The sequence below is a fragment of the Malaclemys terrapin genome, chromosome 25 (assembly GCF_027887155.1).
Source record: "Malaclemys terrapin pileata isolate rMalTer1 chromosome 25, rMalTer1.hap1, whole genome shotgun sequence".
NCBI classification, from domain to species: domain Eukaryota; kingdom Metazoa; phylum Chordata; order Testudines; family Emydidae; genus Malaclemys; species Malaclemys terrapin.
The window spans coordinates 2,670,610-2,951,548 of record NC_071529.1 but is presented as its reverse complement, the minus strand read 5'-3'; the positions used below and the strand labels follow the sequence as shown (position 1 = coordinate 2,951,548).

At 53.8% G+C, this 280,939-nt stretch overlaps 6 protein-coding genes across 16 annotated transcripts; 5 read left to right on the top strand and 1 right to left on the bottom strand.

The window, feature by feature from the left end:
- Positions 1-39,859: 39,859 nt before the first annotated feature.
- Positions 39,860-48,547, top strand: LOC128829288 (leucine-rich repeat-containing protein 37A2-like). 2 transcript variants are annotated; one of them, XM_054014640.1, is made up of 6 exons: positions 39,860-40,430; positions 40,523-40,627; positions 43,652-43,716; positions 47,162-47,222; positions 47,328-47,485; positions 48,422-48,547. In XM_054014640.1, the coding sequence occupies exons 1-6, from the start codon at positions 39,879-39,881 to the stop codon at positions 48,459-48,461; spliced, it is 981 nt and encodes a 326-aa protein (XP_053870615.1). In that variant the 5' UTR covers positions 39,860-39,878; the 3' UTR covers positions 48,462-48,547. The 2 variants fall into 2 exon arrangements, with proteins under 2 accessions (XP_053870615.1, XP_053870614.1); XM_054014639.1 differs by having other exon boundaries at positions 43,649-43,716.
- A 4,649-nt stretch (positions 48,548-53,196) lies between these two features.
- PLEKHM1 (pleckstrin homology and RUN domain containing M1) lies at positions 53,197-114,903 on the top strand. Of its 2 annotated transcripts, none has more exons than XM_054014602.1 (12): positions 53,197-53,260; positions 70,709-70,801; positions 75,616-75,863; positions 84,118-84,753; positions 93,335-93,782; positions 97,220-97,460; positions 98,112-99,026; positions 103,761-103,906; positions 104,822-105,015; positions 107,195-107,258; positions 110,149-110,306; positions 114,688-114,903. In XM_054014602.1, the coding sequence occupies exons 2-12, from the start codon at positions 70,748-70,750 to the stop codon at positions 114,815-114,817; spliced, it is 3,234 nt and encodes a 1,077-aa protein (XP_053870577.1). In that variant the 5' UTR covers positions 53,197-53,260; positions 70,709-70,747; the 3' UTR covers positions 114,818-114,903. The 2 variants fall into 2 exon arrangements, with proteins under 2 accessions (XP_053870577.1, XP_053870579.1); XM_054014604.1 differs by lacking the exon at positions 53,197-53,260 and adding an exon at positions 54,729-54,810.
- Positions 114,904-122,925: 8,022 nt separating this feature from the next.
- Positions 122,926-199,797, top strand: ARHGAP27 (Rho GTPase activating protein 27). 2 transcript variants are annotated; one of them, XM_054014596.1, is made up of 16 exons: positions 122,926-123,843; positions 136,169-137,047; positions 169,989-170,423; positions 170,745-170,972; positions 173,082-173,195; positions 173,830-173,897; positions 175,994-176,081; positions 180,173-180,277; positions 184,227-184,325; positions 185,161-185,260; positions 186,334-186,459; positions 186,673-186,771; positions 187,710-187,787; positions 191,788-191,922; positions 194,208-194,313; positions 196,107-199,797. In XM_054014596.1, exons 2-16 carry the CDS (start codon positions 136,232-136,234, stop codon positions 196,282-196,284), a joined length of 2,775 nt encoding a protein of 924 aa, XP_053870571.1. In that variant the 5' UTR covers positions 122,926-123,843; positions 136,169-136,231; the 3' UTR covers positions 196,285-199,797. The 2 variants fall into 2 exon arrangements, with proteins under 2 accessions (XP_053870571.1, XP_053870572.1); XM_054014597.1 differs by lacking the exons at positions 122,926-123,843; positions 136,169-137,047 and adding an exon at positions 166,743-166,874.
- Positions 199,798-205,348: 5,551 nt separating this feature from the next.
- Positions 205,349-224,432, top strand: TMEM98 (transmembrane protein 98). 6 transcript variants are annotated; one of them, XM_054014644.1, is made up of 8 exons: positions 205,871-205,932; positions 206,034-206,102; positions 214,045-214,250; positions 215,849-215,980; positions 218,561-218,594; positions 219,311-219,426; positions 220,431-220,490; positions 223,966-224,432. In XM_054014644.1, exons 3-8 carry the CDS (start codon positions 214,120-214,122, stop codon positions 224,174-224,176), a joined length of 684 nt encoding a protein of 227 aa, XP_053870619.1. In that variant the 5' UTR covers positions 205,871-205,932; positions 206,034-206,102; positions 214,045-214,119; the 3' UTR covers positions 224,177-224,432. The 6 variants fall into 6 exon arrangements, with proteins under 6 accessions (XP_053870616.1, XP_053870622.1, XP_053870619.1 ...); XM_054014641.1 differs by lacking the exons at positions 205,871-205,932; positions 206,034-206,102 and adding an exon at positions 205,349-205,414; XM_054014647.1 differs by lacking the exon at positions 206,034-206,102 and having other exon boundaries at positions 205,836-205,932.
- An 8,440-nt stretch (positions 224,433-232,872) lies between these two features.
- GRN (granulin precursor) lies at positions 232,873-249,582 on the top strand. Of its 3 annotated transcripts, none has more exons than XM_054014325.1 (15): positions 232,873-232,955; positions 238,237-238,395; positions 239,380-239,526; positions 240,519-240,603; positions 241,114-241,226; positions 241,654-241,801; positions 242,440-242,546; positions 243,456-243,585; positions 243,907-244,004; positions 244,357-244,593; positions 245,181-245,414; positions 246,125-246,361; positions 246,608-246,841; positions 247,915-248,163; positions 248,529-249,582. In XM_054014325.1, exons 2-15 carry the CDS (start codon positions 238,252-238,254, stop codon positions 248,658-248,660), a joined length of 2,295 nt encoding a protein of 764 aa, XP_053870300.1. In that variant the 5' UTR covers positions 232,873-232,955; positions 238,237-238,251; the 3' UTR covers positions 248,661-249,582. The 3 variants fall into 3 exon arrangements, with proteins under 3 accessions (XP_053870300.1, XP_053870302.1, XP_053870303.1); XM_054014327.1 differs by lacking the exon at positions 232,873-232,955 and adding an exon at positions 237,577-237,683; XM_054014328.1 differs by lacking the exon at positions 232,873-232,955 and adding an exon at positions 237,956-237,979.
- A 447-nt stretch (positions 249,583-250,029) lies between these two features.
- On the bottom strand, positions 250,030-280,509 carry FAM171A2 (family with sequence similarity 171 member A2). The gene is made up of 8 exons (XM_054014601.1): positions 280,307-280,509; positions 266,953-267,180; positions 264,997-265,089; positions 262,866-263,024; positions 262,592-262,768; positions 256,282-256,398; positions 255,167-255,293; positions 250,030-254,288 (listed from the first exon to the last, which is right to left on the bottom strand). The coding sequence occupies exons 1-8, from the start codon at positions 280,434-280,436 to the stop codon at positions 252,743-252,745; spliced, it is 2,577 nt and encodes an 858-aa protein (XP_053870576.1). The 5' UTR covers positions 280,437-280,509; the 3' UTR covers positions 250,030-252,742.
- Positions 280,510-280,939: the final 430 nt, after the last annotated feature.

Below are 280,939 nucleotides of genomic sequence, written 5' to 3'. Positions count from 1 at the left end.
GATGGTTGAGAGCTCTCTTTGTTTGGAATATCATCAGGGCTAATCCTCAGAGGAATTCATGGTCTGTTACCATACAGTTTTCAAGTTCTCAGACACTTTTGGCTTTTTTACACTTTATGAATTACACACGTACGACCACACGGGCTTTCAGCTTGCCAATGATAATAAACTATAGGCCAGATTCTGCTCCCATTGACGTCAATGGGAGTTTTTCCACTGACTTCCATGGGAGCATTATCAAGCATCAAGGGGGGATTCCATGGGTTCATTGCATCCTTGATTAGGAGGAGATCAAATCAGCCCCCAGTGTAGGGGTGGTGTAAGCTGCACCATTACAGGGACGAATTCCTTCTTAAACCCCACAGTTCCACTGCAGTATAGCTCTATTACCTCTATGGTGGGAGGGCAGCAGCCCTTCAGGGCCAGCATGTTGCCCGCCGTGAGGGGGAGGGGAAATGGCAGCCAAAGATTGTGGGGCCAAACCCCTATTTGTATGAGAGAGCTGAATGGACAAGCATTGCAAAGGTATGTGCTGCATCAATGGGGTCTGGTATTAGCACATCGCTCCCACCTGCCAAGTGACATGTCCAGCAGCTTGAGAGAGCAGGTCGAAGGGACAGGACCACCTGGGAAAGGCTGGGAAGTTAAATGAACACAACGCCAAGGTGGGGTGAGCAGCAGTGCTGGATCAATAACTGATTTATGGTTTGCTGGCAGGTTCAAAAAACCCAGTTCTGGGCAAGTCAACATGAAACTGAAACTTCCAAAAAAATGTAGGGATTTGACAAAGTCGACACAAACTATGTTTTGTTTGAATGAAAGTTTCATTTCCAGGCATTTTGAAAAGGAAATGAACAGCCAGGTTCACAAACTAGCCATAGGAGGAGCTGTTTCCTTATAAAGCTTAGTCCAGTGTCTAGTGCCCTCTCCCAGGATGATTTGCACACAGGTCTCCAGTCTCTCAGGACAGTGCCCTAAGCACTGGCTATGGGGTTGCCTGAAACAGGACTTTTTCAGTCTTACCTGTTGAAGCTTTTCCACTTTGGATAATTATTGGAGCAGGGCCGTGAACTGGGATTGCTGACGTTAGAAAAAGAGCATGTCCTAACCAGGAGGCTATAGAAGTACTCTCGCACACATTCTCTGGCCCAATGACTATTCAAGTATTTGATACACCATGGAACATCTTCAGTAGGAGAGAGAAATTATTAGTCAAAAAACTTTCACCCAGCTCTAATGGGCAAAGAAAACCCAGTGCTCTATCAGAAGAGGGGCTGGTCCAGGAAAACCCAGCTCGGAGAACACAGCCACAAAGAATCCATCCCTTGTGGAGAGCAGGGACGGGAATAAAGGTACCACACTCACAATACCAAAGTGGTTTGTTTTCTTCTTCCCTTATTAGTAGCAGGATTTTCAGGAAAACAGGTTCCTTTATTCCTTACAAGTTATTTTGCCCCTGCAGCTCATTCGAGCCATAGCCCTCTGTGACACCTGCTTCTCCACAGAAATCAGTGGTGCCATCCCAATGGAGGATTGTGACTTTCAGAAGGGGGCAGCAGACTCAGTCTATTTGCAAAGATTTCAGGGCATGAATGTGCTCCATCAAAGTCAATAGGCATTTTGTCTTGGAGGAGCATGATCACACTCTTTTATGACTAAATACCGGCTTTGAGAAATACAGGACAGAGGGGAACTGTTTGCAAAGTATTCTGTTTAGTGACATTTCTCCATGGAATTATCATCTTTTAAATTAATTTGCTAAAGATAATAGTGAAATGGCATTTATTTCTTCACAGAGACTTCAGTGGGAACTCTATTTCTTCCATTGAAAAAAGGGTATGGAAGGGATACCCTTGGGCTGAGTATTTGTGAGTATTTTCTAGCATTTTATATATTGAGGGCTAAAGGTATTCTCCAGGTATTTCGTTCAGTCTTTGAGCCAGAAACTGTAAGGAAATAAAGAACACACACACACATTTCCATTCCAGTTTAGGACATGGGGTGGTAAAGAAATGGGTGAGGATGTTAGAATGGGTGATAATCAGTTCTCTGATCTAGCGTTCATCTTTTCACACAGTGAAATCTGAAAGCCCTGCTAGCTTGATTGGTCCATGACTCTGATGCCATTGTTCACGAAGACAGAGGCATCTGGATAACCCTCCAGTTGGTAGTTGGTATCCAAAGCTGAAATTGGCTCAGTTGTGCCCTTAACGAGGTGTTCACCTTAATGGTGAAGAAAATCTAGTACTAACAAAGGACATACACGTGTGTGTGTGGGGGGGGGGTTACTTCCATTTTATTTCTTAGCAGTGTTTTTTAAAAAACTTATCCAAGTGATTGCCCATTGTGAATAAGCCATATGCTTGTCATATATATTTGTGTGGGTGTCATTTAATAGAGATAAGTTTATGAAAAGAAAAGCACTTTCATATACATTATTGTAGCATAGTTAGATTTGCTCTCTTACTAACTAAAAAAGCACTTTCTCAAATGAGCACGGGGGCACAGACATGTCTGAACAGACATACTTAAACATGCTGTCAGTCTTAGAAGCATCAGTCACTGGGGCCATGCACACATCCCCCTCGTGGAACTGAATGTTAGAGTAGAGCAGGGGTCGGCAACCTATGGCACGTGTGCCAAAGACGGCACGCGAACCGATTATTAAAGGTCTCGTCAGGCAGCAGCGTGCCATTAAAAATCATGCCCAGCCCAGCCCGGCCCGCTCTTCTCCGCCCCACTCCCCACCCCCCCTCCCATGGGGGCAAGGGGCAGGGGCAGGGGGCAGAAGCTTGGTCCTGCCGGGTTCCCTGCCTTTTCCCATAGTGTGCTGGGTTCCTGCCCCTCCTCCTCCCCGTCCCTCTCTCCCTGCCAGCCAGGGAGGGGGTCGGGAAGGAGCAGAGTAAGCATGCTCGCTGCTGCCAGCGGAGGCAGAGAAGAAGCGGGGGCAGGGCCTTGGAGAAGGGGGGGTGGAATAGGGGCATATCCCCTCCAGGCCCCTGCCCTGATCCCCCCCCACACACACCCCAGCCCTCTGCCCTGACCCCCACGACACACACCCAGCCCTTTGCCCTGAGCCCCGCAGCCCTGCACCCCTCCAGGCCCCTGCCCTGAGCCCTGTGCCCCACTCATACACACCCAGCCCTCTGCTTGACTCCTTCACCCCCCCCGACCCCAGCCCTGACTCTGGCACCCCCACACATACCCGCCCTCCCACCCCCTGCCCTGACACCTGCACCCCCTCACATGTCCCAGCTCTGTGCCCTGACTCTTGCACCCCCCACATACCCAGCCCCCCCACGCCCCATGCACCCCCCACATCCTGACTCTTGCACCCCCACATCCCTATCCTCACCCTGAGCACCAAACGGGAGCTCCTGCACACACACCCCACATTCCCACCTGCACCCCTCGCACCAAAAGGGAGCCCCACACCCAAACCTCCTGCCCCAAATCTGAGTCCCCTCCCTCATTCTAGCTCCTGGCCAGACCCTTCACCCCCAGCCCTGTGCTCAGTGCACTCCCACCCTCAGCTCAGTGCAAAGAGAGGAAGAGAATGGGCCAGAACCCGGGAGAAGGTAGGTACCCACTGTATGTGGGTGGAGCCAGGACCCCAGACCGGCAGCGGGTTGAGCGGGTCCAGCAGCCGGGATCCCAGCTGGGAGTAGCCGGCGGATGGAACCCCTGAGTGGCAGTGGGCTGAGCGGCTCAGCCCACTGCCGGACTGGGGTTCTGACTGCCGGACCCTTACCAGCTGGGGTCCCGGCCGCAGGCCCCGCTCAGCCCGCTGCCAGCCTAGGTGAACAGAACCCCAGACCAGCAGCGGGCTGAGCGGGCCGGCCGCATAAGATCAACATTTTAATTTAATTTTAAATGAAGCTTCTTAAACATTTTGAAAACCTTGTTTATTTTACAATACAACAATAGTTTAGTTATATATTATAGACTTATAGAAAGAGACCTTCTAAAAACATTAAAATGTATTACTGGCATGCGAAACCTTAAATTAAAGTGAATAAATGAAGACTCGTCACACCACTTCTCAAAGGTTGCCGACCCCTGGAGTAGAGGTTACAGAAGGCCTTTGGGTTTTTTCTTCTCTCCCAAACCACCATACATTGACTTTTAATATATTTTCTCAATTTGTTTGTGCTCATGAGCTCAGTTTACTGTTTTATAGCAGTTGTTAATTGTTACAGTTCCTTTATAAAGAGATTGAACATGATTTTGCAGTTGTGTTCTCACTATTATGCAGTTAATTGGACAGAAATGACTGGCCCAGTTAGACATCTCAAGCTGCAAACAGTGTGCTTCTTTCCAGGATAAGATGTCTACCTGGAAACTGTATGCTTGGTGGACCAAATCTGGATTATACTCTCCCCACAGCCATTCTTGTAATTCCTTGGGAGGCTTTCATGGGGCTACAAGCTGTGGTAAGGAAGGGGGAGGTTTAGAATGGTAGATTCACCTCACATGTTCAGTTCCATGCACACAGCCCCAACAGTTACTGCTTGTAAATAGCTCAAGGATTCATTGCTCCAAGAGTGTGGCTCTGCAGAGCCAACCAGAGAACTCCAGTTACAAGTAAGTCATTTTCCTTTATTACTTTCTGAATTCCTTTGGGTTCAATTACTCCTCAGTTAGGGCTGAAAACTGGTCTCCATGGTGGATGCTAATGTCCATTCTCCCATTCTCACAGGGGACAGGAGAAGTTTGATACTGTAAAAGAAAATCCTATTTGAAGTATCAGTCTCCCTCCAAATGTGAGACACACACACATCTCGTTTTTTCCACTCTGCCCTATGTGTCTGATTTCCTTCAAACTTAAAATAATAACTTCTGCCTTGAAATTACAGGCTGAAAGGAATAGGGGGGATGAATTTAGCACCAGGTCAACACACAAGAGTTTAGACTGGGTCTTACCATCTTAACTATGGAGTCACAACCAGGACTGCCAGGTACAGGGACAGACTGGAAACTTTCTCCATCCTAGCTCTTCTCTCTGTTGCTTCAGTCTGAGGAGCAGAAAGTCCTGTCTATCTGGTGAACTAATAATAGTCAGCAATTATGGAGCGAAAATATAAAATCACCCCTGAGCTTTTGAGACATGCAGTCCTGGAAAGGAGTGAGGTACCCAGACTATCAAGGTATTAATTCAGAACTCATTAAATGTAGTGATGTGATAGATCAAAAGATGAAAGGGGAAAAAATACAAGCAGAGGATCAGATCCTGCCAGTTCTCCACATTTCAAGAAGGATGTTGATAAATTGCAGAAGGTTCAGAAAAGAGCCATGAGACTGATTAAAGGATGGGAAAACATACCTAATAGGGTATGTCTACACTGCAGTTGGACACCCGGGACTGGCCCATGCCAGCTGACTTGGGCTCACAGTATGGGGCTGTTTCATTGCAATGTAGATGTGATGGGTTGGATCACAGAAACCCTCTTGGGGCTGCCAACTAATGTGCCAAGACTACTTCTGCCCCTGCTTTCCCTGCCCTCCCAGCTTGGGACTTCAGTACCCTGCCTGGTAAGAGCCAGACCCGCTAGCCTGCTGCAAAACCAGACCCAGGTCTGAACCACGTCCCCTAACAGCTGTAGATTTAAACTGAAAGCAGCTTAAGAAGTGTTCCTGTCTTTAACACTCAGATGCCCAACTCCCAATGGGGTCCAAACCCCAAATAAATCCGTTTTACCCTGTATAAAGCTTATACAGGGTAAACTCATAAATTGTTCGCCCTCTATAACACTGATAGAGAGATATGCACAGCTGTTCTTCCCCCCTCCCCCACCAGATCTTAATGCATACTCTGGGTTAAATAATAAGTAAAATGTGATTTTATTAAATACAGAAAGTAGGATTTAAGTGGTTCCAAGCTACTGTGGGTAGCTATCCCACAGTTCCCGCAGTCTCCGCCGCCCATTGGAATTCTGGGTTAAGCTCACAATGCCTGGTGGGGCAAAAACATTGTCGCAGGTGGTTTTGGGTACATGTCGTCAGTCGCCCCTCCCTCCGTGAAAGCAATGGCAGACAATCGTTTTGCGCCTTTTTTCCTGGGTTACCCGAGCAGACGCCATACCACAGCAAGCATGGAGCCCGCTCAGCTCACTGTCACCGCTGCTGTTGTGAGCATTGTAAACACATCGCGCATTATCCTGCAGTATATGCAGACCCGGGCTAAGAGATGCCAGCACGAGGAGAATTTTGTTGAGGACATGGACACAGATGTTCCTGAAAGCACAGGCTGTGGCAATTGGGACATCATGGTGGCACTGGGGCTGGTTGATACAGTGGAATGCCGATTCTGGGCCAGGCAAACAAGCACAGACTGGTGGGACCGCATAATGTTGCAGGTATGGGATGTTTCACAGTGGCTGCAAAACTTTCACATGCGTAAGTCCACTTTCCTGGAACTCTGTGAGTTGCTTTCCCCCACCCTGAAGTGCAGGAATACCAAGATGAGAGCAGCCCTGATAGTTGAGAAGCGAGTGGCGATAGCCCTGTGGAAGCTTGTAATGCCTGACTGCTACCGGTCAGTTGGAAATCAATTTGGAGTGGACAAGTCTACTGTGGGGTTTGCTGTGATCCAAGTAGCCAATCAATCATTGGCGTTCTGTTATCAAGGGTAGTGACTCTGGGAAATGTGCAGGTCATACTGGATGGCTTTCCTGCAATAGGGTTCTCTAACTGTTGTGGGGCGATAGACGGAATGCATATCCCCATCTTGGCACTGGACCACCTTGCCAACCAGTACATAAACTGCAAGGGATACTTCTCAATGGTGCTGCAAGCACTGGTGGATCACAAGGGATGTTTCACCGACATCAATGTGGGAGTGCTGGGAAAGGTGCATGACACTTGCATATTTAGGAACTTCGGGCTATTTGAACAGCTGCAAGAAGGGACTTACTTCCCAGACCAGAAAATTACCATTGGGGAAGTTGAAATGCCAATAGTTATCCTTGGAGACCCAGCCTACCCCTTGGTCCCATGGCTCATGAAGACTTACACAGGCAGCCTGGACAGTAGTAAGAAGTAGTTCAACTATAGGCTGAGCAAGTGCAGAATGGTGGTAGAATGTGCCTTTGGATGTTTAAAAGCTCTCTGGCGCTGTTTGCTGAGTAGGTCAGACCTCAGCGCAAACAACATTCCAATTTTTATTGCTGCTTGCTGTGTGCCCCATGATATCTGTGAGAGAAAGGGGGAGACTTTTATGGTGGGGTGGGAGGTTAAGGCAAATCGCCTGGAGTCCGATTTTGAGCAACCAGACACCAGGGCGATTAAAAGAGCACAGCAAGGCGCACTGTGCATCAGAGAGGCTTTGAAAACCAGTTTCATGACTGGCCAGGCTTCGGTGTGCCAGTTGTGTGTGTTTCTCCTTGATGCAAACCCGCCCCCTTTGTTGATTTTAATTCCCTGTAAGCCAACCACCCTCCCCCCTTCAAAATAAAGTAACTATTGTTTTCAAACCATGCATTCTTTCTTTATTAATTCTTGGGTATCTGGGTGAAGCGGATATGGAACTTGGGGAGGAGGGCATGCAGTTATACAGTGGATGCAGCGGGGGGGGTCTGTGCTTTTGTTGGATTTCCTGCAGCGCCAACAGACGCATCATCGTGTCCGTTTGCTCTCCCATTAGCCTCAGCATCGCATCCTGCCTCTGCTCTTCGCGCTCACTTAATTCTTTCCTGGCTTCTGCCACTGAATGCCTCCATGCATTAAGCTGTGCCCTATTAGTTCGGGAGGCCTGCATGAGCTCGGAAAACATGTCATCGCAAGTGTGTTTTTTTCGCCTTCTAACCTGCAATAACCTCAGGGACGGAGATGATAGGGGGAGCGTAGAAACATTTGCACCTGGGGGGAGATAAAAAGGGAGGGTAAAATTTAAGATGATACATTTCTGAGAACAAAAGGGAGACTCTTTCACAGCGAATCAAACAAAACAGCAGAAGGCACATGTGCTTTAGGTACAAGGTCGCGTTTTGCTTTTTTATTGAGCGCCCGCTGCCAGTATGGTGACACATCACACACGTCTGGGCAATAAAATTCGGTTTCCAGGCAGCCATGGTAAGCCAAAGGGTACACAGGTTTGGCTTCTAACACCTTCATAACATATGGGAATGTTTTCAAACTGCAGCACCCTCCTTTCCCAGAGCAAGCAATGGGTTGGGTTTCACATTTGAAAGGAGGGGCTGTGGTTTTCGGGTGGATGTGCAGCACACACCTATCTCCACCCCACCGCGTGGCTATTCTCTGGGATGATCCCTTTTAGCCAGGCGCAAACAGCTCAGCATGAACAAGGTCCTTTTTCTGTTCCCTTACAAAAATTCTCCTATTTCAACCAGGTGACCATGAATGATATCACTGTACTGAGGCTAACACAGAAAGATATAGACTGAATGTTGCTTGAATGCGACCAAAACCCAGGACCATTTGCAGCCAAACTTTGTGCTCCAATGATTCCAGACTACTTGCTACTGGCTTGGTGTGGTAAAGTGTCCTACCATGGAGGATGAAATAAGGCAGCCCTCCCCAGAAACCTTCTGCAAAGGCTTTCAGAGTACCTCCAGGAGAGCTTCACGGAGATGTCCCTGGAGGATTCCTGCTCCATCCCCAGACATGTGAACAGACCTTTCCAGTAGCTGTACTGGCTGCGAACGCATCCCAGTTCTTCAGGGCAAATCAAACATTAAACACTATTGCTTATAAACCCTGTACTGTAGTTACAAATGTGCACTCACCGGAGGGGCCTTCTCCAACTTCAGGTTCGGGGATCCCACCTTGGGAGGGTATTGGCTCCAGGGTGATGAAAAGTTCCTGGCTGCCTGGGCGAACGGATTCACCGCTTGCCTGCTGCGCATTCTCCTCCTCCTCCTCTTCCTCCTCCGCAAAATCCTTCTCCCTGTTACGTGAGACTCCCCCCTTGCAGGTGTCCACAGACAGTGGTGGGATAGTGGTAGGGTCCCCACCTAGAATGCCATGCTGCTGATCATAGAAGCGGCATGTAGGGGGCTCGGACCCAGAGCGACCGTTTGCCTCCTTTGTCTTTTGGTAGGCTTGCCTGAGCTCCTTAACTTTCACACGGCACTGCTGTGTGTCCCTGTTGTAGCTTCTGTCCAACATGCCCTGGGAGATTTTGGCAAATATATTTGCATTTCTTCTTTTTGGTCGGAGTTTGGCCTGCACAGATGCTTCTCCCCATACAGCAATCAGATCCAGTGTCTTCCGTTCGCTCCATGCTGGAGCTCGTTTACAATTCTGGGGGGACTGCATGGTCACCTGTGCTGCTGAGCTCACCACGCTGACCAAACAGGAAAATGAAATTCAAAAGTTCCCGGGGCTTTTCCTGGGTACCTGGCTTGTGCATTGGAGTTCAAAGTGCTGTCCAGAGCGGTCACAATGGAGCACTCTGGGATAGCTCCTGGAGGCCAATACCGTCAATTTGTGCCCTCACTACCCCAAATTCGACCCAGCAAGGTTGATTTTAGCGCTATTCCCCTCACCGGGGAGGAGTACAGAAGTCGATTTTAAGAGCACTTTAGGTTGACGGAACGGGGTTGGTTGTGTGGACGCAGTCATTTTTAAATCGACCTAACGTGGCTAAATTCGACCTAACCCTGTAGCGTAGACCAGGCTTTTGAGAGATGCTATTTTAACATAGTTTTCTGCTGAAGAGATTTGTTTCTCTCTTGATTATTGTTGGTATAGCAAGTAAACCATTTTGTCTGTGTTTTCAGAGTTCTCAAGGACAATGACTTAAGCAAACTGCAGAAAGATTCACTCGAGGGCTTGCTGTCGCTAAAGCACCTGTACGTGTTTATTTCTAGTAGTACTTAATTTACAGTATAACTGACAAACTGCTATTTGTTGACAGTGCTCCTTTGGGTTATTTTAAAGCAATTAATGGTTTTAAAGCTGGGATCTTGGGGACAACTCAGGTCTGGTCTTCTACACTACACAGTTAGGTCAATGTAAGGCAGAGTACGTCAACCTAAGTATGTCATTGTACACACTACAGCCTTGCTACCACTGATGTACAGGGCTGCCCGGAGGGGGGGGGCAAGTGGGGCAATTTGCCCCGGGCCCCACAGGGGCCCCCACGAGAATATAGTATTCTATAGTATTACAACTTTTTTTATGGAAGGGGCTCCCGAAATTGCTTTGCCCCGGGCCCCCTGAATCCGCTGGGCAGCCCTGCTGATGTAAGTGCCATACTACATTGACATCATAACTCCACCTCCATGAAAGGCATAAGGCTTATGTTGGTGTAGTTAGGGTGAGGCAGTGTCTGTGTAGACTCTGCGTTACTTACATGGGCTGTTGGCTGTCTTGTCAATTTCACGACTCCATGCTGGAGCTGTAAAATTGACAAGAAAACCTGGCAGCTAGAGACTGGCTCCTCTTCCCAGATGGGCTCCAGCCTGGCTGCCTCCCCCACCCCTGTTCCCAGCCTGCCATCCTGGAGGCGAGAAGCCCAGGTGGGAGCGGGGAGCCGATAGCCCGGCAGGGAGCTGCACAGAGCTGAGAGCCCTGGCTCTCAGCCCCCCACGGAGGCGCTCCTGATGAGGATGTGCACCACTGATAGAAGGAGGGTTGTGTGGACATCAGCCACATCAGTAATTACTGCAGTGGCTGTAAATCGACCTAATATATGTCAGTAGGCTGTTGTGTAGACATGCCCTCATAACAGAGACAAGGCTGGGTTTCAGCAGCATCTGCCTTGTTTTACAGAATTTTATTTCTCTTCTCTATTTCAGTCCATTTGCCTGAGGCTATATCTTCATTGCAAAAACAGGTGTTTTTATGTCAAGATAACTAAATCGCAATAGCTATCCTGATGTAAATTCTTAGTGGAGACAAGATACAGTAGCTTTTAACTCGCTGTAGCTGAGGACAACCCCAGATGAGCAGTATAGGGTTGATCTCAACTAGCTACAGTTAAGGTAAAAACAGCTACCTCAAGGTAAAAACTGCCTGTGCCTTGTCTTCACTGGGGTTTTACATGGAGAGAGCTATTTTGCAGTGAAGATAAAGCCTGAGCTTAGGATCTTATCTACTTTCCAGCTCATCTGCTCCAGCTGTTTACTCTGCTCCTGGGATCCTGAATGGTTTCAACAGCAAGCAGATGCAAAGTCAAAGACAGGGACCTACAGTGTCCCTTCCCATGTGAAAGGCTGCAGGAGAGATGTTTTTGTGAGGAAATCTCCATGGAGATTTGCCCACATTGTCCTGTTGGAGGGAGTGGGTTTGCTCCTCCCAAACATGGCATTCCCAAGGGAAATATGGCAGATCAGGGCTCTGCAGGAGGTCTGTCTTATTTGATCAATTATTTCAAGGCGTGCACGATCCTTGATTCATTTGGGGGATTTTTATGCTGTCTTGGCAAATAATGACGATACTATATTAATTTTTTCCCCATTTTTCTTTTAAAAAAAACATCTAGGAAATTTCACACAAAAATTCTTGTTAAAAACACGTGAGGGTTTGTGACAGAGTGGTCTGTCTCTTTAAAAACTTTTTTGAGGTGGGAGGGTTTTTTCCTTTCAGATTCAATTTTTTCCCCATGCTGGGTTTTCCTGTGTTGTGTAGTATGAGTGAATGAACATGATACCAGTGAAGTATAAAGGTAGCAAATTTGGCTTTTGTTTACTTTTTTCTTTTGGTTAATTACTGCAGCACTCCCTCTTCCTTGGACCCTTCCCAGAATACTAGGAAAAGAACAAATAGGCAAATACATATTCCTCTCTAAAAGCTACTGTTGGTGGTTGCCAGGCTGCTAATGACCAGAAGCGCTACAGCCAGATTAACAGGTGCACAGGTTTAGCAAATAGGCACCTGAGGCCTTAGGGGAGAAAAAGCAAAAACCTCTGAAGAAGGCGGCGGCTTACTAACTTGGAGTAGGTTCAGGACTCTAATATTACTTTGTGTTCAGATCCTTATGTTGTTATTTATAGTCATCTTTACTGAGTGTGGACTTGGTATTTTTGTTTCTTTTCCCATTGAGGGGAGTTTATTTTATTTTACCTTGACTGGTCTGGAGTGCTTTTTTTTTTTTTTTTTTTTTTTAAATAAGTGACACACACACTTGGTCTCTAGGACATATGTGTCAGCTGTGGGATGTGGTTTAGATGCCAAATTTGGGCATGGATGGGAAACAAACAGTCTCTTAAAGAGATAGACCACCCTGTCACAAGCTTGAAAACTGAAGCACTCCAAAGTCAGCAGATGCCACATTTAAGATTGCACATGTAAAAGATATGCATGTAAATGGGCTTGTTCTAAATTTGACATTCAACTACATTAACCACAAGCCACCCTTTCTCTTACTGCAGTTGCCTGCTTGCTCACTACACATCTTCCAACATCTGCAGCCATAGGCGCCGATTCCATGGGTGCTCCGGGGATCAAGCACCCACCAAAAAAAATAGGGGGTGCTCAGCACTTGCAGGGTGGGATTAATCTTTTGTGGGGGCCCCCCTGCTCCACCCCTGCTTGGCCTCTTCTGCCCCCTCCCCCCTGAGGCCCTGCCTGACTCTTGCATGGGGGAAGTGGGGGGAGAGGAGCACCCACCAGTAAAAACACCAGCAAAACAAAAGTCAGCACCTGTGTCTGCAGCGAATGAGCTATGGGTCCTACAGGCAACAGCCTCATTCACTACACAACCCTGATTGTTCACTGGCACTATCCATCCTGTGCACTGAATGACATGATCATGTAATTAAAGACAAACATAATGCATATGCACCAGGACGCAGAATTAAGGTTCACAGGCAACCTTAATTCTGGTATTTTCAAACTTTCGAGTTTGAAACCTCAGTAGCATTCTTTTAACATAATTTATTGTATATAGTATCCGATGTTTTTAAAAGAGAAAATATAATCTTTATCACTTGCAACAATAGCAACTCCCAAGGTGAGTCCACTATGCCTGAGAGAGGAGGCACTGTTCATCACATTATGCCTGGCTTCAACAAGCAGGGAAAGAAAGAAGAGGGGACATTGTGTGATTGGAGTCCCTTCATGTAACTCCTGTCCGCATAATTGCCAAGAGTCACTTGCTACTCATTGGTGTGATGATTAAGAAGTGCCAGCCTATGCCCCTTTAACGGCATTGTCTATTCCCATGGAGGAAGGTCAAACTTTAAATCATTTGTGTATTGGAAGCCAATGAGGTCACTGAGATCAGAGCAAAATAGAAATAATTGAACTGAAATAGTGATGAATAAGATCCTTAATAGAGCTGTGCAAATACCTTTTCTATTTTCTGGCCAAACTGAAAAATGGGGTGAGGGTGGGGGTGGGGTGGGAGAATCACTTCAAGTTGGCCTGAAAATAATTTTTTTCAAAATTTTCGGCAAACTGAACAAATTTTGTTCACACTAAAACAAAACATTGTTTCATTTTTGAGATTAGCCTTTTTAAAAATAACATTGAGGTACAATTCAAACAAAAAGTCATTTTGAACTAGAAAAAATGTTTCGGTCAACCCAAATTTGCATTTTTCAGCCGAAAAAAGTTTCAGATAAAAACTTTCACTCAGGTCTAGTCCTTGAAACCTGGTTGCTTTAAGTCACATGGGTTTTCAGCAATTATGCATTCATGCAAGCTGATATTGAATAGAAATACCCAATGAAATCATAACTACATGTAATCTTTGCCGTTTGTGTCAAGGCGAATGAAAGTAAATGATGTTCAAGTGTGATTAATATTTCCATAATCTCAATTTGTTATTTTAACAGGGATTTATCCTGCAACAAAATCCTGTTTATTGAGAAACATGCATTTGAGCCTCTACCTTTTTTGCAGTATATGTAAGTTATAAAAATGACTTTATAGTGTTCTGTATAATAAGCAATGTTTACTGAAGTCTGTCTACATCTATGTAACCTGTCTAGTGGTAGAATCAATTCTAGTGGTAGTATTTTGTCCCAATTAGCTTTATAAGTGTGACTAAAGTTATACTACTAGAAGACAGACTGATATATAGCTAGAGAGACACCTATAGGTGGTTGTCCATATACAGATTTAGCTGAGGTTGTTTCTTAAAGGTTTACTATATCCTGGAACAGAAAGAGATTAACCACATGTGCATTTCACTTCCTCTATTTGACGAGCTAAACAAATGCAGAATGTAATAGAATTTCCTCACTAATCCACCTGGGATTTGCATATTCCCTACCAATCAAAATTGCTAACTACTAAATTCCTATCCAACAGGCTGGATTTATTTCTACAATTGTTTCTTTTCCCAGAAACCTTGGTGGTAATCTCATTACAGAGCTTCGTTACGGGACATTCCAGGCCTGGCATGGGATGCAGTTTTTGCAGAAATTGTAAGTGTAAGATTGAGATTATTTGAGGGTGGGTTCTTTTTACAGGATCTTTGGTTCTCCAATGGCGTTCCTCACAACATGGCTCTGCACGCTGCCAGACTCATGTGAGACAGCACAGGAAGCTCCTAGCAAACCTGCTGTGGGGGGTGGGCACTGCCTAAGGTTGTGCCAGTGCCAGGTGGGAGAGCAGAAGAAGGAAAAGGGTGCTCACGAGAAGATAGGGAGGATGGAGGGATAGAGAAAAAATCCCCTCCCTCTCGAAAACCACGAGAGAGCAATAGCCACTCCCTAGGAGACGAGTTGCAGAAGGACCACCAGTCTCAGGGCCTTCAGCCCTTGCCTACAGCAGGAGCATTTATTTCATAGGCCTCAGCACCTGGGGGCAGGTCAATGTTTAAGGCCTCAGTCTGGATGGCTGAAGCCCAAGAACGTGTTGAGCTCAGCTCATTCTCAGAAAGAGCATTAGTGCAGTGCAGAGTGACTTTATACTCTGCAGTGGCTGCCACGGGCTGCACAGCTCCCCTGTAACAAGGGTGAAGGGCTGACTGTAGCCCCAACCTCCACACAACAGCAGAGGGCGAGAGAAGCTTGGAGGTGGCCAAGGAAGAATGAGGAGAGTCAGTGAGGAAAGATGGAGAATGTGACCCAGATGTCAAAAGCTGCAGGGCAGCCGGCCACCCCAACAGCCCTGGGAAGTGATAGAGGGCCCAAGTGGCTAAGTGGGGGGAGCAAGGAGGGAGTGGAGACAGGCCAGAGGCTGAGGGAAGCTGAAGGTGTAGGGCGGCTTGGAAATGTTCCATCAAAATGTTTTTTCAACAGGAAATTGGGTTTTTGACTGAAAGAAATTTTCAAGAAAAGTGTCTGCTTTCCTCAAAATTCCAGTATTTCGTCAGAAAACCAAAAAGATGTGGCCAAAACAAAAAAAAATCTATTTTCAACAGCTTTGGGCCAAAACTTTTCATTTTTGTGGTCTTCGGATTTTCAATAAAAAGTCCATTTTTTCCACAGAAAACGTCAATGAAAACAAATATTTATGTTTCACTGAAATTTTTTGTGGAAAAGCCGCCTCCAATTTTCCAACCAGCTCTACAAACAGCATTTTTAAAAGCAAAGAGAGGTGTTTTGAACTGTATCCTGAAATAAGCAGAGAGCCATTGGACTTTGAAGACTGAGCATGATGAGGCCAAGGTTGATATGTACAAGGGAGTAGGCTACAGCTTTCTGCTTTCATTGGAGACTGCAAAGCCGGAATGTTAAGGGTTGCAATAAATCAGATGGAGGTGTGGAGGACAATTCCAGCAGATGCATGGCATACTTGGGGGGACAGGCAGGTTTACAAACTGGGGAAATGGGGGAAGACAGAGTTCAGAGTCAAAGATGACATTAAAGTCATGGACGATGGACGCAAATGAGCTGAGGAGGAAAATAGAAGAATGGTATTTTCCAGGAGAAGCATTTTGTTTTTTAGATCTTTAGCTGAATATACCCAGGGCCAATGTTCCCTCTAATTTTTCCCATCCATGTGCAGAATGAATTTTGCTATGTGCACCAATATGGAGGTGATGTGTGGCAAGGATGGGGCTGAGGAGTTTGGAGTGTGGGAAGGGGTTCAGGGCTGGAGCAGAGGGTTGAGGTGTGGGGGGTGAGGGCTCCAGCTGGGGGTGCGGGCTCTGGGGTGTGGCCGGGGATGAGGGGTTTGGGATGTGGGCTCTGGGGTGGGGCAGGGGAGAGAGGACTCCACCCAGCCCTCTCTCCCCACACTAGCGCCTGGGCTGGAGCTGGGGGAGAGGTGCCTCTCCCCGCCTAATTTCACTCTAAGCTGTGCGGCCATGCAGCAGGCTATAAAGGGCCGTGCAGCCACAGGAGCCTGGAGAGGAGAGAGGTAGGGGGTGGACAGGGACTGGGGAGGGGAGCAAGTTGCGACATGCAGGGCTGCTGCGGACCTCTCCGCCAGCCCTGGAACTCCATGCTGCAGGTGGGGGGGGTCCCTCCCCTAGAGCTCGCTGCTGCCAGCGGGGAGAGCGGGGCCCCTTCCCCAGAGTTCACTGCTGCCAGCAGGGGGAGGGCTAGGGGGAGTCCTCTGGCCCCAACCCCGGGGCAGCCTGCACCCCAAACTCCTCATCCCCGGCCCCACCCCACAGTCTGCACCCCCAGCTGGAGTCCTCACCCCCACACACACACACATCCCAATGCTCTGCCCAAGCCCTTGAGCCCTCTCCCACACCCTGAACCCCTCATCCCCAGCCTAGGGTGACCAGATAGCAAGTATGAAAAATCGGGACAGAGTGTGGGGGGTAATAGGCACCTATATAAGAAAAATCCCCAAATATCAGGACTGTCCCTATAAAATCGGGACATCTGGTCACCCTACCCCAGCCCCACCCCAGAGCCATCACCCCCAGCCAGAGCACTCACACACACCCCGCACTCCAACCCTCTGCCCCAGCCCTGAGCCCCCTCCCACACTCCGAACCCCTTGGCCCCATCCCCACCACACATCACCTCCATATCGGTGCACATAACAAAATTCATTCCGCAAATTAGAGGGAACATTGCTCCCCACCACAGCATCTCTGGGGCTGGGGCTGGGGCCGGGGCCAGGAGAGAGGCGACTCTCCCCGCTAGAGCAACCCTGGGGCTGGGGGAGTCCTCCTCTCTCCCTGCCACAGCCCCAGGGCTGGGAGGGAGAGGCGTGTCTCCTCCCCGCACCGCAGCCCTTGGTGGACTCCTGCGTGGCTGTGCAAGCGGGAACTTAGGCCAGGGCCCTGTGTCTTTCCTGATTCTGCATCTGTGAATTCCCTCCCAAAGTCATGCCTTACTGCAGAATTGGGTTCCAGCTTTTAAATGTTCATCCGAAAGCCTGCCTCGGATGCTTAGAACTTAGACAAACTTTTATCTTTCAGGCTGAAATGTGCCAGATTGGTTCTCAGCTTGAGAGTGAATTCTTTGGGGAAATCTGAGCAAAAACCATGCAGCCATTTTTTAATATAAAAACGATGAAAAAACCCCACTTCTGCCATTCATACATATGGGCCTTGTTCTCATTGACTCCTTTACATCGCACTGGCAGCATAAAGGAGCAGGGCCGGCTTTAGGCCAATTCCACCAATTCCCCTGAATCGGGCCCCGCGCTTAAGAAGGCCCCGCGCCCAGTGGCAGGGTCGCCCAGAGTGGGGGGCAAGTGGCAGAGAATCCCTTCCCTGGCTAGAGGCACCTTTTTAATTTTTACTCACCCAGCGGCGCTCCAGGTCTTTGGCAGCAGGTCCTTCACTCGCTCCGGGTCTTTGGTGGCACTTTGGCGGCGGGTCCTTCAGTGCCACCGAAGACCCGGAGTGAGTGAAGGACCCGCCACCAAAGACTAGGAGCGCGGGCCGGTGAGTACAAGCCCCACGTGTTTTTTTTAAACGTGTTTTTTTTTTTTTTTTTAGTCATCCCTGTCAGGGCCCCGTCGAAACTGTTTGAATCGGGCCCCGCACTTCCTAAAGCCGGCCCTGTAAAGGAGCATTTACATAGGGCCTTAATCTACATCAGAATCAGGTCCAATGTGCACAACAGTTTTTGGACAGCTCTAATATTCAATGGTTAGAAACTTGCCCTGTAGCAGGAAGGAAGTCCCAGGTCCCAGATGTGCCTCTCAGGGGGTCCAGTAGAAATTCACTGTGATTTGGGTGAGTTATAGGGTTTGAAAAGCACCATTGCCTTTGTCCTACGTTGAGCTTTTACTATCTCCTACTACTACAGTGGTCACTGCACATCTCATGGGACCTGAGTGGATTTTTGGTTTCCAGCCACATGGATTTGTGTATCCGGGGGAGGGGTGCACATATATGCAGTTTTCCTACACACACACACACACACACCATGCAGGCTACTGCCTATGACACAAACACTAGGGTTACCATATTTCAGCGAGCAAAAAAGAGGACGGGAGAAGCCCCGCCCTAGCCCCGCCCCTGCCCCTCCCACTTCCCGCCCCCCCTGACCTCCCAACCCTCCCCCCGTTCCTTGTCCCCTGACTACCCCCTCCTGGGACCCCTGCCCCTAACTGCCCCCCAGGACTATCTAAGCCTCCCTGCCTCTTGTCCCCTGACTGCCCCAACCTTTATCCACACCCCCACCCCCAGACAGACCCCTGGGACTCCCACGCCCCATCCAACCACTCCCCACCCCCTGACAGCCCCCCCCCCAGAACTCCCAACCCATCTAAACCCCTCTGCTCCCTGTCCCGACTGCTCCGATCCCTCTCCCCACTCCTGCCCCCTGACAGCTCCCCCCCAGAACTCCCAACCCATCTAAACCCCTCTGCTCCCTGTCCCCTGACTGCTCCGATCCCTCTCCGCACTCCTGCCCCCTGACAGCCCCCCCCAGAACTCCCAACCCATCTAAACCCTTCTGCTCCCTGTCCCCTGACTGCTCCGATCCCTCTCCCCACTCCTGCCCCCTGACAGCTCCCCCCCAGAACTCCCAGCCCCCTACCCCCCCGCTCCTTGTCCCCTGACTGCCCCCTCCTGGGACCCCTGCTCCTAACTGCCCTCCAGAACCCCACCCCCTACCTAAGACTCCCTGTTCCTTGTCCCCTAACTGCCCCCTCCTAAGACCCCCCCCCAACTGCCCACCAGGACCCTACCCCCTACCTGTACCCTGACTGCCCAAAACTTTCTCCACTCCCCCCAAAAAGCCCCCCCCCCGTTTCTTGACTGCCCCCTCCAGAACCTCCCTGCCCCTTCTCCTGCCCCCCTTACCCTGCTGCTCAGAACAGGGTGTTGGGCTCTGTGCGAGCCGGACACGTGGCTGAGCTCCCCAGCACAACAAAACCCGGTCCCTGGCCCTGCACAACAAAACCCGGTCCCTGGCCCGGACCGGGTTGCAGGAGAGAGCTGCCCTTGTATCAGCACAAAGTGCTCTCGCTCCCGTTTTGCTACGCTGCATGGCAGAAACCGCTCCCAGTTGCAAAAGGGGAGGGCTGCACTTTGTGCTGAGACACTTGCTCAGAATGCAGGGCGGAGCTCCTCTCCAGCTGCTCCGGAGTCCAGCCCGGGACTTCCCTGCAGCCCTCCCAGCCGCTCCGGGGGAGGGGGGAAATCCCGGACATTGTGAGTGCTTTACAAATTCCCCCCGGACGCTATTTTTAGCACAAAAAGGAGGACATGTCCGGGTAAATCCGGACGAATGGTAACCCTAACAAACACATACCATTTGTAGGCACCCATATATAAGCTAGGCAAGCATAAAGCACATGTACACATGCGCCACACACACTATACCTGCCAGCGCATGTGCACCATGCTCCCCGCACGGTCTCAGCTTCAGCCCTGGGGTTTATCTGTGCAGAGTGGACATGCTGAGGGCACTGAGCTCTCAGGCCTTCTTGGCCAACAAGCAGGTGCACTTGGGTGCAGGCCGCTGACCTTTGCTCTAAGGTTTGGAAGAAGCTCTTGCCTCACCCCTGCATTATTCTGGACAGAACTTGTTTGGGGAGCAGGGAGAAGCCAGCTGCACAAGACAAAGGAGACCAAGGCTATCCTGCCTTCTCCTGGATCAGGGTATTGCCTCTCCACTCCTGAGCACAGAAGAAGTCCTGCAAAGACACCGATCTTTGCTCTGACTGGATTCAAGGTTGTTTCTTACTACCCCTCAAGGAACTCAGCCATAAAAGCAATCGCAGCAAAAGTCAAAGGGCCCTGACCCCACCCCCACCCCACAGGCAGCCAAAAAAGGCCAAGATCTTTAGAAGTAGGTGGCTAGCGTTAAGTTCCAGGGTCCATAACTAGGCACCTAAACAAGTGGGTTGATTTCCCCAAGTGCTGAGTGCCTCCTGCTGCCCCTGGACCCAGTGATATTTTCATTTTCAGGCAAACGTACAGAAGAAACAAATAAGTAACAGAGGAAAAAGCCTGAGTAATGTGTATGAACATTGTTAGCCAACACACTTACTTTCCTAGCTCACTCAGCTCTGGTGCTGTTTCGTTGATTTTTCAGGGTCCTAAGCCATAATCCGTTGTCAATCATCGCTGACACGTCATTTTTTGAATTGCCCTCACTGAAGTATCTGTAAGTATTGACTTGACTCAATGTTACCCTCATTTATAAAGCAGATCTTTGGCTCTGTTTCTCCACTCCCATGCATGGGACGGGCCCCTATAGTCCTCAGAGCACAGGGACTGGCACAAATAACACTGAAGGGAGCAGAAAGAGGTAGGGGCAGAGTCATTCCACTCCATCCCCACACAAGCCATCCTGTAAATGAATAGACTGGCCCAAAGAGATCAGATGGATCAGAGATCTTGCAGCTGAAGATGGTACTTCACAGCAGGTCTTGGAGACTAGGAGGTCAGTTCTGTACTGGACAGGAGATCTCTGCAGAAGAGAATGCTGGTTTTTCTACTTGGGCTGATTGAAAGATAGGAGTCTGGGTGCTATTGACGATTCCAGAGGGTTAATATGAGGGGAAGTACAAGCTGCTCTATGTGGTGGATGGCTGATTAGTTTTGCCTTTAGTTTTGATTTCATACCAAGGTTCTTGATTGGCTACTGTTTTTGTATTGGCGCCCCCTTTGTCAGTGCATTTTATGCCAGAAGTTCTGGTGATCATACTCTCCCCACATCACAGCCCCAAAGCACTGAGGAGGTACAAGGCAACAACTACCTTTCTGTTGTCCTTGGGTGATGATTACACTGAACATTTCAGCTCCCACAATCCCACAGGCCAGGGATTCAGGCATCTTATTTGCAGAGGTTCTTTTATCTCTGGGATATCTACTTCCACTGCACAAACAGATCATGGGTTTCCATTCTGTGCATTTCTCCTGTTAACTGATATCATTTTGCTGTGGCTGTTGAGAGATGGCATCATACCAGTTGTTTGCTCTCACTGCATGGAACTTGATTCAGACAGTACAGGGAGCTCTTGGGAAAAGGTTATTGTTTATAAAATTATACACAGGGGTTAGTAAAAACCATAATCTCACGTGTACAGCTCTGAATTTCTTGGCAGCCTCTGTCTATCTAAGATACTTAAATGGCTCCCACTACCATGATGTCTGCTCCCCTCACACTCTAACATATTTATCTGAACACCCTAGGAGATATGACAGCACTGTTCTCCTCATTGTACAGAGGAGGCAGAGAGAGACTAAATGACTGCCACAGTCATGTACGGAGTCAGTGGCAAAGCAAGGAACTGAATCTAGGTCTCCTCTGCTGGCATCCTAACCAATGAACCACCCTTCTTCCCATAGGCAAGGCTCTGTCACAATGGCATTTCTTATTCCTTTCGCAGTCGGCAGCACGCAGTATCCCGGAATAGAAACAGATTCATCATCTTCCTTTACTATTTTCAGAACTTTGTTCATTCATCTAGGATGTGTAGGAAACTGAAGCAATGGGTTCTCCTTCACTTTGGCCCATATTTTTTGTATTGCTCTATGCATGTGAGTCAGTGTCATTTTACTGCATATTTCTTATTTCATTCCCATATGCAATGCTCCCAACCCCTTATCTATGGACTCCACACTTACAGCCAGGGGAGAGGGATCTTCATATCCACGAGGGTTGAGTGGAAAAGATTTGTACTTTGTGTTTCTGGGAGTTTCTGCGTTCAGATGGAACACAGTGTCACATGCAATACAAGTCACATGGCCTTCATTTCTCACTCCATTCCGCTGATTCAAAGTCAGTCTTCTGGCTGGTTTCAGAGTTGTAGCATGTTAGTCTGTATCAGCAAAAACAACGAGGAGTCCTTGTGGCACCTTTGAGACTAACAAATTTATTTGGGCATAAGCTTTCATGGACTAAAACCCACTTCATCAGATGCATGCAGTGGAAAATACAGTAGAGAGGTATAAATACAGGCTGTGTATCATAGGTCTAGTAACATTAATGTGACAGATTCTCAACTGCTCTAGCTCCACTGAAGCCAGAGAAAGGGGGGAGGGATAGTTCAGTGGTTTAAGCATTGGCCTTCCAAACCCAGGGTTATGAGTTCAATCCTTAAGGAGGCCATTTAGGGGACTAGGGTAAAAATCCATCTGGGGATTAGTCCTGCTTTGAGTAGGGGGTTGGACTAGATGACCCTTCTAACCCTATGAGGTCCCTTCTAACCCTATGATAACACAAGCCAATGGCTGGAACTTGAAGATAGACAAATTCAGACTGGAAATAAGGTGTACATTTTTGACAGTGAGAATAATTAACCGTTGGAACAATTTACCAAGGGTGGTGGGGGATTCTACAACTTGACAATTTTTAAATCCAGATTGGACGTTTTTCTAACAGACCACAGTCTAAATTAGGAGACAACGCTTAGTGATCTTTTCAACTGTCTCTTGGATAAAATACAGGCTGTTCTTTACATTTCTTATGGATTTTAGCGGTTGGGGTTGGCCATTCAGCTTGTGAGAGTGGATTTGGGAAAATCATTTCCTTCTCCTTTGCTTAGCTGTGAGAGAGCCCGCTGAGAGAGGAAGGGGGATCCTGGCAGTAAGGCCCTGCACTGGGTGGGATGTTGGAGACATCGCTTCTGTTCTCAGCTCTGCCACAGACTTCCTGTGGGAGGCTACACAAGTCACTTCCTCTCTCTGTGCCTCAGTTCCCCACCTGCTAATAGATCTGATACCTCTCCAGGGAGTTGGGTGGGTTTATTCAGTGGCATAGAGGAAGCACTCGGGTGCTATGGTGGCTGTTAGCCTCCACGTAGATAAAATAGCTACTCTTCCTCCTCCTCCTCCTCAGACTTCCCCTCCTCCTGGGGTTTGAATTTGAGGCCTTCTCAGACACCTACACTACGAAATTAGGTCGAATTTATAGAAGCCGGTTTTATACAGTTGATTGTGTGTGTCCCCACATAAAATGCTCTAAGTGCATTAAGTCGGCGGACCGCGTCCACAGTACCGAGGCTAGCGTCGACTTCCGGAGTGTTGCACTATGGGTAGCTATCCCACAGTTCCCGCAGTCTCCACCACCCATTGGAATTCTGGGTTGAGATTCCAATGCCTGATGATGCAAAAACAGTGTCGCGGGGGTATCTGGGTACATGTCGTCAGGCCCCTCCCCCTCCGTCAGAGCAACGGCAGACAATCAATTTGCACCTTTTTACCTGGGTTACCTGTGCAGGCAACATACCACGGCAAGCATGGAGCCCGCTCAGCTCAGCTCACCGTCACCATATGTCCTCTGGGTGCCGGCAGACGTGGTACTGCATTGCTACACAGCAGCAGCTAATTGCCTTTTGGCAGTAGACGGTGCAGTATGACTGGTAGCCGTCATCGGCGATCTGGGTGCTGGCAGACGTGGGACTGCATTGCTACACAGCAGCAGCCCCTTGCCTTTTGGCAGTGGATGGTGTATTACGAATGGTATCCGTCATCGTCGTATTCCTCAGTGAGTTCAATCAGAGGCACCTGGGCAGACATGTTTTGTCTCCTGGAGACTCAGTCCTGCCGGCAGTCCTACTGAACCGTCTTGATGATGATGGCTAGCAGTCGTAGTACAGTATCTTCTGCCAAGCACCCAGAAGATGCCGAGGGCTATCACTCATGCTGCACCGTCTGCTGCCAGTTTAAGAGGTAAAAAATAGATGTATTCATTTGCTTCCCCCTCCCTCCGTGAAATCAACGGCCTGCTAAACCCAGGGTTTTGAGTTCAATCTTTGGGGGGGCCATTCTGTGTGACAGTTGTCTGTGTTTCTCCCTGATGCACAGCCACCTTTGTTGATTTTAATTCCCTGTACCTGTAAGCCATGTCATCACTCGCCCCTCCCTCCCACCGTCAGACACTAGTTTCGTGCCTTTTTTCAGCCCAGACGCCATAGCACTGGGATCATGGAGCCCGCTCAGATCACCGCAGCAATTATGAGCACTATGAACACCACGCGCATTGTCCTGGAGTATATGCAAAGCCAGAACATGCCAAAGCAAAACCAGGACCAGCCGAGGAGGCAATTGCAGCGCGGCGACGAGAGTGATGAGGAAATTGACATGGACATAGACCTCTCACAAAGTACAGGCCCCAGCAATGTGCAAATCATGGTGTTACTGGGGCAGGTTCATGCCGTGGAACGCCAATTCTGGGCCCAGGAAACAAGCACAGACTGGTGGGACCGCATCGTGTTGCAGGTGTGACACGATTCCCAGTGGCTGCGAAACTTTCGCATGCGTAAGGGCACTTTCATGGAACTTTGTGACTTGTTTCCACTGCCCTGAAGCACCAGAATACCAGGATGAGAGCAGCCCTCACTATTGAGAAGCGAGTGGCGATAGCCCTGTGGAAGCTTGCAACGCCAGACAGCTACCGGTCAGTCGGGAATCAATTTGGAGTGGGCAAATCTACTGTGGGGGCTGCTGTGATCCAAGTTGCCAGGGCAATCAAAGACCTGCTGATATCAAGGGTAGTGACTCTGGGAAACGTGCAGGTCATAGTGAATGGCTTTGCTGCAATGGGATTCCCAAACTGTGGTGGGGTGATAGACGGAACCCATATCCCTATCGTGTCACCGGAGTACCAAGCCACCGAGTACATAAACCGCAAGGGGTACTTTTCAATGCTGCTGCAAGCCCTGGTGGATTACAAGGGACGTTTCACTAACATCAACGTGGGATGGCCGGGAAAGGTACATGATGCTCACGTCTTCAGGCACTCTGGTCTGTTTCGAAAGCTGGAGGAAGGGACTTTCTTCCCGGACCAGAAAATAACCGTTGGGGATGTTGAAATGCCTATCCTTGGGGACCCAGCCTACCCCTTAATGCCATGGCTCATGAAGCCGTACACAGGCAGCCTGGACAGTAGTCAGGACCTGTTCAACTACAGGCTGAGCAAGTGCCAAATGGTGGTGGAATGTGCATTTGGACATTTAAAAGCGCGCTGGCGCAGCTTACTGACTCGGATAGACCTCAGCGAAACCAATATCCCCATTGTTATTGCTGCTTGCTGTGCGCTCCACAATATCTGTGAGAGTAAGGGGGAGACATTTATGGCGGGGTGGGAGGTTGAGGCAAATCGCCTGGCCGCTGATTATGCGCAGCCGGACACCAGGGCGGTTAGAAGAGTACAGCAGGGCGCGGTGCGCATCAGAGAAGCTTTGAAAATGAGTTTTGTGACTGGCCAGGCTATGGTGTGAGACTTCTGTTTGTTTCTCCTTGATGAACCCTCCGCCCCCCCGCCCCCGGTTCACTCTACTTCCCTGTAAACCAACCACCCCACCCTCCCCTCCCCCCCTTCGAGCACCACTTGCAGAGGCAATAAAGTCATTGTTACTTCTCATTCATGCATTCTTTATTAATTCATCACACAACTTGGGGGATAATTGTCAAGGTAGCCCGGGAGAGGTGGGGGAGGAGGGAAGGAAAAGGACACACTGCAGTTTAAAACTTTAACACTTATTGAAGGCCAGCCTTCCGATGCTCGGGCAATCATCTGGGGTGAAGTGACTGGGTGGCCGGAGGCCCCCCCACCGTGTTCTTGGGTGTCTGGGTGAGGAGGCAATGGGACTTGGGGAGGAGGGCTGTTGGTTACACAGGGGCTGTAGCGGCGGTCTCTGCTCCTGCTGCCTTTCCTGCAGCTCAACCAGTTTGATGCTCCAGCAGCCGGAGCATCGACTCTTGCCTTCTGTCTGCAAGCTGACGCCACCTATCCTCTTCATCCCGTCACTTGCTCTCTTCAGCCTGCGATTCAGCCTGCCACCTCTCCTCTCGTTCATATTGTGCTTTTTTGCACTCTGACATTGACTGCCTCCATGCATTCTGCTGTGCTCTGTCAGCGTGGGAGGACAACTGGAGCTCCGAGAACATATCATCCCAAGTCCGCCATTTTCTCCTTCTAATCTTCACTAGCCTCTGTGAAGGAGAAACATTTGCAGCTGGTGGAGGAGAAGGGAGAGGTGGTTAAAAAAGACACATTTTAGAGAACAATGGGTACACTCTTTCACGTTAAATTTTGCTGTTCACATTACACAGCACATGTGCTTTCGTTACAAGGTCGCATTTTTCCTCTTATATTGAGGGCCTGCCGGTTTGGTGTGAGAGATCACTCACGCAGTGCCAGGCAACAGATTTCGGCTTGCAGGCAGCCATGGTAAGCCACAGTCTTTTGGCTTTTTTAACCTTCATAACATGTGCGAATGGTTTCAAACAGCAGCGCCCTCATTTCTCATACCAAGCACCCATTGGGTTGGCCATTTAAAATGGGTTTGCAATGTAAAAGGAGGGGCTGCAGTTTCCGGGTTAACATGCAGCACAAACCCAACTACCCCCACACACACACACCCAATTCTCTGTGATGATCATTTCACTCCTCCCCCCTACCGCGTGGCTAACAGCAGGGAACATTTCTGTTCAGCCGAGCAGGAACGGGCACCTCTGAATGTCCCCTTAATAAAATCACCCCATTTCAACCAGGTGACCGTGAATGATATCACTCTCCTGAGGATAACAAAGGGAGATAAGGAATGGATGTTGTCTGCATGCCAGCAAACACCGGGACCATACGCTGCCATGCTTTGTTATGCAATGATTCTAGACTACGTGCTACTGGCCTGGCGTGGTAAAGTGTCCTACCATGGCGGATGGGATAAGGCAGCCCTCCTCAGAAACCTTTTGCAAAGGCTTTGGGAGTACATGAAGGAGAGCTTTCTGGAGATGTCCCTGGAGGATTTCCGCTCCATCCCCATACACGTTAACAGACTTTTCCAGTAGCTGTACTGGCCGCGATTGCCAGGGCAATTTAATCATTAATCATTAAACACGCTTGCTTTTAAACCATGTGTAATATTTACAAAGGTACACTCACCAGAGGTCCCTTGTGTGCCCCCAGGGTCTGGGAGCAGGCCTTGGGTGAGTTCAGGGGTTACTGGTTCCAGGTCCAAGGTGATAAACATATCCTGGCTGTTGAGGAAACCGGTTTCTCCACTTCCTTGCTGTGAGCTCTCTTCATTGTCTTCATCATCATCATCTTCCTCATACCCCAAACCCGCTTCCCTGTTGCGTGTTTCTCCATTGATGGAGTCAAAGCACACGGTTGGGGTAGTGGTGGCTGCACCCCCTAGCATCACATGCAGCTCCGCATAGAAGTGGCATGTTTGCGGCTCTGCCCCGGACCTTCCGTTTGCCTCTCTGGCTTTGTGGTAGGCTTGCCTTAGCTCCTTAATTTTCACGCGGCACTGCTGTGCGTCCCTGTTATGGCCTCGGTCCTTCATGGCCTTTGAGACCTTTTCTAATATTTTGCCATTTCATTTACTGCTACGGAGTTCAGCTAGCACTGATTCGTCTCCCCATATGGCGAGCAGATCCCGTACCTCCCGTTCGGTCCATGCTGGAGCTCTTTTGCGATCCTGGGACTCCATCATGGTTACCTGTGCTGATGAGCTCTGCGTGGTCACCTGTGCTCTCCACACTGGGCAAACAGGAAATGAAATTCAAAAGTTCACGGGGCTTTTCCTGTCTATCTGGTCAGTGCATCTGAGTTGAGAGTGCTGTCCAGAGCGGTCACAGTGAAGCACTGTGGGATAGCTCCCGGAGGCCAATAACGTCGAATTCCATCCACACTACCCCAAATCCGACCCGCAAAGGCCGATTTTAGCGCTAATCCCCTCGTCGGAGGTGGAGTAAATAAACCAGTTTAAAGGGCCCTTTAAGTCGAAAAAAAAGGGCTTCGTTGTGTGGACGTGTCCAGGCTTAATTCGATTTAACGCTGCTAAAGTCCACCTAAACTCATAGTGTAGACCAGGCCCTTGTGGGTCTTTTGCTCCTTGGCTGGAGTGGCCTATGAGGAAACAAACTGTTTCCTTGAATCATGCCTTGTCTACACACATACGGGCACTGGTTTAACTGAAGGTGTGTTTATAAACCCATTAAACCAGAGTAAATTTGATGCTCTGATTGTGGTTTAAGAGCAGCTAAGTAGAGATTATTCCTCTACTAATGGATTATACTAAACCACAATAAGGCACACAAACCAAACTAAGAGCATCTGCTCCTGACCCAGTGCCGCTTTAACCACATTAGTTAAGAACACAGCTCTGGTTAAACCAGCGTATGTCTGTGTGTGGACAAGACCTCAGCTGGGGTGTGGTCCTTCGGGAAAAGTATTTAAACATGGAGGGTGAAATCCTGGCGAAACTCCCATTGACTTCAATGAGACAGGTTTTTCACTCTTAGTCCTATTCCCCTTCTTCTGGCTGCCCCAAGGAGAGAGTAGCTTTATCTCCTCCTCGAGAAGTGTCCTCCTTCAGTCCACTTGGATGATGACCTCTTGGATTCAGGGATGAAGATGAAAAAGAGTGTGGAGCCCATGAGTCTATCCCTGTCTCACCTACCTCCCCTAAATCAGCAGGATTCTCTCCTCCTCTTCCAGGCCTGATGATTTTAAACAGCTCTAATAGGCTGGACCATAAAGGTTTTGAAATATATTTGTGCAGTTGACTATGCAGAGGGAGATCTAAATGTAAAGGATGTTAAGATCAGATGTTTGTAATTGTCCTCAGGGCAGAATTCAAATAACCAAGCCTGCACTTTTAGTTTGTTTTTTATAAATCTTTTTCAGGGACCTAGGTGCCACACAAGTGACTCAAAAGACATTTCAGACTCTTCTCATGACATCACTCCGGTTAGAAACACTGTAAGTACTCTGTGGATTTTGTTTCTATTCATTGCAGTTGCTAGAAAAATTACTTGCCTGAAAAGCAAAAAACCAAAACCAAACCAAAGTGCAAAGTAAAAACAGTGCCTTTAAACCCCAACTTCTAACTGCTAGAGTTGTTGATTTTTCTGCCGTAATCAAAGGCTTACAGATGTCAGTTCCCCTGGAGAAATATTGACACTAGCAGGGGCGGCTCTATGTATTTTGCCGCCCCAAGCACGGCAGTCAGGCGGCTTTCGGCGGCGTGCCTGCAGGAGGTCCGCCGGTCCCATGGCTTCGGCGTACCCGCCGTCGAATTGCCGCCGAAGCCGCAGGACCGGTGGATCTCCCGCAGGCACACCACCGAAGGCAGCCTGACTGCCGCCCTCACAGTGACCGGCATGCCGCCCCCCGCGGCTTGCCACGCCAGGCATGTGCTTGGTACGCTGGTGCCTGGAGCCGCCCCTGGACACTAGCTCCAGTATTTCATAACTAAAACAGGGCCTTGGGGAGAGTTTGTTCCAACATACAGCATCTGCACATATGAAGTATGCTTTCTACCACTATTGCCTGCCGGTAAACTAGGGCCTGGTTTGCACTTAAAAGTTAGATCAACCTAGCTACATCACTCAGGGCTGTGACAAATGTTGCGCCAGGAGTGCCATAGTTAAGAGAACCTAACCCCCAGTGTAAATGCAGCTAAGTCAACAGAAGAATTCTTCTGTCGAACTTGCTAACCCCTCTGAGAGGTGAATTAACTACATTGATGGAAAAGCCCCTTCTCTCAATGTAGATGCATCTATGCTACAGCGGTGTAGGTGCACCCCTTCAGCTGTGCCCCTGTAGCACCTGTAGTGTGGACATAACCTCAACCAAAGCCGTCTCCTAAGAGTACAATTAAACAGGTATCTTAAAGAACAGCCATGTGCAAACATTACCTTTTGGTTGGTCACCTTTTAATTACAGAGGCAAACAGAAAACCAAGCTGCCATCAGCAGTAATGAACCGTCTCTTCAGGAGAATTTGTTTAACTATTTTAAAAAGCCATTTGTAGGCTAAGGAACTGAGCAGGGCACCAGCCTAGGCCTGGGTGCAAGGCTGTGCTCTGCCACAGACTTCCTATGTGCCTTCGCAAAAACAACGAGGAGTCCTTGTGGCACCTTAGAAACTAACACATTTATTTGGGCATAAGCTTTCGTGGGCTAGAACCTACTTCATCAGATGCATGGAGTGGAAAATACAGCCCATCTTTTCATGTGCTGTATATTTATACCTGCCTACTGTATTTTCCACTCCATGCATCTGATGAAGTGGGTTTTAGCCCACGAAAGCTTATGCCCAAATAAATGTGTTTGTCTCTAAGGTGCCACAAGGATTCCTCGTTGTTTTTGCGGATACAGACTAACACGGCTGCTACTCTGAAACCTATGTGCCTTGGGTAAGTCACTTGGCCACTTCGTGCAGCCTCAGCTCCCAGTCTGCACAGTGGGGATAACAGCTGTGCTCTGCCTCACAGGGGTGCTGTGAAGATAAATAATTAAACACTGAGAAGTTGTTTGAGATCTACTGGGGAAAAGCACTCTGAGAGCTAGGAATCATTAGAATGCCTGATGATATTGTTCTATTAAAAAGTCAATGGCAGACTCAGATGCCATTCATCTGGAGCCTGGAAAAACAGGAAAGATTCCATTGTTATTATTTTCAGAGGGGTCGCCGTGTTAGTCTGTATCAGCAAAAACAACGAGGAGTCCTTGTGGCGCCTTAGAGACAAACACATTTATTTGGGCATAAGATTTCGTGGGCTACAACCCACTTCATCAGATGCATAGAGGGAAAAATACAGTAGGCAGGAATAAATATACAGCACATGAAAAGATGCAAGTAAAAACAGTGCGGGGGTCAGTGCTAACGAGGCCAATTCCCAACAGTTGACAAGAAGGTGTGAATATCAACAGAGGGAAAATTAGTAGAGGGAAAATTACTTTTTGTAGTGACCCAGCCACTCCCAGTCTTTATTCGGGCCTAAGTTGAAGGTGTCAAGTTTGCAAATTAATTCCAGTTCTGCAGTTTGTCGTTTAAGTCTGTTTTTGAAGTTTTTTTTGTTGAAGAATGGCCACTTTTAAGTCTGTTATTGAGTGTCCAGGGAAATTGAAGTGCTCCTACTGGTTTTTGAATGTTACAATTCTTGATGTCTGATTTGTGTCCATTTATTCTTTTGTGTAGCGACTGTCCAATTTGGCCAATGTACATCGCAGAGGGGCATTGCTGGCACATGATGGCATATATCACATTGGTAGATGTACAGGTGAAGGAGCCCCTGATGGTGTTTTAGTTGGGGGCTGTAGGTGATGGCTCATGTCATGGCGTTCTGTTACTTTCTTTGTTGGGTCTGTCCTGTAGTAGGTGACTTCTGGGTACCCTTCTGTTTCTTCACTTCCCCAGGTTGGTATTGTAGTTTTAAGAATGCTTGATAGAGATCCTGTAGGTATTTGTCTCTGTCTGAGGGATTGGAGCAAATGCAGTTGTATCTTAGGGCTTCGCTGTAGACAATGGATCGTGTGACATGGTCTGGATGAAAGTTGGAGACATGTAGGTATGTATAGCGGTCAGTAGGTTTCCGGTATAGGGTGGTGTTTATGTGACCATCACTTATTTGCACTGTAGTGTCCAGGAAGTGGATCTCTTGTGTGGACTGGTCCAGGCTGAGGTTGATGGTGGGGAGGAAATTGTTGAAATCCTGGTGGAATTCCTCAAGGGCCTCCTTCCCAGGGGTCCAGATGATGAAGATCTCTTCAGTGTAGTGCACCGACAGCCCACAACTAAAACCTCTCCAGCACATCATCAAGGATCTACAACCTATCCTGGAGGCGGATCCCTCACTCTCACAGACCTTGGGAGATAGGCCAGTCCTCGCTTACAGACAGACCCCCAAACTGAAGCAAATACTCACCAGCAACTACACACCACACAACACAAACACTAACCCAGGAACCAATCCCTGCAACAAACCCCATTGCCAACTCTGTCCACATATTTATTCAAGGGACACCATCATAGAACCTAACCATATCAGCCACACCATCAGGGGCTTGTTCACCTGCACATCTACCAATGTGACTTTGCACTTGTCCTTGTTGAACCTCATCAGATTTCTTTTGGCCCAATCCTCTAATATTCATACCTTCTTGTCAACTGTTGGGAATGGGCCAGATCCACCCTGATTGAATTGGCCTCGTTAGCACTGACCCCCCCCCCCCACTTGGTAAGGCAACTCCCATCTTTTCATGTGCTGTATATTTATACCTGCCTACTGTATTTTTCACTCTATGCATCTGATGAAGTGGGTTATAGCCCACAAAATCTTATGCCCAAATAAATGTGTTAGTCTCTAAGGCACCACAAGGACTCCGGCTACACCCTGTCTGGCCTGCAGACATGCCCCTTCCCAAAGACCCTGCTATACCCTGTCTCGCCTGTGGGCATGCAACTTCCCAAAGACCCTGCTATGCCCTGTCTGGTCTGCGGGCATGCCCCTTCCCAAAGACCTGGCTATACCTTGTCTGGCCTGCGGGCATGCCACTTCCCAAAGACCCTGCTATACCCTATCTGGCCTGTGGGCAAGCAACTTCCCAAAGACCCTGCTATGCCCTGTCTGGTCTGCGGGCATGCCCCTTCCCAAAGACCCTGCTATACCCTGTCTGGCCTGCCCCTTCCCAAAGACCCTGATAGACCCTGTCTGGCCTGCGGACATGCCCCTTCCCAAAGACCCTGCTGTACCCTTTCTGGCCTGCAAGCATGCCCCTTCCCAAAGACCCTGCTATACCCTGTCTGGCCTGCAGACATGCCCCTTCTCAAAGACCCTGCTATACCCTGTCTGGCCTGTGGATATGCCCCTTCCCAAAGACCCTGCTGTACCCTGTCTGGCCTGCAGACATGCCCCTTCTCAAAGACCCTGCTATGCCCTGTCTGGCCTGTGGATATGCCCCTTCCCAAAGACCCTGCTATGCCCTGTCTGGCCTGCGGGCATGCCCCTTCTCAAAGACCCTGCTATGCCCTGTCTGGCCTGCGGACATCCCCTTCTCAAAGACCCTGCTATGCCCTGTCTGGCCTGTGGACATGCCCCTTCTCAAAGACCCGGCTGTACTACATCAGAGCTACTGGTATGTCTCAGCTTTCCCATAGGTCCTTTCCCACTGGCATGGTACCAAGCACAGTAAGCAGGTATTTAGTCTGAAAAAACAAGTGAAAACCACAAGCTTACTTGTTCAGCTAACTTAAGAAAGTCGAACCCTGGGGATGTGTACAGAAATGTACACCACAGAATTCTGGTTTTTCAATTTGTTTCCTGTCCCTAGTCCTCTGATGCTAAACATGCTGGTTTGCCCCTACACTAACTTTAGCTGTTTTTCTGTAAATTCTCTACTTTCATAATCTATGCTTATAAGGTTTGCCTGTGGAGACCATTAGCTTTGTATCTAATAACTCAGCAATAATTGAGAGCTGTATGGGATCATGGCAATGCATTCAGAAAAGAAAAGTTATTTCAGTTAGTAACTTTTCTGTACTGTGTTTACAAAATCCTTTTGGACCTTCATTATACATCATAAAAAAGAAAAAGGCAACCAGCCCAATATTTTTCTTTTGCAAGTCCGTGTTAAAGACAAAATATAGTTGGATCAGTTAGGTTCTTCTTTTTGTTCTGTTTGTTCATCACTATGGCTTCTATGCACTGCTGCAATGCAACTAATAAATAATAGAAATATTATAATCAAATAATAGTAAGAAAAGCTGCCTGCTGAATGTATGGAGTTTTGTCAATAATGTTGTTTCCGATTACATTTGTTTTGTTTTTTTCAGTTCAGTTTTTAAAAAATCAAAATGAAAGCTTTGATTCGAACTGAATATTAATGCTTCACACCATTTTTTAAAAAAAAATTCAAATGGAAAATTTTGAACAAAAAAATTTCAACTGAAATTTTAGTTGGGTGAAAAAATAGTTTCCCATGCAACTCTAGAATAAACACACACACACAAATGTGTTGCCGGGGGTGGTTGTGTATTGCACAATATGTAATACAATGGAAGGAATGAAATACTGGGATTTTGTTCAATCATGTTTTTGTCTGTAGTATACTGCCCAACAACATGGCTTGCTGCCTCTGCCAGATGAAAGAGAATATTGAAATTCTGTGTAAGACAATCAAGTTACACTGTGAACATTTGTGTGCCACCAACTCCTCCCTGTGCGGTAGGTTTGCAGTTAACATATATCATTTTGAACGTAGACACCTTAAATCTGACCATTACTCCATTAGCTGTGAAAGATTCTGTATAGGAACGGTTCAGTTGGTCCTCCACTCCCAGCACTAGGGTGACCAGATGTCCCGATTTTATAGGGACGGTCCCGATATTTGGGGCTTTTTTTTATATGGGCTCCTATTACCCTCCACCCACTGTCCCGATTTTTCACACTTGCTATCTGGTCATCCTCCCCAGCACTCAGCACTTCACAGGACTGAGCTCATAGGACTGTGCACAGTACTGGTCACTCCATCTCACAAATGATATTGCAGAATTCGAGGGGGTTCAGAAAAGGGTGATGAGAATGATCAATGGCCTGTGAAAACTCTTGCATGAAGACTGAAAAGATGAAGATTTCTTATCTTAGAAAGGAGATAAGAGGGGACATGATAAGATTCTATAACATAATGACTGGTCTAGAGAAGGGAGATCAGGAGTGTCTGTTTTCCCTGTGTCATAACACAAGAACAAGGGGCATTCAATGAGGTAAAAAGTGGCAAATACAAAATGGAAAAAAGGAAATACTTTTTCACACAATACATGGTTAGACTATGGAACTCACTGCCTCATGAAGTTGAGGCCAAGAATGGTAGCAAGATTCAAAAAGGAACTGTTTCAGAGTAGCAGCTGTGATAGTCTGTATCCGCAAAAAGAACAGGAGTACTTGTGGCACCTTAGAGACTAACAAATTTATTTGAGCATAAGCTTTTGTGGGCTACAGCCCACTTCTTCAGATGCATAGAATGGAACATATATTGAGGAGATATATATACACATACAGAGAGCATGAAAAGGTGGGAGTTGTCTTACCAACTCTGAGAGGCCAATTAAGTAAGAGAAAAAAACTTTTGAAGTGATAATCAAGATAGCCCAGTACAGACAGTTTGATAAGAAGTGTGAGAATACTTACAAGGGGAGATAGATTCAATGTTTGTAATGGCTCAGCCATTCCCAGTCTCTATTCAAGCCTAAGTTGATTGTATCTAATTTGCATATCAATTCCAGCTCAGCAGTTTCTCGTTGGAGTCTGTTTTTGAAGCTTTTCTGTTGCAAAATTGCCACCTGCAGATCTGTTATTGAGTGACCAGACAGGTTAAAGTGTTCTCTGACTGGTTTTTGAATGTTATGATTCCTGATGTCAGATTTGTGTCCATTTATTCTTTTGCGGAGAGACTGTCCAGTTTGGCCAATGTACATGGCAGAGGGGCATTGCTGGCACATGATGGCATAGATCCCATTGGTAGATGTGCAGGTGATGGCATGGCTGATGTGATTAGGTCCTATGATGATAGGAACTGGACATTTCTATGGATACTAGAATACTTACTGATAAACATTTGGGAAGGGATATTAAACCTCATGATAGGTGTTTAAGCCAATCTCTAACTATTAGGTTAGGGCTTGTCTACACATGGAATTATTCAAGTGCTATTCCTGATTAACTCCACATATGGACACTGTTCTACCTCTGTGCCAATTCCAGGGGCACCCCTGCTGGTGTGAGACCAAGGCAACCTCAGGATTGGCTGGTTTAGTGCCCTATCAGTGTGAGCCATTTAAACTCCCTGAAAGTCAGCTGAGCAAACAGCCCCAACATACACCAGCAGCTGGCACCCAAGAAGACTTTGAACTAACCCCCCTCCCCCACACACAGAGAGAGAGAGAGAGAGAGAGAGAGAGAGCATGGAGAAATGTGGAGTTTTTCATGCTGGAGAATGGGTTTGAGGAAATTAAGGCTGAAAAGTGTTTTGGAATTAAGACTTTAGTCGGTGTCAAATATCATCTTGGGAAAACTGACTTGTTTGGTTAATTATCTATGGCTGGTTCCATCCAGCATGGTGTTTCCTTTGGCACTGGTATCGATGCAATTGCATGTGCTGAGTTGCATACCACAGCCTCAGTCATGCACCTCCCTTGTAAAATATGAGCCTCAGAACTGACAAGAGATGCCATGAATTCTTGTACTCTTAGTCAGGCTGTTCACCCTCCCACCATTACCTAGGGCCAGTAATCACAGAGGTGAGCAAGGAAATATCAGTTGTGCCATTGAGGCCTTTTCTCTATCGCTCTATATTGTACTAGTTCTACAGTTGCATCTAGTCTACAGTTTTAAATGTCCTGAACAAATAGAGGAAGCCACAGCCTGATTGGTCTCTGTTACAGGATCACAGGTTGTTCTCAGAGTGCCCCTGTCTCGCACAGGGTGAAATGCAGCACCAGGCCCGCTGCATGCACCACTTTGGTTTGATGTACGGCATGAACAGTGTTCCCCACTAGCTAGAGCACTGGAATGGGACTTGGGCAACCTGGGTCATATTCCCAGCTCTGCCACTGACCTGGTGGATGACCTTGGAAAAGTCACTTCCCTGCTCTGTGCGTCAGTTTCCCTACCTGTAAAATGGGGATAACAATGTTGACCTTTGTAAAGCACACTGAAATCTGCTGGTGAAAAGTGCTATAAAGAGCTAAGGATTATTAATAAGGAAGGCTATGTTTTAGTTTTGGGTATTTTTAGTAAAAGTCATGGACAGGTCCTGGGCAGTAAACAAAAAATCACGGCCCGTGACCTGTCCATGACTTGTACTATACCCCTAACTAAAACTTGGTACAGGGGGGCCGCAGGTGCTCTGGGGGGGGTGGCCTGGGACCCCCACTGCTGCTGGGGGGGAGGATTGGGGAGACTGGCAGGCTCCCTATCCAGTTCTGCGTGTCCCTGTAGCTCCTATGGGGAGGGAAGGCCAGGGGGCTCTGCATGCTTCCCCCGCCACCAGCTCTGGCTCCGCAGCTCCCATTGGCTGGGAACTGCAGCCAATGGGAGCTGCAGGGGTGGTGCCTGTGGGTGGGGGCAGTGCACAGGGCTCCTTGGCCCCACTGCCTAGGAGCTGAAGGGACACGCCAGCCGCTTCCAGGGAGCCACCCCCCTCCCCAAGGTAAGCGCCACCCCACACCTCAACCCTCTGCCCCAGCCCTGAGCCCCTTCTGCTCATTCAGCCCTGGGGCCAGCCACACCAGCCGCTGCAGAAGTCACGGAGGTCACAGAAATTCACAGAATCCATGACTTTCTGGGACCTCCGTGACAGATTTGCAGCCTTATTAATAAGCTCTATTCTGAGAGTTTACATGGTCCATAGTCCTTGATGACTCCCTGCATCCTACATGAGGCAGAAGCACCGTGAAAAGGAGCACAGGCAGGAGCCAATTATCATGGACTAAGAGGTGGGGTAACATTTCCAACTCATTAGGAGTCTAAATCCCAGTTTCATAAGTGACCGACACTGAGGGGTGTAAATCTCATTGAAAGTCAATGGAACTCTTAGGCTCCTAAGTCACTTAGGCACTTTTGAAACCGTTACCTTGTATCTGTAATTAGACTGTATATGCAACTGGGGGGAGAGCTATGGTTGTGTGGGCAGCACTGATTTAAGAATCTCATGACTCTCAAGTGCTTCCTTAACTCTGCAGTCTCAGCATTTTCTTCACATAGGCCTTCAAGTCTGGGGAGCTGCCGGGATGCTGGTGGCAATGCCCTGACTCAGGGCCCCCTCAGTCCTGCGCAGGCACAGCCCGAATTTATGCCTGGGGAGGACTGGTCACGTTGAAGTCTCCTCTGCCACACCCTCTCCCCTCCTGCACCCCGAATGCCCACTCCTTCCACTTCTACTGGGAGTGGGGGCCACAGACCTGCCTCGGCTAGCTGAACACCATCGGAGAGTCTGCCTGCATTGGGGAGTTCTCAGCTGTATGACTGCTTTAAGGTCCCTTTGCACTGGATAAGTGAGTCTGTCGTTTTCCATATAGAATGTTCTATTGGTAGTGACTGCTCAAGTTCGGATAATAGAGTGGTGACCAATATTTCATCCTCATTCAGCTGGTCTGATTCCAGGCTTCGTCTTGCTTTACAGGATTTGCGGTTTTTGGTTGGTTTTTAATTTGAGTTCATTTTATTCAGCTGATTCTGAGTTTGGCAAGAGTGAAAAAATATACTTACACTTAGCTAAGGGTGTCACAAAGGGCAATGAGATGTAGCCATGGAAGAGAAACAACCAGAGAGTGAGATTCTTAGGCTGTGGAAAACTCTCCCAAGGAAAGCTTGGTCAATTGGACTTTTAAAACTAATGGGGGAAGAGCCCTTTATATATCCTCTGGCTCCAAAAGAGGGACTGGTGTTCTAACAAGTCTTTCCCCCTCTCTATCTTCTCTACTATACATTTCAAAAGGGGTTTCTCTTTAGCACACATTTCCACTGGGTTGTTACACTGTAAGGTAACCCTGTGACCCCATGTTTTTGAAGCAATCTCTTCTTGACATAGAGAGATACAAATTTGCTCTCTTGTTTTTTGAACAGTTCACGGAGAACCTTTAGAAAAGATGCAAGAGGAATTAATGAAAGTGTTACAGTCCAGGAAACTGAATGCCAGCATCGTGTTAAATCTTGAGCCTGAGGAACCTTTACTCACCAACAGTGAGAATGAAATCACGATGTTTGCAGATAGCCAGTATCAACCTAAGTTTGATATGGATCTTAATAAGTCAGGAGATCTTCTTCCTGGAGTAAATTCCCTTTTCTTTAAACACCTGACCAAGAAGGGAGAAATAAACAATGTAGGACTGACAGTCTTGCCATTTTTTAAACTGTTTAATTTTAATTTACACAAAGGAAAAGTTACCCCAGGCCTTTTCAAACTTCCTGCCGCTCAATCCAATATGCTGGCATTGACTGACTTTCAGCACGTGGACTGGGCCAATGAAAGTGAATTGAGGAAACTCTATATTTTGGCGAACTTGCTAGCAACAGAGCTCCAAGAAAAATTATACAATTCTGAAAATGGCAATGGTGCAAACAAGATGAAATCTGTGCTCAAGTCATTCCTGACAACTCCTGCCATGCACAAAAGCCAAGCACGCAGAACTGAGGGGCAAATTCCAGCAGTGCCCGGACATCTGAGAGAACATTTGAAAGCCAGAGGGATTTGTAGGGAACTTGCAGAGCAATGCGACGAGGTTTTATCCAGAAACACGCATGGAAGGAAGAAAACTCCAGAGAGAACAAAGGAATGTGTGGATTATAGGATGAAATGTACAAGGGAAGGGAAGGAAAAACAATCAAAAAAGATGAAAAGAGAGACCCTGCAAGCTAAAGAAGAGAGAAGCAAAGGAACAGTTTGCTGTTCTGGCAGAAAAAGAAGAGAAACTAAGAAGGCATTTAAGAGTCAGGTGCAAAAGCGAAGTGACTTAGATTTGCACCGTGTGGCACAAAGCAGGAAGAAAGTGGCAAGGAGTTTAAATCCCTCTAGCACAGTTTCTGTCTTCAGACATCACAAAATATCCATTCCCTCCTCCCGGAGACGTTCCCTTCCACACTTGCCCACACAGGCCTCTCACTTGACTGTCTCATTTAAGGTTGAAAACAATTCTGATGACTTAACAGGTAAAATCATTATTTTCTTGGAACATGCCAATAAAACTGGTAGGAAGAAAGATCTGGACACTCTAAAGGCAAAGTATGCACCCCTTAGAAAACCTAAAAAAGTTCTTATTTTCAGAAAACATGGCCAGAAAGGGAGCCCACATTTCAGTAGAAATAATCATCTTTTCCAGAAGACATTTCATCGAGTGAATTCAGATGTAAGCCACATGCTAGTGGAAAGAAAACAAAAGCACAGGATGAATAGTAAAGAAGGTGTAATCAATAGGTTATCACATAGAAAGAGTGCTGCTTTGACTGATGCTGTCTTGGAGAACCCATCAGAAAACAATGACTCTTCACTGGATGATATCTTACCCAGCATACACCAAGCCAATGAAACACACTGGAAGCATCAAAAAGAGAGCTCCGGTTTTCCATATGCACTTAGTGGGTCATCATCCCCGGATAATTACTCTGTTCAAGGAGACCTGTTTGAAGCTGAGCTGAATAATCGATTGCGCTCCCTCATCCCAAACCAAGCTGTGAGAAACCTTATCTCCCATGTGATCCGAACCCTGAAAATGGACTGCACTGAGCCCAGGGTGCAGCTGGCCTGTGCGAAGCTCATCTCCAAGACAGGCCTGCTCATGAAACTGTTCAGCGAGAGAGAAGATATCAAAGAAACCTCCTCTTTGTGGCGAACGTACCTCTGGGAAAACGGGAACGCGCCCAACGAGAGCACCCACCAGAGGAAAGCCAGCAAGAAAGATTCAGAGGAGGTAAGCACCACATGATACATTGGAAATGAGCAATAGAAAAGTCCGAAGTAACTATCATTTCCATTCTGTTTGAATGTCTTTCTGTTTCATAGTTATCCCCGGAGCCTCCCCAATACAGCCACGGCAACAAGCTGCTGCTGGCAATATCGGTGACGGTGGTAATAATGATTATTATTGCAGTGATTTGTCTCACCGAGGTAAGCCAAAAAAATCCATTTGTTGCATGGCCATTGTTCCAGTCGTCCTCGCAGCACTGTGTAGGAGTATGCCTTCGAACAGTGTATGAGCCTCCGTGTTTTAGAAACTGCCAGAAACCAACCAGAGCACTCATAGGACGGTAGTTATGCCTTGCCTGCTGGCAGGGCCGGCGCAACCCATTAGGCAACCTAGGGCGCTACAACTGGGGGGGGGCGGTGACCGCGGCGGTATTTCGGCAGCAGGACCTTCCGCCGCCTCTGTGGGGGGCAGCATTTCGGGGCGGGACCTTCTGCCACCTAGGGCGGCAGAAAAGCTGGCGGCACTCCTGCCTGCTGGGGTCTGTCTGTGCGGCAGTCAGGAGATGTGGCTGCAGCCACAGGTGCTGACTTTTATTTTTCCGGTGTTCCACCCCCACTCCGCCCCTTCCCCCGAGGCCCTGCCCTCACTCTGCCTCTTTCTGCCCCTGCTCCAACCCCTCCCTAAGGCCCTACCCTCACTCTTAGGGTTACCATACGTCTGGTTTTTCCCGGACATGTCCGGCTTTTCGGCAATCAAACCCCCGTCTGGGGGGAATTGCCAAAAAGCCGAACATGTCCGGGAAAATGCCGGCCGGGCACTTCCCCTCCCACGGCGGCTCTGCTCCTCCCCTGACTCTTCGGCTCTGTTTAAGAGCCGAGCTGCCCGAGCGCTATGGGCTTCAGGCAACCCCCGTGCCTCCGGACCCTGCGCCCCCGGCCGGGCACTTCCCCTCCCGGGCTCCGGCGGCTGGGGTCCGGAGGCATGGGGGCTGCCTGAAGCCCATAGCTCTCGGGCAGCTCGGCTCTTAAACAGAGCCGAAGAGTCAGGGGAGGAGCAGAGCCTCCGGCCGCAGCGGCTCTGATTCTCCCCTGACTCTTCGGCTCTGTTTAAGAGCCGAGCGCTACGGGCTTTGGGCAGCCCCCATACCTCTGGACCCTGCGCCGCCGGAGCCCGGGAGGGGAAGTACCCGGCCGGGGGCGCAGGGTCCGGAGACATAGGGGCTGCCCGAAGCCCGAGCGCTACCAGCTTCACGGTTTGCTGGGCAGCCTCCAGACTCTGCGCCCCCGGCTGGGCGCTTCCCCTCCCGGGCTCCAGCTGTGCTGGGGAAGCGCCGGCCGGGGGCGCAGGGTCTGGGGGCTGCCCGGCAAACCGTGAAGCCGGTAGCGCTCGGGCAGCCCTTTTCGCGTGGCTGGGAGTGGAAGGGAGGAGGGGGCGGAGTTAGGGCAGGGAAGGGGCGGAGTTGGGGCGGGGCAGGGGTGGGAAATGGGCGGAGCCAGGGCCCCGTGGAGGGTCCTCTTTTTTAATTTGTTAAATATGGTAACCCTACTCACTCTGTCTCTTTCTGCCCCCACTCTGCCCCCTGCCCGTCCTCCCCCAAACACCTCCTGCCAGCTGCCTAACAGCTGATTGGCGGGGCTGAACAGCTGATCGATGATCCGACCGAACAGCTGATCCACAGCCCTGCTGAACAGCTGTGGCTGATGGGTGCTGAGCACCCCCGATGTTTTTCTAGGGATGCTTGAGCCCCAGAGCACTCACGGAGTTGGCGCCTATGGCTGCAGCACTGACAGACACACCCAAGCTAGCGTAGATCTAGCTAGGATTTCCCTGGGGCCCACACTGCCATGGCTGTACTGCTTTTGTTACTCAAATGAGCTTTGATCCAGCCAGATCATGTTGAGCTAAGTAAATCATCGCTAGCTCAGGTATAGCTACACATGCTGCAAACACACCTCCCAACTGCAGCGTAGACATGCCCTTTGTGTCGTTGGTAAATGTGGTTATTTGGGACTAGACCGCCACGCCGGTGTGTTGTTGCATAAAGAACACAACTATCGCTAATCCTCCCTTGGGAAGGAAATAGTTAATAACCCCGCCCACTTCTTCCACTCCACCCACACGAGGGTCCTGAGGGTCCTGGAGCTGAAAGAGGGCACATTACCACGGTGCAAAGGGGACTCAACCCTGCAGTCCTTACTAAGGCAGAACTCCCACTCAGTTACCATTCATTATCTCACATCCGCCCGTCCATGTGTTATGTCCAGCCAGCGCCTCTCTCACACTTTGATTTGGGGCAGAGACTGTCTTGTCGGTAGATGTTTGGACAGCGCCCAGCACAACAGGACCGTGGAGCCACTAGGCACTACCAGAGTGCAAATAACAGCAATAGTAACACTGCACCCAAAATGACAGGAATAACTGAAGTCAATGGCAGTTTTGCCTGTGTGAAGACTGCAGGATCAGGGCTGCGTCACAAGCAGTGTTCTGATGTCATCACATTGTTGCTTAGTTATATCAGTAAAGTGTCCTGTGCTAGAACAAAACCAAGAGTGTCTGTCTCTCTCTCTCTTTCCTGGTGGCTAGAGTACTGGTCTAGGCAGGGGTTCAAATTCTGTTCTTACTTCAAATCAGGTTGAGCAAGGACTTGTCTGTCTTGCTCAACCCAAAAAATTTTCGGGGAGACATTTCATGCAAATGATAGGTTTCAGCTTTAATAAAAGGATATTTCACCAGAGTGGCCAGCTCTAGACGGTAGTGGCTCCTCCCTCTTGTTTTCATTCTCTTCTATAGACTTGACTCCTGGTCCGAGTCCCATGATGCACTCTGATCTCTCCTCTTGGAATGAGGAAGTGATGCATCATGTGAGTTGCTGGCATGGTGCATCATGGGACGGGTAGTTCAGCTAGTGCAACCAGCCCATTGAGAAGAATAGGGACATGAGGCAACCTAACTAAAACTATCACAAGGCAGTGTGGCAGCATTTTCAAATCAAAATATTTCAGTTTTGGGTTTTTCAATGAAAATCTAACTTTTCTGCAGCAAACACTTTTTGTGAAACATTTTGTTTAGTCAAAGAAAAATTTTCCAGTGAAAAATCCTTTGGGCAGAAAATTTTTGTTTAACTCCTATTTAATAACCAGTATCTTGGTGTCTCTTTTGTACAGCATACAGAGAGAAAATGCCTGGCAGCTGTTGTTGATGTCATTTTTTTTCTTCTTAAGCAGATTTGTTCCCAAAGATCCGCAGCATCTTCTCAATCAACACATGATAACAAAACACAGTCAAAATGGTAATTGTTCTCTTTTCCCCTGCCAGTGTTGTGTAACACAGACAGCTGTTTTCTCTCGTTTAGACAATGCCTAATCTTAGACTGTTCCAAACCTTTCAAATATTGCATGTTGGAGAATCACAAGGCACCCACTCGGATATTTAAAAAAAAATGCTTCACTTTTAGCAAACACAGAGAAGACACTCCAAAGAGTGAGAGATCCCAACTGCTGACTAATCAGCTTAGACCTCTGCAAACCTCTCACCAGCAGCTTGCCAGCTGCTCTTCTCCACAGTAATTGATTAATTAATCACATGTGACAGCTATGCCATTTGCTGTAACAATTTTTCGCCTCTGTCTCTTCCCAGGCCCCACTAGCCAATACTCAATAATGCAGTAGTTTGCCCGGGGCTCCAGTGTAGCTCACATGCATATTGTGATTTATTAGCTCTGTGCAGTTATTTACCATATTTATTCAGGAACAAATAAGTCTTTCCTGCAAATGCCCTCGTGATATGATGCTCAGTGGTACCACCTCCATATCTGGTCATAGAAGCGTTTTAATTCCCTTGCCCCTCCCGTTACACTCACTCTCCTAGGGCCCAGGGTTTGCCATAGGGTAGAGGACAGGCTTTTTGTGGGTGTCCCTTATCAGCTCATCAGTGCTCAGAGACCCAGGCTTCCCCTGCCGCAGTGTCCCTCTCTGCTTTAAGTGCATGAGAGGACATAGCAGACGTCATCCACTCGCGTTCCTCCTCCAGAGCAGCATGAAAGGAAGGTCGGATTGGTCGATTTGGTTGTTTCAGCATCATTCATTGCAAGGGCTCTAGGAGATGTTGCTCCTCTCTGCTGTGCAGCACTGAAATCTAGGGGGCTTGGAAGAAGGGATTTTCTGAGCCTGTCTGCTTGCTGCTTGTGCCCTGTTGGACATAACTGGGGTCACATGGGTACAGCAGGCCTATAGCACCTATGACTCTCTTCCTCAAGCATCTGTGGAGGATCCTAGTCTTGCCCATTGCATCCACTTAATCCTAGCAATGCTTCTGCCTGGGGCACTGCTGGCAAGCAGAGGGCTCTGAACCTCGTGTCCCATGTTCGCAAGACAGAGCTGCCTACCCGAGCCCTTCGAAAAGTACACGAGTGTGGACTCATCTGCTGCTTTGCACTGCCCAGGGGGTGGGACCATTGCATTTTCCATTCCCTGGCCTGTGGACTAGATGGCAGGCCTGTTTCCTCAGGAGTGGTTTGGGGACCCATCCTCTTGCTCTCTCCCTCCTACATGCCCCAACTCCCGACGCCAAGGCACCCGATCTCTGTCTCTCAGCCCAAGAGCTGAACTGTCTTCAAGTTTCCCCATCTGCCCCTCCAACTCTGTGCTTCCCATTTCTGCCCTCCGCCACCCATTCTTGGCCCCGCCATTTCTACTTCCCCCGACCTTTCTATCTGCCCCCACCTTCTTACTCCCACTTTTTGCCCCACCTCAGTTTCCCTCCATTTCTCTGCCCTTTTTTTCATCTGCCTCCCAGCCCCAACAAGGGGGTAACCATTTCACTACAAGGCGAGAGAAGGGGCTCAGGGCTGCTGATCTTCCCCATGGCAAATTGCTCTCTGCGGGGAAGTGCAAGAAGTCCTACTGCTACCCCCCTCCCTCACATCACCTTCATCCTCACTGCCTTCTCCCTGTCCTTTATCTCTCTGTGAGCTCATCCCCTTCCAGCACAACCCATCCAAACCTTTAAAGTTATTGATGGCCCTACCTTGCCATTTGCCACTGGTCGCACTGCTTGGCATCTAGCCTTCTCCCCAGCTCGTGCCATGTGCCTGTTCCGATGGCTAGCTCTTTCTGTGCTGTGTGTGTGTGCAGAGCCCAGTGCAGTGGGGCCCTATCAGGACTGATTCCCCACTCTGGCACTTCGAGTGCAGAAGGTGGGGGGCTCGCAAGGATTCTAAAAATCAATACTGGCCACTCCAGGCTTGTATTAAACTTCCAAGGTTACAGCTTCTCTCTGACCTTAGATGGGTGGATGCTGCCACCACCCAAGTGCAAAAAAAACCATACCCTTTGGAACCCAGGAAGGCGCACCTGGGAATTCCTCCCTGTGGGGTACCCTCAAGCCCTTTCATACACCCTCCCCCTCACCAAGGAAGAGCTGAGAAAGAAAACAAAGGAAATCAGCTGTTGCCACCAGCATGTGATCAATGGCTCCATGTCTAGTTGGCAGCCAGTATCACGTGGAGTGCCCCAAGGGTCAGTCCTGGGGCCAGTTTTGTTCAATATCTTCATTACTGATCTGGAGGATGGTGTGGACTGCACTCTCAGCAAGTTTGCAGATGACACTAAACTGGGAGGAGTGGTAGATAAGCTGGAGGGTAGGGATAGGATACAGAGGACCTAGACAAATTAGAGGATTGGGACAAAAGAAATCTGATGAGGTTCAACAAGGACAAGTGCAGAGTCCTGCACTTAGGACAGAAGAATCCCATGCACTGCTACAGATTAGGGACCGAATGGCTAAGCAGCAGTTCTGCAGAAAAAGACCTAGGGGTTACAAAAAGAACAGGAGTACTTGTGGCACCTTAGAGACTAACACATTTATTTGAGCAAAAGCTTTCATGGGCTACAGCCCACTTCATCGGATGCATAGAATGGAACACACAGAAAGACGATATTTATACATACAGAGAACATGAAAAGGTGGAAGTAGCCATACCAACTTCAAAGCTTCTTTTTCTCCTGCTGATGATAGCTCGTCTCAATTGACTGGCCTCTTACAGTTTGCATGACAATTTCTGATAACAAACGAGGCAGCTACACACTGCCATGGGAACAGACACTCTGGGTCACATCCAAAGCTGATGGCCTGGGAGCCCCACGTTGGCAGGTCACTGCGCAAGGGCCTTCTCGTACCAGCTGGGCCTTGCTTCTCTGCTGCATTACCCCAGTGTAATGTCAGTGACATCAGTCCCACTTACACAGCGGGGAAAGCATTGCCTGACAAGACTGTATCTCCTCCTGCACTATGGTGGCCCATGCCACCTTGCTCCCCTGCGTGGACATATGAGGCGGGTTGCTGTTGTGCCCTGTCTTTGTGCTGTGCTTTGGCTGTTTGTCTTTTAGATTCAGGATGAAACGTTACCAGTAAGAGTGGATGTTTTCGTATTGGCAGGAAAGGGCCACCTGAGGCTGTCTGTAGCTGCACCATGGTGAACCTTGTTTGTAAAAGCACTAAAAAGAGGGAATTATTCAGGGACAAAAATGTTTGGTGGCTTTCCATCTCCCTTGCAGCCCCTTTATTTCCAATCCTTTAAGTCCAAAAGTGTCACAACAGTTTAAGCGACAATTGGCTGGCTTCCAAACCCACTGCTCATTGTGCCGTGTCAGCTGGAGCAGGGTAGTACAGCGCATGGGGAGCGAGATTTCGGAGGAGTCACTAACTTGCTTTACTTGATTTTCTTTTTTACAAAGGTCCTTTCAGAAACTCTCCCAAGAGAGAAATAGCAAAATCTCTTCTGAAGCGATTCATCAGGTAAGCACAGACAGAAGCGTCAATGCGCCCAGATAACTGTACTTACCAATTGTGCCAGTAGTTGACAGTACAGCACAGCGTAAATGTCTCTGTGCTGTCTTGCAGGTCCCTGGTGTATCAGAGTCTTCAAGTATGGAGAAACCGCTTTGGCTTAGAGACATGTATCTCCCACTGGATTCTATACGTAAAAAATCCATGGCCCAGAAGTTATATGACAGAGAGTCTTCGGATGAGGAAGAAATTTTCAACAGGGCTGATGTAAGGTAAATCAGGGAATATTAGCAATGCCTAGTGTTATCACTGCATTTCCTCTTGAGTTCCTGCTTTGGGGCCACATCATCCCCCACCCATGCAGGGACTAGGAGGCTCTGGGACTTCCCCTTTGCTCACTTGCCATCAGATCATCCCTGAAGATGTCCCATGATGCACTGGAAGAGTGCCCATCTTGGGACAGCTCCATAGGACAAGGGCAGTTGCCTTTGCCCATCCTCAAAGCCATATTGCAGTGCCCCTCTCCACATGTGATCCAGAGCCCCCATGGGCTTGAAGAGAGAACACGACACAGAACTGCCATCTCCTCAGGCCAACCCTTCATGCTCCTCATCAGCCCCATGTGGTGGGACCAGAAGCGTCCCTGAGATCAGAGAGAAGGGAAGAGCATAATGCCGAGCTGCTGCTGCTGCTCCTCCCCTCTGCTCATGTGAGTGGGGACAGAGCACAGGGGCTTTAGTCCTTTTCAGGGGATAACCCATTTTCATCTAAAGGTTGTCATTACAACTGGCTCGTTGTCACGGCGCTCAGCTTCCATCTCCACTTCTCAGTAAACAGATAAGGGTTTTCATGGGACTTTCTCTTCTACAAAGATGAGAACAAGCCACTGAGCTGCTAGATGTATATGAGCAGTTGTTCAGTTACGCCTGCTTTCGGCTGGCTAGGGCAGAGGCCTGCGAGATCTCTCGTTTACTCTCAGTGGTGTACACAACTTGAGCTGTAGCTCTGATCCGGCAAAGCCCTTACGCAGCACTGCTGAGGGGAGCTGAACAGTTTCTAGTCTCCCGTAGTGGCAGCACCGTGTCATACTCTGATATTTAGGTAACAGAAGGAAGAAAATATTGCTATGCATTAAATGAAAACCCAGCTTTTCTTGTAGCTAGCCAGAAACTTTTTTAATCTTTCCATGTTTGTCTTTTTCTATTTAGAAGACAATATGAGTGGTCGTCCAGCAAAGAAAGCTACTAACTTGTACTTTTGTGAATACTGCTGTATATCAAGAGTACTGTATAAAGTTATAATGTTGCTCTATGTTACATAGATAAAACGGGAAGCCATCCCTTCTGTTGCCTTCGGAACTGATGATTAAAATGCATACTTTTTCACAGAACAAGTGTGGGCTTAGTGTTAATCCTGCGAGCTGGGAGGGTCCCAGAGCTTGGGCTCCAGCCTGAACAAAGTCGACACAGCAATGAAACAGCTCTGTGAGCCCGAGTTGGCTGATGTGGGTCAGCCGCGGATTTTTCTTCCCTGTGTAGACATACCCTATGTGTCCCCCATCCCCCCCTTTTCCCCATACCAGGGTCCTGCATTCTCTTCCTCCATGCCAGAGCTCTGTGTACTGCCCCATTCCCCCTATGCCAGGGGCTCTGTGTGCCCCCCTACCAGGGTCACCCCTTCTCTCCCCCCATGCGAAAGACTCTGTGTGCTCCCCCATTCTCCCTTCCTCCCTACCAGGGTCTCCCTTTCTTCCCCCCCATGCCAGAGGCTCTCTGTATCCCCCTTCCCTGCCAGGCCTTTCCATTCCCCACTTCTCCCTCACCATTATTATTTCTTTTCTTCCTGCCTGGGAGATAAATTATTTAAGGTGTCACCACTTTTAACCCTACTGTGACAACTGAGATGGGGGGGCTCGGTTATGCTGGAAGGTGTTAATGGCTGCCATCAACCAGTTCTTTGATCTGTAGTGAATTACAGCCCTGGCTAAAGGCAATGGGTCTGCTAATCCACTGCCAGGGGCCCCACATGTCCCCCCTGTCCCTCTGGTGTTTTCTAATTGTCACCAAAATGAATAGGGTTCTGCCCATAGATACCCTGAAATATTGGAGTTGATCCTATGCTGCGTTCAGATGTGATTGTATTATGTCCAAACAGACAGAGAAATGCCATCAAGTTGAGCACAGGCCTTCTTCCGTCAGCCAGCTAGAGAGAGGGCAGGTTCGTTAATCCATGAGTGATGACTGAAATGTCTGGGAGGCTGCACTGGCTTGAAATTGGTCATTCACAAGAAGAAAGGTCTGGCCAAGAAGAAGAGAGATCTGGCTAAGCTGAGATTGTTGGAGGCCCGGTCAAAACAGGTGTTTTGAGGAAACACTTACAAAGGACAATTTAGAAACTAAGATCCTATAAAACTCCCTTAGCCTGGCTGTTGGTTCTCTACTGCTGCATAGTAGCATTGTAGTGCCAGAGGCCTCACAAGCATTAATGGATTGCTCATCCCAAGGGCGGGAAGGTAACGTTCTCATCCTCGGTACAGAGCGGGAGCTAGGGCTCAAGACATTAAATGATTTCCCCAACATAACACAAGGAGCCTGTGATGAAGCTGGGAACTAGACCCAGATCTTCTGTGTCCGTCACCACAAGGCGACACTTTCCTCCATGGAGCCCCTGCTGTTAAGGGGGGAATTAGCTAATGAACCTTACCGACTAAATCCTGATTGCTTTGGAAAAGCCATGGAGAATTCAATCCCTAGGAATGAGACCCAGGAACTGTACGGGGCCCGGCCCTGCCCCAGTGCATGGGGAAGGGAGCACAGTGCACTTGTGGTTGAGGGCACAGGCACTCTATTAAACTATCCTGCCAGTAGCTCCAGCCTCTTCTGATGGGGGCAGGGAAATACCTCTGCACTCCCCACCTCTGTCCTAGGCCGCTAACCTGAGCACATGCTGTGCTCTGTGAAAGGGAAGCAGAGCTCCTATCCCAGCATGCGATCCCCCCCAGCCCATGGCATTCCTCTGGAGGACCTGCCGCTGCGCTACCCCTTCTTACACGCCCATCCCCTATACACAGGGGCTTACTAGCCATGAGAGAACAGGGCTTGATTCTCTCCTAGCACAGGGCTTGCAAATAGTGCCTCCATGTGACAGTGGAGGGAGTGAATGCGCTCAGCCCCTGGGACAAGCAGGCAGTTTGCAGGGGCTCAGCCTTGGAAGGGCAGCTTTAAAGTAGGAGCCCTCGCAGGGGATATGCTCCCTGGCCAGGCTCATGCCCTTTGAGCACTGCGTTGGCTAACTCCGAGGCCTGCCCATGAAGCAGGGGTTATGGCACCATGTGTCACTGCATGGAGATGTTCCAGGCAGATGTTCTGGGATGCACCGTGACCAGGGCTGAATGGAGTCCCAACCCTATAACATTCAAGGCTAATGGAGCAAGCAGCTGGGGGGGGTTAAACAAGGTGAGTGACTGACAGGTGCCATCTTTAGGTTTTACTGCAAACCATATGGTGACACTTTTTGGGATTACCCTAGGTGTCTAGGGTGTATCACCACCATCTGCTCACAGCAGGAATGAGCCTGGTCTCTACCCCCCCGGGGAGACCCTCCCCAACTACCGCCTGCTGGAAACACAAGCCCCACCCTCTCCCAATGCCAGCTACACATACCACTTTGCTACAGTCGAGTGCCCAGTCCCTTAGCTACTGGACACCCGCAACGTACACCGATCCGCTGGCTCTATGGAAGCAGTGCACCCCAGCTCACTGGTTTCACTTCACTTTAACACTCTTTAGCACAAGGCCCGTAGACACATCTACTGAAAAAAACAAACTGAACTTTATTTTACAGTGTGGGGTTGAGTTTCAAATAAAAGCAAATGTAAGGGTTTGGAAGGTGTAGTTACAGGTGAAAGCAAAACATACCATGCAATCTATAGCCTATAGTTATTAAAAAGTTACTTTCCTGTCTAATAAGGTCTCTCTCTCACCCAATGGTCAGTCCTGGTTCAGTCTAGAATGCTGGCATCTACCTTTCATGAGACACTGCTGCTGGCAGAGTTTCTCCTCAGTAACGGATAATAATCTGTGTTCTTTCTTCATCTCTTATACAATTACAGACCACTGTCTCTTACCCAGCCAGAGGTCCCTGTTTCAGAGACTTTTCTTGGGGTTCTTTTGTCTTTGTAAATCCTCAAGCCTACACCTGGTTCAGATAGCAAACATGGCTGGCTCCATGGATGCCCATTCTTCTCAGCATTGATTGAGTTAGCCCTGAGACCACACCTTGCCCCTGGTGACAAGTCTCACTTTAATAGTTTTGAAAGCTAATATTCTATATTTTACATATTTCTTAAATTATTTCCCATCAAAACCTCTCCCAATAACCACGACAATCAGCTCGTTCTTTGCTTTTGACAGAGCTACCATGGCCCCCTTTGGTGAAATACTGAGCAGATGGTTGGTCGCACACAGGATCATACCTGCCTGGGCACGTCTGCGTCACACATACCAATAGCTTCAGGGACAAGCAGTGACATTGGGTTTGACAACTGGCTGAACAATCACAACAAAGGGGAACGCAAAATGGCAATTTACTAAATAAAAATGTGGATAGAAAAGCCCCAGTTGATCACCCCAGCATTGTTAGTGCTGCTAGTTTTGAGTGCCTCCAAGACTGGATTTCCAACTTAAGTCACCTCCTCTGATTTTTCAAAGTAATTTAACATTTTGTGTAGTCCTTTCTATGGCAAAGCGCAATGTTTGGGGCTGGGTCTCTCCCCAGCCCCACCTTCTGCCCCCACACGCCTCCCACGGAGCATCCCCCACCCCACCAGCAGAGCAGCGGGGCTAAAGCGGCTTCCCGCCCGCCCTCGCTCTATGCGGCATGCCACGCCCTAAGGTGTCTCTACATGCTGCCCCTGCCCCGAGCGCCAACTCTGCCATTGGAACTGTGGCCAATGGAGCAGCAGGGGCAATGCCTGCAGGCAGTGGCGCGCGGAGACTCTCTGCAACTCCTGCCTAGGAGACACTGCCAGCCAGAGGGGTGTGCGGGTCGCTTTCGGGACCTGCCCTAGGTAAGTGCCGCACCCCTCACCCCCTCCTGCACCCCAACCCCCAGCCCGAGCCCAGAGCCTGCACCCCACACCCAAACCCTCCCAGAGCCCACACCTCCTCCTATACCCCCTGTCCCAGCCCAGAGTCCATCCCAAACTCCCTCCCAGAGCCCACCCCTCCTACGCCCCAACCCTCTGCCCCAGCCGAGCCCCCTCCTGCACCCAAACTCCCTCCCAGAGCTCACCCCTGCACCCCTCCTACACCCCAACCCTCTGCCCTAGCCGAGCCCCCTCCTGCACCCAAACTCCCTCCCAGAGCTCACCCCTGCACCCCTCCTACACCCCAACCCTCTGCCCTAGCCGAGCCCCCTCCTGCACCCAAACTCCCTCCCAGAGCTCACCCCTGCACCCCTCCTACACCCCAACCCTCTGCCCCAGCCGAGCCCCCTCCTGCACCCAAACTCCCTCCCAGAGCTCACCCCTGCACCCCTCCTACACCCCAACCCTCTGCCCTAGCCGAGCCCCCTCCTGCACCCAAACTCCCTCCCAGAGCTCACCCCTGCACCCCTCCTACACCCTAACCCTCTGCCCTAGCCGAGCCCCCTCCTGCACCCAAACTCCCTCCCAGAGCCCACAGGCCGGGGGGGGGGGGGGGGGGGGAAGGGATACAGGACTTGGACCCGTTCTGGGCAGCACCAAAAATTATACAAACCTGCTGCCCCTGCACCGCTCAGCCCTACCCCGGCCAGCTCCCCCGCCATGTCTCTAGACAGGCGCCCTCCGCCCATTCCCGGGTTGCAAAGCTGAGATTTCGAGGTAACACCCCGGTGCGAAGAGTTCCCATTGCCGCCCAGAGCGAGCCCCGCGCAACCCAGCGCAGCCCCAGCCGGAGCCACCGCCCCGCCCCGCGGCCGACTCGGGTCACGTGGGCGGGGCGGGCGCGCGCTCGGCAGCGCTGCGCTTCCGGGTTCCCAGCCGGAGCCTCGGGGCCGCGGAGCAGGTGAGCGCGCGCCCGCCCCGCCCCTCGCAGCCCCCTGCCCCATAGACCCGCTTCGCCCCCTTCCCGCTCAGCCCCCCCGCCTCCTCCTGCCTGGCCCCCGCCCCCCCCTTCCCACTCAGCCCCCCGCCCCCCGCCCGCCCCCTTCGGCCCAGAGCCCCCCCGCTGCTCAGGATGGGGCCCGGGGTCTGTGTGAGGCGCTGGGGGAGCCCTACGGGGTCTGCTGGGGCCCACCCAGGGGAGGCAGGGCCAGGCCGGGCCCCCCGTGGAGCTGGGCTCGGGGCTGCCCCGGACCCCCCCCCCGTGCTGCGGGGAGCTGGGCTCGGGGCTGCCCCGGACCCCCCCCCCGTGCTGTGGGGAGCTGGGCTCGGGGCTGCCCCGGACCCCCCCCCCCCCCGTGCTGTGGGGAGCTGGGCTCGGGGCTGCCCCGGACCCCCCCCCCCCATGCTGTGGGGAGCTGGGCTTGGGGCTGCCCCGGACCCCCCCCCCCCATGCTGTGGGGAGCTGGGCTTGGGGCTGCCTGGGCACCCCAGGGCCGTCTGCTTCCTCATTAGCTAAGTCTCAGCTGTTTAGTTTTGGAACCACACTTTGAGTTGCCCCGGTGGCATTTCTGCAGGTCATTGGCCCTGTCAACAGACCATGGCCCTCCCGCCCTTCCCAGCTTGTCCAAGGAGAGGTGGTGCTGCCTGGCTCTCAGTTAGATGTTGGCTGGTGTGGGGATCCAGCTGTGGAAAAGGAGAATCACTGCTTAAGAGTGCACCTGCTAATCACTCTGAATCCAAGCCACCCTTACTTATCCCACCAACCACCTTGCAGACTTGCATCCAGTCTCAGGGCTTTGCTGGTACAGCTGGCCAAGAGCCCCAGGCAGATTCTTCTGTTGTGTTTGGTTTGCATAGAGCTGGTATCTCCCTTGTGTAAACTTTTAGTCTGTTGGGTCCATCTGTTGTTGTTCATTACTTATATTGCAGTAATGCCCCATGGCCCAGCTCAGGCTCGAGGTCCCATTGAGATAGGTGTTATACGAACACAGAGACAGATATGGTCCCTGCTCTGAAGAGCTTAAAATTAGCAACTTAAGCTTGTTGACCGTGGTGATTAGACTAACTGTCCTGAATGCCACTGATACCCAGGTTTGTCCTCTGGGTGCCACTGACATCAGCTTCGAAACCTCCCCTAGCTCCTCTCCTCCAACTACTGTTGGCTCTCCAGTCTCTCCTAGCTCCTCTCCTCTATTGTCACTGAATTCGGCTCCATGTCTCTTCTCTCCCTGTATGGTTTGCAGATGCATAAGTCAGAAATTTAGAAATTCATTCAATGCATCAAACCTGGTAACTAGAGCATATCTTTTAGAAAAGCATCCAGCCTTGATTTAATGACTCCAAGTGATGGAGAATCTACCACATATCTCAGTAGTCTGTTCAAATGGTTAGTTACCCTCACTGTCTCATCTTATGCGGGGGTTCCGTTCCGCGGTTAGCGCGTAAACCGAAAACCGCCTATAGCCAAAACCCCATTGAGTTCAATGACGGGTGAAATCGCCCGCACTACAGGTATAGTATTAAAACAGTTGTTTTTCTCTTTTTTTGTTTTGTTTTGTTTTTGCCGACCGCATGTTAAATGCGCATAAGGTGCGACAGACCTGTACTAGCATTAGAAAGCTCCCCATGTGGTTCTTCTAGACTGTAATCAAGTCCCCTCTTCATCTTCTCTTCAATAAGCTAAATAGACTTAGCCCTTGTCTACACTACAAACTTATGTCGGTATAGCTGAACTCAGGAGTGACATAGTTATACCAATCTAACCCTGGCATAGACAGCGCTGTGTCAACATAGCTACCACCTTGGGGGGAGTACCTACGCTGACAGGAGAAGCTCTCCTGTCAGCGCAGGCAGCATCTTCACTAAGGCTTTGTCTGCACTGCACTTTTGTCGGTAAAACTTTTGTCGGTCAGGGGTATGAAAAAACACACACCAACCATCAAAAGTTTTGCTGATGAAAAGCACCAGTGTGGACAGCGCTTTGTCGGCAGGAAGACGCTCTCCCGCCTACAAAGCTACCGCCCCTTGTTGGGGGTGCTGCTGTAAAGTGCGCAGTGTAGATGTAACCTAAGTGCTGTAGTGGCGCAGCCTTGCTGCTGTAAGGCAAGGCTACACTACAAAATTTAGTTGACCTAAACGTTGACGTAACGTTAGTTGACGTAACGTTGATGTACAGCCGCTGCAGTAATTAAACTGCTTTTGCATGTTCACGCTATGCTCCTTGTGGCGGCAGAACATGTCCTCACCAGGAGCACTTGCACCGCTTTAACTGTCGGTGTGGGGCATTGTGGGAGGGCTTCTGAAAGGCTGTCAATGTAAGCCATGCAATTTCTACACTGTGGTGACCTAATTACATCGACTTGAGCACTACGCCTCTCGCGGAGGTGGAGTTAAATTGGTGTTGTGGGCAAGTTACATCGGTGGGAGCTGCATTTTATTGTAAATGCTTACAGTGTTAGATCCATGTAAGCTGCCTTAGAATCATAGAAGATTAGGGTTGGAAGAGACCTCAGGAGGTCATCTAGTCCAACCCCCTGCTCAAAGCAGGACCAATCCCCAACTAAATCATCCCAGCCAGGGCTTTGTCAAGCCAGGCCTTAAAAACCTCTAAGGAAGGAGATTCCACCACTTTCCTAGGTAACCCATTCCAGTGCTTCACGACCCTCCTAGTGAAAAAGTTTTTCCTAATATCCAACGTAAACCTCCCCCACTGCAACTTGAGACCATTACTCCTTGTTCTGTCATCTGGTACCACTGAGAACAGTCTAGATCCATCCTCTTTGGAACCTCCTTTCAGGTAGTTGAAAGCAGCTATCAAATCTCCCCTCATTCTTCTATTCTGCAGACTAAATCATCCCAGTTCCCTCAGCCTCTCCTCATAAATCATGGCTCCAGCCCCCTATTCATTTTTGTTGCCCTCCGCTGGACTCTTTCCAATATTTCCACATCCTTCTTGTAGTGTGGGGCCCAAAACTGGACACAGTATTCCAGATGAGGCCTCACCAATGCCAAATAGAGGGGAATGATCACGTCCCTCAATCTGCTGGCAATGCTCCTACTTATACAGCCCAAAATGCCATTAACCTTCTTGGCAACAAGGACACACTGTCGACTCATATCCAGCTTCTCGTCCACTGTAACCCCTAGGTCCCTACGTGGACCTAACTGTGTAGCATAGACCAGGCTAAGTGTAGACAAGCTCTGAGCATCCTGAGCTCTCATTTAAAAAAAAAAAAAAAAAAAGTTTTTCCAAACCTCAAATAATTCTTGTGGTTCTTAGAATCCTAGAATCATAGGGTTAGAAGGGACCACAGGGGCCATCAAGCCCCCTGCTAAGATACAGGATTTGTTGTGTCGAAAAGCTTCTTTGAAGTGTCTTCATTTTTTCAGCATCCTTTTAAAAATCAGAATAGGATTCAGTATTTCTGTAGTGGTCTTACTAGTGCTGTATACAGATGTAAAATCACCACCCTCCTCATGCTCCGTTATCCTCTGTTGATACACTTTTAGCCCTTTTTGGCACAGTATCACATTTGTACCTTGTGTTCTTGGTTAAATACAATGATCTCTAATTCCTTTATAGAGTCACTGCCTTCTTAGATCCAGTCCCCATCCTGTAAGTTACACTGTTGCTAAGTGTATGACCTTGCATTTGGTCATATTAAAACATGTTGTTTGATTGCATCTGGCTTGCCCAGCGATGCAGATTGCTCTGTCTGTAACTTGTCTGTGTTGTTATTCACCACTTGACCAACCCTTTTGTTGTGCGCAAACTTCATCATCAAGGGATTTTATATTTTCTTCCAGATCATAGACCAGGGGTGGGCAAACTACGGCCCGGGGGCCGGATCCAGCCCCTCACAGCTTTGGATCTGGCCCACGGGATTGCCACCCTTGTGGCACCGCGGGGCTAAGGCGGGCTCCCTGCCGGCCCTGGCCCCGTGCCTCTTCCAGAAGAGGCCGGCACCACATCCCTGCGGCCCCTTGGCGAGCGGGGGGCAAGAGGGCTGCAGGCACCGCCTCCCGCAGCTCCCATTAGCCGGGAACAGGGAACCATGGCTAATGGGAGCTTCGGGGGAGGTACCCGCAGGCGAGGGCAGCACGCAAAGCCCTCTGCCCTCTCCCGCCCCTCCTCCCCCCCGGGGCCGCAGGGACATGGTGCCAGCTGCTTCTGGGAGTGGTGCGGGGCCAGGGCAGGTGGGAGCCCTCCTTAGCCCTGCTGTGTGCCACTGTCACCCTGGAGCCGCTCAAGGTAAGTGGCGCAGGACCGGAGCCCGAACCCTCCTGCACCCCAACCCCCTTCCCTGAGCCCCCTCCTGCACCCTAGCCCCTGTTCTGAGCCCCTCCCTGCATCCCATCCCCCTGCCCAAGCCCTACATTCATGGCCCTGCATGCAATTTCCCCATCCAGATGTGGCCCTCGGGCAAAAAGTTTCCCCACCCCATCATAGACTCTGGTATTGGAATCACATCTCCCCCTCTTTTATGGAGTACTTTGCAGCATCTCCCAATGGCTGAATGAGAATGCAGTGTTTTCTTTTTACAAATAGCATCTTATTAACAAACTGGAGTTACCAAGTTACAAACCCTGTGCTAACTGTGAATTTTTCCCTCAGGACAAAGCCATGAGATGAAAGTCTGAGTGACAGGATCAGTTTGTCTTGGTGTTGACCTCTCCTTTAGGTTGCTGATTCCTCTCCCCTTCCCCTGCTCCCTCCGCACAGCCCTAAGCCGGAGTAAGTCCTCTCTTGTAGCTATAACAGGGCTTTGAAATGGTGTTTGAATGAAGATCATAGAATCATAGAATATCAGGGTTGGAAGGGACCTCAGGAGGTCATCTAGTCCAACCCCCTGCTCAAAGCAGGAACAGTTCCCAACTAAATCATCCCAGCCAGGGCTTTGTCAAGCCTGACCTTAAAAACCTCTAAGGAAGGAGATTCCACCACCTCCCTAGGTAACCCATTCCAGTGCTTCACCACCCTCCTAGTTAAATAGTGTTTCCTAATATCCAACCTAAACCTCCCCCACTGCAACTTGAGACCGTTATTCCTTGTTGTGTCATCTGCTACCACTGAGAACAATCTAGATCCATCCTCTTTGGAACCCCCTTTCAGGTAGTTGAAAGCAGCTATCAAATCCCCCCTCATTCTTCTCTTCTGCAGACTAAACAATCCCAGTTCCCTCAGCCTCTCCTCATAAGTCATCTGCTCCAGCCCCCTAATCATTTTTGTTGCCCTCCGCTGGACTCTTTCCAATTTTTCCACATCCTTCTTGTAGTGTGGGACCCAAAACTGGACACAGTATTCCAGATGAGGCCTCATCAATGTCGAATAGAGGGGAATGATCACATCCCTCGATCTGCTGGCAGTGCCCCTACTTATACAGCCCAAAATGCCGTTAGCCTTCTTGGCAACAAGGGCACACTGTCGACTCATATCCAACTTCTCATCCACTGTAACCCCAGGTCCTTTTCTGCAGAACTGCTGCCTAGCCACTCGGTCCCTAGTCTGTAGCAGTGCATAGGATTCTTCTGTCCTAAGTGCAGGACTCTGCACTTGTCCTTGTTGAACCTCATCAGATTTCTTTTGGTCCAATCCTCTAATTTGTTTAGTAGTAATGGGGGTCTTCCATCCCCAGCTGCAGCTGTCCCTTTGGGTTTGAAAGGTGATGCTAAGAGAAGTGCTGAGCAGGTCAGGCAGTATCTCAGGAGAGGAGTAAATTTCCTTTGCAGGGAGGTGGTAGATTTCCCTAGGGCGTCAGTGGTGCAGCACCATTCTGCAAATGTACACAGTAATGTTTTGCGTGGGGTGCTGTTGCCAGTTGGAGCTGAGCTGGCTAGGGGATGTCAGTAGGCCATGCAGCACCCTGCAGTGCTGAGTGGGTGGAGCAGGGGAAGAGTCAGGTGCTCTGCCAGGAGTTACTTCCTACCCCACTTGGCAGCTGCATTAGGTTTGACTCTGTGCTCTCCCCGGCCCTCCCAAGAGCACAGCTAATTGGACTTTTTCTTTGCTATTGACACATTCAGTGGAGCGTGGCCTGCCACCTTCATATGGTGTTTCCTGCTGCTCCTTTGACATGAGATCACAGATTGTTTCAAAAGTGACCACGCCTCGTGCTCTATTTTCTGCTTCCCCCATCTTGCAGCTGGAGCTTCAGCGTCACAGTTTAAGGTGCAGGATGCGTACTCCCCAAAGCACATAGCACATGATTGAGTAGCCTGTTGTTCTTTGTGGCCCCTACACAGCTCTGTTCTGACTGCAAGTCATGGAGCCCAGTAGCTCAGAGATGCTGCCACTTGCAGGGGACAGTCTTGGAGGAGAACCTTTCCAGGGCAGACCTGAATGGGCACAGAGGTGGGGTTCATGAAATTCTCTTCCTGCAGAAGAATTGGATTATAGTGAATTGTGGGCCTCACTGACACCCCTGCTCACCTGGATAAGTGCTTCAGTGGGGATAGTTGCCTGCATAAGTGCTCGTGAATGTGAGGGCCCTTCAAGTGGAGTGTGCCAGTAACTGGACCTTTTTGGTGGTCCTGGTCTTTAATCCTGCCCCCTCCCAACCCACCTAGTGCTGCAGGGAGACTCTGAGGCTGCCTCTTCATTCTCCGGGGAACTTGGGTCAGCAGGAGAATCACGATGGGCTTGCTGCTGGTCCGGGAGCCCCAGGGAGTGAAGATGAGTGCCCCTGGTCTGGTGGAGCAGACTGCACTCTTCACTTTCTGGCTAAGAAGATTTCAGTAACTGCCCTTGCTCCCATCCTTTTGTTGTGGCTGGACAGAGGAAGAGGAGGAGGAGATCATTCCCTTGGAATGCAGGAATGCTCACCTGCCAGGCAGGTGACACTGCTGCATTCCAGGGGGATTAGTACCTGAAAGTGACAGGAGGAGGATGCAGCACTACTGAAATGGATCCCAGCAGATTGGACGAGTCATTCCATTTCTGCACAGGTGGAGTTTCACCTCCTCTGAGTTCACTCTAAGGCTGAGTCTGTACTTGGAGCTAGGGGTGTGATTCCCAGCTCTCATGCTAGCTCTTATCGAGCTAGTGCGCTAAAAATAGTGGGGTAGCAGCGTGCTGAGTCCAGACCTGCCTGGGCCTCCTGGGCGCTGTCTGTGGGACCCCAGCTACGCTGCTGTTCTAGCACGCTAGCTCGACGAGAGCTAGCACACGTATGTCGACGGTGCTTGCTGGCAGGCTTCCTGTTTCACTCAGGCACGTTGGCATGGTGTTTTATTTGGAGAGGGTGAAGCCAGCTCAATGATTTAGGTTCTGTGAAATTCTTGTGAAGGCTTAGCTCAGGGGTAGGCAACCTATGGCACGTGCGCCGAATGCGGCACACGAGCTGATTTTCAGTGGCACTCTCACTGCCTGGATCCTGGCCACCGGTCCGGGGGGCTCTGCATTTTAATTTAATTTTAAATGAAGCTTCTTAAACATTTAAAAATCCTTATTTACTTTACATAGAACAATAGTTAGTTATATATTATAGACTAATAGAAAGAGACCGTCTAAAAACGTTAAAATGTATTATTGGCACGTGAAACCTTAAATGAGAGCGAATAAATGAAGACTCGGCACCCCACTTCTGAAAGGCTGCCGAGCCCTGGCTTAGCTCATACTGTAATGATGTGCAGACACAGAGAGGCAGAGGTGGGATTGAATGTACCTAATGTGGGGTCCATGTCTGAGTTACGCTTTGTCTGTCCGTCTCTCGTAGGTAGTTGTGTAATGCCTGTCACTGTAGCATGCAGGCTCAGAGAGATTGGGTAATGTGCAAGAGGCAGAAGGCAAAGACTATACACGCAGGCAAACCTCCACGTGATATCTCGGCTAGATACTCCGTCTGAGGCACATTACACCAACGTCAGAGGCCAAATCCTAGATAAGGACCAGACACAGATGCATACGTGCACTACAGAACCTCTCAATCAGACATACTCCATAAACACCACCGTGCCCCAGGCATGGACCCAACATACACACACTCAGTGTTTTTGTAACTTCCTTTGTTTATTTGTACTGCTCATTTTTTTCAACGAGGAAATTCTATGCTTAAAATTGTGTTTGCCATGACAAAGCTGAGTAATTTTATAGGCAAGCCAGGAAATGCAGAGATAGGGTTGATGGTTTAATCCCAACTGTCTCCTTGTGCCATGTGCATTACAGCTCACTCTCAAATTATGTGATCATTTAATAGTCTCAGATAATCCAATTGAATTTCTCTAGGATGTTAGATAACATGTAACATCATAGAAGAAAATCCCCATCCCAATAGCTGTGAGTTGCACAATGTATTTTTGTCTACAACTCCACCTCACTCTCCAGATAGAAGAAAACTTAATTGAAACTCTATGGAATTTCCCAATTTTATCTGATTTCTCCATATTAAATTATTTTATTGGCTCCACAATATCTTAGTAAGGGTATGTCTACACTGCAAAGTTTTTGTGCAACAAGTTATATAATTTTTTATTAAAGCGCTGGAATTAAACCGCTGTTGCGTGTGCACACTGTGCTCCTTGTGATGGTGGAGCGCATCCACATTAGCAGCTCTTGCAACGGCAAAGAGAGCAGTGCACTGTGGTAGCTATCCCATTGTGCAACTGGCCACAGGGTGCTTTGGGAAGGGTTTGCAATGCCTCAAGGGGCAGGCACAGCATCACATGATGCAGGTTTCTCAGTCCCATTGTTCCATGGGCATCCTACTACATTGCCAGCTGCTTTTCAACTGAAGTGGATGGGCGAGAGTGTGTGACAGGGAGTGTGTGTGGGGGGGGGGGGAGAGAGGCAGTGTGTTTTGGGGGACAGAGTGTGTCAGCATGCTGTTTTGTAACACACACACACACACACACACACACACACACACACACACACACACACACACACACACACACACACACGCCTGCCTGCCTGCCTGCCTGCCTCTGTGTTCAACAGCAGGAGCATTGCACAATAATGGTTTGCTTTGTGTCCCAGAGCAGATCAGCACAGCACCCAAGGGCTGTCAGAAAGGGAGCTTTGAAAGGAGAGCGGTGCATGTCTCCAGGACAGCTGAGTTCAAAACAATAAGCAGAGTGGCCACTTGAGGGATTATGGGACACTTCCGGGGGCCAATTACAGCGCTGAAAGCAATTGATATGTTTACACTGGCAATGCAGCGCAGGTGGTTTTTGTGCAACGCTGCAACTGAGGAGTTTCTGCACACTAAGTAGCTTGGCAGTGTGTAGACCTCGGGAGTTACACCGCAGAAAGCTGCTTTACTGTGCAGAAACTTGCCAGTGTAGACAAAGCCTAAGAACACAGGAACTCTGAGTTCATAGATTCATAGGTTCCAAGGTAAGAAGGAACCATCGTCATTGTCTAGTCTGAGCTCCTGTATAACACAGGCCACAGAACTTCCCCTTATCTCCAGCACTTGCGAATTACATGTTACGTGTGTGTGCAGGTGAAAACTCTCCTATTGCTGCATTTGAGAGATACTGTTATGTGATCACATAATTAAGGCACAGTTGAGCATTCATCCTCAGCTCTGCATGTCCTGTCTTTTGTGTGCTTCACTGTGCTGTCCTGAATGAGGAGCGTATGGAGTGCATTGAGCATTTGTGCAAGTAGGTGGGCTCCCTGACTTGGGGTGTAGCTGTGGCTGCAGCATTTTAAGCTGAAAATGCTGGTTTCATTAGCAGCTGGAAGTAATTCTTTGTTCACCACCACGCTTGTCGGTCAAGTGCAGTCTGTGTTTTCTGGCCTGTGGTGGCCAAATTGACCTCAGAGGTATGGTGCAAGCATCAGTCACTCAGCTCATGTTCAGTCACTAGCTAGTTCCAGGCTGGGCTTTCTCATGCTATGGCTTCCCCCCTCTTCCATTTTTGGTGGGACAGCCTGTGAATCGAAAGGACTGTCCTGTAGCCCTCAGTGTTGTACCTCAGGATTGCTCAGGGAGATTGGGGGGGGGGGGGGAGGAAGAGACTTCCCTCACAATACCTTTTAGCCAAGGCTGTGCTGGGAGCCAGGAGGCCACAAGTTAGAGTTTTGCTTCTTCCACTGACCAGTGTTGATATTTCTGTGCACTTCACAACCTTTGCTATTGAGGAAAGTCTTGTACTCCCAGCTGTAGGAGGCAGGCAAGTGTCACTTACAAATTCTAGAAATAAGTTAGAAGTGGGTTTGCACTTCTGGCAGAGCTTGGAATAGCTTGGCAACTGCTTAGCTACGGGTGCTGATAAGAACAGATTTAAACATTTTATTAAAGCTAATGTTAAAAAAATTATATAATACATAGGTTGGGAAAAGAGTGTCTGCACATCTGGGTATAGTTTGTTTTTAAAAGTCATATGATACATAGAGTACATAATCAGCAGTAACCCAAATTTAGGTAAATAGATTTAACGATACAGTTTAGATATTAGAATCCGAGTACTCGGTTACATCGCTTATGAAAAGTTGTACAGAGATTTGGTTGTGGAAAGCAAATGTATCAATGAGTGAAGATTGTCCCTCAGTAATTGAGAATTAGGTAGGTCGTCCATTTAGAAAATACAATCCACGAGGAAAGTATTTCAGTTACTTTCCTGACTGTGCCTCTCATCGACTTCCAACTCATTCCTCCTGTTATTGCCCATGTCCGGTGATGTGTTCTATGTAGATGTCCCTTGACCACCTGATTGTGTCTGACACCATGAGTTGCCGCATCAGCTGAGCGTAGTGCTGATTGATTCCACATTCTCTCAGCACTCATTCATTACTGGGGTCCCATGCGCCTACGGTTCCGACAATCAGTGCGTGTGTCTGGACCTGGAACCCTTAGCTCTCAAGGTTTCGGCCAGAGGGGCTTATTTCTCTACCTTTCAAGCTCGGGCATCGTGGAAGGCCAGGGTCCTGTTCTCTAATGGCACTATGGCGTCCACCATGAAGATCTTCTTCCAGACTTTGTTGGTGATGTCAATGTCCGGTCGCAGTTGGCTGTCGGTTCCAGGAATGGCGGAGTTCATGGAAACCTTCCCCACAGGTGGTGGGATGGCTCTGGCCAGGAGATCTTGGATGGCGTTGTGTCACAGCTGCCAAGCTCTCAAATGGGTCTTGCAGCAACACAGGATGTGGGGTAGCGTCTCGTTGGCGTAGCCGCACTTTCTACATTGCTTGTCCCGATTCCAGTGGCAGACGGCTCTGTTCAGTGGGATGCAGTTGAGCCGGGCCCTGTGGATGAACCTTCAGTCGGCAAATCGGGTGAAGCTGCCCCCACGGAGGAAGTGGTTGCTGGCATTCCACTTGCACGTCACCTCGAACGCCTTGCCCTGGTCCAGCTTCCATTTCAGGTTTTCCACGTATTGGCAGTGGATGGCATCCTTCAGGGTCCTCTCCAGCATGGTTCTAGCTCTCGGAGTGATGATAGTGTGATCTGTATTCTTCACCTGTGGCACCAGGACTCCCAGCTCCTGGCATTCCTCGCACCACATCCAGTGGCAGCTGATACGCTTCTCCAGTCGTCCTGTAGCATTGGTGGCACGAGTCCAGAGAGAAGCAAAGTCTACCCTGTTTTCCAAATTCACTTTCCAGCGAGCCGCTCATGTAGGTGGCAACATCTTGGTTGGAGGGGGTCCTGACGATTCGCTTCTTGATGGCATCCTGCAGAGTGCTCTCTGCGATGTTCCTCACCATGGTGTCCGTGCACGGCGGAAGGCATGAGTAATCATGGCAACATCGCACTGATCACCCATTCAAGGGATGTTGGTGCTGCCCTGCCTGTGCAAGATGTACACCAGTTTATTGCTGGCCCTTTGGGGAAGAAACATCCACTTCTTCACCAGCTGCCGGTGGTGTTGTCTGCCTTGTTTAGAGGTACCTTCGCCATGGCAGATCCCCTCAGGACAAATGAGATACGGGGGATCAGAAAGGTGTTCAAGGCATTGATCTTCTGCCACGGTGCCAGTAGGGAAGAGTCGATCCTGGCCCCATCTTATAGGATCTCAGTGATGGTATCCTCAAGCGTCTGTTGGATGTGGAAACACGTCGGCATGCTGAAATGTTGGTACACTTGTCCGTCCTCGAGGAAGATCATGGGTTCACCCTGGATCTGAAAAGACGTAGCCCGGACCGAATCCCTTCTACTGCCATCGATATGCAGGGATGCACACTTCCTGGCATTGAAGCGGACTCCCATCCAGTTGACAGTCTGGCTGGTGATATCAAGCATTTGTTGGAGACTCTCGGGGTTGTCTGCAATCAGGACCAGATCATCTGCTTAGGCCAGGATATTCACTCTCTTGTATCTACATGCTTGTCTGTCCTCTCTGTAATCACTGCTATAACCATTAGTCAGTGCTCCCTCTCCCAGAATGTTGATTCCCAACACTGTGCTGCTGTTTAGCAGATTGTTGTGTGCCGCCACCCATCCTTGTAATACAGTACCTGAGCACTAAAATAGGTTGGCAATAGCAAGTACCTAGTGGGCTTCATGAATCCCCGATCTTTTCGGGATACAGAAATCTCTGCTGGAGGTAGGATTTGGAGGTGGATGTCATTCTGGTTTTGAAGGAAAAGCTTCCTGGTGTTGGTGCTGAAACTGCTTATTCCTTGTCATACTGTGGGCGGAGAAGAGGGCTGCATTGACAGCAGGAAAGAGCTGTTTGATCTGGCTGGTGTGCAAGCTCCTTAATTTTCTCTGGGTGGAGGATAACTTCCAAGGTCCTCATACTTGGAAAATGACTGGCTCTGTTTCCAGGCTTTGAGTCACTGGGTAACGCTGTCATCGTTGGTTATTGTTTTCCATCCAAACTGTGTGAGCAGCTACTTGTCATCAATGAGGTTTAAAACAAGGAAGCCAGTCTGTGAGAGTTCATCCAGGAGCCCGTCTCCAGGAAGGAAATCTGTTGGGAAGAGTCTGGCCTCTTTTTTGATACTATTGTTATTAACAAGTAATTAATTTCTGAAGGATATACGTGGTCAGATATGCCCATACTTTAGAATTTGGAAACCCATTTGGCTTGGTTAATCAATATATACGTGGCTTGTCTGTCTCTCTGAATAGCAATCTCCACATCCTAAGGTAAGAGGACTCCATAGGGTTGATCTTAATTTTACTTTCCTTATGTGTTCCTAGGTGCGCTCTGCGTGAGCAGTGTTTGAGTGTTGATTGTTAACAAGGAAACCATGTGCCAATTTCCTGTACAGATTTGTTAAGTTTGGGTGCCCCTGTAATTCGTCCATTCTGAATCTTATTCTTTTAAATCAGTTCCAAAGTCAAAGTTGTGGATTTCCAGGGAACGAACTGAATCACTTCTGTATGGTTTTAATTGTTTTCCAAACTGCCTTGCAAAGTGCTGTTGCCTGTGTTGGCAACAGGTTTTTTTTAAATGTTTTCTCTGTGTTTGTTTGAAGAGTTCTACAAAATGAATCTGTGTTGCTGATCTGCCACATGTCCCGTCGTTTGTGTGGGGAGGAAAAAGCTGCAGCAGCAGCGTAGTTTGGTTTGGAGTATTGAGGTGATCCGATTTGTCTACAGAGCCCATCATTATTCATAGATGATAAGGCCAAAAGGGACCACCGTGATCATCCTCTCCGCCTGTCTGAGTAACACAGACCCTTATACAGTGTGTCGCCGTGTGAGAAGATGGTGAGGGGAGGGTTTGTATTTTTGAAGAACGACTCAGTTTTGTAACCAGATGCCCTCTGAATGGGCAGGGGGGCCCTGCTGTTTCTTACCCAGAGCTGACATACAGCATTAGCCTGGCACTCATGAGACTGACGGAGCTGCTCTCTGTCAAATATTTCAGCCCTTTGCAAATCTGAGTGTTTCGAAAAGTCCATTCAAATGACAGTTATTAAAACAGAAGAAGGTGGGAGACCCCGGGTGACTCTCATCTGAATGGGATGAAGAAGCTCCTCTGTTGGGAGGAGGGGAGAGAGAAGCCCTGAGGCTCAGATCCATAAAAGACTTTTACTGTAGGTACCGAACTCTCAATTGATTTCAATGGGCATTCGGTGCCTGAATACTTCTGAGGATGTGGGTATCAGTGTCCCATAGTGGGGAATGGAGCAGGGGCTGCTCTGGGAGGCTGCAAAGCCTTTGTGACCAGATTTTCCCAGTACTCCGCACCCAGCAGCTCCCACTGAGAGCAATGGGAGCTGCTCAGTGCTGAGCTTGGTTGAGAATCTGGCCTCTGGTGTTCCACACGGGGGAGAGTTGCTCTTTGCCAGCAGATCGAGGGACGTGATCGTTCCCCTCTATTCGACATTGGTGAGGCCTCATCTGGAGTACTGTGTCCAGTTTTGGGCCCCACACTACAAGAAGGATGTGGAAAAATTGGAAAGAGTCCAGCAGAGGGCAACAAAAATGATTAGGGGGCTGGAGCAGATGACTTATGAGGAGAGGCAGAGGGAACTGGGATTGTTTAGTCTGCAGAAGAGAAGAATGGGGGGCGGATTTAATAGCTGCTTTCAACTACCTGAAAGGAGGTTCCAAAGAGGATGGATCTAGACTGTTCTCAGTGGTACCAGATGACAGAACAAGGAGCAATGGTCTCAAGTTGCAGTGGGGGAGGTCTAGGTTGGATATTAGGAAAAACTTTTTCACTAGGACGGTGGTGAAGCACTGGAATGGGTTACCTAGGGAGGTGGTGGAATCTCCTTCCTTAGAGGTTTTTAAAGTCAGGCTTGACAAAGCCCTGGCTGGGATGATTTAGTTGGGAATTGGCCCTGCTTTGAGCAGGGGGTTGGACTAGATGACCTCCTGAGGTCCCTTCCAACGCTGATATTCTATGATTCTATGATGATTCTAAAGCTTTTTTAAAGCCTCAAAAATGGGACTATGTGAATTTTCTTCCTCTCTGCTTGGATGGCACTGACCTACATGGGACGGACCCTGCTAATCATTCTTCAAAAATACAATCATTAATATCAACTTCCCCTTACTTCCATTTTTATACATGGGTTTTTTTTTTTCCATTTTTTATAGCTGCCTTCACTTCTATACACTCTCCGTGGTGTGTAATGGAGACCCGGCTGGCTTGGTCTGTATTAGCATAGCTTTCTGAAGATGGATACCAGGTTTAGCATGACCTGAGGGAAGTTTGGCAAGTGGCTTAGTTGGGCTGTTCGCATGTAGGAGGTGCTCGATTCCAAAAGTTGATTCCCATGAGTTTGCCCACTCTTTTTGACAGGAGAAGCATTGCCAACCACAAGCATTCAGAAATCGTGAGGCTGGCCCTTCCAATCAATGAGATTAAAAAATAATACATTTTTACTTGCCTTCTGTTTTTGTGCCTTTAGCGTACATGTCTCCAACTTTTCTCTGCTACTGTAAAAACGAGACATGTTTGGGGGTTTTTTAAGTTGATTCTCATGTGATTCCAGGAGCCCGACCTTAAGTGTGAATAATGTTACTGTCATGAGAAGTAGCAACCCTGAGATGGGGTTAAACTGGAAATAATTGTGCTGTATAAGCCACGTGGCTGCATCTCTGATTTCCATCAGTGTTGGCGGAAGTGCCATCTGGCTCGTATGGAAGTAGCCCAGGCTTATTGTAATGAGTGACTTCAAGGTCCATGCAGTTGCGTCTTCTCGGTTAACCCAGGATTTTATGGCTGCCATGAAAGCCATAGGATTACTCCAGATTGCCTTCAATCTGCACTCACAGAAGTGGCCATACACTGGATTTTGGGGGTGACAATTGTAGGGTAGGGTTACATCACCTCTCTCACTTTGAATTTGTGGCTGGTGGCACTAGTCCCTGCAAGGGAGGAGACTGGTGGCCCAGTGGCACGTTCACGTGTTGGGACAGGGAAAGTGTCAGTTTGTGCAGGGCCTAGCACAGTGCGGCTCAGATCCTGATTGAATCTTCTCAGCACTAGTGCAATGCGTATAACAGTGACAGATATCTCCAGGTCACTACTATTGTTACTGTCCTCTAGGCATTGTCTCCATGTGCTTCTCCTCACAGGTCACAAATAATCAACAGATTGAACACATGGGGCAGAGGTTAAAGCACCACTTGTGGTCACCACACTCAGCATTTTTTATTGCAATGCAAAGAGTTTAAGAAACCTTGTGACAAAGCTGCAGTGGACACCACGAGTTTTCTTTTCTACTAGAATCTCTCTGAAGTTCTGACCAGCTGGGAATCAGGCTAGAGTTTCCTGCTGCAGAGTTTTCTGTTTGCTTGTTCAGATCCAGATTGTAGTGGCAGATTGTCATGGTGCACGCGTGTGTATTCTCTGTTTGAATTTTGGTCAGTTTCACTCGAAACATACATCTACACTGCAGCTGCAGTGTGATTTGCAGCTTGTATAGACAGATGCACGCTAGCTGTAACCTAGTCAGATCACTGAAAATAGAAATGAGGCAATGATCTTCAGTGTGGGCTGCACAAGCGAGTACATCTGCAGGGGGACGGGTGCTTGTACAGTCTGCACTGACGTTGGCGCGGCCACATCCTCACCTCCACAGTGGCTGAGATTGTCAACTTTATATCACCAGCTTTTGCCCTGTTTGTACCCAAGGCCTTGTGCACTCTGCAACAAGTTGGGCTAAGTTAGACGGCGAGTCTCCTGGTTTGTGTGGCACTCAGGTGCAGCAAGTTGAAATTTCAGTAGCAGACCTGGGTGTGAAGTGTTCTTCGATGTGAACCCAGACTACTCCACACTCTTGGAGAGCCTGTTTTTCCCTGGAGCTGCTTTTACCAGGATTCAAGTGTCTGTTCAGGCTTTGGATCCAGCAGTGCTGATGATCTCAAAGCAGAAGGCTGTGTCCCCACCCAGGGGATCTTTCTGTGCTTGGGGCTCCTTTTGCACAGAATGTAAAACTTCTCCTGCCTTCTTATGCCTTCACCCACAGAGCAGAATAGACTAGCTGGAGCTCTTTTGTTAACATTGCTATTAATTATTTGTGTTGCGGTAATCCCTAGGGTCCTTGTCCATGGCTAGGGCTCTCATGCAAGGCACTACAAGAAGAGAACACAAAGGCAGTCCTACTTCAAGGAGCAGGAGACTGTAAAGTAAATTCCTAGATTTGCCCCTTTGAGACATGGCATGTCCTCATCTCTACAGCCTACTTCCCTGTTCTGATAGAACCTGAGCCCAACCGTCAGCCCATCTACTACTTCAGGCTTGTGCTTGGGTGGTAAATGCGTGGGGAATATTTACATTGTCCCAGGGGAGAGTATTGGGACTGGCATCAGTCAGCATGTTCTGAATTTTGTTTGAAATTACGTGAATGTGTGCAGAGTGCATTTTGGTAAATCTAACAATGTCAAGATCATTCCTGACCTGATTGGGAGCAGTGATCTGGCTGTGAAGACTTTCAAACAGACTGTGAATGTGATCTGCACATCCTGTTGAATCCGTGTTGCATGGCAGGTGAATTTAATACTTTAGCTTGTTCACTTATAAGTTAAAATCTTCCCCCTTTGTCTTTCTACAGGTGTCATGTAATCAGAGTTAGGTGGCAGCAGGAGTTGAAATGCATTCCAGTCACACAACTGAAAATGGACCTGACCCCAAGGTAGTAATACAGGTGAGTGAGTCCAGTTGATTTTCTCAGGGCCTGTCTGATGAGAGTTTTTGATTGTGCCGTAACTCAAGTTAACTGACTGACAGGTAACTGGAGATTACTAACATGACTGTAAGTGCTAGGCCAGCTCTACACTGGAAACTTTTGCCAATACAACAATGCAGATTAGGGGTGAGAGTCTTTCTTTTTTTTTTCTAATGACATTTCAGTACAGGCAAAAGCCCTGCTCTAGACACAGACAAACAAGACAAATCAGTATAAACTGTACCGGCAACGGTTTTGGTTTGGTTTTGGTTTTGTTGCCGATATGAACGGTCTCCACTAGGAGGGGTTGCTGGCATTGCTATGTATAGTTGCCCTAGTCCAGGCTCTCAACAATCTACAAACATTGTTCCCAATGGCAGAGATGTGTGTCATGGAAAAGAAATATCTGTGGAGTGTCTAAACTAGCAGGCCCAAGGATGTTAGTTAACACCAGTGAATTGGCAATTGGTTAACTTGAGCTATAGCACAACCAAAAACTCGAGTGTAGTCAGGCTCTCCGATCGAGAGGCACTGTACAATGCGGAGATGATGTACAGTGTTAGATTGGTGCCAAGGAACAATATTACGGAAATGTTAGTAGCTGGTGTATTTTTCTTTACACAACCTTTGGAATCTGTACATGTTTAGAAACAACATTTTAGTAAATTAGCTACAAGCATAAGGATTACAATGTTGTGCTTAATTTAGTCCTAGAACAGAATTAGGCATATAGAATGTGTGTATAAAATATATATTATTTTATGGCAGTAATGCCCAAGGTGCCAATCAAGGACTAGGGCTCCTTGTGCTGGGTGTTGTACAGTCAGGCAGTGAAATGACAGTCCGTACCCCAAAGAACTCACGAGATAGGTACTTACAAGATGTGACAGAAGGATCATAGAATCATAGAAGATCAGGGTTGGAAGGGACCTCAAGAGGTCATCTAGTCCATCCCCCTGCTCAAAGCAGGACCAATTCCCAACTAAATCATCCCAGCCAGGGCTTTGTCAAGCCGGGCCTTAAAAACCTCCAAGGAAGGAGACTCCACCACCTCCCTAGGTAACGCATTCCAGTGTTTCACCACCCTCCTAGTGAAATAGTGTTTCCTAATATCCAACCTGGACCTCTCCCCCACTGCAACTTGAGACCATTGCTCCTTGTTCTGTCATCTGCCATCACTGAGAACAGCCGAGCTCCATCCTCTTTGGAACCCCCCTTCAGGTAGTTGAAGGCTGCTATCAAATCCCCCCTCATTCTTCTCTTCTGCAGACTAAACAATCCCAGTTCCCTCAGCCTCTCCTCATAAGTCATGTGCTCCAGACCCCTAATCATTTTTGTTGCCCTCCATTGGACTCTTTCCAATTTTTCCACATCCTTCTTGTAATGTGGGGCCCAAAACTGGACACAGTATTCCAGATGAGGCCTCACCAATGTTGAATAAAGGGGAATGATCACATTCCTCGATCTGCTGGCAATGCCCCTACTTATACAGCCCAAAATGCCGTTAGCCTTCTTGGCAACAAGAGCACACTGTTGACTCATATCCAGCTTCTTGTCCACTGTGACCCCTAGGTCCTTTTCTGCAGAAGGATGAGACAGGCAAACGGGGGAGGGGCATGTGGGGCAAGAGGTTGGACAAAGTAACAGTACAAGAAGCAAAGGTCTCCGCTCCTCACCTGCCTGGCCATTGTCCCCCAAATCACTCCACACTAAGTGCCTCAGGAAACACTGTCTTTAACTAGGCTGAATTCTTGTAGTAAACTTTGACTGCCAAAAAATACATCTGGGATCTTGGCCCTGTAAGTGGAGTAAAATGGGCTGTGGAAGTCTTGGAGAAAGTGACTAGTGATTTTAGGATGCCTCAATTTTCAGGTGCCCAACTTGAGACCCCGGGAAGGGGTCATTTTGCGGAGGGTGGATATTATGCCCTTTTTAGAAATCAGGCACCCAAATCACTGTTCACTGCTGAAGATCCTGGCTAAAGACCTTGAGGAGTAAAACATCACAAACTAAATAAAGAAAGAAAATTAGGGACTGCTTCTCCCAACCATCACCAAATATCAGGCAGCCCACTCTAAACAATTGCAGCAATTTTAAGCCTTATTTGGACCCAATGTATCTTCTTAAAATAAACCTTCCACCTGAAATTTGGTCTGAAATCTGTCTGTAATCATGGACAGAGGGACCTAGACAAATTGGAGGATTAGGCGAAAATAAATCTGATGAGGTTCAACAAGGACAAGTGGAGAGTCCTGCACTTCGGACGGAAGAATCCCATGCACTGCTACAGTCTGGGGACCGACTGGCTAAGCAGCAGTTCTGCAGAAAAGGACCTGGGGATTACAGTGGATGAGAAGCTGGATATGAGTCAGCAGTGTGCCCTTGTTGCCAAGAAGGCTAACGGCATATTGGGCTACATTAGTAGGAGCATTACCAGCAGATGAGTGATTATTCCCCTCTATTTGGCACTGATGAGGCCACGGTGGATCTGGAGTACTGCGTCCAGTTTTGGGCCCCCCCACTACAGAAAGGATGTGGAAAAATTGGAGAGAGTGCAGCGGAGGGTGTAGAAAATGATTAGGGGGCTGGGGCACGTGACTTATGAGGCAAGGCTGAGGGAACTGGGCTTATTTAGTCTGCAGAAGAGAAGAGTGAGGGGGGATTGGCTAGCAGCCTTCAACTACCTGAAGGGGGGTTCCAAACAGGATGGAGCTCGGCTGTTCTCAGTGGTGGCAGATAACAGAACAAGGAGCAATTGTCTGAAGTTGCAGTGGGGGAGGTCTCGGGTGGATATTAGGGACAACTATTTCCCTAGGAGGGTGATGAAGCACTGGAATGGGTTCCCTAGAGCAGTGGTCTCCAAACTTTTTTTGGATCGTGCACCCTTATCCGTAAAAAAATTTTGAGCACGCACCCCATGCTGTACTGGCTCGACCATTTTTGCTGAAGCAAAAAAAAAAAAAGCCGCTTGGACTCCCGCCTGATGAAGAAAAAAGAAAAAAAAACCACTCCTCCTGCCGCGCACCCCCAAGGATCCTCTTGCGCACCCTTTGGGGTGCGCGCACCCCACTTCGGAGACCACTTCCCTTAGAGGTTTTTAAGGCCCAGCTTGACAAAGCCCTGGCTGGGATGATTTAGTTGGGGTTGGTCCTGCTTTGAGCAGGGCTTTGGACTAGATGACCTCCTGAGGTCCCTTCAAACCCTAATCTTCTATGATTCTATGATAAGAATTTCTTTTGGAAGACAGTACTGAAATGTGGGATAAAGAGAGAGAAGGGGCATATTCCCTTTTTCTATGTAGGATATTAAAAAACAATTCTATCTTAAAAACACACCTCATCTTCAGTTTCTCCGCCTTTTATCTTTGGTTAGATGATCAATTTTTAAGCTAGAAATGTTTGCAAGCTCTGCTGGGGCCTTATCAAAGTTAGCTGAAGCTCCCGTGGGGGAGTTAAGCTTTCATTTTAAATATAAACCTGATTAAGGCCTCTGGGCTCAGTAGTGGTCTATGTGAAGATGATTTACACCAATGTAAATCTGTTAGCCTCATTGAAGTTGCTCCTTATTTACACAGTGTAAGTAAGAATAAAATCGAACCCTTGGTGTGCAGAATTCTTATGGTATCACTGTAATGCCTGCTTAAAAGCTCCGAGGGGAATAGCACGCACCAGAACCCACCTTCCAAAAAACAGCTGCTAGGTCACATTCTTGGGTGACTACCTGATGTGTCCCTTTAACTGTTTAACACAGCCAAGCCTTGTTAACACCACACACAACATGATGAACTAGGCTTGATTTCTGATAGCGAGACAAGTTCTAATTGATCAACTGTTGTGGTTGATTCTTCTGTGTGAGTCCAGTAGTTATTTCACATCCTGTTTTTAAGCATTTTCCTGTTTGTGCAGGGTTTCTCATACTCACTCCTGTAATCCTCTGTTTATCCCAAACAAGTGTCTACACTAAAAAGTTAGAGTCCTGTGGCACCTTTAAGACTAACAGATGTATTGGAGCATAAGTTTTCGTGGGTGAATGCCCACATGCATCCAACGAAGTGGGTATTCATCCACGAAAGCTTATGCTCCAATACATCTGTTAGTCTTAAAGGTGCCACAGGACTCTCTGTTGCTTTTTACAGATCCAGACTAACACGGCTCCCCCTCTGATACTTGACTAAAATGTTAGGTTGACCCAGCTATGTTGCTCCGGGGTGTGATTGATGTAGTTAAGCTAACCTAACCTCTGTAGACAGCATTAGGTCAACAGAAGAATTCTTCCGTCGACCTAGCTAGCGCCTCACAGGAAGGTGGGTTAACTAGAGCCATAGGTGCTGGAAATGGCGGTGTGGCAGCACCCCCGGGCTTGAGGAGGTTTCCATCATATGCAGGGTTTACAGTTTGGTTCAGTGGCTCTCCGTACCCCTCACTGTACACATTGTGCCAGCCCCCCTGACTGCAGCAATGGGAGAACCCCTCCCGTCACTGTAATAAGTGTCTACACTGAAGTACTACAGTGGCACAGCTGCAACGTTTCTAGTGAAGACACAGCCTAGGAAAGAAATGATTTTTCTTTCAAGCAAATTGACTACAGCTAGGAAAGCACTAAAGAGAGTGTGCTGCAGGCTCTCTGCAAAACAATGGGTCACTGGGGGTGGACAAAAGGAAAACCTGAGACACAAGAGCTTCACAAAAACAATGTGGAGCCTGTTTTCTTTAGTGTGCGGGAGCTATATTACAAGGGATCCTTTTTGAAGCGAGCTGTTCTTATAACACAAATCCACATGCTTTATCCTGTAGTTGATCAAGAAGCAGTTGGTGAGTTCCATCAAGGGATTGCAGAAACAGTATGTAACCTCCGATGCCGTTGTAACCAGTGACACTGACGATGCTAATGCCCTGTGCTGTGCACTAGAGGCTGTGTTTGTGCATGGACTGAAGGCGAAGTACATAAAAACAGAGGCTGGAGGAAAAGGGAAAAAAACATGTGGCCGTGCACCTCTTCCCCAGCCCGTCTTCTGGGGCTTGCTGAAAACCATCACGCACAGGTGAGGAGCTTCCATCTTACAGTCACTTACAGCCTGTTGATTCCTTGGTACATTTACGTATGTTAAAAGCCACGCAGTTCATGGAGCAGTCAGTAGACACATGGCCAACTCAAAAGGACTAACTGCCCCTCATCCCACCCTCTCTCCGAATACTTCGCCCCCACTGCCAGAAGCTTGAGGGAACACAGACCATGGAAGGGGTCTGGAAGATCAGCAGATTTGGGCTGTGTGGGACCAATGGGGGAAGCAAGTGCCAGAGTAAAGGGACTCCTTGGGACCATACCCTCTTCTCAGCTCCCAGATCTTAATCACTGAGCGCATCGCAGTTGTTGGGATGGGTCATAGGGAAGGAAGTGGCCCCTAAGGGTACGTCTACACTGCGATCAAGAACATGAGACTCAAAACCCAGGTCAGTTGACTCGGGCGGCAGGGCTAAAAATTGCAGTGTAGACATTTGGGCAGGAGAAACTCACCCATGCGGGGTCTCAAAACCCCGGCTCCAACCTGAGCCTGAACTTCTACACTGCAATTTAATAGCCCTGAAATCTGAGCCCAGCGAGCTCAAGTCAGCTGGCCTGGGCCCGCCGTGTATGTGCTTGAGAGTCTGATATCGCAGTGTAGACATCCCCTCAGGCTCAGTCTTCAATAAAAACAGTTCTGAGTCAGGAGAAACGCCCACAGCTTTAGCCCACTTTGCTCCATGGTTAAGGTCAGGGCTGGCCTTGCTCAGGGGTGCCATGGTCAAGGGGGTGCCATACAGCAGCACAGAGGAGCGTGCTGCTGGTGTAGAGTCAGAAACTGCTCCCGGCTGGCAGGGGAGCACTGCATTGGGGAGGTGGGGAGGTGTTCCAGATTTCTCCCTGCTTCCTACAGGCAGAGGGACTTGGGGGTGTGGGGGGGTGGCAGCAAGCAGTGCATCCAGGCACCCCCTGCCAAGCGCTCTATCCATCCAGGTCACTTCCCCCAGCTGGGCTCTGCTCTCCTGTCCTTCCCTTATGCAGTCCAGGTGGGGAAAGTGACCTGGATGCAGTGAGTCCTGACACCGCTCCCCACAGCCCCTTAGGGGTGCACAGAGGAGCAGCGCTTGGGGTGGGGGAGTGAGCAGCAATGCCAGCTGCTCTGTGCATCCAGGTCAGTTTCCCCACATGGGCACAGGAGAGGGGCGAAGGGGGCAGTCATGGGGGCCAGGGTCAATGGGGGGGCACCACACCCATGTGGGCCGGGGCACCAAGATACAAGTTCGCCTAGGGCGCCATTTTCCCTCAGGCCAGTCCTGGTTGAGGGTTTCTCTACAGTACTACAAGCAGGAACTGTGTTGTAACCAGGTTAAGGGACATCCGATGATAAGCAGGCTCCTTGACTCCATTGTTGTAGAGTAGATGGGCCAGCAGATAACCAGAAACCCGCACATTTATTGGGACTTTATAGATCAAAATCAGTAGCTCAAATTGCACCCAAATGAGGACAGGAGTACTTGTGGCACCTTAGAGACTAACAAATTTATTAGAGCATAAGCTTTCGTGGACTACAGCCCACTTCTTCGGATGCATATCAAATTTGTTAGTCTCTAAGGTGCCACAAGTACTCCTGTTCTTTTTGCGGATACAGACTAACACGGCTTCTACTCTGAAACCCAAATGAGGATCCACTGCCCTCCGTTGCTCTATTCAAGAAGCACCGCTAAATAAGGAGAGCACCATGGTGTGCTACCTGCAGTTTCCGAGCATATGTGGGTAGCATATAAGACAGCCCATTGAGAAAGTTGGCCATTGTATTCTAGGGAGTTTATTGCAATGTAGTGAACCCTGTAGTCAAGGTTGTAAAATTGTTGTGGCCTGGGCAGGGACTCAGGAGGCCTGGATTCCATTCCCTGCTTGGTGACCTTGGTCAGGTTGTATTCCCCTTTCTGTGCCTCAGTTTTCCCATCTGTAAAATGGGTATAATGGTACTGATTTCCTCCATAAAGCGCGTTGAGATCTCTTGATGAAAAGCATTAGATAAGAGCTAGCTGTTCTTATTTGCTATTTTTGTATGCTAATGAGTTTTTGAAACATTTACCTTCTGGACAGAATCTTAGCCCAAAAGCATATGTTTTTGGAAAGTTTCATCCAGATTCCCTTAGCTGTTTATGAGTTATGAAAGAGTCAAAGACATCCACTTTTCACACACTCTGGGAGACATTTTTGTGCCTTTGAACATTTACGCCTTTGTTTTTAAAAATGAACAAAAAGACCCACACTCTTTTGCCATGACTTTTAATATGCCCTCGGTACCACCAACTGAAATGTGAGCTGGGACCAAGGACTAGTGTCATCATTAGATTTTTGGGGGGAAATATTTGAAATCTGTTGGTTTTGATTAATCAGTGAGGGGAAGAAAGAAGCTCTGCCACTTTGTGGCTTCCCTGCATCTTTCCCTGCCTAGAGAAGGTGCTGGGCACGCATAGGAGCTGCTGGTGGAACAATGTGCATGAAGGAACTTGTCATTGAAACACCACCTCCCTCCTTGTACCTAGTTCAGAAATGCCTTCACCTTTAGAAAAGAACCAGTCGTGGAGCCAGCTGGTTTTGTGTCTCAGCAAGTTTTGCTGCATTTCACAGTATTGTGCACATTTTACTTTTTAATTCCTTTCAGATAATTAAGTTTGCCATTGCCATTTTGAATATCCAGTTGGGACAACAGAAAATGGTCTCCAGACAAAAGAGCAGCAAAGATGGGAGCTCCTCCCCATTCTTGGAGAGGAGAGGCAGTGCCTCATGGGAGATGTAGTCCAGCCAGGGAGCCCATCCCATAGAGCAGGGGTTCTCAACCTTTTTCTTTATGAGGCCCTCCCCCTCAACATGCTATAAAAACTCCACAGCCCAGCTGTCCCACAACAGCTGTTTTTCTGCATATAAAAGCCAGGGCCGGTGTTGGGGGAAGCAAGGAGGGCAATGCCCGTGGTCCCACACCATAGGGGGCCCCGCGAAGCTAAGTTGATCAGGCGGGTGGTAGGACTTGGGGACCTGGGCTGCAGTCCCACGTGGCAGGACTTCGGCTATCTGCCTGGGCCATAGCGAATCTAATGCCAGAGGTGCTTGATGGAACCCCTGAAATCTGCTTGTAGCCCCTCGGGCCCCCGGACCCAGGGCCGTCCTTAGGCATATGCAGCATACACAGCTGCATCGGGCACCTGAAAATTTGGGGCATCCCTGGTGTCCACCCATCTGCCTCTTCCCATCCCTGTTCTGACCCGTCCTGCAAGCACCCACCACAGCTGGCTGCTGCAGCCTGGTGAATCTCCTCAGGAGGGGATCTAGTACTTAAAAGTTAAATAGCCTGCCAGACATATTAGCACAACATTGAAACTGTTAAAGAGCCATTCAAGTGATAATGAAGCCATTTAACTGGCATTTGCCAACCCCTAGGTATATACTGACAGTTTCTGAATTTCCTAGGCCTTGGCTACACTTGCAAGTTACAGCGCTGTAAAGCCTCCCCCAACGCTGTAATTCACTCCCTGTCCACACTGGCCAGGCATTTGCAGCGCTGTATCTCCTTGGTTGCAGCGCTGCATGTACTCCACATCTCCGAGAGGAATAGCAAGTGCAGCGCTGGGGCACCAGTGTGGCCACCCAAAGCACTGTGACTGGCCTCCAGAATTATTCGACAGTATCCCACAATGCCTGTTCTAGCCACTCTGGTCATCAGTTCAAACTCTACTGCCCTGGCCTCAGGTAACCAACCATGTGACCGACCCTTTACATTCCCCGGGAATTAAAAAAAATCCCCTTCCTGTTTGCTCAGCCCGGCGTGGCGTGGAGTGCTATCAGCAAATCTTTCCAGGTGACCATGCCTCCACGCGCCAAGCGAGCCCCAGCATGGAGCAATGGTGAGTTGCTGGACCTCATCAGTGTTTGGGGGGAGGAAGCTGTCCAGTCCCAGCTGCGCTCCAGCCGTAGGAATTAGGATACCTTTGGGAAGGTATCAAAGGACATGATGGAAAGGGGCCATGACCGGGACGCCCTGCAGTGCAGGATTAAAGTGAAGGAGCTGCGGAGTGCCTACCGCAAAGCCCACGACGTAAATGGCAGCTCGGGTGCTCCCCCTGCGACCTGCAGATTCTACAAGGAGCTGGATGCGATACTTGGGGTTAACCCCACCTCCACTCCGAGCACCACCATGGACACTTCAGAGCCGGTGGGGTGGGGGGGGGGAGGAGGAGAAGGAGGAAAACGGGAGTGATGCTGGTGGGCCGGATGGAGACACCCCGGAATCCCTGGAGCCATGCAGCCAGGAGCTCTTCTTGAGCCAGGAGGATGGTAACCAGTCGCAGCGGCCAGTACTTGGTGGAGGACAAACAGAAGAGCAGGTTCCCGGTAAGCATTTTTTTTTTTTCGAGAAGGAATTTTTTCGGTGCGGGCTCTTTGGGAGAGGAGGGTTAGGCATGCATGCCTAGATGCGGTATAGTGCATTGATGTGGTTTATCACATCGCGGTAATCAGCCTCGGTAATCTCTTCGAATGTCTCATCCAGAACGTGTGCAATGCGCTTGCGCAGGGTTTATAGGGAGAGCCACCGTGGTCCTTGTCCCAGCCAGGCTAACGTGTCCGCGCCACTGTGCCGCGAGGGGCTGGTGGACCATTGCTGCACACAGGCAAGCTGCATATGGGCCAGGGCGGAAGCCGCATTGCAGTAGAAGACCCTCCCTTGCTTCCCAGGTCACCCTCAGCAGCGAGATATCGTCCAGGACGAACTCCTGTGGAAAATGTTGGGACAGTGTTCAGTGTAGGTGCCCCCTGAAGCTGTTGGCTCTCCCCAAGGCACAGAAACCCAGAGGACAGTGCAGCCCTGAAACAATCAGTCCCCATTACTCACCATTTTGAGGCTCCCGTGGGATATGTGCGCTCTGTTTCGGATGGGAAAATTATGCTATTGTGTAGACGCTGTGTGTTTTCTACTCCTTAAGTGCGGGGGGAATCATTACTCTGTCTGGTATAAACAATGCTGCCTCTGTTAAATGTTGTATTTTGCCTATATAGCTGCATCAACCTTGAGACCTCAGCCGTCCCTCTTATCGCCTGCTCAGAGACTGCAAAGACTCAGGAAGAGACCGCGAAAAAGCAAAGACGACATGCTGCAAGAAGTGATGCGGCAATCTATTAAAGAGAACGAGAAGGCACAGGACTGGAGGGAGAGCGAAAGCAGGATCTGCCAGGAAAACACAGCACACCGGCGGCAAAACACCGCGCACCGGCAGCAAAGCACTGATAGGCTCATCAGCATCCTGGAGCGCCAAGCAGATGCTATCCAGGAGCTGGTAGCCATGCAGAAAGAGGAGCAGTACCGAAAACGCAAACGCCACCCCCCCTACAGCCCTTGTCCCAAAACTCTTTCCGTTGTGCCCCACTGTCACCTCCAACCCACTTTCCCCAACTTCCGTGTTCTTCACGCCATCCGCTGCCTCCAACACCAGTATCTTCACCACCCAACCCTGAAGACCACGACCCTTCCCTCTGCACTCAACCCCCATCACCATGCAGTGTAGCTGTCCTGAAGTGCAGCACTCACTGCACAGCACACCAGACAGGACATATGTGAATCTGTGATTGTACTGTTCCCCACTCCACCGCCTTGTTTCTTTTCAATAAATAATTTTTTTTTCTTTTCAATAAATGGATTCTTTGGCTTTGAAAACATTCTTTATTATTGCATAAAGTAAAAGACTCCTTAGCCCAGGAAATAAACAGGCACTGCAAGTCTGCTTGTCTGCTAAGCAGACACTGATTCCTAAAGATTGGAACTACTGCACTTCACTCCTGTGCAGGGCACCAGATATCACTGCTGGTTTTCAGCCTCAAATTGCTCCCTCAAGGCATGCCTAATCCTTGCAGCCCCGCGCTGGGCCCCTGTAATAGCCCTGCTCTCTGGCTGTGCAAATTCAGCCTCCAGGTTTTGAACCTCGGAGGTCCATGCCTGAGTGAAGCTTTCACCCCTCCCTTCACAAATATTATGGAGGGCACAGCACGCGGATATAACCCCGGGGATGCTGCTTTCGGCCAAGTCCAGCTTCCCATACAGAGATCGCCAGCGGGCTTTTAAACGGCCAAAGGCACACTCCACAGTCATTCGGCACCGGCTCAGCCTGTAGTTAAACCGTTCCTTGCTGCTGTCAAGGCTCCCTGTGTAGGGTTTCATGAGCCACGGCATTAATGGGTAAGTGGGATCTCCAAGGATCACAATGGGCATTTCAACTTCCCCTACCGTGATCTTCCGCTCTGGGAAAAAAGTCCCGGCCTGCATCTTCCTGAACAGCCAAGTGTTCCGAAAGATGCGTGCGTCATGCACCTTTCCAGGCCAGCCTGTGTTAATGTCAATGAAACGCCCACAAGCGCCTGGAGAGCCATAGAGAAATACCCCTTCCGATTAACGTACTCGGATCCTAGGTGGGGTGGTGCCAGAATAGGAATGTGCGTCCCATCTATCGCCCCTCCACAGTTAGGGAACCCCATTTGTGCAAAGCCATCCACTATTTCCTGCACGTTACCCAGAGTCACGGTTCTTCTGAGTAGGATGCGATTAATGGCCTTGCAAACTTGCATCAACACGATTCCAACGGTCGACTTTCCCACTCCAAACTGGTTTGCGACTGACCGGTAGCTGTCTGGAGTTGCCAGCTTCCAGATTGCAATAGCCACCCGCTTCTCCACTGGCAGGACAGCTCTCAATCTTGTGTCCTTGCGCCGCAGGGTGGGGGCAAGCTCCTCACACAGTCCCATGAAAGTGGCTTTTCTCATCCAAAAGTTCTGCAGCCACTGCTCGTCATCCCAGACTTCCATGACGATGTGATCCCACCACTCGGTGCTTGTTTCCCGAACCCAAAAGCGGCGTTCCACGGTGCTAAGCATGTCCGTGAATGCCACAAGCAATTTCGTGTTGTATGCGTTACGCGTCTCAATAGCATCTTCGGAATCCTCACCGTCACTCTCACTGTCACTTTGGATCTTAAGGAATAGTTCGATAGCCAAACGTGATGTGCTGGCGAGACTTGTCAGCATACGCCTCAGCAGTTCGGACTCTATTTCCCGCAGACAGATCGCGCTGCACAGAAACCGTTGAAAGATGGTGCCAAAGGTGGACGGAAACAAAGGGATTTCTGGGATGCGAAGCGATGCATCACGGGGCATTGGGACAGGACCCAGAATCCCCCGCACCCATGCCCCCTTCCCACAACCCACGGCGCCAGAATGGGAAAAGGTGCTCTGTGGGATAGCTACCCATAATGCACCGCTCCCAATAGCGCTGCAATTGCCGCAAATGTGGCCACGACAGTGCGCTGGGCAGCTGTCGGTGTGGACAGACTGCAGCGCTCTCCCTACTCAGCTGCACGAAGTCAGGTTTAACTCTCAGCGCTGTACATCTGCAAGTGTAGCCAAGGCCCTAACAAAAACAGTTGTGAATTACTGTAATACTGGTTTCTTTTCAGATCGTATAAATCTTTCGCCTTTTACTCAGAACATGTTAGTCTACAGGACCATAGTTTAAAATTTGCTTTAAAAATGTCATTAGTGTGTTGCTGAAGATTATAAAATCACATCTCTAAAAAATCCTTGCATAGATTTTTAGATGCACAATCTGAGTATTCATCTTTAGCCTTAAATGCTTGGATCTTCAGACATACAGTTTTTTAAATAAATCCTTCAAAAGACCCCCCTTCTCTAAAATACACATGGGCTGCCATCAGGCATAGGGGCACCAGTTTAATAGTTCTGCATAGGGCCCCTAAGGACAGCCCTACCCAGACCCCTGGTTTAGAACCACTGCCATAGAGGTGCTGTGGCAGCATTTCCAAATCAAAATATTTTGGTTTTCAAGAGTTTGGGCTTTTGATGCAAATCAGTATTTCCCACAGAAAACAGATGCTCTTTGCGCAAAACCAGAAATCATCCAACCCCCGTTTTCCGTAGAAAAAGTTTTGACTGAAAACTTCCAACAAGCCCTATTTTTTATCATTTTAGAAAGAGACATGAGGTGCAGTCGATGGCTAGGAATGTGATGTCTCACTGCGCAGGTCAAATGACAATACTGGGAAATGCCTATCTCAGCTTCTGCCCCATCCTGGGGCTGCCTCCTTCCTCCCTGGTGTGCTGTATCTCCTGACCCTCCCTCTGGCAGTCTGTGCTTTCGTGAAGTGCATCTGCCCCCCTCCACAGTCTGTACATTGCAATGCTCTCACAATGCAGTTGTTAACATGTTCTGTTCTTTCCTCCCCTAGAAACATCATTTTAGAGCTGGAACAGTTACATTTTATCAGCACTGACGTGGGGCGCTGCCGTGCTTGGTTAAGGCTTGCCTTGAATGATGGCCTCATGGAGTGTTATTTGAAGTTACTGCTACAAGAGAAGTCCAGGCTGCCAGAGTATTATCAGACGACAGCCCTGCTGCTGGATGCAGAGGAATGTGAATTTCTGCTTAGCTTCTTGCAAGGGTTAACTTCCCTGACCTTCGAACTGTCCTATAAATCAGCAGTTTTAAATGAATGGACTATAACGCCCTTGTCCCTGTCTGGTCTGTGTCCTGTTTCGGAGCTTCTGGAGCATCTAACATCCTCTAGTTCTGAATCCCAAAGAAAGGAGTCCCTGGGTTTGGTCTCACGTTCTTCAGGATCTGATGATATTGAAGCTCAACCCAACATATTGCCCCTCAGTAAAAATGAGGACCAAAGTAAACTTACATGCTCCACGCTAAGCCTTAACACTACAAGTTCATCCCAGCTGTCCTCCAGCCTGGGCTCTGATGGCCTCCTGCAGGCCAACTGCACTAGAAGTCCTGATAGGTGTGAGGAACCGCTGTCGTATGACTCTGATTTAGGGGCAGCAAACGCAGAGGATTTAGACAGTTCTCTGCAAGAGTAAGTATCTGAGAATGCTCTTTGCTGAGGGTTTCTTAACCCTCCTCTTTACCCCTGCGTTTCATCCTCTCTCTCTCAAAAGCAGAAAACCTACCATTCTCCCCTTCACATGTCTCTCCCCAAACCAATATCTTTTCCCTCATGGGGTGTGGAAAGGCAAAAGGAAAGCATATTACAAGGCTTGACTGGAGTCTTCCTGCCAAATAAAGTGATTGCAGCCCAGAACAACTGAAATCTATGGAAGGTAGGTGCCTAAATACCTTTGAGGATGTAGGCCTGCCTGGTTAGTCAGCTGTCTTTCAGAACACTCCTGCTGGGTGATTGACTCCTGGCTGGTACCCTTGTCTCCTCATAGACTTTAAGGTCAGAAGGGACCGTTATGATCATCTAGTCTGACCTCCTTCACAGCACAGGCCACAGAATCTCACCCACCCACTCCTGTAACAAACCCCTAACCTATGTCTGAGCTACTGAAGTCCTCAAATCGTGATTTAAAGATCTCAAGGTGCAGAGAATCCTCCAGCAAGTGCCTCGTGCCCCACGCTGCAGAGGAAGGCGAAAAACTTCCAGGGCCTCTGCCAATCTGCCCTGGAGGAAAATTCCTTCCCGACCCCAAATATGGTGATCAGCTAAACCCTGAGCATGTGGGCAAGACTCACCAGCCAGCACCCAGGAAAGAATTCTCTGTAGTAACTCCGATCCCACCCCATCTAACATCCCATCACAGACCATTGGACATATTTACCTGCTAATAATCAAAGATCAATTAACTGCCAAAATTAGTAGGCTATCCCATCATACCATCCCCTCCATAAACTTATCAAGCTTCGTCTTGAAGCTAGATATGTCTTTTGCCCCCACTACTCCCCTTGGAAGGCTGTTCCAGAACTTCACTCCTCTAATGGTTAGAAACCTTCATCTAATTTCAAGTCTAAACTTCCTAATGTGCAGTTTATATCCATTTGTTCTTGTGTCCACATTGGTACTAAGCTTAAATAATTCCTCTCTCTCCCTGATATTTATCCCTCTGATATATTTATAAAGAACAATCATATCTCCCCCTCAGCCTTCTTTTGGTTAGGCTAAACAAGCCAAGTTCTTTGAGTCTCCTTTCATAAGACAGGTTTTCCATTCCGATCTGGGGCAAAATCAATACTTGGTCCTGCTAGTGAAGGCAGGGGCCTGGACTCGATGACCTTTCAGGGTCCCTTCCAGTTCTATGAGATAGGTATATCTCCATATATATATATTCCTCGGCTCATCCTAGTAGCCCTTCTCTGTACCTGTTCCAGTTTGAATTCATCCTTCTTAAACATGGGAGACCAGAACTGCACACAATATTCCAGATGAGGTCTCACCAGTGCCTTGTATAATGGTACTAACACCACCTTATCTTTACTGGAAATACCTCGCCTGATGCATCCCAAGACCGCATTAGCTTTTTTAACGGCCATATCACATTGGCGGCTCATAGTCATCCTGTGTTCAGCCAATACTCCAAGGTCCTTCTCCTCCTCTGTTACTTCCAACTGATGTGTCCCCAATTTGTAACCAAAATTCTTGTTATTAATCCCTAAATGCGTGATCTTGCACTTTTCACTATTAAATTTCATCCTATTACTATTACTCCAGTTTACAAGGTCATCCAGATCTTCCTGTATGATATCCCGGTCCTTCTCTGTATTAGCAATACCTCCCAGCTTTGTGTCATCCACAAACTTTATTAGCACATTCCCACTTTTTGTGCTAAGGGCAGTAATAAAAAGATTAAATAAGATTGGTCCCAAAACCGATCCCTGAGTAACTCCACTAGTAACCTCCTTCCAGCCTGACAGTTCATCTTTCAGTACAACCCGTTGTAGTCTCCCGTTTAACCAGTTCCTTATCCACCTTTCAATTTTCATATTGATCCCCATCTTTTCCAATTTAGCTAATAATTCCCCATGTGGAACCATATCAAATGCCTTACTGAAATGGAGGTAAATTAGATCCACCGCGTTTCCTTTGTCTAAAAAAATCTATTACCTTCTCAAAGAAGGAGATCAGGTTAGTTTGGCATGATCTATCTTTTGTAAAACTATGTTGTATTTTGTCCCAATTACCATTAACTTCAATGTCCTTAACTACTTTCCTTCAAAAAATTTTCCAAGACCTTGCATACTACAGATGTCAAACTAACAGGGCTATAGTTACTCGGATCGCTTTTTTTCCTTTCTTAAAAATAGGAACTATGTTAGCAATTCTTCAGTCGTACAGTACAATCCCTGAGTTTACTGATTCATTCAAAATTCTTGCTAATGGGCTTGCAGCAATTTCATGTGCCAGTTCCTTTAATATTCTTGGATGAAGATTATCTGGGCCCCCCGATTTAGTCCCATTAAGCTGTTCGAGTTTGGTTTCTACCTCAGATGTGGTAATATCTACCTCCATATCCTCATTCCCATTTGTCATCCTACCATTATCCCTAAGCTCCTCATTAAAGACTGAGGCAAAGTATTTGTTTAGATATTGGGCCATGCCGAGGTTATCTTTAACCTCCACTCCATCCTTAGTGTTTAGCAGTCCCACTTCTTTCTTTGTTTTCTTCTTATTTATATGGCTATAGAACCTTTTACTATTGATTTTAATTCCCTTTGCAAGGTCCCCCTCTACATGGCTTTTGGCCTTTCTCACTTTATCCCTACATGTTCTGACCTCAATAAGGTAGCTTTCCTTGCTAATCCATCCCATCTTCCACTCCTTATAGGCTCTCTGCTTTTTCTTAGTCACCTCTCTGAGATGCTTGCTCATCCAGCTTGGTCTACAACTCCTGCCTATGAATTTTTTCCCCTTTCTTGGGATGCAGGCTTTTGATAGTTTCTGCAACTTTGACTTGAAGTAATTCCAGGCCTCCTCCGCCTTTAGATCCCCAAGTTCTTCAGTCCAATCCACTTCCCTAACTAATTTCCTTAATTCTTTAAAGTTAGCCCTTTTGAAATCAAAAACCCTAGTCCCAGATCTATTTTTGTTTATCCTTCCATCTAGTTTGAACTGAATTAGCTCGTGATCATTTGAACCAAGGTTGTCCCCTACAACCATTTCTTCTATGAGGTCCTCACTACTCACCAAAACCAAATCTAAAATGGCATTCCCTCTTGTTGGTTCTTCAACTACTTGGTGAAGGAATCCATCAGCTACCGCATCCAGGAAAATCTGAGCCCTATTATTATTACTAGCACTTGTTCTCCAGTCTATATCTGGGAAGTTAAAGTCTTCCATGATCACACAATTCCCATTAGTGTTTACTTCATTAAAAAGATTAAAGAGGTCTCTATCCATATCCAGATCGGATCCCGGTGGTCTGTAGCACACCCCAAGCACTATCTCAGGGGAGGCTCTAGTAGCTTTCTTTCCCAATGTGATTTTTGCCCAGACAGACTCTGTCTTATCCATTCCATCACTTCTTATTTCTTTACAGTCTATCTCCTCATTGATATACAATGCTACTCCACCACCTTTGCCTTTATTTCCATCTTTCCTAAACAGCACATTCCCTTCAATACCTGTATTCCAGTCATGACTACTATTCCACCATGTTTCAGTTATCCCTATAATATCTGGTTTCACTTCCTGCACCAGTAGCTCTAGTTCCTCCATTTTGTTACCTAGGCTCCTTGCATTAGTGTACAAACATATTAATTTTTTCTGTTTGGCTTCACTAACATTCTTTACCCAATTAGGCAGACATTCTACCGCCTGTGTCACCTATTAGACTGGTATCTACACTATCCTTCCTCCTTATGTCCATTCTCATACCCACAGCTGCATCCTTTCTTACTTCGTTTTCTTCCCTCTCAATGTTAAATTCCGGCGTGGAGATTACCTGGACATCTCCCAACCATCTCCCCCAAATTCCTAGTTTAAAGCTCTTTTAATCAGTTGTGCAAGCCTCCATCCTAGAAGTCTATTTCCCTCCTTATTCAGGTGAAGTCCATCCCGAGAGAACAGTCCTCTGTCCATGAATGCTTCCCAGTGGCTATACATCCCAAAGCCCTCCTTCTAGCACCACTGCCTGAGCCATCTGTTGATCGCCATAATCTTGTCACACCTTTGTTGTCCTTCTCTAGGAACAGGCAGAATCCCACTGAAGATCACCTGAGCCTTGATTTCCTTCCCCAGCATGGCATAGTCTCCCTTAATACGTTCCAGCGAGAATCTAGCCGTATCGTTCATGAAGGACAATCAGCAGATTCTTTCCCACTTCCGTTGGGATCCTTTTCAGCCTCAGGTCCACATCCCGTATCTTAGCGCCTGCCAGACAGCACACCCTTCTGTTCTCTGGATCAACTCTAGTTACAGGCCTTTCTATTCTTCTCAGTAAGGAGTCCCCAATCACGTAGACCTGCCTTTTCCTGGTGATGGTGCGATTCTCTGGTCTATCCCCTGTTCTCTCTGGCTGCAAGTCCTATCAATTTCTATTGTCCCTTGCAATCCTCCACAACCCATCCTGTATCCTCCTGGGGCTCATATTTGGTGTTATCTCCATTGACTCTTCCCCTCTTCCTACAGGACAGGCCTGCACAACATACGGCCCACGTGGGCTCACTGTGCGGCCCGTGGGGGGGGGGGGGGGGGAATAGGCAAGCAGCGGGTGAGGGAGAGGTGCTGAGGAAGCGAGCGGGAGGGCAGTGGCGGGGGGCAGGTGAGCCGGCGGCTGGCCCCAGCTCACCTCTGCTCCGCCTCTTGCCCTGAACGCTCTCCCCGGCTTCCCGCAAATCAGCTGTTCGTGCGGGAAGCCTGGGAGGGCAGAGAAGCGGTGCGGCAGCTTCGCGCTCAGGCCGAGGGAGGCGGAGACAGAGCAGAGATGAGCTGCTGGGTCGGGGCGGTCAGAGGGTGAGGAACGGGGGGTTGAATGGAGGCAAGAGTCCCGGGGGGGGCCATCAGGAAGGAGGGGGGAGGTTGGATGGGGTGGCGGGGGGCAGTCAGGGGTTCCAGGGGCGGTCAGGGGACAGGGAGAAGGGGTGGTTGGATGGGGCAGGGGTCCCGGGGGGCCATCAGGAATGAGAGGAGGGGTTGGATGGGGTGGCGGGGGGCAGTCAGGGGACAGGGAAGGGGGGGTGGATGGGGCAGGAGTCCCTGGGAGCGGGCCACAACCCCCTTGTGGGGTGAGGAGGGAACCGGTTAAGATTTTGGCAGCTCATCACTGGCCAGGGGGGTGGGGGGCTGAGGAGGTGAGCGGGCGGACAGTGGCGGGGGGGCAGGTGAGCCGGCGGAGGAGGCAAGCGGGCAGGCAGTGGGGGGGGGCAGGTGAGCCGTGGGGGGCTGAGGAGGCAAGTGGGCGGGCAGTGGCAGGGGGGCGGGTGAGCCAGCGGCCGGGGTGGGGGGGCTGAGGAGGCAAGCAAGGGGGCAGGTGAGCCAGCGGTGGGGGAGGGGGACTGAGGAGGCGAGCGGGGGTTTGGGGGCTGAGGAGACGAGCTACGAGTCGGTAGCTGACCTGTTCTACTGATCTGGTCTGGCTCCTATCCCCTCTCCAAGGGTTGCAGCTGTCTGGAGATGCTGCCTTTCATGCCTTCCTCAGTCACACCTCATTCATTCAACAGGGCAATTGATTACAAAGTGGGGGGAAGATCTTATTCTACTTCTAGCAAAAAGACATTTTTCTTTTACCTTAATTATACTACCTTAGGGGCCCACTATAACACATTACCAAGGTTCAATACCGCTGTTTTTGCAAGGCGGGCGGTGCTGGGGGGGAGTTGTGTTTCAGGGGGGCTGGGTGGCGCGCTGGGGGGATTGTGTTTTGGGGGGGCGGGTGGTGCTGGGGGGGGTTCGGCCCTCAGCTGTTTTCTTTGGAGTAATATGGCCCTCGCCGCTTTAAAAGTTGTGCAGGCCTGCTATAGAAGTAGCTGCTCTTCTCTTCTTCCTTGCCCTCTCACCTTCAGCGACCACCTGCTGTGCCCCTTCTTCATTTTCCAACTCCGCAAACCTGTTCCTGAGCTCTATTTCTCCTTCACTAGCCTGTCTTTTCCTCTGCCTGATTCTCTTAGTCACATGCTCCCACTGTCCACTTTCCTCACCCAGCAGTCCCCCCTCAGAGTTCTTTGGTCCTGCTTCCATCTGCAAGTCTGAGCTTTTCCCTTCAGCCTCCTCATGTCTTTGCTCCATCATCTGCTCGAACCCCTTCTAAACTCAACCAGAGTTTCCACCTGCATCTCCAATCCTCGGATCTTTTCTTCCATCAGCTCGATCTTCATGCAGACGAAACTCTTTTCAGGTCCCCCCTCTAGGATCATGTACGTGCCGCAGCTTCCACATCCAGTCATCCTCATTGTGTCTTCCACTGCTGCCTCTGTATCGGTCGTAGCCTTCCCACCTAAAACCTGTTAGTCCGGGAAACACAAACCAAACCAAACCAAACCCCCACCACCCACAGCAAAACAAACCCCCAACGGGTACCAGAACACTGGCAGAACACCACCCCCTCCCTTCACTAGCCTGTCTATTCCTCTGCCTAGCTCTCTTAGGCTCCCCCGCAAACTCCCCTGTTTACATCTGTTTGCTGGCTCCTGTACCGCTGCAGCTGTCTACGCTACTGCATGACTGGCTGGCTACCTTTATAGGACCCCTAAGCAGAGAAGCCCCGCCCCCAGTCAGGGCTCAGCTTCTCTCCCAGCACACTGCCCCTACCAGCCTCCACACATATAACTACAAAATACAATACACAAAATACAAAAACCTCCTCCAACAGAACTCCCACTGAAACTCCCCTGTTTACAGACTCTATGAGAAAAACAGATTTCTAATTTCTCCAGTAACTTAGAGGAGCTGCAGTGTTTGCAGCCTGTAAACAGTTCGTTTGAATCCTTCTTTTGATGTAGCTATGTAGAACCCCTTGCATGTCAGGACAGAGACGAAACCAGAAACAGCTGGACCGCAAATGTTTTCACTATCACCATCAAAATTAAAAGGGCGTTGTCTCACCTAGAACTAAACAGGCAAACACCCTCTTGTTGAGTTTGGTTTTAAAATGGGGCTGTGGTCAAAAAAGTCACGCTGTGACTATTGTCTTGTCAGCTATGTTTAGATTACTGACAAACGGCAAGAGCCCTGCAGAGCCAGCATGAGTTCAGCAGATCATAGTTTGATTCAATTCCACCTCATGTATCACCCTGATTAACAACATTGGCACCAGTTTTAGATTCCAAAAAAACCTTTCATTTCTTGAGGTTATGAGAACCCATTTTGATTTGATTAGGTTAATGATGGAAAGATTTTTGGTTTGAGGTTATGCTGAGATCAAAATTGAGAGCAAAGGAGCATGAAACAGTCTCTTGACTGACCAGAGCACTGCTGCTAATTGCTTTTTACAGCTATGAATACTTATTTGTATTGGAAATTTGACACACAAACCATAGCTAGGCACATGTGTCATGATCAAAGCAGTCATGCAAAATTGCAATATGTAATTCTAATACATGTGCAAAGCTCTCTTCTGGTAGGGTGACCAGATGTCCCGTTTTTATAGGGACAGTCCCGTTTTTTGGGACTTTTTCTTATATAGGCACCTGTTACTCCCCACCCCCTGTCCTGTTTTTTCACAATTGCTATCTGGGGGACCTACAATGAATAGCAGTTAAAAGTAATGACTCAGGAGTGGTTTAAAAGCAAACTCCCAAGTATATTCAGGATATGAATAGTTTGAAGGACGTATCCCAACTCTCTAGTTGGGCTGGCTTTGAACACTTTGGTATAGAAAGCAAATTATTTTTACCTGAACATTTATTTTTCTTATAAATGTGGTGATTCTCATGAGTGAATGAGGAGCTCTCACATTTTGACTTGGAGAGGCCATTCCATGACTGTGCAGAATACCCCTTTTTCCAGTCCTCAAGCTTGACACAGAAGCGGTACATCATGCCTTATCTCCAGTAAATTCTAACATGGATGTGCAGGGCTAACACACAGCAGTTTATCATAATTGGCAACCATAGACAACCAAGATGCTGTGATGTCACAGGGTTTGGATGCACAGTACCTTCTAAAGAGGAAAATCAAGTAAGGATAGGGAAAATGTAGTTTGATTGGTGCAATGGTAGCATTTCTGCTGCTGCTTGGGGCTCCAGGTTTCTGAGGCTATGGAGGGCGGACAGCTTGAAGAGTTGATGTCCTGGCTCCACCACTTCATCCACCCCAGTGGTTTGGTAGCTGGTATCTATCCCCAGCTTTGTGATTTGGTAGCTCTGCTTCACCCTTCCAGGAGCCCTGGCAACTTTTAAATCAGGATAGGTTGCTTGTCTAAAATAAATGCTCTAGTTCAAACAGAAAGTAAGGGAAGTCCTGGGGCCTGTGCTGAGCAGGAGATCCGAGTAGATGATCACGATGGTCCCTTCTGGCCTTAGAATCTATGAAACAAGTATAGTGGATTTATTAGAACCTAGACAAATGGCATGGGGTAGATCATTTCAAGCTGTACAGTACTTCAGAGGCTGAAACCCTGAGGGGACTTATTTTTATAATCACATGACCTCTGGGAACCAATGATGTAGCAGACTTTGTTCGGTCTATTCACTTTTTTTTTTATTTGCCTAAACTTTGTTTTAAGGGTATTGTCTGAATTCAGCAAAGTACAGCAAGTCTCTGAACCTACAGAAGAACCGCACCGTCCTAATCTATTGGCGCCTGCCCCATTGCAGCCCACACTTCCTCCTGCTGTCTCCAGAGCCTCTCACCTGCATTTAAATGCAACAGCGGAGAGCACTCTTTGTTCTGCACCGCTTCCTGACACACACAACCCACAGTCCATCTGTGTGGACGATCTAGCTAAAGCCAGCAAGATATCAGATCCTCCTTCACATGTTACAGGAATCCAGTTGTTGTCTCAGCCAATCATAACACACAGTGGTGCAGCAGACAAAGATTCATCCCAACAGCTTTACATTATTAACCCAGAAGATAAAGATGGAACCAGTAAGATAAACGGTCATAAGGAAAGCCAAGAGGATCTCAGCCCAGTGACAGAATTCTTTCTTTCACCAGCAACAGCTTGTCCAGTAGGTGTTACAATTATTTTTCCATGTTCTTCGCAGCTAATCAAGTGGGGGAAGTGGTTAGGAAGCGTAAAAAGAATGTTATGTAGAAGGCAATGAGGACGTCCAGGTTGCTGTTCATTTTAAGTTAAGCCCCATATACAGTGGGTTTTGGTCTCCTTGTCACTCTGATACTAATCAAGAATACTGCTACATGTGGTACATATGCACAGGTTCACTACAGAGTTGAAATGAAAAATGTTCCTTGCTCCATACGTACTTTGCTGTAGCTGAAAGTCACACTGCTGCACTAGGCTTTGGAGAAATCAATACTAATTAGATCACCTGGCAAATGCATCACCAAAAGCTGTCAGAGCTAGGCAGTCAGGTAAGAGCCCAGCACGCATAACACTTACATGAAAGGGTGGCTGGATTTTTCAAAGGGCTCCTCACACAGTAGCTTCCATTGTTCTTGGTGGAGGGAGAAGTTCTCAATGGAAGCTGCTGAGCCCTGCTGAAAATCTGGCCCTAGATCCTTTGCAGTTTGAAAGAACAGTCTGAGAATTGGCATTCCACAATGGTAAGTGACAAGAGAGTTTCTCTTGATTTGTGGTCCTAAGGGAGATAGCCAAGCAAGGACTGGCCACAGAAATAAATCCCCACTTTCCAATGGAAAAGATCTGCTAGGTGTTGCTACATGCAATGTCAAACATCTGGTCACAGAGGCCAGTGCAGGCTCGTTCTCTCCAATGCTCAGTCTAGTTTAAATGTCTCGAGTGAAGGGGTCCCACTACTTTTGTTGGCTGACTGGAATAATCAGCTAGATTTCACTGCTTGGAAATGTTTCCTGATATTCAGGCCAAATTGTGCTTTGCTTAATTCCATCTCGTGACTCATCATTATATCCTAATTCTATTACCATATATCCTTAAACCATCCTAAACAATTTCTCTTGTTGATATCTACTCCTTTAAAATGCTCAGTGACCATATTATCTATTCTGCCACTTGGCTGTAGTTTGGTTGATCTATTCATAACCTCTGGATATCAACAGGAAATTCCATCGTGCTTAAATACCTGTTATTGTCCTGCATGAGTCATTCCTGATTCTAGAGTAAACATAATCTTCCTGTTCATTGTGTATATTGGGGCTGGCTGCCTTGTGTTTGGGGACTGTCCCTTTACCAAACAGAAGGGACAGTGTTTTTTCCCAAAAAAATAAGTGAATAAGATTTAGCTCACGGTCAAATCATAAGAATGCTTGAAAATTAGATGGAACAAATTAGCAGTGATCATTTTATTAGAGCAGCTGTTAAAGTGTGACTAAGGAATTGGTGGAAGATATCACCCTGTTGAACAGCTCAGAGATAATCAGTGTTTCTTATCATGAATTGAAGAGTCTGTGTATGAAATGGAGAAGTACCTAATCTAAGGGAATAGGCTTAAACTAGTCTGGAGCAGGTGTCTGGGGTTATTGTTCTAGGGTGCCTATACCTGCTTGCAGAACTCCAAGAGCGGTAGGCGCCACTCCACAATACTGATAGACGCTTGCTTCAGGATGGGTTCAAAGTTAATGAGAAAACAACATATATATCTTTTTCCCAAAAAAATATAGTTTTCTTAGTTCATATAAAGATTCAGAAGACCAGACATCAGACTAGCAGTGCATGCTCTTTCGTTCCCTTTTTGGCTGAGTCCTTTTCCTTCTCATGCACTTTTAACAATAGCAAAAGTCCTCTTTGCCAGATGCATTAAAATAGGAGGTGCTGGAACAAATTGGTCAATTAAAGAACAACACATTACTAAGACCAGATAGTAGAGCCCTGAGTTCTGAAGGAACTTGAAAGCAGAGCTGTTGACCAAAATGTGCATCTCAAATTTACCTATGATACTGGAAGGTAGCAAATGTGCTACCTGCCTCTTTAAAAAAACATGCAAACGGTGATCCTGGGCATTACAGTGATTAAAAATAGAATTTTCAAATGCCTAGATTGACATGATAGGACAGGGACAAACAAACATGGCTTCTGTTACTGGAAATTGTCCTTCTCTAATCCACTACAGTTTGAGGGCATCCACAAAATAGAAGATAAAGGAGAACTGGACAAATTCAGACTGGAAATAAGATGTAAATGTTAAACGGGGTGGGTTAATCATTGGAAGAATTTACCAAAGGTTATGGTGAATTCTCCCTCACTGGGAATTTTTACATCAAGATTGCATGTAGGAATTATTTTTTCACACAACGCACAGTCAGCCTGTGGAACTCCTTGCCAGAGGATATTGTGAAGGCCAAGACTATAACAGGGTTCAAAAAAGAACTAGATAAGTTTATGGAGGATAGGTCCATCAATGGCTATTAGCCAGAATGGGCAGAGATGGTGTCCCTAGCCTCTCTTTGCCAAGAGCTGGGCATGGGCGACTTGATGATTACCTGTTCTGTTCATTCCCTCTGGGGCACCTGGCATTGGCCACTGTCGGAAGACAGGACACTGGGCTAGATGGACTATTTGTCTGACTCAGTGTGGCCATTCTTCTGTTCTTATTATGTTCTTATTTATTTTTTTTTAAAGATTTGGTCTAGTTTAAACAGGAATTATGTTGGGGAATTCTACAGCCTGTGTTTATACAGGAGGTCAGATTAGAGGATCAAGTGGTCCCTTTTGGCCTTGGAATCTAGGGATCTATGTAATTTTTTTGGACTTCAAAAAGCCACTTGGGCTGCATGGGTTTAACTGAGGGCAGTATTTGATCTTGCAGTTGTAGTTAGAAGACACAGTCAACTAGAAGTGTTTATATGATTTAGATAAAGTCCAAGAGCAGAAAAGTAGCTCAACTGAGGAGCAAGTATGTAGAAGCAACTCAGCTTGGATGCAAACTTAATGCAAGCACCTGTTCTAAGAGCTCTGCAGCGCAGCACTAAAGGAGTGGGGTGGGGGGAAAAGGTTGCCTAGTGTTGCTCATTTAGAAGCAGCAATAGCCAGATGTAGATGGCGTCTCATTCAGTGCTTTGTGATGGTGGAAATGGCAGCTACAAAATTAGGTCTCTTTGATCATGGTGGGATAAATGGTGGATCCCTTGGGGTGTTTAGGAGGATGCTGAAAACTTCCCACCCTGACCTCCCGGTGAAAAATCTTGTTCAGTTAACTGCAGTGACCAAGGAGAGAGAACTTGTCTTGGCTATGCACTGGGGTGCTGACTGACTAACTGACCAGTAATTAGATACAGAGAGCTGCTAGTGCAGCTTACAAACATTTGTAACTCATTAAAAGGTAAATATTCTTGAGTTTGTAGGCAGTTAAACCCTGACCCTTTATGTATTTATGTACCTGCTTCGTTTTATACATGTGAGCGGTCCCACTGCAGTTAGTGGTTCCACTCATGTGTCAATTTAAGCGTGGATATGTTTACAGGATTCTGGCCAAAGTTCAGTAATATTTCAGTTCTTTTTTTTAAATAGAAAAGAAGGAGCTGGATATCAGAAGACGATTTCTACAGGCCTTCTCCAGAAGGGAGCAGTAAAGGCCTAACTGATTCTTATGGGTCCTCTCTTGAGGGGGCCAGAGAAGGCCGGTCCACAGAACTGATCAGTGCACTCGATTTGGAGGGACCCTTCTTATCCTCTTCAAAGACTGGGAAGCCCAAGCCATCCCCTGACCAGGAACAAAAGGGCTTCCATGTTGTTCATCGCAGGCAGATCGGTATGTGCATTCCAACCAAGAATGGACCAGCTGGGAAATGGGATGAAAAGTCATCTCATTGAAGAGTCCATGCCCTTTTTTAGCCTTCCTTTCTGCTGTGGGTGCCTATATACTGGGGAGAGCTGGAAATCAGCTTGTTCTTTCTGGAAACTACCTGGCAAATCCTCATTGTGAAATAAGTGGTTTACACCACATTATTCTGATCAGACCAGTTCTGAGCAGGTTTAGATGACACTGTTAATAACAACAGGGCCAATAGTGTCAGCTATGTTTGGGCTCCCAGTGTTGCTGAGCTCACATTAACAGTGACTGGAAATATTTAGAAAATTTCTCTAGTGTAGACAAGCCCTAAGGATGCCTTTCTCCCCCGTGGCTCAGATGTGTAATCACTGATACCAATGCAAAGTGCAGGCAGAGTTACAATTCTCACTGAGGAGTTTTTACACACTCGTTTTACACTGGTATCAATGCAAGGTGCATCGCAGTAGAGAGTAATGGAAAATCAGGCCAGTCTCTAACAGATTCAGCTGTGTCTATTGAATATTTTTAATGCTGTTTATTTGCATGCTAGTGTGAATTGTTTATTGGCTTTTCTCTGCTTTGTCGATCATATTCTTCCCGGTTTCATGGAAATGCCTTGTCTTCCCAAAGGTCTTTCCAATCCGTTCCGAGGCCTCCTGAAGCTGGGCAGTCTGGAGAGGAGGGGAGCAATGGGCCTCTGGAAAGAGTTCTTCTGTGAGTTATCCCCACTGGAGTTCCGCCTCTTCCTGGACCACGAAGAGCGGATTTACAGTGAGAATTACTCTCTGCTGCGATGCGAGTCGCTGGGGCTGGTTCACAGTGATGGCCGGTTTGAGCTGGTGTTCTCTGGTAAGAAACTGTCCTTACGAGCTCCTTCCCGAGATGAAGCTGAGGACTGGCTAGACAGGATACATGAGGCTCTACACAAGTGTCGGCCTCAGCAAGAGGAGGAATGGGAGACGCTTGACTGTCCAGAAGACGACCTTGAAGGACACACAGTTGGAGTGTTGCTCAGTGACTCAGCTGCTTTGCTCCAGTACAACAACACAGCTGGAAATGCCTATGATTGGACGTCTTCTCTTGCACCAGAATTAGATGCCATTAAAGAATCAGTTCTTTATATGGATGTAGATAAAGCTTGGGCTCCTTTTATTTTTTCCTTGTCGTTAGAAGCTTTAAAATGCTTTAAAGTAAAAAACCATGAAAAAATATTAAGCAACAGCTATGGAATAGAGACAATCCAAGACATTCTTCCTGACACAAGTCTTGGTGGGCCTGCGTTTTTCAAGGTGATAACCTCTAAAGCCATTTTGAAGCTGCAAGCTGAGAGTGCTGATGCTGCCGCAGCATGGAGGGGGCTTGTTCGTAGAGTATTAACCTCATATCTCGAAACTGCAGAGGAAGCGCTGACACTTGGTGGCAATTTGGATGGGAATTCTCAGGCAATCTTGAAAAACACTGTAAAGGAAAATGGCTTTTTCTTACAATATCTGGTGGCCATCCCCATGGAGAAAGGACTGGACTCCCAGAGCTTCATATGTGCAGGTAGGTACATGTTGGCTTTGATTTGCTCACTTACTTCAGCCTCTGCTAGAGAGGCCAGGACTGGGTTAATGGGGCATCACAGCTGAAAGTCATGGCTATGACCTGTGGGATAAACATGGGCAAATCATGAGGAATAAGTGCATGTTCTAAAGGATCAATATTCCAGTGACAAGTAATTTAACTTTAACAGCTTTATAGTACAAGTGTGACAACCTTCTTATGTAAAACATTCATTTAACCACAAACACATACCTCCTAATATATGAGGTCATTTTGATTTAATAGGATAACAATCATTGATTTCTACATAAAGCTTAATTTGCCTTTTCTTTAATATGGTAAGTTGATTAAACTTGAAAAATCCCCTTCAGACTTCTCTGTCACTCCTATAAAGTTTCCTGTGTTTTTCAGCACTTTCTTTTAACTCCCATTTTATCTTTCCCACTCAGTCTCTAACTATCTCGGGTGTGTCTATTCATTTCTGAAACTTCAGTTCCTTCTGTCCTAATAACGGATATTCTGCTCTTGATAGATGGAAGCCGCAGACTGAGTGTTTTGCAGTGCCAGCCCAACTTCCTGTCTCTGCCAGGTGGAACAGTCTCCGTCTGAGCTTTGCTTTCCTCTGTCTTCAGTCATTTTATAACCCTTTAAACTGGCCTGATTGGGAATCTAGATTTTCCATCCAGACTTCTCTTTGCTGTCCGCCACTTGCGCTCTCTCAGGAGCAGCTTGTAGCCCATTTGTACTACCACAGGGAGAGAAGGAAGAGAAGGATAGGAGTTTAGAGAGAGACCCTGGCTCCAAGCCGTCTGTAGCTTTAGACTCTGCAATGCACTCTTCTCTCCACCTGCTGAGAGCTGTACCCAGCAGCCTGCTCCGTCAGGTTCTGCTCCCATGTTCACTGACTCCAGCAAGGGTGACTTGTTCCCCATTTGCCACACAAAGCCACTTACGTGGGATGTGACTAGCAAGAAGAAATCATTACCCAAGGTGTCACCAAAATGAACCCACAGGGGAAAGCTAGATCCAAGAATCCAGTTTATTTGGTTTCCAACAGCTCTTTCTAAGTGTTTCTACATCCCTAGCTGAGCCTGGACTTTTTTTTTATCTAGCCACAGAGGAGACTGTGTGTCAGCTTTACTAGCTGGTCACATCTATAGAAATAAGTCACACATTTTTAACAGCTTTCAGAGTGGTAGCTGTGTTAGTCTGTATCAGCAAAAAGAACGAGGAGTCCTTGTGGCACCTTCGAGACTAACAAATTTATTTGAGCATAAGCTTTCATGGGCTAAAACCCACTTCATCGGATGCATTCAGTGGAAAATACAGGAGGAAGATATATATATACACAGAGAACATGAAACAATGGGTGTTGCCATACCAATTGTAACGAGAGTAATCAATTGAGGTGGGCTATTATCAGCAGGAGAACAAAAAACTTTTGTAGTGATAATGAGGATGGCCTGTTGAAAATGAGCCATCCTGATTACCATTAAATGGGTTATAGCCCACGAAAGCTTATGCCCAAATACATTTGTTAGTCTCTAAGGTGCCACAAGTACTCCTCATTCTTTTTACATTTTTAACAGTGAGAGTAATTACCCATGGGAACAACTTATCAAAGGTCATGGTGGATTCTCCGTCGCAGAGGTTGCATCAGCAAGGAAAGATTCTGGTCCCTGTTGCTGCGTTGGCTCTGCAGGGCTAAGAGGAGTAAGACATAGTCAGATCATATTTGGATACAGACAAGGAACAGATCTGCTGAGTTAGAAGCAGTTATTGTTTACATAGTCACTTTTCAGAGTAGAACCACAGTTCAGGGTGGCACTAAAAGACCAAGTGTTACCAAATACAAATGTTGCCACCTTTAGTTTAATTCTGTTTGACTCTCACCTGATCTAATTCATTCTCCATCAGAACGTTCAAGGCCAGCGACAGGCAGTTACTTGGTTGGATACAAATTGAATGGATTCAGTTTAATATCTCAGCCTCCATTGATTCTAGTGAAGACAATGCCAGGGCACTCCTGGTAGATTGCTTCTTAGGCCTGTGTCAGGAAGGTGCAGGAGGGAGAAGAGGTGACACTGGAGACACCTGACTGCTGGACCGCTCTCTCCCACACCATCCCCCGCTTGCTGAGGAGCTGGCTGCAAAGGCAAACAGTAAGAATTAGGGGCCCACACCTCAATAGACAGGTCCTTGGGAGCCATGACCTGTCTGCTTTCCCCCAGGGCTTCCCAGAGAACAGCTTTCTCGCTAAGCAGATTTTTCTTTGTCCCTAGCTGGCCATGCCAGACTAAGGCTATGTGTACACTGCACTTTCATCAGTAAAACTTTTGTTTTGTGTTTGTGAAAAAACACACCCCTGACCGACAAAAGTTTTACTGACAAAAAGTGCCGTGGATAGCGCTTTGTTGGCAGGAGATGTTCTCCCGCTGACAAAGCTACTGCCCCTCGTTGGGGGTGGTCAGGGGCGGCTCTAGGCACCAGCAAAGCAAGCACGTGCTTGGGGCAGCCCATTTGCAGGGGCGGCAGTCTCCAGCATGGGAGCTGAGAACCAACAGGGGGCCCTAGGAGCTGTAGTTCCTTGGTTAGCTCCCTGCCTATAGAGCCAGCCCTGGAGCAGGGAAAGAACTACATTTCCCAGCATTCCCTTGGCCACTACCAACAGGAAAGGGGGAGGGACGGAGGTAGCTGAGACCTCATGCTGCAGCCTGCTGTGAATGGAGAGCTGCACTGTGAGTAGGGAGACCATATTTTAACATTCAAAAAATAGGACACTCCACAGGGAGGGAGGGTAGCCCCACCCTGCCACCATCCACTCCCTCCGACTGCCCCCCACAGAAACCCCAACCCATCCAACCCCCCCCTCTCCCTGTCCCCTAATCACCCCCTCCCGGGACCCCTGCCCCTAACTGCCCCCCGGAGGGAGTAGATAGGACCTCTCCCCCTATCTAAGCGCCGCTGCTCCTTGTCCCCTGATTGCCCCCTCCTGGGACCCTTGCCCCTAACTGCCCCTTGGGACCCCATCTAAGCCTCCCTTCTCCTTGTCCCCAACTGAGACCCTCCCCAACTTCCGCCCTAGGACCCCACCCCCTACCTGTCCCCTGACAAACCCCCGGGACTCCCATGCCTATCCAACTGCTGCCTGTCCCCTGACTGCCCCCCCAACCCACTGACCCATCTAACCCCCCCTTCTCCCTGCCCCTGATTGCCCCCCCGAACTTCCGCCCCATCCAGCCCCCCAGCCCCCTTACCGTGCCACTCAGACCAGCGTGTCTGGCTCCGTGCAATGCCAGACACACTGCTGCATACATGCTGCCGTGCTCCCCCACAGTGCCACAACCCCCCCGCCAGCACCTGCCTTCCAGATTTGAACACCTCAAAATTCAGGAGTGCTCAAGCTCAGTTTGGACAGCTGTTACTTCATTTCTCCCAAATCAAATATACTGATCCACTGTAACTTGCTCTAGAAAAGGTAGGATAAAATTGAGCAAGAAATGCTTCCCAGTGGTTATTAGGACTGGAATTGCTATTTTCAACAGCCATTGCCTTTTGTTTGTTTGTTTGTTTAAAAGGAAGACAGTGATATTGCATTGGCAAATTCCCCATAGAAAGAAAGAGTGGAACAAAAGAATAATAAAGGCACCTCAACTTTTCCTCATTTATGTAGGACAGTCTTATAATATGTATCCAGATATCCTCCAATCACACAAGCTGAAAATTGTTCCACTTTACTGCAGTTCTGTAACCATATGGGAACCAATCCTGTCTGTGTTCTGTGCACATCTAAAATTCCTGCTGAATGACCTGCCATGGGAGCGAGTTACCAGTGACCCAGGGCTGCAGCGGAAGGAGGGTGCGGTGGGGGGAGAGGGGGAGAGAGCCCAGGGCTGGGACGGCAGGAGGTGTGTGTGTGGGGGCAATGGTGGGGAGGAATGAGGAAGCCCAGAGCTGGGGCGGGAGGGGGTGTGGGTGGGGGGGAGAGCCCAGGACTGGGGCAGCAGGGGGGTGCGGCGAGGAGCCCAGGGCTGGGGGGGGCAGCCAAAAATTTTTTTGCTTGGGACAGCAAAAAACCTAGAGCTGGCCCTGGGGGTGGTGTCATTTTGTCAGCAGGAGAGCTCTCTGTAGACATAGCCTGAGACTCTGCCCCTATCTTTCTCTTCCCAGGAAGTAGTCTCACTACAATAGTATGCATGCCTCAGTAGTTGGAGTCAGTCATTTTCCTTATTGTCTTGCTGCTCACTATTTGATTTTATTTATTTTAGTTTTCCACGTTTTTGTTTTTTCTGTAACTGCTTTGGTCAGCTGGAAAACTTTGGGGAAAACATCATAGAACTTTGATTTCCTATCTCCATCATCTGGACAGGATGGACATTACCTACTGTTTGCACTGCCCCACTACAGAGCAGAAAAAAACCTAATCCACTGGGAAGTACACGCTTCTTCCTTTAGCAGATCAATTGTCACTATTTCTGGATGCTCCCTCTTTAAAGCTCCCTCTGATGGATTTTCCTTTGTTCCTTTTTCTGGTTTCATCATCTCATTTTCTCCTGACCTTTCTTTAGCCCTGAAGCACTGTGCTGCCCTGTAATAATTAGAGATGTGCTCTGCAACGTGTGGTTCCATACACTGCCAAAGTTCCCAAGGGCTGTGCTATTTGGACCCATCTTCAGAAGTGAATGAGGGGGCGAGTTTGTTACTCTCTCACTGTTCAATCTCTCTTCTTTTAAGGTTGCTCCAGACAGATCGGACTCAGTTTTGTGAAACCCAAACTTTGTGCATTCTCTGGCCTCTATTACTGTGACTGCTGCCATCAGGACGACGAGTCTGTGATTCCATCGCGCCTTATCCACAACTGGGACTTGACTAAAAGAGTAGTAAGTCTATGGATGGTCCAGGCAGGGGATACCTAATTCTTTAAAGATCCCCCCTACTCAGCAGAAAGGCTGATATAATCCTGGGGTGGTGGTGGTAAAAATGGGGCAGTCGTGAGTAGAAGCAAAAGGTGATTTTACCCTGGTATATGGCATTGGTGAGACCAGTACTCAAATATTGTGTGCAGTTCTGGCATCCACGCTTGAAAAAGGATGTTGAAAAATTGAAGAGGGTGCAGAAAAGAACCGCAAAAATAATTTGAGGGCTGGACAAAATGCCTGACATTACAACACTGGGGGAGGCGCCGTCTGTTTAATTTTCAAAAAGATCAGGAGGTGAATTTATTACATTGAATCATAGTATATCATAGAATATCAGGGTTGGAAGGGACCTCCGGAGGTCATCTAGTCCAACCCCATTAAGTATCTTCACAGGGAGAAAATACCAAGCACTGAAAGGCTCTTCAGTGTAGTAGGGAAAGGCAGAACAAGAACCAATGGCAGGAAATTCAAGCCAGACCAATTCAAATTAGAAATAAGACACATTTTTTAACAGGGAAGGTGATTAACCTTTGGAACAAGCTGCTACAGGAGTGGTGGATTCTCCATCTTTTGGAGTCCTCAGCTCAAGACTGGATGACTTTCTGGAAGGTGTACTTGAGTCATGATGAAATTCTCTGGCCTGTGTTATGTGGAAGGTGCAACGATCTTATGGTCCCTTCTGGCCTTAAAATCTATGAATCAGCACTTTTGATGCCCATTCGGTGACTGTTTCTTCCTCCTCTGTGTTTTCCTTTTAAACTTCCTTTGCAGATAGGCAGTGCTCCAACACCCATTGGAGTAACTGGGAACTCTTTCATCGATTTCATTGTGCTTTGAATTGAGCCCCTATCAATGCTTGTTTTTTCTATATTTTAGGTTTGTCGACAAGCTTTAAAATTTCTGAATCAAATCCGCAATCAACCTTTAATTAATCTGAAATTGGTGAATGAAAGCCTGTATGCTCACGTGGAGAGGATGAGTCGAATCTGTAGAAGCAGAGAACAGCTGAAACTACTTGGCGATTACCTTATAATGTGTCGCAGTGGGGCCCTGAAGGAGCTTAGCAAACGGTGAGGTCCCTCTAAGAATTCCCAGGCATCCTAACCTTACCGCAAGGCAGTGATCAATCCTGAACCCCAAATTGCCTTCCTCCCAACCTTTGCTTGATTCATCTCTCCTCTCTCTCTTCTGTCCTTTCCCCAAACTGAGAGAGGCAGCACCTTCAGTGCAAATCTTCTGGTTGATCTGCAAAGGACATGAGGTGCTAGATAGTCCAAAGCACCAAGTGATCCAGCCCTGGGTCCAAGGAGAGGGTCTGTCTAGTTCTGGAGCTCAGTAACTCTCTGGAGGAGACTGAATTAAATGAACTCATGGGAGCTAGAAACTGCTGGGTTTTAATCCTGACTCTATCACCTGCCTGACTGTGTGATTTGAGCAAGTAACTCATCCTCTCCCTTACTCCCTTATAAAATGGAGATGATATTTACCCACATCATGGGAGTTCGGGAGGATTTGCTAATGCCTTTATAGTCCTTGGAAAGCATGAAGTGCCGGATAAGTGCTAGCCATTGTCCTGCTAGCCACACTCTGCCTTCCAGCCAGGCCCATTTCATCAAAACAGTGGGTCAGAAATCACCTCCCTTCTTGAACTGAATAAGACAGAAAGCTGCGGGTCCATACATACCTTTAACACCTTGGCTTACCCTGTGCTCCTGCCTTCATTAGATAGGGTCCTGTGCATTGTTCTCTGCCAGCTTTTGCTTTTTTAGTACCCACCCTGTGGTTGTCCTGGAGATGGGTCCTGCTGTTGCTGGTGCTACTGGGGCCTGACAGTAGCACCAACTCAGCCCCCATCCAAAGCTCTGGGCACCCTTGAGCATACATTTAAAAAATTCCTGAATCAAATCTGCAATCAACCTTTACTCAGTCTGAAATGAGTGAACAAAAGCCTGTATGCTCACATGGAGAGGATGAGTCGAATCTGTAGAATCAGAGAACAGCTGAAACTACTTGGCAGGAGATGCAAAGTAAAAATGAAACAGAGCAGCACCTTCTCTCCCCTCCCCTCCACACACCCCATCTGTTCCCCAGTCCTGTGACCAATGCAGCTTAGAATCCCTCTGTGCACTTCCCCACTAGACAGCAGGCCCACCCTTGGTGTTTGTCACCTCTGGCAATCTGATCACATCTCATCAGAGTTGGCATTTTCCTTAAAGCCCCGGCTCTTGGAATCCTGTGATTACATGAATATCTCAGCTTTAGTGTTTAAAGTTTCTAGCCCACCTGGCGAAGAAAAAGCTGGAAAACATGACCGTGAAACACTCAAACTAGAAGACAAATTAAAAAGATCCCAAATTATTTTTTTTAAATCTTCTGATTTTTAAACCAAGCTGATGATTTTAAGCAGCCTGAACCATGACTTTTGGATGCTTGTGACTGGCAACACTCCCTCAGCATCCTCAAGCCTTTGCCAGTGCCTGCCCAAAGAGATGGGCTTTCCAGTGATCCCAAAGGACAATAAATGGGAGCCATGCTGACCCACTGGGAGCAGACCACTCCAGAGGAAAGGGACCCTCACTGAGTGCTCTGCCAATAGCCCTCCTCACAGTTCTACCGAGGCCTCTCCTGATCACAGCTATGGCAGGTTGGGAGGGCCCAGGCCGTTGGATTTCAGAGAATGGTCATTTCTCACTGGTTAACTGGGTTTCTCCAACTCCCACTAACCCAGAAATCCCCCTGGTTTGTGCTGGGGTCCTTGGGACTGTTTTCCTCTGACTTCTCCTTTGGAATTTAATGGGAAGTTCTTGTAGCTTTTGTTCTTGTGACTCAGCAAGTTTTGAGCAGAGCTCTCTGAGCCAGCTTGCTCTGTGGTAGAGTGGTGCTGGAAGGGCTTTGTAGTTTTCCCTGTTTCCATCTGCTGTTAGGAGTTGTTCTACATCAGTTCTGGGCCTGCGTGTTAAGAGATGGAGGGAAAGAAATCATAAGAAAATACCATCCTGAATCAAGGCAATCTCCTAGCTTGAGAGGAAACAGCTGGGTAAAATTATATAATAAATATACTCTCTGACCATCTCTCAGACCATTTTGAATGTAGAGATAATGGGAACAAAATCTGTGATCAATAATAGTGAAGTCAGATTTGCAGTATTTTTCTTCAGCGTTTATGTCACCTGTTTCGTGTCCACCTCAAAGTCTGTCACAGCCCTGGTGAAATGTGTCTGACGTTTTTTGTTTTGTGTTTGTTTGAAGACTTGATCATCGGGACTATCTATTGGAATCGCCCCATAAATACAGTGTAACTGATCTGAGACAGGTAAGAGCTTTGACTTCTTTTTTTACTGTGTCACTGATGAAAATGTTTTGGTTTCTTTGCATGGAAAGGAAGCTGAAACTGACACTTTTTGCTACTTATAAAGGATCAAATACCTCACTTGGTACCTTTAATTCCTTTGCTCGGAGTCTCTCTCTCACTGTGTGAATCTGTGCCTGTATATAGGGTACAGGCATATGGTGTTCAGTTCTGGGTATAATATGTAAGGCAACAATTTAGTCGTGCCAATTTTTAGTAAAAGTCATGGACAAGTCACAGGCAATTTTGTACTATATAAATACCCCTGACTAAACCTTAGGTGTTCTGTGGGGTGCCGCTGCTGCTGGGGGGTGGGGCTGCAGCTCGGGGCCCCGCTACTGCTGCTCCGGGGCCGGCCGCCCAAGCAGTGGCCGGTGTGGCTGGCCACCTCAGCTGCTCAGATGGCCCTGGGGTCAGCCACGCTGGCTGCTGCAGAAGTCAGGGAGGTCCTGGAAAGTCACAGAATCGGTGACTTCCATGACAGGCTCAGCCTTATTAATATGCACCTAACCTGAGCTCTAGTTGCATGTAATATTGATCCAGGGTTAACATATAAATTACACAGTCATAGGGCATTCACCCACGGAAGCTTATGCTCCAATACGTCTGTTAGTCTATAAGGTGCCACAGGACTCTCTGTTGCTTTTTACAGATCCAGACTAACACGGCTACCCCTCTGATACAGTCACAGGGTTCACTCAATGCTTGCGATGCCTCCTGCTGGCCATCCTGGGGATTAGCTCCATGCACGCTCCCTCCGCTGGTGTATTCCCCTGTTTTGTCTTGTCTCATCCTGCTACCCAACTCACTGCTGGACCTGCAGCTTCCTCTTCATGGCTTGGCCCTCTAGCCTGGACACAAAAATCCTCCCCTTCCAAGGAATCCAGAGGCCTTCCAGACCCTTCTGTCAGGGTGGCGTCTCCAATGCCTGTGCCACTATCCAGTGGCTGGTAGGGGAACCCAGGCCCGCCCTCTACACGGGTTCCAGCCTAGGGACCCTAGAACAAGGAGCCATGGCCTATATTGCCTTAGTCCTCACTGCCGTTTCCCTGGGCTTTCCCCCCTCTCTAAATTTACCAGGTTCTTGACTCCCTCCACTCAGAGAGTGACTGCAGCCTGCCTTCCTGCAGCCAGCTACATGGCTATATGCTGGCTCTGCCTGTTCTGCACAGCTGAGCCTACTCCTAATTAGTGGCCAACTCCCTGTTCCTCCTCCAGGTGCACCCAGGGGAGTTAATTGGCCTGCCTAGCCACCTTAACTTCTTCCAAGCCATTGTGGGCAGACACCCCACCACATACACCCAACCTCAATCCAAACCCTGCACTTCTCCCACCCCTCCCGTACAAAGAAAGGATGGATAGGCTTCAGAGCGTGCCCAGACGGGCAACAGACACTGGGTCTGTCAGCCCAAAGAGTGAGGAGAAAGTTCCAGAGTTTGGGACCCTCTGTTTGGAATGCCCTGGCTGCAGCCCCGACTTGACCAGATCTGGGGAGTTCATGGGCAAAACGCAAGGAGGGATGGGGTGTCTCTAAGGTGCACAGGACTCAAACCATAACACGTTTCTTCCACCCAACTGCACTCAGTGATGGTAGGTGTCTGGGTGAATATGAGAGGCCCTGCTACAGTCTCTGGGGCTAAGTCACCAGCTGGATTTTCTCATGTCAAAACTGGCCCTTTGCTGTGCCCTGCATCCCAACAGATGCTGGGAGTCAACCTCCGTTATTCCTATGGTCAAATCTTGGGATTGTAGCAAGCACCTAGATGATGATGCGTGCCATGGGACAGACTGCGAGAGAGGGAGTCTGCTTGGTAGCCAGGAACCAAACTAGATAAATCTGTATCGTTCTGCGTCAGCAGCTGGAATCGCATCCAGAGCCAGTACAGCCTTTGGGGTAGTGATGCCTGTGACTCTCACAGCTACATCTTGCACTAAAAGACTAGCTCCTCGGCGAGCACAGCCGGGATCGCCCACATCCAAAGCCTTATCCCAGCAAGGTGCTAGGGGTGCAGTTCAGCCAGCACACAGCTCTGCAGCAGTTAAATCCCACTTCTGCCTCGACTCACAGCTGAAGTGGGACGTAGCTGGCATATAGTCCCTCTGCCCAGGAGTGCATTTCTCACGGGGAGAGTAAAGACATTGCACCTTCAGAGTGTTTTGGAACCCACATATCAGTTGTATGCAGCCCGCATCCCAATCTCCCCCAGCAGCCTCACATATGCATGGAACAGGAGAGGTGATAGAACGGATCTCTGCACATCCGCAGACCGAGCAGTCTTGGGAAAAGGAGAGACGCACACCAGAGAAAACTCAGGCTATGGCTACACTATGGACCTGTACTGCTCCAGCTGGGCCACTGTGAGATCTCCCGTGTAGCCACTTCGCCAGCAGGAGAGAACTCTCCTGCCGGCATAATTAAACCACGCCCAACAAGCAACGTTAGCTGTATCGGCAGGACACAGTGCTGTCCACACCAGCACTTTTGTCAGTGAAACTTATGTCCGTTAGGGGGTTGTTTTCACACCCCCGGCCAACACCAGTTTTGCGGACAAAAGTGCTAGTATAGCTAAAGCCTTAGTTTGACTCTGCTCCTAGCTGAATTTGCAGGCCTGGCAGTTAGTAAAACACCTTTTCACTTGCAAATTGAGCAGAAGTGCTCTGGAGTCCCCCAGACCTGGTATGGCTGGAAGCAGTCACAGTATTAGTCTCTTTCTGAGTACGGCCGTATTTTCAAACAGCATTAACCACCAGTGTGTGTGAAGCAGTAGCTCGAGGTTGCACAACGAAGCTACACAGCAAGAACCCACACAGACAAACTTCCCCAATGTTATTTTAAGTTTTCTCTGTTCTGCAGATAGCTGATGGCATATTTGAAGTGTACCTGCAATCTCTGATCCAGTTTGCTTCCCACCATGTCTATAACTGTGACCTCTGTACCCAGCGGGGCTTTATCTGTCAGATTTGTAACAACAGCAGCATCATTTTCCCCTTTGAGTTCGACACAACCACCCGGTGAGTGAAGCTTTCCATTGTAACTTCCTGTCATGGGACGTTTAGCGTGGAAGGCCCAGGAAACTCCTGACTGGCTTTGTCAACTCTTCCTCCTGCAAGGGAAGGCTGTTCGGAGATTTGATGGGAAGCAGGTTTTGATGTAGCCTGTCTGTCTGTCTTAGGTACTTTTCTGATCCCCAGAACTGTGGTATTCGAGAGCTTCATAATCTTTAATGCATGTACCCTCACGTACCCCTGGGAGGGAGGGCAGGGCTATTATCTCTATTTTACAGGTGGGGGACTGAGATTGAGCCCAGGGCTATGCTACAAAAATTAAATCAACAGCGCTACCTCACTCAGGGGTGTGAAAAATCCACACCCCAGCGGCATAGTTAAACCGACCTAACCCCAGGTGTAGACAGTGTTAGGCCGACGGAAGAATTCTTTCATTGACTTAGCTACTGCCTCTCGGGGACGTGGAGTAACTACGCCGGTGGGAGTACCCTTCCTGTCGGCACAGGTCATGTTTACACTGCAGCACGGCCCCTGTTCCCTTTCAAGTGTAGACAAACCCAAAGGGACTCACCCAAGGTCATACAGGGAGGCTGTGAAGGAGCAGAGACTTGAACCCAGGTCGCCTAAGTCCTAGGCTAGTGCCCAAAGTACTGGGCCATCCTGTCCTCTCCTGGGTGTGTTGGGTAAGAAGATGGTGACTAGACAGCTGCCTGTTGCCTGTGCTGAGAACACAGGCCTAGTATTGGGCTCCTGAGGCCACACCTAGGCTCCTAAACAAGTGGCCTGGCTCTCGAAAGTGCTGAGCCACCCAGCAGCTCCTATTGGGTCCAGAGGGAATTTGACTCCAACAGGAGTCCTTCAGAAAAAGGCAGTGCAGTCCTAGGGAAGCTAATAGAAGTGGTGGGAGGGGAAATCAGGATGGTTGAGAGAGAATTTCCAGAGCGAGTAGGAAAAGAAATGTGCTAACTCTGTCAGCAGCATTGAAACCTGCAAGAGACTCCGTGAACAGAGCTCCAGGGTGCACAGGGAGCTATAAAGGAGTCAGTGTCCTAAATTCCCAGACATGGCGTTCAATCCTGCAAAGTGCCCTGCAGAGCTCTGGCCCTGATCCACTTAAGCACATGCTTAATTTTAAGCATGAGTTATTCCATTGATGCACTTTTGAAGGTTATAAACGGGCTCAAAAATAATACTGCAAAGATTGGAATGTCTTTTTATAAATTGGTGGGACGCCCTCGCCAGGGACACCGTGTTCAGTTCCGATCACCCTGTTAGAAGCAGCGATAGCAGGAACAGGAGCTCAGAGGCAGGGGAGTCGAGGTCCCGAGAGATTTCCAAATGGTGAGCGTGAAAAGACTGGTGGTCTAGTAAATGGACAAAGAAAATAGTGAGTGGTCTGAAATGCTTCCCCGTGAAGAGAGAGCGAAACTGTTGAGAGCAGAGATGACTAAGGGGACAAAATCCTGACTGGAGCCGAGACGGAGACCGCACACTCCTGTTTACCCTTTCCTACAACACAGGAATAAGGGACAGTCAGTGAAAACGAAAGGTAAAAAATTTAAAATGGTTAAAAGGAAGCATTTGTTTACACTATGCAAAATTAACCTGTGGTACTCAGTGCCACTGGATATCAACAAGGCCCAACACCTGCGCAGGTTTCGGAAAAGGATACACTTACATTAACAGCGCGTGTCTGCAGCTCTGTTAGCTAGCATTTCATGTGTTTTAAAGTATACGTACCCTCCTTTGAGGCCTGATCTAACTGCCCAGGACCAGGGGGAGAGGTTTTCCCCCATGGGCAGGTTATTCTGTAATTGACCAGTGCAGGATTTCTTGTGCCTTCCTCCTAAGCAGCTGGGGCAGCATTTGGAGATGGGACACTAGCCTAGCCATTGATACGCTCTGGCAATGCCTGTATTACTATACTGACCCTAGTAGCCAGTCCGGAAGTTCTGCAAGAGATTTGTGGGACCACATGGGCCAGCTCATCAGGACTAAGGAGTGTTTCCAGTCTGGATGTGCCTAGCAGAATGGCTTGTGATTTCTGCCCCCTCAGCCTAGGGCCGGGACTGCTCCACATTCAGTGTCTAACATGAGAGCCCCAGCTGACTTTTTTCCCCATATCTTCTGACTTAGCCAGACCCACAACCAGAACATGTTGGTCCCAGGCGTCCAAGAGGAGATGCGCCACCCAGCTAGCCCTGGGGTCAGAGTGGCACATCCTGTTGACTGTGATCTAGGGCTGTTAACCTCATCCCATTGAAGCAGGCTGCTGTTGCTCTTTGCCATGTGTAACAGCTGGCTGACGGGATCATGTTATATATGACTCACAGCAGGATATGTCTGAAATGCCTCCTAACAATGTGTGAACAACATTGTCATTTTCACATGAGCGGCAGACATTTCCTGAAGCCGTTCTCCTGGCAGGTGGAGGGTGCAGTCATTTCCTTTTGGCAACAACTCACTGGGTATTTCTACACTGCAGTTAAACACCCCCGGCTGGCCCACGCCAGCTGACTTGGGCTCGTGGGGCTCAGGCTGTAGGGCTGTACGATTGCTGTGTGGATGTTCGGGCTCGGTCTGGAGCCCAGGCTCTGCGACCTCATGAGTGGGGGAGGGTTGGAAAGTGGCACATTGGCCACGCCAACAGTGTAAGTCTGTGCTGCAGGCAATGGGCTGTGGAGCTACAAAACTGCACAGCACTCTTGCAGCTTCTCAGCAGGTGCCTGCTGTATCGGGGAGCTTTCATCCTTTAGTAATGGGACTCCACAATCCACTGGATTATACTTAAAGGTCCAGTTCTTGTGATTACACAGGTGTGAATCCACAGAAGCCAGTGGAATTACTCTGGATGTACACCAGCATGACCCAGAGCAGAATTTTGCCCTAGCTCTTTCAGACAAGAACAGTGCTGTATGTTTTTGTGGCTTCCCCACTTTGTTAACATCAGTGCAAACGCTGTTTTTCTCCACTTCCTTTGGATTTTCCCTCCGCTCTCAACACCTGGGTCGCCCGTTGTTTCTTTGGTGTGTGGAACTTGTCTGCTGTATACAGAGCAGCCCCAGATTTACAGCATCAAAGTGCTTGTCTCAAGTGTGATCTCTGTTGTGTGTGAGACATTTGCATTTCACCATAATTGGTGTCATTTAAATCTAGCTTGGGTTGCCTGAGTTTGCCCTTTCAGCAAGCAAGATTTGGACATGTAAGTGGATTAGATAGGGGGAACAAAGCTAAAACAAGAAATATAGTACTTCTTGTATCACTGGCAGTCCCTGAACTTTCCCTCACTCTGCCCAAAATAACCAGTTAACCAGACTTTACTACAGAGCCTGTTTTGAATAGCTTGATGCAATGTGTAATTTGCTGCTCTTTACATTCCATGTTCATTGCAGGCTCTGCCTCAGAACAGGGATGCCTCCCAGGAATATTCATGCCTATGCAGTGAGCCGTCCATGATCACCGCCTAGCTAATCTGGCTTCCGCCATCCCCGTAGCTTAGCAAAATCAAAACCTAGTTGGTGTTTTCTGCTCAGTCACAGAAATCAGAAGGCTTTTCCTTCCCAAGGCGTCCCCTTCTGCCCATCTCAAGGGTGCCTGCAGACACTTCTAGTGTCTCCTCTCAAGCAATGTCTGCCTCTAGCTGTCTGGCAGCACTTCCTGCTCTGTCAGATATGAGCACAGTCTGGTCCCAAAATGGGGCAGGGAGGATGTTGGGGGAGGTCATGGCTGGGCCCTTGACGCAGGGAATAGAGGCAGTGTCTTCATTGTTACAGTCGTTCTGAAATTGCTGTTTGCCCTTTGTCTGTGCTGACTTGCATTTAAAAATGAACCTTTCCTCATCGCACAGCAACATCATTAGCTAGTTAAAATCACTCAGCACGTCCCCCGCCCCCAGATTTTAGCAATTCAACCTTCAATATTTTCATTTTATTTTCCACTTCTTACGAGCTTTTTTCTGCTCTGACATTTATGTGCATGCAAAACCCTCTTCTTTCGTAGTGTTTCCCTCATGTTCTTTTATGTGGAAACAGTAAATAACATTCCAACACCGAACTGACATGGAGGCATGAGGCTGTCCTCCGGTTTTCCAACTGTATTTAGTGGTTGCTGGAGGTAAATTATCTCCATTTCTTTGATTGATTTTTGCTGCTGGCTGGCGGAGTTAGTTTATTTGTTTGTTAATATTTATGCTGCTGGCTGGTGATTGATGAGTCTAATTATTGTCAGAGCTTTTGTATGGATGGGGTGGGAGTTATGTTGAATCTGAAGACATAGAAATAAACTCTCAAGTGACATTCTCGCGATGTGGGGAATCGATATTCTCCGCCCTAGGCCCAGCGATCCATGTGTTGCTGAAGAGATGATTTTGCTTTTGCTTTTCTTGTAGATGCAGAGATTGCAAAACTGTCTTCCACAGGTGCTGCCAAGACAGCATGAAATCTTGCCCCCGCTGCGAACGCCGGCAGAAATACCAGCAACAATTGCAAGCGGACGTCCTCGTGAAACCAAATATGTAGTGAGCAGCTTCTCACAGATGGACTCTACACAGGGCTTTGCTCATCTGCAAACTCGTGACCTGGACACTGTGCAGAGGAAGGGAAAAGGGAGTGTATGCCAAGTGCCATTCAGTCCTAGAAAATACATTCCTACCACTGGTTGGAGCAGCTCCTGTGTGCAGATGTTCACCAGGGTAGGAGTAGCCTAAACCATACAGTGCTGTGAGGATGCCGAGGACAGGTGCAGCTCCTCATATACAAGCAGAGGCTACTGCTCGTGAGTGCTGAAAAGAGAGCCAGTGAAGTAAAAGCCTGCTGGAAAAGCTCAGTGACTCGCCAAGAAATGGTGCTTCTATTCAAACTAATCTGGTGCTGCTTACTTTTTGCTGAATGTCCCTCCCTGTGAAAGAAGTGTGCTCCATTCACTGAGCTCTACGGGTTCCCATCTTAGAGGAGATCCGACTTGGGATGGAAATCTGATCGATTTCCTGTGTGTAAACCACAAGGTTTGCAGTGCAGTGCCTGTAATGGAAGTATGTTAAAGGTCTAGTTTTTTAGGATATTCGCAATACTGAAAGCCAGAATTTTTCATACATGACTTTGCACAGGAACTGCATCTCGCCTGCTTGGGAAATAAACATAGTAGCTACCTGCAGCCAAACTGCAGGGGAACTTTTTAAGAAAAACAAAAACAAAACCTGAAGCTGACATGAAGTTCTTGTGCCTTTAGCACTTTGTCCACAGCAGCTGCCTGGTCCTGCTGTTTTCGTGCCGTGTGCCAAATGGCTGGGGTATGCTGATGTTCAGACGTCCCCCTGTGAGAGGAAAGACCATTCTTCTCTTCTGCAGAGAAACTGCTGGCTCTTCCGCATCTAGCATCCACCAAGGAAAGAGGCCTTTTAAATAGCAAAACAAAAAATCCCGATCCTCCTGGGCTGCTACTTTTTATTTCTTGGCCAATAACGAGGCTGCTACTAGATTTTATTTTCCTTTCACTCTGATATGGGGATTATTAAAGTTTATCTAACAGGGAATATGTCCTTTGTGGAGGTTGCTCCTCTTGCTGGTGGATTATGGAAAAAGCTTTAGACTGGTCTAGAATCCAGTTTCTACATTCTCAGTGGAAACACCTGCACAGTGAAGAAATAAATTGGCCTACAGCATGGTATTATGTTACCCAGGGTAGATCCTTACCTTTGTTTTCATTCCAAAAGAGGCCACACTTTTAGTAAGGGCTTCCTTGGTGTTTAACTGACTTTGTCGGGACAGGCAAGTGGAAATGAAATTGTGTGTTGGATTTTGCTCCAGAAGAGCTTTGCATTTGTCACTCGTTTTTCCCTTAATGGCTGAGCAGTGATCCTGAATCCAGCTTGTCTCTTTCCCACCCCCCTACTCCCCTTTGCATCCAATACTTTAAGTGCAGCTGGTCAAAGGGGGTGCAGACCTGGAAACACCTGTTTTACAACTCTCACTGGGTTTCTTACAGCCCTGCTGGGAGAGGGAGAGGGGAGACTCTGACTGATTGGCTGCTTTTCCCACTGCCCTGCCTCCTGCGGTAGAGCAGCCAATCAGAACTGCTGCAGGAAGCAGACAGCGCTCCCCCCTCTTCTCTCAAGAACTGAAGCCATTCTCACATGAAGGGAGGGGGTGAGTGAGGAGCCCAGCAGCTCAGGGCAGCTCTGCTCCCCCCTCCCATCCAGTGAGCAGCAGGATGGCTCCTAGCCCCACCCCCTGAAACACCAGGCCTGGGAATGGGGGGAGGAAGCAGATGTGACATCGCTGTCACTCAGAGAGCAGCCCCCACTCAGATTTGCTCTCGCTGAGCTGCTGGGCTTTCCTCCTCAGCTCCTCCCCCTGCTCCCTATCTCCACGGACACTCCACTCTCCAGCTGCCCTGTCTCGATCCGCCTCCGACTCAGCTCCCTCCTGCTCTGGCCTCTTGCTAAATCGTGGAGTTGCTTCTCCAAGAGCTGCCTTTGGCCCCTGCAGCAATGAAAACTGGAGCTGTAGAATCCCAAACTAGCATCTGTCGCACAGACATCTGCGCCTGTCCCATGGTAATGTCATGGAGCTGCACCCAGCACATTCCTCTGCCAGTGGGAGCTTCCCAGCCAGTGAGGTTTCATACATGCTGGTAAAATTAGTTGTCCTGAATGCCAGCCCTTTCTGCCCAGTCCTTGCTGTGACAGCATCATTTTCAGGGGCTGCAGCCATGCCATGTGAGCTGTGAGCCAGCTGAGTAGGAGGGGCTCAGTGTGGCAGGAAGGGGTCTGTGGTTATTCAGCAGGCAGAACTGTTCCTTCTGCTCCGTGGTGCAGCATGGCATGTGGGCAGTATGGGCCACCTTTGGGGCGAGACGGGAAATGGAGCACTCCGCTACCTGCATTCATTAAGGATCCCATGACACTGTCTGTAAGAATTGACTCGTTAACCATCTTACCTGGGCAAAATGCCAGCAAAGGTCGTTGTATTCTGGCTAGCAATGTGTCTGGGTGCTTTGGGTTAGATTTAGCATCCTCTGGCACTGCCTGTCCTGAGCCCTGCTGGGTAATGGTGTCCCTCTGATAGGCAGACAGGATTGTTCCCTACGGTACCTTAGCTGGGGGCTCCTCCCATGTGATTGTTACCATTTAAAAACTAGTGAATTCTCAAGGGGAGGGCAGCTGGGGCCTGGCTTATTTCCTGGGTTGGGGGGGAAGCCAGTAGGGGGCACTGTGCCATGAGAATGGCAGGGCTGGATGGCTGGTAGGAGGCCTGGCAGATGGGTTGGAGATGCCCCCTTTCCACCAGGTGCCGGACCTCACCCTCCCCATTTCCGGGCTAAAAAGCAGCAAGGGACGGGTGCCCAGCAGAGCCAGGCGCCTGTGTGCAGACAGGCCGGCCAGCAAGCAGAAATGGGCATGGGGCATGAGGCTCTCTCCGTAACGCCTCACTGGAGGTGGGTGGTGGGGCTTGCCGATCAGATGGGCGGGTTCGAGTGCTCTCCGTTCGGGTGTGGTCATCACTGTGTATTTGAGTTACTCAGAGGAATGCACAGGGCTCTATATAGACTGGGCATTTTATTAAAGCTCCTGTGAATCTAAATAAGAAATCAGACCTGCAGGGGAGCCAGGCAGGGGGTAGAGGCAAGACAGAGCTCCTCCTTATTACCTCAGTGCACCCAGTTCAGTGTCGCAGGTGCTGGAGCCACTCCTCAATGGAGCTTATTTGTCACCCTAAGAGCTGTCACTGCCGGGGCATTTCCAAATATTCAGCCTAATTACATCATGTTATTCCTCTTACGAGCCCTTGTTCCACCCTGAGCAGCGCAAGTCTCCTGGACGTTTATACCTTCGGTACTGGAGACTGCAGCAGGGCCGGCTCCCGGCACCAGCCGACCAAACACGTGCTTGGGCCAATCTTCAGGTGCCGGGCCGCGCTCGGGGTTTTTTTTTTTGGTTCGGCGGGGCAGCACTTGGGAAGGGAGTTGTTTCGGCGGTGTGGTACTCAGGGGAGGAGGTTGTTTCGGCGGGGCGGCGTTCGGGGGGGCAGGTTGTTTCGGCGGGGCGGCGCTCGGGGGGGGGAGGTTGTTTCGGCGGGGCGGGGCGCCGCTCGGGGGGGAGGTTGTTTCGGCGGGGCGGGGCGGCGCTCCGGAGGGGGAGGTTGTTTCGGCGGGGCGGGGCGGCGCTCCGGGGGGGGAGGTTGTTTCGGCGGGGCGGGGCAGCGCTCCGGGGGGGAGGTTGTTTCGGCGGGGCGGGGCGGCGCTCCGGGGGGGGAGGTTGTTTCGGCGGGGCGGGGCGGCGCTCCGGGGGGGGAGGTTGTTTCGGCGGGGCGGGGCGGCGCTCCGGGGGGGGAGGTTGTTTCGGCGGGGCGGGGCGGCGCTCGGGGGGGGGGAGGTTGTTTCGGCGGGGCGGGGCGGCGCTCGGGGGGGGGGACGTTGTTTCGGCGGGGCGGGGCTTTTTTTTTTTTTTTTCCTTTTTTTGGGGCGGCAAAAAAGTTAGAGCCGGCCCTGTTCCTTGCTCACCCAAGTTATGTGTGTGGAGCTCTTGTAGTTTCTCATCCCCCTGGTCCTTGTCATGACGCTTTGCAGAGCGCCCTTCAGCTTGTCGAGATCTGGCTTAGCTGGTTTGCACAGCTCCGTGATGGGGCTGCTAGTCCGTACCCTCAAGGGAAGCCCTTGAGACATGGGACAGGTGGTGCAAGCAGTAGGCTCCATGCAGACAGATGCTGTGCAGAACTATGAGGCTATTGAGTAAGGGGATCTACAGGCCTAGGGGGCTGAGCCACGACGTGTTCCATGATGAGCTAGCCCTGACCTCTCCCTTGGGGGAGCCTGCCCTACTCCCAGGACCTTTTAGGGTTTGCAGCTAATGTGGGTGATTTCCCCACTCATGTTACCTGCTGAGACACGAAGTGCTAAACGTCTGGTACCATTGTTCCAGCCATTACTGCAGCAGAGCCCTGTCCTGTGAAATGTTCACAAGCAGAAGCTCTAGAAAGTGTCACTTTCTGGAACCATGCTGCATTGGCTGGTGGGGGTCCATATTTAATGGCTCTCTTCCATCTCGAACTGCTGCAGCTACTTGGGCATTCCCCAGAGCCAGTGGGAAGCCCATAGGCCATAGGGATCAGATGCATTCCAGGATGGTTAGATGCTTAGTCACAACGCACTGGAGTTTTCCGTTACTTTCCCTTCCGGGTCATGAGCTGTGGCCTAGTTCTTATAGGAACTGTTGTAATCTCTGGGCTTCTCAACATTCTGCCGCATGGGACGTCTCTCTTCAGAGCCCCAAGCCCTCATCAGCTGTAGCTCAGCAAACTAGAGCTTCCTCTTTCATTTTTCAAGTGTGATCCTGCTGCTTCCCATCTGTAAATAGCAGGCCGGCTTCCAGCTGCAGCGGGCAGGTTTTCCTCTCCTACCACCACTTCCCTGTACCTGTGATGAGATCCAAATTCTCTTCTGACCCATGATGCACAGAACAGAGGAGACTAGCATGACCGTCCTGTGGGTGCACCTGGCTCTGACCAGACTGTAGAGTGACTCCATGTTTGCACTTTCTCTTACCAAGCTGTTTTTGACCCTCTGTGATGGGACCCCCAGGGTATAACCTGGAACTATGGGACCACCGTGTCCCCCTTAATTCTCCAGCCTGAGCTGTCTTCACAAAGCTATGCCAGTGACAACAGTAACCCCCTCCAGGCGCTGTGATCACTCAGCCATCAGCATGGGAAGACCCACACTGAGCTAAATTGCATGAAGGCTCTGCAAGCCACTCACAAATTGTACAGAGAGAGGAACCAGCCAATCACCCCAGCCTTGCACCCCAGAACTATACCATCTTTCACGGCCCAAGACTCCCTTGGACAGCGCAAGCTCATCAATTAGTTTGCCACTACATTAAAGGGTAGTGGATGTGCAGCAGCCCTTGTTCACCGCAGCTGAGATTCTCCAAGCACTTCCACCAAAACCGCACTGTTTTAGATAAAATATAACAGATTTGTTAACTGCAGAAAGATGGATTTTAAGTGATTCTAAGGAACAGGCGCAGAGACCAAAGTTGGTTACATAGGAAATAAAAGTAAAAATGCAATCTAAATTCTACAGACTAAGGAAGGCTGGGTCTACACTGCGCTCTTTATCGCCGAGAGAGAGCTCTTCCAGTGACACAATAAAACCACCCCAACGAGGGTCTCCCGCCAACAAAGCACTGTCCATACCGGCGCTTTTTGTCATTAAAACGTTTGTCATTCGGTGTGTGTGTTTTTTCACACCCTGAGCAACAAAAGTTTTAACAACAAAATGTGCCAATATAGACCTGGCTTAAGGTTTGAATCGAGCAATTTCTCACCCTAATAGATGTTACAGTTCTTAATACACAGGCTGGATTCCCTTTCAGCCTGAGATCAATCTCCCCAGTTCAGTCTTTGGCCTTGGCTACACTGGCGCTTACAGCGCTGCAACTTGCTGCGCTCAGGGGTGTGAAAACGCCCCCCCCCCCGAGCGCAGCGAGTGCAGCGCTGCAAAGTGCCAGTGTAATCAGCGCCTCTAGCGCTGCACGCTCGCTCGCCGTGCTGCAAGCTATTCCCCTCGGAGAGGTGGAGTACATACAGCGCTGAGAGAGCTCTCGCAGCGCTGCCGGCGCGACTACACTCCCCAAGTGTAGCCAAGGCCTTTGTCTTCCAGACGATCTTCCAGGTGTTGAGAAGGGGGAGGAGAGAGGCCAAGGGGTGATGTCCACGTTCACTAATACTTTCTCTCCAGCTAGAAAGATCCTTGCTGTGACATGTTAGGCGGCCCACGTGCTCTTTGAGGAGTCTCTGGGAGAGTGGATTGTTCTTAATGGGCCATCAACGCCTGTCTGGCCAATGTTAGTTGCTCCTTTGTTGCCACTGAAAGGCCAGTTGTGGGTGTCTCCCACCCTTAGTAATACACATCTAGGAAAACTTCCTAACTTCAGATATGACAGTAACACACGTAATCCAACAGAATCATAACATTCAACAGATCATGACTTCTCAAATGGTACCTCACAAGGCACATACTTTGTACAAAACACATCATAATCCTATCACAGTGGTGACTCGGGGGGTCCAAGGTGCTATTTGAGGTACAGAGCATCACATCCTCCCCTTGGCACCTATAACAGCTCCCTCCTGCCTGCGATGGTCTCCTGCCAGAGGGCTATTTTCTTCTGCAGAGTTTGAGGTTACCGGGATTCTGTTCAGTCAGCTTTAAAAATCACCACAGGAAGTCTCCTGCTCTTTGTGCTCCTGCATATCTCTGAGCGCTGCGCTGGTTGTATTCGCTCAGGGATCAGCGCACAGGGATGTAATGAGAGACTTCACAAATCCAGGTGAGAAAATAAAGGCTGATTTGAGTTGGCTGGACAAGGGAAATAACTTTCCACCAATTTGTTTTTAAAATTTGTTTTTGGAAAAAAAACTCTCGAATCGGGACAACTTTCTTGCGGGAAGGAATGCCCTGTCCTTTGTGGCTGCCCTGCTAGAACTCCGCACTCTGCTGCCCTGTGGGGCACGTGGAGCCAGCTGCCAGGGGGAGTAGAGAGTGGGGGGGGGGAGGTTAGCTGTCAGCTTAGAAGTCCTAGGAGCCATAGGCTGGAGGGGGCTACTTGGGGAGCCTGCCCCCACTAATGAACTTGTCAGTGAGTGGGACAGCAGAGCTGGTGTGGAACTGGTGCCCGGCTGGGTGATTCTGCGCGTGCACCCTCGTCCCTGAAGGGGGACCAGATGTCCCGATTTTATAGGGACAGTCCCGATTTTTGGGTCTTTTTCTTATATAGGCTCCTATTACCCCCCACTCCCGTCCTGATTTTTCACATTTGCTGTCTGGTCACCCTAGGTCCCTGCTGGCTCAGGACCCCCTTGTTCAAATGGCTTCGTGTTCCTCCTCGCCCAGGGGTTGGGTCCTCAGTGCACCAGGGCAGCAGCCGTGGGTTGGGGGTGGCCGTAGAGGCCTCGTGGAACAGGGAAGGGATGGTTCCTGGCTCCTCTCTACCTGCACGTGGCTCTGGGGACGCTGCCCCTGGGTCTCGGGTTAAGTGCTGGGCACCAAGACTGGGACGGAGCAATGGAAGGGAATGCTGAGGCTGGAGGGATAGGCCTGCTTGGAGCCTGCTGCTCCGGAGCGAACTCCCACCTCCCTGCTACAGGCTTCCTGCAGCCGGAACCTCTCTTCCCACTGGAATGAAGGTGCTTCCTCTGCTCCTCCCCACGGCTGTTTCTTGGTTCCTCTACTGGCCCGTAAAGGGGCTCAGCTCGGGCAAAGCAAACTTAAACCCTTGTTTTCAAACACCACTGGAAGCAGCCCAGCCTCCCCGTGCAGCGTTTGCAGCCCAGTCCCTGCAGCATCCATCCTGCCTGGTGTGAGAGCTGGCCCGGTTCCTTGTTGCTCACATGGAGCGGAGGGCAAAGGCGGAAAAACAGCATGAACAGTGCAGAGCGAACTGGACTTTCAGGTGGATCTGAGGTCAGCCAGTGCTGGTGTCTGTGGGAACTAGGGGGTGCGGGAGCAGACAGCGAGGGGCCTGCTGGACTGAATTCAGGCAAGCACCTTACTGGGAAGTTGGGGGCTGAGCCTTGCTGTCTAACTCAAACGAGACAAATCCAGCCAATGAGGCATTCTGCTGTCCTTCCCTGGCCCTGCCCCCATCCCGTGGGGTGGGGCTTCCTGCACATTACAACCCCTGATCCTGGAGGTGGGAAGAGAGAAAATGGCACCAACTCCCCCCCTCCCAGTTAAGCCCTGCACAAATCCTGGAGATATGGGACACAACTTGCTCCCCGGGCGAACTCCTTCCCTTCCTGACCTGCTCACCCCGGCCCCTGCCCCAGGAGAAGGGAGAAGCTGCCAGATGCCCACCACATGCCAGGAGGGGAAGCAGGAAGGGAAATTCTGGGAGTGGCTGTCCATTGCTGCAAAGGGCTTTTGTTTTCTCCGAGTTACCAGCGGTAAATGCATTGCACGCAGGAGGATCAGAGCCATTTTCCCTGTAGTCTGGTGCTGTCCTCAGACCTCATTTCTAATGTGGCGTAATCACGTCCAGTTGTGTCGGAAGCTGGAGAAAAACTTGTGCTCCTTAGCAGACAAGGGTCTGATGGGATGCAAAGGAAACCAGCTCTCTTGGGGCTGGCCACTTTCAGTCTCCTAAGGAAGATCCAGCGCTGAGACGGGACAGGCACGCAGTGTGGTTACAGGAAGAATTTTCTTCACTGCTGTCATCTCCCCCGTTCTAACCTACAGATCCTCTTGATGTGAGGAAGTTGGTGAGAATCTCGGTTCTGTGAATTCGCTCTCTGTATTGTTCAACAGGAAACGAGGGAGCGAGCAGAAGGCAAGTTGAGACCAGCTTTAGTCACCAACACGCGCAGTCAGAAACAGGTTCCCTGGGCCGCTCCTGCCGCGGCAGGCATAGGGGCCGCTGCAAGCTGCTCTCCAGCAGTCGGCAAAGCTGGCACCAGAGTGCCACGGAAATACAGCAAATGGAAACTGGTGCGACACCACCGTAGTGACCATACTGGAGAGGAGCTAGCAAGATGTGAGCCTGCAGGTAAATGCACCGGGCATTTCTGAGCGGGGCTGAGTGATGAACAGCCGGGTCGCTGGCTGACTCTCGGAAAGTTGTCGGGGTGGGATGCTCTTTGCCAGAGCCTTAGTTTCCCTCATGCTGTTGAAAGAGACTGCGAAGTCAGGAAGGGAGTGTAATCTCCAAGGCAGCTGGTGGGGATCAATAGCTGTTGGTGGAATTGAGCCCATAGGGGGGTGTGCTTGTCTCAGCTGGAGACCTGGCGATTGGTTTCTCTTTCGCCCTGCAGCTCCCATGAGAGAGTTTGACACACAGGAGCCAAATGAAATCTGATGGTTTTCCAGGTCAGTGGTCATAAGCCACTGTATAATTACAGAATTGCAGAGCGGCCAATGCTAAACATTTCACCGCGGTTAGCAATCCAGACGGCTTCACGGATAATAGTCTGACTTTACAATGGGGCATGCGCTTGAGTCTATTCAGTGTTACCATGTTTGGGCGTATTTAATGTTGGGCTGTACCTGGAGCTGAGACACGCAAGTGAATGGCAGGTGCTGTAGCAAATTGGTTTGGAGGCTGTGCTGCTGGGGGCTCTGGACTTGATCCTAGGATTTTTAAAGGGTTGATGCTTGTGCTCAGCTCCCCAGCCATCAGGGCAATTAATGAGAGGCCTCCCTGTTGGGCTGGCCTGGGAGCTTCACATCAGCCACCAGGAGCAGGGTTTCCAAGACTCCAAGTGTGAGGCTGACATGGCCCCTCCTTGAGGCCTTTCTGAAAATCCCAGACCCATCAGGAGACGTTTCCTGCTTTGGGGAAGGGCTTTTCGAAGGATGTTCTCCCCCATTCCCCTGGGCTCACTGCACTGGGTCCTACGTGGTGTCAGGGCAGCCAGCAGGCTGGGGGGGGAGGCACAGGGGGCGCGGATTTGGAGCCAGCCCCTGCTTCTGCTGAGCTCCAGACAGAACTCCCTCCCAGTGATGGCAGCAGTGCAGGATTGTGCGCTGGAGCTGAGCTTCTGTGGACGGACAAACAGGCTCGCTGCCAGGGGAGCAGGGGGATGTTCTCTGGCCTAACTTGTGGTGGAGCTCCAACGAGATGATCTAATGGTCCCTCCTGTCCCACTTCTTGGATCCACATTCAGCGGGGCTCTGTTTGGTCCAAGCAGCCCTGTGCCTGGAGCATGCCGTGGCACCATCTCCTGCGGTAGCTGGTAAAAGGGAGAATGCGGGGGGAGTGGAGTAAAGGCAGCCCATCCTGAAGCGTCACGTCACGTCTTTTGTGCATGTCTTATTGTTCTCCGCGTTGGAAGGAGACGCTAGCCTGGGCCCTGCTTGCCTGTCTGCCATTCCCGGGCTCCCCAAGGCAGAGAGACAACTAGAGACTAGGTTGCCTTGGAAAACCGTCTCACAGACACTGTGTGTCTAGCACACACACTGCCAGGCTGGGTCAGACCTGAGGTGCCTCCTGCTCAGTGTCCTGTCTCTGACAGGGGCCAGCACCAGACACTGCAGAGGAAGGTGCAAGAACCCTGTAGCAGCAGATGGGGGGATAATCTGCCCTCTCATCGAATATCAGAGTTGGAAGGGACCTCAGGCGGTATCTAGTCCAATCAGGACCAATCCCCAACTAAATCATCCATGAGTTCTCCTGGGCTCTGATAGTCAGAGATTGCATCTGAGTTTAAACCAGGAGATTTAATACACCTCCCCAAATGTTAGATAGCATTAACTATTCTAACTCTGCATATTCTTGTATGCAATCTCTTTTAATCTTGTTAAGCCTTTGGCCTGAACATCTTCCTGTGGCAGAGAGTTCCACAGTCTAATTACCTGTTGAGCATAAAAGATATTTCCTTTGATAGGGTTTGAATTTTAATGGCATTTATTGTCCTCTTGCTCTCGTTTTTATGAGACAGGGAGAACGGATGCTCCAATCTCCCTTCTCTACCAGTCATTATGTACAGACTTTTATCATGTCCCCTCTTATTTGTCTCCTTTCTAACAACCCTAATTGTTTCAGTCTCTCTGCACAGGGAGTTTTCCCAGGTACTTGATCATTCTCTGAGCCCCTCCAGTTCTGCAATACCCATTGTGAGATGGGCTGACCTGTACAGCTCACAGCGTCCAGACTCCCCAGTGAGCCATATCAAGCCATTAGGCTATTCCTTGTGTTATTCTCCATCCCACGGCTGATTCGGCTGCACATCTGGCTGGTTTTCCTGGCAGCAGTCGAGAAGAACACGTAGCTTTATTGTGACTTGGCTCCTGCAGGGGGATGAAATGCTGTTTTCCTGTCATTATATTATTGCCGCAACACTCGGAGACCTCGGTCAGGATCCGGGCCCCACTGTGCTAGGTGCTGGCCGAACGTGGCAGGAGACTGGGCTCTTTTCTGACCCACATTCAAAGAACTAATTATTGTGTCAGCTCCACAGCTCTCGCCGCCAGTTTGATTCATTGCCTGATTTACACTGCTGCCGCCTCTCCCTCTCCTCCCTAGCGATGCCAGAGGCGCATGCCGACAGTTCTGCAGCATACCGGGACCTTCTGGCACCAACCCAGCCCAGGATGGGGGGCAGGAAAAGGTCACTGAGCCACATTTCCCCATGCCCAGCTCCAGCTGCACCAAACAGCTGGACTCACCAGGGACCGAACCTGTAGGCTCTGAGTACCCACCACACATAGCTCTAGAATCATAGAATATCAGGGTTGGAAGGACCTCAGGAGGTATGTAGTCCAACCTCCTGCTCAAAGCAGGACCAATCCCCAGACAGATTTTTTGCCCCACATCCTTAAATGGCCCCCTGTCAGGGTTTCCTCCCCACTCTGAACTTTGGGGTACAGATGTGGGGACCTGCATGAAAAACCCCATAAGCTTATTTTTACCAGTTTAGGTTTAAAACTTCCCCAAGGCACACATTCCTTCCATGCCCTTGGCATTTCTGCCACCACCAAGTGATTTAAACAAACATTTAGGGAGGGCCACTTGGAGCCCTACCTCCCCCGAAATATCCCTCCAAACCCCTACACCCCCTTTCTTGGGGAGGCTTGAGAATAATAGCCTCACCAATTGGTTACAAAATGAGCACAGATTAAACCCCTTGAATCTTTAGGATACTGAAAAACAATTCGATTCTTAAAAGAAGTTTATTAAAACAATTACCTTTGTAAAATTAGGATGGAAGATAACTTTACAGGGTAACAAAAAGATTTAAAACACAGAGGATTTTCCCTCTAGGCAAAACTTTAAAGTTACAAAAACAGGGATAAATCTTCCTCTTAGCACAGGGAAAATTTACAAGCTACGACAAAGGATAATTTAAAGCATTTTTTTTCTATTACTTACTATTTTTGTAATATTAGATGCTTGTTCAGATATGGCTTAGGGAGATGTATTTTCCCCGGCCCTTGTTCCTTGCTGACCCAGAGAGAACAAAGGAACCCAAAACAAAAACCTTCCCCCACAGATTTAAAAGTATCTTCTCCCCTTATTGGTCCTTTTGGTCAAGTGCCAACCAGGTTATCTGAGCTTCTTAACCCTTTACAGGTAAAGGAGGGATTAACCCTTTACAGGGTAAAGAGGGATTTTATGCTACCCTTAGCTGTATGTTTATGACACCCCCTCAAGGATTGAACTCACAACCCTGGGTTAGCTATCCCTGCCCCCGGGATGCAGGGGGAGCGCTGGCTTAAAGCGAGGGCACTTAGGGATGCCACCTTTTTACCACTGACATCTAGTTGTAGATGCCTCAGTTTTGGGGGACCCAGCATCAGACACTTCCAGGATGATGGGGGGGTGGGCCGAGCACCCCCAGGCCGGGCGGTGTTGAGAGCAACCCAGGGAGTCTCAAGTTGGTCTCCCAGGCACTGAGGCAACTTCTGGCCACTCCCCCAGGTCCTGTGTCAGGATTGGGCCCACATGCCCAGCTGAGCCACTGTAGCAGTTGAGGCCAGTCCCCAAGCCTGGCCCAGGCTCTGGGGAAAAGGTCACAATCTCTGTGCTCCTCCGATTCCTGGGGCCACCAGTCACAGACTGCCCCACTGTGGCTGTCTCCAACAACACTCCCCCCAGGCATGCCCTAGACCCATCCCTTTGCCGGCGTGAGGGAGCAGGAAAGGTTGGTGCAAGGCTGGGTCTGGCAGCTCTGTGCCATCTGGGATGCACCAAGCCTCATCTTGCGGCAGGGAGCTGCAGTGATTTGCTTCCCACAACGCCCCTTTCCCTGTGACGGTGAGCTCACCAGGCACAGCTGTAAACTCCACTGCCCAGGGTTACAGAGCCTGGAGAGCACCTCCCCCGCTCTAAACCCCTGCTGCCTCTTCCCGACTGCCTCTGGGGCGTGCACACCTAGCAGCTCCCCCTTGTTGTGTGCAACTGCCCAGCCGACCGTGCCGGCCCCAGGCACAAGATGCGCTCTGGCCTGGAGTAGGCAGGAGGTAATGGATCTCCTGGGCCTGTGGGGAGAAGAGGCTGGGGAGGTCCAGCTCTGAACCAGCCATGGAAACAGCTTGCCTGACGGGGTGCAGAAGAAGGGGTATGGCAGGACCAACAGCAGTGCCATGTGGACGTAAAGGAACTTCCCCAGGGAGACCAGCGATAGATCTGGTGGTGCCCCCCAGTTCCGCTTTTACACCGAGCTCCATACCATACAGGCAGAGACCCACCATGAACAGTGAGGAGGAGGGGGGAAAATGTGGCAAGCCAGGAACCCGTCTGAGACTCCGCCACAGACTTGCCAGTACCTCCAGGCGAGTGTGAAGGAGCCTGATGCCGAGGAACATTGTGTGTGCATTTCTCCTGATGATGATTAAATGTAAAGATAGTGCCTAGCCCATCCTCACGCTAACAAGACACCGGTATCAACTTTTCCTTGTTCACTTGGACGAGAAGAGCTGGAGGCACAACAAACAGAGGTAGTGGGGACATCTGCTTTTCCCCTGTACAGCCAGGTGGTGGGGGGCATGCGGAGCAGGGGGGCTAGGGTGTGGTTTCTCTGTGACTGCTGCAGTTGTAGCTTGAGCGATCCCTTCCAGGCCTGCAGAATGCCTGACCCTGAGGAGGAGGAGGAAGAAGACTGGGGAGGACAAAGGGCCTAGAGGGCCATATGTCCATCAGCCTGGAGAAGGGAAGAGCAGAGAGAAAGGCCCCAGAGTCCCAGCAGGACAAGGAGAGGGAGATGCAGCAGGACATGATGTGATTGCAGAGCCATTATCCTTGAAAATTCGTGGCAATTGGGGGAGGTCCCAGATGATTGGAAAAAGGCAAATATACTGCCCATCTTTAAAAAAGGGAAGAAAGAGAACCCAGGAAACTACAGCTTCACTTAAGTCCCCAACAAAATCATGGCACAGGTCCTCAAGGAATCCATTTTGAAGCACTTGGAGGAGAGGAAGGTGATCAGGAACAGTCAACATGGATTCACCAAGGGCAAGTCATGCCTGACCAACCCTGATTGCCTTCTGTGATGAGATAACTGGCTCTGAGGATATGGGGAAAGCAGTGGATGTGATATATCTTGATTTTAGCAAAGCTTTTGATATGGTCTCCCACAGTATTCTTGCCAGCAAGTTAAAAAAGTATGGATTGGATGAATGGCCTATAAGGTGGATAGAAAGCTGGCTAGATTTTCGGGCTCAGTGGGTAGTGATCAATTTTGTCCATGTCTAGTTGGCAGCCGGTATCAAGCGGAGTGCACCAGGGGTCAATCCTTAGGCCGGTTTTGTTCAACATCTTTATTAATGATCTGGATGATGGAATGAATTGCACCCTCAGCAAGTTTATAGATGACACTAAGCTGGGGGGAGAGGTAGATACACTGGAGGGTAGGAATAGGGTCCAGAGTCTAGACAAATTGGAGGATTGGGCCAAAAGAAATCTGATAAAGTTCAACAAGGACAAGTGCAGAGTCCTGCACTTAGGAAGGAAGAATCCCATGCACTGCTACAGGCTGGGGACCGACTGGCTAAGCAGCAGTTCTGCAGAAAAGGACCTGGGGATTACAGTGGATGAGAAGCTGGATATGAGTCAGCAGTGTGCCCTTGTTGCCAAGAAGGCCAACAGCATATTGGGCTGCATTAGTAGGAGCATTGCCAGCAGCTCGAGGGAAGTGATTATTCCTCTCTCTTTGGCACTGGTGAGGCCACACCTTGAGTATTGTGTTCAGTTCTGGTCCCACCACTACAGAAGGGATGTGGACAAATTGGAGAGAGTCTAGCGGAGGGCAACGAAAATTATTAGGGGGTTGGGGCACATGACTTATGAGGAGAGGCTGAGGGAACTGGAGTTATTTAGTCTGCAGAAGAGAAGAGTGAGGGGGGATTTGATAGTAGCCTTCAACTATCTGAAAGGGGTTTCCAAAGTGGATGGAGCTTGGCTGTTCTCAGTGATGGCAGATGACAGAACAAGAAGCAATGGTCTCAAGTTGCAGTGGGGGAGGTCTAGGTTGGATATTAGGAAACACTGTTTCACTAGGAGGGTGGTGAAGCACTGGAATGGGTAGGGTTACCATACGTCCTCTTTTTCCCGGACATGTCCGGCTTTTCGGCAGTCAAACCCCCGTCCGGGGGGAATTGCCAAAAAGCCGAACATGTCCGGGAAAATGGCGGCTCTGTTTAAGAGCCGGGCTGCCTGAACGCTACCGGCTTCGGGCAGCCCCGTGCCTCCAGACCCTGCGCCGCCAGAGCCCGGGAGGGGAAGTGCCCGGCTGGGGGCGCAGGGTCTGGAAGCACGGGGCTGCCCGAAGCCGGTAGCGATCGGGCAGCCCGGCTCTTAAATAGAGCCGCGGGGGCTGGAGCCTCCAGCCGCCGGGGCTCTGTGTAACTGACACAGTGTCAGTTACACAGAGCCCCAGCCGCTGGAGGCTCTGTTTAAGAACCGGGCTGCCCGAGAGCTACCGGCTTCGGGCAGCCCCCTTGCCTCCGGACCCTGCGCCCCCAGCCGGGCACTTCCCCTCCCGGGCTCCGGCGGCGCAGGGTTCGGAGGCACGGGGGCTGCCCGAAGCCGGTAGCGCTGGGGCAGCCCGGCTCTTAGGCTCTGTTTAAGAGGAGCAGAGCCTCCAGCTGCGGGGGCTCTGCTCCTCTTTGGCTCTGTGTAACTTATACAGTGTAAGTTACGCAGAGCCGCCGGAGCCCCGGAGGGGAAGTGCCCGGCTGGGGGCGCAGGGTCCGGAGGCATAGGGGCTGCCCAAAGCCCGAGCGCTACCGGCTTCACGGTTTGCTGGGCAGCCTCCAGACCCTGCGCCCCCAGCTGGGCGCTTCCCCTCCCGGGCTCCAGCTGCGCTGGGGAAGCGCCGGCCGGGGGCGCAGGGTCTGGGGGCTGCCCGGGAAACCGTGATGCTGGTAGCACTGGGGCAGCCCTTTCCCCCTGGCTGGGAGTGGGAGGGAGGAGGGGGCGGAGTTAGGGTGGGGGAAGGGGTGGAGTTGGGGCGGGGCTAGGGGTGGGGAAATGGGCGGGGCCATGGCCCGTGGAGGGTCCTCTTTTTTTATTTATGAGATATGGTAACCCTAGGAATGGGTTCCCTAGGAAGGTGGTGGAATCTCCATCCTTAGAGGTTTTTAAGGCCCGTCTTGACAAAGCCCTGGCTGGGATGATTTAGTTGGGGTTGGTCCTGCTTTGAGCAGGGGGTTGGACTCCTGAGATCTCTTCCAATCCTGATATTCTATGATTCTATGACACAATGGGGCTTCTCAGGGAGCAAACCAAGTGCTGCAGACTCTGGTTGACCTACAGGTCCTTGCAGTCCTTGAAGAACTTCATGGTATCAGCTCCCTACATCCCCCAACATATGATGTGGTGTCACAGGCTGCAGCAGTACCCTACCACGCCCCGCTGAGGGACAGCAAGGAAAACCACAGCCTCATCTACCTGACCTGTGAGAACCACGTGTGTGTGTGGGGGGGGGGGGGTGGACTACATTCGTGTGCTGAACCACACAGAACTGTTTGTTGCCGTTCCAATTTTAAAGTCACGTTCTGTTCATTTATGTAAAACTTTGGATTGCATCACCTGTTGCTCTTCTGCCTGGGGTTTGCCACTCAGTAAATGTATATTTGTGGAGAATGAACTGCTCTGTATTACTTCCCAGCATACATTCCAGAATGCACGGTGGTACTGAGTGCACTCAGCCCTTGGACAGCAAGCACCACATAATTCATAGCTTCAGGAAAACTCCGTCATATTTACCAATGTAAAGCAAGTTCTACACAGTTCCCAGCAGCACGCAAAGCTTCCAGCCCAGAGCACATGCCAGCACAGAACACTACTGTGGCCGACCATTGAAGTGCTCTTCTAAAGCCTCCTTCAACCACACAGCCCGTCCAGTCCTACTGTGTCAGAAGAAATATGGCTGCCAGTGCCATCCCTAGAAACCTCCATGGAAGTTCCATCGAGAGTTCTCAGGAGAACATAACATACCAGTCCAGGACTAGCCGGTGCTCGTTTCTCAAGCCCAGAAGTGATGCTGTGCTGCCAGCAGATTCTCTGTGAACGCCACCCACAATCTGGAATTGTTTCTCGCTGCATCCCTCAGCAAACTGACCTCCAAGAAACTGTCGTGTTCCCCATTGTTGCAGTAAGTCCCACAGGTCTGCAAATACAGGAGAATCATGCGGCCTGTATTTGTGAAGTTCATGAGAATAGTGCCAAGCTCTGTGAGCTCCAGGCCTCTGTCAGAGATGTTGGATACCTGAAAAGTGGCACACAATTTTGTGGGATTTTAAAAAGACATGACAAATATGGGGTATGGATGGCATTATGGTCTGGAGAAAGTTACATGCTGAGAACTTGACCCTGAGCTCCCAGAGATCCCTGGGCGAGTCATTTCTACCCTACACCACAGTGCAGAAAAATTCCCAAAAGACATCACACTGAATAGTGGTGCATGGCACACTGGGATACCTACCTGTGGTGCACCACACTTTGCATTGACACAAGCACTTCTGGTCAGTACATGCAGTGTCAACGCAAGCAGCCAGGTTAGGCATGTGCACAAGCCATATACAAACATTGGCAGCTGGATGCCGACATAACTTGTGTTGACCAAAGTTTGTAGCATAGACACGGCCTAACATGGTGCCTTCATAGCCAAAGCTCATATGCCCAGGTAACTGAGGGCTCAGTCCTGTGCTCTTTGGTTTCATTGGTCCAGGGTGGGTACCGGCATAGAGCCCTTGCATGTAAACAGGAAAGGTGAACGTGGAGACAAAGCAGCTCATTTAATATCAGAGACACGCACCGTTGAAACACATCATCAGCAATGCCAGCCTCAGACACTCAGCTGTCATGAATCAGGCCTGCAAACGTCATGAGACTGGTTTGAAGATCATAAGTGTTTAAAAAATAATACATTTTGTGTCCTTTTTGTATTTCTTCTAGTCTCTGAGTCTTTACAGGGCACATGGGTCATGTTTTCAAGCTTTTCTCCACAATTATGAGGGCTAAAAAGTCCCTTTTTTAAAAAGTGGAGATTTCCCCCATAATCCCAGGAGGTGGGGCTTTAACACCAAACACCATGATACTCAAGATAAAAGTCACACAAGCTGGCAACCTCTGGATTTTGAGGGGAGGTAGTTACTGGTGAGGGGTAGAGTCATAGGTGCCGATTCTGTGGGTGCTCTGGGGCTGGAGCACCCACGGGGAAAAATTAGTGGGTGCTCTGCACCCACCAGCAGCCAAGCTCCCCACCCCACCCCCCTGCTTCACCTCCTCTTCCACCTCCTTCCCTAAACGTGCCGCATCCCCGCTCCTCCCTCCCAGCGCTTGTCGCCGCCAAACAGCTTTCACTCAAGCTGCCTTCCACTTTCAAATTCTCAACCAGTTCCTCCCTATTTATCAAAAATAAAATCTAGACCAGCCTCTCCCCTAGTAGCTGTCTCCACCTTCTGAAATAAAAAATTGTCTCCAATACATTGCAGTAACTTGTTGTATAATCTGTGCCCTGCTGTGTTATTTTCCCAACAGATGTCTGGGTAGTTGAAATCCCTCATCACCACCAAGTCCTGTGCTTTAGATGATTTTGTTAGTTGTTTAAAAAAAGCCTCATTCACCTCTTCTCGCTGGTTAGGTGGTCTGTTGTAGACCCCCTAGCATGGTATTACCCTTGTTTTTTATCCGCTTTTATCCTTAGCCAGAGACTTTCAACAAGTGTCTCCTAGTTCCAAGTGTATACATCTTTGATAAATAAGGCAACACCTCCTCGCTTTTTCCCTGCATGTCCTTCCTGAGCAAGTTGTACCATTCTATACTAATATTCCAGTCATGCGTATTATTCCATCAAGTCTGTGATGCCAACTATGTCACAGTTGTGTTTATTAACTAGCATTTCTAATATACTGTGCTGGGGCTTGCTCACCACATTGGCTGCCCTGTCTCATACCATCTCTGGGTACAGAGGGGGGCAGTTGCCAAGGGGAGGGCCCCGATCTGGCACATACAGAACATCACAAGGAGGGACCTGCCAGGGTGGCTTTCCAAGCACCCAGAGCTGGGGGGAGACACAGCAGCCACACACACAGTTTACAGGGAACAACACGCAGGGGCAGAAACATAGATCAGTCCCCACAATATTTCCACTAGCCCTCTGCCCCCTCTCTTCCTGGCCCACCACTCCTGGGTGGTGCTAGTAACAGCACCTTTAGTTAAGGTTGCCTGTTACTTCTCATTCTAAGACCCTGGTTTGGGTTGCTTATAACTTTGTCAAAGTTCAACCATTCAGGCTGAAATCTTCCAGGCTGGGTCTCAGTCTCAGTCTCCCAGCGCCGGTAGCTATGCCCCTGGTGGAGGGTGGGGTGTTTTGGGGAGAGCTCTCTCCCAGCACTGGTGCTGCGACTACACAGCCATATGGCAGTGCTTTAACGTTGCTAATGAAGACATACCCTAAGTTACTATCTTTCTTTGAGACGAGAACTGATTTTTTAGACAAAGGAAATGCAGTAGATCTAATCTACCTGGATGTCAGTAAGGCATCTGATACAATTTTACATGAGAAATTATTAGTTAAATTGGAGAAGATGTGGATTAATATGAGAACTGAAAAGTGGATAAGGAAGTGGTTGAAGGGGAGACTACAACGGGTCATACTGAAAGGTGAACAGTCAGGCTGGAGGGAAGTTACTAGTGGAGTTCCTCAGGGTCAGTCTTGGGACCAACCTTATTTAACATTTTTATTACTGACCTTTGCACAAAAAGTGGGAGTGTTCTAATAAAATTTGCAGATGATACGATGTTGGGAGGTATTGCCAATATGGAGGAGGACCGGAATATCATACAAGAAAATCTGGATGACCTTGTAAACTGGAGTAATAGAAATGGGATGATATTTAACAGTGCAAAGTCCTGCATTTAGGGACTAACAATAAGAATTTTTGCTATAATCTGGGGACTCATCAGTTGGAAGTGACAGAGGAGGAGAAAGACCTGGGTGTATTGGTTGATCCCAGGATGATTATGAGCCGTCAATGTGATGCGGCCGTGAAAAGGCAAATGCAGTCCTGGGATGCATCAGGAGAGGTATTTCTAGTAGAGACAGGGAAGTGTTAGTACCATTATACAAGGCACTGATGAGACCTCATCTGGAACACTGTGTGCAGTTCTGGTCTCCCATGTTTAAGAAGGATGAATTCAAACTGGAACAGGTGCAGAGAAGAGCTATTAGGATGATCTGAGGAATGGAAAATCTGCCTTATGAGAGGAGACTCAAATTGCTTGGCTTGGTTAGCCTAACCAAATGAAGGCTGAGGGGTGATCTGATCGCTCTCTATAAATACATCAGAGGGATAAATACCAGGGAAGGAGAGAAGTTATTTAAATTAAGCGCCAATGTGGACACAAGAACAAATGGCTATAAACAGGCCATCAACAAGTTTAGGTTTGAAACTAGGCAAAGGTTTCTAACCATCAGAGGAGTGAAGTTCTGGAGCAGCCTCCCAAGGAGAACAATGGGGGCAAAAAACCCTAACTGGCTTCAAGACTGAGCTTGATACATTTATGGAGGGGATGGTATGACAGGACTGCCTACAATGGCATGTGGCCCATCGGTGACTGCCAGTAGCAAAAATCCCCAGTGACTGGAGATGGGACACTAGATGGGGAGGGCTCTGAGTTACTACAGAGCCCTCCCTATGTGCGGCCCCGTTGGCCTGACTGAAGCCAGCCCCCCAAATATAGAAGTCAAACTACACCTATGCTGGTTAATTCCCCTCCCTGTTTAAAGGTGATGGTTGGGTTCAGCTGAAATTAGGTCTTTTGGAGTAAAGAGGGTGACTGGAAAGAGACTGCATCAATGAGCAGGGGGAAGCAGGCTCTGGCAGGGTTAGCAGGTTGTAAACTTGTTCCCCTGCTTTGTGTCTTTCAGGTGGAGGAAACAGGAACCATTCACAGGAAGCGGCTCCACGGTGCAGGGATTTCTCAGCCAGACATGGAGCCGGCCGGCGCTCTGGAGGATGTGTATGTCCTAGTGGAGTACGAGTTTGAGTATGTGGCTAAGGACGGGACGCTCATTTCCATAAAGCCCAACGAGCGGTACGTCCTGTTGAGAAGAACAAACGATCACTGGTGGCATGTTAAAAAAAGCAAGGACGCCCGTCCATTCTACATCCCGGCAAAGTACGTGAAGGAACTGCCCTCAGTCACCCGGCCCACCAGTGTGTTTGAGCTTCCTCCAGAAACCCCTGGACAGCTGGTCTCCAGGGACGCCTTGGAGACAATTGTCCTACAGCCAGCCAGGGCTGGCCAGGACCAGCCTTTGGCATACGAGTACAAATTCCTGAGCGCTGCTCAGCAGAAAGAGCAGCACAAAATGGATACCAATGAACCCGACACTGACTTGGGGGCTGGGTCCGTCTGGTCAGGGTCTGGAACTCTGGGGCCCGCTTGCAAAGACGCCAGCTTCGAAGGCGAGACCCTGACTCGAGCCGTAGGAGAGGGGAAAGACTCTCCTCCAGTGTTGAGCTCATTTCACAACCCTCACTGCGCAAAGAGGAGCAGCCACTCTCCGGCGCTGCACATCCCCCCCAGCGAGCACATGCGCCCGACGCAGTCCCTGGATGACCTGGCCAGGGTCACCCCCAACCCCCAATGTAGAGTCAGTCACACGGGGTCACGCAGGGCGGGGACCACAGCGGGCTCTTTGCTTTCCCCGCAGCCTCTCAGTAAGAGCCAATCTGAGAACATTTATGAATCCATCAAGGATCTGGAGAGACAGGAGAAGGCAGGGTCCAGCCGGCCAGCTCAGGTGAGTAGCACAGCTTCCTTCTGGGCCACAAAAGGGAACACAGGTGGGCAGTTAGCGGAGCTAGGGTGATCAGATGTCCCGATTTTCTTATATAGGCTCCTATTACCCCCTCACCTCCTGTCCCAATTTTTCACATTTGCTGTCTGGACACCCTAAGCGGAGCAGACTGGGAGTCAGCACTCGTGGGTTCCTAGGCTAACTCAGCCACCTTGGGCAAGTCTCCCCCCTGTCCCCCCCGTGTCCCCTACATCGGGGGGGGGGGAGGCAGTGTGTGGGGCGAGGAATGTGCTGCTCATTTCATGACTATTAAGCACCTGGAGCGTCTCAGAGAAAAGGCACTGCTGACGAACAAAGTGCTGCCGTGATCTCACCTGCTTTGTGCTCCTGCAGGGCCATGAGGAAACCCTTGGAAGGGCTGGTCTGGGGACTTTAACGGGCTTTTCGGGCCTTCATTTTTTTTTTTCAGCCCTGTGTCTGTCTGGTCTGGCTGTTTAAGGCCCAGTCCTGTAGCTTGTCCTATGCAATCAGCGCCCCAGCTGGCGAGGCTGAATAGCTGAGGTGGAAGGACACAAGCTCATGTTCTGTCTGCAGAGCTTGTACCTGGGGGGGGGGGGGGCGCAGAATATCCTAGTATTTCCCTTCAAAATCTCCAAGGAGTGCTCTGCCATTGCGGGGCGCGACCCAGGCCAGCGAGGGGCTGTGTCAGCCCTGCCCTGCAACCTGGGGCGCCTCACAGTGCTTCGCTGCTGTAGCTCCCACCTGGGCTGCTCACAAACAGCCAAACTGTGCGCAGGTCACACCCCGAGTGTCTGTCTGTAGCCACAGCCCGGGCCAGCCGCTCCGGCCTCGCAGCCTGTCCGCAAGTCTGGCTTCCAGCAGCCTTGGTTACTATTCACAGCGTGACCCCAAGACTCCCTGTCCTGAATTCCCCCCTACCCCCAAGAAAGCGTGTTCTGTACTGGCCAGCCCTCTCCTGGATAGTCCAGATATACTAGGTCTGTTGCGCCTCTAAGGAGATCAGTGTACTGGTCTGCCACCTTCAACGGCGTTACCCCCACAATGCCCATCACAGGCTTCGCTTTAATTAAAGACTAAAACAAGTTGCTTGTCTTACACAGAGAGAGACTTGAACTGAGTGCAGGTCAGAACTGGTCACAAGAAAAACTAAGATAAACTGCTTCTGAAACTGAGCAAACTCGGCCTGGTTCGAGGTAAAGTCCCTTGCCGCATGTGTCTCTTACCACTGCTGACCCAGCTCTCAGGCCGAGATCTGCTCCCAAAGGCCACGGCTGCTTGATGTGTTGGCTGAGGTGAAAAGAGAGAGATGGGGAGAGAGAGAGCCTGGGGGGCAGGCTGCAGCTGCCCCTCACTTTTACAGTCTCCCTTGGATATGGTTTTTCTCGAGAGTGACCCCGGATAAAGTTCTTTCCAGCTGAGAACAAGGAGGCATGGAGCTGGGAGGCAAGCAGAGCTGTTGTCCCTTCCTTGCCAAAGATCGGCCACTGGGCAGGTGATGGCCCATCAGCTCTGATGGCACCTGGCTAGAGGCGTCAGCTTGTGCTTTGTCTTTGAGAAACAGGTTCACCCCTCCCCGGCCTCGTCTGGTAAACACACCTCAGTCCTGATTTCATCGCATGTTCCTAACTTTGCATGTAATGTTGCTGCACACATTGCACCATGGTGCTACTGACCAGCGAGTTCTGAGATTTCAAATGATGCCTCCCAATTGCGGCGTAGCTAGGAGTGGAAATTGGGGTGGGCCCCGACTTCCGCGTGGACGGGCAATGACAGATTGTGCAGCTCAGCTTCTCCCCCGACGCCCTGTTCCTAGCCCTGGTGCCCCCAGGCAAAGGGCTTCACCGGCTGAGCTGGGCAGACACATGGGGCAGCTCAGGAAATGGCACGGTAGAGCTGCTGGTGCATAGCTTTCTGAAGGGCGGGCGCAGAGCTCCATCACACACCTCCTTACTCCTGTCTGCGCCTCCTCGCCCCCCAGAGACAGGGCTGCGGCTCCAGGAGGAGGGGACACAGACGGGGTAAGGGGTCCGAGGCTGGTGCTACAGCAGCCAGGGCTGGGAGCAAAGCCCCAAGCGTGTGGCCAGCAACAGAGCCCTAGGCATGGGGCTGGCAGCAGAGCCCCGGGCGTGGGGCCAGCAGCAGAGCCCCAGATGTGTAGCCAGCAACAGAGCCCTGGGCGTGGGACTGGCAGCTGGGACCCCAGGTGCGGGGCCAGGAGCAGAGCTAGGTGGCACTCCCTCCCCGCCCCTGATGGGGTCTGGCCCGGGCCCCAGTCATGCCCCCCTGAATGGTCCTCATTTCACAGCCTGGGACATTCCCAGAGGTTGCTCCGATCTCACCGTCCCAAAACCAAGCAAAGTTGGATAGAAAATAACGAGTTCTGAGTCTTCCTACCCAGCAGCATTTCTACTGCCAGCGCCTCACATGCACTAACGCTGAGTGAACGTTGTGGGGAAACCTGAATTTCAGGCCCTGCCTGCCTTTCCAGCGCTGGAATTCGCAGCTGTGTGTGACATTAATACTCTGCCTTTTGCATTTAATGATTGTTTGGGAGGTTGAGATGGCCCTGATCGGGTGTGACCTTTGGACATGTCACTTCCTTGCCCTGTGGCTCAGTTTCCCCATCTGTAGAGGGAGCTTAATGATACTTTCCGGCGCCTTTGCAAAGTGCTTGGTGATCTCTGGGTGGAAGCCTCGTATCAGAGCTAGAATCCTCATGCTGCCTTGTTTAGTTATCAAATTCTCTCCTTCTCTCTGTGCTCACGTAGCGTCAATGGACCAGCAGAGGCCGCTGTGACTCTAAGCATTCTGCAGTGGGGTCCCTTGGGCTACCGCTCCCCCTCTCCTGCCCCGGGAGCCTGGCTGCCTTTTCAGATGCAGCTTGTGGCTCATCAATTCAGCAAACATGTTCAATTCCAGAAACTGCTGCCGCTACGGGGCAGTTTGAAGCTGCCGTATTTTCTTCTCCAGACTCTTCCTCTCCTCTTAGTTCTTGAGGAAGTGGCTAGTAGCAGCTCCCAGGTCAGCTTTAGAAACCACCCCTGCGGCATCTCCCATGTGAAGCATTCAGAGAGCGACAGCCAGGCCCCAAGCAGCAGGCGAGGGCCGTGACAGCTGTCCGGTTTTTAATAAGACTGAACATTGGGTTCAGTTCCTTTGTCTCCTGGTTTCTGAGCTCACAAGCAGCTCACGTGTCCCACTTGTCCCGACAAGGCCAAGAGCTAGGCGCTCCCTGTCCGCCTAATGCTGACATTCTGCAGAATCATCAGGCTCCAAGAGCTGGTGATTTAGTAAAAAATACTAAATATTGTAAGACTGATAAAATCACCAGTAATTGGTGGACACTGGAGAACTAGGGTGACCACCTTTTCAAAAGGCAAAGTGGAACACATGCAGGAGCCCACCCCTCTCAGTGGCCACACCCCCTGCTCCTCCTCTTCCCCCTGAGGCCCCACTCCCTGGCCAGGGCAAAAACCGGAGCGTCCAAGGAGCAGGGCCGGCTCCAGGGTTTTGGCCGCCCCAAGCAGCCAAAAAAAAAAAAAAAAAGCTGCGATCACGATCTCCGGCGGCAATTTGGCGGGAGGTCCTTTGCTCCCAGCGGGAGTGAGGGACCGTCTGCCGAATTGCCGCTGAATACCTGGACTTGCTGCCCCTCGCCGGAGCGGCCGCCCCAAGCACCTGCTTGTCAGGCTGGTGCCTGGAGCCGGCCCTGCCAAGGAGCCCAGGCTGCTGTGGGGAACCCTAGACACTCCACCTGCCCTGAGCAGAGGGCTGAAAGCAGGCCCCAGCCTGTGTCCCTGTCCCCCAGGGTGCACCACCCAGGGCACTTGGAGGCATAGACACTGACTCCATGGGTGCTCCAAAAAATAGTGGGTGCTCAGCACCCACCAGCCACCCACCAATAATCTGTTCAGCGGCCCCCACTGATCAGCTGTTCAGGGGTGGGTGGGAGGGGGAAGAGGTGGAGCGCAGGTGGGGCACTGGGGGAGGGGGCGGAGCAGGGGTGGGAAGAGGTGGGGCCAGGGCAGAGCGCTCTCGGGGAGGGGGTGGAGTGGGAAGAGGCAGGGTGATGGTGTGGCCTTGGGGGAAGGGGCTGGGGGTGTGGAGCACCCACCCAGAAAAATGGAAGTCGGCACCTGTGGGTGGAGGGTCTGGGCTGCAGCTGGTAGCTCCGGGGTTGATTTAAAGGGCCCGGGTATTTAAAGGCCCTGCCTCTTCCGGTTGAGGCCACGCCCCCGGACTCCTTTGAGTTACTTTCACCCCTGCTACCAGCACTTGCCGCCTCCAAACAACTGTATCAAGCTCCAGGAGAGAGGAGGGAGGAGTGGGAATGTGGCGCGCTAAGGGGAGGAGGCAGCGAAGAGGCAGGGAGAGGCGGAGTTGGGGAGGGACTTTGGGGAAGGGGTTGGAATGGGGGCGGGAGGGGGCAGAGGGGGGTCGAGCACCCACTGGCGCCATTCGAAGTCTGCGCCTGTGCCCAGCGCTGACATTTGCAGCGCTCGGGGCGGGGTCACACCCCGAGCGAGAAAGTTGCAGCGCTGTAAACTGCCAGTGTAGACAAGCCCTAAGGCTTGAAGGCACCGTTAGATCATCTCGTCTGACCTCCTGGAGAGCACAGGCCTTCACTCCCCTTACTCCTGTGCTCGTATTTGGCTAAAGCGGCTTCCAGAAAGGCCTCCAGCCTGGCTTTGGAGACAGCAAGAGATGAGGAATCCACCCCCAGGAGTTTGTTCCAGGGTTAATTCCCCTCCCTGGTACACATTTATGCTGTATTTTTAACGTGACTTTGTCTGGCTTCAGCTTCCACCCCCGGAATCTTGTTCTGCCTTTCCCTGCTCGGTTAACGGGCCCTTTACCGCCCTCTTCGCTCTGTGGAGGCATTTACACATGGCACCTCGCAATCTGCTTTGCAATGAGCTAAACAGACCGAGCTCCTTATGGCTCTTCTGTGTCTTCTCCCGCCCTCCAGTCATCCTGGTGCCTTCTCTTGGCACCAGGGGCGCTGGAACGGGGCGGGCCAGCAGGCCATGGCCCCATCATTTTTAAAACTCCAGCGGTGCCGGGGCTCTGAGCTGCAAGGCCCAGAGGTGCTGGGGCTCTGAACTCAGGGCCGTCCCTAGACATCGTGTTGCCCTATGCAGCGTGCCCCGGGGCAAGCCTCTGCGGGGGGCACATCCAAGGTCTGTGGGGAGCAGGAGGGAAACTGCCCCCCAGCACGAGCCGGCAGAGCGGAGTGGGCTGGGGCTGGGTCATTCCGCTTTCTGCTGCCCCGTGAGTGCAGGGCGTGCCCGACCCCTGCTGCAGTCCCCCAGGTTGTAGCTCAGAGGAAGGGGTGGGGGCTTTGAAGAAGAGGTGGGGTAGGCCGGAGCAGGGGTGCAGACAGCTCAGCCAGCCGGGGGATCGGGCTGGCTACTGGAGCAGCACGCATCTGCATAGGACACCAGGAAATTTGGGGTTTGCATATGGGTAAGGACAGCCCTGTCTGAACTGCCAGGCCCAGGGGTGCCAGGGCTCTGAGCTGCCAGGCCCAGAGGTGCCAGGGCTCTGACCGATATCACTTAGGTGCCTGCTGGGCACTTGGCTGGGAGACCTGGACTTTGCAGGCGCTGAGACAGTTTCAGTGGCCGAATTTGGGAGCCACGAGGGTTTGAATTCAGGGACCCTGCTGGGATCCCTGTGAAGGACTCCGGCGCTGGAAAGGCCGTGAGGCCCAGAGGAGGGAGCTGTTTGCTGTGATTTGGTCAGCGCAGGGTGGCTCTCCTTCCTTTTGCTTGCTGTTTGCTGCTCCCGGGTGCAGGTTGGGCGGGGTGGGTACAGCCTGCTAGATGTCAGGCCATGGTGCCTTTCACATTCAGCCCCTCCCTGAGGCGCTCTGGGACTCTGTGCTTGGCACTGACGCTGCTGGTGGCTGGAGAGAGAGGAAGAAATTCCAGCTGCCAGTAACGAGGGCTTGGTATTGCCTGCTTCACTCAGCCTGCCTGAAAGGGCCATGTCTTCTGCCTGACTCAAGAGCAAGTCTTCCCTGCCCCCCCCGTGCAAGGGGTCATGCCCATAATGGTCCCTTCTGGCCTGCAAATCAATGAGCCATTTCCACCTTTCCCTCTCGAGGGCTTTTGCCTGAACGCGACCAACTTGTGCAGTAGCTAACACAGGCTTCGAACTGGTTCTGTGGTTTGCCGTTGGGCTGTCGTGCGTAAGTCAATAAAGACAAAGCTGGAGCAGCGCAGCCAGTGTGGGGAGTGTTATACAAAGCTAACTAAGCCGGGAGCCAGGCCGACTTGCCGGACCGTTCTCATTTAAACCCCGTTTTCAGCCACGTGCTACTTTCAGGGCGGGAGGAGAGAATGTCTCTGTCAATTCTCACAGTGCTCGTTCGACTGCAGTGCAAATAAATGACTAAACATATTAAATAATAAAAACATATTTATCTACGGTACTTCTAAGGATCTCCTCACTGGAGTTTCTGTGCCCCTCACGGGCTTTAATGTGTTTATTAGAAGGTATTTATTTGGGCTTCAAAGAAACCGTTCCAGAATGCTGTTTCATCAAAGCCACATTGTTTAGTGGAAATATATCAAGCGTGACAGTTTTCAGGGGAAGGTGTCTGGTCAGAGAGAGAGAGAGAGACATGCAGTGCAACCTTGACCCTTTGGATCTGAAAACAGCTGTTCTGATACACGTCCATTCGGGGAGGAGTTTGAAAGACTTTGGTTTGGTTTCAAGGCCAAACAAAAACAGATTTTGAAATCTTGAAAACGGTCGTGAAAGGGATTTGTCGGTCTATGGCCAGCTCGAGGATTTGTCTTCACATTCCCATGTGGGACGGGACAGGGCTGTTATCCCCATTGTATAGATGGGAAACTGAGGCACCGAGCAACCAAGGGCCTGGCCCAGGGTCACACAGGAAGTCTGTGGGGAGCAGAGATATAAACCCAGGTCTCCCAAGCCTTTGGCTAGTGCTCTGACCACTGGGCCATCCTTCCCCTCCTGCAGTTTAATAATGATATTTAAAATACTAATAACGCTCCACCGGTGTCTGGATGGAAGTCAGGCAGTTTGGCCAACCCTGAGCATTCAGAAATCCTGAGTCAGGACCCCACAAATCATGAGGTTGGCTGAAAAGCCATGAGATTTTTAACAAAATACAATTAAGTTCGGGGTCTCATTTCTGAGCTGTCAGGGTCACGCTCGGGCCACGTTGCCAAGCTGTCCTCCACATGCAGGAGGGCTAAAAACTTACTTTAAAAAAAAGAAAAGGAAGATGGGAGTCTGACAAGCTAACATGACTCCAGGAGCTGGGGCTTTAAGAGCAACACCAAATATTGTGAGGCTCACGGTACATCGTGAGAGCTGGCGATGGTGGGGCGGCTACTTTGTGCTTGCAGGTTGGTTTCGCTCCTCTCTGAAGCCGCACATGGAGGGAGGCTGAGCTCTCCCGGAGCCCGGTTCCATTCAGTGGTCACTGGCTCAAGCTGCCGAAAACGATGCACGTGAAGCACAGGGCAGGAAAACTCCCAGGAGGAACGGATGTGCTATCGGGGCGGGTAACAGAGCCAGGATTCCTGCCCCCCCAGTCAAGGCAGGGTCAGGAGACATGCAGGGTGACATCAGGCACATCACTCAGCTGCCAGTCTGAGGGGAGGGGACAGGATCTCACTGGTGGGCCTCCAGGGCAGTGGCGGATTAGCCACTGGGACAATGGGGCCTGTGCCCAGGGCCAGGGTTACCTTAGCAGAAAGGGCTGGGAGCAGGGAGAAGCAGCCTGGGTCTGATCTGAGGCCAGGAGAGTGGGTGGCAGAGGGCGGTGATTGGGGCTTTTCTGCTACAGTCAATAGAAACATCAGAGTAAAACCCATCAGCTTCTCCATGGGCACCACCGCTCCAGAGCTCAACTGCTGCTGGGCCCTGCTGCCTCTTCTCCAGCCCACCCACAGTTACAGAGACCAGCCCCATGCCAGGGATCTCCTGCAATCAGTTTGCTGCAGCGTCAGCACAAATATTCCCCAGCTCCACAAGAACCAGGCCTAAGAATGAAGGGGTGCGTTGCACAAGGCTGCCTCAGCCCCGAGCTCTTCTGAAATCACTGAAATTGGTCTGAAATCACTCTGCAAGGCCAGGGGAGACCTGAAAGAGGGCCTTGGCTTCCTCTGGGGTATTGTTGCTTGTGGCAGATGTGTTGATTCATGGTCAAGCGAGGTTTCGAGAGCACTATTATTTCACGGGTGTGGATCACAGGTTATGTCTACACAGCAGCTGGAGGTAGTTGTGCACGCACTCGCTCAATCAGAACTTCAAATAGCAGCGTGGCGGGACAGCAACTCGGGCTAGCCACCCGAGTACACCACCGTCTGAGAGCCTGGTACATACTCAGTTGGCCAGCCCATGCTGCCGCAGCCAGGAGGCAATTTTTAGCACATTAGCTAAGTCAGAGCTAATGCACGTACGTCTACCAAAGGTAGACAGTGTAGATGTGCCCTAGGGGGGTCGTCAGCTGTGTGTACAACCTAAAGAAGTCAAAAAGAGAGCCCAAGAGGCTACACTGGTGTATCTGCCTGCAGAAAAAAGTCTGGTGTGGAATTGCACTGGGAAATAGTTGGTGATTGTGTAACTAGACCGTCTCTGTATATGCACCGGGACAGCGTTAATGCAGCACGACTAGACTTTTCGTCGCCATTCCTCTTGATTTTAGCGACCTTCTTCAGGCAGCCTGGACGTTCCCTGAACCCAGGGTTTTGTTTATAGGGGAAGACGCGTAACATGCAGGGGACTGTCATGCACTGCTCTTCTTAAGCCAGAATTGCTAGCAGTAGATGGGGCACTTTTTATTTCTGTGACATTTCAGGCTGGAAGGTGAGTCTGCAAGGCATTCAGCAAACATGGCTGGCGGCCAAAACTTGGCAGGAAGCAACACGGGGAGGACTGACACCACGCACAAAACACATTGACAGTAAGATTGTGAACTTTTTGCCTCCGCATGTCTCAGTTTTCACTACTAGATGTCACTGGTACTGAAGTACTGAGGTTGCCAAAGGCATGCCAGCCTGTTGTTCACCTGTTTGTACTGCAGATTACCCACTCATGCAAGTTTTACCTCTTGCCTCACACCATTCATGTTCAGGCTTGTTATTCGGGCTATGTCCCTCTTTCTAAAAGACCTGCTAGGCCCTAATAGATACATGTACGTCGCCACTGAGCTGGAATGGTTGTAATTCCTGTTGGGTTGTTTTAGTGTTATAATTATTTGTCTTGTCATGTTAATCCCTGTGCTATGTGAAGGGCAATAAACTATACTGGTAAAAGGCATCTTTTCCCAGTATAACTGTCCGCACGACGGGGGGTACTGGTCTGGTGTATGCTGGGTCCACATCCGGCCTAAACCCAGTGTTGGAAAATGTCCCTGTTGGCATCACCCCTCCAGCTGGCAGTACCATGCGATGCTCTCCATTCACCCTCTTGCACTGGTGGCTTTGCATTGGGCTGGATTTACTCTTGGACATGCCCACCCTGCCAAGCCCACTGTTCTTATTGGCAGAGGAAAAGGTTTTGCCTAGTGCAGGTCAACAGTTAACAAAACACTGTCCCTGGAAATGGGGCTCCGTGGCAGCCCATCAGCTTCGACAGCGTCTTTCTGAGGGGCAAGCGGCAGCGCCGCTGAAACGCTTGGACAATTTTGTGTTGGGTTTTCATTTTTTGGTACATTGAAAATTTTCAGTGTTTCAGTTTGGTTTGGGGATTTTCAAGGCTTTTTGCCCTACTTTTCCCACTGGAATGAGAACGGGGGAGGGTCAAGGGGAGGTAAATAGGTGTGATAAAATGGGCAAAGTCATTTCACACATTTTTTTATTGTTTCCTACTAGAAAGAGCCAGGGTGGGGGAGGGTGGGGGTTCCCAGTGGAAAAGGGGGAAGAGCCTGGAAAGTCCCCAAAACCCAATCAGAAAACCGATGGATTTGTTTTGTTTTGTTTTGTTTCCAAAAAGCCAAACAAAATACAGGTTAGCAGGACATTTTCTTCTGACTTTTCCCAACTGAAGTGAAGCCAATGGTGCTGAAAAGTTTTGATAGTTCAACTTTTCATCTGGCATCAGGACAAAAAATGTGGGAATGTTGCAATTTACTGCAGACGAAGATTCCATTTCTCAACCAGCTCTGGTTTATCCCTGTGTGCCGGGCTGTTCTTTGGATGGTGGGCTCCATCCAGGTCCAGTGTGCGGTTCCATATGAGACCATACCATGGGGGGTGGGGTTAGGAAGTAGCACTGGTGGGCCTTGAGGGACTGCAGGAGGGGCGGGGGAGAGGGGCAATCACACCGTCATGCCTCTGGCTGGCTGTGAGCTCTCAGGCATGGAGCGAAGCAGAGACTATGGGGGGTAGTGGGGCACTAGAAGGGCTGTGCCCTATCAAGCCGCTCCCTGACGGGAGGAGGAGGAACACCCCCCCTGAGGTGCTGGGGAAATGAATCTTCTCCTCTCACGGGGGAAGGAGACCAGTGGGTCTCTGCTCCTAGACCACCTCCTGAGGAGGCAGGAAGAACCCCCAGCGCAGGGAGGCACCTGGGACAGACAGGGGGGGTCTGCACTGCAATTAAACAGTGTGGCTATTCAATTAATAGCAGTGTTGGTGTTTGGGTTCAGGCTGGAACCGGGGCTCTGGGCCCCCGTGAGGGGGGAGGGTCCCCAAGGACTGGAGAAGGGCCAGCATAATGCCTATCTTTACACAGGGGAACAAAGAGGAATTACAGACCAGTCAGCCGAACTTTGCTGCCTGGAAAGATACTGCAACAAACGATTAAGCAATCAGTTTGTGAGCACCTAGTGGCTAGTAGGGTGCTAAGGAACAGCCAGCATGGATTTGTCAAGGACACATCATGCCAGACCAACTTAATTGCCTGCTTTGACAGGGTAACTGGCCTAGTGGATGGGGGGGAGCAGTAGATGTGAGATAAGGCTTTTGACACCATCCCACATGACTCTCATAAGCAAACTAGGGAGATGTAGTCTAGATGAAATCACTATAAGGCAGGTGCACAACTGGTTGAAAGACCGTACTCAGAATAGTTATCAATGGTTTGCTGTCAAACTGGGAGGGCATATCTAGTGGGGTCCTTGAGGGGTCAGTCCTGGATCCAGTACTATTTAATATTTTCATTAGTGACTTGGAGAGTATGCTTATACAATCTGCAGATGACATCAAGCTGGCAGGGGTTGTAAGCACTTTGGAGAACAGGATTAGAATTCAAAATGACCTTGACAAATTGGTCTGAAATCAACAAAATTAAGTAAGAGAAAAAAACTTTTGAAGTGATAATCAAGCTAGCCCAGAACAGACAGGTTGATAAGAAGTGTGAGAATACTTACAAGGGGAGATCAAACTGTCTGTACTGGGCTAGCTTGATTATCACTTCAAAAGTTTTTTTCTCTTACTTAATTGGCCTCTCAGAGTTGGTAAGACAACTCCCACCTGTTCATGCTCTCTGTATGTGTGTATATATATCTCCTCAATATATGTTTCACTCTATATGCATCCGAAGAAGTGGGGTGTAGTCCACGAAAGCTTATGCTCTAATAAATTTGTTAGTCTCTAAGGTGCCACAAGTACTCCTGTTCTTTCCAGTGCCAGTATATCTTTTTTTAGATGAGGAGACCACATCTGTACGCAGTATTCGAGATGTGGGCGTACCATCGATTTATATAAGGGCAATAATATATTCTCAGTCTTATTCTCTATCCCCTTTTTAATGATCCCTAACATCCTGTTTGCTTTTTTGACCGCCTCTGCACACTGTGCGGACATCTTCAGAGAACTATCCACGAGGACTCCAAGATCTTTTTCCTGACTTGTTGTAGCTAAATTAGCCCCCATCATATTGTATGTATAGTTGGGGTTATTTTTTCCAATGTGCATTACTTTACATTTATCCACATTAAATTTCATTTGCCATTTTGTTGCTGGGTTGTATTGACAGGAATGTTGTGTGTAAGAAATGGGAGGTAATGGTCCTGGTCTGCTTGGCACTAGTGAGGCCTCAGCTGGCACACTGTGTCCAGTTCTGGGTGCCACACTAGGAAAGATGTGGACAAAAATGACCGAAGGCTCAGAAAACCTTTGAGTAAAGGTTATTCATAGATTCATAGATTCTAGGACTGGAAGGGACCTCGAGAGGTCATCGAGTCCAGTCCCCTGACCGCATGGCAGGACCAAATACTGTCTAGACCATCCTTGATAGACATTTATCTAACCTACTCTTAAATATCTCCAGAGATGGAGATTCCACGACCTCCCTAGGCAATTTATTCCAGTGTTTAACCACCTTGACAGTTAGGAACTTTTTCCTAATGTCCAACCTAGACCTCCCTTGCTGCAGTTTAAGCCCATTGCTTCTTGTTCTATCCTTAGAGGCTAAGGTGAACAAGTGTTCTCCCTCCTCCTTATGACACCCTTTTAGATACCTGAAAACTGCTATCATGTCCCCTCTCAGTCTTCTCTTTTCCAAACTAAACAAACCCAATTATTTCAACCTTTGTTCATAGGTATTGTTCTCAAGACCTTTAATCATTCTTGTTGCTCTTCTCTGAACCCTCTCCAATCTCGCCACATCTTTCTTGAAATGGGGTGCCCAGAACTGGACACAATACTCCAGTTGAGGCCTAACCAGCGCAGAGTAGAGCGGAAGAATGACTTCTCGTGTCTTGCTCACAACACACCTGTTAATACATCCCAGGATCATGTTTGCTTTTTTTGCAACAGCATCACACTGTTGACTCATATTTAGCTTGTGGTCCACTATAACCCCTAGATCCCTTTCTGCCGTACTCCTTCCTAGGCAGTCTCTTCCCATTCTGTATGTGTGAAACTGATTTTTTTTCCCTAAGTGGAGCACTTTGCATTTGTCTTTGTTAAACTTCATCCTGTTTAACTCAGACCATTTCTCCAATTTGTCCAGATCATTTGAATTATGACCCTGTCCTCCAAAGCAGTTGCAATCCCTCCCAGTTTGGTATCATCCGCAAACTTAATAAGCGTACTTTCTATGCCAATATCTAAGTCATTAATGAAGATATTGAACAGAGCTGGTCCCAAAACAGACCCCTGCGGAACCCCACTCATTACGCCTTTCCAGCAGGATTGGGAACCATTAACAACAACTCTCTGAGTATGGTTATCCAGCCAGTTATGCACCCACCTTATAGTAGCCCCATCTAAATTGTATTTGCCTAGTTTATCAATAAGAATATCATGCGAGACCGTATCAAATGCCTTACTAAAGTCTAGGTATACCACATCCACAGCTTCTCCCTTATCCACAAGACTCGTTATCCTATCAAAGAAAGCTATCAGATTGGTTTGACATGATTTGTTCTTTACAAATCCATGCTGGCTGTTCCCTATCACCTTACCACCTTCCAAGTGTTTGCAGATGATTTCCTTAATTACTTGCTCCATTATCTTCCCTGGCACAGAAGTTAAACTAACTGGTCTGTAGTTTCCTGGGTTGTTTTTATTTCCCTTTTTGTAGATGGGCACTATATTTGCCCTTTTCCAGTCTTCTGGAATCTCTCCTGTCTCCCATGATTTTCCAAAGATAATAGCTAGAGGCTCAGATACCTCCTCTATTAGCTCCTTGAGTATTCTAGGATGCATTTCATCAGGCCCTGGTGACTTGCAGGCATCTAACTTTTCTAAGTGATTTTTAACTTGTTCTTTTTTTATTTTATCTGCTAAACCTATCCCCTTTCCATTAGCATTCACTATGTTAGGCATTCCTTCAGACTTCTCGGTGAAGACCAAAACAAAGAAGTTAAAACAACAGGGCTTGTTTTGTCCTGACAAAAGACAACTGCGGGGGGGGGGGGGGGGGGGGGACATGATGACAGTCTTCCAGTGCTCAGGGCTGTTATAAAGAGGATGGTGAGCAATTGTTTCCATCTCCACTGAAGGTAGGACAAGGAGTGATGGGCTTGATCTGCAGCAAGGGAGATTCAGGTGAGATATTAGGAAAATCTTTGTGACTCTCAGGGTGGTTAAGCTCTGGAACAGGCTCTGGAGGTTGTGGAGTGTCCCTGTCACTTTTTTAAGAACAGGTTGGACAAACCCCTGTCAGGGATGGTCGAGGTTTACTTGGTCCTGCCTCAGCATAGGGAGCTGGACTTGATGACCTCTTGAGGTCCCTTCCAGTCCCACACTTCTCTGATTCCAAGCGGAATGGGGTCCCCTAGATTTGTCCTACCTGCAGGAGGGGTATCTAATCCCTCAGCCCTGAATTTAGTCCATCACACTGAAAATGTCCCCAGGGTACACAACCAATGCTGCCATGGTCCCCAGCGGGCCCCAGCATGCTGAGAGTAGCGGTCCTGGAAAATACCAGCAAGTGCTAGCACATGTGTGGCAGCAGTCAGCCCACCAATGCTTCAGCTAAGTGCACCACAGGCTCCCCAAATCAGGGCCCCACTGTTCATCTCAGAAAGGAGAAATGAGAGGGGACACGATAAAATAATGACTGGGCTTGAGAAGGGAGCCTGGGAGCTGCTGTTCTCCTCTCTCACAGCACAAGGACAAAGGACTGGTCAATGAAATTAGATGGTGGGAAATTCAAAACTGATACAAGAAAATGCTTTTTCCATACATAGTGTGATTAGACTGTGGAACTCCCTGCCACATGAGATTGCTGACTCCATGAACTTAACGAGATTCAGAAAGTGTTTGGACATTTCTGTAGATAAGGCTATCCAGCCTTCCAGCATTATCGTAATTAACAACTACAGGTTCTGGGAGGGATATTAAACTGCCAGCTGCAGTGCTTCCATCAATCTCTGTCTAGCAGAGAACAGGATGAGACCTGTCAGGAGGGCAGATTATCCCACAGCTGCTACTGAAGGGTACTTGCACCAGCTGGTGCTGGCCACTGTCAGCGACAGGACACTGGCCCAGCTGACCCTTGGCTCTGATCCAGTCTGGCCGGTCCCGTGTTCCATGGCATTGGGTGCTGTACAAACACCTACGCAGCAACTGTCCCTGCCTTCAAGAGTTTATAATCTGAGGCCTGGTCTACACTACGGGGTTAGGTTGAATTTAGCCACGTTAGGTCAATTTAAAAATGACTGCGTCCACACAACCAACCCCGTTCCGTCAACCTAAAGGGCTCTTAAAATCAACTTCTGTACTCCTCCCCGGCGAAGGGAATAGCACTAAAATCGACTTTGCTGGGTCGAATATGGGGTAGTGCGGACACAAATCGACGGTATTGGCCTCCGGGAGCTATCCCAGAGTGCTCCATTGTGACTGCTCTGGACAGCACTTTGAACTCCGATGCACTAGCCAGGTACACAGGAAAAGCCCCGGGAACTTTTGAATTTCATTTCCTGTTTGGTCAGTGTGGCGAGCTCAGCAGCACAGGTGACCATGCAGTATCCCCAGAATCGTAGAGCGTAGAATGTTTTTACGCTCCCCTATCATCTCCGTCCCTAAGGTTATCGTAGATTAGAAGGCTAAAAAAACGCACTCGCGATGACATGTTTTCCGAGCTCATGCAGGCCTCCCGCACTGACAGGGCACAGCTTAATGCATGGAGGCATTCAGTGGCAGAGGCCAGGAAAGAATTAAGTGAGTGCGAAGAGCGGAGGCAGGACGCGATGCTGAGGCTAATGGGGGAGCAAACGGACATGACGAACCATCTGTTGGAGCTGCAGGAAAGCCAACAAGAGCACAGACCCCTGCCGCATCCACTGTATAACCACCTACGCTCTTCTCCATGTTCCATAGCCTCCTCACCCAGACGCCCAAGAACGGGGGAGGGGCGGAGGCTCCGGGCACCCAGCCACTCCACTCCAGAGGATGGCCCAAGCAACAGCAGGCTGTCATTCGAACAGTTTGATTTTTAGTGTGGCTACAATAAACAATGTGGCCTTGTCCTTCCCCACTCCACCCGGGCTACCTTGTCCATGATCTCATTTTTTTTTAATTAATAAAAAAAGAATGCATGGTTTCATAACAATAGTTATTTTATTTCGAAGGGGGGAGGGTGGTTGGCTTACAGGGAATTAAAATCAACAAAGGGGGAACACACACAGCTGTCACATTGAAGCCTGGCCAGTATGAAACTGGTTTTCAAAGCCTCTCTGATGCGCAGCGTGCCTTGCTGTGCTCTTCTAATCACCCTGGTGTCTGGCACAAAATGACTGTCTACCGTTGCTTTCACGGAGGGAGGGAGGGAGGGAGGGGAGACTGACGACATATACCCAAAACCACCCGCAACAATGTTTTTGCCCCATCAGGCATTGGGAGCTTAACCCAGAATTCCAATGGGCGGCAGAGACTGTGGGATAGCTAGCCACAGTGCACTGCTCCGTAAGTCGATGCTAGCCACGGTAGTGAGGACGCACTCCGCCGACTTAATGTGCTTAGTGTGGACATACGCAATCGACTGTATAAAATCGGTTTCTAAAAATCAACTTCTATAAAATCGACCTAATTTCATAGTGTAGACATACCCTGAGAGCAGACAAGACAAAAAGCAGGAGGGGAAAGAGGATTGGAGGTGGGGAGGGGGTGATTTTCCCAAGGTCACCCAGAAGGTCAATGGCAGATCTGGGACTAGGAGCCAGCTCTCTTGACTCCCCGGCTGGTGCCCTATCCCCTAGACCACACCCGACACAGCTGGTCACTCACTGTGCTCTGGTGCAAAGGCTGCAGGCATTCTGTGTGCACTGCTATAAATAGCACCAGGAGGTGGTGTGTGCCACATGCCAGAGATGGCTTGTCAGAGCCTCGCCCTGCCAAGGCGATGGGCTGCCACAGCCAGCCAGCGCGCCGGCTTCCTTCCAACACTGACCATGCGGCACGAAGCAGCATCTGCAGGAGCCAAGTGTTCCTCAGCCCGCTGCTGCACTAGGCAGAGACCTGTTCAGCCTTAGAGCTGGGGGGAGGGATAGCTCAGTGGTTTGAGCATTGGCCTGCTAAACCCAGGGTTGTGAGTTCAGTCCTTGAGGGGGCCACTTAGGGATCTGGGGCAAAAGCCAGTACTTGGTCCTGCTAGTGAAGGCAGAGGGCTGGACTTGATGACCAATGTCCCTTCCAGTTCTAGGAGATAAAATATCTTTATTTATTTATTCCCAACCATAATGCCAGGAAGTGCGCTGCTTTTCTGGGACAGCTGGGGAAAAGATCCTTCCAAAACCCCCACCGTGCTATTTTTAATTTGGGGAACTGTGTAAAGCAGAACTAGAATCCGCATCGCTTCCCCCAGTGTCAGCGCTCCCCCACCAGCACCAGTCCCCGTGTCAGCGCTGCGCTCCCCCCAGTGTCAGTGCTCCCCGTGCGCCACTCCCCCAGTGTCAGCACTCTCCCCCGCATCGCTCCCCCTGGTGTCAGCGCTCCCCCTGGCACAGCTCTACCCATTGTCAGCGCTCCCCCGTGCGCCGCTCCCCCCTGCATCACTCCCCCCAGTGTCAGCGCTCCCCCCTCACACCAGTTCCCCCATTGTCAGCACTCCCCCGTGCGCCACTCCCCCAGTGTCAGTGCTCCTCCCCGCATCGCTTCCCCCAGTGTCAGCGCTCCCCCACCAGCACCAGTCCCCTTGTCAGCGCTGCGCTCCCCCCAGTGTCAGTGCTCCCTGTGCGCCACTCCCCCAGTGTCAGCACCCTCCCCCGCATCGCTCCCCCTGGTGTCAGCGCTCCCCCTGGCACGGCTCCACCCATTGTCAGCGCTCCCCCGTGCGCCGCTCCCCCCTGCATCACTCCCCCCAGTGTCAGCGCTCCCCGCTCACACCAGTTCCCCCATTGTCAGCGCTCCCCCATGCGCCACTCCCCCAATGTCAGTGCTCCCCCCCGCATCGCTTCACCCATTGTCAGCACTCCCCCGTGCGCCGCTCCCCCAGTGTCAGCGCTCCCCCACCAGCACCAGTCCCCGGGTCAGCGCTGCGCTCCCCAGTGTCAGTGTTCCCCCCCGCATTGCTTCACCCATTGTCAGCGCTCCCCCGTGCACCGCTCCCCCAGTGTCAGCGCTCCCCCACCAGCACCGGTCCCCGTGTCAGCGCTACACTCTTCCCAGTATCAGTGCTCCCCCCTCACTGCTCCACCCAGTGTCAGCGCTCCCCCCTCACACCTGTCCCCCCATGTCACTGCTCCCCCCAGTGTCAGTGCTCCCCCCTGCATCGCTCCACCCATTGTCAGCGCTCCCCTGTGCACCACTCCCCCAGTGTCAGCGCTCCCCCACCAGCACCGGTCCCCATGTTAGCGCTGCACTCCCCCCAGTGTCAGTGCTCCCCCCCGCATCACTCCCCCCAGTGTCAGCGCTCCTCCACCAGCACCGGTCCCTGTGTCAGCGCTGCGCTCCTCCCAGTGTCAGTGCTCCCCCGTGTGCCACTCCCCCAGTGTCAGCGCTCCCCCCCGCATCGCTCCCCCTCGTCAGGGCCGGCTCCAGCATTTCTGCCGCCCCAAGCAAAACAAAACAAAAAAATGCCGCAATCGCGATCGACAGCGGCAATTAGAAAAAAAAAAAAAAAGCTGCGATCGGCAGTGGCAGTTCAGCGGCAGGTCCTTCGCTCCCAGAGGGAGTGAGGGACCTCCCACCCCCGAATTGCCGCAGGTGCCGCCCCTCTCCCGTGGCCGCCCCAAGCACCTGTTTGCTAAGCTGGTGCCTGGAGCCGGCCCTGCCCTTGGTGTCAGCGCTCCCCCCTCACACCGGTCCCCCCATGTCATTGCTCCACCCACTGTCAGCGCTCCCCCCTGCACGGCTCCACCCATTGTCAGTGCTCCCCCGTGCGCCGCTCCCCCAGTGTCAGTGCTCCCCCACCAGCACTGCTTCCTGTGTCAGCACTCCCCCCTGCACTGCTCCCCCAGTGTCAGTGCTCCCCCAACAGCACTGGTCCCCGTGTCAGCACTGCGCTCCCCCCAGTGTCAGTGCTGGCCCCCGCATCACTCCCCCCCCCAGTGTCAGCACTCCCCCCCGCACTGCTCCACCCAGTGTCAGCACTCCCCCATGCGCTGCTCCCCACCCCCCCGGACCTGAGGCACCCCCCCAGTGACAGCCCCTGCTCCCCCCGCCTAGGGGGCCATGCGGCAACTCCCCGCCCCAGCTCACCTCTGCTCCGCCTCCTCCCCGAGCACACCGTTGCTGCTCCACTTCTCCCGCCTCCCAGGCTTGCAGTGCCAATCAGCTGTTTGGCGCCGCAAGCCTGGGAAGGAGAGAAGCAGAGCAGGGCGGCGTGCTCAGGGGAGGAGGCGGAGCAGAGGTGAGCTGGGACGGGGAGTTCCCCTGCGTGCCGCCCCCCCCCCCTTACTTGCTGCAGGCGGCCCTCCCCGTGCCCCCCTGCCCCAGCTCCCTCCGCCTAAATGCCGCCGACGACTGGGGCGGCTGAAGATCTGACCCCTGCGGTCACCGCTGAAGAAAATGCCGCCCCCGAAATCCTAGCGCCCTAGGCGACCGCCTACGTCGCCTAATAGGTTGCACCGGCCCTGCTCATGAACCTCACATGTGTATTCACGAGGCTAGTGGAACAGGAGGAGAGTGTTAATTAAACAAACCCAGAGTTCCAGAGCTGCTCAGAAAACAGGAGCATTTTTCACAACAAAATAAAATATCTAAAATTGGATCGTTTTTAGGAACCATCCTGCTGCTGGATCTTGATTTAACTCCAAAGCCCTGGTGTGCTCAGACTGCTCACAAAAGCTCACACACTTAAACAGTGGCAAGAAGCGTATTCCTTCCCCTCCCCCGACCCTACCCTGCTCGTGCCCTCCCTCCCCCATCTTCAATATAGGTGACAGGGTCTCATTTCTTTAAAAAAAAATTCACCCCCAGGAGAAGCCAGAAGTGGAGACTTTTTCCCAAAAGGTGAACAACTGGGAAAGATTTTAGCACCTACCGAATGAACTCCCTTTAGGCTGGGCCTGTTTAACAGCCCTATGGCCCAGGTGAGCCGTCGGCATCGCTGGCCGTGTGACCCATCGGAGGCCGCGTTTGGAACTTTCATAGCTGACAGGCCAAGGATAGAAAACACCGGCAGCGGCAGGAAGTAGCCACTCATTGCAGGCAGATAAAGGGATTTCAGGACCCACCAAGCACCTTTGCAATGGGGCAGATCTTTGGATACCGCCTGAGGATTAGCTAATATCCCCAGCCTTCGGGGAGTTGTGCGGCAGTCTGCTGAGGGTGGGGAGTCAGTTTCTAGCTGCTAGGAGCTGGGGCAAAGTCCTGCCCCTCCCTGGCTGGGAACTCCTTCCCCCGCCCTCTCCCACCCCACCCCACCCCAGTTCCCAGGCAGCAGGGTGTAGTGGGAGGGCAGGCAGAGGTGCAGGGGTGGGGGAATGTAGCATAGAGCCCAGAGGATCTCTGTGCAGGGAGGCAAGGCTAATTGCACCGCGTCCTGGGTGGGGTGTGTATTGGGTTTATCTTGGAACCGATCTGTTGGTCAGTGAGATGCTGCATGTGTGAGGACTGGGAATGCCCCATCACTTAGTTGGAGCGGGGCAGGGCTGAGAGTGAGTTTGGTCAATATCAGCCCTCCCCGTGAGGAGCCCCATACTCCTCCCTGGGCCGGTGCTTCCAGGGCGGCAGGATTTGGGGGGCAGCATTTTGCCGTCCCCGGCGGCAATTCAGCGGCAGGGGTCCTTCTGCTCTGCGTCTTCAGGGCGCTTCGGCGGCGGGTCCTTCACTCGCTCCGGGACCTGCCGCTGAAGTGCCCCGAAGACACGGAGCGGAAGGACCCCCGCCGCCGAATGCTCTGAGGAGGAGCGCTGCTGCCTAGGGTGGCAAAAACCCTGGTGCCGCTCCTGACCCCTCCCCCTAGCATTGGGGGGGGTCTCCCTGTGCTCTGGAGAAGGTCCAGTCGTGGTTTAACATGTGTTAACAACCAGCACGTCTTGGCGTCACTAGCAAAAATATATTTTCATACCACGCTGACCCGTGTTCCCATCCTGCTGCAGCTCCAGCTGCAGCTTTAACCCGCATTAGCCGGATCAGGTAACCCCTCCCCAACCACTTGGGTTCCCCGCTGCAACTGCCTTGTGTGCACTAGGAGTGTCACATCACTTGCGTTAGCATGCGCCTGGCAGAGACACCTTTTTCTCCAGGGCAGACAAGCCTGCTCCCAGCTGTGATTAGGCATCGTGTTAGGAAACGTGAAAACAGGATTCAAAGTTCCAGGGCCAAGATCCTCATGGCCTCAGGTTTGGGGTTTTCAACCTGACACCCCCAAGCATGGCCCTGTTTGCAGACAGGGGCCAGGCCCAGCCTTTGAAAGTCAGCCCCTTTAATCTGCCTCACATTGGGAGCCCCAATTCACTAGTCACTTCTGCAAACGTCCTGCTGAGCCCCTGCAGGCCAGGCTGTGTCCTCAAGGGGGTGGGGAATGGGGGAATTGAATTGAGGAGAGAGGTTCTGTTTGCTAATGCTTTGGGCCCAAACTCCACTAGCAGGTGGGGCCGTGTGGAGAGCCCCCCTGCCTGCAGGCACAGAAATGTAGCAGGCTCCGCACACCAAGGGTGTGAGACAGACCAGATTTCCCCACCTCTCTGGATTTGACTGAACTGCCCTGGCTAGAACGGCCTCCCTGGCCTACAAGCAGATGGCCACAGACTCCAGAGCATTACCAGGAATGTTACCTAGGGAAGGTCCCGCAGGCTCCAAAGGGCTTGGTCTCTGCACAGGTTGAGTTTGCTTAAGCCAGTCCTTTGTGATTAGTCAGAGCACTCCCCAGCAGCTGGGATGGGGCAACAGAAGGGTTAAACCCAAGGAGGACTAGCCCCTCCCTATGCAAATCAGGGTATGTGTCTTACCTGATCCAGACCAGGATGTGTGAGCAAACGGAAGACACTGTAAGCAGGGCAGAGGGGTGGCTGTTGAATGCATTCACCATAGTGCCATGCAGGTGGGGATCAGAGCCCCGAGCAGCCAGGAGTCTCAGCCAGCCCCATTCACCTCACTGTGAGTATGTAGCAACCGGCCTTTTCTCACTGAAGCCCTATGGGGGTGTTCAGAGATTTACAGGAGTGGGGCACGGGTGCAGGATGGCTGGCTCTGAGCTGGGCCTCTCAAGAGGTGAGTGGGGTGGCACCCAACTGTATGGGCCAGGCAGGGCAGGTTCAGCTGGCTTGTGACTCATTTACCCACTTGTCAAAGGCCAGGGCTGTTAAGGGCGGAGTGTTCTCCTTTAACAGCTTTTCTGCAGCCTTGAAGGAATAAGCGTGGCAACATGAAATGCCTGCCCAGCCCCCTCTCCCGTCAGCAAGGCATGTCCAGGTACCAGCCCCTCAACTAGGGATGGACTCTGTCCCCATCAGCTCAGAGGTCGTTCAGCAGGCTTAGAGGTGAATTGGTTGGGAAGGCAATGGGTGAGTCCGTTCCCAGTCTTCCCTGACTGTCGGTGTCTCTCTGTGGGACTATCTCCTCCATCCCTGCCCCACTGACACAGACAGGAGCTGGGCACCTGCACTGAAGGGGCAGATGCAGACATGCACAGTGCGCACAGGAACATGCATGTGAAAAGGAGAGGTGCATTCCTAACATCCATGTGTGCTTCATTGTGGTCCCAGAGTCCCCAGCTAAACCTGATTTTATAATCCAGTCCCTGTGATCTCGCAAAATCAAACCTATCGCTTGGGAACATCACATGCCATGGCTTATCCCAAGGTGGAATCCCAGAAAGCTTGGGCCAGCTGCAGAACAGCGAGGGTCAAAATATCCCCTTCACTCACCTAGGGTGTGATTTTGTGACTGCTTTTATTGCCAGAGTAGTAACTCTGCTGCTGAGTGCCTGAACAACCTCTGGAAAAGTCCCTAGCTAAGAAGCAGGCCCTTCGCAGGAGCCATGCAGGAATTCAGAATTCAAAGGGGTCTTCTCACGAATACAGGGACACAGGAATCTATTCACTTGAATGTATAGTTTGAGGAGTAACCATGTCTCTCTTGCACTTGTCATTGTACGTGTCCCAGTTCCCATGCGTTGCACAGATTTTAATGTGTGCGTCAGTCTGATTCTCTCCACTCACACCCCACACTTGGATGCAGTTGCAGCAAAATACCCTCAGGAGAATGTTGTTTCCTTAAAAAAAGAAAACCAGACCCAAAGACATTTGAAATACCAAGCTCCATTTTCACAGGTGAGGGTCACTTCACCAGCCGTACCTAGGCATGGAAATGGGCTTCTCCCGCCTTCGTGCTGGCTCAGTAGCATTAAGAGAAGAAGTATCCAGATGTGTTTTTGTGGTCACTAAAAAGAGGCTCCTGTGTGGTAGCTGGAGAAGGATCTCGGGTGTCTAATGGAGCTCGGGCTGCTGCTATGGGTCAGAGTTAAGGGCATGTCAGGGACCTTCAACAGGCAGATGGATACTTTGGAGTGCATTGTTTGTGTCAAGTAGGTTCAAGCGGTGGGATTGGCCCCCTCCTATTTATTACGGATGCCTCCTTACGGGTTTTACACTAGCCTGAACTCCAGGGGAACACCACACTTGTTTGGAATATAGCCATGGGATTTCGAGATGGAACAGACCCATCAGGGGCACCCTGCCCCCCGCAGCTGGCACCAGAGTTACTGTGAGGCCAGGGCTGAATGATCCAGTAATTACAATCCCCTATCCCACAGCTTCCCTGTCACTGCTGCTTCCAGAAAAGGGGGGTTGGAGAAAGAGCCGCTCCCATAACCCCAGGAGGAAAGGGAGGGCTTCGCAGCAGCCCCAGAAACTGGTGGTGTGGGGGGGAATGTGGCACTTGAGATGGAAGGGTAGCCCCAGAGTCACCCTGCCAGGAGAAGCAACATGGGCTGCAGGGAAGGGGGCCAGGCAGAGCAGCAGTAGCCTGGGTGGGAAGAGATCCCCAGACTCCTTTGGTCTGGAGGAGTGGTGACAGTGGGGGAAGGGCCCCTTCTCCTTGGTCCTGCTCAGCGGTGGCAGCTGTGAAAGGGCCGGTGGCTCCAGAGCAGGGTTCATGCTAACTGGGGCACAGGGGTGCTTGCCCAAGGCCTGTGGTCTCACCCCGAGACCGCACAGGCTCCCTCCTGCAAAGTAGGCCAGGGGCCAGGTCGCTTTGCTGGGCTGAGGGGAAGCCCTGGGGCCGAAGCCCCCCTCTGCTAGCGCTCAGTCCAGCATCTCTAGGGCTGGTGCCTCTACCCCTTCTTCGGGCACAGTTCTCACTGCCTGCTGCTCATGCCCTAGCACAGTTTGTGCTTTTCCTTCCAGGCTCTTTCCGTGGCCCCTATTACTGTAATAGCAGAGCACCTCTCTGTTTGCACGGCTGTCTCCTCATGCCCCCCTCAGCGGCAGGGCTGGTAACCCCACTGCTCAGAGTGGGCTGAGGCGCCGACACGCTAAGTGACTCACCCAAGGAGTATGTGGCAGAGCAGGGAATTGAATTTGAATCCTGGTCTCACCTGTCCTAGGCCAGAGCCCCAACCACTAGGCCATCCTTCCTCCTCCGTTGCTCCCCTGTCTCTCCTCACCCATCTCCTAGGAGCCGAGCCTGCTCCTCTGGGCCTTTCCTCAGCTGCTCCTTTCAGACCTCCACTCTCCACAGCCTTCACTCCTCAACAAGGGCAGCCAGGAGCAGCTGCTGAGTCTCTGACAGGGGGAGCAGGAGCAGCCGACCTCTTCCTCCCGTAGTGGCCCTCCCACCTCACTGCCTCCTGGCAGAGCATACCCTGAGCTCTGCCCGTCAGCTCGGGGAGTAGCTGTCTTGCCCCCCAACATGGGGCTCTTGCTCCCCACTTTCCCTGGAGCTACAGGTTTCCTTGCTACCTCCAAAAACCTCTCCATCAGGCTGCAAGTGCCTTCACTTTGGGGCCAGCCCCACAGGCTCCGCCCCAGCCGCCATCTTAGCACTATTCCACCCACCGCTATCCCCTGCCAGCCCCCTGCCCAAGTGCCTCCTGCCACCGCCTCTCCTCAACTCTCCTGCCGACCTCCTTCCGCCTATTCCCAGCCTTCCTCCCACCTCCCCAGCACCCTCCTGCCTCCCCCCTGGGCTCAGTGGGGCCAGCATGCACAGGAGGGAGGGCAGCAGGACTGGGCTGGAGAGCTCGGCTGGCTGGGCATTTGGTACAAACCCCAGGGGGCTCATTCCTTGGGGGTCCATGAGCCCGGACCAGAGGAGCAGGGCTTGTGGTTAAGACCCTGAGTGGCTCAGCTGTTCTCCCGGGCAGCCCAGCTCACCAGGGCCGCTCAGAGCAAACAGCAGCACCAGAGAGCCGAATTCACGACACCCCAGTTATAACACACGTGGCAGCCTAATATTCGTATACCCTAAGGGCACATGCCAGCTCCCGACAGTCCCTGTACCCTGCTGGGAGCCGCTTATCTCCCTCTCTTCCCTAGCTCTGCTTCTCCATCTGCGGGGAGAGCCCTGTTTATAAAGGGCCCCAGGAGCCATCCTGATCAGCCTTCTAAAATGTCCGCCTGGCCTGGGCCTGCCTTTTCCAGCCAGCCCGGTGAGAGTGCTGCGCCAAGCCCGGGCAGGCTGGGAATAAATGCTCCCCGATGGCCAGCGCTAGGCTCCAGCTGGCAGTTGGCCCACCACAGGTGAGGGGCTATTTGGGGATTTGTTCTCTCTGCCTTCCTGGTGGCTGTGTTTTATAGGAGCAAACACAGGACAGGGGGAGGTTTAGCCGGGGTTTAGGGGGTGAAGGAGGGGCATGGGGGGGGGAGAACAAAGGGGACCAACTAATTGGTCAGGCAGCCGTTCCCCTTCTGGAATGAAAAGCTGGGCCATGGTACTGAGGAGGTGGCACGGAGACAACAGGGGTTATCCTGGGTCACTTTTCCTGCTTCCTTCAGACCCAAACCACTGAACTAGGCAGTACTGGATTGCCCTATGTGCTCAGTGCCCAGTCTGCCCGGCTGCTTGGGGAACCCACCCTGGCTGTGTGTGCCTCTTACCCAACTGGAGACACCTGGGGCCTCGTGCAGAAGTGCTGAGCACTCCCAGCTGTAGCTGAAAGCAGTGGGAGCTGTGAGTGCTCAGGCCCTTGGTGGCTGTAGCTGAGCACCCAGGAACAGAGGCCCCAGCAATTCATGGATACTTTTGCAAATGTTGGCCTTACTCTCCTTGTGTCTCAGTGAACCCATGTGTAAAATGGGGGTAATGCTATCTCACCTTGTATTGCTACGGTGAGTTCAGGACTGGTTTGCAGTACTCCATTTCTGCAGCCAGAAGCACTACAGAAAAGCCTAGGAGGAAATGAATAATTCTGAATTCAGTGCAGCATTTGAAGGGTGTGCAGTAAGCAAGGCCTGGGGCTGCGTATTGAACAAGGCTGCCCGGGGGGGACAAGTGGGGCAATTTGCCCTGAGCCCCGCAGGGGCCCCGCGAGCCCTGGCCCGGCGGCGGTCCGGGTCTTCGGCGGCATTTCGGCAGCGGGGGGCCCTTCAGTCGCTCCAGGTCTTTGGCAGTGGGGGGCCCTTCAATGCTGAGGACGCGGAGTGACTGAAGGGCCCCCTGCCGCCGAAATGCTGCCGAAGACCCGGACCGCCGCCAGGTGAGTACAAGAGCCGCAGCTTCCCCGCTTTGCCCCAGGCCCCCTGAATCTTCTGGGTGGCCCTGGTATCTGAAGAAGTGAGGTTTTTACCCACGAAAGCTTATGCCCAAATAAATCTGTTAGTCTTTAAGGTGCCACCAGACTCCTTGTTGTTTTTGTAGATTCAGACTAAGACGGCTACCCCCTGATACCTGGTATTGAATGAGGAGGCTAAAAAGAAATAATGAACTGCTATCTAATCCACTGGGCACTGAATGAGCCCAGGGTCCTGTGGGGAAAACAATAGTCTCTGATTAAAAACTACATCCTGATGCATGTGGGCCCAAATTAAGGTTGCATGGGCACCCTTTACTCGGGCATTTCCTGTCTTTTGAGCAACTGACTGTGCACCTTTGATATTCGTGTTAATGTAGATTTTTGCGAATAGTTAAGGCTACGATTATGTCATGCCGTGACTTCCATTGACCTCTGTGACATTTTCTGCCCCAGGGCTGGAACTTCCAGCCAGCCTCCCAACAGATCCCAGCCCCTGCCCTGGAGGGAACCCCCTGCATCTGCCCACCCGGGAGGGGTGGTGGGGGAACCCCCCGCAGCAGCCCAGCTGCCCTGGGGGGCAAGGGGACCCCACAGTAGCCCAGCCCCTGCAAGCAGGGGAACCCCAGAGCTCCTACTCACTGCAGCGGTGGGGAACGTGGACCCTCAGCAGCAGTGGGTGCTGAACCCACCTCTCCATCTTATCAGGGATGTTTTTAGTGAAAGTCAGGGACAAGTCATAGACTTCCATGAATTTTTGTTTATTGCCCATGACTTGTTCATGACTTTTACTAAAAATATCTGTGACAAAAACTTAGCCCTATTGATAATCTAATATAACCATGCTTTATTTAACTTCTTTGCCATTCCAGTGCCATGTGTCATCCGGGAATGGAATGATTTTAGGTGCCATTCTAGCTGCCTCTTTTTAGGGAGTCTGGAGAAACTGCAGTCTGAAGCTGGCTTGTTTGCAAGCATAGATCAGCTTTAGCATGCTAATGTCTTGCAAGTTTAGTCCATGAGTCAGCCTGCATGTCTCCTCAGAATATTGTGTTCAAAGGTTCTCCTGCAGTGAGGCCTTTGTTTGGTTTAAATCTGGTTTTCCTGTCTTCGCTGCTCAGATGATGCCTTTTACGCTAATCCTGGCTGTCAGTGCTGTTATTCTGTGTGTCAGCGAAACAATACAGCAGCTATGAAATCTGCTTTCACCATTACTAACAAAATGAACACTGAACTTTCAGTATGAAGCTCTGGAGTGGCCTATGTAGTTAGCTGGTCTGGCCCCAAGGACCTTGTGTGCCATATTAGCTCTATTCTATAAAACAACTGCAAGACTGCGCCAAATCGTTTAAAAAAGAGATCTTGGCTGTCAGCTCTCTTTGAGGGCAAAGGGATAAAAGATGCTTGGTGTTTCTAGGCCAAGTGGTTTGTTGAACGGACTAATCCAAAAAAGATTGTGGTCCTGATTCAGTCTGGCCCTGGAGCACATGCTTAACTTGAAACATGTGAGTCATTGGATTTAGCGGGGCTATTCCCATGCTTAAGATTACGTGTGTGCTTAGGTGCCTTGCTGAGTCAGGGCTGAGGAAAGTTTTGCAAAAGTGAAAACCTCCAGCCACTTCTTTTCTCCCCCCACTTCATTTCCCTGTGTGCACCCTCTAGTTTGCTGGGTGGAGAAGCTACAGATTTGTGCCTAAATTCTAATTGGAATTTGTCCGCCCTGTCTGCAGACTCAGGCAAATGTTGCTGAATGGGTTGTTGCTTTGCCCATGTTTTACTCTGGAGTAGGTCTCCTCCGGGTGTATTGAGCCACCCCCGGGAGATGCTGTTTCTGAAAATCTAAGGGAGAGCTCTTCAGTGGCTTTTGAGAACTGGTTGTTGCTGACCGGTAAATCAGAGAGCTGGTGTGAACTCATACCCTTGCACATGCAGCTCCTCTCAAAGAGGCATGATTGTTGGTTTCTTTTTTTAACCAAATCACCACATTACTGCGACACAAGATCGACTAACGCACACGCTGAGTTTCCGATGGGAACTTTAACTCTCCATTGTCACCCGGCTGGACTGTTGTAACCCGGCCTCCTGCCAGGCGTGGCTGGGCGTGCGGCAGGTCCAGTCCCCTGGAGAGGTTGGGTAGTGCACTGGGCGCACCGGGAACAGAGGCGAGTGCTGCAGGTGCTCCGGGTACTGGGCTTGTTGGTGGATTCCCATGTCCACTCGCACGTTCCGGGTGATGGAGGATTCCTTCAGGAGGGCTGCCAGGAACAAGCTGCCAACTCCATGGGCACCAGGACTACAAGTCAACGAATGCCACCCCCGTTCCTAACCCAGCCCCTAAGGGCAGCCCCCTGAAGGGGTCAAGGGTAACTGTGTTCCGTGCAGCTCCCCAGACTAGTCTAGGGCCACGCCTCCTCTGGAAGCAATGCCAATGCACACACCCTGGCCTGCAGAGCCAACCCATGGCCGGCTCTTTGGTCTGCACTCTCGCTGCGGCCCATTCACTCACGCTGTCCTGCTGTCACACCCTGCCGCTGCCCCCACGCCTCCTGTTCCCTGGCAAGCCACAGGCTGCTTCCTTGCCTGCCACCTGCTCCCGGACCGCCCCATGGTAGCTCCTTTTCCTATAGGGGTTATGGAGCTCTCTGCCGGCGGGATGCTGAGCTGGATAGAGGCGCCCTCAACTGGCTGCATCCTTTCCCTGCAGCTGAGCCAAGTGCATTAGTGTTTTTCAGTCCTTGCTCTATTCTTTGCCAGTCCCCGGATGGTGTTTGTCTCACTTTCCTCCCGGGAGGTGGGAATTTAACAGTCCTCTGTGTAGATGAGACTTTTCTGGCTCTGGAGGGAATCTTTAGAAAAGCAAATCTTTGAAGGTGGGTTAAATGTTGGCTCTTTCCCCTCGATCCAACCTAGTCCCAGAAGTTACTGCTCAGATTTTCGCCACCAGCGAGCCACTTTTAGAAGCGTGAATGCAGCCGCCAGGTTGCAAGAATATGTAAAATGTCAACAAATAACTAATTATGCATAACTTGAAACTTGTGTAACCACGGCAACCCTTCCGCCCCACAAACCCCAACAGGAAACGTGTGAAAGGCTCAGGCCCATATCAGGGCAGGTTTGGGGAAGTCTCTCTCCTCTCTCGATTGGCCTCTCGCTAGGGGCCAGTTCCCTTTGCTTTGCTGCTGTGACGCTCCTGCCCGCCAAAGCGCCCGCGCTCGCTCCTCTTCGTGGTCCCGGGGGCTGGAAGATGGACACCCATGCTCCTAAAGCGCTGCCCAGAACTCGGAGCAGGCTCTTGCGTTTGTTCAGCTCATCCCAGGTGCGGAAGCGTAGATCTTAGCCAGCAAGGAAGAGTAACTGTCGCTTATGGGCTAAGCTGAGGGCGCAGCATCCTACCGCTCAGCACTCGCAATACCCTGGAGTGGGCTTCAGTTGACAGGCTCAGGGGATCGGGCCCGGATTGTAAACGTGTCTTGGCGTGGCTGGGGGCTCTGCTCTAGGTCTGGGACAAAGGGTGACGGAGACGGGAATCGTGTTACGTTGTGGAGGGTTCCGTGAATCGCCCCAGAGACTGATGTTGAGTCTGTAAATAGTTTGTCTCCATCACCGGTTTGGAAAGGAAGAGGAAGTAGGTAGCATGTTGGTAAATATAGCCAGCAACACTGACGGGGGGACTGTGGCAAATGGGGGCTGGAGAGGAATAGTATCCTGGGCCTAAAATAATTCAATGAGTTTCAACTGGGCAGAATCAACCCAAGCTACAGAATGCCCAAGAGAGGGGAGAGGCTGGGAAAGCGGTGATTGCTATGGGAACCTTTGGTGGGGACCTTGTGGTTAGGGGCTGCTCTACCTCTAGGCAGCTGCCGCAGGTGGCAGATTTCTGGGAGGAGTGGGGGTGGGGGTTGGTTATTTTGAGTGCTTGGTTGGTGACATTTGCAGTGGCGCCTGAAGGACTGCAACAGTGGGGAGGGGGGGCGACCAGGCCAGCTCTGAGTGACTGGTGCTGTGACACGGTACATGGGGTCACAGCACCACTCCAGCTGGCCCAGCTGCCCTTCCATCATGTGGGAGGGGTGGCTGGGCCAAGGTAAGGGACAATACAGTTATACCTCCCAGCTTCAGCCAGGAGTCAAGGGGGGCACCTGGGCCCCCTCAGCCCCCCCCCCCTTGTCACACCTCTGCTGAGTTCAGGTTCTCATATGTGGGGAGCAAAGTTTCCAGCACCAAGAAGGGGGCGTCACACTGAAGTTCTGCCTAGGGCAGCAGGTTGGTTTGCGCAGCCTCCGAGTTTGGTCTAGCCAGCGGATGGGGACAGGGTGCCAGGTGAGAGAGGTGGCTTCTGTTCCTGGCTCTGCCTGTGTGAGTGTGAGCAAGTCACCTCCCTGCTCAATGCCTCAGTTTCCTCGCCTGCCCTTTGGCTGGGTTCTCAACTGAGATTGCTGGCTCTGTGTGTGTACCGTGGGAGATGGGCGTGAGACGCTGCGGGGCAATCAACTCTCGGTGTTTCTGTGTGAAAACTTTGAACCCATTATAGCTCCAATAACACATACGATCATAGAACTACAGCGATCACAAGGAGAAAACAACTGTCTGCATCTTATCAGCTCATTTCCTTTGGGCATGTGACAGCAGTTTACCTGAAGCCAGTTAGTTTCCTGGTACAGTCAATAAGCCAGTCTTCCCTCTTGCTCAGATGACATTTAGAAATGCCACAGGGGCGTGGTGGGAAAGCTTTATATGTTTGTAGTAGGAAAATTTAAAATTTCCTGCAATTGAAAGGGGATTTATCAGAAAATTGACAATGTTCTGAGGGTGTGCATTCCCTGACTTTCCAGAGGGAACTGGACATTTTCATGTTCCATTAAATTGGGCCAAAATGTCCAAATTTGGACGATTAAATCTAGATATGTAAAGAAGCAGTCTGGTTTTTAGGCTTATTGGCACCAAAAAAGTGACCCTGCTTTAACTACAAGTGTGCGGATTGGTTGGTTGGGTTTTTTTAAATCAATTTGGTGAAACCTGTACAAATGCAAAAGGATGCTGGCCCCGCCTCAGTCTGCTGCCTGGGACCCATTGCTGGATTATCTGAGCACCTCACAATGCTCCCCACCCCTCCACCCCCCCGAGGTGAGGCTGGGCAAGGCTATTCTCCCCTTGCTCCAGATGGGAGCTGAGAGAAATTAAGTGACTTGCCCAAGATCACGCAGTCTGTGGCAGGGAAGAGAATTGAACTGAGCTCTCACAAGTGAGGGCTCTAACCCCTAGGCCATCCTTCCTCTTCTGCCCTTCCCTTTCATGCATAGGAAACAGCTCAATTACAGGAGCAGGTGCTGGGTTTTCATTGCGTGCAACACACTAGTTTTAGACCTCAAGTGCAAGTGTAGCACTGTGTAGTTTTTGCCCTGTGTACTCACAATAATGGATCTCTATCCAGCTGTATCTCTAGTGACATTATCAATATTCTTTCTGTAGAAGGGGTTTTGTGGTGTCATTTTGTCCCCAGATACGTACAAAGTATGTTGCCAGCAAAAATAGCTCGGCGTTAAGGGGGCTAGTTTGAGCTCCTCCACTGGCTGCAATGCCCCCTGAGGGTGGTTGTGCTGAGCAGGGATAGCCAGACTGCAGCACTCTCTCGCAATGCCCTCTCCACCCTGGGGGGCCAGGAGAAGGTGAGGTAGAGCTTGTGATGCCCACTGTGGGGGGCAGGCAGGTGGAGGGCTGGCTGCGTGGCCTGGGAGACTGAATGAATGGCTTGGCAGTGTGGGGCTGTGAGTGAAGGCTCCAAAACTGCAATGTTGGGGCTCTCCTGGGGGGGACTGGGAAGAGCCTGGTGCAGCAGTGGGGGAGGGGAGTAAAACCTGGCGTGCCCCATGAGGATGTGTTTCAGAGGGGAGTACTGGACTCTTTCCCATGGCTGGAGTTCAGGGTTTCGGAGGCTGAGTTGCCAATGGTTACAATTCCATCATGAGTCTCATGACGGTGTTTGTTTGGTTTTTAAAGCCCCAGCTCCTGGAGTCTTGTGAGATCTTAGTTCTCATTGATATCAGAGTGAGTTCCTAGGCGGAGAAAAGCTGGAAAACATGACCCCCAAGGGCTTGAAACCCAGAAGGGCCTCGGGCCGCAGTATTTATAATCTTTTAAACTCATGACTTTTGGGGCCTGGCTCATGGGTTTGGGACACGTGGGCTTAGCAGTCCCGGGAGGGAGCCTGGCCTGACAGTGCAGCAATGTCCCTCTGGCAGCCAGAGCCCTGCCATGAGTTCCCAGAAACCCTGGTTCCGCCGGCTGTTCTCCCCACCGCGGCCGGCGCATTTCTGATGGTCCGACCAGAATGCTCTCGCCATCCCTGCCCAGACCCCACCCATGTCGTCTCCCGCCCAGTGCTGCCATTCCAAATCCAGCCTGACAGACTGTGGTCCTGATCTCTCCCCAGGCCTGCCAGGAGGAGGAGAAGAACCCCACCCCAGTGTATGTGAACATACAGGAGCTCCGACAGCAATCAGCAGCCACTGACCCCTCCCCACCCCAGCACTGCCCTAGCAGTGTCCTTGCGGACTGGGAGACCCATACTGACACAGGCAGTGGGCACTTGTTCTACTACAACTCTGTGACTGGCGAGACCACCTGGGATTCCCCGTTCGGGTGCCCAGAAGATGGAGTGAGTCCTGCTCCCTCTCCCTCGCCGTCTCTTGCCCCCAGTCCCGCGGCGGCCGAATGGGGCCAGTATGTGGATGATGCCAGCGGCGAGGTGTTTTTCTATAATTCGGTAACGGGTGAGACATCGTGGGAGCCGCCTCTGGCTGCGGACGAGCCCAGCGCCCAGGAGATGCAGCCTGCAATCGCACAGTATGGACCCATGGACCAGAGGGTGAGCCACCAGGAGGAGCAGGAGTGAGAGAAAAGCTGGCTGGTCCAGGAGGGGGGCACAAGGGGGAGCCCAAGCCAGTAGCTCTGGGGAGCGCGGGGTGATGGCTGGGTTTGGTGAAGTGCAGAATGGAACAGCGCCGACCGGGCAGGTAGATTCTTGGTGCTGGTCTGGGGAATAACCCAGGGAAGTGCTGGGGATCTCCAGGATCCTGCTGGATTCTCTCCTCTCTGCGAGGGGGTCTGGGGAGCGCACCCTGGCAGGGCACAGGGAGCGTGGGGGAGGCAGAGAGGTGCGCAGAGGTGACCTCTCTTACATTCTCAGCCGCCGACTCCGGAAACGGACTATCCGGACCTGTCCCCCGAGGAGCTGGATGGTTACCCGGAGGAGGACTATTCTCCGGTGGGGTCCTACGAGCAGAGCACCTACCCTTACCTTCTGCCAGGGAGATCCCCCAGGCACTCGGCAGAGCTGAGCCCCTCTCCGGGCTGGTGCAGCCAGAACAACCCTGAGGGGCAAGCCTTCTACCCTGACCATTACGCCTCGGACACGGTACGGAGCTGGTGGGGGGATGGGAGTCATTGGAGGGGGACGAGGGCCAGGCAGGACATATGGGGTTTGAAAGGAGAGGAAATGGAGCCTGATGGCTCTTGGGGAAGAAGTTGGGGTGGAAGTGGAGTGTGGGGAGAGGTGAAGGGGAGTGGGGCAGCATAGGGAAGGGGAGGATGATGTGTGCTGGAGACTCAACCTGCCCTTTTAATGATCTGGCAAGCCCCTGGGCTGCGGAGGTGGTGGAGGGGTACCTGGGGAGAGAGGCCGAGAACAGACTGGCCCAAGCGCTGGATTTCCCCAGAGGGTCTCAGCAGTGAGGGGGCAGGAGCGAAGGAAGCGGGTGCCACCAGTGGCAGGGCGGGGAGTGAGAGAGTTCAGCCGGCTCGGTGGGAGTGAAGGAGTGTCTGTGCAGAGCGGCGGGGCTGGGGGCTGAGAGGAGTCTGGGGGAGTTCCCAGCATTAAAGGGCTGATGCTCAGAAGCTCTGGGGCAGCAGGGCTGGGTGAGGAGAAGGCTGAGGGCTCGATGTGGGGGGGAGGGGCTGGCGCCTTGGGCTTCTGATCTCAGGAGGGGCTCTAGGCACGACTGGAAAACCCACAAATGATGTGATGAAAGCGCCGGCCCCAGGGCGTGGGGCCAAGCTGGAGGCAGCAGTGTGAAAGGGGAAGGGGGACGATCGGGCTTACAGACAGCTGGGGGGTACTGTGTCAGGGTGGGGGATGGAAGAGCCGGGAGGGTAGAAGTTCCCCACACACCCTGTGGTGGGTCTGGGGTGGAGGACAGGAGCCCATGATCCCGAGGGAGCGGCCGTGGCAGGCTGGGGCTCGAGGGCGAGCCAGGAGGGAAGCCCTGCGGTGACAGCTGCCCACTAGGGGTCAGGATCCCACAGCTGCCCAGCGCTGAGCGTCTTGTCACTGCCAAATGTGTGTTGGTGGGTTTCCAGGCCAGAAGGGACCATGCTGACCCTCCCATCCATCCTGCATGGCCCAGGCCAGAGAACCTTCCCGCGGCAAGGCCAGAACTCCTGACAGAGCGAGAGCAGTGGGGGTGCCCCGAGACCTTGCGCCCCCGCGCTGGGTGCTGTATGTGCATGTACCAAACATGGGCCCTGCCCCAGAGACCACCTAGTCTGGGGCTCTGCCTAGCCTGGAGTTCCGAGCTGGGGCTGCTGCCCCAGCACAAGCCCCATATCGCTCCAGGGCAGCCAGTCCGTGCTGGGGGGTTGCAGCTGTGCCACCTCCTGCAGGGACAGGGCCTATGACAGCTAGCAAGCAAAGTAACTCCGAGCCCCTCGAGGGTGGGGTGGCTTTACACAGGCTGGCCAGGCAGAAAAAGCCGCTGCGCTCCATGGGAGCTTTGAGGTGGAGCAGGCCCCTGCTCCTGGGGGGATACAGGGCTCCCTGCAAACACTGGCGTTCTCCAGCCCAGGGCGGGGCTGTGCCGAGGGGAGCCTGCCCCACCCCAGCACTGTTCCGTAGTCTCTGCACGGGGCCTGCTCAGCGGAGCTAGTGGCAGATACTTTTAAAGCAAACCCTCCGTTCTCTGCCAGGTGCCCGGCTTGTGGGGCCATGTGGCTGGGGCTGGGCTGGAGAACGGGCTGGCCAGTGATATCAGGGTTTCTGCCTGCTAAGCTCAGGGCATCATATCTCACGCTACAGGCTGTGCCCTGAGCCTCGCAGAAATTCTCACGCTAGCCGGGGGTTGGCCTCTGAGCCATCAGGTACTGGCTACAGTATGAAGATGAAGGCCAGGCATGGTGGGTTTGCTTTGCCCGCTGCCACCCTTGGTCAGGGAGTGAGTCACTCCAGCCAGCAGAGTGACGGCAGAGGGCACAGAGGAGGTGCCAGGAAAGTGGAGGACAGCCTGGCCCTGTGGGCAGGGCACTGGCCTGGCATGCAACAGACCTGGGTTCTATTCCCAGCTCTGCCCTGCTGGGTGACCTTGGGTGAGTCCCTGCTCCTTGGCTGCTTCTGTCCCCTCTCCTCCCTATCTTGGTGTGTGTTCAGAGGAAGTTCTCTACTGTACAGCTCCCAGCACAATGGGGTTTGCTGGCTGGGGCTCTCAGCGTTGGTGATAAATATAGTTTGTGACTAACTGGTATCTGCTTTCAGGTCTCTGTGCCAGGGGGTCGCCGGAGAGCAAGCAGCGGGTCCAGCCAGGACAGCAGCCCCTTTGCCAGCTGGCACAACTATATGCCAGCCATCCTCATCCAGAAAGAGGAGAAGGTGAAGGAGATGGCTGGGCTCATTTTGCTAATGGGGTCATGCTGGCTCCTTTGGAGCCGACAGCAGATCTGACTTTAACTCTGCCCTTTGGTGCCGTTCCCCAAAAAGTTCTGTTCACCTGCCCGGGTCCCAGGGCGGGGGCACCCATACGGCCGGGGCTGGGCAGCTGTTGTAGTGGCCAGGCTGGCTAACTCAAGGGGTACTGTAGCTGTGGAGCGATTGTGACCATAAAGGACAGCTGCAGGGATCCCCAGACTCCTGACCCCACCCTGTCAGTGGGCAGCCACTGGGCCTCGGGTCAGGGAGGTGCTGTAGCATGTGCCTGACCTGAAGGCGTGGGTCACCTCCTGGATTTCAGTGGGCCTGCTCGTGTGGGCTTCCAACTAAGCGTGTGCGCCGAGCACTTCCTGAAATAGGGCCCTGGGGCAAGTTATTTTCCTGGTGAGCTTGTGATCCAGATGCCCAAGTGAAAATCCATGGGCGTTTCCCGGGTGCTTACGGGGCAGGGAGGGAGATGGCACCAGGGCATTGTGGCCACTCCATCAGTGGCCCTGATGATCGGCTGTTTGAAAGCCAGTTTCCCTTGGAAATGCTCATGGAGCAGATTTAACCCCTGACATATCTTTGATTTCAGTTCAAAAGCCTGGACAAGGCCGGAGTTCTTTACCGGACAAAAACAGCTGATAAAGGAAAGCGATTACGGTAAGAGAGTCTCAGCGTGACAAGCACCAGGGCAGACTTCTGACTCGCTGCCTTCCACAGAGCAGACAATAATTCCCAGAGCAGAGCTTTTAGAGAAATGTCCAACCTTGATTCTCCATCACTGACAACCCTCGGTGGCTAATGACCTTCCCTGTTGAACATTTTCCCCTCCTTTCCAGTCTGTGAATAGATCCAGGGGACGTGCTGCTGTGGGGTATGGTTGGAGATGGGAGTAAAACCCTCTGAGCACCTGGCGGTGTGTTCCTAACAGTGCTGTAGGCAAGGAATAAAGGAGACTTTTCCCATAACTTCTTCTTTCCCTGCTTTGAAGGTTTGGGGGGGCTGGGGATTGTCCTGCTTGATCTTTCACTAAAGGGAGACAGGTGAGTAGTGAGTTGTTTGTGTTCACGCTATTAACCGCTCGGTCACAGATTTCCTGTGTGATCTTGGGGCAGGTCACTCAGGGTGTCGCTATGTTGCAACCAGGGGGTGACTGCAGCATGCACAGTCAGACCCGAGCTAGCTTGGATCTTGCTAGCCCAAGTGCCCAGAGCAGTGTGTTCTCCAGTGCTGGCGAGCCACTCAAGCCAGTACTCAGGGTACGGGTGGGATCGTACAGCCTGTGCTGAAGTCTGTTCTGCCCCAGGCTTCGCTGCTGTTGGTACCTGGGCTAGCTAATTAGAGGTAGCTTGGGTCTGTCTATGCGTGCTGCAGTCACCTCCCGCCGGCAGCGTGGGCGTGTTCCATGTGTCTCTTGGTGCTGCACTTCTCCATGTGTGCAGTGTGGTGGTAGCCGCATCCCACAGGCCTGTTCAGATACTAGAGTGAGGTGGGCCCTGGAAGAACCTGAGCTAGGGAGACTAAACTAGGAAAGTCTCAGCCAGTCCTGCTCTTTGAGGGTGTTGCCACCATTTTTGATGCATTCTGCAAATTTCTCCAAATTTGGCAAGATCCAGCCTCCATTCCAAGACGAGACTGAGGAGGGATTTGCTCTCCTGCTATGGCCCTTATACATCACTGCACCATCCTCCAGGGGCCAGGACAGTCACGGAGCTGACTAGGGGACAATTCCGCCAGTACAAGTTCTGTGCAGGGGTTTGTCTCCTGGGCGCTTACCCCTGTCCCATCCCCCCACACAACTCCCATACCCAAGTGGGGTGCAGCTTTCAACTCGGCCTAGCTGGCCCATTGGGGGTCTTGGTTACAGCCCTGGGTCTGGTAATCCGCCCACACAGAAACCCTCCAGCGTCTTCCCACAATTCCTTCCTGTGTGCCCACCAGGGCAGAGGATCACGGAGCGGCTCAGCGTAGTGCGTCACAAAGAACTGGGGGCTGCCCCCCTGAAATCCTAGTGACACGCACTGGGGAATGCAGCACCACTGAGGTCCCAGTGACGCTGGCAGGGCTTTGCAGCCTGGCTGCTCACACCTGGGCTAGGCCAACCCGGAGACGATCCCCCAGACTTGCTCTGCGGTGTAGACCCAAGGGCTGCAGTATCCCAGCTCACTGCTCTGGGGACTCACTGCTGGCTGAAGAGGGGCCCATGGGCAGTCCTGGGGGGGCCAGAACCTAGAGCAGCTCCCAGCTATTATGCAGGAGGTCAGACGAGATTATAATGGTCCCTTCTGGCTTTGAAATCTATGCACCTGCTTTTGCAAACATTCACGTTTTGAGCAGAACTTGCCAGGAGCTCCCTGCCCCAGCCTGAGCGGCCTGCGGTGGGATGCAGGGTTAGGTAGATAATGTTCATTTGGGTCTAACCTCCCCTCCTCTACTGGTAAGTTTTCCAGGCCGCCCAGCTTCCCGGACAGCAAAGGGCTGTGCCAGCATCTGGCCACAGACAAGCAAACTTGGCACTTCTCCCTGTGTACAGCTCCGAGCACAGGGAGGAGGATTTTTATGTAGAACTCCCGGACCAACCAGCAATGAAGGAACCAGTGTCTCCTTAGGAAGTGAGGAGGCCATTGAGAGAAGGGGCTGTGCCATGCATAGGGCTGCCCCCCACCTTCCCTTCCTCAGCTGGCAGCATGGGAACAGGGTCCTGCCAGCGTAACCGACATCTGGGTTTAATGCTTTCCTCACCATTCCTCCCGCAGGAAGAACTGGAGCTCATCCTGGACTGTCCTGGAAGGGGGCATCTTGACCTTTTTTAAGGAGTCGAAGCATTTGTCTTCCAGCAGCTTGGTGAGTTGCCAGCCTTTGGCTACTGGCCTTGCTAGGCCCAGGTTGGGAGTTGCTGACAGGCTGCAGGCTGCTCACCAGCACAATTTCCCAGCCCTTCCCTGTGCAGCCTCTGGCTTGTACCCTCCCTCCTTCATCACCCTGCAGGAGACACTTCCCAGGTACCGGGCAAGCTTTCTGCAAGGAGCAAAGTGTGCAAGCAGACTCTGGGCCTGGCTGACTTGTCTCCCAATTGACCCTGAAAATAGTGGGACCATAGAATCCTAGAGGATTAGGGTTGGAAGAGACCTCAGGAGGTGTCTAGTCCAACCCCCTGCTCAGAGCAGGACCAACCCCAACTAAATGATCTCAGCCAGGGCTTTGACAGTCGATTGACCAGTCGAATCCCGCTCTGGAATCTGAAATTGGGTGATGTTCCCTAGAGTGTGTGGCTTGCATTCAAAAGCCCCCTGTTCCTGTGGCTTCCAGACCCCTTCTAGGCGCTGGATGCTAGTGGAGTGACTCAGCAGGGAAAGAGACAGAGTTGCTCTGCAAGGGCTGTTTTCCCCCTCCCGGATTAGTGTTTATAATAAGAGACGCGAGTAAGTTACCACCAGCGACAAAGGAAACCCAGAACTCCCTCGCGTGGCCTTTGAGCTGTGGTCAGAGCCGCTCGAAATAGGGAAGGCTGCTCGCAGCACTGGTGCGCGTTGTCACACAGCTCAGGGCTGGTGTGGGCTTGCAACACTTTTGGCGGCATTTTGCAGCAAGGGGAAGAGAATGAGGGCGAGAGAAGAAATGTATCTGCAAGGAGCTCCACGCCCCAAGCAGACCCCTCGCCAGATGCAGCAATGTTGACATCCACGCACAGTGCTGGGAGCTCTGTAGGGCCACATCCTATTCCTGCAAACTCCATCACTGAGGCTCAACCAGGGTGGAGAGCTGTGCTCATGTGGCGGGAAATTAATAAAAATGATGCATCCGGGGAGCCCTTCAGCCCGCTGAAATGCCTGACGCAATTTCCTGACTGGTGGACGATGGGGGCTGGGATTTCAAAGGAACCTCAGGGAATAAGGTGCCAAATCCCCACTGAAATCTAATGGGATCTGTCTGCCTGGGGAACCTGAGCAGAAGAGCAATTGTGGAACAGAAATGGCTAACCCAGAAAACGGCACTCTTCTTCTGGAACAAGAGAGTCCGTACAGGGAATTAATCAGAAATAAATATTCCTCTTGCAATTCAAACCCTCCCTTATTCCGGATTAGTTCCCGAGGTATATTCGCTCTGTGGAAAGTCGCCACCCACGAGGTTGGAGCAGCCAGACTCTTTAATCCCCTGTGGAATAGCAAAGTGCCTGGGTATTTCACTGACATTTCCCAGTGGAAAGCTGTGTTCTATTAGAAAAACCCAGCAAACCACATGCACACCAGAGCCCTGACCCCCCGGACACAAAACCGATAACCACGTACCCAATGCCAGCATTACTGACTTACCAGAGAGAGCATCCAGGAAGGGACGTTCCTCCCCTTTATGGGAGAATTCCGTGCTGGCCCCTAGCCGTCACCGCCTCCTCACTCAGCCCTTGGCTACACTTGTGAGTTACAGCGCCATAAAGCCAACCCCAGCGCTGTAACTCACTGACCGCCTACACTGGCAAGGCACGTACAGCGCTGTATCTCCCTGGGTACACTGCTGCGGGTACTCCACCTCCCCGAGAAGCGTAAGAGATGCAGCGGAGTGGCTACGACTCTCCCCTGTGAGTGTGTACCAGGAATCAACCTGCAGCGCTGTACTGGTCACCTTGTCAAGTGGCCAATCCTCTCCATCGTTGTGACCGGCTGCAGGAATGCGGAAGTGCCCGTTTCAAAGCTCGTACCACAGAGAAAAAGCAAATAGTTTGCTGTTTTCTTTGAGTGAGTGAATGAATGAGCAGGGGGCCGGGAGTTCGGAACTTGCAAAATAGAGAGCTGACACGCTCCAAAAAGCACTCTCTCTCCCCCCCCACACTCCCCGTCACACTCCACCCCCCACTGTTTGGAAAAGCAGACACATGAATGCTGGGATAGCTGCCCATAATGCACCACTCCCACCACAGCTGCAAATGTTGCAAGTTTCAGAGTAACAGCCGTGTTAGTCTGTATCCGCAAAAAGAAGAACAGGAGTACTTGTGGCACCTTAGAGACTAACAAATTTATTAGAGCATAAGCTTTCGTGGACTACAGCCCACTGCATCCGAAGAAGTGGGCTGTAGTCCACGAAAGCTTATGCTCTAATAAATTTGTTAGTCTCAAATGTTGCAAGTGTGGCCACACCACTGCGCTGGCAGCTGTCAGTGTGGACAGACTGCAGCGCTTTCCCTACGCAGCTGTACGAAGACAGGTTTATCTCACAGCGCTGTACAGTTGCAAGTGTAGCCAAGGCCCCAGATTGCTTCAGATGTGAGTTCTGCTCCCTCTGGTATTTAGGTCTAGGCTCCTTTAGGCACAGTTATAGTGGAGATGCAGCTTCCGTCAACAAAAGTGTGGCTTTGCTGGTATAGTTCAAAATAAGCTCTCCCAGCAAAAGGACTTTTTGGCTAGTATAACTGTGTCCACGCTAGGGCTTTTGCCCATATTAAAATGTCATAAAAAGATTGCATCCCTACCTGCTACTGCTATCCAGGCAAACGTTTCTAGTATTGCCCTAGTCTTAGAAATCCTCGGGGCAATCTTGGTGTCCAGTCCAGGGGAGGGTTGAATTACATTTTTAATTATGGCCCATGCGCATCCGTTTAGAATTGCAAACTCCCCTCAGTGCACGCACAACCCCCGGTGACCTCACTGGGAGGCACAAATGAAATAGTCAGTTGTCATCAGTGAGTTTTACCCCAACCCCGCTCCCTGAGGTGATGACTAGGGACCGGCAGAGTTCATTCTTCTCGGAGCTATTGTTTCAGGCATTCTGCAGGCGTCCCTGCAAAGTCCCACCCTGCTTCTGCTGGGGTGGTTCACTCTGCAACCACGAGCGGTTTTGTTTTGAATGAAAGCTGAAGATGCTGCAGAATGGGAGAGAGTTCCGCCACCTCTTGAGGCTTCATCCCAGGTCTCGTGATCTTTGATGTTTTTCTTTAAGCCCCAACTCCTGCAAACATGATTAGGTGTAGGGTGACCAGATGTCCCGTTTTTAAAGGGACAGACCAGTTTTTTGGGACTTTTTCATATATAGGCATCTATTACCCCCCACCCCCTGTCCTGTTTTTTTCACAGTTGCTATCTGGTCACCCTAATTAGGTGAGAATTTCAGCTTTCAGTTTTAAAAAAGGAAGTTTCTACTCTCATGGTTGTGGAGAAAAAGCTGGGAAACACAACCCCAAATGGCTCCAGCACCCAGAGGCAAAGGAAAACACCCCACAGTAGTAGTAGTATTTTAAACTCATGGTTTTTAAGCCAATCGGATGGTTTTTTGGAGCCTGACTCATGATCTTTGCCTGCTTGGGCTCAGTGATGCAGCAGATATGCTGCAGGCCCAATCACCACACTGCGCCAATGGAATGAAACCGTATGAACCTCTGATCGGCTGGTTCTGGTACAACTGACTCTGGGCGAGGTGTGCTGTGAGAGGCACTTGGTGGCCAGGAGCCAAAAGGCCTAGATTCTAATCCCTACTCTGTGTTCCCATGGCATGGCCTGTCTCCATTGGCTAGCCCCCCGATGGCCCATGGCAGTTGGAGTGTGGAGGGGCTGCCCTCTGCCAGCTCAGATGAAATGAGGAGCTGATCGGGGTCCTCTCATCCAGGGTTCTAGCCACCTTGTGCTGGGTCTGGCACCGGGCTGGGTTCCCCTTCGTACCTGCAGCCACGTTACCTATAGAGACCTGTGTCCCTGGCAGGAACCCCACCAGAGGGGTGATGGCAGGAAGGTAGGACAGCACTGGCTGTACCTGCCTCGGTCCGTCCACACCCAGCTCTGAGCCCGATCGAAATGCCAAGGACAGACATGGGACCCCCTGCCCACATGGCTGGTTTTATAGCCCATGTAGAGCAAACGTTCTCCACCCTGTGACAGCCTCGCTGCTCTGCTCCTATGAACAGAGCCCAGTGTCTCCCTGGGCATGACCATCCTCTTTCCTTCCTCCAGAAACACCCTTCCATGCTGACCTCACCCGAGCATACTGTGGATCTGCGGGGGGCTGCCGTGTCCTGGGCTCCCAAAGAGAAATCCAGCAAGAAGAACGTTCTGGAGGTGAGTCCACTCAATGCAGCATGGCTTTGGTGGGGCCGCGGGGCCAGGTGGGGGGAGAGATGTGTTGCCTTGGTAAAGAGGCTAAAACCATTGGAAACACCAAGGCCTGCTCCGTGTGCAAACTGGGTTAGTTAAACCCACATAGACCATGTGTAGATGCTTACTTTGGTTTAAAGGTGGTTTATTTTGGTTTAGCTGAATCCTGTTCATGAATGACTTATGATTAGTCTGCATTACACAATCACCTCCCACCCCAGCTGACAGCTCTGCTAGCAAAGCCCCTGGTGTAGATGCAACAATGCTGCCAGAAGAGCGTTCGGGGAGGTGGTGTGGCTATGCCGGCGGAAGAGCTCCATTTGCTGCATATCCACCAGCGGCTCTGCTGGAGTGGCAATGTCGGCAAAGCTCTGCAGTGTCGACAAGCCCTGAGGTAAGGCACTGCTAGATCGGAATCGAAGGCAGTGTCTACACTACAGAGCCTTGGCCGGTATAGCTGTGCCAGCAGAACCCTCTAGTGTAGACACAGCATAACACAGCAGTTCTTCTCCCAGCATAGCTACACACCTCCCCAAAGGCCATTAGCTACGGTGCGAGAAGCACTCTTCTGGGGGTATAGCTGTGTCTGCTCCAGGGGCTGGCTGGCGTAGCCATGTCGGGAAGCAGGAGTGATTGTTTTAACACTCCTAACCAGGGCCAGATTAACGCAGGGGTTTTAGGCAGCCCAGGGCTCCAGGCTAAGGGGAGCCCCACAAAAATAAATCCATAATTTTAGACAATTCAGTGGTCACCAACCCATCAATCACAATCAACTGATTGATCCTGGAGCCTCTGCTAGTCAATCGTGATCTCCAGGCTGCTAAAAGTCCAACGGCACAACAGGGCTCAGGCAGGCTGCCTGCATGCTGTGGCCCCACACCACTCCTGGAAGTGGCCGGTTGCTTGCACGTCTCTGCAACCCCTGGTCGGGGGGGGGGCAATGAACCGGCCAATGGGAGCTGCAGCGGCGGCGCTTGCGGGTGCAGGCAGAGCACGGAGACACGCTGTCCCCCTCCCCACAGGGGCGCACAGAGACGTGCCAGTAGCCAGCTGCTTCTGGGAGCAACATGGGGCTATGGCAGGCAGGCAGGCAGCTCAGCTTGCCTGAGCCCTGCTGCACTGCCAGCCGGGAGCCGCCTGTGGTAAGCGCCTCCCGGTCGGAGCCTGCACCTCACACCCCCTCCTGCACCCCACCCCCCTGCCCCAGCCTGGAGCCCCCTCCTGCACCCAAACTCCCTCCCAGAGCCCACACCCCTCACCCTCTCCTGCACCCCAACCCCCTGCCCCAGCCTGGAGCCCCCTTCTGCACCCAAACTCCCTCCCGGAGCCCACACCCCTCGCCCTCTCCTGCACCCCAACCCCCTGCCCCAGCCTGGAGCCCCCTCCTGCACCCAAACTCCCTCCCGGAGCCCACACCCCTCGCCCTCTCCAGCACCCCAACCCCCTGCCCCAGCCTGGAGCCCCCTCCTGCACCCAAACTCCCTCCCGGAGCCCACACCCCTCGCCCTCTCCTACACCCCAACCCCCTGCCCCAGCCTGGAGCCCCCTCCTGCACCCAAACTCCCTACCAGAGCTCACACCCCTCACCCTCTCCTGCACCCCAACCCCCTGCCCCAGCCTGGAGCCCCCTCCTGCACCCAAACTCCATCCCAGAAAGAAACTAATAAAACAGCTGTTCTAAGGTAAGAAGTCGGCTGTTTTGAATTAACTTAACTATATTCTACATGTTTTAAGACTAAACTGTAACCACAAAATGGCTTATGTTAATTAAAAGGCAAGTTTAGTATAGCATTAATAGCCCAATGGTATAATTTTGATCATTTTGTTTTAAATTAGGAAAAATACTTGTATACAGGGGCCCCACAAAATCTAATAGCCCCGGGCCCACAGCAGAGTTAATCTAGCCCTGATCCTAGCTGGTAAAGCTATGCCAGCCAAATGCAGGGCTGAAAGGGATCTTGGGATGTCATCCACTCCCATCCCCCAGCGCTGAGGCAGGATGAACTATACTGAGGTCTTTTCTGACTGGTACTAGAGTATCCACGCAGGGGCTGGCAGGGGTTTAACGGAACAGGTTTAAATTCACACCTGTAACTAAACTGGTTCGACTCTGCGTGGATAAGACCCCAGAAGGGTCCCGAGGCTTGGTGAGAACAGAGCCTCTTTGTGCAGGGCCGTGGTTTGCACCCAAGAGCTGATGCCCCCTGGCTGGTGTGTTCTCTGGCACGTGCACACACGGCCCTCACACCTGTGTCTCTTTAGTGCCCTGCACGCTGGCTGCTTATTGGGCTAACGGCCACTTCACGTTCCCTGTCACCCGGCGCTGCCGTCTGCCCCAGTGCCAAGCAGCTGGGTTATGCGCCTCAGTCTGAACCGGGGCAATCTGCCCTTCCTTTGCAGCGAGGTGGTAGCGGGTGGGGCGGGGCAGTGGGAAATCGTGACTTTGGGCCTTGACTATGCACTCAAGTTGGCCTGGTGCAACTAAAGTGTACAGGCCCCCTCCCACCCCAGTGTGGACGCAGTTCTCCTGAGATCAAGGTACTTCTCCTGGGATAGCCAGACCTGGGCAGGATGGGGAATAAGCTATGCTGGTGTTAGGCCCTGTTCTTCCAGAGTAACTGCGTCCATGCTAGGGGTTGTACCAGTAGAACTATAAGGCACATGGGGATCATATCCACAACTGACACAGTTATACCAGTACTAGCGCACCAGGCCTCCCTGGCCATTGCATAACCCTCCACTGGCTGCTGTTTAGCAAGCCCAGGGTATCTTTTCAATAAGACGTGAGTGGCCAGGGGCCACATGCTATTGCCGAGGGGCAGCCAGACGTCAGGGGAAAGGGAGAATTAAAAAGTGGTGTCTCTGTCAGCAGGGCCCCTCTCTGCACACAGCAGGGCAGTACGGGCCGGTCCCCTTTGCCAGTGCAGACAGCAGGCTCCTTTGGGACGGTCGGTACAGCCAAACCCTGGCTCTTTGGGGCTTTGCATTGGAAAGGAAACTGCCAGCTGGTAACTCTTCACGCCTGCACAGCGGGACAGTGGATGAAACCGAGATGTTTGGCCGCAGCTTTGAGCAAACCAAGCCGGGGGTTGGTTGTTACTGAACACTTCTACTGCAGTAGCACAGAGGGCTTGGCCAGCTAAGAACCACAGTACCGGGGGCTGGCCGTACACGGAGCAAGTGGCAGCCCCCACCCAAGGAGCTCACAACCGGTGGATGAGACAGACTGGTGATTCGCACTGGGATCACAATTCTAGCCAGTCAGGAGCAGCGATCACAACGCCCCGCCTGCCTGGCCAGGTTGCGGGCAGAGCTGGGACACTCCTGCTGCAGAGACAGCTTAAGAGATGCAGCTAAATACAGGGGGAGACCTCAGTGCAGAGCCAGGGCTTAGTCTGAGGGAGCCCAGTGCAAGGGATCTGCCCCTAGAAGCCAGGCATCTTTTCCTCAGGACCTGTGAGCACCGAAGACAAGGGCTCAGCCTGGAGGAGGGAGAGCTCAGTGGTTTGAGCATTGGCCTGCTAAACCCAGGGTTGTGAGCTCAATCCTTGAGGGGGCCACTTAGGAATCTGAGGCAAAAATCTATCTGGGGATTGGTCCTGCTTTGAGCAGGGGGTTGGACTAGATACCTCCTGAGGTCCCTTCCAACCCTGAGATTCTATGATTCTATGTGGTCTGAATCGATGGGAATTTGGGGTGCCCAATGAGCAGAGACTTGAGCTGTAAAATTGCACAGAAGTCAAGGCCAACAGCGGGGGCCCTGTCACACCAGCCCAGCCCACTGGTGTCTGAGTGCTGTTGTGCCATGGAAAGAAACTGCCCTTCTTCCCCTACGGACCCTCTGGAAGGCTGTCACATTGGGGGCTGCACAGCGCCTGTTTCACCCTGATAACTCCCATGCTGCTTCTTTCAGCTGAAGACCCGCGACGGTTCCGAGTTCTTGATCCAGCACGACTCTGAGCCCATTGTGGCCACGTGGCAGAAGGTGATCGCCGACAGCATCGGCAAGCTGGTGAGAGGGGCTTCTCCAGGCGTTTTGTTAGAGCTTTCCCGAGGCACTGGCCTGGCGGGAACCTGAACCCAGGACCTCCGGGCCAACCAGCAGGAGCTCTGGGCTAAAGTTCCAGGAATAGACCCCTTTGTTCAGAAGACCTTTTACACAGTCCAGCCCCCAGATTGGGACAGAGACCCAGATAGGTGGCCGGTGGGTTACACACCACGCCCCCATCCTCAGCACTGTCCCTGACCCCCTTCTCCTGCCCCGTTCTCTGCTCAGCCTCACTTTCCCTTCTATGCCCATCTTCTGCTCAGCTCTGTCCCCTCCTGGAGCCCCACCCAGGTTTCATCTTCGATCTGGCATCGCCATCCTGGGACTGGCTTTCTCACAAGATTTACAGCACTTTGGCTGCTAGAAACACCCTGCCAGCCGCTGTCCCCCTGGGAACTCAGCACGGCGGGATTGGTTTCTTTCTTACCCCAACCTCAAAAAAATGTGAATTTTGAGCAAAGTTTCAGGTTGGCTCCTGCTGCGGTTGCATTCTCTGCGCTGCAATAGCCCTAGGCCCCGGACCCCAGCTCACCAGGTGCTGTACAAACACAGAACAAAAGCCCATCCCTGCCCCAAAGAGCTGACAGTCCAAGTATCTGTTGTGTCCAGACTGATTTGTGGACCATCACTTGTGTGTCGGGGTGGGGGAATTTTCGCATTATCCACTGTCTCCCTCCCAACCTACTCAGCCGTGTCTAGCAGACTCTGGGAAAGCACCACACCTCCCGCCCTGAGCTGCATGCCTCTAAGCTCCTTCGGGGCCTTGATGGGACAAGAGCTGATGCCATGTCTCCCTTAGTCCACAGACTTTCCTACTCACGACGAGAATGGAAATGTTGGGGACTTTGGAGCCAAGGAGAGACTGGGAAACATCAAAGACGAAGACAAAAAGAATCCAGGCGAGTGGGTGAGATCTGAGCGGAGCAGCCTGCTTGGGAACAGCCCAGGGGCCCGCTCTGGTGCAGCCTCCAGGCCGAGTCTGCCTGGGAGCTGCTGGTTGTGCTGCTGCAGAGTTCGTTGTCTGCTCAGCTCAGGCCAGGCAGAGCTGCATTAACTACCCAATGTCCCTTGGTAAGGTGCAGCTGAGCAGCAGTGTAGATGCCCTAGTTAGTAGCATGCAGTGAAGGCGGAGGGCCAGGTTCTATGCTGGGAGACAGCCCAGAAGGTGCAGGAGTGCTCCCCCCCTGGAGCCTGGGCCAAATGGCTCCTTAGGCAAGTTAGAGCAGCCTTTACATAGAGCAGCCTTCTGATCTCTGGAACCTCAAGCTCTATGGCTGTTCCCAACCCCCACTTGCCCAGGCCTTGCAGTGGGGCAGTGTAGGGTGGTTGTAACTCGGAAAATTCTCCCCCTGCCTTGGAGGCTTGCATACAGCCCATACGTACTGCCAGAGCAGGCTGGAGCATCGGCCCCATAGCATGCCCCGTGTTGCATTGCAGGGCAAACTGGCTGAAGGGCACAGATGGCAACACGAATGCGAGCTGGGTCCCCCAACTCCTCTGGCTGGTGTGCTCAAGGCCAGGTCACCTCTGGCCCTTTGGCATGTCCTGTCATGGGAGCGGGACTAGGATGGGGTTCAGTAGGCAGGGATGGTGCTCACACCGGGCGGCACCAGGCTTGGGGTGGTAACGTCCCTGCAACAGGACTCTCTCGAACATGGAGTTTTCTTTCTGGTATAAAGCAGACTGAGACCAGAGTGGGGAGCTGGCAGGGGCAGCGCCAGCCTCTTTCCAGTGTGGGGGGCTGAAGTGGACTAGACAGAAAATTAGAAGTGCAGAAGTAAGGGTACCAATGCCATACCATGCCACCCTTACTTCTGTGTAATGTTTGGCCTTCGCGCTGGGAGTGGACCTACGGGGAGGGCTAAGCTAAGCAACCTGTCTGCAGCCCATTTGGGGCTCCTTGTCTGTGCCCAGAATGATGCTGGGGCCTCTCCTGGTCTCGCGGTGAAACGCTCTCCCTTGTCTCCCGCAGCCTCCGGGCCGGCGGCCAGTAGCCTGGGCTCCGAGAGCGACACCAGCAAAGTTCGAAACAGGCTGCGAAAGCTGCTCCAGAAACGGCCCCCTCTGCAGTTCCTGCGGGAGCGAGGGTACATCAAAGGTACAGGCTGGGCAGGGCGCTTTGGGGGTGGGCGCTTACGAGTAGAACAAACCCTTCTTCCGAGCCAGGAAACCCAAACCTTGCATCCCCAAGCAAAGCTTCTCCCCCAGCACGTCCCCAGACCGGCGATCCAGGGGGGCAAATCATCCTGATCCCCTGGCAGAGCCCCGAGTTACCTGCCTAAATGTCTGGCTTTGTTGGTTTGTTTTTCAGACCAAGTGTTTGGCTGCTCCTTGCAAGCGCTGTGCGAGCGGGAGCATGGCACGGTGCCGCGGTTTGTGCAGCAGTGCATCCAGACGGTGGAACACAGAGGTATCCTCGCCAAATCCTCCAGTAAAGAGCAGGGGGCCAAGAGAGCCCCTAGCCAGCCCCTCTCATGCTCCAGGGCTCCAGCCCTCGGGGAAGCACAGCCCCTTCTGCCCTGAGTAACCAGCCCTGACTGAACCATCTCTGGCACTGCAGCCCCCCCAGCGTTACCTGGTGCCCTCGGGTCTAGGTGGGCTACGAGGAGGGGCTGCAGGCTCAGGGGGGGTTAGTTTCCCAAGAAGCATCCCACAAACTGACTAATGGAGCAGCTAATTGCTATTAGCATCTGAGGCTTGGTTCAATCTGGGTTTGTAGAGCAAGCTGTTGGGGTGTGTCTGCACGTACCCTCCCACCTTAAAAAGCAGTCCCTAGGAGAAGCAGAACAGAAAGCAGCACAGAAGTTTCTAAACTGCTTTTCTCGACTCGCTTTCGAATCTGCGTGACCCTGCTCCTCTCTCGGTTTCTGCCGCAGCCGCTGCAGACCTGGACCTGCCCTGCTGCATCCCAGTGCATTGCTCCTTCCCCCAAGGCAGGCTGCAAGTATGAGCCGTGTCTGGGGCCTGGAGGGCCCCTGCTGCTCGAGTACCCCATTGCATTCCGCTTCGCAAGGAACAGGGCAGAGGCCCAAAAGAGCTTGGGGCCAGACTTCCAAGTGCTTAGCTCCTGCAGCCTGGGCCAGGTTTCCCAAGCAGTTCGGGTGCTAAGCACCCCTGGAAATGCAGCAGTAGGTATCAGCACCCAGTCCGCTGAGCACTTGTGCAAATCTGTCACATCCTTTTGAGAATGCCGGCCCTCCTAGCGCCTATGGAGCATGAAGCTCTCTTCACACTGGGCTTGCTTCATGTGTGAATCTCTGTCGCAACGTCTCTCCAGCTCCTTGTTGGCATATTCCTGTTGTCCAGCTATGGGGTAACTAACTGTAGTTTTGGTCCCTGGTCTAATAGGTTTGGACATTGATGGACTTTATCGAATAAGTGGAAATCTGGCAACTATACAGAAACTGCGCTACAAAGTGGACCACGGTAGGCCTGCTTTCAGTGGGTTAGCTGTAGCTTTCTTACCATCTAGTGTCTTTAAATAAACATGCCTTTGACTTTAAAAATCTTTTTCTAATTTAGAAAGGTGAGAAAATACAGAATCAGGTAAACTGGTAATGCTTTGAGAACCTGTTGGTCATTTGTCACCAGAATAGCGTGTCTCCATGGTAAAAAGGATGTTGAAAAATTGGAGAGAGCTCAGAGAAGAGTTACAAGGATCATTCGAGAACAGCCAGTCGGGAGTTTTCCAATGAAACGTGAGAGTCTCTGGAGATCTGTCTTCCAGTTCACTTTTTCCAAAATGAAAACATTCATTTCCTTTTCATGGAAACTGAAAATTTGAGTTTTCATTCCAGGTTGGAATTAACTTAAAGAAAAAAAAAGTGTCAGAATTTCCCATGGAACATAAATTCCAAGTTTTAACGGCTCTAGATTCAAAATCTGGAAACCTGCCTCATGGAGAGAGAGCTTCTTTAGCCTCTCTCTCTAGCTTATGAAAGAGGAGGCTAAGAGAGGAGTTTGTACTCCCAGCCTCCAAGGGCCGGCTCCCATTCAGACACCACAAGACATGGTCCCATTTTAGAAGATGGAGCCCATTGAGATTCTCCCAAAAGGGGTGAAGCTTACTGAGAGCCAAGGACAGGCAAAGGGACAGCAAGGTTCAGTGGTGGAAGCTGAAGATAGAAAACCCCCACTGGAAATTGGGGGCCCGTTGTTAACGGCAAAGGTAAATAACCATTGGAACAACTGCCCGAACGGTGTGATGGGTTCCGCCTCGCTTGGAGTGTTAAGGTTGGCTTTTCTCTCTCTCTCTCTCTCTCTTGCTCAACAAGAAGTTAAGAGGCTCAGTGCAGGAATCTCTGAGGCTTTCTGATCGTGTTATACAGGATATCAGACTAGATCTTTATTAGGGTTACCATATTTCAACAATCAAAAAAGAAGACGGGGGAGCCCCCGCCCTAGCCCCACCCCCATCCACTCCCTCCCACTTCCCGCCCCCTGACTGCCCCCCTCAGAATCCCCAACCCCCCCGCTCCTTGTCCCCTGACTGTCCCCTCCTGAGACCCCCCCACGCTAACTGTCCCCACCATGTTCTCTGTCCAGACAGCGGAGGGGCAGAGGATTGGTCCCACACCACACAAGATGTGGCAGGATCCAGTTTTAAATTTACCCCCTGCCCTTGCTTCACTGAAGGGGGGAGGGGAGAGTTGCTCTTGACTTGTGTGGGGTACCAGGGAGTCGAAGCCCCGACCCCGCCTGAAGTCGCTGGTGCAACCCCTCCCGCTCCAGCTGGGGAGCTGCACCTGGCCCTAGGGGCTGCAGGGTCCGCCACTCCCGGAATCTCCCTCCCCCCTGCCGTGGCTGCGGGAGGCTCCCTTGTCCCGCTCGCAGCCTTGGCGGGCGCGATGCGGCAACCGGAGGGGAGGGGAGGAAACCCCCCCGTTCCCTCCTCCTCACCCCCTCCCCCGCCAAGCAGCCTCCTTTGTGAGGGCTCGGCCGTGACATGCTGCCCTGCCCGAGCTGCAGCAGCGCCGGAGATTGTCCGAGGGCTGCAGGCAGCGCTGGAGCTGCCGGAGGGTGAGTCGGAGCCGGCCCCGCACCAGCGAGCTGAGCAGGGAGTTGTCCTGGGAGAAGTTTCCCTGCAGGCTCCGCTCCAGCCGGCAGAAAGCTGGGAGCCCGAGGGCGCCCGTGCTAGCAGCGCCGCAGGGAGGAAGGTTACGGGCTTGGCCGCCCAGGGAAACTTCTCCCAGGACAATTCCCCGCTCAGCCCGCTGGTGCGGGGCCGGCTATGACTCATCCTCCGACAGCCCCGTCGGCTCCAGCGCTGCCGGCAGCCCTCGGACGCTCCCCGGCGCGGCTGCAGCTCGGGCAGGGCAGAGCGTCAGGGCCTTGGCACTCGCCACCCGGGGCTGGGGCCGGGGGGCCCTGAATGGGGCTGGGCTCAAGGAGCGCCCAGCTGTGAACGTGGCGCCGAGCTCCACCGAACCCCTAGCGGCTCCTCGGTAAAGAACCTCTCCGAGCCCTGCAGTCCCTGGGACGGGCGCTCAGAGACTTGCTCCGCAGGGTTACCACACGTCCATATGCCGGCCGGGAGGGATTTTGAAATATCGAAAAACCTGGACGTTTTTTAGATATTTAAACATTCCTCCCGGACGGCCATTTAACAACCAAAAAGCCAGACATGTCTGGGGAAATCCGGACTTTTGGTAACCCTATCTTTATGGTCCCTTCTAGTCTTAAAAATCTGTGGCTGAGATCCTGTGCCCATTGAAGCCAATGGGAGTTTTGTCATTGACTTCAATGAGGGCAGGATTTTGCACTATGAGTCTTCGTTGCTTGTAAGAAATGCCAAGTCGAACGTGGGATGGATTCTGGGCCCACACCTCAAAGCCTGTGTTTTGTTCGAACACAGGGAGTGAGCCGGACTCCACAGGGGGCTGTCAGTGATCTCGCAGGAATCCTGCCCAAGGGTTATCATTGGAGGGGGAGGGAGGTTGTCCCTTAGCTGTCTCTTAGCAGACACACCTCATGAGCACTGTGGAACCAGCGGGACTCTCCTTCAGTTGGGTTTGTAAGAATTTGGGGAGAAATCAGTGTCCAGTATTGCAGTAGTGATGGTAGCAACAGCATCTCCCTGGCTCTGTTCATCCGGAGGTGAGCCATGGATTCCAGCAGCGCCGAGAAGGTCAGGACCCAACTGCACTAGGTGCTGTACAAACACAGAATGAGGCACTTTTTAGATACTTTGCCCACAACACTTGCTGGAATCACTTAAGCTATCATTGAATTGCAGCCACCTCTAGGGTAGAATTTGGTCACTTGCTTAGTTGTACTACTGCCCAACAGTTTAGGGGCAGGAAGTGAAGAAGAAATTATCCAACTGAAACTCCATGAGGAATTTAAGGAGACAGTGTGATTACAGAAGTTAGCGGTCCCTGTTAACCCTCTTCCTCCTATCGAAAGAGCTGTGGGGCTAACACATGGTGGGAAGATTGGTTTTATAGCTCACTTGAAGAATGTAGCCATTCCGTAGCACAGCACCCTTAACACGCCCTGATACTAGGACAGTCCCGGCTCAGGGTGGGTCTACACTGTAATCCAAGGTGTGAGCGCAACACTGGTAGACATAACTGTGCTCGCACAGCTAAGTACAGCCATGTAGATATGGTGGCACAGGCTGTCTAAGCAGACTGGGGACCCTACGTACGGACTCACATTGCTAGTCTCTGCTGAAGCCTGTGCCATCATGGTCACACTGATGTTTTTAGCCATGTGTTTTAGTGTTGTGTATGTTTACGGTGCGGCAATAGCACCTCCGATGCAGTGTAGACGCACCCTCTGAGGGAAGTTGGCCTGCTATTGGATCACCAACATCCCCTGGAGTTTCTCTGGAGATCTCCTGTCCGAGTGCTGAGCAGACCCAGCCTGGCTTCATTTGAGAGCTGACGAGATTGCAGGCAGTAAATTGTACATTTAATCCTCCTCTGTTGTTAAACTCTGGGAGGTCTCCAGTGATGCAGAGACAACTTCCAGGAAATGGGATCCACCAGGGAGCATTCTACTCCTGTTTGGATTCACAGAGATTAGGGCCAAAAGGGGCCATTCGATCATCCAGGTTGACCCCTGCCTGGCACAGGCCAGAGACCCTCGCCCCGTCACCCCATGTTGAGCCCAGTAACTTGTGTGTGGCTAAAGCATTTTCCAGTCTGAAGCGGCAGACTTCAAGAGCCGGAGACTCTCCCTCTTACTTCAGTAGCTTGATCCAATGGCTAATCCCCTCGCTGGTAGAAATGTGTATCTGATACTTCCGTCCCCCTTTGCACTACTGAAGAGCACTCTCACCTCTGTGCCCTAAGCTTGCACACGTGTGCGCACATCTGGGCCCAGGATTGCCTGACTTGACATAGATCCATACATGCATGGAGCAAGCCCCTCCCACCCCAGTATCAGAGCATTGGCTAACCTACCTGCCTCCTTCCCGCAGATGAAAATCTGGACCTGGATGATGGCCGGTGGGAGGATGTCCACGTCATCACGGGGGCTTTGAAGCTCTTCTTTCGGGAGCTGCCAGAGCCGCTCTTCCCATTCAGCTACTTTGACAAATTCATCACTGCGATAAGTAAGAGACAAGAGAAGCCACGGCCTTGTCTGACACCTGCAGTGTGGGTGGCGGCCAGTCCTCTACCCAGCAGGGCCGTGCTCATTTGGATTTCCTGAACCCCTTCACTCCGCAATTCAGCCCCAAAGCCTGGCCCCATCTCCCCAGCCAAGACACAAGAGCAGACTCTGCAGGGATCTCTCCTATTATCATTAAGGGTACAGTTATGCTGTGACTGGGAGGTGTGATATCCAGTATGGGTAGATAGACACGCACTAGCTCTCTGCGAGCTAGCACCTAAAAATAGCATCGTGGACACAGAGACATGAGTGGCAGCTCGGGCTAGCACTCCCAATGGCTCCATGTCTACTTGGCAGCCGGTATCAAGCGGAGTGCCCCAAGGGTCGGTCCTGGGGCCGGTTTTGTTCAATATCTTCATTAATGATCTGGAGGATGGTGTGGAGTTTGCAGATGACACTAAACTGGGAGGAGTGGTAGATACACTGGAGGGTAGGGATCGGATACAGAGGGACCTAGACAAATTAGAGGATTGGGCCAAAAGAAACCTGATGAGGTTCAACAAGGACAAGTGCAGAGTCCTGCACTTAGGATGGAAGAATCCCATTCACTGTTACAGACTAGGGACCGAGTGGCTAGGAAGCAGTTCTGCAGAAAAGGACCTAGGGGTTACAGTGGACAAGAAGCTGGATATGAGTCAACAGTGTGCCCTTGTTGCCAAGAAGGCCAACGGCATTTGGGGCTGTATAAGTAGATCAAGGGATATGATCATTCCCCTCTATTCAGCATTGGTGAGGCCTCATCTGGAGTACTGTGTCCAGTTTTGGGCCCCACACTGCAAGAAGGAGGTGGAAAAATTGGAAAGAGTCCAGCAGAGGGCAACAAAAATGATTAGGGGGCTGGAGCACATGATTTATGAGGAGCGGCTGAGAGAACTGGGATTATTTAGACTTCAGAAGAGAAGAATGAGGCAGGATTTGATAGCTGCTTTCAACTACCTGAAAGGGGGTTCCAAAGAGGACGGATCTAGACTGTTCTCAGTGGTAGCCGATGACAGAACAATGAGTAATGGTCTCAAGTTGCAGTGGGGGAGGTTTAGGTTGGATATTAGGAAAAACTTTTTCACAAGGAGGGTGGTGAAGCACTGGAATGGGTTACCTAGGGAGGTGGTGGAATCTCCTTCCTTAGAGGTTTTTAAGGTCAGGCTTGACAAAGCCCTGGCTGGGATGATTTAGTTGGGGATTGGTCCTGCTTTGAGCAGGGAGCTGGACTAGATACCTCCTGAGGTCCCTTCCAACCCTGATATTCTATGATCCACCCCGGGTACATACATGGGCAGCTAGCCCGAGCCATCGCCCGTGCAAGCCCCGGTGAACCGGCTCTTTTTAATGCATGTGCGTGTACCTGAGCTGGGCTGGGAATTACACCTGCCCCGTGTGGACGCATGCTAAGACATCATGGGTTTTGACTAAGAATGCTGGTGCCCACTCAGCATAGACCGCCGTTCTGGACACTTGTTTGGAGTCCGGTGCCATTCTGAAAATGGCTCCGTATTATGGAGCCATCCAACCAGCTCTGCTTTCACAGCTGAGCTGTGATTTGTTGAGAGGATGCATGAGAAACGCATGGAAGGTTAAAGCCCTCTGCAGTCTCTGTTTGAGGTACAAGGCCAGAGAGGTAGGCCTGGCTGATTAGGAGGTGGGCCAACAGACCCAGCCTGGGTTCTGTGCCTGGTACCAGAGCAGTGGGCTGAGAATCCAGGCAAGGTGTGAATTGCTGTTCATGGGAGTAGCTTGGTACAGTCACAGCCTTTCATTGGCTGCATGGCAAACCCAGAGCCACACCAGAGAGAAATTATTTCTGGCCCACAGGCTGTCCTGAACCAGGATGTAGCGCCAGCCAACTTGGTTCCCTGGGGGGAAGATGTGATTTCTGTATCTAGCTACTTGTCAGACGGTCCCACCCCCTGTAATATCTAAGCACAGCAAGGGCATGAGTGGATTTATCCTTGGAACTCTGAGAGGTGGTGGTGTCCCTGTGTTAGTGCTGGGCAAATCACGTAAGGGCAGATCCTCACCCGGTGGGAATCGCTATAGCTCCGGCGATGTCAATAGAGCTCTGACAACTTGCACCAGCCCCGCATCTCTCCTCGACATCACATGGCCAGTCAGTAGCAGAGCCAGGCGAGAGCCCAGATCTCCTGAGTCCCAGTCCAGGGTCTCCCACCCACGCGCTCTGACGCCCAGTCCTGACGAGGTAGAATGACCTGGTTTTCCATCTGGTTGTAGAAATATATGACCAGGCGAAGCGCAGCAAGTGCATCCGTGACCTGGTGTGTTCCCTACCTGAGGCCAACCGCGACACCATGAAGGTTCTCTTCCAGCACCTCTGCCGGTGAGTTCTTGCCCTGTGCATGGAGCTTTGTGCTTTGATCTGCACAGTCCCCAGCCATTCATGTAATTCTCCTCTGTCTGACCATGGCCATCAGGGAGGCCAGAGATCACTGCTCCTGCCTGAGCACTAATCCTGCAGGTCTGTGCTGCCTCCTTTCCCTTGACTCTCATCAGCAGTGTTACGAGGCGCTTGTCCCAGCCCGTGCCACCCTGTACCATGGTGCTGGACTGGAGTAGGGGAGAGAAGGCAGCACGGTGCTGACGGCCGCAGGGGCCTGGTGCTATCCTGGGCAGGTATATAGGGGCAGATCTTCCAGGGTACGGTGCAGTCGGACGAAGCCAAATCTAGTGGCAAGACCTTGGAAGGGGAGAAGGAAATTAAGCTACTGCTGGTTTCCTGTGTACCCACATGCCTTTCCCTGCTAGTCTCCTCGGGGGGGGAATTTTCACCCCTGGTCTTAGCCTTGGCTCCTGGAAGACCCTTCACAACTCCCCTGGCCATGCCCCTTACAAGGTTCTTCCTCAGCTCGATTGTTGTGCTTGGAGTATCCTATGGGACTCTGCAGACCCCACCCTGCTGGGTTTTAACAGCGCCTCCCGCTGCAGGATGCTCAGCCAGAGTTGGGTGGAAAGCAGGGGGAGGGGGGATTTTACTTAAAGCAAAAACAAAAAAACAATTGTTGTAGCAAAATGTTCTGTGGAAAAAGTCGATATTTTTCTTTCAGTGAAAGTTTGAATGGCAAAAAATTATGTCCAAAACCCAAAATATTTTGTGCCTCATTGAGTTATAATTTGGGTGTCTTATGTTCCCGTTCTCTTCTGTAGGTAGGGGTCTACTTAAATCATGGAGCAATCACACATTTTTCGCAGGCTTGTCATGACATAAATAGCAAATTTTGCGGATGTGATACACGTCTGCAAAATTTGCTACTTATGCCGTGACCAACTCAAAAAATGTGATTTTTCTCTGCAGCATTTCTCAAACTGGGGGTCCTAACCCAAAAGGGGGTTGCAAGCCCATTTCGGGGTGTTGTGATATTGCCACCCTTACTTCTGTGCTGCTGCTGGCGGCGACGCTGCCTTCAGAGATGGGAGCCCAGCCAGCAGCTGATGCTCTCTGGCCACCCAGCTCTTAAGGCAGCACAGAAGTAAGGGTGACAATAACCCACCATGCCACCCTTACTTCTGCCTGCTGCTGGCAGTGGCACTGCCTATAGTATAGGGTAAAAAAGCACACAAAAGACCAGATTTCACAGTCGGTGATGCGATTTTCATGGCCGCAAATTTGGTAGACCCCTATCTATAGGCCAAGCTCCCTGGTTGGACTACATCTCCCACAATGCATCATGGTCTGCCCTCTTGAACAGGAGAGGCAGTACATCATGGGAGTTGTAGTCTGGTTGAGGAGCCCAGCCACTGGAGGAGAATGGGGTCTTGAGGCAACCAAATTACAACTCCCATAGACATCGCAGCAGAATTTTTGAATTGAAATATTTCGGTTTTCGGGCATTCACTTTTCTGTGGAAAGCAGACATGTCCTGTGAAAAAATTCATGTAGTCAAAAACCCAACTTCCTGTCAGAAAACCGTTTAGATGGAAAACTTTGGATGAGCCCTGGGATCACTGGGTTCCTTGCTTTGCTTGTTGAGCCCTGATCCCCTGGCACTGCCATGCTGTGCTGGATTCATGCCGGGCGTGGTTCTGGTCTCAGCCCATTCCTGTCAGGTGCAGCATTCGTCAGAGTGAGACACGCCCCTGGCAGTTTCCAGTGACTGACTGTCCTTCTCCCTCCAGCGTGATCAACTACAAGGAGCAGAACCGGATGTCTGTGCAAAGCGTGGCGATTGTGTTTGGGCCCACTCTCCTGAGACCAGAGACCGAGGAAGTAAACATGGCAATGCACATGGTCTTCCAAAACCAGATAGTGGAACACATCTTAAATCAGTACAGCTACATCTTCCCAGACAGCTAAGCCTGGTGGCGAGCCAGAGCCTACAGTGAAAGCAAGGAGCAGAGTCCCTGGGATGGACCGTGGCGGCTGCTAGTGTGTGACACTGAATTGTCCCAGCCTGGACTACAGACAATAGTGGCGACAATCCGTAATAAATTGGCAATGCTGATGCTGGACTGCAACTACCTGGGATGACTTCTGCCATTAGCCACTGGAGCCATGTGACCAGTGCGCCTCCTTTAGATATGGGAAAACAGAGTCAGAGAAAACAGGCACCAGATCGGTCATTCTGCAAAACACTCCTGCTCGCCGGGGTTGGTACCAGGCTGTTCCCCGGAAGAATGGCCCCAGGAGAGCACAGGGCCTCTGAGCTTTCGGCTGTCCAGCTGCTGAGAGGGGAGGGTCCTCCGTGGGGCTGTGCACTTTCACTTCGCTACAAGTGAAAGCAGCCCAGGCAGGTACTGGAGAAGGGGCTGGACAACCTACCAGCTAGTGAAGTGGGGACAGCATCAGCTGTCCGCCCCATGCCTGCACCTGGAACTGCCAGCAAGAGCTGCTCCAGAGCCCTTCTCCCACACAGCTCACACCACCCCCTGGACCCTGGTACGGCAGCATCCACCTCTGTGTGCCCGTCTGCCCCTCAGCCAAAGCAGCCCCTGGGACCCCCGACAGAACAGCATGTTATGCACACCGCGCTGCAGCGCCTCCCGCTGGGCTCCAGCCAGCCCGCCTCCCTGCGGGCCTGAGCACCTGCAGCCATTGGGGGATGAACCCTTAATGCCCCCAAGGTTGTTATAGTGCTGAGAAGCCGAGACACAGGTTTTCAAAAGAGCTCAGCTTCCAGGGAGAGCACGAGCAGTCGTCCCAGCCCCTGGCCCCATGGGAGTGGCCGAGCACTCCCCTAAGTGCCTTGCTCTAGGCCCCCCCCCTCGGCAGTGAGCAGCAGCGTAGACCATTGAGCCCAGGTCTCTGCAGTCCCACTCCAGGGCCGTGTCACCCCCAGCCTATGCTGTGTTACTGAGATGGGAGTGGGCTCTGGTGCTAAGACAGCTTGGAGCTGGCGCATGCCAAGGAGGGAGCTGAAATCAACCAACCAACCCCCCTTGAAAACTCCCCTTTTGTAATTAAAAGGAGACCTCCCCCTCCCCTCGCAGCTCACTCTCCCGCAGGGAAACCGCTCCAGTTCTGCAGGCTCCTGCCCATGCCTGGGTGAGGAGCTTAGTTCAAAGTCCTCTGGGCGTCTAGCTGTTGGTGGCTGCAGAGGCCCTGGGCTGTGCATTTAAATGGCTCACTGGCTGTTTTAGTGCATTGCCTGAACCTGCCCCTGGAATTGGCAGCGACGCCTCCACACAGGGCTACCAACATTTCAAAACATCGGACAGGGCAAACCAGTGCATGAGGCAGGGGCCTGGGACCTCTGAGCCCCACCTGGGCCGGGTTCTGCACTGCCATGGAGTGGGCAAGAATATCCATGAGCCTGGCCTAGGTATCTGGCTCCTCCTGCCTCCCTTTCTCTGCCTCCATTGCCCAGAGCATGTCCCCCATGGAGCAGGGCTCCCCCGAACTGCTGCCTCAGAACAAGGCCTGGACTGGTCTCCCACTCCCCCTGCCCTCTCAGCCCCTCTTCTCTTCTCTCTCTCCCCACCTTTGTCACCCTAACATCTGCCCCCTTCCCAAGCCCCCCTTCAGCACCCATCCCCCACAGGCACAGCTGCCTTCCTCCCCACAAGCTTGCCCCATTGCCACTGGAGAATCATGGGAGTATGCAAGAGTCACGTCCATTCACAGGCAAGTCCTCAAGTCACAAGTCCCGTCAATGCCGTGTCTAATGGTTGCGCCCTGTTCTACTAGGCCCTACACAAACACAGTGCAGGCAGAGCTAGTGGGGAAATGGCCGTTATTTTCTGTGAAACAAGTTCACAATGTGTTGGATTTTTTTTGTCAAAAATTTGTTTCCTTTGGAATCAAAACATAATTTGTTTGCTTGGGGGCTTTTTTGAACTCATGCCCCCCCCAAAAAAAAACACAAAGAAGGGGAGGGGGAAACCCAACAAACACTGACAAGGTGGTGTTTTGGTTTGAATTAAACTGAATGAAAGATTTTTTTATTTTTTATTTTAACTGAAGAGTTTTCATTGGCCAGCGTCAGAGGATATCCGTTTTTGGGGTGTAAATGCGTGGATTGTTCACTTTTCACTGAGAAAACATTGTCACAATAATCTTCCACCCCGCTGCAATTCTCTGAGCCTGGCCCTGCCCAAAGCGGTCCCAGTGTGACCAGGAAGAGAAACAAAGGGGATTTGCCCAAGGTCATTGGCAGGGTTAGGAAGAGAAGCCAGGTCTCTGGAGTAGCAGCCTGCATGGAAGGTGGAGAGGAGCCCAGGGTGCAGGAGGCCCCCCGAGAGTCAGGCTGCATGCACATGGCTGGAATGCCTGCTGCATTTGCAGCAACTAGTTTTCTTAAGAAAGAGCCAGTTTGGTTTTAGAAACCGGGAGTCCTCTCCTGTTCTTACCTGGCATGAGGGACATGAACCAGGGTCTAGCAAAATGGCATTGAGGTGAGTGTCAGTAGCCATGGGTGCTATGCCCAGCCACTAGCAAAGTCATTTGTCCGCTCTCTGCCCAAGGTCACACTAGATGAGGATATTGATCCCTTGGGGCTGGACAATGCCTGACTCTCCCTGCAGGAATTGCCCCCTGGCTCAAGGGCAAAGGCCTTTCTTTGACAGTGGATCTGCTGGTTCTCTTCCAAATGTCTGGTTTTGCATATGAATGAAATCTGGATCGCCCATTAGTTTGTCTGGCTGTTCCTGTGTTTAGCGTGGTTCCTGGTTTTACTGATTAGCCAGCCGGGGTTGAAACCCAGCCAAGTACACGGTGGGACATGGAGGAGAGCTTCTAGTTTCTTTGGAAAGCAGGAAGAGAGCATGAGAATACCAGTCAAGGGCAGGGTGACACCCAAGACCCAGTCAAGCAATATGGCACTGCCAAATCACAGCATGCCCCCAACCACGCCTCCCCACACCAACGAAGGAGTTTCTACGATGCACATGGATGGGCCCACAGCCCTCTGTTTCTTTAGATGGAGCCACGGTAGGGCTGTCTGCGTGGAGGGCTGTGTATAAGGTGTTGTACTGGGATTTGGGTGACTTGAGTTCCACCCCAGCTTTGCCATTGGCCTACTGGCTCACCTTGGGCAAATCACGTCACTGCTTTGGGCCTCAGTTTCTCCATCTATAAAATTGGGCTAATAATAAAGGGCAAGATTTTTAAAGGCATTTAAGCACCCACATACCTTTAAAAACCTGGTCCAAAGCGCTTTGAAAGCTGCAGCCCAGCAGAAGGGAGAGAGCGCAGTGCTCTCAGGCTCCCAAATCCAGCGCCCCAGATGAGAGCGAGTCTTGCAGCAGCTGGTCAAAAAGCAAAGGGGAAAAAAAATGGAGAAAAGGTAAAATCCATTTAGTTTCAGTTTGGCATTTGACATGTTTTGTGAAATTTTCAATACAAATTGCCAATAAAAAAAAGTTTCCTTGACTGTTGACCAGTTTTGAAATAAGGAAGCGTTTGGTCGGTTCAGCCCCCCCGGGGGGGGGGCTTTCCCTCCCCTTAGCCTCACCACCCAAAACAAAGGGAAACATCAGTGTTTTAAAAAAATTCGTTTTGGAAATTTTTTCCTTTCAAAACCAGAAAACGAGCAAAGGAAATTTGTTGATTAAAAAAGTGAAAATGTTCATGAAAAACGTCCCTGTAGAACAAAGAGGCTGGTGATGGGAACACCTTTGCCAGCTGCACCCAACGAAAGCCGTGAGGTGGGTGTTTTAAAAATACAATTTGCCAAGGGGAAGTAATACTTTCCAAAACTGTGTCTGAGCGGGTGGAGGGGCAGTGCACATCACATGATCTGCCAGTATTAGCAACCCAAGCGGGAAATCTGTACAGAACACTTTGCAAAAGCTGCCTCTCTTCATCCTATGTTATTAGCATGAGCACATCTAACCCACTCTTCCTCAGCGTGGTGCTCTGTGAGCATTTGCCCAGTCAGAGCACAGCCCATGCACTGATATATCAGCCACTTTAAGCAAGCACGTGGCCTGGGCTGCATCCTTAACATCAGTGTTATAAATGCTAACTAGCTGAATTCAAGCATGGCTCTGAAACACCCGGATACAGCGAGGCCGGCTCGCTGACTGCCCCCAGGCGTAAGGGCTGGTGCAAGGGGAGAATGGGGCTGAGGGAGGGGATCTGCCAGTGAATGCTGATCCAAATTACCTAGGGTCATTCATGGATTTAAAGGCCAGAACAGCTCACTGTGATGGTCTAGTCTGACGCCCTGCACAGCACGGGCTGGAGAGCCTCTCCCAGGGCGTGCTGCAGCAAGCCCAGATGTTCAGGTTGTGCTAGAGAGCATTTTACATCAGCCTCCTCTGAGGGCTCTGGAAATCCAAGGGGAGAGGGTAGGAGGAGCTGTGAGACAGGGCGTCCCTGGCCCTGGGGTTCTACCACACCCTACTCCAGAGAAGGCTCCGCTAAAAGGCCTTGCAGGGCCTTAAGAGGTCAGGTCCTGGCGGGGCCCAGTGAGACCATGCGCCTCCCCTCTCTACTCTCTCTGGCTGCAGGAGCTTGAGGGATAACCAGAGCCAGGCTCCGGCTGTATTTGCTGGGGCTGGGGGAGAGGCTGAGAACCTTAGCCCTGAGCTAAGGGATGATGAGAAAGGGGCCGGGTGGGCAGAGGCCCAGGATTGCAGTGAGTGCTTGGCTGCTGTGGGCAAGGTCCCTGGGCTGGAGCCCGGAGCAGTGGCAGGCCCGGGTCCCTGCACTGGCCACTGGTGAAGGAGACAAGGTTCTTAACCCTTTACAGGTAAAGCAAGCAGAGAACAGACCAAGAGGGATTTTACAGCTAACTGGCTGGCTGGGTGTCCATCAAAGGGAGCTACTCACCCCCCCTTTATTTATCACAGTTGCCATGGTAACAAGGCAGCTTGGTGAGACCCTGGTAGCGCTACCAAGCTTTGAGCCTCGCGCAGCACCACGTCCGGCGCCACGGCTCGCTGCTGGAGAGTGATCCGGGATGCTGGAATCAGCTCACCACGGGGCCGTGACGTTGTGAATATTGCTCAGTTACAGCAGAGGGAAAAGGCAAGCTGTATTGAGTGGCTGTGGGAATTATGGGTTAGGCTGCGCCTCACATGTCCAGGCTGAAGTGACCAGCCACCCCGGTGCCAGGTGCTGCCGTACTGACCCCTGGCTGGGCTGTGCTGGGAGGATGGCTGGGTGCACAGCATCACACCGTGCCAGCTGTTGGCAGAAATGCAGTGACAGCCCAAGGCTACTTAGCTTTGCTAGCGTTGCCCTACAATCAGTATGCGCTGTTCCTTCCCCCCATTGTGCACATGAACTGCCTGAGCACTGATTGTCCACTGCCCTGGAGCATGTGTGTCATTCGCAGGTGTGCAAAGTCAGACCCACGGTATCTAAAGCACAGCTGGCCTGACCCAGGACCGGTCACGTGAGCACAACACATGTTAATAGCGACCAGAGAGTCATTACATTCAACATCCCGGGGAGCAGGAAACACCAGTGTGGAAATGGAGTGTGCAGGTTGTGGAGGGAGAGGGGGGAGCTTGTACAAATGTTGGCAACAGCTAAAAAAAAAAAAAAAAAAAAAAACCCTAAATAAAGGAATTAAACTGCTTAGCTTAAAAACAATGGGCAATAGCAGTAGCCATCTTTACTAGGGGCAGCGTCACTCGCACGCGATATGCTCAGGTGTGCTGGCGGGTGGCTAGCTCAGGAGCTCGGCAGGCTGGCGTGAAGCAAGCTCTCTTCCGCCTGCTGCCCTGAGTGCAGAGGAAGGGGTGTTGGACTTGGAGCACGGGCAGGCAAATTTCAGCTTGTCCATGAAGTGCTGTGTGGCCTGGATTACAGAGCAATCTCTCATGTCCCTCACTGAGATACAGGCAAGTACAGTATCAACCCAGCCTTGTTTTATAAACATTAAACCAGAGCAGTTGGGTAGCAACTCTGCAGGCACAGCTGGGCCCAGAACCCTGCCCGCTAATGAAGAGAGCTAATACCCGCAGCCACTCAGTCACACAAAGGGCCACCTCCACGTACATGTGTATGTAATGTGTAGCCACTGTTCTAACCACTAGACACTAGTCCCCCCACTGAGCAGAAAAGTGGCACCTACTCACCCAGTGGCGCTTCGGGTCTTCAGCGGCACTTTTACTCACCCAGCGGCACTCTGAGTCCACTCCGGGTCTTCGGCGGCACTTCAGTGGCGGGTCCTTCAGCCACTCCAGGTCAGTCGGGGTTTTTCTTTTGCTTTTTTCTTCGCGGCAGGTGGTGCCTGTTTTTATTTGTTCACTCCCCCTGCTGCTAAAACCTGGCTTCGCCATTGGGTGGGGCAGGAGCGGAGTCGGGGTGGGGGCGGGGGGCAAAGCACCCATCGGTGCCAGGAAAAGTTGGCGCCTATGAGTACCTCCTTCTGAGGTTAATTGATATCAGCTATTCTATTATCTTGCCCAGGATTGAAGTCAGGCTGACAGGCCTATAATTACCCAGGTCATCCTGTTTACCTTTTTAAAAATTGGGACACCATTAGCTGTCTTCCAGTCTTCTGGAACTTCTCTGGTGCTCCAAGACTTATTGAAAATAAACATTGACAGTCCAGCGATCTCCTCGGCCAGCTCTTTTAAAACTCTTGGATGTAAGGTATCTGGACCTGCTGACTTAAAAATGTCTGATTTTATACACCTCTACCTCAATATAACGCTGTCCTCGGGAGCCAAAAAATCTTACTGCATTATAGGTGAAACTGCTGTGACAAAGTTCCTCCTCTATCTTGGTGGGTCCTGCACTTATTGGCGGATTTTCTTGCCTCAGAGATTCACCATGTGGGTTGGGGAACAGCCCAGAAACCTTCCCCTCTGGAAGAACCCACAGTCCAGGTCAATTGGGAGGTCTGGGGGGAACCCGGGCCCGCCCTCTACTCCAGGTTCCAGCCCAGGGCCCTGTGGACTGCAGCTGTCTATAGTGCCTCCTGTAACAGCTGCATGACAGCTACAACTCCCTGGGCTACTTCCCCATGGCCTCCTCCAAACACCTTCCTTATTCTCACCACAGCACCTTCCTCCTGGTGTCTGATAACGCTTGTGCTCCTCAGTCCTCCAGCAGCACACCCTCTCCCTCTCAGCTCCTTGCACCTCTTGCTCCCAGCTCCTCACACTTAGGGTTACCATATTTTGTGCCTCCCAAAGGAGGACACTCCACGGGGTCCCAGCCCCGCCCCCAGCCCCGCCCCCTCCCCAAAGTCTCCGCCCCCTCCCCTGCTTCCCGCGAACATTTGAGTCGCGGGAAGCCTGAAGCAGGTAAGGGGGAGTGTGGGGGGAGGAGGCGCGGCCCAGGCTGTCCCCGGCCCTGGGGTGCCGGCCCCGGGCCCAGCCCCCGGCCCACCACCCCCGGCCCGCCCAGCACTGCGGTCCCCGGCCCGGCCCCCGGGCCGAGCACCCCCGGCACCGCACCGCCGGTCCCCAGCCCGGCCCTCGGCACCGCCGGCCCGTCCCCCGAGTCCCCGGCCCATCCCCCGAGTCCCCGGCCTGGCGCCCCCGAGCCCCCGGCCCCGCCGGCCCGGCCCCGGCCGAGCCCCCGAGCCGCCGGCCCGGCACCGCACTGCGGGCCCGGCCCCGGAGCCCCCGGCCCGACCCCCGAGCACCTGCACCGCCAGCCGGCATGTCCCGATTTTCCCGGACATGTCCGGCTTTTGGGGCTTTCCCCCCGGACGGGGATTTGGAGCCCAAAAAGCCGGACATGTCTGGGAAAATCCGGACGTATGGTAACCCTACTCACACTCCCACCACAAACTGAAGTGAGCTCCTTTTAAAACCCAGGTGCCCTGATTAGCCTGCCTTAATTGATTCTAGCAGCTTCGTCTTAATTAGCTCCAGGTGTCCTAATTAGCCTGCCTGCCTTAACTGGTTCTAGCAGGTTCCTGATTACTCTAGTGCAGCCCCTGCTCTGGTCACTCAGGGAACAGAAAACTACTCATCCAGTGACCAGTATATTTGCCCTCTACCAGACTCGTGTACCCCACTGGTCTGGGTCTGTCACACCACGTTATATCGAACTTGCTTTGATCCACCGCAGTGCACAGCTCCGACCCCCGGGACACTGCTTTACCACGTTATATCCGAATTCGTGTTATATCGGATCGCGTTATATCAGGGTAGAGGTGTAGCATCTGTTTAACATATGCATCTCTCTCTGTGTTATGTGGGCCTGTACCTATTGGTGTCCAGAAAGTGGGCGGGCTTTCCTGCCCTGAAGGGCTTCAAATCAGCCCTGGGACAGGGCTGAGCCTGCGTGAGGGCTGCTGCTGGGGGGAGCAGCAAGCCTCGGCTGATTGGGGAAACAGCCACAGCTGGGGCCATGCCCCAATTAGACCTTAGCTGGCCTTATAAATTGAGAACCTCTGCTTCAGAGCTACTAGTGGAATAGAAAGAGGGTAGCATCACCATATGGCGATTCTGTGTTCTCTTGTCTCTAAATGTAGGTGACATACGAGGCAAAGGAGACTCGGGCCTGGAGTCTTTACTGCTGAACAGTCTTTAGGCAGGAAAGGCCTATAGGATGATGGGATGACACCAAAACAAGCTCACAGTGGTTCTGGGCTGTTTGGGTCAGATTCTGCTCTGGCTTACGGGGTTTTACATCACTAGAACTCTGACACCATTGCATTTACTCCTGGTTTATGCTGTGATGAGGGAGAAGAGACTCAAGTCCAGGGAGTCACCAATGGCTATCTGGAAAGTGACATAAAAATGCCCTTATTTTAGCCAAGTTTCACAGCTTTCATATCTTTTCAAGCACCAAAACCAGGCCTGGGATAAGCGCCTTTCCCTGCAAACTGGCTTGTGGATCTACAGTTATTACAATCATTCTCTGCTTTTCGGAGCTCTGCCTCTAGCGTGCCCTAGATTTCTTGGCACCTTCGCCCTCTTAGCTGGGACCCTGCTCCAGCCCTTCACGCGATCTGTGTCACCTGATGCAGAGGGTGAGTCTGCGGTCAAATGCTGGGTTTACAGCCTTGAGAGAGTGTCTTGAAGATGCCAAGCTCCAGGGATCCTGGTTAATATCCCTCCTAATTTCAATGGTCGGTGAGCCTCTTGCTGTAATCGAGTGAATGTCACTATGGGTGTGAATTGGTGCCCGTGCAATGTTTGAAGTGCCTGCGTGCCCTTGGTCTCTCCCCAACGGTACAATAGGGATCACAGCCCTGCCTACCTCACAGGGGTGTGTGACGAGAAAAACATGGATGAGGCTCTCAGCTCCCATGGTAATGGGGGCCAGCCAGACGGACAGATGTGTATGGGGCAAACAGGGAGGTAATTCAATACAGAGATTCGAAGGTGACTTTTAGTGTTTGGATTAGGAGTTTCCTGCTACGCTAGTCATGAAGCATCTGCACAGTTGTTGTGGTTCTTTGCCTCTCCTAAGAGGGATCCTGGAATGCCTGTGCAGTGTGAGAGCAGCTGACCAGCAGAGAGCTCTCAGCCCCTGTCAGGTTTGAGTCTGTTCAGTTTTACTCCTAGCGCACATAAGCACACCAGTCAGGAATGCACCCAAGCCAGAGCACACGGTGCGGATAACGGAGTGGGCACTTCTCCACATGTAAGTAGCTGGGAGAGAGTCCATCTTGGTTAAAGGGAAAGCAAGTTGTTTAACCAACGCTGGCAAGTTGGACCCTTTTGTCTGACACACAATATTTCCAGGTAACTGCACAGTGATCCAGGACTGAGGGCAGCCGGCAGCCTTGCTTCCAAAGGGGAAGGATCAGTTTGGTATGTGATCTGCATTGTTCTTTCCAGGGCTGTGTTTGAGCTGGGCTTGCTCATGAGAAAACACATTTTAAGGAACTTTAATGCAACTTTGCTTTAGTCCTTTAAAACAAACTATTCAGCAAGTAAATGGCTGACCCTGAGCACTGCTTTGTTTTCACTCTGTGAGCAGTTTGGTAGCAGAAAAGACATTCAAACTGTAGTATTAATCCTATTAAAGAATTCAAACGTGCCTGGGGGAGGTTGCACTTTGTCGATTGCTCTTTTCCCTCCTGGGAGTTGTTCGAGAAGCCATCATGAAATCAAAATTCCTTTGCAATAAGTTATAAATTCATTCGAAAGGCCAGGCTGTTCTTTCCTTCTTGTTGGGTCTCTAGCACGACTTTATAGGAAGGCTTTTGCTGATGATCGTGACAATCCATTTTTGTTGCGGGGAGGAGGGTGCTCTCTAAAATAAACTTAGAATGAGCCGAAGGCAGAGTATGGAGTTAACATGTGAGACGTCCCTTTCTCAATACACTGAGAGGGAAATGTTTGCGGGCCAGGTTCTCCATGTAAATCAGCACAGTTGCATTGTGGACGTACATTAGTTTCCACCAGCCGAGGATCTGGTCCAGTATATTTAGAGCTTGGAGGTCGGCTACAGTAAAACACTACAATGATGGCTGGTCTCTGGGGTTGTTTGCAGTCTGTAGGTAGAACTCTGTTTGGAATTTCTCAGAGGTGGGCCAAATCCTGGAAAAACAGTAGGAATTTCATTCTCGTGAGTAGCCCCGTTGTGTTTGCAGGATGGGACCTGAAATGTGCACAATGTGCCTGAATTACTGTCTGCAGCAATTTGTCCGGCTGCCAGACAAGAAACATGGTTCCACCATCGAAATGGGAATATTACAAAAGTGAAACTAGACCGCAAAAAACTTGCAACAGTAAGATGGAGATTGCATTCACCCCAAAGCTGGGAGGTGGGGTGAGGTCCAGCCCCAGGCAGGGGACCCTAGCTGTACTCCCTTTTACCACACTGTTGTTATATGGCATATGAGATGAGGGCCCAGTGCTCGGCAGCAGAATATGGCAAATAGCACAATGTAATTCCAGGCAGAAAATGACACCGTCAAAAGTGACCGTCACATATTTAAGCAGGGAGGACATCAAATGTTACACCCAGAAATCTCAGCTGGGCCCAGAGCCTCACTGCACTAGGTGCTGAACAAACACATAGCAAGAGACAGTACAGGACAGTATTACAAGCTAAATAGACAAAGCATGGGAGGGGGAAACTGAAGCATAGAAGGGTGAAGTGACTAACCTAAGCAGCCCACTGGAGGAGCCCAGATTAGAACTCAGATTTCTGAAAGCCACTGGACCACACTGCCTGCAAGCTTTGGTAAGCGCCTTTATGTGCAGACATTACAATGCAGCCTTTAACTGTGAACTCACTGTCTTAACTTTCCGTCCTGAATAGCCCTATTGACTCCCACGCCTTTAACCCTGAGCTAGCTTTAAAAAAACAAGGAATCAGGCATCTTCCCATGGTGCTTGTGAGCACAGCAGGAGCCCAGGGGTTCTGTTCAGAATCGGCGCTTGTGTTGAGATCTGCCTCGGCAGAAAGTTTTCTCCATTGTCTATTTCTTATTTCAGGATGGCCTGAATGGTTTCACGTTGCCACTACCTGGCTGCCAACATGGGCATGCACAGGAATACAAATTTGGCCACTTTTGGAAGGGCACTTAGTGTGCCCCCCCATGGTCAGAGGAGCTGGTTCTCCCACCCTGCCCCGCAGCCCCAGGACCAGAGGAGCTCGCTTTCCCCGCCCCGACCCTGGAGGAGTTCTGGGCCCCCGCTGACTAGGTGGGCGTGTGCCCCTGCTTGCCACCCTGCGCACGTAGAGCGCTTTGTTAAACAGGCTCTGGACTCATTTGTTGGGGGTTTCTGAATGTCTCACCCGAATCAGTGAAAACAGCGGATGAGCATGAAAACCAGGTGCAGCTTGAGAGTTACCAGTGACACCAGCTTCTGCAGTGGGCGTTGAGCCACCTGGAAGAGCTGACTGACTTGGACCCACAAAGGGCCAAAATGATGAGTTTGGCCCTGACAAATCATGCATTTTTTTTTTAAATAACAAGGGTTTTGTGGGATGAGGGTGAGATTTGGCTTCTGGTGTTGGAGTACGGGTGGTGGGGGCATGTGTTCAGCTTTGCTCCACAACCAGGAGAGCTAGAAACTTTTTCTTGGCAAGGAAAGTGTCTCTCGTGATCACCTGACTCCGGCAGCTGGGGCTTGAGACAACACCAAATGCTGACCATATAACCACATGGGGAGGAGAAAGCAAGTGGTGAGCTCCCAAAGGGAGGAACTAGGGGCTGCGGGCCCTGCCAGGGACAGGCCAGAGGGAGCAGGTGGGGGGCCGATGCAGCAACAGGCCTGGCCTCCCCACTATTCGCTGCAGTGTGGGTGACAGGTTGGAGGAGGCACGACGCTGCAGCCCCAGCCCTCCCAGCCAGGCAGCACCATCCCTGCTGGGTTTGCAGCAGCTGGGATATTAATCACTGGGGCAAAGGTCAGGCTGAGCTGCGAGTGTTTGCTCCATTTCCCCGGCACTGCGGAAGTGCTGGCGGCTGGCTGGCTGTGCTCCTCGGCAGTCAGGTAGGAAAGCTTGGAGCTTTACTCCAGTTTATAGGATCGGACCATCTTTCTGAGCTCACCCTATGGCCCTCCTTGCTCTCCCCATCCCTGCCTGCCCAGGTTCCCCAGGGCCGAGACCCCGAGGGCAGGGCACTGGCCCTGCGAGAGCAGCAATCACCTGCTCTGCTCAAGGGCTCTGGGCTTGCAAACCAGATTGTCCCAGCTCAGCTTGGCAGCTGGCCGAGCTCCCTGCCCCTTTCATGGGTCCCTGTGCCACCAGGGCTGGGACCGGCTGCTCTCCGTGCAGTTTGGAGGGAACCCGCAGCACTTTGCACCTGGTGCTCTGAGGCCAGGCCTGGGTATCCCACGGTCGCTGAGCCGTCTGGGCCGGGCCTGGGTATCCCATGGTCCCTTTGGCATCTAGGCCAGGTCTGGGTGGGGTCTGGGCTACCAGATCTTGGTGCGGTCTGGGCTTGGACTGCGTCTGGGCACTCCTGGATCCCTCAGCTGTCTGGGCCCCTGTGTGAATGTTTTTTCTGACACAGAACAAGGAACTCTGTTAGAATAGTGAGCAGGGCTCTTCCCCATGCTGCACTCCCCCTCCCGGCTCCCTGGTGCCCCAGCATCTTTCTGTACCTCTCAAGAACAGTGCACGTCCCCTCCCCGCCAGCTGGGGTGCTCAGGGATTCCCATACCGCGTGTGCTCATGGGGACGGGGACCTGTGCTATTTGGGCCCAAGCCAGGTCCAGACACTGACTGGGCTCTGTGTGCTTGAGGCCTGGCCCCAATACAGGTACTTCCATGGGCCTGTGCTGGGTGGACCTGTCCCAGGGTCTGCGTGTCCTTGTGAAGCAGGCCCAGCGCTGGGTAAACAGAGGAAAGGCTGAGGGATGCCAGACAGAGACAATAAAGATACAATAATAACACAGTCCTGATTTACGTGGGCTAACGACTCTGGGATCTTCCCCAGGCAAAGACCCGGGGCAATTTCCTGCAGCTTAGCAGATTCTAAACTAAGATTTTTGAAAAAGAATCTAAAAACAAATCAACTAATAAAAAGAAGCCCCCTTGGAATTGCTCTGGGAGTCTCAATAGCTGGGTCAGGGCCATGGCGACATACAGCTGAATTGGACTGAGGGCAGCAGCAGACAGACTCCCACGCAGTGTGCAGCGGCGGTCAAAAAAGCAAACAGGATGTTGGGAATCATTCAAAAAGGGATAGAGAATAAGACTGAGAATATCTTATTGCCCTTATATAAATCCATGGTACGCCCTCATCTCGAATACTGCGTACAGATGTGGTCTCCATCTCAAAAAAGGTATACTGGCATTAGAAAAAGTTCAGAAAAGGGCAACTAAAATGATTAGGGGTTTGGAACAGATCCCATATGAGGAGAGATTAAAGCGGCTTGGAAAAGAGGAGACTAAGGGGGGATATGATAGAGGTATATAAAATCATGAGTGATGTGGAGAAAGTGGATAAGGAAAAGTTATTTACTTGTTCCCATAATACAAGAACTAGGGGTCATCAAATGAAATTAATAGGCAGCAGGTTTAAAACAAATAAAAGGAAGTTCTTCTTCACACAGCACACAGTCAACTTGTGGAACTCCTTACTTGAGGAGGTTGTGAAGGCTAAGACTATAACAGCATTTAAAAGAGAACTGGATAAATTCATGGTGGTTAAGTCCATTAATGGCTATTAGCCAGGATGGGTAAGGAATGGTGTCCCTAGCCTCTGTTTGTCAGAGGGTGGAGATGGATGGCAGGAGAGAGATCACTTGATCATTGCCTGTTAGGTTCACTCCCTCTGGGGCACCTGGCATTGGCCACTGTCGGTAGACAGGATACTGGGCTGGATGGACCTTTGGTCTGACCCAGTATAGCCATTCTTAAGTTCTTAGGAACAGGGATGGGGGACAGCCAGGACCTGGTGAGGGAGAGGGACTGGGGTGATGAAGGCAGCCCCCCAAGTGTTCAGAAATCACGAGTCAGGTCCCAAAAGTTACAAGATTGGTTTAATAATCATGAGAGTTTAAAAAGCAGCAAGTTCTGGCCAAGTCACCCACCAAACAGAATGGACTGCAGTGCCGGGCATCTCCCCACAGCGTCAGCGTGACTGCTGTCCACAGCTGGCTGGCAATTCGTCAGGCTGGCATTGATCCAGTGAAAACAATGTCATATGACCTTGGCAGACAAGTGATCATGAGTGACAGCTGGCCAGGGGTCCAGCAACATCACCACCTCTGGCCTTGTCTCCCATTCTTCTCCTGAGCCTCTCTCTCCCCTCTGGCTTGTTCCGTCACAATACAAGCGTGCTCTAGTCTCTCCCACCTCCAAAGAACCCACCCGGGACCCGTTTGCTCTCCACCTACCTTCCATCTGTATGCTCATTGAGTCGCTGTCTGGAGTTCTTCCTCCAGTCCCATGAAAGACCCTCTTCAACCTAGGGGCTGCCCTTGCACGCCACTGAAACTGTTATGCCAACGTCTTTAATGACCTCTTCCAAGGCAAAGCTAAGACCCTGTGCTCCATCCTCATCAGCTGCCTTTGACACCATCAACCATGAAATCTTGTCCTCCCTTGGCTGCCAGGGCTCTGTCCTCTCCTGGTTCTCTTCATACCTCTCTAATTGCTCCTTCCATGTGTCCTTCAGTGGATCCTCCTCATCGCCTCTCCAGATTTCTGGGGGTTTCCACAGAGCTCCATCCTTGGTCCCGCACTTTATCTGTGGGCAGTCGCCCCCGCAAACAAATTCAGCAACTATCTTGGGGCTGGTGACTGACTCCCAGATCTACCTCTCTGCTCCAGACCTGTCCCCTGCCCAAACTAAGATTTCTTCCTGTCTCTCTGACGGCTTTTAGCGGATGGCTAGACATCAACCCAAGCTCAACATGGCTAAACTTGACTCTTAATCTTCCCCCCAGTTCTTCCCCATTACCTCCTTTCCCCATCACGGAAGACAGCACCACAATCCTGCCCGTCACTCAGGCCTGGAAACTGGCCATCCCTGGATTCAGCCCCCTCTCTAGGTCCTCACATCAGTCTGTCTAAATCTTACCGGCGCTTTTTGCAGAACATTTCTCAGCTCCGGCCTTCCCTATCCCCAGGGTTGGAGCTCTGGCCCAGGCTCCCATCCTATCGCGTCCTGCTCACCACAACATCCTCTTGGCTGGCCTCGGCGCGGGCTGTCCTGCCCAGCTCATGTCCATTCAGAATGCTGCTGCAGAGTTCATTTCTCCAGCCTACTGCTGTGACCGCATCTCCTCCTCCTTGCATCCAGCATAAGCCGCTTGCCTTCGTTCAAGTCCCCAATCCCCACTGTACCTAGCATCCCTGGTTCCCTATCACAATGGCAACGCTCGCCTCTGAGCAGCCCAGGAGCCCAGCCTCCTTCGCCCCCGCTGCCCCTTGTGCTTGGGAGGGGCTCCCCCGAGCACCTGCAAAGCCACCCCATTGGCCAGGCCCTCCTCAAAACTCTCCTTTGCCATGATGCCTGCAAAAGACTTGCCCTGCACTGGGCTGCCACTGCCCTGCCTGGATTGATGACCGGGATTCCCCTGTGCTCCCTTGTCTGTCAGTCTTGCTTTGTCTCATACTGAGATTGTCAGCCCAGGGGGGCAGAGACCATCTTGTGTCCAGCACCTGGCACCACCAGGCCCTGGAGCTGTTCCTGGGTGCTGCCAGGACAAGCACCGTCATGCTGGGGAAATGTGTGAGGTGGAGACTGCACACACAGGGCTGCGGAACTGGCTCAATGCCAGGAGACAGGGCTTTGGGACCTGGCGCTGTTCCGGTTCTGCTGGTGATGCTAGGAGCGGGGCATCTCTGTGACTGCCTGGGGAAGAGCGACCTGAACCCGGAATATCCAGCTAAGTGCTTTGTAACCAATGCTCCTGCGAGGCAGCGTTTAGCCAGTTCACTGGGAGGTGCCCACAACCTGAGCGGCACCTTTACAGACCTTGTGTCTGTGACAGGTCGTGTGGTCTAGAGGGTAGGACTCTGGTGTGGAAGTCAGGGAACCTGGCTTCTATTTGTAGCTCTGCCGGTGACCTCGGGCAAGTCCCGGCCTTTTCAATGGTCAGTTCTTTGGGACAGGGGCTGTCTCAGGGGTGTTAGTACAGCACCTGCATAATGGGGCTTGCGCTCGGGTGAGGTCTGCAGGTGCCTCCGTAAAATAAGTAATACCCATGCTTGTGGGTTACTCTGTTAGCTGCCGTGCTCAGGGTCCTGGTGCGAGGGTGGGCACCAGTCGCTCTGGCTCTGACTAGATCTCACAGGTCACCCGGTTTGACCCAGTTAGTCATAGAGTTTAAGGCCAGAAGGGACCATCAGAGCCTCCAGTCTGAGCCCCTGTGCAGCACAGGTCACTAAACCCCACCCAGTTGCCTCTGCACCAAGTCCAATGATCTGGATTAGACAAAAATGTTACAGCCCTCCAGAGAGTGACTTCAGTGCGCCACAGGCAGAGAATGGGGGCACCGAGATGCCAGCATGCCAAGGCCTCTGCCGTGGCCGGGAATTGATTAGTGGGTTGTGAACCATGCTCCACACTGCAGAGGAAGGCGAATCCCATCCCCGCCCCAGGTCCTGCCAATCTGACCTGGGGGAAAATTCCTTCCCGAGCCCGAAAAAGGTGATCAGTTAGACCCTGAGCATGTGAGCAAGACACACCAGCCAGGCATCTGAGAGAGAGGATTCTCTGTACGGACACCTCCGAACCCGTCTTCAGCAGCATCCATCTCTGATGCTTCAGAGGAAGGAAGAAAAAATAACCCAGACTGCATCGGGGGGAAAGAATTCCTTCCTGACCCCAGCAAGCGACAGGCTGAAGCCCTGAAGCATAAAATTAAGAACATAAGACATAGAACTGGAATTAACCCCCTGGGCCACTGAGCCCAGCCCCACACTACAGGCCACAGTTCCACTGGTCAGTTCCTGGCCAGCTGCTCTCCTCTGGCTGTGTAGCTTGACCTGACACATTAGAGCTATCAAAAATGTTTCCAATTTTGACATTTCTATGATGTTTGGGATTTTGAACACTTGAAAAATAAATGGGAAATTTGGGTGAGAATCCCTCTCTCCCCTGCCCCACTCATTCTTTGGCCTGCTATAGACGGATCCTATCAAGTCGTAAAGAGTTTGGAGTGTTCCATTCTGAAATTGGAAACAATGGGGGAAAGTCTCAAAAATGGTTGTGAAATGTTTCCCTGGCCAGTGTCTCTCTACGGAGACATTTGCTGCTTCAGAGTTTTCCAGATCATCTGAGCAGCGATGGGTCCCCATTGCTCTCTGGGTGCTCACTCTGCTGCTTTGTTCCAGATAAAGCATTTCTGGAGGTGCCTTACGAGATGGAACTGCACATCTGACCGTGCACAGGAGAGCAGCTCGGCAGAAATGGAAACCGTGGTGATAGTTGCCATCGGCGTGCTGGCTACTATCTTTCTGGCGTCCTTCGTGGCGCTTGTGGTGGTTTGCAGGCAGCGCTACTGCCGGCCCAAGGATCTCCTGAATCAGTATGATACCAAGTAAGTGTCCAGCCCCCTCCTCCACTTGCACCAAATTGATAGGGAGGAAGCAAAAAGACTGATTGAAAAGTGGAATGAAGGGTGGAATGCATGCAGATTTCAGAGCTGCTGGTACTGACGAGTCCAGGCAGTGCTTGATGCACCGGAGATGCACTGCAGAACCTAACACTACCAGCTCAACAGTCACGGCCAGTCAGCGCCCCTGCCGGCGATGGCTGACGACTGACACAGAAATGACAAGATAACTAAGGCAGAGAGTGTGATGGCAGAGAAAAGCCTTGTCCTCATTAGAAAACTGTATGGCTTTGACTGCAATGCTGTCCTAAGACAGTGCACCCCGGGGTGTGGATGTGGTTACACGGAGATCAAAGTGCTTTACGAAGTGGGGAAGGGGAATAGCTACAAGGCACCTTTATCCCAGTGTACCCACATCCAGGCCAGTGGGATGCATTGCCTTAGGCCCATGGTGCGCTCCCGCTAACCGCCAGCATTATACAAACCTGGGGGTCGGCAGGGCCTAAGGAGTTAGAAACTCAGATCCCATTGAAAATCAGAGCGCCCATCTCCCTTACGCTCCTTTTAAACCAGCATAGATGGATTCTTTGCATTTCCTGTCCCTGCCCAGCAGGGACACAGCACAATTCTGCCCCAGGCGGAGGAGGAGAGAGAGGTGCAGTCACGTCACTTTGTGCATGACCGGAAGGTGCTCAGATACTGGGATGATGAGGAACCTACACAGACTAGACTAACTTTTATATGTGACAAGGAGAATATTCCCCAGTGGACAAGTTTGTGCACCCAGTGAGAACAACAGGCTATCACTGAGCACATGTTGGGGCAAGAATCTGAACTGACCCCGTTCCGCTCTGTTGGCTCAGCCTGTGCAGACTCAGGGACGCTCAGTCTTGTCGGAGGGTCCCCGGTGGCGGTTATCCCTGGGGTAACAGAACAGAAAATCCAGGTGGGTCAGTAATCGTGTTTCTAACATTTCCAAGAGAGAATTTCTCACAGAACCCAAAGGTCCACACTTGCCTGAGCCCTGCCCCTTGGGACATCATTTATACCCAGGTTGCGTGCTGCGTGCCCACCTTCTGAAAAGCAGGACCAAGGGGGAGTCTCAGGTTGGGCCCCCAAAATCACAGGTCACTTTTGAAAATCTTGGCCAGATGCAGCTGAAAATAGAAGGCTCTAAGAACTCAAACTCTGCGAAGCATCCAAATGACTTGGAAGCCTACGTCCCATTTTCAAACGTGACTCCCGTTGACAATGGGAGTTAGGCACCTAAATGTCTTTGAGGCCCTGGGCCTTAGGCACTTTTGGATATTGTCCCCCCAGGCTCTTTGGTCACTTTGGGCCAGACTTACAAAGATGGTTGGGCACCCAAAGCTGGAACTAGGAGCTGGGCAGGATTTTCAAAAGCACCTAGGCAAGTTAGGTGCTAACTTGTATTGAAATCCATGGGGCTTGGGCACTGCCCCTAGGGGCCTAGAGTCCTTTGTAAATCTGGCCCTTGGGTGCTTAGAAAACGTGCCCCTTAGTTAGCCATCCTGACTGCCCCCTGTGCCAGGTGCTGAATGACCCATTCCTGTTTGTTTCAGACCGATCGTCGACCTTATTGGGGCGATGGAGACGCAGTCGGAGCCTTCGGAGCTTGAGCTGGATGACGTCGTGATAACAAACCCCCACATCGAGGCCATTCTGGAGAATGAGGACTGGATCGAAGATGCTTCGTAAGAGTTTCAAAGCTGCCTCTTGGGTGATCTTTAAAACGGGCTCCCGTGCTCTGCCTGGTTACGTTCCTTGGCTCCAGGACGGTCGTCTGCCGCCTGGATCAGAGCCTGCCTTGGGAGCATGCTTTTATCTAGAGCAAAATCACTTCCTGTAGGCAGCAGGATGGTCTAGTGGAGCAGCCTTGGCCGAGGCATCAGGAGAGCCAGGTTCTAGCCCCAGCTCTCCTGGTGATCCCATCCCCCTTTGGCTGATCAGAGTGTAAACTCCCTGGGGTGGGGTCCGGTTCCCAGGCGCTGCTCTGATACAAAGCACAATCATTCAGGGCCCCGTTGCCTGCCTATCTGTTGAGCCAGGAGTGCAGCCAGAGCCTCATGTGCATCACCTGACAGTTGTGCAAACCCAGGCGTGTTTAGGGCCCTAATTTGCAACTCCAAATTCTTGTGGTACAAATCCCTGGTCACAATGTTTGTGCCCAGGTGCAAAAATGGAAGCCAGGTCTGGAATCTCTGGCCCTGCTGCAGCCTACTGGCTTGGTTCCAGGTGCTCGGAGCCATTCCTTGTCAGGGTGGCTGGTGGGGTTTGGTGTGAGGAACTTTCCTTGGCATGTGCGTGATTCTCATTCAAAACACGGACGCTAGAGGTGGAGGGTTAACAAGCCAGTAAAGATTCAGACTTGAAGGCCAGAAAGGACCCTCCTCTAGTCCAGCGTCCTGCCTAGCACAGAGAATCACCGAGGTTAAGGCCAGAAGGGGCCACCAGACCATCCCACCCAGTGGTTCCTGGGTCAGGTATTAGACTCACCAAGGGACTTAGCTCTGATCTGTTTCTTTAAGCATCTACATCCAACATCTGGGCACCACTGACGCTCGGAAACACTGCTCAGCTGCTACTTCGCCCTGGAGGCACCTTGATCCCCACAGGAGTCTCAGGCGACGTGTCCATGATGGGGCCTGTAGCAGCAGAGTCCGGTGCCATAGCTCTGCTGGCATAACCCTGTAGTGCAGACGCAGCCTGCAGCTCTGGAAGGGGGTTTTCCATCCACCTCCCCAAGCAACAGGAGTCGGGGTTAGGGCTCCGGCGCTCAGAGCCTGGATTTGTCCCACCCCTGAGTGCATCGATCGAATTGTTACGTGTAGACCAGCCCTGTGTTCCCGCCCGTCGGCATGCACTAAGCTGCCTGTGTCCTGACGTTGTCCCCCCGACCAACACGTGCCCCACCCCTAAGCCTCAGCGTGATTCTCAGACGAGCCGAGAGGGGCCCATATGGCAGGTGTGCTCGGAGCATGCCGACCCCACGCAAATGGCTAAGAAGTAATGGAGAGCAGGACGCGTGTGGCGGGAACACACAGCCCCAAGGGTGGGGTGCTCACGGGGGAGTGGGAGACCCATGTTTGCACTCTGGTGCTGCCTGCCATGCAACAGGGATCTGAACCCCGGCACTCGCCCCGTCTGTGCTCCCTCCCTCTCAACACATTTCGTTAGGTGTTCGCGGCGGGAGAGACTGAGAGAACCTCACCCAGCATGTGCAATAGCTTGGTAGTCAGGGCACTCCCCTGAAACGTGGCAGGGCTGAAAGCAAGTCCCTGTCCCCAGGCAGGCAGTGCAGGGGCTGGAAACGGGTCTGCACAGCCCAGGGGAATGCACTGACCCTGGGCTGCTGGCTGTAGCCAGGTGGGCTTTCGCGCTCTCTCTGGTTAAGAGAAGAAAGGGCTGGCCTGGCTCGGGCACCCACTCCAGGGCAGCCAGGGTCCACGCTGTGAATCCTGAGGGAAAGGAGGCGTCTCCCTCTGGCCTGTCAGGCAGACACCTACAACCCAGAGCTATAGGGATCGGGGTGCCCTAGTACCCTGGTGGATCTGGGCCCTAAGCCCTGCCCCTGTCCTCTGCATCCACTCCCTGCTCTGCTGGCTGGCCACTGAGAATCCCAGTCTTAGGTGCTGAGCCCTCCCTGTACATTGTATGGGGCCCATGGGCACCTCGCTTGGGGCTGTGGATTCCACTGGATGGCAGGACACCTCCGGCCAACGCTCCGGTGCTGAGCAGAGCAGCACCCGAAGGCCCTCGGTGACATGAGCCCCATGCTCAGAACATCTCTGCTGGAAAGAGAGCTCTAGCCTGGGGTGAAAGACTCACGTGAGGGAGAACCCACCTCCTCCCTCAGCAGGCAGTTACATGACCCGCAGCGCTGTAGCGTAGATACTCGCTACAGTGACAGAAGTGGGTTTTCCACCCCCTCGAGAGGCACTGAACAGAGAGGTGGAAGAATTCCACCGACGACTTAGCTGTGTCCACACTGCGTCTCTCAGGGGTGAATTTTTCACATTGCTCAGCCACGTAGGCAGGTTGACCTCAGTTTTAGGTGAGGACCAGGCCTTCCTGCCCTGTTAGACAAGCGCACCCTGCTTCCAGCCGATGGCTGCGGGCTTGGTTGTGAAGTAACGTTGTAATGATACCAGTGAGGCTCTGTGGAGTCCATGGGACATGCTTAGCTGATGAAGTTTCCACCTCAGGCTGGCGGACAGAAGAAGAGCCAGTAACAAGACAGAGCTTTTCTAACCAAAGGCGTTCTTTCTTCGCAGGGGCCTGGTCTCTCACTGCATCGCTATTCTCAAGGTAAGTCCCCCACAGAAACGCCTCCCCTGGGAATTAACCCAGGCTGCTGTGCAGGGAATCAGTGCCAGGAAATAAGCAAGGGGTCTGGAGGATTCTCCCAGAGGCTTCGGGCTCGATCCACACAGGAGATTTACCCTCCGACGTGGCAGCTCCTAGGGATCCACAGTCCCAGGCCAGGCCCCCAGGCTCCTTGTACGATGCATGGACAGAGCTAGGCACCTAAGAATGGGCTTCTCGGAAGCCAGAAAGATGAGCAGGGAGCCATCTACACTAGCCAGCAGGAAATGCTGAGGGGAGAGATGGGGCCTAAGACCTGCCCCCTAAGGGATTTGGGCACCCATCTCTCTGCTTGGGATTCTCGGCTGAGAACTCTCTCCTGGGGCCAGCTCAGCCCAGCATAGTCACTGTGCCCTTATGCCCAGTACCTGCTGGTTAGCTCCCCTGGGATGTAGGAAACCCAGGTTGCAGTCCCCACTCTGCAATGGTTGGGAGCAAGGACTCAAACCCAAATCTCCCTTCCCCCAAGGGGGTGTTCTGGGGTGGGAGTCCCACCAGCTCTCCTGTTGAAGTTGTTCTACTGTGTATGAAATCCGTAAATAGGCATTGGCCTGAGAGCTGTGTCTCCCAGGGGAGCACCCTAACCACTAGGCTCCCAAGTCCTTCTCTCTCTCGCTAGCCTCTAATGAGCCAAGCTGATCACTTCTCTCACTCAACAGATTTGTCATACTTTGACAGAGAAGCTCGTTGCAATGACAATGGGCTCTGGGGCCAGAATGAAATCTCCCGCGAGCCTGAGTGACATTATTGTGGTTGCGAAGCGGATCAGCCCCAGGTGAGTGGAAGGGATTGACAGTCCATTTCGGCTGAGGGCGCACAGCTTCAACTTGATCTGCAGCTCCAAAGGCCAGGCAACTCCTGGAAACATCGGGCATCTGCAATAACCCCTGAATGACAGCATGGGTGAATTCAGATTCACAGTAGTGCTGACTCCAAACATCCAAACCTCATGTGAGGTCCCAAATCCCATGAGATCTTAACAATAATAAATGGCTTTTTATTTGCTGTTTGGTCTTTGAGCCATTGGGGTCCCATTCCCAAGCCTTTCTCCAGAGCCACAGGGGCTAGAACCTTCCTTGTTTGTTTGTTTTTTAAATGTAAGCGGAGAGTCTCACCTGATCACAGGACTCCAGGAGCTGGGGCTTTAAGAAAAACACCAATTATCAATGAGACTTGGCAACACTGTGTGGCTCTTCCTGCCCAGCAGAGAGCTTGTCACCTTAAGGATCAAACCCAACACTTTGCGTTTCAGCCAGAAAGCAAGCTGGAAGCCAGTGCCATCTGTGACAGGGCTCAAGAACCGATTTCCCAGGGCTCAGCACCCACAACTGGGGCCAGAGTCTCGGAAGAGCTCTGCTCCAGTTAGGCACCTCAATAAGTGTCTGGCTTGGCTGTGGATTGCATATGAGTCGAAGTACCAAGCTCCCACTGGCCTCCAGTGGGCCTTGTGCTCCTAAATCACTTAGACACTTTTGAAATTGCCACCCTTTGATCTCAGTGGGGGCCGCTGGGCAAAAGGCGCTTTTGCAGATCTGGGCAGTACTCCCTTGAGTGCCAAATGGGAGCTTGGCTTTTATGAAAATCAGCCCCCCCCCCCCCCCGTGGGAACTCCTGCGACGCTGGCCCTAGGTGCCTTCCTACGCTGTAGGGGTTCACAGCCAATGGGAGAGATGCCGGGCTCTGAAATGTGCTCGCTGAGAGAAAAAACCAAACTCCTACCAGGGCACTTGCAAAATACAGTGCGAAACAAGCAACGGTCGCTCTCTCTCTTCCCCCTAGGGTGGATGATGTTGTGAGGTCGATGTACCCGCCTCTGGATCCCAAGCTTCTGGATGCACGGTAAGCTCTGGGCGAGGTTCCCAAAGCCACTGGCTCTTAGGGTGTCATTCTTTAGCCACAGGGGAAATCCCCACCAGAATGCCCCATAGCCCAGTGGTGAGGGTACTGCCCAGGGGGGTGGCTGATTCCTGTTCAAATCCCTTCTCAGCAGGCAGAGCAGGACTTGAACTGAGATCTCCCCCACACCCCAGGGGAACAGCCTAATCCCTTGGCTAGAAGTGATGAGGGGGGTCTTCCTGCCACCTACCCTCCCCCTGCCATTTTACATAAGTTCTTTAGGGCCCTGAGCAAGAAAGCAAGCTCCAAGCACGCCTGCCGGCTTGGGTCCCACAGGAAGTTAGGCGGAGGGTCACCTGTCTTCCCCCAGTTCACACGTCACGCTGGGACAGCTGGACGCCGAGCGTGGGGCTGCAGCACGTACGCACGCAGGCAGAAACATAGGCAACGAGACAGCTTTTATTGCAAAAATGTGGTGCCCAGAGGGTTTAGGTGCTTACAGCGTTTGACAGCTGCTGAGCGGGGGGCTCATGAATCCCAGTTTGGCCTGATTCTGGGACGTAGGTACCTACCGTGGCAGCTAGGTGCCCACATCCTGTTGTGGACAAGCTCCCTATTATTATTTATATTCCTACGTTGCTGCCCTGGTGGAGTTTGCACGTTGCTCTGGCACACACATTCCTTCCCAGAGCTCCAGGAGAAGCTAATGCTGTTTGCATCCATCCCGAGGGCCCGATCCTGTCCTCAGTGCCTTTTCCAGGGCTTGCCCCGAAGAGCGAGGAGCCGCTGGGTCGTGGGAGTGAATTAGTGTTTGGGCTGTGGGAAGGTGCTCGCTCCCCGGGAGATGAGTAAGGGCTGCCACACCTGCATGCAGGGCTCTGGCATGGTTACCACGAGCCCACGGTCAGGGACAGTGCCCCACTCGGAAAGTCACAGCTTGGACCTTGCCTCCCCCTTGCTCCAGGGAGATGTTTCCTGGGCCAGCTCCTCCCCTAGGACAGGTGCTGGCTCCTCCAGCACAGCTGAGCCTGGGTTGGGGATGGAGTCCCCACTCCTCTCCCACATGTGAGGCCCGTATTGGCTGCGCTCTCTGGCACGCCATGATGCAGGCGGAGGTGATCCATCTCTTTCACCTCCATAGCCCCCTGCGTGGGCGCAGGCGGAGATTTAATGACCGCCGAGGTGATCAGCTTGGGCTGTAGAGAAGGGGAAGGATCCAAAGAAACACTTGACGTGTGCAGAGGGTCGCGGCCATACAGGCACCACCAGGATGGAAGCAGTGTCCTGTTGTAACCCACACTCATCCTGGGTGTGGGGTACACTGGCGATGGGTACACTCTGCATGGCCATCTGCAGCCAAGAAACTACTGCTGTCCTTTGGGCTACTGTCAGGAGCTGGGCCGAGCATGCTGGGTACAGAGGCAGCAGCGGCAGCCATCTTTACTAGAGGCATGGCTCTCTACTAGTGAGATAGCGGCCATCTTTGCTGAGGGCAGGAGCAGCTTCGAGCCCATGGGGCAGCTCCTGGCCCATTGTAACTTGTGGGAAACGGCAACCATTGGGAGGGAGGGTTTAATGGCAAAGAGAGAAATTAACAGCATTAATGGCCTTGCTTAAATGCAACTAGTGTCCTCCAAGGTGCATTTGTCACTCGTCTGCAGCGAGTAACTGTATGAAAGTGGGCAGGACACAGATGGGCCGTTTATTAGCAAAAGTGGTGGGAGAAGGTGAGACGCTGCAGATATTTATCTTCTTAGAGTTTATTGAAAATCTCTCCCCACTAATTCCATCTGTGTACACAGATTCTGTGCTGCACACGTGGGGAGGTACGCTAGGTTCTGCTGCCTCCAGAACAAAGTGGTTAAAGAACAATCATTGTAACAGATGTGCCCAGGGGCCGACCGAGAATGGGGTTCAGTTTGCACAGGGCTGGCCAAACAGTCCCAGTGTTACGTGAAAACACAAACCCAGCCTTAACGTAGAAACATAAATGTGACGGTTCTCAGGGTATCCAGGACTGTGGGTCACCTGGTTACTCCTCTGCCTTCAGCACGAGGAAAAATTACTTGAGCTTAACTGGGTGTCAACTCCCTGATACTCCAGTCTGTTGGCTCTCAAACCATCTCCCCAGGGCCGTGCCAACCCATACTTTGCCTTGCCAGTTAACAAGAGGTGCACCCCGTCCTCTGAGCCCCCTGGAAGTGCCCCCTGTAGTGTTCAGCCCCTTGTCTGCTGAGTGCTCACAGAATAGCAGGTTTACTGCCTCCTAGGAACAGGGCAGGAAAGCATGAATGATTCAGCGCCCTGTAGAACACCCAGCACTGGGGTATCGTTCTAGTGAAACCAACATGCTTATTAGCAACGATGAGAGCGTAAAGCATTAGTGAGCAAAGGTCCTGGAAACCAAATCCGAACGCAACGTCTAAAGCCTAAACTTACCAGGCTCCGTTCTGGCTACGGCCATTTCTCCTACCCAAATGGCCATTGTGGCATTTCCTGCCAGGGCAGGCCGGCATTCTGTTTTCATGAATGGAATAGGCCTGTCCAGTTCCTGCCTGGGAGTGTCTCTTTGCCTTCTGCTTGTATCCCCAAAGGTCATTGGTTTTCCTCAGAGAGAGTAAACTCCTCCCGTTGCTTGCTCCCTGGAGTGCTCTTCCCTGCTGATGTCCCATTCCTCTGTGCACTTCATCTGTAACTGGGGCTTCCACTGCGCGAGCTCACAATGCTGAATTAGACAGAGATGTGCCTCTGACCTCCTGTCTGGAAAACACCTGCCTTCCTCTTTGGCTGGTGACAGATGTTAAAGCAGAGGGTCAGTGCCCACACCTCCTTCCTGCCACTGCACCTGTGCAACCACTGCACACCGAGATTAATGCCCACTCTGACCTAGGATCTCCCAGGACATCACTCATGGAGAAGTACCAGGAAAGCAGTGCGCTGGGGCAGTGAGTTTGCCAGGCCTGCCAGGAGCTGCTGTTACACCACAGTGAACACTTTGCCAGTTGACTCCCATGGGCCTCTCTGTCCCAGCACAGGACTGCTGGGTTTATGCAGTGCCTGGGCCATGACTGGGGCTCTGATGCAGAATTACTAATACCTCTGTATAATAACACCACCACCTAGCTTCTGTGTCACGCTCAGAGTGCACTACAAAGGAAATCTCTACAATTATCCCTAGTGTCCAGAGGGGGAAACTGAGGTACGGAGTGGGGCAATGACTTGGCCACGGTCACCCCACAGGCCAGTGGCAGAGTCAGGCCTAGAACCTAGGTCTCGTGTCCCAGTCCACTAAGTTATCCACTGGGCCACCCTGCCTCCTGCTGAGAGATTAATAAAGCTACTGGTCGATAAAGTCCCTTTTTGGCATGTCCCACCCCATCCCTGAGCAGTATCACCGGGGAGGCTGCAGCAGCCAGACCTCCTGCCCAGGCACCTGGTGTCCTCAAGCACTTGTAACAGCATCCTGGTTGCCTTGCAGGACAACAGCCCTGCTGCTGTCTGTCAGCCACCTCGTCCTGGTGACCAGGAGCGCCTGCCACCTAACCAGTGGCATGGACTGGATTGACCAATCGCTGTCTGCTGCGGAGGAGCACATGACGGTGCTGCGCGAAGCTGCTCTGGCCACCGAGCCCGAGAGAAGCATCGCGGGGGGCGCGGAAAGCTTCCTGCAGGAGCAGTCTGCCATCTGACGGAGGCGGCACGGCCTGTCCTGCTGAGGGCTGATGCTCCACGTTCTCAGGGAGCCCAGGCCGCTGCTCGGTGCGCTGAGGTGGTCAAATATTTGCATGAGCCCTGCAGAGCTATTAGTATATTGACACTGACCTGTTACCAGAGGGTAGCTAAGGCAATGCGCTTCTGCCGGTCCCCTGCTGCTTTGTAGTTTGGTTGAAGTGCCCTGCGCATGGAACAGTGGGGCTCTGATCAATAAAATCCCATGAGAAATCAGACCGTGGAAGCTCCTGTTTCTAAATACACCCCAGGCTGAAGCTCAGTAAACTCCGGACCCGTCCTGTGGCTGCTGCGGGCACTTCGGAGAGCCTCAGCTGCTAGGAAGTTACTGCAAAGCTGATTTAAGGGGTTTCCAGGGAAGATCCCCTGCCTGGCACCAGCGGGTTCCCCAGGAGTGGGGCTGGCACGATAGCCCTGCACCACCTCCTTCAGGCAGTCCCCAGCGTAAGGCCATCAGAGACAGGAGGAGGTGTGTTAACAGAGGGAGCAGGCATGCACTGGGCCCCTGCTAGTCTGGGGCAGTGGAGCAGCCCATGGGAGGTACCCCAGCCAGACCCAGTGTCCTGGAGGAGCAATGGTGGCATAACGCTGCCCCACACCCCACCCATGCCTCTCCCATGCTGCAGCGCCTGAGAGGCACAGACTGGCCTTCTGGGTAACATGGAGCTTCTTATCAGCCCAGGGCAGTGTTCCCTGGGGACCAAGATAAAGCACGTTGGGACAAGCTCACCCGCTGGCTTGTCTGGGAGCTTGGAGAGCATGGAGGAGGAGGGGCAGCAGGGTTCTGTAATTTAATGCAAGAAAATGCTTATTGAAATCATTGAGTCTTTGGAGACAAAACCAGACAGACGCCGAGAGAGACAAGACAGACCCAGCCAGACCCAGAGACATAGCTAGCCACAACACACAGACATAGACAGACAGACACAGAGGCAAGAGACGCAAGCGAGCACTGGGAGCTGCCCTGCGCTGGTGAATTCCACTCAGCAGAGGGAAGCCTTGAGATGCACTGAGCAGCCCAGGGCTGGAAGCCACTAAGTGCAGAGACCCAGGCCCTGCCCACCTTATCAGCTCCCCCACAGCGAAGCGCAGCTCCTGCCACCTACCCAAGGCTACTACGCCCATGTTAAAAATGGGGGGTATGGCCCCCCCAGGTGTGGGGAGCCGAAATGTTCTTTGTGCCCAGAGCCCCAATAAATCTTAATTCACCTCTGGCTAGGTGTGCTCCTCTAGATCAGTGGTTCTCAAACTTTTGTCCTGGTGATCCCTTTCACACAGCAAGTCCCTGAGGGTGACCCCCCTTATAAATTCAAAACACTTTTTTATATATTTAACACCATTATAAATGCTGGCTGCAAAGCGGGGTTTGGGGGGGAGGCTGACAGCTCGCACCCCCCCATGTAATAACCTCACAACCCCCGAGGGATACCGACCCCCCACTTTGAGAACCCCTGCTCTAGACCAAGTGGTAGAGCCTCGTGCTGGAGTTCCAGGGCTCCGGCCCTATTGGGACTTGTGATTGCACGTGACACAAGCAAACACGCTGGAAATACAGCCTGCACACCGGGCATACATGTCCGCAGCACTGCCCTCGGTCCATCACCATGCCGTGAGCACCCAGCCCACACAGGGTGGGGGGCATGAGGGGTCCATGTTTCAGCCACCTGCCTCTCATCGCGACACCTGTGGATTTGCCAGGTGCCACTCGCTGCAGTCCAGGGATCTTGCTGCCATGAGAGCAATGGCGGGTGCTCTGAAACTTCCCTCGGCAGAGTGTGCAGCTCCTTCCCGTACAAAGCACTCGTGACACGGGGAGAATGCAGCCACTTCTGGGGTGCAATGGAGCAGGCAAGCAAACCCTCTGTCTATTGCACAGCCATGGTGGAAAGAAATGCTTTGAGCAAGGATCTCGCAGCAAACCCCCATGTGTCTGTTCACTGCTGTGTCCACTAGGAGGCAGCAGAAATACTCTGTCACCAGCACTGGCTCATTGCCCTATTCCCCTGCACCCTGGACGCTCCAACTTCTGATGCTAGAGATTGTGGGTTCAAGTGGAGAGGGGACTGGAAATTGCTGGCCACGCCTCTGGCTATGAACCTGGCCAGGCCTTTGGGGCTCCCGAGGGCAGTACAGGGCTCTCAGAGCCTTTACAGGAGGAATGGGAAGAGGAAGGATTGCAAACAGCTGCTGCCCACTGGGAAGGTGGCTGCAGCCCCCACTGCTATTGCTGTTCATATGGGAGCCCGCTGGGCGAGAGTGGGCCTCGTGGTGCTCAGCGCTGTATATACCCAGCAGCCCCTCTGTCACTGCTGTTCAGCGCTCCCCCAGCCTGGCCTCCTTGCTCGCTGTTGGGTTTGTCACAGAGACAGCAGGGGAAGGGCAGTACAGTGACATCCTGCCAGCTAGGCAGGGGTGCTCAGGGTCCTGCTGAGAGACACCCAAGGGAAGCCTGGGGGTGCCCGCGGCAGGGTGCTCAGAGTGCAGAGTGAACAGCGGCCCGGGGCGGGGGGAACTGTGCCACTGTGAAACACAGAATCAGGTACTTGCAGGGGAAGAGGAGAGGGATGGTGGTGTCATGCCAGCACCTGCACCTGCTTTCCTGAAGCTGAGCTGCAGGGCACATGTCGGGGATCCCACAGTGTGAGGAGCCCCCCTCCCCCCCCCCGAGCTGTTGCAGGAGGGTTGATAGATTACAAGGGTGATGACAGTGAATATACTGATGAGGGAATGTTAATTGATCTGCTCAGGGAGAGCAGGGAAGAGTCCCCACCCCTACCCTCCCGGAGAGCACTGAGTTTGGGGAAGGTTTCAATCCAACCCCAAAGCAGGAAATGCAGGCCCGTTTAAAGCGCCACAACCAGGTATTTTCCAACCGGCCAGGTTTAACTGACAAGACTGTACACTCCATAGCAACCCCCGGGCCCCGCCCTGCTCTTAGCAGAGCGTACCCAGCTAAAGGGGAAATGCAGAAACAAATCCAGGAGCAGGTGGAAACCTGCTTGAAATGAAAGTAACTAGTAAATCAAACAGCCTCCGGGTGTCCCCGATTGTAATGGTACCTAAAAGGACAAAACCATGAGGTTTTGTGTGGATTATAGGAAGCTAAATGCTTTCCCAGCCTGACCCATACCCCATACCCCCAGTAGAGGACTCACTGGATCTATTGGGGGGTTCAAAATTCATAAGCACACTGGCTTTGACTCGTGGGTACTGGCAAATTCCCTTAGATGCTGAGGCCCAGGAAAACTCCGCTTTTCTATTGGAATCTGGATGGTATGAGTTTAAGGTTCTGCCTTTGGGTTAATATATTCGGGGGCTTGTCAGGGAGGTGCTGCAGTGGTTACACACATTTGCCAGAGCCCATATAGATGCCTGGGCTATTTTCAGTAGTTCCCGGCATGACCACTTGAACCGTATGGGAATTGGGCTACAAAGGCTGAGAGAAGCCAACCTCACTGGCAAGGTCTCCAAGTGCAAGCCGGGGGCTGTGGAGGTGTCCTGCCAAGGACACAGGGTGGGCAGTGCGTTGGGTTTATTCAGAGCCTGGTTTGGGCACCCTGCTGGCAGCAAACCCTTGTGCTTTGGGTGCGCTAGGCTAGGTGCGGTACTGCTGCAGGATGGGGCTGGGGTAAGAGGCGTCCCATTACTACGTAGCTAGGTAATGGGTAATTACCCGAATTAGGCTGTCATGGAGGCAGAGAGCTGGGCCACTCTCTGGGCTGTTACGCATCTTCAACCTTCTTTGTGTAATAAACAATTCACTGTGCTAAGCGGTCACGCCCCTTTGACATGGCTGCCCCAAGCCAAGGGAACCGAGTCGACATGTAGCCCTCCATGGATTTGACATGGAAGTAATTCATATCAAGGGAAAGGAGAATGCAGTGGCTGCTGCCTGATCGAGAATGGGGGAGAATGAGGTTTGTTCTGGAGCGTCCATGACACCCCTTCACACACCAGTTTAGCATTGGAGGCGTGATGCTGGCAGGCAGGTGCCAGCTCTTGCCCAGGCTGCAGGCATTAGCTAAGAACTGACACCCTCGTAGCTGGAGACCAGACCAGGTCACCTGTGTGCTAGTTTTGCTCAAAATAGGGATTAGTCCTACAAGAAGGTATTGAGTGGTTAGACTCTGAAATGTCTGTACGTTGCTGCCTGCAGGGAACTCACTGGGAATGTGGCTTTCCAGGCGATGGGGAAATATCTACCTTTGTCTTTATCACTGTGAAAATGTTTGCCCTTAACTTGTGAGCCCAGGCACAGGGATCACCTCTCTGCCCCTCCAGGACTATCAACAGTCAGGGAACATCCTAATACAAAGGCTTGGCTAATGGCCTTGTTCTCCAAGGAAGCTTGTCCTATGGACCTGTAAGCTGAATGGAGGCACAGAGCCACAGGACAATTTCCCACCTCTTCCCCATTTGAACTCGGACAGGGCTAGAGACCTCAGACTGAAGCCAGAGATCCCCAGGGGTGAACTCCTGGGCCTGCCCTGAAACACACTGTGAATGGACAGCTCACTACTCCTCTGCATTCGGCACGCATCAGTGGGTCTATGTTGGCCAGGTTTAACCTGCCAATAACTCTCCTATTTCTCTTTCCTAGTTATCAAACATTTAGCTAGGCCTTGTCTGCACTACCACGTATGTTGGCAAAACCATGGGCGGAGGGTGAACCCCCCCTTTGGGGAGGCTAACCTGCCGGCCCCACCCCTTCCGCTCAAGACCCTGCCCCCCGCATGCCGGAGCCCCGAAACTCCCCCCCATAACAGGAGGAGTCCTGAGCCCTCCCCCCACGACCAGAGGAGCTCTGGCTCACCCACCCCAGCCACCCTAGGCCAGCCCCCCCCAGCCCCAGCACTGGGCTGAGCGCCACACCAGGCCACTCCCCCTGCACCGGGCCGAACTGCTCCCCCCCATGGAGTGCCACGCTGGGCCGGCCCCAGCACCGCCAAGTCGAGCCGACCACCCCGGAGTGCCAAACCTCTCTGCCCTGCCCCTCACCTGAGCGAGCCGGACCCCCCCAAGCCAGCAGCCCCAGTGCCCGTCCGAGCCGTCTCGCTCCCCACCAGACCCCCACCCCCGAGGAGAAGTGACGCGGCGAGCAGCAGGGACGGGGGGAGAGGTGGAGTGAAGGTAGGCAGGTGGCAGCAGCAGCAGGCAGTGGGTGAGGGGGCCTCAGAGAAGGGGCAGGGCTACCGCTGCCCAGGTGTCCCTTGGGGGCAGCCTATTATACTTGCCACCCATGGGCAGAACTGTGACCCCCCCGCCCCAACGATATATGTGGTAGTGTGCCCAGCGCAATGGCAGCAGGAGAGCTTCTCCCGCCGACGCAGCTACCACGACTCGCTGGAGGTGGTTTAATTAAGTCGCCGGGAGCGCTCTCTCCCATCAGCGTAGAGCAACTACACAGCGATCTCACAGCCGCACAGCATTGGTACAGGTCTCTAGAATAGATATAGCCAGAGTTTATTACAGGTGTTGTCTTCGGCATGAGATCTAGGGTACCAATGGATCCCTAGTGACTGGAAGCAACCTGAGTGTGCTGTGATTTTTGGTGTGACCTTTTATCCCAAAGTTCAGTTTGTCGAGGTAGCAAGATAGACTGGAGAAATCTAATTCGAAACCACACCACCAGCTGTGGGAGTCTGCCCTGTTTTCTCACAGTCTGCCCTGAGGAAGGCACTCATGGTCGTGGGCCACTCCGGACAGCATGACATGTCACCCCACTCTCCCACATCATGCTAGTTACACAAAGAACCCTCGCTGGAAAATCAGGACATGGAACAAAAGATTCCCCCCTTTGAAGTCCCTCTAGGTAGGGGGTGCCCTCTTCCATACTCTGCCAGAGGGGAGCACCAGCCCCACCCAGGACCACTCTGCAGGAAGGTTTGTCTGAGGCTGCAGAGCAGGGCTCTGGTGAGCTCTGATTCTCCCTGGCCTCTCAGTTTGTCCCCCAGCAGCCAGGAGGCTGTGAGATCCCAGCCCAGCCACTCCTGCGGCCTCCCGCACTTCTGCTTTCTCACAGACATTGCCAGCGCCTACAGGTTTCGGCAGCAGGGGGGTTGGGGGAGTTGGAAGCAGAACATTCTTTCAGTTCAAGTGCATTTAGAAGAAAGCTGAGCAGGCGAAAGTGCCAAGACGGGGGGAAGGGGGGGGGGACCAGTCCCCAGGCCAGATCTCTAAAGGTTCAGCACCCAAAATGATCAGCTCTTTGGAAAAAAGCCCATTAAAATCAGGCAACTGGCAGGGTGGGGAGCACATGGGAGGTTAATGGGGAACCCGCACCAGCACTGGCAGGTTCTGGGGGCACCGCACCGGCTCTCTTCCCAGCCCTGCCTGCAGTGACCCTATGCAGGATCTTAGCTGTTTGCAGAATAGGTGACTGATAGTCATCCTCCCATCCCGAGGGATCCAGCTGAGCCTTGTCACAGCAGTGACTGGACTCCAGGGCTCCAGCTCAGCGGAGGGAGGGGGAGAGGTTCTCTTCCGGTCACATGAAAACAGAAGACTTTAGCTCTGAAAACTGCATCCCTTGTGATAAATTCACAAGAGTTGGCAACACCAGGGAGCCGGCTCATTCCTGACTACAGTAGAACCTCAGCAGTGCCGACCCCCTCGGGAATGTGTGAATCTGAAATGTTCGTAACTCTGCACAAAACGCTCTGGTTGTTCTTTCAAAAGTTTGCAGCTGGACACTGCCTTATTGCAGCTTTGAAACTTTACTGTGCAGAAGAAAAATGCTGCTTTTAACCATCTTAATTTAAATGACAAGCACAGAAACAATTTCCTTATCTTGTCAAATCTTGTTTTTTTTAAGTTCCCCTTTTTTGAGTAAAAAACTAAACTAGGCAAATACAATTTAGATGGGGCTACTATAAGGTGGGTGCATAACTGGCTGGATAACCGTCCTCAGAAAGTTGTTATTAATGGTTCCCAATCCTGCTGGAAAGGCATAACAAGTGGGGTTCTGCAGGGGTCTGTTTTGGGACCGGCTCTGTTCAATATCTTCATTAACGACTTAGATATTGGCATAGAAAGTACGCTTATTAAGTTTGCAGATGATACCAAACTGGGAGGGATTGCAACTGCTTTGGAGGACAGGGTCATAATTCAAAATGATCTGGACAAATTGGAGAAATGGTCTGAGGTAAACAGGATGAAGTTTAACAAAAACAAATGCAAAGTGCTCCACTTAGGAAGGAAAAATCAGTTCACACATACAGAATGGAAAGAGATTGTCTAGGAAGGAGTACAGCAGAAAGGGATCTAGGCGTTATAGTGGACCACAAGCTAAATATGAGTCAACAGTGTGATGCTGTTGCAAAAAAAGCAAACATGATTCTGGGATGTATTAACAGGTGTGTTGTGAGCAAGACACGAGAAGTCATTCTTCCGCTCTACTCTGCGCTGGTTAGGCCTCAACTGGAGTATTGTGTCCAGTTCTGGGCACCCCATTTCAAGAAAGATGTGGCGAAATTGGAGAGGGTCCAGAGAAGAGCAACAAGAATGATTATAGGTCTTGAGACCGTGACCTATGAAGGAAGGCTAAAAGAATTGGGTTTGTTTAGAAAAGAGAAGACTGAGAGGGGACATGATAGCAGTTTTCAGGTATCTAAAAGGGTGTCACAAGGAGGAGGGAGAAAACTTGTTCACCTTAGCCTCTAAGGATAGAACAAGAAGCAATGGGCTTAAACTGCACCAAGGGAGGTCTAGGTTGGACATTAGGAAAAACTTCCTGTCGAGGTGGTTAAACACTGGAATAAATTGCCTAGGGAGGTTGTGGAATCTCCATCTTTGGAGATATTTAAGAGTAGGTTAGATAAATATCTATCCGGGATGGTCTAGACAGTATTTGGTCCTGCCATGAGGTCAGTGGACTGGACTCGATGATCTTTGGAGGTCCCTTCCAGCCCTACAATCTATGAATCTATGGGTAGTTTACATTTAACACAGCAGTACTGTACTGGGGGTTGGTTTGTGCCTGCTGCCGCCTGATGCTGCTTCCAGGTGCACAGGGGTGTGTGGTTGGCCGGTCAGCGTGTAACTCTGGCGGGGTTGGAACTCGGAGGCTGGCTCTGCTCGCCCTGCCGACTCTGCACGGGGGGCTGCGGCTGGACGGGACCTGCCAGGGGCACCAGGGCTGGATTCAGAGCAGGCAGGAGGGCGGCAGCGGTTCCGCTGGGGGCCGCCTCAGGCCTGGCAGCTGCGGGGGGGCGGTTCAAAGACCAGGCTGCACATGGGGGGAGGGATAGGTCAGTGGTTTGAGCATTGGCCTGCTAAACCCAGGGTTGTGAGTTCAATCCTTGAGGGGGCCATTTAGGGATCTGGGGCAAAATCAGTACTTGGTCCTGCTAGTGAAGGCAGGGGGCTGGACTCGATGACCTTTCAAGGTCCCTTCCAGTTCTAGGAGATGGGATATCTCCATTCATTTAATTTAATGCCCGGGTCCTGGGCTCGGCTGGGGTACACCGCCTCCCCCCTCCCCGGCACGTGCTCGGCCCCTGTGGGTCATGTGACCGGCTCCTCACGTGACCTCCCGGGGATTCCCGCGGGGCGAGGAGCGCGTTCATCAGCAGGCGCCATCGCCTTTGAGGGCAGCGACCAATAGGAGCGAGTCGGGCTCCGCCCCTTGGCCAATCAGAGGGAGTGGGCGGGGCTGGCGGCAGGAGGGAGGCTAGGGCGGCCCTTGAGCTGCAGACGCTCGGGAGCTGCCGGGGCCGGGTTCGTGCGGTGCAGCCTCAGGTGCGGGGCCGGGGCCGGGGCCGGGGCCGGGCCGGGCGGCGGGGCCTGGGCGTGTCGCTGTGGGGTGCCCCCGAGCCCCCCCCCTTCGGCCTGGCTTTCCCGGGGGGCTGAACCCCCTGGGGGGCCGGAGCTGGTCCCCGCCGGGGCGGGGGGTCTGCGGGCTGAGCAAGTGTCTCCCCCCCCCGGCCCCCCCGGCCTGGCTTGGGCCCCTCCCTGCCCTGGCAGGGTCCCGCTTCCCTCCCAGCGCTGCAGCCTCCCGGGGGGTGGGGGCTGCTGTGCCCAGGGTGCAGGCGCTGGCCGGCACGTGGGCCCCTGCGTGGGGGTCAGAGACCCGGTGCTGGAGTTGTGGTGGTTCACTGCGGCTCGCACTAGAGCCGAGCGTGACCGGCTGGGTGCACTAGAGCCGAGCGTGACCGGCTGGGTGCACTAGAGCCGAGCGTGACCGGCTGGGTGCACTAGCCTGTGGTGGCCTCGCCTCGCACTGCCCGGGAGGTGCCCGTACCCGGTGCCCCTCTGCATCGCTTCTGCTTGGGCCAGCGGGGGAGGGGGAAGCTGCTCTCGCAGCTCACACGCAGGGTTCTGAACCAGGGGACCTGAGTTCTGTTCCTGGCTCGGGACCTGAGCTGCCCTGTCACCTTGGCAGGCCAGGGGAGCTCTGTACCTCAGTTTCCCCTTCTGTAATGATGGTGGGTGCTGCCCTTCCCCAGGGTTGCGTGGCTTACTGGGTGGTGCTGCATGGGCACAACTCCTGCTGGTGGCCTGTCTTCTCCTGGCTACCGAGGGCATGATTCATGTCCCAGTGTGATGAGCGAGTGAGCAAAGAGACAGACTTCTGTGACTAGCCCAGCGATGCTGCCTGGATCCCAGCGCACCTGCTTGGTGTCTCCTGTCCTGTCCCTAGTGGGCACCCTCCACCTCGCTTATCTTGGGGCGGGTTTGACCATGGTGTTACTATGTGGGATGACATGGTGCTGGTCCCCTCTGTGAGGACCCCGTGGCCCAGCTGGGTCTCCATGGCTAAAAGAGGTTGGATGTACAGCAGGCAAACGAGCGCATTAGCCATTGCACTAGGAATCGAGGGCTTTCTACCATGCCGTGGCTAGGGAAGGGCAACGCGGTCTTCTCCCACACTCAGGCTTCCCTTCGCTAGGTCCCAGTAAAATCCAGAGCCGTGTCTCCACCAGGAGTTTGGGCTAATGCAGGCAGCTCTCTCCTCGTACTGCCACACCCACTGTCCCTTCCCTGCTTGGTGGCTGTGCCCTGGCTCAGTGGGCCCGTCGTGCCCCTGGCGTGTGGACAAGCTGCCTTGGACTGGACCTGGAATGGCCCAGGCAGGTTGCTGTGAGGCTGAGCTGCGTGGCCAGCATTTTCTGGAGCAAGGGTGAGGTTTGTTGAGGGACTCAGCTGTTTGCACCAGGCTCTGACTTCCATCTTTCTAGTTTTGCTTCCCCATCTGGCTTCCCCTCCTCTGTCATGGGGTTTTGTTTCCTTCACAGCCGGTACCGGGTGCAAACTCAGCCATGTGAGTGAAGTAAGAGGAACTGGTGTAGGCAACCCGCCCAGCTCCAGTGCACTCCCTAGGATCTTTATTGCATGCATGGACAGCACGCTACATGAGCTGTAAACACCATGTGCTACTTCCGCTGTAAATGCTGTTACAGGTCTCTCTGAGGGCAAGGGGCAGCTCGGGTTAGGGAACGCTATGGGACGCGCACGCGCCAGAGGCTCCTTTGCACAATCTAGGAGGGCACATGGTGGCGGGTCCAGAATGCACGTGTATCTAGGGGTGGGAAGCAGCAGCGGGGCCGGGGGAGAGACAGGAAGGTCCTTTGCTTGTGTCTGTGTGTTATGTGCCCACGGGAAGGCACTTCTGGGCATGCTTGGGCTGAGAGGCATGTAGCCCTCCACAGGTGGGAATTGACCCCTACCCTGGGGAGGCATTATCCCCTGGCAGATGGGGAAACTGAGGCTAAGGGAGGGAACTTGTCCCTGGTCACCCAGCAGGTTAGTGGTGAGCTGGCAATGGGACCCGGGTCCTGGCCCCCAGTTTGGTGCAGGGATGGCTTCTTTCCTGCTAGAGCCATGGGAGCTGAACTCCTGGCAGAGTCCCGAGGATTGCAAAGAGCTGAGGTTCAGTGCGTGTCCTGTTCCCACCATGGGCTTAGGAAATCTTCCCAGAGCCAGACCCGCTTTGCTGCTCCTTACCAAACCCCCATTGTCTAGGGGGTTCAGAAGGGATTGGGATCCAGTTTGTTCCTCAGCTCTGCCACTGACTGGCTGCCTGAACTTAGCCCACTCGCAATCCCTCTTTGTGCCTCAGTTTCCCCACGTGTAAAATGGGGCTCCCCCTCCTGTGGTTAGGCGCTGCAGTTTCAGTGCAACCTGTCTCGCGGTGGGGGGGTGAGATCTGCCGTGAAAGGCTGCTGAGCCACCAGGGCTCGCACTCTCAGGCTCGGCGATAACATCGGTGATGAGCAGGGCGGGGGGGTTAGCTAACCACACCGTCACCCAGAGCCTCGCACCCAGGCCGTGGTGGCTGCTCTCCCACAAGTGCTTATCACCCCTGTCTGGCTGTGTCCTGCCTCTCCTGTCTGCTAACAAGAGTGCTGGGCTGGAGGCGGGGGGGATCCAGAACCAGACTCCCAGGCCTGGCTGGCAGGCACAGGGAAGCGTGTGGGCGGGGGGGAAGCGAGAGCGTGTGTGGGGGGGGCCTGCTCTCGCCGGTAGGTGTCTAACTCCCAGCTGCTCTGGTACCTGGCGCAGAGCCCTCCCCGCTGGTGCGGGTCTGTCCCCGTGTTGGCGCGGAGCAGCCCTGGTGCTGGGCCCAGGCTGAGTTGGGTGCTGGGGGCCAAGGGTGTAGCATTGCAGGTGCAGAGGGGGGACTTGTGGGGTGAGAGGCCCAGTGCCAGGGGGTTCCTCTCCTGGGGGGAGGAGGGGTCTGGCCCTGATTTGCCCCGTGAGCAAACATCGAGCTGTCTATGCAGCGGCAGTGTGTGTGTGTGTGTGTGTGTGTCGGGGGGGGGGGGGGACACGGGACAGGACAGAACTGCCTCTGCTCCGCTCAGCTGCTGGGGGGCTGTCGTGCCCCAGCAGGCTGAGCCGTCCCCGTGGGCTGTGGCATGAGGTGAGGGCCGCGTGCAGGGCTATTGCACCGCCAGACGATGCTATCGGGGAGCCGCGGCTGAGGGTTGCATCTCTTGGTTACAGTGCATGAGGCGAATGCTGCTAGAGGTGCGAGCAGCTGCCGGAGCCAGGTGGAGGGCAGGCACACCTCTCCATGCCCACGGGCAGAGGCCAGGTGAGATGCCTCCTCCCACCCCCGATGGAGGCAAGCGAACCCTGATCTCTGTCCCAGCAGGACTCTGCAGGGGGCGGCGCCTGTGCTTTGCTGATGGGAGGGGAAGCTGGGAGCAGGATGCGACAAGGATTCCCTGGCCGCATGGAGTGACACTCCTGCAGCTCTGGTGGGCTGGCAGGGGGTGGGGGCGTGCTCTGGGCAGTGTCGTCAGGCCTGGCCCAGCCAATGCTGGGGCTCTGGTTCCAGGATCGAGAGCAGGGGGAGATCAGGGAGACGAGTCATGGCTCCGGGCCAGGCCTGCTCAGCGCTATCCCACACCACACCACACCCCCTAGCTCTGAGGGGCTTCCCTGGGGGAGGGGGGGTGAGCAACGCCTGCCCCCCTGTTCAGGGCTCGTCTCTTGAATTCAGGCAGGTGGAGATGTTCCCTGCCTGACCCAGTGGGCACTTGGCTCTGCCTGCCATTGGGGGTGTGCCATGAACACAGTGCGGGAGTGTATGTGATTTCCAAACCCGCCCCCCCCCCCCCCAATGAGTTCTGTCCAGGGGACACCTGTACCGAGCAAATTGTAGCCACCCCTCCCTGCTGGCAGGCGTGCGGGTATGAGCACTTCCCCGGGCCCCAGCGGCGCTACAGGAACGTACTAAGCTGTGTGTGCTCACACCGCCCGCCCACCCACCTGCCCTCTCAGCACCTCCCTGGTCTCAATACAAACCCTGCCTGGCTGGCCTGTGGGCCTGTGCCATGGTTACACCTGGGACCCAGCCTAGCGGGACCGTGGCTGAGGGGCAGTGGGCCTGGTTCACCCAGGTGTGACTGCAGAGTCACCTGCAGCAGGCAGGGAGTGTGACTAGTCTCTTCCAGCCCAAACGAGCCGGCCGGCCCCTCCCTGGCCGGGGTCATGGGCCTCATCAGCTCACAGCAGAGCGGGAGAGGGCTGTGGGCCGGAATAGGACTCCAGAGTCCTGGCTCCGTGTACTAAGCACTGGCCTGCACTGCTCTAGCTCAAAGGGGCTGTGAAGCTGGGGGGAGGAGGGGGCAGACGCGTCTTGGACAGGCCAAGCTGCTGTGCCCTGATACACAGCTCGCGTTTCCGCCTCTCTGCTGCATCCGTGTTTCTGCTGGCCTGTGGCCAGATCCCCACTGGAGCCGCAGCGCTGGGGGAGGGGGCCAGGCTGGAGCTCTGGGTGGAAGCTCTTATCAGCCTGGACTTTGGGCCGTGGGGCTGGTTCGGTCACTGATCCCCTCCCAGGGCTGGTTCCCAACAGCGAGGGGGTGGAGGCTGCGTGCCAGGTCTTAGCCCTCTCCAGCTGAACCCTGCATCGCGCCAGCAGCTCTGAGCAGCGTACGGTGGCAGTGCAGCCCGTGGGGGCTTTCCCCGGGCGCGGTTGGGCACGAGGCAGTGTCACAACGGGCAGCTGCAGTGCTGGTGGGTTCCAGCCGGAGAGGAGCGGGAGGGACAGCCGGTGTGACACCGCACCTGAACCACAGCCCCCACCCGCAGCCCTGGGACCCGCTGGTCCAACCAGCTGCTCAGTGCAGCCGTGGGGTCACCGGCGCAGCCAGGGCTCTCGCCTAGAAGCAGGCTGGTGCCAGAGAACAGCTTCCGGAGGGGGCGGGGTGCCCTGGCTGGGGAAGTGGCCTGCTGCGTTAGCTAGGGGATGAGGCTGGTGTTGTGGCTGCTTTTGTGCAGTGGGGTCTTCTGATTCAGGGGTGGGGGCAAAGGTAAGTACTTCCCTCCATTTTACAGATGGGGAAACTGAGGCACAGAGGCAGGGGAATGACTCCGCTTGTTGCTGGTTGCACAGCACGTCGGGAGCAGAGCCAGGGACAGAACCCAGGAGTCCTGCTTCCCTCCCCCGAGCTGTGTGTGGGGTTCTGCTGAGCCCCATAGCCAGCTGGCGGCTCAGAGTTAGAGCCAGGTGCCCCAGGAGACATGGTGGGATGAGACCGCTGAGCAGCTGTTGGCTGGTCACTTGCAGGTTCTCGCCCCAAGGATGTGGTCGCTCGTGCCATTGTGGCTGGCACTGTCTGGAGCGGTGGCCTCTCCGCGGTGCCCCGATGGGCGGCTGTGCCAGGGGCTTGACGTCTGCTGCCGGGATCCCGGAGGGGCTGGCTACGCCTGCTGCCCCCCATCTCTGGTGAGTGTCTGTGTCACGTCCCGGGTGAAGGCTGGAGGGGTCGCTATGGGCGGTGAAGGTCTTTCTGCCTGGGGTTCGCCCTCCCCGTGCCACTGGTGGTGGTGCCCTCCTCCTCTCCCCCCCCCCCCGCCTCGTGCAGAGCCCGCCGCTCTGGCCTGCGTGGAGCAAGCTCGCTGGGTCTCTGGCCAGCGCCCGAGTGCCCCAGCTGGCGGGACGCTGCAGGGGCTGAGCTGCTCTCGTGGCTGGGGGCAGCGAGGCTCAGGGGTGTGGAGGGAGTCGCTCTTGGGGACGGGAGGAAGGGCCCGGGTTGGGGGGGAGCATTGTCATAACCCACATCCCCGGCGGAAGTTGTGTTGCAGAACCTGGCTGTGATTTACTGCTCTGCTTGCCTCATCTGCTGCCCCACCCCGGCCTGCCGGGAAGCTGTGGTTAACCCTCCGCACTGGGTGCAATCCAGTGCCTTTGCCCCCTGGAGCAGCCTGGACCCACTGGCTGGGGGTGAACAGGGCTCCCTGCCCTGAGCTCTGCGTGCTGGGGGCAGCCCCTGGCCTAGACATCAGGGTTAAACCCCCCAGCCGATAAGGAGTAGAAACCGCTGAAGCTCAGGGGTCTCCTGCCCTGTCTCAGCTGCCCCGGGCAGAGGTGGGCCCCCAACCAGGCCAGCCAAGGGGAAAGGACCTACCCGCCAGCACCCTCCTGGTGGCACTGGTGCCCAACGTGGAAAGCAGACATGTCTGTGCTAGGTGCCCTTCCCAGCCCGGGCTGTGAGCGCTTGCTGTACACCTCCCCCACTGAGAGCCCAGCACCCCTGGGGTGGGATCTGGGGGTGTTTAAGGGTCTGCCCAAGGCAGTTTAGTCTGGCTGCCCCCAAGCAGTGACTCAGCCCCCGTGCTCTGACCAGGAGCCAGCGGGTGATTTTTGGGGGGCCATTGCGCTCTGGGCTCCCTGCACTGCATCCCCCTCACCCTCTGCCGCCTCCACCAGGGCTCCCCGCCCTCCCTGCCTATGACCCAGGCCAGCAGCGTGGCCAAGCCTGCCGGGAGCGTGTGCCCCGATGGGACCCAGTGCCCCGCGGAATACAGCTGCCTTCGCGTGTTGGCCGGCTCCTTCAGCTGCTGCCCATTGTCGGAGGTAAGCGCCTTGCCAGGGGGGTGGGGGCCTCCAGCTTGTACTTGGGACGTGAGTGGCTGTACCCACAGTCCCATGGGGGGCTGCCGGGCTGGGCCATTCTCCCCAGAAGCTTCCTGGCCAGCTGCCAGGCTGGTTCAGGCCCTGCCTGTAGGCATGGTGGGGGGAGAGGGGTCTCCCCTGGTGGTCGGTGGAAATACCTTCCACCCAGGGCATAGTTACACTGTGGAACTCCCTGCTGCAGGCCGTCACTGAGACCAAGAAGGGATTGGCTGTTACTGTGGGTCCCAAGGACATCCCGAGTTGTCACCGTTGCTGCTAGTACAGGCGGGAGCTCAGACCTCCTTCGGGGCTTCAGCCCAACTCTGATTAGGATGAGGCCTTCCTGGGGGGCCAGATTATCCCACAGCTACTACCATGGGCCTTCTTGGTTCACCTGGGGCTGGCCCCTACTGCAGACAGGACGTGGGGCTGGCTCGCCCGTGGTGCCCCTGTGGGAGTAGAATGCATGGGGGCGGTACAGTGCCGGGAGTTACCGGCTGCAGAGTGGATTGTAGGGCACAGCTGTGGCTCTCCCCTGGTCCTGCTCGGCCAAGGGCTGGGTGTTTTCCTTTTGACCCCACCACATCCCCCCAGCCCAGGACAGCCTGGTGCTGCTCAACTGCGTGTCCTTCCTCCAATGGAGTGGGCAGCGTTTGTTCTGGCCTGGGGGAAGCAGCCCTTCTCCAGTGCTTAGAACCGGGGGTCTCAGGACCCCTGGCTTCTGTTCTCCATCCTCTGCCACCGAGTCCTGTCCCCTCCTTGTGCCTCAGTTTCCCCATGTAGGGGGGATACTGTTGGGGTCAAGGGGTTGGAGCTGCTTGGTGCTGGTGTCCATCTGCCTTTGGGTGTATTCGCATGGCCCATGTGGCTGCTCCCAGCCCCCGTCGCCTGTCCTGGGGTTCAGCGATATGCTGGCTGTGCCTCCCAGAAGCATCTCCTCTGTCTCTCCTCAGGCCGTCGCCTGCGCCGACGGGCATCACTGCTGCCCCCGGGGCTCCCACTGCAGTGCCGACGGCAAATCCTGCTTTGTGCTCCCAGGTATGGGGCCGGAGGTGGCGTCGGGGGAGACTGACATGCCCTGCGGGTGTCCTGGGCCACTGCGTCTGAGCGTGGATGCTGTACGACACAAGGGGACCCTGTTGGCACTGAGCCTCTGGCCCCGGGTCTGGTGCTGACCGGGCTCTGCCCGATGCCAGGAGCTCTGCCCAGTGCCCAGCAGCTCATGATGCCCTCTAGCAGCCACACCTGGCTGCACTGGTGTGGGAGGGCTTGGCTTCTCGTCCTCCAGCTGTTGGATTGTGGGGGGCAGAGTCTGTAGCAGGAGGTTTCCCATATACTGGGGGGCAGGGGCTGGTGGATTCCCCTTCCCAGGTCCCAGTGGGTCTTGGACTCCCCCGGGGAGGGCTCTGGAGCAAGAGACTCCAGCTGGCACCTGCTGGTAGAGCTGCTTGCTTGCCCGGGTGGCTCTGCCTGCGGGCGAGGGGCTGAGGGCAGAGCTGCCCTGGCTTCTCCCTGCTGAGTGCCACGCACTGGCCGTGCTCTTGGCAGGTCTCCCAGCCGCTGGTGCTGTCCAGTGCCCTGATGGCGAATCAGAGTGTCCCAATGAGTCCACCTGCTGCATGATGCCCACTGGCTCCTGGGGGTGCTGCCCCATGCCACAGGTACCGTATGGCAGGAAGAGGGCTCGTGCGGAGGGGGTGGGAGGTGCAGGGAGCCCAGCACTGGGATATAGGGGACTGTGGGGGAGAAGGGCTGGGATGCAGGGGGCTGTGGGTAGGTGGGTGGCAGGGCTGGGATGCAGGGGGCTGTGGGTAGGTGGGTGGCAGGGGTGGGGCTGGGATACAGGGGGTCATGGGTTGGCGGGGGGGGCAGGACTCGTATACAGGGGGCCGTGGGTAAGGGTTGGTTCTGGGGCAGCTGTACCAAGCCCAGGGCGAGGCGCTGGTGTGAGGGTATGCTGGGGGTCAACCTGGGTGCCATGTGGGTCAAGGTGGGCCAGGCGGAGCTGGCCTGGGGGCCGGCAAGAGAGGGAGCTGGGGGAGTTGCTGGCTCCCCTCTCTGCTCTGCCATGCCCCATATCTTTGGCAGGCCGCCTGCTGCGCGGACAAAGTGCACTGCTGCCCCCATGCCACCACCTGCGACCTGGAACGTGCCCGCTGCCTCTCAGCTGCTGGGGAGCAGCCCCTGGGCAGCAAGGTGCCGGCCCAGAAGCGAGTGCCGTGGCAGGGAATGCCAGGTACGGCATGGCCAGGGGGTGGGGAGCGGTCCTACGGGAGCAGGCTGGAGGGCCTGGGCTCCCCGTGCCGTGTGGTGTCCTCTGCGTTGGGCCCCACACCCTGGCTGGAGGAGTGAGCCAGCCCCTTGTCTAAGGGGTGCTGTGCTACGGGCACTGCCCTGGGCAGCCCCCTGTCCCGCATCATCATGTAAGACGCTCTTTACAAGGCTGCTCGGGCAGCCAAGACGGCCCTGGGATCCTGGGCAGTGGGGGGGGTGTGTGTTGGGGGTGGGGGTCATACTGCTAGGGTCTGCTTCCCTTCCTGTGCGCTGTTAGACAGCAGCCATGCCACCCCCAGAGTGGCTGCATTGCAGTGGTGGATGTGCTGTGTACATTCAGTAGGACACCCCCACCAGATGCTCTGTGAAGAGGAGTCGGGTACCGAGAACAATGGCTACCCCCAGAGCTGGGTTGAGAGCTCACCCCATGGGGGGCACAGCCCCCATGGTAGGAGGTGCCCCCAAGCCTGCTCCTGGGGCCCTACCTGCAGCCGGTGCAGAGGCCTGTGGGGTGGCAGGTGCCTTCAGGGCCCTGGTGGAGCAGCCGCTGGGGGGTGTTGGTCTGTGCCCCCCTGACCTCCCTTCCCCTGCCCTCCCCAGTCTCGCTCAGCGCGATCACCTGCCCTGACCACCGGTCAGTGTGTCCGGACGGCACCACATGCTGCCAGCTGTCCGCCAACCAGTACGGCTGCTGCCCACTGCAGAACGTGAGTGAGGATGGGGCGGGCAGGGCAGGGCGTGTGTGACGTGTGTCGTCTTTTTCCCCCCCCACCCCCGCAGGGCATTTTGTGAGCTGCCCATTCCCTCTGCCCCTCCTGGTGTCCTAGGGCAGCCAGGTGCCTCCCATGACTCGGGATGTCTGTGCCCCACTGTGCCAGCCCCTTTCGGATTGATGCCTGCCCCATGGCACAGAGATGCTGCAGAGCCCGGTCTGGCATCCTGCGCCCCTGGGTGGGTTAAACCAGCCCCCGCTACAACGCCGCCCCGGCAGTGATGACGCGCCAGGCCTGTGGAGAGGAGAGAGACCCAGGCCGGGGGGAGGGGAGCAGGGGCAGGGACACCCCCAGGTGGGCATCTCACTGCACATAACAGGGCACCTGCCACTCTGCACCATGTCTCTCAGCAGGGGGCTGGCCAGGCTGCGCTGCCGCTTGTCTCCTGCCTCGGGACTGGCACCAGCGATCTGCCCACATGACCGCCTCCCCTGGTATCTGCCCCAGACTGGGCGTGACTCCCACCGGGAGGGGCCACCTCCCTGTGTTGAGCCTTGGGTGCCAGGTTCATGCCAGGCTGGACAGGTGGGTTCCCTCAGGCTGCTCTGGGCACGTCAGAGGTTCCAGTTGTTAGGCTCTGTCCCCTAGCTGGTCCCGCCCCCCGAAGTGGCTGCTTTTCAGCACTGCTGGGCGCTGGGTGAGCCCAGGGAAGATGCTGTAGAAATGGCTGGGGCCTACGGGGCTCTGCCAGCCAAGCTTCCGCCTGCAGGCACCTCCTGCCTCCTTGTGACGGGCTGGTGCTGAGCCCGCGGGGACATGCCCCACCCCACCAGTGGCTCCTGCCCCGGGGCCCTGGCCATACAATGGGTCTAACTGGGCCCGGGTTCTTCCCTGGCACTCCAGGCTGTGTGCTGCAGCGATCACCTGCACTGCTGCCCCCAGGGCACCACCTGCGACCTGCCCCACTCGCAATGTGCCTCGACACTGGGCCAGACGCAACTTCTCACCCGGCTCCTGGACACTGCCGAGAGAGGTAGGAAGTGAGGGGAGGGGAAAGGGATGCTCTGATAATGCCCCACAGGTTCTGGGACCTTGCCACCCCCTTGGGGCAGCAGTGCCAGGTGGCTGGGGACCAGGGACCCTTCCCTCGGCAGTGGAGTGGCACAGCCCAGTGGGAGTGGAGAGAGGGAGCCAGACGCTGCCCCCAGGGTTTCCTGCCCACAGGGCTTCCACCCGCTCACAGTGGGGTGGGTGCTTCCTGAGGCTGCCCTGGGGCCACAAGCCCCACTGGGCCCCATCCTGTCACAGCCCAGAGGGAAGGGTCCAGCTCTGACCATTGGGTCTCGCTCCCCAGCTCAAGAGGTTCGCTGCGACGAGCAGACCAGCTGTCCTGACGGCAACACCTGCTGCCGGCTGTCCACGGGGGCCTGGGCCTGCTGCCCCCTGCTGGAGGTACGGGGAGTGGGAGGAGGCATCTCCTGGCAAGGTGGGGCTTAGTCTAGGTCCTAGCGGTTCCTGCTGCCCCACAAGGGGGAGGGACAGACTCTTCCTGGAGCTGCATTGCCCCAGGTGCTGGCCAGGCACCCCTCCTGCTCATACATACCCCCCACTGCTCCCAGCCCTGCCCCCCTCCCCAGATGCTGGCCAGCTGCCCCTTCTTAGCTATACGCTCCCCCCCACCCCCTGGTGCTGGCTGGCCACCCCTTCCCCCCTGAAGCCCTCTTCCCTCCCTCCCCCCTGCACAGGCCGGAGACCCAGAATCACTGACTCTCCTATATGCTAATAAGCTCCTCCCCCCACCCAGGCCGTGTGCTGCCAGGACCACGTCCATTGCTGCCCCAAGGGATACACGTGCGACGTGGCGGGGGGCCACTGCCAGCCACCCCCCGCCCCCATCCCCTGGCTGGAGAAAACCCCAGCACGAGTGCTAGCGCCCTCTACTGGCCGAGACGTGCAGTGCGACGAGCAGACCAGCTGTCCTGACGGCAACACCTGCTGCCGGCTGTCCACGGGGGCCTGGGGCTGCTGCCCCCTGGTGGAGGTGCGTAGGAGCACGGGCTACAGGACACGGCTCTGGGGTGTCTCCTTTTGAGGTCGGCTGCAGGTGGAGGGAGGGGCTCGGCCAGTGAGCATGTTCTGGGAGCAGGTGGGTGACGCGCAGGGGGAGCTGGCTAAGAGCTGCCCTTGCTCCCCTGCCCGCACCATGGTCCTGCTACCCAAGGGGCCTCCCTGGAAGGCAGAGCAGGGCTGGGACTCCTCTGCATAATTACCAGCCCGTAGCAGGGGGGACCCTGCTCCAAACCCCTGGGGTCTCTGACTGAGATGGGGCATTCTGGGTTGGGATTGAGGGGCCCCAGCAGAGCTGGGGTGGGGGAGAGCCCAGGACTGGAATAGCACCAGGGAGCCGCAGGGCTGCGGGTCTAGGCGGGCGGGCGCCCAGCAGAGGAGGGGACTGGTGGGGCTGCGGGTCGGGGCTGAGGGGCCCCCAGCGGAGGAGGGGAGTGGGGGGGCTGCAGGTTGTGGAGGAGGGGAGTGGGGGGGCTGCGGGTCGGGGATGAGGGGTGCCCAGTGGAGGAAAGGGGGGGGGTGCATGTTGTTGTTCATGCTGAGTCTCCTCCCCCCACCCAGGCCGTGTGCTGCCAGGACCATGCCCATTGCTGCCCCAAGGGACACACGTGTGACCCGTCGGGCCACTGCCAGCCGCCCGCTGCCCCCATCCCCTGGCTGGAGAAAATCCCAGCACGAGTGCGAGCGCCCTCTACTGGCCGAGACGTGCAGTGCGACGAGCAGACCAGCTGTCCTGATGGCAACACCTGCTGCCGGCTGTCCACGGGGGCCTGGGGCTGCTGCCCCCTGGTGGAGGTGCGTTGGCGCACGGGCTATAGGACATGGTGGGGGGCCCTAGCGATGGTGGGGCTGTGTATTGGGGTTGGGGGGGGCAGGGCCCAGTGAAGAGGGGGAAGGATGGGCCTGGCGGGCGCCCAGTGGAGGAGGGGGAAGGGTGGGGCTGCGGGTTGGGGCTGGCGGGCACCCAGCGGAGGAAGGGCTGTGGGTCGGAGCTGGCGGGAGCCCAGCGGAGGATGGGAGGGGTGGGGCTGTGGGTCCGGGTTGGGGAGCACCCAGCGGAGGAAGGGGAAGGATGGGGCTGCGGGTTGGGGCTGGCGGACGCCTAGCGGAGGATGGGGAAGGGTGGGCCTCTGGGTCCGGGTTGGGGAGCACCCAGCGGAGGAAGGGGAAGGATGGGGCTGCGGGTTGGGGCTGGCGGATGCCCAGCGGAGGATGGGAGGGGTGGGGCTGTGGGTCCGGGTTGGGGAGCACCCAGCGGAGGAAGGGGAAGGATGGGGCTGCGGGTTGGGGCTGGCGGACGCCTAGCGGAGGATGGGGAAGGGTGGGCCTGTGGGTCGGGGCTGGCGGGCACCCAGCGGAGGAGGGGCTGCGGATCGGAGCTGGCGGGAGCCCAGCGGAGGACGGGAGGGGTGGGGCTGCAGGTCGGGGCTGAGGGGTGCCCAGTGGAGGAACGGGGCGGGGTGCGTGTTGTGGTCACACATGCTGAGTCTTCTCCCCCCGCCCAGGCCGTGTGCTGCCAGGACCACATCCATTGCTGCCCCAAGGGACACACGTGCGACCCGGCGGGAGGCCGCTGCCAGCCGCCCCCTGCCCCCATCCCCTGGCTGGAGAAAACCCCAGCACGAGTGCGAGCGCCCTCTACTGGCCAAGACGTGCAGTGCGACGAGCAGACCAGCTGTCCTGACGGCAACACCTGCTGCCGGCTGTCCACGGGGGCCTGGGGCTGCTGCCCCCTGGTGGAGGTGCGTTGGCGCACGGGCTACAGGACATGGTCAGGTCTGAGGGGCCCTAGTGATTGTGGGGCTGTGGGTCAGGGTTGGGGGGGGGGGGAGGGGCCCAGTGAAGAGGGGGAAGGATGGGGCTGGTGGGCCCCCAGCGGAGGAGGGGGAAGGGTGGGGCTGCGGGTTGGGGAGCGCCCAGTGGAGGAACGTGTGTGGGTGGGGGTGCGTGTTGTGGTCACACATGCTGAGTCTTCTCCCCCCGCCCAGGCCGTGTGCTGCCAGGACCACGTCCATTGCTGCCCCAAGGGACACACGTGTGACCCGGCGGGGAAGTGCCAGCAGGCCCTGCTCTCTGTGCCCTGGGCACCCAAGACTCCAGCTCACATTATTGTCGCCGCCCAGAGCCGAGGCGTGAAGTGCAACCAGACGGTCAGCTGCGAGGATGGGCAGACCTGCTGCAAGAGCGGGATGGGCTCCTGGGCCTGCTGCCATCTGCCAAATGTGAGGGCGGGGAGGGGGGCTGTGCCTGTGCAGGTGCACTACCCACCCCTGCCACTAGGTGTCCCTGAGGGGGGTGGAGTGGGGTGAGGCCTTGGCGCCTCACAGCCATGTTTGTGCCCTGTGGCTGCGCTGTGCCCTTCCTCGCCCCTTGGCCTGAAGAAGGATGTCTCTAGGGCTTAAAGTGCGAGCCAGGACTCCTGGGTTCTCTCTCCGGCTCTGGGAGAGGAGTGGGGGCTGGTGGGTTAGAGCAGTGGTTTTCAGACTGAGTCGTGACCCAGAATTGGGTTACAGCGGCTCTGGTCAGTACCACCGCCTGGGCCGTTACAAGTCCCCTTGGTGGCGCTGCCTGGCTAAGGCCTACCTGTTCTGACACCGCGCTGCGCCCCAGAAGTGACCAGCAGCAGGTCCGGCTCCTAGGTGGGGGCGCCAATGGGAGCTGGGTGGTGGTGCCTGTGAGCGAGAGCTGCGTGGAGCTGCTTGCGCGCCTCCACCTAGGAGCCAGGCCTGCTGCTGGCCACTTCCGGGTGCAGCGCAGTCCGCGGTGCCAGGCCAGGCAGGAAGCCTGTCTTAACACCCCTGCTGACCAGGAGCCGCCTGCGGTAAGCCTGTGCCCCAATCCTCTGCCCCAGCCCTGAGCCCCACCCAGAGCCCCTTCCTGCACCCCAACCCCCTCATCCCCAGAGCCTGCACCCCAACCCCCTGCCCTGAGCCCCCATGATCCCCCTCAGTCCCAGCCCCACCCCAAAGCCCTCACCCCTGCAACCCAACCCTCTGCCTGAGCCCCTCTCAAACCCCTCATCCTCAGCTCGGTTGGGTCATGGGCATCAACAATTTTCTTCAACTGTGTCGCCAGAAAAAAAGTTTGAAAACCACTGGGTTAGTGTGGGTGGAGGGGGGATTGGTGGGTTAGCGTGGGGGAGGGGTTAAGAGACTCCTGGGTTCTCTCCCTGGCCGTGGGAGGGTGGTGGCGTGTTGGGGGAGGGGGCAGGAGCCAGGGCCCCTGGGTGATGCCCTGCGGGCCTTGCCAGGCTGCTCTGTCTCTGCTCGGTGCTGGCTGACCCCTCTCTCCCCAGGCTGTGTGCTGTGAGGATCACCAGCACTGCTGCCCATCAGGCTACACCTGCAACCTGGCCACACAGAGCTGTGAAAAGCACCAGGCCGGGCGAGTGCAGCCCGTGGACCTGAGCCTCTCTGCCTCCCTGCTGCCGGCCAGCCCAGAGCCCAGCAACGACGTGACCTGCGACGCCCAGCACTACTGCCATGCCCACCAGACCTGCTGCAAGGCTGCCTCGGGCACCTGGGCTTGCTGCCCCTACCACTGGGTGAGGGGTGGGCCTAGCGGGACCCCGGGGGGGAGATGTGCTGGCTGCCCCAGAGCAGCACAGAGCCCTGCAGCTCACGGCGCCAACATCTGCCCAGCCCCTCCCGCTGGCTGCCTGCTGCGGACCCTGGACCTTGGCCCCTCCCACCCATCTGCCTGCTGTGGCCTCGGGCCCCCCAGCCATGCTGCACCCAGGGCTGGAGGTCATTCTACAGGCCAGGCCCCTGGCAGGGGAACCAGGGGGAAGTTGGGGGGACTGTGCCCTGCCCTAGCTGCAGGGCAGCTGCTCCCTCTCCGGGGCCCCCTCTCTATGCTCCAGCCCGGTTGCCCCCAGCAGACAGTAACATGACTCTCGTTTCTCTGCAGGGCTCCTGCTGCTCTGACATGCGCCACTGCTGCCCCTTCGGCTACCGCTGCTCCAAGTCGGGCCTCGACTGCAAGCGGCGCTGGCTCCTGCGTTGGGACGCCGGTGCCCCCCGGCCCCACCCCCTGCTGTGAGGTGCCCGTGGGGGCCGACCCAGCGCTGAGGGGTGGCTGTGCCCATACTGAGGGGGCAGTGGGGATTGCTCTGACCCCTCAGTCTCTGTCTCACTTCCAGCCTCGGGGCCCTTTTCTCTGGCTGCCCCAAGGCATGCAGGCCCTATTTGCTGCAGGACCTGTCCCACCCAGCCCCCCTGTAGCTAAGCACGTGGGGCTGAGCCCCCCCTTTGCCGTGAGAGTTTAACCCTGGATGCAGCAGTGTGGGCGCACGCATCCCAGTGCTTCGTTCTCTGCTCCCCTTGCTGCAGCTACCCCCAAAGGTCCTGTGGGCACCAGGAGTGGCCCTTTCCTGCTGGAGGCCTGAAGGTTAAGGATCCCCCCCCCCCCCACTCTAGGCTCTTCTCCTTTGGCCGCGGCCTTGAAGATGGCCTGGGCCAGGCCAGGCCCTGCTTCCCTACCACCTGGGCGCCAGGGAAGCTGGGCTGCTTTGCTTTTTACACTCCTGGGGCCATCTGCATCTCCCTCCATTTCTCCTGGGCCCTCACGCCCCTCCCTGCGTCCTGCATGTGAAAGCCAGGGCCGGGCAGGCTGCGGGGCGGGGGTAGGGCACTGCCGCAGCTGGCTCCTGGCGCCCTCCTACCTCAGTCCCTGAATGTGCATTGCCCTGAGCTCATGCCTGCATTGTCTGCTGGGCACTATGCGGGAGCATGTCCTTATTCTAGCCCCTCCTGGCAGGGGTCTTGGAAATGCCCAGCCCCTGCCCCCTTCCAGCTGCCCCCAGGGCTGGACTGGCACCAGGTCCTCTGGTCACCAGCTCCCTTGCCTCTAAGCGTGCCCCACCTGTGGCTGGAGCCTGGGCCAGGAAGGGGGGGGGCTGGTGCCATTAGGGCTGAAGTGGCTGGAAGAGCGTGAGAACCAATAAAGGGTGTGGAGGAAGGTGCTGACGTCAATCCTGTCTCCTTCCCCCAGCCCACACATCTCCCTGCTGCCCCTAGCCTGGACTCCAGGGCCCTGCCTTGCCCTCCCTTCTCTTCCCTGGAACAGAGCTGCCCCTCCTGTGCCCCCTGGCATGCAGCTGTGGCCCATCCAGCCAAGTGGGGAGCACCTGGGCCTGGACCCACAGCCTGCCCTGGGCAGTGATAGGGTGCAAAGCAGCTGCTCTGAGGTTCTGCCTTGCAGGAGAATGGCACAAAAGCACCTGCCCTGGGCTGCTGCCAGCTGTTGTTCTGAGCCCAGCTTTGCTTTAATGTAAATGGGGCCAGAGCGGGGCAGGCTCAGGTGCTGCTGCCAGCCTAGAGCAGCATTGCACAGCCACCCACTGGGTGCCTGCCTCCCCTCCCAGCTGTGCCCACGTGCCAGGGGGGCCCTGCTTTTGCATTCCACCAGGCCCTACAGCCCTGGCACTCTTGCTCGTCCTAGGCCCAGCCTGGCCCACGTCGCTGCTATGCAGCCCCCAAGCAGGGGGAAGGAGCCGTCTGCACTGAGCGAGTGTCCCTCTAATCAGCTGTCCAGCAATAACCACCCTGAGCCACGTGTGGGCCCAGCCCTGGAGCTAGGCCCCGCCTAGCATTGCACAGGGGAGCTGATGGGCAGCGCACATGGAGGAACCAGCCAGACACGGGGGGGGTCAAAGGGTTTTATATATTAATGCCATTCTAGAGAACACATTGGGAGTGGGGGGGCCCCCCACAGGCCAAGCTGGCCCCAGCCTTGCTCCCAGGATCAAACTCAAGGGGTTTCACGTGCACCCCATGGGCTGGAGGGGGCACCAGGGCACAGATCTGTGCCAGGCTGCCCCTGGCCCTCTGCCTGCAGGAGGGTGACAGGGTCCAGGCACAGCTGCAGCTCTCCTCTCACCCCAGAGAGAACTTCAGAAATACCAGCATTAAAATCCAAGCAAACCAGGGGCTGTAGGGCAGGGGTAGCGCAGGAGGGCCTGAGCCAAGGTGCCCATGTGCCACTGCTGCCCGCACCTGTGTCAGAGGCTCCATGGTTGACAGGTACAGTGCCAGGGGCCAGTGCTCTGGGAACAAGGAGCATGGGGGCCTGCCACTCTGGCCCCAGCATGGCCAACCCGGAGCTGCTCTTGGGGGTGGGATGGGGGCACAGGTGCTCGTGCTGTGGAGTCACCTGTCAGGTCTGACCAAGTCTCCTCCCCCCCAACCCAGCCCTCAAGGGGGGTTCCCAAACTAGTTCCCTGCAGCAGGCAGTTGCCAATCAAGCCTCATGGTTGAGAGCAGGGCCCCTGCTTCTCTCGGGGGGGGGGGGGGTTGGGATTAGCTGTGCCCCCCCCGACATGCTGAAACCTTTCAGGGAGCTGCCCGGGGCTAGCAGCCTACCCAGCTCCTGTGTCAGCTACCCCTGGGCTCCAGCCATGCCAGTGGCCAGCTGCCGGAAGAGGCCCTCGGAGCCATCTAGCATGCTGTGAGGGGGGATGGGCCTGGCAGCTGTAGGAACATCTCCCCCTTGGCAAGTCGAGGAAGTTAGTGGCAAGGAGTTCCACAGGAAAATGATGCCCCAAAAATCACAGCCCCCCCTCCAGGGGGCGAGTGGAAATTGGACACAAACAGGCTCCAGGTGATTGCAGTAGGCAGGAGTGAGAGGGCAGCAGCACACATAGGGCAAAAAGACACAGAGGTGAAAGTAAAAGCCACAGGTGGGTGTTTTATTCCCTAGGGACCCCCCCCCCCCCGACTCTGCCCCAGAGGCCCCAGCTGGAGCCTGCCTGGGTGTAGAAGCCAACAGCAGCCGCACCCCAGGGTGGCACTAGCAGGTACAGCAGGAAGTGCCTTGAGAATGCAGCCTCCAGGGCCCAGGCCAGGGTAGGGGGAGATCCTACACACCTTATCCAGGGGGGGCTGGCTGATCCCCTGGCATGCTTGAGGGCCAGCGCTGGGGGGATCCCAGCCTGGCTCTGCAGGCAGCTCCCAGTCTGCATGGTGGGATGCTGCCACCCCCGCCCCCCTCGCTGGAGGCAGCAGCCAGCCTGGGGAAAGCAGATGAGGAAAGAGGAGGATTGAGCCGGCTCTGCGCACACGGCCCAGCTGTGCCACTCGCCCTGCAGCGCAGGGCACAAAGGCACTTGGAGGAGAGGATGGGGAGCTGTGTGGGGCGGCAGGAGGAGGCTCCCCGCAGCCCCAGGGCGTTAGGGATGCAGACAAAGGTCAGGCTCCCCTAGCAGCCCCCATGTACCCGCTGCCTGGCACCTGCTGCAGCCATCGGAGTCTGGCAGAGCCTGGGTGGCCATGCCACAGGAGCACAGCTGGGCTCTGCTTTGCTGCACCTCAGGCTGCCCCAGGCCAGGTGCGGGGCTGCCCCACCCCGGCCAGGCAGGTGCAGCTGGGGCTGGACGGCGCGGTGCTAGTTGATGGGCACCGTCCTCAGCCATTCCACACACCAGCAGGGGCAGGGTGCTCTTAACCCCTTCCAGCCTGGTGTCATGGGGGAGGAGCAGCCGCAGCTTGTTCTGGCTCCTGGGGGGCTCCGCTCTGCCGTCGCTTCCCTGGATGGTCTGCCCAGGCCCCGCGGAGAGTGTGCTTGGAAACGGGCTGGGCCAGGCTGCTCCAGGCCCTGCCCCCCACCTGACTCAATCCCTTCACTCTGCCCGCTGGGCTGGCGGGGGATGGGGGTGGCGGGGCTGCTGAGTCCTCGAGTTGCCCCTCCCCCAGCCCCTGCCTAGCAGGGGGGCCTGGCATGAAGCAGCCCCGACAGATGGTACTGGTGGTAGGGAGATCAGCCCCCTGCCCTGTCCCGCTGCCACAGCGTCTCCTCCCTGCTCTGGGCCGTCCCTCGAATGGCGGGGTGGGGGTGCGACAGACAGTGCCCGGCTGCAGGGGGGAGCAGGTCAGTGGTTCTCTGCCTCCCAGCGTGGGTCCCTCCCTTCCCCTGCTCCCCCCCAGAGCTCAGCCCTCAGGACGAGAGGGCTGGGGGGTCTTTGGGGTCCTGGTCTGGAGTCACCCTGGTCACAGGGGCCTCCCCGGGGGCACGGAGCGATCAGTCATGCAGCACCTCCCCGTCAGGCGCTGGCATCCAGCCCCACCCCCTCCTCTGCCCCCCAGGGGCTGGCGCTGGCTCCAGGGGGGGGCACAGGCCCCCCCTGCTTACTTCACATTGAAGACCATGAGCGGGCGCTCCTCGCGCTTCTGCCAGGGGCTCTTCTTGTCACCCAGCTCGTCGCCACCCTCGGCCGGGTCGGTCAGCTCGTCCTCAGGGCTGGTCATGGAGTCCCGGCGCAGCTCGCTGGCGCTGCTGCGGGAGCTGGTGCCCCGGCTGCGGCCCCGGCGGGGGATGGTGGCGGCCCGGGCCTCAGCCGTCTCGTCCAGCAGGGGCGTCAGGGAGTTGTCCTCGGGGGAGCAGATGGCTGTACGGCTCTCGCTGCTGCTCTGCTCCGCGTCATCAGGGAAGGCCAGCTTGGAGTAGGCGGTGGGGGCAGGGGGCCGCTCCCGCTCCTCCTTGGCCCGCTTGTGGGGCTTGGCTTCGTGGACGTCCACGCCCGAGTCCAGGCTGGCGTCGTTGCTGCGGCTCTTCTCGCTGCCCTGCAGGTCGATGTAGGAGTGGCGCACCTGGGAGGAACGCCCGTCCAGCGAGACAAACCACGCCCGCGGGTGGGGCTTCACCCCCAGTTCCAGCAGCTTCTTCTCCGTCAGTGCCTGCAGCTCCCCGTTCAGCTGGGCCATGGTGGACTCGTTGAACAGCACCGGGATGGTGACGGAGCCGCTGACCGAGGAGGAGTGCGCCCCCCAACCCTTGCCCTCCGAGTCCTCACCCTGCTGGTGCTGCAGCTGAAGCTGCTGCTGGAGGAGCTGCCGCTGCTGGTCCTGGGGCCCGAACTGGTGCGGGATGGTCATCCCGGCCTGGCCAGGCAGCCCCTCCATCTCAGGCTGGCTATCTGCCGGGCCAGCCAGGGCCTGTTCCCCGGAGGGGTAATCCGACGCCAGGCGCATGTAGTGGGCCGGGATGACCAAGGTGGGCATGACGTTGCGGTACACGCTGTCCTTCATGTGGTCGATGGAGCCGCAGAAGATGAGCTGCCCCGGCTGGGTGAGCGAGGTGGGCCTGGCCAGGTGGTCCACGGACTGCGACAGCATGAAGTCGGGGGGTTTGGGCTCCCCCTTGTGGCCCACGTAGTGGTCAAAGGGGGGCGGCAGGGGCGGCGGGGAGGGCGGCTCCTGGAGGTAGGGCTTGCTCTCGTTCCTTGAGTGCTTCCGTGATGGCTCGGTGCCCTTGTCCTCCACGCGCTGGTGGGAGAAGCTGCGCTTGTATTCCTCCAGCATGGAGGGCTCCAGCGCGCCCGGGCCGTCCATGGAGCGCGCGGCCTTAAGCGAGAAGCTCTCCCCGGGGCGCGGGTACTCCTCCTTGGGGGCGCCCCGCTGGCTCAGCGTCTCCGTGGAGGCCTTGCTGGCATGCCGCAGCTTGTGACGGAAGAACTCCTCGCGGGAGCTGCCCAGCTCCCGGGAGCTGGAGAAGGCTGACTTGAGGATGGGCGTGTGCGCGTCGGGGTCGCCGGCCGATGAGGCTGTCTCCAGGTGGCTGGTGCAGATCAGGTTGAGCTGGGACATGGAGGTGGCCTGGTCTCGCTTCGAGGCATCCAGCGGCCCAGACAGCTGCAGTTTCCTGTGTTGCTGTCGGGGTTTCAGGCACCTCCGTCTGGGGAGACAGGACTCGGTTACCAGCTCGCTGGGCCAGCGCAGAGCTGCCTACCCCGAGGGGAACGCGAGAGCCAAGGCGGGGCAGGGGGCTGAGCCAGGCCTGGAGCTAGGCCCCGTGAAGGGCACAGAGATCAAAAGTGGAGCCGCCTGCAGGTGCGCAGGGCGGCCGTCCCCCAGCACCGCGGCTGGGGCTGGGCGAAGCGGCCCAAGCCGCCCAGGGGCTGCGGCAGGGTGGCCAGAAGCAGCAGCAGTGGGGCCATAGAGGGTGGGATGCTGCCGTGTGGGGCCCGGGCTGCGTCCTGCTCTCCGGGGCTCCGCTCCCTCTGGGGCTGCCCTGCCCCGGCTCCTCAGGACCCTGCCAGGGCGGTCCCTCGGCTCTGCCCTCCCGGGTCCCGGCTGGTCCTGGACGCGGGAGCCCTGGCTGGAGGGACCCTGGGCTGAGGCGCGGACCGAGAGCCCTGCTGCTTATCCGGACCCTGCCAGCGCCGGACCAGCTGGAAGCGAGGGGGGAGTGGGCAGAGTCAGCACTGGTGGGGGGGAGCCCAGGGCTGGGGCGGCAGGGAGTGCAGGTGGGGGAGGGCACTGGTGGTGGTGGTGGTGGTGGGGTTGAGAGCCCAGGGTTGGGGTGGGGGGCAGCCAAAATTTTTTTTGCTTGGGGCGGCAAAAAACCTAGAGCCGGCCCTGGGTGCAAGCCAGGTTAGGGGGCTGGGCTACTGCATCCATCCCCTCCCCCACTCCCCTGGTGTCAGCCGCCGCTCCCTCCACCTCCAACAGCAGGGCAAGCTGGCCCCTCCAGCCCGCGCCACCCCCTGCTTCCACCGGAGCCCAGGCCCCCTGCCAAGGCCACGTCCCCTCGCCCAGCCAGCCTGACCTCACCTGCAGTAGTAGATGAGCAGACAGAGAAGACTCAGCACCAGCAGCGCCAGCGCCCCCAGGATGGTGAGCAGGAAGATGGTGTGGTACGTGGTGATGTCCTTCATCCCCGACGCCAGCGACACCAGCCCTAGCAAGGCAGGCGGCAGCGGGTCAGAAACAGGCTCGGGAACACAGCCCCACTCCTTCCCGCCGGCAGCTCCCAGCAATCAAGCTGCTTCCTTACCACTTCTGGAGGGGCCGAGGCAAGGCAGGGCGAGCCGGGCCAGGTCCTGCCGTCGGGACACCTGGATTCTAGCCCCAGCTCCCCCCACCCGTTCCTCCATTTCCCAATCCCTCTTGTCCTCTTTGGGGAGGGGCCTGTCCTGTGTCTGTGCAGCACCCGGTGTGGAAGGACACGGCTCTTGGCCAGGGCCTCTAGACACTCCTGTCCCAGCACCACTGAGCAGCGGCTTGCCCTGCCCTGACTGCTCTGTGGGGGAAGATGCCAGCACCCACCACCCCGCCCAGCGAGCAGCTGGCCAAGCACAATTCGGGGGGGGGGGGGGGGGGGGCGGACCCAGCACCCTGGGAACAGGCCCACCCCCAGCCAGGCACTGAGCAATGCCCAGGGCAGGGAGCTGGCATTCCCAGCTGCTGCCTGAGCGGCATCCACAGCACCAAGAGTCAGACCAGCTGCTCCCCTGGAGGCTGCTGCTGCCTTCCCGGCGCCCCTTCACGCCCTCCGGGGCTCCTGCCCCCGGCCAGGCCCAAGGTCCACAGGGGCTGCCCGAGAGAGGCTCTGCTCCGGCTGGGGGCCCAGCCTGGGCCCCCCGGCACCCTGGAGAAGCCCACAGGCCTAGAGCCATCAGGCTCCCCCATGGGGCCAGCCAGGGGCGTCGGCCGGCTCCAGTGCGGGGCCAGGGGCCGGGACAGGATCTTGTGGCCTGGGGGCTGCTCTGCCTGGGAGCCCATTGGAACAACGCCTGGGCTGGGCGCGGCAGCTGGGCCAGGGGGGCCCTGCTTCCTGCCTCCCCATGACTTGCTCTGCTGGTCAGACGGCTCCAGCCCTGACCCTTCCCCTGCGGCTGGGGAGGGCGCTGGGCTCCTCCCCCCCTGGCTGGGGGCGGCTGCCTCACCTGTGGTGGGGGAGGGCAGAGCGGCAGCCCAGTACCCCAGCTGGGGTGAGACGAACGTCCAGTACAGCTGGCGCCCCTCCTTCCTGATCAGCCCTGTCCCGTTTCGGAGCCACAGGCCTGGGGGGAGGGGGGGGGCGATAAAACAGAGTCAACCAAGCTGGGAGCGAACCGGCCTCTTTGGCCTAGCATCCAGACGCGATGGGACCACTGGCCCATCTCCCCTGCTAGCCGCGCACCCTCCCTGCTGGATCAGGCCCCGGCCCACCTCGCCCCACATCCCCTCTCCCGCCATAATGTGTCCCGCCTCTGCCAATGGCCCCCCAGCGGATGCCCCAGAGGAAGGAGTCTGGTTCCCTAGTCACCTCTGTCCTTGGGCCGGGGTGGGGCAATTCCTGACCCAGCCCGTGCCCTGGAGCATGAGGGTGAAGAGCCTCGCTGAGGGGAGTCCTGTTCCCCTGTTCAAACCTTGTTCGGTTATTGGATCCAACAATATCCTGCAGCAGAGAGTTCCCCAGATTACATCCTCTTTCCTTCAACTACTCAAAGGCTCCTCAGGCCTCTCCTCCCCAAGGAACAAGCCCCACACAATGCTACCCCCCTGATGGTGCTGGCTCCTGCAGACTTGGCTCACTAGGGAGTGGCAGGCTTCTGTCTGTGCCCTAGGCTGGGGCTGAAGAGAAATTCAGTGGCAACACACTGATGGCAGGATGCTGAACTGAGTCAAACTCAGACGTGTGAAAAGCAGGAAATGCGGCAGTAAGGCTGCCCATGCAACCTTAACTCTGCCCTCATTCAGCAATGCCCCATAACACCCCCCTTTACTCTGCTCCCCATTCATCTCCATCTGCAGCCCATCCCCTTCACCACAACATCCCCCTGACGTGACTGGAGCCCACGAAGGTTCACACAGAGCCAAGTCCCCGAAAAGGACAGACCATGGGCCCAACCCCAGAGCCACCTGGCAGCCTCAGATGAGTCCTGGACGCTACTTCGGTTCCCCAAAGTGGCACGCGTGCCGTAGGTTGAGGACCCCTGTTCTAGTGTATACCGTGTGTACTGTAGTTTATGGCGATTTTCCTCTTACGCGCTGACCTTAGAACCTAACCCCCGCGTAAGATGTGACTCCACTGTATTCATTTGTGAAAATTTATAATAAGCGATGCTCTGGAGGTTGGGGGGGTGCAAGGTGGAAGTTTCGCCTAAGGTGCAAAATATCCTTGTACCGGCCCTGGATACTGTGTCAGCTGATCCCCACAGTCTCCAACCTACCTGGGCAGTACAGTAGACATGGCCCTGCCCACTAGCTCCTCTCCACTCCCTAGCCCACCCACCACTTGCCCCACCCTTAAGGCTTAGCCCTCTTACTTTTAAAATTGATTGCTTGCCCCTCTACCCCCTTCCCCCAGGCTTTTCTGGCAGCCCTGTTGCCAGGTATCCAGTTTTAGACTGGAAACTCCAGTAGAAAACAGGACCTGAGTGTCCGGTTAGCAGTGCTGACTGGAAACTAAATGTCCGGTTATAGGAGTAACCACGTTAGCCTCCGCTCCTCCCACTCCCAACACCCACCCCCGAGGGCTGGAAGAGAACCTGTCCTGCTGCTGCGGGAGGAGGGGCAGCTCAGTGCAGACAAAGAGAATGGGCTAGAACCAGGTAGGTACCCGCTCTATGTGGGCAGGGGTTGGGGGGTCCTGTTTACCCCCTCCCCAGCCCTGCTGCCCTTGCAGTTTACCCCGACCCCTCCCTTGCTCCCGAGACCAACCCTAGCTCCTGCCCCACTGTGCTTTTACCCCCGGCCCCTTTTACAATTATTCCCCAGGGGGGCCCACAAATATGTTTGGCGCCGGGCTCACAAAAAGTTAATCCGGCCCTGGCCCTGAATATGCCCAGGCACCGCCCCCCCGTGCTCCCCTCTAGTCCCAGCTCTGTCCCACACCTCACGCATCCTCAGAGCCCAAACACAGGGCCAGCCGCAGCCTGCGCCATGCACGGCAGGGGCACCTGGCCCACCGACTGCACCACTGAGGCCAGCTGGCTCCTGTCACCCCCTGGAGAACACAGGGAATGGGGCATGGCCAGCCTCTTTTCTTTCCTGGGAGACAGGGAGGGGGCTCAGACCCCCTTGGTAGGGCAAGACCCCCCCAGATCTGGGCACACGCATAGGAGGGGAGAATGTGGGGCTGACAGAGGCCCCTGCCCCAACTCTCCCCCAGGCTCCCTACTACTCACCCCCCCACACCCCTTCCCAGTCTCCCACCCCTCCAGGCCACCTAGCTTCCCTCCCCACAACTCCTCTCCTCGCTGCAGTCTCAAACCTCTCTCCCCCCACACCTCTGCCCCCAATTCCCCCTCCTCCCAGGAAGCAGCCACGCGTCTCATTTTGTCCCCAAAGACTCTGATTCCATCCCCCAAACTAAACCTGCCCCCCAGGACTCTCACACCATTTCGACCTGCTGCTCTCAGCCCCAAACACCTTTCGCCTGAGGGGAGGGGCTGGGATTCACTCGATTGAAGGGGGGTTCGCAGCCAGGTCTGGCATTAGCACAGCTCCGGTAACAGCACAAGGCAACTGGTGTGGAACTCAGGAACCCCTTGGTCAAATGACGGCCAATCTGGATCACTAATGCCACCCCCACTCTCAGGAGGCCCCTCAATTCCAAAGCAGTTCGCCTGACCATTCTGGGTTGAGAGCAGGAAAGAGCACGTAAAAAGATGGGAGTGGAAATCTATAGTCTGGGCACCCGCATAGTGTAAAAACGTACATGCGTGTAACTCCTCTTCTCAGCTCGGGCCCCCAAAGATATAGGGGGCCACGCACCCCCCCAGTAACCCTCGATGGACAGAGACCGCTCCAATCCGCAGTCACAGCAACACTTTGGTTTATCTGGGGTGTAGAAGGGAGTAATAGCTCCAGCCCCCCCAAGTCAGAAGACTCCAAATCTGGGTCACCAGCCCCACCATGCCCCCTCCGGAAGCACCAGATTTCCAACCATCCCACTGGGTTGGTTTTAGAGAACTTAGAAAAATCAACAGTGAACCAGCTGTCTTGACGCCACCACGCCTGTCGCGGGGCTGATAGCTGGCCCGAAAGCCACCATGGCACTCAATGCAGGATCCAGGTTCATTAACAGCCTCCCCTGACCCCAGATCTGCCCCCTGCTCGGCTAATGCCCCAGCGTCCTCCAGCTCTGCTAATGCCCCAGCGTCCCGCCCCGCCGACCCCCTGCTCTGCTAATGCTCCAGCGTCCCGCACGACCGACCCCCTGCTCTGCTAATGCCCCAGCGTCCCGCCCCGCCGACCCCCTGCTCTGCTAATGCCCCAGGGTCCCGCCCCGCCGACCCCCAGCTCTGCTAATGCTCCAGCGTCCCGCCCGACCGACCCCCTGCTCTGCTAATGCCCCAGCGTCCCGCCCGACCGACCCCCTGCTCTGCTAATGCCCCAGTGTCCTGCTCGACCGACCCCCTGCTCTGCTAATGCCCCAGCGTCCCGCCCCGCCAACCCCCCCTCTGCTAATGCCCCAGCGTCCCGCCCAACCGACCCCCAGCTCTGCTAATGCCCCAGTGTCCCGCTCCGCCGACCCCCACCTCTGCTAATGCCCCAGCGTCCTCCAGCTCTGCTAATGCCCCAGCGTCCCGCCCCGCCCACCCCCAGCTCTGCTAATGCCCCAGCGTCCCGCCCCGCTGACCCCCTGCTCTGCTAATGCCCCAGTGTCCCGCCCGCCCGACCCCCTGCTCTGCTAATGCCCCAGCGTCCCGCCTGACCGACCCCCTGCTCTGTTAATGCCCCAGCGTCCCGCCCCGCTGACCCCCTGCTCTGCTAATGCCCCAGCGTCCCGCCCCACCCACCCCCTGCTCTGCTAATGCCCCAGCGTCCCGCCCCGCCCACCCCCTGCTCTGCTAATGCCCCAGCGTCCCGCCCCACCGACCCCCTGCTCTGCTAATGCCCCAGCGTCCCGCCCCGCCCACCCCCTGCTCTGCTAATGCCCCAGCATCCCGCCCGCCCAACCCCCTGCTCTGCTAATGCCCCAGCGTCCCGCCCCGCCCACCCCCTGCTCTGCTAATGCCCCAGTGTCCTGCTCGACCAACCCCCTGCTCTGCTAATGCCCCAGTGTCCCGCCCTGCTGACCCCTGCTCTGCTAATGCCCCAGTGTCCTGCTCGACCGACCCCCTGCTCTGCTAATGCCCCAGCGTCCCGCTCGACCGACCCCCTGCTCTGCTAATGCCCCAGCGTCCCGCCCCGCCAACCCCCCCTCTGCTAATGCCCCAGCGTCCCGCCCAACCGACCCCCAGCTCTGCTAATGCCCCAGTGTCCCGCTCTGCCGACCCCCACCTCTGCTAATGCCCCAGCGTCCTCCAGCTCTGCTAATGCCCCAGCGTCCCGCCCCGCCCACCCCCAGCTCTGCTAATGCCCCAGCGTCCCGCCCCGCTGACCCCCTGCTCTGCTAATGCCCCAGTGTCCCGCCCGCCCGACCCCCTGCTCTGCTAATGCCCCAGCGTCCCGCCTGACCGACCCCCTGCTCTGTTAATGCCCCAGCGTCCCGCCCCGCTGACCCCCTGCTCTGCTAATGCCCCAGCGTCCCGCCCCACCCACCCCCTGCTCTGCTAATGCCCCAGCATCCCGCCCCGCCCACCCCCTGCTCTGCTAATGCCCCAGCGTCCCGCCCCACCGACCCCCTGCTCTGCTAATGCCCCAGCGTCCCGCCCCGCCCACCCCCTGCTCTGCTAATGCCCCAGCATCCCGCCCGCCCAACCCCCTGCTCTGCTAATGCCCCAGCGTCCCGCCCCGCCCACCCCCTGCTCTGCTAATGCCCCAGTGTCCTGCTCGACCAACCCCCTGCTCTGCTAATGCCCCAGTGTCCCGCCCTGCTGACCCCTGCTCTGCTAATGCCCCAGTGTCCTGCTCGACCGACCCCCTGCTCTGCTAATGCCCCAGCGTCCCGCCCCGCCGACCCCCTGCTCTGCTAATGCCCCAGTGTCCTGCTCGACCGACCCCCTGCTCTGCTAATGCCCCAGCGTCCCGCCCCGCCGACCCCCTGCTCTGCTAATGCCCCAGTGTCCTGCCCCGCCCGACCCCCTGCTCTGCTAATGCCCCAGCGTCCCACCCCGCTGATCCCCTGCTCTGCTAATGCCCCAGCGTCCCGCCCCGCCCACCCCCTGCTCTGCTAATGCCCCAGTGTCCCGCCCTGCTGACCCCCTGCTCTGCTAATGCCCCAGTGTCCTGCTCGACCGACCCCCAGCTCTGCTAATGCCCCAGTGTCCCGCCCCGCCGACCCCTGCCTTCCAGCCTTGCCCACCCCTGCCTTCCAGCCCTGCCCCTCAATCCTCTCCTGCAGCCCCCTGCTGCTCCCTTCTCACCCCCACCTTCTGTACCCCCAACATCTACTCCATAGGACCAGGCTGAGCCCCCCATGCTCGGTTCACTTGTGACCCAAACTGGGTTTGAGCCAAGGCCTCCCACAGGTGGCAAGCGCCCTCCCTCCACACGTCAGGCACCACGCCTTCCGCTCCTCCCTGCCAGGTCGGCTGACCCAGGCAGGGGCACCCCTGGAGCCAAGCTCCCTGGTCGAGGGTTGATACAGGGGCCTTGGCTGGCAGGGGAGCCCCTGGTAAGTTCTGGCTGCACCTTGGAGGAGAGCAGCAGGTCTCTGAGCCAGAGCCTCCCCCGCAATCCCGCAGCCCCCTCCCACGCCTAGCGCTGCCATTCTCCACGAGCCTGGGCCCTTTATTGCCAGTGAGGCAGTTCCGTGGAGGTGCCCTGTGGCCTCATGGCAGGAGGGGACTGGTGTGCGGAGCAGGGCTGAGAGCAGCCGGCCCGGGGGCAAGACACTCTCTGTGCCCTATCTGTTAATTCAATGGGATCCCAACCCCGGGCCCTCACCCCCCAGCCAGCAGCATCTCCTGGGGCAGGAAAGGCCACGTCAGTCTGACACCTGCCATTCCCAAGCTCCCCGTCCCATGCAGACGTGTGGGCTGGACCCCTCCATGCTGAAACGCTGGCACAGAGCCAGTGGGGATCCCCAGCACCTCCTCCAGCCAGTGACTGGGAGCCAGGCTGAGACCCCCCAAACTCACCACTTACATGGGTCCCCCAAACCTCCAGGGCACCCAGCCTGGTCTTATCCCCTCCAGCCCCAGAACAACGGGGTGCCCAGCCTGGCCTTGCCCCCGCTCAGCCCCAGATCAATGGGTGTCCAGCCTGGCCACGCCCACCCAGCCCCAGATCAATGGGGCACCCAGCCTGGCCCTGCCCCCCCAATTCCTAGATCAACGGGGTGCCCAGCCTGGCCCTGCCCCCCAACCCACTGGCCCTTACCACTCTTGGTGTCGAACCTCCAGGCTGGCACGCTGGTGGCCGTGGTGGCGCTGGTGTCGGGAGGCAGCGGGATGGACAGGTGCACGGGGCCCGACAGCTGCACCTCGGTGCCGTTGCCCGTGAAGAGGTGGACGCTGACGGCAGCAATGGGAACCAGCTCCAGCCAGGTTCTGTTGGCTGGGAGGGGAGGGGGCCGTCAGAGGGGCTCACTGCTCCCCGCCCCGATCCCTGCTCCCCCCAGCCCCTCCCTTGTCCCCTCCCCCCAGCCCCATACCGCTGCCGTTGCTCTCAGCCCCGATGAAGGAGGGAAAGCCCCGCATGTCGTGGGCCCCGCTGGCGGCCGTCAGGGAGGCGGAGAGCTGGCTGTAGGTGGAGCTGCGGGGCAGGCGGGCCGCCTTGCGTTGGAACTGCACCCACGGCTGGCTCTTGGCCCCTGCAACAACAACGGACGTCAGGCACCAGGCTCGCCCTGCAGGCCCCTGCCCTGCCCTGCCAGCCGGAGCCTCGGCGGGACCCCAGGGTGCCCTGGGCCCGAGCCAGCCTCATGGGCTCTGGCAGCACCCATGGCTCCATCGCAACCCACACACAGAGGGCAGCCTCTCCCCGCCCCTCCTGTGTGCATGCCCCTCACCTAGGGTTACCATATGTCCTCTTTTTCCCGGACATGTCCAGGGGGAATTGCCAAAAAGCCGAACATGTCCGGGAAAATGGCGGCTCTGCTCCTCCCCTGACTCTTCAGCTCTGTTTAAGAGCCGAGCTGCCCGAGCGCTATGGGCTTCAGGCAGCCCCCTTGCCTCCGGACCCCAGCGGCCGGCCAGGCACTTCCCCTCCCGGGCTCCGGCGGTGCAGGGTCCGGAGGCACGGGGGCTGCCCAAAGCCGGTAGAGCTGGGGCAGCTCGGCTCTTAAACAGAGCCGAAGAGTCAGGGGAGGAGCAGAGCCTCCGGCCGTGACGGCTCTGCTCCTCCCCGACTCTTCGGCTCTGTTTAAGAGCCGAGCGCTACGGGCTTTGGGCAGCCCCCATGCCTCCGGACCCTGCGCCGCCGGAGCCCGGGAGGGGAAGTGCCCGGCGGGGTGTGCAGGGTCCGGAGGCAAGGGGGCTGCCCGAAGCCCAAGCGCTACCGGCTTCACGGTTTGCTGGGCAGCCTCCGGACCCTGCGCCCCCGGCTGGGCGCTTCCCCTCCCGGGCTCCAGCTACGCTGGGGAAGCGCCGGCCGGGGGCGCAGGGTCTGGGGGCTGCCCAGCAAACCGTGAAGCCGGTAGCGCTCGGGCAGCCCTTTCCCCATGGCTGGGAGTGGGAGGGAGGAGGGGGCGGAGTTAGGGCGGGGAAGGGGCGGAGTTGGGGCAGGGCTGGGGGTGGGGAAATGGGCGGGGCCAGGACCCGTGGAGGGTCCTCTTTTTTTATTTATTAGGTATGGTAACCCTACCCTCACCTCATGGCAGACGGCGGGCAGGGAACTCCCTCGCTGAAGGGACCCAGCCTCTCACCCCAGCGACCTGTCCAGGGCTTCTCCCCACAGTCCCGGACAAAGCGCCCAGCGGGGTCTACATGGAGATCTGCCAAAGCACCGGGGGCCAGACTCCAGCCCCTGCCCAGGCTCTGACGCTGACGGGCAAGTGCGTGGCTGGCGGGCAGCTTGCCCTCCAAGGGGTGGCAGACAGGCCGCTAACGGGCTTCGGACGTCTCACCACCTGCAGTGGCAGTTTCCTGAGCCCCAGCCAGCCAGGAGTGGGAATCCGGCCCTGCCAGACAGACAGGCCGTGCCAGCCGCAAGGACACAGCCGGAGCCTTGGTGGCATTCGTCCCAGCACACAGGCGAGACTACGAACGCATGTCCCGGCCCCAGAGCCCCTGGCCACGCACCCCTGGAGGGCATGTCCGCCCCTCAGCAAGAGGGTAGCAGGGGCACGCAGGCTCTCGCCCGCCACAGCTCCAACACCAATGTCACTGGGGGCATAAAATCAACCATCTCCCTTCTCCAGAGCCCTGCCTGCCGCCTCTGGGCTGCGTGGGGAGGGACATGGGCAGGCCAGGCGCTGGCTGAGGGCCACAGCGACCCAAGCTACCTGGCCCATATGCCCCACCTGCTGCCCCGCAGGATAAAGCCCAAATGGGCAGGTTCAGACACCCACAGGCCCCTCCTGCTCTCCCCAAGGGGCCCCAGCTCCCAGCACAAGGCCAGGGGGAGCAGGTAACATTTGGTGCTGCAGCGCCTCTCCCTGGTGATCCTGGAGGCAGGTGGGGTCTCCCCCATTGTCCAGGCAGTGGGGCAGTGACTTGCCCCTAGGTCCCGCGCAGGGCAATGGTACAGCAAGGAATAGAACCCAGGTGTCCTGGCTCCCCATCACCTGCTCTAACCACACCCTCCCACGCATAGGGGAGGGGCTGGTGGGTCACGGGCCTCACCTGGTGATCCCAGCAAGATCTGCACCAAGTCCTCATAGAGGATGAGGGTGGCGGGCCGCTCCGGGAGCAGATACAGGCTGACAGAGGCATACACTGCAGAGGGACCGGACAGACACAGGGTACGTGAGCAGCAGGCGAGAGGCATGGGGCACAGCAGCTGCAATGCAGTGGGGCAGGGCGGAATGGGGCATGTGTTGCGGGGAGGAGGGGAGCCTGGCACCCACCCATGCAGCAGGGAAGCTGGCTCAGAGCAGACACCTGGCAGGACATTGCATAGAGATGGATGGGCAGCTGGGGGGAACAAGCAAGGGGAAGATAGGAGCCAGGAGCAATGTGCTGTTAATTACTCTAGCCCCTCCCGGCAGGGGGCGCTGTGGGGAGCGGGGCAGGGTGCTGGCTGTGGGGGGAGCTCCCAGGTAGCCCAGCCCAAGCAACCGTGCGGCCAGGCTGGGAGCTGACACGTCCCGGGGTTGAGTTTGGGTCTCAGATCGCAGCCCAGCCCACATGGCTGCAGTCTGAGGGGCTGGGGTGGGACATTGGCTGGAGAGAGGGAAGCCCCTGTCAGAGTCACATCATGGGACAGGCACAGCCCAAAGTAAAAACAGCCTCCCCGAAAAACAGGGGTGCCACAGCCAACCCCTCACAGTGCAGGGCAGAGGGAGCTGGGGGACAGGGGGCTCTCCTGGGGTGACCCCCCAGTCACACTCCTCCAGCTCTTCCTAAAATAATCCAGGGTGCAGCAGCTGGGGGCGGGGGGGGCCGTCTGTATAAATAGCCCAGCTCTGCTGGCAGCGCCGAGGGGTGGAGCAGGGAGGGCGTCAGACAGATGGTGCCAGCTACAACCCCAGGGGTAGCTGTGCTCAGGAATTACACTGCCCCAGCACCCAGTTCTGCCCGGGGGGATGCTACAGCCGCAGCCCCTCTGCCCCTCCCCCCCAGTGGAGTGAGCTGGGGACCCAGCTGGGTGCAGGGGGGATCCCGCACTGGAAGGTGGAGCTGGCGGTTGGTACCCAGGGCGGGAAGAGTACGGGTAGCTGCTCTGGTTAGCTGAGTAACAGCTCGCTCACATGCACCCGCTGCCCCACACCCACTGTGCCCCTCCAGTGTGGGACAGTACCCTGTCTCATACACACACCTGCCCCCCAGGTACCTCCCGCACTCCTCCCCTATGGCCCCTCACTCCTCCCCCCAGCCCCGCAAACACCCCCCCCACATGCCTCCTCCCGGCTGCACACATGTCCCCACCACCACATGCACTCCTGCCCCTGGCCATGCATCTCCTCACCCTCCCCATGCACACCCCGCCCCACTGCTCCCCCCCAAAGGCCGCAGACACCCCCCTGCCCATGGTCCCTCCCACGTGCACAAACGTAGAGCTGCAGCTGGGGGCACTGATGCCCATGTGAGGTCAGCCCACTGCCTGCAGTAAAGTCACCCCTATCGACCCCATCAGCAAGCGGCCCCACAACGCCAGCCTGTCTGCGCCTCATTAACACGCGGCCTGTAGGCAGCCGCTGCTTGGCACAGAGCCCAGGCTCTCCATTGGGTCCCAGACACCACCACAGGGACGGGGGGGGGCAGGCAGCGGGGCACCCACCACCCGCCCCTGCAGCTCCTCCCTCCCCCAGAGCCCCACACTGGGAGCAGGTCTCTGTCCCCTCAGCCCCATGCTCTCCCCAGTGGGTGTGTCTGCCCCTCTTACCCCCAGCAGCCCCTCCCGGCTCCCGTATTATTAACCTGGTGCCAGCCCTGATCCCCCCCACAGTCCAATACACCCCATACAGCCCAGGGGCTGGGATGTGCCCACTGCCCCCCCTCCTCCCTCTGTTGGCTGGGGGTGGGGAGAGCCAGCTAAGGGACTGTCCCCAAAACCCGGGCTATCTGCAAACTACCAGTCCCCAAGCTCCTCAATCCCTCACCCCAATGCCTGGTGCCCAGCAGCGGGGCAGCACTCACATGGCAGCTTGTCGACCCGCCAGGGCACAGAGTTGGTGACGAAGCCACGCTTGGCGGCGGTGACCAGGATCCAGGTGCCCAGACGGTAGCTGACGGGCAGCATCCCGACGCCCTCATGGTCTGTGGAGCCTGAGGCCAGTGACGTCTGGTTCCCATACACTTCCACAGCAGCCTGGGCCAGCGGGGAGAGGTCGCTGTTCTCATACACCTGGACTTTGATCAGCACCTCTGGGGAGGGGGAGAGGGGTTAGGGGGCCCAGGCCTCTGTCACAATACCCTCCCTGCCCAGAGCCAGCTGGGCCCCCAACCCACCCAGCTCCAAGCACAGGCCAGAACCCCTCAAACCCCCGCTAGAGAGAAGCCAAAGGGTGGCCAGGCCAGGCGAACCCCGCTGTGCCAGCCCCACGAGCAGCACCTCCGCTGGGGCTCCCCTGGGTGTGGACAGTACGTCCCTGCCAGCCCTCCCCAGGCAAGGCGTGTGCAACAGCACTCAGCCCCTGGCCAGCTTCAGCCAAGAGGGGCCCAGCGGATCTCCGATAATCTCTACACGCCAGACCCCAGATGGACCAGAAGGACCTGGGCCGAGGGCGGCGCGAGCTCCCAGGGTCCCCATGCAGCAGCAGACATTCCACGGAAACTCAGCACTTTCAGGGCCCCCCAGCAGCAAGAGCAGCTTTGGAGCCACAGGGAGGCTGGTGCCTCCAGCCCTGCCCACCTGGCTCTGGACCCCAGCCCTCAGGGTGGGCAGGGGGCCCCAGGAGCCACACCACCTGCACCTGGACTGGGGCTGCCGCCCTCAGCCTCGCGTGCTCCACGTCTGCTGCAGGGTGCCTCTGAGCGGGATGGCATCGAGCCGGGGCGCCCAAGGGGGTCACACCGGACGGCTCGCCAGGCTGGGCTGTTAAGGAGCTGGACGCAAGGTGCCCTCTCAGGTTTGGCTCAGCCCATGGTACAGATGCTGAGTCTGCATTTCAAATGGCCCCAGCTGCTGGGGGTCCCGATCCGTGGGGGCCTTTGCCCCCGGGGTCCATGTGGTTCCTGTGCAGTCAGGCTCTGAGCACAGATCGTTTGGGGCGGGGTGGGGTTTCGAAGGCACACGAATCAGTGCCAGGCCAGCAGCTGTCCCGCTGGGGAGAACAGGAGAGGTCAGTGTCCGTCCCCCACTGGCTGTTTTATTAGTGCCAATTGCCATGATGCTTTGCTATGGGCACTGCCCCCAGCGACTGGTTACGTAACCTGCCTCGTGTCCCCGGGACCACCCCAGTGCCTGCTGGGCTAGCTCTGTGCCCCATATGCCCCATGCACTGGGGAGTGGCTTTAAATTGAGACCTGAAAAGCCAAGGTCCCACCCGCTCTCCGTGACTCCCAGGGCACTGTGCCAAGTGCAGGATTTGCACCCCTTCTCCCCGTGCTGTGCCGTCCACCCCAGCGCAGGGGTGGGAGGACTCTGTGGGGACTCTGGCGCTGGGTCTTCTGGACCTGCCGATGCAGGACAGACCCAGGCCACCGGGACGGAGCGGGGGCAACACCAGGTGCTGAGATTCCCTCTCCAGACAGGCTCTGGGTTTGAGCGCAGCTGACCCCTTCCCAGCTACCGCGGCCAGAAGGGGCCCCAGAAACGCTCAGTGGAATAACCAAGCCAAAGCTCTTCCATACATGCTGGGGAGCTACGTCATGGCTTTGAGGCGTTGGCAGAGCTGGCCACACGGAAAGGGGGAGCCAGATCAGAACCCCCTCCGGCCCCACCAAGGGAGGGAGCCCCCTTCACTAACACCACGGGTGCTGCTCTCTGGCCCCGCTCCCAAGCAGCCTTTCGGGGGCTGCCATCCTCTGCATGCACAGCCGCATCTCTAGAGCCGGTTTCCCAGCACAGCCCCCTCCATCCCCGGTGATTTTCCAGCTGCAGCCCTGAGCCTCAGGCAGCCAGCCCAGGTTTCCGAGAGCCAGTTCCCATCACCCTGGCAACGACACCATTCACCCCCTGGGTAGGCTCTGCCCAAGTGGGGCACTCCCAGAACAGCGGGCGCTGGACTGATGGCACAGCGCTCAGCACGGCCCTTCCCCCATTAAGCAGGAAGCAGCTTCCAGGGCCAGGCAGGCACCGCTGCCAGGGGTTGCCATGGCAGCCACAGGGTAGCGGCAGGCTCCTGTCTGGGGGGCCCTGGTTCCCCTCACCCGAGCCCTTGTGCCAGCGCCCTGCAGCAACGCGCCCGCCGAGCGTCCTCAGCCAGCCCCAGGTCTCCAGCGAGGGACAGACGCCCGCAATGTGAGGCCCTGGACTGCAAACCCCCAGGCTTGGCCCAGCCCCACACCCCAGGAGCTCGCACCCCCAGGGCTCAATGTAAATGCGGGGCCTGTTCCGCCCAGACCCACCACCCTCCCCGCAAGCTGCCCCCCCCACGGGGTGGGAGGGAGCCAATCGCTGGCACTGGGTGGGCGCAGGAGCCCCCCGCCCAGGAGCTGCCCCAGCCTGCAGCACTGTCCCAGCCCTAGCTCCTGGCAGGACCATGTCTGGAACGTTTCAGACCATCCCCGGAGGATGGGGCCTGCCACCCAGATGTCGTATTTCTGGATGACACGAAAACCAACCCAAAACCATAGCACAGCGAGGCTGGGGTGTGACCCCAGGAGCGTGGCACCCAGCCCCCTTGCCGTTAAATCCAACAGTGGGTGCGTTATTGAGAGATGCAAGACTGGCCACTCGGCAGTGCCCTGTTTCATTCGGCCCGTTGGCATCCCAGTGCAGGATTTGCACCCCTGGTTAGTGCAGGGAGCTGGGAGCCAGGCTTGCTGGCTTCTAAGTACAACATTCAGGGACAGGAGTGTGCTCTGGTGGTTAGATCAGGAGACTAGGAATCAAGACTCCTGGGTTCTACCCAGCTCTGCGCCTCAGTTTCTCCATTTGTCAAAGCAGAATAATACTGGCCTACCCTGGGAGGGGCTTCAGCTGAAATAGCTAGTTTGCAAAGAGCTCTGCATTCCTCAAAGGGAAGTGGCTAGAGTCAGGACCCAGGGGAGTCCCTTGGTCGCCCCCCATCCCCACCCCCAAGGAAATTACCAGAACATACAGGAGGGGCTCTCCACCTGCTCACACTAACCAGCACCTGGGAGGCTAATGAGACCCCATCTCAGGATCAGAGCCTGGCACCTTGGCACCCATCCCAGCCTGCGATCGACAAGCCCCCAGCCTCCACTCACCCCCCCGAGCACAGCATCGATCGATGCCTGCCTCTCCCAGCCTCGGGGGCCTGGATGTGAGGACATTCACATCTCCCTCGCCTGGGCTCAGAGCCCGTCTCAGTTATGGGGTCCAAATGCCAATCGATTCCCAGTGCTGTTCTATTAACACACATGCCTGGAACACACAGGGCACCCAGCACCCTCTTAACACAACCAGCGCTGGCTCGTGCTGCAGGGCCCTCCACCAAGGCCATGGCAAAGCCCCGGCTCAGCTTGCAGAGCCCCTCAGACTCAGAGTGGGAGGAATCAGCCCAGACCAAGTCTCACCCCACCCCATGGCTGGACTGACACATTCAGACAGCAAAACGTACCCCTAATTTCAGCAGTGCCTATCACCAGCCACGCCACAGGGCCAAGATGTTCTTCTGCGTAATGTGCTCTGGGGGTTCTTTCGGGGGGAGCTCACACTGGACAATCTCCGAACCATGCTGCTGTGACCCCCCCCATATGACGCTGTGGCATAGGGTCAGCCAGCCCCAGGATTTCTGGGATCAGCCCATTTTAATTGGGTGACCCTGTGGCCCCCACATGTTGCACCCGGGGAGGTTTCACCCCAACGCACCAAGGGGGGGTCTGGAAGTTAGGACTCCTGGGTTCTCTCCCCAGCTCTGGGAGGGGCGGGGTCTAGTGGGTTAGAGCCAGAGGCTGGGAGTGGGGACCCCGAGTTGTATTCCTGGCTCTAGGAAAGGGTGGCGTCTAGCAGTCAGAGCTAGGGGCTGACAGCACCACGATGCCCAACACTGCGGAGGCGTCTGTAACCAACCCCAGGCCAGACTGTGGACCAGCTGCGAGCCCTGCTTGCCTGGGAAAGCCCCTGGCCTCCAGCCGAACTTGCTGCAAAGCCAGGTTCGCTCGGCAGCTCAGCATCCCGCCCGGGGACCTCCAGCTCCAAAGGCCAGAGCCCAGCTGGGTGCAGCCCAGGGAAAGGGCTCAGCTCCACTTGGGAACAACAGGAACCTAGAGCCAGCAGTGGGGGGGCTCAAGGGGCCATTCTGACCTGCTGGGCCGGCACCGCTGATGCCCTATGCACAGCCCAGATCCAGGGGCCCGGCTCAGCCCGCACCTGGTGGAGCCTCTGCCGCCTTGGGTGCGTGATCCAACTGGGGAGGGGGGCAGGGGAAGAGTCCCTTGAGGGGCAGCAGAACCCAGCCCCCCACGCCAGCCAGCCTGCGGTGTCTGGGCCCAGATGTTCCCCAGATGGCTAGGCCGTTCCATACCAGGAATTCTAAGCAGCTGGTGCTAGTGACACATCCCGTCAGCCGGGGCCTGGGGCAGCCGCGCCCGAGGGGGCGCCGGGGCTCCCCCACCCCCATGCATACCAGGAACAGCCGGACACATTGCAAAGGTGGGGTGGGGTGGGGTGGGCTGGGGGCCGGTGGCTGGAACGTCCTGCAGCCGCATACCACACACATACCCGTGGCAGCTGTCAATTGCCCAGGCAGTGGTGTCAGGAGCGGGTCACTCACCGAGGGGGGGGGATCTCTCCTGAGCATGGGGACAGCAGAGCCAGAGCCACCAGCCCCAGGGCTGTGCCCGGCATAACCCACCAGGCAGGGCATCAATCCCACTCGTCAGTTACAGCCACAGCCTGTGGACGCTCCGCAGGCACCCCCTGAACCGCCCTCCTCAGCACAGGCTCATCACGCTGCTGGGTTCCCGAAGCGGCCCCAGCCCCACTCCTGCTGGGATGAGCCCGCACCCTGGGGGGGCAGGGGTTGGCGATTGTCGTCCCCCTCCCCACACACACACTTTATCACTCCCCTGGCGCTGGCGCTTCCTCCCCTGCACCGTCTGGCCCCTCCTGAAGGGTGAAACAGGCAAAGCCCAGGGACCGCCTCCCAAAATGGCCCTTTGTGGGTGCCCCCTCGACAGATCTGAGCCCTGCTCCAGCTCTCACTAGCCCCACCGCACGATGGGGAAACTGAGGTTCAGGGAGGGGGCATGGCAAAGGCAGGGCGAACCCAGGAATTGTGCCTCCCCTCTCCTGCACTGAGCCACTAGTGCACCCCATCGCCCTGGCTCCCTATGCCCCCTGCTCTCACAACTGCTCTCCTGCCAGACTAGGTCCGGTAAATCCAGCCATGTGCCTGGGTAGAGCCCTTGGGGATGGCCTGTACCCCAACACTGCAGCCCCAGACTGCACCACCCACCAGCCTGCCTGCCTGGAGCCCGGGCTCACGTCTGCTTTGCAGAGCGAGGCAGTGCCAGTCCCTGGGGGTCCTGCCCCCGACCCCAATGCTGCATCCCCAGAGCACCACCGCCCTAAGGCCAAGCCGCACTGCAGCCCCTCTCCCCACGCCAAGTCTCCCCCATCCCCCTCCACGCCCCCAGAGCTGCCCAGCCCCTTCCGCACTGAGCACGATACTGATCCCCAGGGACGCAGCAGCCTCTGGCCATCCCCCACGGGGCTGCCCCAAGGAACAGGCTGGGCAAAAACCCAACAGCTTCAAACAACGGGAGCTAAGAACAGCTTTATGCTGCGGCCAGACTGGGGCCCAGGCGCTGCGCAGACCCTGCGAGAGAGCGCAGAAGAGCCCCAGCAAACAGACAAGGCAGAACCAAGGTGGGAGAAGGAAGCATCAGCTGTACAGACGCTCCCCGGGTTACACAAATCCGACACACAAATCCGCACTTATGGAAAAAGCTCCGTAAGCTTTTTTTGAGGGGGGGTAGGGGGTGGGGTGTAATTGTCGGGTGCACATTCCCAATGTACGCAAGGCGTTCCGAAACGGAGCATCTGTACTAGGAAAACTGAGGCACAGGAAGATTAAGGCCAGAATTTTCACGAGTTCAGCACCCAAAATGCGCCCCAGGCGCTGAGCCTTTGAAAATACGGCCCTACAGGACATGGTGCCAGCAAGCAGGACATAGATCCGACCGCCTGAGTCCAGCCCAGTGCCTTCCCGCACCCCTTCTTATCCTCCCCCCCGCCCCAGCGGGTCCCCACAGATCCACACACCCCGGCTAAGGAGCTGTCAGCCCTAACAGTAACACAGCAGAGTCACAAGTTGCATGGCTAGCTGTAGGGCCAGCCTGAGCCCTGGCGGAGGGGCACCCACTCCCTGGGATTCCCCGTGTGCTTTGCTGACTGAGTGGAAGCCCTACAGCAAAGGAGGGGCCAATGGCCCATTTGGAAGGTGACCTGAGCATTTGCAGGGTCCCCCAGTTCCAGTTACGCCACCCAAAGGCAGAACCAATGAACTGAGGCTGAAGGAGGAGATTGCAGCTGGATGAACTGCTGTGCACCAGGCAGTGGCTGGGCTCCACCTCAGAGATGCTGCATTTCAGCACATGCATGGGGACCAGGGCAGACAGAGCACCCAGAGCATCTCCCCAGAAGGAAGCCACCCTCAGGGGAGCATCCAGGCACTGCCAGCCCCGCTCCATGCAGCATCTCCACCCCCAGATCTCAGAACATGGCACCTCAGCAGAGAAGAATCATTTCACAGGGTGGGAAACCGAGGCACAGAGGGGTGGGGCCCCATCTGAGGTCACCCAGTGTGCTGGTGGAAGGGTCAGGAACAGGCCCCAGGAGAAGTGATGACCAGCCCCGTGTTCAATCTACCTGGTCACAAATGGCCGGGTTCACAGAGCATCACTGAAATGCAGCCACCTCTGGTGCAGAGCGCGGCTGCTGACAGACACACAGCCCAGCGCATACCAGCCACATGCTGCCAAGGGCTGGGCAAACACATCTGGACCCAGCAGAACAACGTGGGTTTGAATTCAGGCTGGAACGTGAGCTGCTGAGCGGAGGGCAGACTCCCCCAAACACAGGCAGTACAGTCACCCCACAGTCCCCCCCCCCAACCTCCTCTCACTAGGGCCAAAGGGACCCACTCCCTTGGCATGGGGAGTCCAAGCAGCCTTCACCCTCCCGCCTGGAGAGCTTACAGCCACTGCCACCCTGCCAGTTCCCTCCCCATGTGAGGCAGTGAGCACCTTCCTTTTCCAGCGTGCCCCCTGCCCCAGCTGCCCATGGTGTTGCCATGATCTGGGAGGACAGCAGGCAGGGACAGACAGCTGGGCCAGGCCCCCATGGCCTGGGGGGCGGAGCAGCAGCCCCAGTCACCCAGAGCACATGGGGTGCCTCCGTCAGGCTGAACTGTGGACTGAATGGGGTTAGAAGCAGCCCCGCGCCCTGGAGCCAGCTCTTCTGTGCCATGCAGGGCCCCAGGGGACAGAGTGCCCAGCTCCCAAAGGGCGAACCGCTGGGTCTGTGGCTCCAGCATGTCTGGCAGCCCCAGCCCAGAGATTGCACCCAGCAAACAGGAGCCAGCGCAGGGGAGGGGCACACAGGTTGCACGGCACCTGGGTCCCCCACAACACAGCACTGAAGGGAATCCCTGGGGGCATCGATAAACTGGAACATCCGTGCTGGGGGCCACCCGGCCCCACGTGCCCAGCAGGGAAAAGTGCAGACCCCAGCCTAGGCAAAGAGGGCTGTGGGCAGGGCAGCGCCCTCACCTCTGCAGCTGGGCCTGGAGAAATCAGGGGCTCCTCCCCCACCACTGGTGAGCTGGCCTGGGTGGAGTGAAAAAGCAGGGTGTGGCAGCAGAACAGGGAGGAGAGGCATCAGCTGAATTGGCCACAGGGCCCAGGGCTGGGATAGCAGGGGGCTGCAGGTCAGGAGTGAGGGGCACCGGCAGGGCTGGGGGGAGCCCAGGGCTGGGATAGCAGGGGCTGCAGGTCAGGAGTGAGGGGCACTGGCAGAGCTGGGGGGAGCCCAGGGCTGGGATAGCACGGGGCTGTGGGTCGGGAGTGAGGGGCACCGGCAGGGCTGGGGGGAGCCCAGGCCTGGGATAGCAGGGGCTGTGGGTCGGGAGAGAGGGGCACTGGCAGAGCTGGGGGAGAGGGGCAGGGCTGGGCTAGCAGGGGCTGTGGGTCGGGAGAGAGGGGCACCGGCAGAGCTGCGGGGAGCCCAGGGCTGGCATAGCAGGGGCTGTGGGTTGGGAGTGAGGGGTTCTGGCAGAGCTGGGGGAGAGGGGCAGGGCTGGGATAGCAGAGGCTGTGGGTCCGGAGTGAGGGGCACCGGCAGAGCTGGGGGGAGCCGAGAGCTGGGATAGCAGGGGGCTGCGGGTCAGGAGTGAGGGGCAACGGCAGAGCTGGAGGGAGCCCAGGGCTGGGATAGCAGGGGCTGTGGGTCGGGAGTGAGCGGCACTGGCAGAGCTGGAGGGAGCCCAGGCCTGGGATAGCAGGGGCTGTGGGTCAGGAGTGAGGGGCAGCGGCAGGGCTGGGGGGAGCCCAGGGCTGGGATAGCAGGGGCTCTGGATCGGGAGTGAGGGGCACCGGCAGAGCTGGGGGGAGCCCAGGGCTGGGATAGCAGGGGCTGTGGGTCGGGAGTGAGGGGCAGCGGCAGGGCTGGGGGGAGCCCAGGCCTGGGATAGCAGGGGCTGTGGGTCGGGAGTGAGGGGCACCGGCAGAGCTGGGGGGAGCCCAGGGCTGGGATAGCAGGGGCTCTGGATCGGGAGTGAGGGGCACCGGCAGAGCTGGGGGGAGCCCAGGGCTGGGATAGCAGGGGCTGTGGGTCGGGAGTGAGGGGCTCTGGCAGAGCTGGGGGGAGCCCAGGGCTGGGATAGCAGGGGGCTGTGGGTTGGGAGTGAGGGGCACCGGCAGGGCTGGGATAGCAGGGGTTGTGGGTCAGGAGTGAGGGACACTGGCAGAGCTGGGGGAGGGGGGCAGGGCTGGGATAGCAGGGGCTGTGGGTCAGGAGTGAGGGACACTGGCAGAGCTGGGGGAGGGGGGCAGGGCTGGGATAGCAGGGGCTGCGGGTCGGGAGTGAGGGGCACCGGCAGGGCTGGGGGGATCCCAGGGCTGGGATAGCAGGGGCTGCGGGTCGGGAGTGAGGGGCACCATCAGTGCAGTGGGGCGGAAGCTCCCATGACCCCTGTCTGGCTCCAGCAGGCGCCAGTGGGTCCTCAGCTGGCAGGGACCCCTCCCAGCCTGTGCTGGGTTTGGTTTGGGGGCCAGAGTGAGTCCCTGAGGGCCAGGGATTGTCTCTGGAACGGGTGCAGGGTGGCACTGCAGCAGGGTGGCACTGCCCCGGGCAGCCCTCAAGTCAGGGCTGAGGGGTCTCCATGCCCCCCCAGGGAATGTAACCCTGTCTGGCACGCAGCCTTAGGGGCATTTCTTGTTGCTCTGGCCCCCCCAATGGGATGAGTTGGCCCAGGGCAGAGGGGGGGGGGCACCGTGAGGGGCTCTATTGAGAGACCAGATGTGGCCCCCGCACAATGGCCACAGCCCCTGCTACCCTCTGTGGGGCTGGGTCCCAGCTTCTCTGCCCCCTTTCACAGCAACTGCTACAGCCTCCGCAGGAGGAGGGGGAGCCGGCGCCATGGCAACCGAGGGAGATTTGCCCCACCCCCGTCCGCTCAGAGTGCAGATCCCCCCACCCCCACACTGCATGACCCCCACAGATCCTGGGGACCAGCAGGGCCTGGATTCAAACAGCTCCCCGCCCCGCAAACAGGCTGGGCCTGGAGGAGGGGAGGGCAGAGAAGGGGGAGAAGGGTACCCAGGGAGGGGAAGAGGCAGAGAGGGGGAGGTGGGTACCGGGGGGGGGGGGGGGAGAGGGCAGAGAAGGGAGAGAAGGGTACCCGGGGGGGAGAGGGCAGAGATGGGTACTATGGGTACCCGGGGGGAGGGGAGAGGGCAGAGAAGGGGGAGGTGGGTACCTGGGCGGGAGAAGACTGATAGGGGAAGGACAAGAGAGGAGCTCTGCATTCTCGCCCATCCGCGTCTCTCCTGCCCCTTCACAGGCCTGTGTCACCCTCAAATACAGCAGCTTCCCCCGCCTGCCACGTGGCCCTTCCCTTGCTGCAGCCCCCCCTTGCTGCCCTCCAGGGCCAAGCCCCCTCACCAGTGTCCCAGCTGCTACCAGCCCTAACCTGGCAGCAGAGGGGCTGAGTGCACCGGAGGACAAACGCAGGCTGTCGGTGTGGGCCAGAGGGAGTGGTGGGTCTCCCCTTCCACCAGCTGGGGGGATTAAATTCTCCCCCTGGATTCATACCCACAGCTCAGCCTGGGTCCCAGCCCAACCAAACTCAGTGTCAGAACAAAGGGACCCAGGCATCCAGGCAAGACCCTCCTCCCAGGCACCTGCAGAAGACCAGGCGAGGCCTGGGATGCCAAGGCCATCCCCAAAGGGGGAACTAGCCCCACCCCATGCCCATAGGTGCATTTCCAGCCCAGAGATGCCAAGCACAGAATCCACCCGCTGCCCGTCCCAGCGCCCCCCACAGGAGGAGCACAAAGCGCTTGGCAAACCCTCAGCTCCACATCAGCCCCCAGAGCCGGAGGGGAGCTATTGACAGATGGGGAAAATGAGGCGCAAGGAGTGTCTCACCCCAGAGCGAAGCCTGGAACCCAGGAGTCCTGACTCCCAACTGCTCAACGGAGCCCTTGCCCCCCAAAGCCAGCCCAGGAACCCAGGATCCCCTGCTCCAGCCCAGGGCACCCGCTAGCATTGCCCCGGCCACATGCTCAGCAGGGCTGGTCCCAGGCAGGCCTGCTCTGGCCTGCCTCCCTGCCTCTGTCCAGCACATTGAGCCGATGCCCAGGGAGCCAGCGGCGAGGCCCCGGCCTCCATCCCCGCCCTGCCAGGTCACAGCCTCTCTCCCCCAGCCCTGCTGCCAAGGGCACCCGACTCCCAGTGCTCGCAGGACCAGGCCCGGCTCTTACCCAGGCCCTAGGCCAGGCCCATTCTGGGCTAGCTCTGCAGGAGAACCCCAACCTCAGCTCCACTCCCGAGGGCACGGGGGCTCCTTTGAGCCCCAGCAGGAGGGGAAGTAGGCAGGGATGGTGCTGGTCATGGGGGGGTACAGGGGAGCCTGTCCACCATCCCCTGCTCGGGCCAAAGGGGGCAGGACATCCCGGGGATGGCTGAGAGGAAGGGGATGGGACAGCTGCGGGGAGCCTCAAGCCAGTGGACGCCGAAATACAGATGGGGCACTAGGAGCAGGGAAGGCTCAAATCTCAGCCCTACTCCCCCCCACACACACTAGGGAGACCCCATATCAGCTGGAAATGCAGCTCCCCACAGACCCCCCTGCTGGGCTCACCCCCCCCCATCCTGGCACTGCCTCTCACCCCCTGGCCCCTCCCAGCGCCCAAAACACTGGCTCTACCGCCCTGCTCAGCGAGTCCTTGGAGGCCCTGGTGCCCCTGATAAGTTCCTCACAGGCAGGAATATGCCACCCTGCCCAGCGTCCTCCCCCACGGCAATGCCACAGGGTGCTAGGGCTGTGGGGAGCTGTGCCCGCGGGCGCTGTGGTGAGGGAATAGGGCATTCCTAGCCCAGCCAATGCGTCTCCGCTGGGGAGACGAGCATGTGACCACCATTCTCTCCTCCTCCAGAGGCCCTCCTGTGCTGGTGAGCGGAGCCTCGCTGGCGGGAGCATGGAAGTGGGGGTGCGGGGCAGAAGTGCAGGCACCCTCGCCCTACAGATGCTCCACCCGGTTCAGCAGGGGCATTTCCAAGTTGGGTGGGGGCCTCCATCCTCCAGCACCAGGCAACAGCCCTGCAGGGTCAGCATGTGCCGTGATCTGGGCTGGCAACCCCTCTGCCAATCACATGGGGCCCCTCTCCTCTCTCCAGCATCCGGACCGACTCCCTGAAGCCCAACCCCACTTCATGGGCAGGGGCTCGCGTCCCCAGCAGGGCTCTGGACCCCAGCCCTGCCCAGCTCTGCCAAGCCTGACCCTGCCTTGGCTGCCCCATCACCAAGGCCTCCAGGTTTCCGCTGCCAGGGCACAGCGCACCCCGAGCCATCCCCACCAGCAGCCCATCTCCACCAGCAGGGACACGCGCCGAGCGGGAGCCCAAACCTCTGTGGCACAGGACAGATGGCGGGTGATGATCCTGCCCCCAAGCTGCAAGTGGGGAAGAAGCCAATTCCCCAGCTTGAGCCCCCCAATCCCAGCCTCTTCCCCGGCCCCCCACCATCTTTGTTCCAGCCACAGCCACTTGTGTCCTCCTGGAGAAGGATCCTGGGGATTTAATGGAGCTGCTGCTAGGAAACCGGCTCTAAGCTCCCCCGGACTTGGCAGCACCTGGTTCCCAGGCCAGTCCGCACATGGCCCTTCAAAAGCCAGCTCCAACCTCACTGGGCTGTACCATGTAGGGTCGCCTGGGGATGGACAGAGACAGATGGATGGACAGAGGGGCGTGCAGGGGGACAGACAGACGGAGTGTACGGGAAAGGCTGGATAGACAGAAGGGGCGAATGGGGATGGACGGATAGAAGGGTGCATAGCGGGACAGACAGTCGGACAGAGGGGCATGTGTGGGGACAGACGGACAGGCAGATATTCGATAAAGATCGGATCAGCAGTGATCAGGACAATTGGGATCATTTTCTGCCCCCCCCCCCCCCAAGCGGCTGCCTTGTGGCCAAAGCCCCCCCCGTGTACACGGGGTGTAAGGGCCCCAGCAGCCGGGGGGGCGGAGCCGGGGACCCAATCTGGCACCAAGGCGCTGTCTCCGGCAGACAATGGTACCATAAAAATAGCGCCGCAAAGGGAGAGAAAAACAAGGATGGGGGGAGGGGTCCGCCCCGACTCCCCCCCCCCCCGTGTGTGTACCGGATCCACGGGCTCCCCGAGCCCCAGCCCCCCCACGAACGGTCCCTGCCCCAATGCGGACACCCCGGGGCCAGAATCCGGGCAGCAAATCTGCAAACCCCGCCCCGCGAGGGAAAAGGGGGTTAACCCCCCGGGGGGGGGGGCGCTGGAGCGGGGGGGGGGGGCTGCGGGGTGACGGGGAGGCCCGGGATGGGGGGATGCTTCCAAATCGGCCAGACGTGTCAACCCGAACCTGATTCCAGCCTGAGAGCCCCCCCAGTTCCCGCAGCCCCCCGCGCAGGGACCCCCACAGCTCCCGCAGCCCCCCGCACAGGGATCCCCACAGCTCCCGCAGCCCCCCGCGCAGGGACCCCCATAGCCTTCCCGCAGCCCCCACGCAGGGACCCCCGCACCCCGCCTGCAGGGACAATGTGCACCGTGGGGGGGCTGAGAGCCACTGACCCAAACTGCAAACCCCGCCTGTGCTGGAAACCTGCTCCAGGCTCCAGTTCCAGCCCCGAGCGCTGCAGGACCCCCCGCCCCGGCCGCTCACCCTGCGGGCTGGGCGGCTCCCCCGGAGACTTGCCCGGCGCGGGCCAGATGTTGCCCGCGAGCAGCAGCAGCAGCGGGAGGCAGCGGCCGCGGCGCCGGGGCGGCATCGTGGGAGCCGGAGCCCGCAGCATCCGCCCGGCGGGCGCTACCCGCCCATGGGCCCGGCCCGGCGCAGAGAAACGGCCCCGGCCGCCGCCGCCCGGCTCCTGGTGGGTGGGTGGGTGGGACCCGGATCCGCTCCGGCGCGATTGTTCCAGCACCGCACCGCCCCCTCCCCTGCCCGGCGGGGCCAGCCCGAGCGGCCGGGCTCCCTCTGCCGGGGCTCCGCGGCACAGCCGCTCCGCCAGCCCCCTCCCCAGCTCCGCCGGCTCCCCCCTAGCTGCCCCCCTCCCCGCCCCTCCCCGGCTCCCCTCTGCAGCCGCCCAGCTCCAGCTCCCAGGCCACACCTCCTCCCTCTTCTCCCCAGCTGGGCCCGGCTCCCGACCTGGCCCTGTTTGGGTCCCAGTTGCTGCACAGACACAGGGAGAGGGGCCCTGCCCCAGAGCTCCCAGTCTCAGCACCCAGGACAGAGGTGGATCTCTTCCCAGGGAGGGGGGCTCAGGGAAACGGCCCCCAGCAGCATCTCCCGACTCCC

Coding starts and splice junctions, on each gene's coding strand:
- ARHGAP27 (XM_054014596.1), top strand. CDS start 136,232: ATGGAGCCGGCCGGCGCTCTGGAGGATGTGTATGTCCTAGTGGAGTAC. Junction 184,326..185,160: donor CCGACAGCATCGGCAAGCTG/GTGAGAGGGGCT, acceptor TGTCTCCCTTAG/TCCACAGACTTTCCTACTCA. Junction 194,314..196,106: donor CTCTTCCAGCACCTCTGCCG/GTGAGTTCTTGC, acceptor TTCTCCCTCCAG/CGTGATCAACTACAAGGAGC.
- TMEM98 (XM_054014641.1), top strand. Junction 215,981..218,560: donor GACTGGATCGAAGATGCTTC/GTAAGAGTTTCA, acceptor CTTTCTTCGCAG/GGGCCTGGTCTCTCACTGCA. Junction 218,595..219,310: donor ACTGCATCGCTATTCTCAAG/GTAAGTCCCCCA, acceptor CTCACTCAACAG/ATTTGTCATACTTTGACAGA.
- LOC128829288 (XM_054014639.1), top strand. CDS start 39,879: ATGCTAGTGGAAAGAAAACAAAAGCACAGGATGAATAGTAAAGAAGGT. Junction 43,717..47,161: donor AACAAAACACAGTCAAAATG/GTAATTGTTCTC, acceptor TTTTTTACAAAG/GTCCTTTCAGAAACTCTCCC. Junction 47,223..47,327: donor CTTCTGAAGCGATTCATCAG/GTAAGCACAGAC, acceptor GCTGTCTTGCAG/GTCCCTGGTGTATCAGAGTC.
- FAM171A2 (XM_054014601.1), bottom strand. CDS start 280,436: ATGCTGCGGGCTCCGGCTCCCACGATGCCGCCCCGGCGCCGCGGCCGC. Junction 263,025..264,996: donor GATCTTGCTGGGATCACCAG/GTGAGGCCCGTG, acceptor TTGTTGTTGCAG/GGGCCAAGAGCCAGCCGTGG. Junction 262,769..262,865: donor GGCTGAGAGCAACGGCAGCG/GTATGGGGCTGG, acceptor CTCCCCTCCCAG/CCAACAGAACCTGGCTGGAG.
- PLEKHM1 (XM_054014602.1), top strand. CDS start 70,748: ATGCATTCCAGTCACACAACTGAAAATGGACCTGACCCCAAGGTAGTA. Junction 84,754..93,334: donor TTAGACAGTTCTCTGCAAGA/GTAAGTATCTGA, acceptor CTTTGTTTTAAG/GGTATTGTCTGAATTCAGCA. Junction 110,307..114,687: donor GAGTTCGACACAACCACCCG/GTGAGTGAAGCT, acceptor CTTTTCTTGTAG/ATGCAGAGATTGCAAAACTG.
- GRN (XM_054014325.1), top strand. CDS start 238,252: ATGTGGTCGCTCGTGCCATTGTGGCTGGCACTGTCTGGAGCGGTGGCC. Junction 238,396..239,379: donor CCTGCTGCCCCCCATCTCTG/GTGAGTGTCTGT, acceptor CGCCTCCACCAG/GGCTCCCCGCCCTCCCTGCC. Junction 240,604..241,113: donor ATCCTGCTTTGTGCTCCCAG/GTATGGGGCCGG, acceptor TGCTCTTGGCAG/GTCTCCCAGCCGCTGGTGCT.